General features: G+C 46.7%; 8 protein-coding genes and 2 pseudogenes across 37 annotated transcripts; 5 read left to right on the forward strand and 5 right to left on the reverse strand.

Annotated features, from left to right (window-relative positions):
- The first annotated feature begins 5,931 nt into the window (after window positions 1-5,931).
- Window positions 5,932-9,086, forward strand: LOC308252657 (serine/arginine-rich splicing factor 7-like; annotated as a pseudogene). Its single transcript has 6 exons — window positions 5,932-5,993; window positions 7,278-7,395; window positions 7,593-7,784; window positions 8,245-8,325; window positions 8,578-8,679; window positions 8,911-9,086. The product of its transcript is annotated as a serine/arginine-rich splicing factor 7-like (transcript).
- A 12,284-nt stretch (window positions 9,087-21,370) lies between these two features.
- On the reverse strand, window positions 21,371-46,759 carry EARS2 (glutamyl-tRNA synthetase 2, mitochondrial). 10 transcript variants are annotated; one of them, XR_013961116.1, is made up of 11 exons: window positions 46,573-46,757; window positions 44,037-44,192; window positions 40,330-40,519; window positions 38,101-38,573; window positions 37,233-37,341; window positions 34,747-34,900; window positions 34,509-34,639; window positions 30,242-30,377; window positions 29,656-29,778; window positions 28,281-28,571; window positions 21,372-22,058 (listed from the first exon to the last, which is right to left on the reverse strand). XR_013961116.1 is itself a non-coding variant. In XM_080678549.1 (10 exons), exons 1-9 carry the CDS (start codon window positions 46,709-46,711, stop codon window positions 29,695-29,697), a joined length of 1,572 nt encoding a protein of 523 aa, XP_080534675.1. In that variant the 5' UTR covers window positions 46,712-46,757; the 3' UTR covers window positions 28,071-28,571; window positions 29,656-29,694. The 10 variants fall into 10 exon arrangements, 6 of the variants coding, with proteins under 6 accessions (XP_080534676.1, XP_080534672.1, XP_080534674.1 ...); XR_013961115.1 differs by having other exon boundaries at window positions 21,371-22,058; window positions 28,281-29,778; window positions 46,573-46,759; XM_080678549.1 differs by lacking the exon at window positions 21,372-22,058 and having other exon boundaries at window positions 28,071-28,571.
- A 109-nt stretch (window positions 46,760-46,868) lies between these two features.
- Window positions 46,869-76,574, forward strand: UBFD1 (ubiquitin family domain containing 1). 5 transcript variants are annotated; one of them, XM_080679802.1, is made up of 7 exons: window positions 46,869-47,135; window positions 47,325-47,660; window positions 48,537-48,745; window positions 51,275-51,340; window positions 51,457-51,562; window positions 55,572-55,654; window positions 58,198-61,777. In XM_080679802.1, the coding sequence occupies exons 1-7, from the start codon at window positions 47,111-47,113 to the stop codon at window positions 58,306-58,308; spliced, it is 936 nt and encodes a 311-aa protein (XP_080535928.1). In that variant the 5' UTR covers window positions 46,869-47,110; the 3' UTR covers window positions 58,309-61,777. The 5 variants fall into 5 exon arrangements, with proteins under 5 accessions (XP_080535928.1, XP_080535929.1, XP_080535932.1 ...); XM_080679806.1 differs by lacking the exon at window positions 58,198-61,777 and adding an exon at window positions 75,878-76,574 and having other exon boundaries at window positions 46,978-47,135; XM_080679804.1 differs by lacking the exon at window positions 58,198-61,777 and adding an exon at window positions 57,142-57,449 and having other exon boundaries at window positions 46,978-47,135.
- On the reverse strand, window positions 66,962-77,308 carry NDUFAB1 (NADH:ubiquinone oxidoreductase subunit AB1). Of its 2 annotated transcripts, none has more exons than XM_080679808.1 (5): window positions 77,035-77,308; window positions 70,222-70,344; window positions 69,090-69,177; window positions 67,894-67,993; window positions 66,962-67,111 (listed from the first exon to the last, which is right to left on the reverse strand). In XM_080679808.1, exons 1-4 carry the CDS (start codon window positions 77,194-77,196, stop codon window positions 67,902-67,904), a joined length of 465 nt encoding a protein of 154 aa, XP_080535934.1. In that variant the 5' UTR covers window positions 77,197-77,308; the 3' UTR covers window positions 66,962-67,111; window positions 67,894-67,901. The 2 variants fall into 2 exon arrangements, with proteins under 2 accessions (XP_080535934.1, XP_080535933.1); XM_080679807.1 differs by having other exon boundaries at window positions 66,962-67,213; window positions 77,035-77,273.
- A 6,307-nt stretch (window positions 77,309-83,615) lies between these two features.
- Window positions 83,616-112,423, reverse strand: PALB2 (partner and localizer of BRCA2). 3 transcript variants are annotated; one of them, XM_080678131.1, is made up of 13 exons: window positions 112,214-112,423; window positions 110,019-110,078; window positions 109,784-109,886; window positions 105,127-106,542; window positions 101,565-102,376; window positions 101,197-101,268; window positions 98,269-98,430; window positions 97,151-97,236; window positions 96,494-96,652; window positions 95,350-95,466; window positions 90,020-90,107; window positions 86,871-87,019; window positions 83,616-84,628 (listed from the first exon to the last, which is right to left on the reverse strand). In XM_080678131.1, the coding sequence occupies exons 1-13, from the start codon at window positions 112,259-112,261 to the stop codon at window positions 84,418-84,420; spliced, it is 3,483 nt and encodes a 1,160-aa protein (XP_080534257.1). In that variant the 5' UTR covers window positions 112,262-112,423; the 3' UTR covers window positions 83,616-84,417. The 3 variants fall into 3 exon arrangements, with proteins under 3 accessions (XP_080534257.1, XP_080534256.1, XP_080534258.1); XM_080678130.1 differs by lacking the exon at window positions 112,214-112,423 and having other exon boundaries at window positions 110,019-110,169; XM_080678132.1 differs by lacking the exons at window positions 83,616-84,628; window positions 90,020-90,107; window positions 112,214-112,423 and having other exon boundaries at window positions 86,876-87,019; window positions 110,019-110,169.
- Window positions 112,424-112,540: 117 nt separating this feature from the next.
- PLK1 (polo like kinase 1) lies at window positions 112,541-174,714 on the forward strand. 4 transcript variants are annotated; one of them, XM_080679817.1, is made up of 15 exons: window positions 112,541-112,678; window positions 113,393-113,461; window positions 126,320-126,438; window positions 130,612-130,723; window positions 134,614-134,716; window positions 139,645-139,736; window positions 164,043-164,211; window positions 166,185-166,329; window positions 167,170-167,263; window positions 168,476-168,695; window positions 172,347-172,502; window positions 173,324-173,401; window positions 173,589-173,743; window positions 173,834-174,016; window positions 174,228-174,714. In XM_080679817.1, the coding sequence occupies exons 1-15, from the start codon at window positions 112,631-112,633 to the stop codon at window positions 174,432-174,434; spliced, it is 1,950 nt and encodes a 649-aa protein (XP_080535943.1). In that variant the 5' UTR covers window positions 112,541-112,630; the 3' UTR covers window positions 174,435-174,714. The 4 variants fall into 4 exon arrangements, with proteins under 4 accessions (XP_080535943.1, XP_080535946.1, XP_080535945.1 ...); XM_080679819.1 differs by lacking the exons at window positions 126,320-126,438; window positions 130,612-130,723 and having other exon boundaries at window positions 112,543-112,678; XM_080679818.1 differs by lacking the exons at window positions 112,541-112,678; window positions 113,393-113,461; window positions 126,320-126,438; ... (1 more) ...; window positions 134,614-134,716; window positions 139,645-139,736 and adding an exon at window positions 161,398-163,363.
- LOC308254457 (protein mago nashi homolog) lies at window positions 124,196-125,572 on the reverse strand (the record flags this gene model as incomplete). The annotated part of the gene is made up of 3 exons (XM_080680564.1): window positions 124,196-124,252; window positions 125,021-125,166; window positions 125,398-125,572. 3 exons carry the CDS (start codon window positions 125,570-125,572, stop codon window positions 124,196-124,198), a joined length of 378 nt encoding a protein of 125 aa, XP_080536690.1.
- Window positions 158,546-159,520, forward strand: LOC308254003 (transcription elongation factor A protein-like 2; annotated as a pseudogene). The gene has a single exon. The product of its transcript is annotated as a transcription elongation factor A protein-like 2 (transcript).
- On the reverse strand, window positions 174,711-191,430 carry ERN2 (endoplasmic reticulum to nucleus signaling 2). 8 transcript variants are annotated; one of them, XM_080679815.1, is made up of 22 exons: window positions 191,100-191,430; window positions 189,411-189,516; window positions 189,010-189,043; window positions 188,695-188,767; window positions 186,774-186,846; window positions 186,540-186,647; window positions 186,131-186,232; window positions 184,990-185,254; window positions 183,732-183,810; window positions 183,500-183,647; window positions 183,264-183,385; window positions 181,665-181,820; window positions 181,263-181,425; window positions 178,132-178,216; window positions 177,823-178,012; window positions 177,644-177,743; window positions 177,369-177,568; window positions 176,081-176,228; window positions 175,874-176,001; window positions 175,307-175,430; window positions 175,161-175,228; window positions 174,711-175,075 (listed from the first exon to the last, which is right to left on the reverse strand). In XM_080679815.1, the coding sequence occupies exons 1-22, from the start codon at window positions 191,199-191,201 to the stop codon at window positions 174,830-174,832; spliced, it is 2,820 nt and encodes a 939-aa protein (XP_080535941.1). In that variant the 5' UTR covers window positions 191,202-191,430; the 3' UTR covers window positions 174,711-174,829. The 8 variants fall into 8 exon arrangements, with proteins under 8 accessions (XP_080535941.1, XP_080535935.1, XP_080535936.1 ...); XM_080679809.1 differs by having other exon boundaries at window positions 181,263-181,422; window positions 191,100-191,330; XM_080679810.1 differs by having other exon boundaries at window positions 175,928-176,001; window positions 191,100-191,330.
- A 22,074-nt stretch (window positions 191,431-213,504) lies between these two features.
- CHP2 (calcineurin like EF-hand protein 2) lies at window positions 213,505-226,700 on the forward strand. 2 transcript variants are annotated; one of them, XM_080678038.1, is made up of 7 exons: window positions 213,505-213,720; window positions 213,997-214,069; window positions 214,164-214,244; window positions 214,624-214,754; window positions 214,925-214,986; window positions 215,702-215,824; window positions 216,014-216,865. In XM_080678038.1, exons 1-7 carry the CDS (start codon window positions 213,654-213,656, stop codon window positions 216,065-216,067), a joined length of 591 nt encoding a protein of 196 aa, XP_080534164.1. In that variant the 5' UTR covers window positions 213,505-213,653; the 3' UTR covers window positions 216,068-216,865. The 2 variants fall into 2 exon arrangements, with proteins under 2 accessions (XP_080534164.1, XP_080534163.1); XM_080678037.1 differs by lacking the exon at window positions 216,014-216,865 and adding an exon at window positions 225,969-226,700 and having other exon boundaries at window positions 213,519-213,720.
- The last annotated feature ends 23,995 nt before the right edge of the window (window positions 226,701-250,695 follow it).

A 250,695-nucleotide genomic window follows, 5' to 3' on the forward strand; every position in this document is an offset into this window, starting at 1 on the left:
TCATCGCTGAGACTCATGTGCTAGGATGGTATCTTGCTTGACAAAGATCAGTCTTTTTTTTTTTTAATAAATCTTTATTCAGATTATTACAATTGTTTCTCCTTTTTCCCCCCATAGCTCCCCTCCACCCAGTTCCCACCCCACCTTCTGCCCTTACCTCCCCCCCACTGTACTCATCCATAGGTGTATGATTTTTGTCCAGTCTCTTCATGAACCCCCCATACCCCTTTCCCCCTGAGAGTTATCAGTCCACTCCCTTTCTATGCCCCTGATTCTATTATATTCACCAGATTATTCTGTTCCTCAGGTTTTTAATTCACTTGATTTTTAGGTTCACTTGTTGATAGATATGTATTTGTTGTTCATAATTTTTCTCTTTACTTTTTTCTTCTTCCTCTTCTTTAAGAATACCTTTCAGCATTTCATATAATACTGGTTTGGTGGTGATGAACTCCTTCAGCTTTTTCTTATCTGTGAAACTCTTTATCTGCCCTTCAATTCTGAATGATAGCTTTACTGGGTAGAGTAATCTTGGTTGTAGGTTCTTGCTATTCATCACATTGAAAATTTCTTGCCACTCCCGTCTGGCCTGCATAGTTTCTGTTGAGAAATCAGCTGACAGTCGTATGGGTGCTCCCTTGTAGGTAACTAACTGTTTTTGTCTTGCTGCTTTTAATATTCTCTCTTTGTCTTTTGCTCTTGCCATTTTAATTATGATGTGTCTTGGTGTGGTCCTCTTTGGAGTCCTTTTGTTTGGAGTTCTGTGCGCTTCCTGGACTTGTAAGTCTATTTCTTTCACCAGGTGGGGGAAGTTTTCGGTCATTATTTCTTCAAATAGGTTTTCAGTATCTTGCTCTCTCTCTTCTTCTGGTACCCCCATAATTCTGATGTTGGTACGCTTGAAGTTGTCCCAGAGTCTTCTTACACTATCTTCAACTTTTTGGATTTTTTTTTTTTTGCTTTTTGCTTTTTCGGTTGAGTGTTTTTTGCTTCTTTGTATTTCAATTCTTTGACTTGATTTTTGTGTTCCTCTAGTCTGTTTTTGGGTCTCTGTATAATATTTTTTATTTCCGTCAGTGTATGTTTAATTTCTAGTTGGTCCTTTTTCATATCTTCGAGGGTCTCGTTATATTTATCGGCCTTTTCTAGGATATTCTTGAAAAGCCTTATAACCATGGTTTTGAATTCTATATCCAGTTGTTTGTTTTCCTCAATTTCTTTCGTTTGTGATCTGATTCTTTGACGCCGCATTTTCACTACTTCCCTGAGTTGGTAAGGTAGATTTGTGTGCTAGGTTTCCAATACGGCCCAGTGGGTCTGCCTCCCCAGTTAACCTGAGGTGGACACTCTTGGTGCACCCCTTTGTGGACTGTGTGTACAGCCTTGTTGTAATTAAGTCTTTTTTTTTTTTAATATATTTTATTGCTTTTTTACAGAGAGGAAGAGAGAAGGATAGAGAGTTAGAAACATCGATGAGAGAGAAATATCGATCAGCTGCCTCCTGCACACCCCCCACTGGGGATGTGCCCGCAACCAAGGCACATGCCCTTGACCAGAATCGAACCCAGGACCCTTCAGTCTGCAGGCCGACGCTCTATCCACTGAGCCAAACCGGTTTCGGCTGTAATTAAGTCTTGATTGTTGTTGGTATCACTGGGAAGAATTGACCTCCAGGCCAGTTGGCTGTAAGGATCAGCTGTGTCTATGCTGGGAGAAGTTCGGTGCTGGAGACAGCCTTATAGGATTAGACTTGCCAAATTGCAATAGCCTCTGTGCTCAGCTTGGATGGGGTGGAATCTCAGTCTTGGCTTCCCGTCAGCCTTGCCCTTGCGCGCACATGTGCGCCTTCAGACCTCTGCCTTCCCCGGCTCCCGAGTCTTCGCCCGAGATTCCAGAATACCCCCACAAGAGCGTGGGTCCCCAGGGGCTCGCCTAGAACTGGGGTTCACTGCAGTCAGAACTGGGGCTCAGTGCAGTCAGGAGCCTCTGACTCCCTTCCACTAGGGAAAGCCTGTGGCAACCTTCGCAGCCTTTGTGCGCACTGGCACGCGCGCGCCTTCAGACTTCTGCCTTCCCCAGCTCCCGAGTCTCCGCCCGAGAGTCCAGACTCCCCCCACAAGAGCGTGGGTCCCCAGGGGATCGCCTGGAACTGGGGTTCAGTGCAGTCAGAACTGGGGTTCAGTGCGGTCGGGGGCTTCCTTCCCCCTTCCTCCAGAGAAAGTCAGCCAGGCTCTCAGCCGCCCTTCCTCTCTGCGCGCACAAAGACCCTTTGCCGTACCTCCAATTCTCTGTGAGCTTTTCTCTTTCCTTCTAGTTGTAGAATTTTCACTCAGCCAGCTTTCCTGTGGTTCTGAATGGTGTCCGTTCTGTCTTTTAGTTGTAGTTTTGAAATTGTTGTGCGAGGCAGCTGTTTAGGTACTTACCTATGCCGCCATCTTGGTTTCTCCGACAAAGATCAGTCTTAACCTTAACTGAAACTGTCCTCTTTTTGCATCTTTGGAATGTCAAGGTAACTTCCCTTGTTATCATGTTAATTATTGATTGTTAGCTATCCCATATCCAGGTTGATGGAGACTCAGAGATGGCCCTGCCTATCAGCTCTGTGGCAGGGAGGGCTCAGCAAAGGAACACTGGCCCCTGCCAGCACTTCTGCCTGGGAGAAAGCTGCCCCTCCAGCTCTTGCCCTGGTTCCAGACAAGTTAGTTCCTCCCTGAATGTCCCAGGTTCCTTTCAAGCAGCTGTCCCAGCGCTGGAGCTCAGAGTGAGTGAGTCAAAGTAAGTCTGTGCGCAGGCCCTTTAAGAGAAACTGCCTGGGACTCCCATAGCCTCCTTGTCACTCAGCCACACTCCCTGCTGGACTTTACAGCTAGACATTGTGGTGACTTTTCCTGGCTCTGGAAACCTCTACAGCCAAGATATCCCTCCCAATTGATTTTTTTGTTAATCCTCACCCAAGGATATTTTTTTTTCTTTTTTCTTTTTTTTTCAAATCTTTGTTGTTCAGATTATTAAAGTTGTTCCTCTTTTTTCCCCCCATAGCTCCCCTCCACCCAGTTCCTACCCCACCCCATACCCTTACCCCCCCCCCCACTGTACTCATCCATAGGTGTATGATTTTTGTCCAGTCTCTCCCCACACCCCCCACACCCCTTTCCCCCTGAGAATTATCAGTCCACTCCCTTTCTATACCCCTGATTCTATTATATTCACCAGATTATTCTGTTCCTCAGGTTTTTAATTCACTTGATTTTTAGGTTCACTTGTTGATAGATATGTATTTGTTGTTCATAATTTTTATCTTTACTTTTTTCTTCTTCCTCTTCTTTAAGAATACCTTTCAGCATTTCATATAATACTGGTTTGGTGGTGATGAACTCCTTTAGCTTTTTCTTATCTGTGAAGCTCTTTATCTGCCCTTCAATTCTGAATGATAGCTTTGCTGGGTAGAGGAATCTTGGTTGTAGGTTCTTGCTATTCATCACATTGAAAATTTCTTGCCACTCCCGTCTGGCCTGCATAGTTTCTGTTGAGAAATCAGCTGACAGTCGTATGGGTGCTCCCTTGTAGGTAATTAACTGTTTTTCTCTTGCTGCTTTTAATATTCTCTCCTTGTCTTTTGCTCTTGGCATTTTAATTATGATGTGTCTTGGTGTGGTCCTCTTTGGATTCCTTTTGTTTGGGGATCTCTGCGCTTTCTGGACTTGTAAGTCTATTTCTTTCACCAGGTGGGGAAGGTTTCTGTCATTATTTCTTCAAATAGGTTTTCAGTATCTTGCTCTCTCTCTTCTGGCATTCCCATAATTCGGATGTTGGTACACTTAAAGTTTTCCCAGAGGCTCCTTACACTATCTTCATATTTTTGGATTCTTTTTTCTTTTTTATTTTCCAATTGAGTGTTTTTTACTTCTTTGTATTTCAAATCTTTGACTTGATTCTTGCGATCCTCTAGTCTGCTGTTAGATCTCTGTATAATATTTTTTATTTCAGTCAGTTTATGCTTAATTTCTAGTTGGTCCTTTTTCATATCCTAGAGGGTCTCACTAAATTTATCGGCCTTTTCTAGAAAATGCTTGTAAAACCTTATAACCGTGGTTTTGAACTCTATATCCAGTAGTTTGCTTTCCTCAATTTCTTTCATTTGTGACCTGTTTCTTTTTCTCTGCATTTTAGTTGTTTCCCTGAGTTGATAGAGTGGCTTTGTGTGCTAGGTGTCCTATAGGGCCCAGTGGCTCAGGCTCCCCAGTTATCTGAGGTGGACCCTCTTGGTGCACCCCTTTGTGGGCTGTGTGCACAGTCTTATTGTAGTTAAGCCTTGATTGTTGTTGGTATCACTGGGAAGAATTGACCTGCAGGCCAATTGGTTGTGAGGATCAGCTGTGTCTACGCTGGGAGAACTTCTGTGCTGGAGACACCCTTATGAGATAAGACTTGCTTCAGTGGGGCTTTGGTGCCCACTGAGTCTGCCCCCTGAGTGTGTCCCTTATGGATCTGAGGAGTTGTAATCTGGATAGTCCTACTCAGACCACTGGGTACACTGGCTCTTGGATCTCCAAGGGTGTGCTAATTTAGCCTCTGCCTGAGGCCACCCAGCAGGAGCTACGGAGAGATCTGCAGATTCCTCTTCTTTGTTTGGGTTTTGGAGGTGCCCAGATGAGGCCCAGCTGTGAAGCAATGCAAGCTGCTGTGGGGCCTTGGGCCTTCTTTTGGATGTTCTGAGTCTTTCTGACTCAGCTGCAGTTTGCTAGGTAAGTTTAGATTTCAAAGGACCAGGCCATTCATATGCAAAAGCCTCTGTGCACAGCTTGGATAGGGCAGAGTCTCAGGGCAGAGCAAACATCAATGGCTTCCCGTCAGCCCTGTCCTAAGAGGCCCCCAGGTCTCAGTGTCCTACGGTAGTCGCTGCAAGCACCTCTGAGAGAAAGCCGCCCCCGAGTTCCACCCGCTGCCAGAGAGTCCAGTTTCTCCCCATATGAGTCTGCATCCCCAGAGTCTCCCCCGGAACTGGAGTTCAGAGCAGTAGGGAGCTTGTCTCTCCCTGCAGATTGAAAAAGCCAGCCACGTACTCAGTTGCCAGCCCGCTCCACACGCGCCTCTTACCTCTGCACTTTACTTCTGCAGCTCCTCTGAGTCTCAGTGTGCTTTTCTCTTCCCTCCTAGTTGTAGAATTTCCACTTAGCCAGCCGTCCTGTGGTTCTGGATGATGTCCATTTTGTCTTTCAGTTGTAGTTTTGAAGTGGTTGTGTGGCAGCAAGTTCAGGTGTTTACGTATGCCGCCATCTTGGTTTCTCTCCCGGATATTTTTCTTTTTTTAATTTGTTTTCAGGGAGGAAAGGAGAGGGAGAGAGAGATAGAAACATCAACGATGAGAGAGAATCATTGATTGGCTGCCTCCTGCAATGCCCCGTACTGGGGATAGAGCCCATAATCCTGACATGTGCCCCAACCCCAACCAGGAATCGAGCCTGTGATTTCCTGGTTCGTAGGTCAGCACTCAACCATTGAGCACCACCGGCCAGGTGGAGGTATTTTTCCATTGATTTTTAGAGAGAGTGGGAAGGAGGAGAGACAAGAGAGAGAAATATATTCAATGTGAGAGACATCAATTGGTTGCCTCCTGCACACACCCTGACTGGGGCCAGGGATTGAGCCTACAACCAAGGTATGTGTCCTTGAACAGGATCGAACCCGGAACCCTTCAGTTTGCAGGCGGATGCTCTCTCCACCAAGCCAAACCAATGAGGGCTATCCCTCCTTATTTTAAACTGCCACACATGGGAGTGAGGCCAGCTGGTTCCTCAATTCTTTCTCAAGTCTCTGCCCCTCTACCAATCTCCATGTACTTCTCTAATTCCCTAGTTGTAGGACTTCCATTCAGCTAGATTCCAGGTGGTTCTGAATGACGGTTTTTCTGTATTTTAGTTGTAAGTTGTGATGTGGTTGTGGGAGGCAGTGAGTACTGCATTTATCTACGCCACCATCTTGACCACTGATAGGTGAGATTGCTGGGTCAAATGGCAGTTCCACTTTTAATTTTTTGAGGAAATTCCATACCGTTTTCCACAGTGGCTGCCCCAGTCTGCATTCCCACCAGCAGTGTGCTAGGGTTCCCTTTTCCACACATACTTGCCAGCACTTATTGCTTGCTGATTTGTTAATGGTAGTCATTCTGACAGGTGTGAGGTGATAAGTCATTGCAGTTTTATTTTGCATCTCTCTGATTAGTAAGTTGAGCATTTTTTTCATATCTGTTGGCCATCTGTGTGTCCTCTTTGGAGAAGTGTCTATTCAGGTCCTTTGCCTATTTTTTAAATTGTATTGTTTGTCTTCCTGGTGTTGAATTGTATGAGTCTTTATATATTTTGGAAATTAACCCCTTATCAGGTGTATCATTGACAAATATGTGCTCCAATACAATGGGTTCCCTTTGCATTTTGAGGATGGCTTCTTTTGCTGTGCAAAAGTTTTTTAGTTTGATGCAATCCCATTTGTTTATTTCCTCGTTTCCCTTGCCCTAGGAGATATATCGGTGAAAATCCTGCTACGTAAGATGTCTGAGATTCTACTGCCTGTTTTCTTCTAGGATTTTTATGGTTTCATGACTTACATTTAAGTATTTTATTCATTTTGAGTTTATTCCTGTGCATGGTGTAAGTTGGAGGTTTAATTTCATTTTTTTTCCATGTACCTGTCCAATTTTCCCAACACCATTTATTAAAGAGACTGTCTTTACTCTGTTGTATGCTCTTGCCTCCTTTGTCAAATATTAATTGGCCATATTGGCATGGGCTGATTTCTGGGGTCTCTGTTCTGTTCCATTGGTCTATATGCCTGTTCTTGTGCCAGTACAAGACTGTTTTGATTACAATGGCGTTGTAGTATACTTCGACATTCAGTATTGTGATTCCACCAGGAGGGCTTGTTAAAACTCAGAATGCAGTCCTCCACCCACAGTTTCTGATTCAGCAGGTGTGTCTGGGGTGAGGCCAGGAATCTGTGTTTCTAATTAGTCCCCAGGCAATGCTGATGTTGCTGTGGTCTGGTTGTTACCAAAAAGGGGAGCTGGCCCTGAGTGGGTTGGCTACTAGTGTGTGGGTTCTTGACTGTGTGCAGGAAAGATTTCACAATATTTGAGTCCAGGTGATTTTTAGAGGATGTTTATTAAAGCTGAGGCAGTGAGGTAGTGCCGCTGGGACTGTTGGTGTGTTAGGTCTTTGCAGCTTTTTGTGTTACTCATATCTTGGGCATTGCGAGCTGGTTGAGACTACCTCGTGGGCCAGTCATGATGTCGCACTATGGCGGTACGGAGGAGAAACCAAGGTGTATGTTGGTAACCTGGGAACTGGTGCTGGCAAAAGAGAGTTAGAAAGGGCTTTCAGCCCTGGCTGGTTTGCCTCAGTGGATAGAGCGTCAGCCTATGGACTGAAAGGTTCCAGGTTCAATTCCGGTCAAGGGCATGTACCTTGGTTGCGAGCACATCCCCACTGGGAGGTGTGCAGGAGGCAGCTGATCGATGTTTCTAACTCTCTATCCCTCTGCCTTCCTCTCTCTAAAAAAAAAAAATAAATAAAAATTTAAAAAACAAAAAAGAATAGAAAGGGCTTTCAGTTATTATGGCCCCTTTAAGAAATCTTTCAGGATATGCCTTTGTGGAATTTGAAGAGCCTAGAGATGCAGAAGATGCAGTTCGTGGCCTGGATGGCAAAGTGATTTGTGGTTCCCGAGTGAGGGTTGAACTATCAACAGGGATGCCTCGGGAGATCTTGTTTTAATAGGCCACCTGCCTGACATCTATGGAGGAGCACAGGAGACTTGGTTGGAAAGTTAGTAAGGAGGAAATTCTGACCTAGCAAAGTTGGCTGAAAGGCTACCCCTGTTTATTGGAATTCTGACCTAGGGGAGTTGGCTGAAGGCAACTGTCCCTAATTGTTCCTTGACCTTTCCAAACAAGTCTGTGCACATGCAGACCCTCAGGTGTTTACCGGAATCTTTATGCTTAAACATAGGTGTCCTTGCTTAAAGGACATTGCAGACACATGTGTCCTCCCAAGATTACTTACCCTACTAATTGTATCCAAAAGTTAAATCTTATCTCAAACTGCTGTTACAATAAAAGCCTGAAGAAGCAGGTGAACGGGGCTGTTGGTCCCTCTAGCCAGGCAGTCCCTTAGCCCTCTCTTTCACAGAAACATGTGTCAGAGTAATCATTCATCCGTCACTCAGGGTCTACTGGTCAGCCCTGGGCAGACATCCCTTTGATCCAAATGATAGATGCTATGAGTGTGGCGAAAAGGGATATTATGCTTATGATTGTCATTGCTATACCCAGTGAAGAAGAACCAGGTCATGGTCTAGATCAGGGGTGGGCAAACTTTTTGACTCGAGGGCCACAATGAGTTCTTAAACTGGACCGGAGGGCCGGAACAAAAGCATGGATGGAGTGTTTGTGTAAACTAATATAAATTCAAAGTAAAGGAGCGGAGGGGAGAGCAAGAGAACCCTCCGCTCTTTCGGCTCCGCGGGCCGGGTAGAACAGCCAAACGGGCCGGATCCAGCCCGTGGGCCGTAGTTTGCCCATAGCTGGTCTAGATCACATTTGAGATCCAGAGGTAGACGATATTCTCACTCACAAAGCAGGAGCAGGGGAAGGAGGTCAAGATTAGCATCTCCTCGCCGAAACTGGTTTGGCTCAGTGGATAGAACGTCGGCCTGCGGACTGAAGGGTCCCAGGTTCGATTCCGGTCAAGGGCATGTACCTTGGTTGCGGGCACATCCCCAGTGGGAGGTGTGCAGGAGGCAGCTGATCGATGTTTCTCTCTCATTGATGTTTCTAGCTTTCTCTCCCTCTCCCTTCCTCTCTGTAAAATATCAATTAAAAAAAAATAAAAGATTAGCATCTCCTCGACAATCAAGATCTGTAGTTCTTCATAGATCATGATCAGCTTCATTCAGACAATCTAGATCTGGCTCTATAAAAGGATCGATCATGGTCAAGGTCAAGATCAAGACCCAAGTCTATTTCACAACCAAGAAGCAATCGTTCCCCATCAGGAAGTCTGAGAATTACAAGTCCTAAAAGAGTGGACTGAAGTTCTCAAGTTCACCTTTCAGGGAAAAGTTATTTTGTTAACATTATTATAAGGGATTTGTGATGTTTATAAAATGTAACCTAGGAAGGTTATTTCAACCATCTAATCAAAATGGATCTGGATTATTATTCTATAAATTCATCACAGCAGTAAGATAATATAAATTTCTGTTGAATGTATTAACATCTTATGGTTTGAAAATGTGGGTTTTTATTTGGCACATTTAAATAAAATGTTTCTAACTGGAAAAAAAAAAAAAAGCTGAGGCAGTGAAACAAGGAAGGGCCTAGGATATAAGAAGTAACAGGAGAGGGACTAGGCAGGGAAATGAGCCGAAGCTGTGCTGCTTTTGCTCACTAAGAAGTCAGAGAAAAGGTGCCTTGGAGACAGGTTCAGGCAGTTTGCCCAGGATGAACTGTGCTGCCCTGATTGCAAGCCTCATGGATGGGGTCCCTTAGAGTTTAGGATATGCATGCCTGTGGGGGAAGAAGAGGGGAATGGAAAGAGGAAAGTGTGCTGGTTTTGATGGGCTTTTAAAGGCAAGGGAGTTTAGGGAAGGTCTTAAGGGAGGATCTCAATGGAACAGTCATCACTTTTAAGTTGATGTGCCAAAATGAGATTTATTACTATCAACGTAAAAAGCATTCAAACCCGTAAATAATTTTTATTAGTTTATTTGAACCAAACTGTTGACAATTGCCAGAAAGCAAAATCTCAACTGATTGAAATAATGCTCCTAAGAGTGGCAGTTTTGCATCTTATTTTATACACTAGTGACCCGGTGCATGAAATTCGTGCACATTAAAAGGGGATTAATTAGAAGAAATAATTTAATATTGCTATTTGCCCTTTCTCTATAATAGAAGTGTCAGAGATGAAAGAAAATTAGTAAAATGTATATGAAAACCTTCCTCCTGTCAGAGTCTGGGGCTCACCACTGGACCCAGAGTCAAGTCTCCACCCACCCACATGCACCTCAAAATTACGTGAGACCCAGACCCAGCCTGCACCCCCCCTCATTGGGCTAGATCTAGACCTGGCCCTGCTGGGCAGGGGGCATAGACTCAGGTCCCCCAGCCCAGACCGGGGTGGGGGCATGTCTTGAGGTCCTCCATCAAGCCCCACCAGGTGGGGGACATGGCCTGAAATCCCCGGTCAAGCCCCACTGGGTGGGGGGCATGGCCTGAGGTCCCCCATCAAGCCCCGCCAGGTGGGGGGCGCAGCCTCAGGTCCCCCGGCCCAGCACCGGGAGGGGGGTGCAATCTCAGGTCCCCCGTCAAGCCCCACTGGCAGGGGGGTGCAGCCTCAGGTCCCCCGTCAAGCCCCACTTGGCGGGGGCACGGCCTGAGTTCCCCCAATCCAGCACTGGGGGTGTACCTTGAGGTCCCCCGTCAAGCCCCACCAGGTGGGGGGGTGTGGCCTCAGGTCCCCTGGCCTGGCACCGGGGCAGGGGGTGGGGCCTGAGGTCCCCTGTCAAGCCCCACAGGGTTGGGGGAGGGCATAGCCTCAGGTTCCTGCTGATTGCTCATTAAGGCTCATTATGGGAACTTGGCCTCAGCTGTGGGTGCAGCCATCTTTGTGATGGACTGCTGGTCAATTTGCATATTCCCTCTTTATTACATAGGGTCATTCTTGACTAACAACTTAAAATGAACAATTTTCCCACGGCTGTTATTTCCCCTTATCCTGCCTGCTTAGGGTTAGCCCACAGCCCTGTCTGCACAATGAGCTCACCTGCACCTCCAAGCACAGGAGACAGCACAGGACAGCACAGCTCCCCTAGGATCAGGCAGACTCATTTCAACCGATTATGTGTGTGACCTCCAGCTAATTAATGCAAGGCCACCACAAAACCAGTGGTCCCCAAGATAGAAGACGGGGGTCTAGCAGTTAAAAGTGAGACCTCTTATAGGTACACAGACCTGGATTCAAATTCTGCATTCACCATTTATTAGCTGGCACCCCTTGGGCACTCGACTTAATTTGTATGAGCTTCATTTCCTCATCTATGAGAGGGATTAAAAACAAAAAAGTTGGCCGAAACCGGTTTGGCTCAGTGGATAGAGCATCGGCCTGCGGACTCAAGGGTCCCGGGTTTGATTCCGGTCAAGGGCATGTACATTGGTTGCGGGCACATCCTTCGTGGGAGGTGTGCAGGAGGCAGCTGATCGATGTTCCTCTCTCATCGATGTTTCTAGCTCTCTATCCCTCTCCCTTCCTCTCTGTAAAATATCAATAAAATATATTTTTTAAAAAAGTTTAAAAAAAAAACCAAAAATTTGCATATTCCCTCTTTATTATATAGGATTACAATCAAAGGTGAAGCTGCAGCCCTGGCCAGTGTGTCTCAGTGGTAGAGTGTCTGCCACTGAAGGGTCACGGGGTTTGATTCCCAAAGGCATGCATTTGGGTTGCACGTTCGTTCCCTGGCTTAGGTCATGGTGTTTGTGGGAGGTCTCTATCACATCCCTGTTTCTCTCTCTCCTCTGTTTCTCCCTCCCTCCCCCTCTCTAAAAAAATGAACAGAAAAAATATCCTTGGGTGAGGGAGGATTAACAAAAAGAGAGAGAGAAGGAAAAAGAAAAAAGCGCTGGTGAAGCTGCAAGTGGGATAACTTGAAATTCATTGGTGATGGATTATAGAGGTGGGGGAAAGCAAAGCGGGGAAATATCTGAGATTGGATAAAAAATAAAATGATACATCTTTTACATAGGTGGGTACAGGACAGTTAAAAGGCAACAAATAACAGGATTTGTAGTCTCTGCTCTGATGCATTGGTTGTGCCCTGAGGGGTCCAGAAAAAGGGGAAGTTACCCTGACATTCCAAAGGTGTTTTATCTTAGATGCAAAAGACAATAGACAGGCTCAGTTAAAGATTAGCTTTTGTCAGGGAAGATTCTAGCCTAGGACTTACTAGGCTCCATAAACTGCTTTCAATTAAAAGGTGTTAATTTCAGACCATCCTTTGTGGTTATGAAGTATGGTAATGATCCCTCCTTAGGGAAAACTGCTGTTTGAAACTGCTGTTTTAGAATTCTCTGCTGTTTTGAAATTCTGTTATTTTTAGACTGTAAAATAACTGTGTTTTTTAGCTTGAATAACAGAAGAGATAAACTTAATCGTCTGACCTTGCAAGCTAGCCATCTAACGTAAGGGACTGATACGATGATACTGATGCCAGGTGTCTGTATAGATATGTACTCAAGGTTACAGGTGTCTGTATAGATATGATATGATACTCAAGATTACAAGTTGTCTGTATAGATATGGCAGGTGTTTGCTAGATATGATATGTATTCAAGGTTACAAGCTGTCTACAAAAACAACTTACACAAAGAACTAGAAGGGTATAAAAAGAAAATACTCCTACTTGTGTTTGTTCAGAATTTGACAGAGGTAATCTGCTCTGAACCTGCACGCAATAAAAATGACTCCTAACTAATTGGCTCATTAAGGCGTCTTGTCCAGCTCGCTGATTTGCGATACAACAGTTACTTTAAGTCTGAGTTTGCAAGGCTGCCAGGCTGGCCTCCCTTGAGCTTGTCAGGTTAGCAGGTGGCCCCTTTTCAGTCCACATTCCCTTAAGTTCATCTGTCCTTGGTGTGGCTGGCAAATGGCACTAATTGGATTTCTGCTATCTATCTCCCTAAGTCAGAGATTTGAGCTATTTATCCTCTGGTTGGGGAGAAGTGCAAAGCATTTGCTCTTCAGCTTAAGCGGCCTGGTTTAGGGAAGATAGGATTTTATAGATGGCTACAAACTGCTGTTTGTTTATTCATTCTGGCTTACTGGCCTGTCTCCTGGGGACCACAAATGAAAGGCTAAAGGGTAAGTGGATGTTAAGGAAGTGGTTCAAGAGTTCAGGGTGTTGGTTGGGTGTATATGCTTTGGCTTCAGACAGAACTACATTGTCACCCCCTGAGGCCTTCCTAGCTGCCCTGTTGTGAAAGGGGGCAGCAGTAGAGTTTGGGGAACCGGCTAGTATTGAAAGAAATATTAATCATGCTCTGCTACCATGATTGCTTTGTTCTGATTAAAGAAGGCACGTCTTCCCTGGCTGGAGCTCACCTGGAGATGCAGCCTTCCTCCCCATTTGGAGCTGCCCGTTATCATGGAAAGATGAGCAAGTTTGCTGCAGAAACCAGTCGCCAGCCTTTGAAGGTCCCAGCCCTTTGGCACCCCCGCAGGCCTTTGCAGACCTCCAGCCTGCTCACCTGTGAACTGCCCACCTGGCACTCCCTTTGGCTATTTCCCTTGTAACCCAGCCCTTGCACATCACTCTGCCCTTTGAAGATCCTATTCCTTCTGCATATCTATCTGTACACTGCCCTTTTGCCTACTTTCCTTTGTACTTTTACTACATAAGCAGCCGGCTTACGGTGGGGGCAGGGCAGGTTTCTGTAGCTGACCTGCTGCTCTCCCATGCTGCCGGCAGGACTGGAATCAATGCTCATGTATGATTCAACCCTGTCTCTGCTTCATTGGCTCGAGTAGTGACAGGCAGCACGGACCCATTGTTTGTCCGGTTACACTTGCACAGCCCTTCCTGCCAGGTTCTCTGCTTTCCATTTGTGTGTATGGGCCGTGGGCTGTCTCCTTCCCAGATGGTGAGGATGGTGTGTTTTCCGTGATAGAGTAGGCGTCAGATGGGCATGAACAGAGCAGGAACGGTGGGCCAGATGCAGGTCACCAGGGTGGAAAGCTGGGCTGCCTAGCAAGGGGCAAAACTGGGAAATTGTAGGGTGGGACCTGGCCCTCAGGGTGACCTTTCCTCCCCTGGCACATCGCTAGTCATGTGGCAGACCCCCTTGGAGGAGCAGTAAGGGGGCTGGAGAAGAATAGGCTCATAGATTTCCATACAAGTCTGCACAACCACTCCCTTAAGCATGAAGCCCTCAGGACAAAGAGATTCTGACTATTAGAAAGAACATGAGCCCCAGATTTAGCGGTCCTGGTAGAACACGAAGGATACTCAGGAGCAGAGAGCAAGGCAATACCTTTACTTCTGCAGGAGGGTGTGTAGCCAACACAGGGTCTGGTAAGCAAAGCACATTATGCAGTCTTTAAGGAAGACCTTTTATTTTATTTATTTTTAAAATTGATTTTAGAGAGAGAAAGGGAGAGAGAGAAACATTGATTTGTTGTTCCACTTATTTATGCTCGGGTTTTATCCTTGATGCTTGCTGTCTGTCCCTCACTCTTGATTGGTCAGAGCTTAGGTTCACATTCTTGTGTGATTGGCTAATTCAAAGGACAGGGAGGGATTGACATTTGTCATTTCAGAATGGCAGCTGCTTAAAACTCCCTTCTTTGACAGAAAAGATTAGTAGTTTATTCTCACAATTCTCATATGACCCACATCAAGTAATCTTAGGAACAAAGCCTGGGGCTGTTGACAGAGTTTTGGTTAAACTAGAGATAACATTTAGGCCTCAGTTGTGTTTCAGGTCCAGAAAAGCAGCAAAACCAGGGAGAGCTAAGTGAAGCCATGACTGACATCAGGACCAGCTGCAATGACTAATGACACCCCCACTGCCAGTGCTGACCTATCAGTGGAGACCATGGCCATGAAAGAAGACCTGGAAAGCTGATGAATATTGTTTTTTTAAAAAAACATATGTTTTGATTGATTTTAGAGAGAGAGGAAGGAAGAGGGATAGAGAGATAGTAACATCGATGGAGAGAACCATCAAATGGCTGACTCCTGCATGCCCCCTACTGGGGTTAGAACCCAAATCCCGAGCATATGCCCTGACCAGAATGAAACCAAGGACCTCTTGGTTCATGGGTTGACACTCAACCACTGAGCTACACAAGCCGGGCTGATGAATATTCTTTTGAGTGCCTCTCTTAAAATCCCCACCTTTGGAAAAGAAATAAAACCCCCTAAAATGAAGTACCCCATGTTCACACACAATCTGTCTTTCTGTCTGTCTCTCTCTGTCTGTCTGTCTCCCTCTCAAGTGTCTGTGCCTTTTCCCACCCCCTTCTTTCCCCAGGAGCACTGCCTCTGGATCGTGCGTGCCTTTCCCCTCTCCTTCCCCCTTCTCTTCTCCCAGGCATGCTTTCTTTTTCCTAAGCTCCAAGGGCCCTTCATTTGCCCCTGTAATTTGTTTTCTGAGTCCACACAGCCCAGCTGGCTCCCTTCTTCTATGTCTCACTTCTACCTCTGTGACTTTTTTTTTTTTTAAGGGAGACCTTTTACTTTACTTATTTTTAAAATTTATTTTAGAGATAGAGAAAGGGATAGAGAGAAATATTGATTTGTTGTTCCACTTATTTATGCATTCATTGGTTGACTCTTGTATGGGCCCTGACCGCAGATCAAACTCAGAACCTTGGTGTATCAGACAACACTCAAACCAACTGAGCTACCCAGCCAGGGCTCTGTGACTTTCTAAATAAACTTTCTCTTGTATTTAAGTTCTTTCCTGTGAACTCTTTCTTAGCCAAAGTCAAGGACCACGGTCTAAGTTCACCATAACATCTGGTGCTGTTCACCATAAACAATAGGCCTGTCCTACTGCAGTCAGGATTGGGGAAGGGGTGGGAAAAGGCACAGACACTTGTGCAGAGCTGCAGGACTTCAGCCCGGTAGGAAAGATTGTGACCCCAACATTTTGCCCAGATATGAAGGATAATCTGGAGCTCCCCAAGCCAAACTTATACTGCCTTCCAAATTAAAAAAAAAACAGCCCTGACCGGTTTGGCTCAGTGGATAGAGCGTCGGCCTGCGGACTGAAGGGTCCCAGGTTCGATTCCAGTCAAGGGCATGTACCTTGGTTGTGGGCACATCCCCAGTGGGGGGTGTGCAAGAGGCAGCTGATCGATGTTTCTCTCTCATCGATGTTTCTAACTCTCTATCCCTCTCCCTTCCTCTCTGTAAAAAATCAATAAAATTTATTAAAAAAAAAAAATTTGGCCCAGTGTGGCTCAGTTGGTTGGGTGACATCCTGTGCACCAAAAGGTTGCAGGTTTGATTCCTGGTCAGGGCACATGCCCAGTTTGTGGGCTCAGTTCCTGGTAGGAAGGATCTGTGAAGGAGGTAGCCAACCAATGTTTTACTCTCACATCCATGTTTCTCTCTCCCTCTCTTTTCCTCTCTCTCTAAAAATCAATAAAAAATATTTAAAAATAAATTAACAACATTCGTATCCATATCCTGTTTCACTACAGAAAATAGTAAACATAAATAGTTGTTCCTGAACACTGCAAAACAGTATCCTACCTAGACATGATGACTTTGCTGGAGCCAGCACATGGGCCACACATCCTGACGATCCTATATAATAAAGAGGTAATATGCAAATTAACCCTCACACTCTCGCACAAGATGGCCACCACCATGTGGTCAAAGATGGCCACCCCCATGTGGTCAAAGTTGGATGCCCACAAGATGGCCGGCAGGGGAGGGTAGTTGTGGGCGATCAGGCCAGCAGGGGAAGGCAGTTGGGGGCGACCAGGCCTGCAGGGAAGGGCAGTTGGGGGTGACCAGGCCTGCAGGGGAGGGCAGTTGGGGGCAACCAGGCAAGCAGGGGAGGGCGGCAGTTAGGGATGACCAGGCCTGCAGGGGAGGGCAGTTGGGGGTGACCAGGCCTGCAGGGGAGGGCAGTTAGGGGCGACCAGGTTGGCAGGGGAGGGTAGTTGGGGGTGACCAGGCCTGCAGGGAACGGCAGTTAGGGGCAACAAAGCTGGCAGGGGAGGGCGGTTGGAGGGCACCAGGCCTGCAGGGGAGGGCAGTTGGGGGTGACCAGGCCTGCAGGGGAGGGCATTGGGGGCATTCAGGCTGGCAAGGGAACAGTTAGGTGTCGATCAGGCTGGCAGAGGAGTGGTTAGGGGGTGATCAGGCTGGCAGGCAGGCGAGCGGTTGGGAGCCAGCAGTCCTGGGTTGTGAGTGGGATGTCCAGCTACCGGTTTAGGCCCGATCCCACAAGTGCACTAATTTCATGCACTGGGCCTCTAGTCTATATATATAAGAGCCTAAGCGATTGAATGACTGAATGACCTGTTGACCAGTTGCTATGACATGCACTGACCACCAGGGGCAGATGCTCAATGCAGGAGCTGCCCCCTGACGGTCAGTGCACTCCCACAGCCAACCTCCTGCAGCTTGCCAACCTCCCGCGGTCCCTCCTCCTGGCCGGCCAGCCCCCTTTGTAGGCCCGGATCACCAGTCAGGCTGAGGGACCCCACCCATGCACAAATTCGTGCACCGAGCCTCTAGTCCAGGGGTGGGCAAACTTTTTGACTCAAGGGCCACAATGGGTTCTTTTTTTTTTTTTTTTAATATATTTTATTGATTTTTCACAGAGAGGAAGGGAGAGGGACAGAGAGTTAGAAACATCGATGAGAGAGAAACATCGATCAGCTGCCTCCTGCACACTCCCCACTGGGGATGTGCCTGCAACCAAGGTACATGCCCTTGACCGGAATCGAACCCGGGACCCTTGAGTCCGCAGGCCGACGCTCTATCCACTAAGCCAAACCGGTTAGGGCCACAATGGGTTCTTAAACTGGACTGGAGGGCCTGAACAAAAGCATGGATGGAGTGTTTGTGTGAACTAATATAAATTCAAAGTAAAGGAGCGGAGGGGAGAGCAAGAGAACCCTCCGCTCTTTCGGCTCCTCGGGCCGGATAGAACAGCCGAACGGGCCGGATCCGGCCCGCGGGCCGTAGTTTGCCCACAGCTGCTCTAGTCACATATAACTAGATGTGTGTCTGTTCTTCCACTCAGGACTTACTGAGCACCTAATATGTGAACCACTGCCATTTTCAGCACTGGGGACACAGTGGTGACCAAGACAGAGGAGGTCCCTGCTCTCATGGATTTTACAATCTGATACTAATGAGTAACTGCAGAACTAATTACTAACACAATTATTTACACAATCAATTTCAATTGTGTGCTAGGGGAAAGCATAGGGTGCTGGTGATTAATGACAGTAATAAGACCTTCTGGGAGGTGGCAGTAGAGCTGAGATCTAAAGGCTAAGAAGGAGGTGACCAGGCAAAGGGGAGAAGAGTAGGTGGACTAGAGTATTCCAGGCAGGATATCAGCAGGAAGGCAGGGACCTAAGGAAGGCTTATGTGGCTGGAGACCAGTGAAGAGGGCATGTGCTCGGCAAGAATGGGTGAATGCTGCTGGAAGACAGACCATGTCAGGCTGCGCTGAGGAAACATGGCATCCTCAGGATGACAGCCCTCCTCCCTGCCGCATTTCCAGCCCTTTCCTGCCAGGGCTCCTGCTTCTGGGCTGACCCTGCTGAAATCTTTCTGGCATAGCTGCCAGGATGACCCTGCTTAAAGCATTTCAGTGACTTTTCACCTCATGAAGAGCCAACTCATGTCTTCACTGATGAAACTCCACTTTGTTCAGGTGTCCACAGCTTCCCAAACTGGCTGTGTACCCCAGCCTTGGGTCTGACTGATCTGTGGGGGGCCCTCCCACCTCCCCATCAGTGTTAGATTCAAGAATAGGGAAGTCAAGTGGCAGAGGGTGTTTGGGAAAATGTCTTGCTTTTAGGGGGAAAGCTGTAGGAAAGCACTCAGCTCTGACCAGCCACAAAGGAGGTGCAGAGAGGCGTGGAGCACTTCAGCAGCAGTGAGCAGAGGGGACCCTGCAAAGCCCTTGCTGATGCTGGGCCAGGGGAGCAAAGATGGATAGGCCCTGGCTCCACAATGAATGCTCCAATTAACCAACCACCCTAGGGCCTGCCTTAGCGCTGAACTTCCTGTCATGTGGGCTACTAACTCTTGTTTAAGCTGGCTTGAATCTGGGTTTTGTTGTTTGCATCAGCTGGCACCTTGATACTTTTAAGGACTTCAAAGAAGGACAGTTTGCATTTCTCCTCTGCCAGGTTTCTCAGCCACTTTCTCTACCACTCCTTCAGCTCCTACCCATGACTCTAATCATGTCTGACTTTGTGAAGTTCTCTTTTTAATCTCTTTGCTTGGAATACCCTGCCAACCCCAATAGAATTGGGAAACTCCTACTCATCCCTCAGAACCCATTTCAAGGGTCACTTCATCTGTAAAGCCCTCTGACACCCCTGAACAGATTAAAAGCTTCCCTCTCTGGATGTGGCTATCACCCAGAGGGTCCTCATTTTCTGAGTATTTAGAGTCAAACCTCAGTTCGCAAACATATCCATCTTGAACATTTTGGTTCTTGACCAAGTTGTTCATAGGAAAAAAATGTCTCGATTGTGGAACAAAACTTCAATTCTCAACCCAACAGCTTTTCATGCTGATACCTGTATGATTAGTCACTCATCCCTCAGACAACAAAGGAGAGAATGCATGAGTATGCGTTAGTTTACACTAAACCTCAAGTTGTTAACAACTCAGGAAATTGTGCTGTGAATATTTTCATGTATTTTTTTTTTTTTTGCTTTTGTTGCTGCTTATTGTTATTAAACTAGAGGCTCAGGTGGGGTCCCTCGGCCTGGCCTGTGCCCTCTCGCAATCCGGAACCCCTCGATGGATGTTGGAGAGCTGGTTTCAGCCCGATCCCCGTAGGCCAGGCCGAGGGTCTCCACCGGTGCACAAATCCGTGCACTGGGCCTCTAGTATGCATATAAGATCTTTGGTTAATCTCTTCCCGCCCTCTCCCTGTCCCCTTCCCTCTGAGATTCATCAGTCTGTTCCATGTTTCCATGCCTGTGCATTGAGTGCCTGCCCCCTGGTGGGTACTGTGCGTTATAGCTACCGGCTGGTCAGCTGGTTGGCCAGTTGCTTAGGCTTTTATATATATAGATATGTACAGTAAGTCCCCATGGGTCCTGAGAAGGTTAGTGATAGCAGCAAAGTGGAAAGTTGGGAGAACAATGATTGAGCTTTAAAAAGAAATAATTGTGGCCCTAACCAGTTTGGCTAGGTGGATAGAGCATTGGCCTGCGGACTGAAGGGTTCTGGGTTCAATTCCAGTCAAGGGCACATGCCCGGATTGCGGGCTCCATCCCCAGTGGAGAGTGTGCAGGAGACAGCCAATCAATGATTCCCGTCATGGATGTTTCTATCTCTCTCTCCCTCTCCCTTCCTTTCTGAAATCAATAAAAATATATTTAAACAAAAAGAAATAATTGCAAAGTATGATAGAGGTGTTTGCGTGTCTGATCTGACTACCGAGTATGGCATGACAAAATCAATGATTAGCACAATTTCAAAACAAAAATAGGCCATCAAGAGGGCTGATGTTGCTCGGCCAGCACGGCTCAGTGGTTGAGCATCGACCTATAAACCAGGAGGTCACAGTTCCATTCCTGGTCAGGGCACATGCCCGGTTGCAGGCTCAGTCCCCAGAAGGGGGCGCGCAGAAGGCAGTCAATCCATGAGTCTCTCTCATCATTGATGTTTCTATCTCTTTCTTCCTCTCCCTTCCTCTCTGAAATCAATAAAAATATATTTAAAGGAAGAAGTGCTGATGTTGCTAAGGGTATGAAGTGCTCACAAAACAATGATCATAGGCAAATGAAGAGGTAAGAAAAATTGTTGATTTGGATAAACAAAAAGCAGTTAGCCAGTGATAGCATTTTGGGGGCAATGATAAGTGAAAAAGGGAACATGCTACTTACTGACCTCCTGAAAGACCCTGGCATGAGTGTGAAAGTGATTCATTCAAGCTGAGTAGGGGTGCTTCGATAAATGTAAAGGAAGTGGCCCTCATGGTGTAGGGAGCCATGGGGAGCTGCTAGTATTAGTGAAGTAGCTGTGATGATTTCCTGACCGAACGTCAAGAATACGTCGAGGCTGAGGGGTCTGTTCCTCAGTGTTCAGTTGTGATGAGACAGGCTGCTCCTGGGAGAAAATGCCCAAGAGGACTCCCCACCCAGGAGGGGAAGGCATTGCCGGGACACCAGGCAGGGAAGGACGGGCTGATGATGTTTGTGTGGAATGTGAGTGGAAACTTTAAATGGAAGCCTCTACTCTACCACTCTGAAAACCTGCGAGTTTTCAAGAAAATTAATGTCATGAAAAACAAGTTGAATGTGATGTAGAGGGCTAACAGAAAAGCTTGGGTAACCAGCAATTTTTAATTGAGTGGATTCATGAAGTGTTTGCCCCAAGTGTGAAGAAATACCTCCGGGAAACACAATTTCCACTCAGGGCACTTCATGTCCTGGGCAAGGCTCCTGCCGGCCCTCCAAGCTTGGAGCAGGGCTGGCGGAGGAGCAAGTCACTGCTAGGTCCTCGAGCCTAACAACTCCTCCCATCCTGTGAGGCCACTGCCAGCGTGGCCTGGGGAAAGGGCTGATGCACAAATTAATACACAAGACAAGAAATATAAATTTGGAAATTATGGGGGAAGCCAGTTGTGAGCTTGGTACAAGGGACCAAGTTCCACTGAGTCTTTGTTCCCATTTGCCTTTTATTTACTAGAATACACAATTGCCTTTTAGGAATGCAAACAGACATATCAATGGTAATTTTTGGCGAACAGTAAAGAGACCATCAGGTTTGGGCTATTGAGTCAGCAGCAGGTAATAATGCAGACATTCAGCCTTCTGACCAGACTTCACGCATTCTTGACTTCTGGCACCATCCAGCCAGGGGCCAGCAGGTCATTTCTAACTTTAAGGAGCTCTACGTAAAGGCCTTGTTTCAGAGGTGCTTTGAGGTGACCTCTGACACCGATTTAACCCTCAGGATTAAATATCCTCACAGGGTTTTAATATCCTCACTCGCTTGAGGCTCATAGACAGCATGGGGGAGTGTCTTCCAGGACTACGCAACCAGCCTGGGAGACACTGTGGCCCGAGTCTGTTGCTGATTGTGAGTCTGTGAGGGCTGTGAGGGTGAGCCTGTGTCTCTGGACAAGTCCATGGCTTGGAGGTGGATGGTGATGGGGAGGAATAGGTGAGGACACAGCACTGACCACCCAGGAGCTCCGGGACCTTCAGAGGAGCAGCTGTGGAGTCTCTTCAGAGGAGGAGGGAAGGGAGGATGTTCCTACTCCACTCATCAGGAAAATGCTGCGGGAGGGAGAGAAGTGCAGTTTTATCACCCTGACAAAGTAGCAACCTGGGTGATAGATACACTTGTTCAATGACAATGGAGTGTTTCACTTCAGGCAAGTATTAAAATGAACATCATTGGGTAGGTTTTTAGTGGGACAGAGGCTTTGCAAGTTCTCGAGGAGCAAAGAGAGCAAGAGGAGAAAGAACCCCAGGAAAACAGCTACCTGTTGTCTTCATGGAAGGAGACTGCCCTTCCAAACAATGACATCGCTCCTTTCTATAATGAGTCATCAACATTACAGGTAAGTTCTGTTGTGTAGGTAAAATTTCATTTTTTATGTACGTTTCATTTCCTTTTTGTTAAATATTAATTTATATTTCATGTCCTTTTTAAAGTATTTATAGATTAAACAGTAAATTAGACATGTACTGTATACAAAAAAGGTTAAAACAGGGATTTGGGGGCCTGGAATGGATTAATTCAATTTACATTCTTTCTAATGGAAAAAAAAGATTCGGTTTTTGAACAAATCACTTCTCGAACAGCATTCCGGAACAAAGTAAGTTCGAGAATCGAGGTTCCACTGTACTATCCTGGTCCCTGGGAAGGTAGGAATTTTATCATAGACAAAAATATTAACTATTGAATAGACTTTTAATTTTAGTTCCCACTAAACAGGCCTCTATATTGAACCATTCTGTTTCTCCCCATCCTTCACTTCAAAGTCGTGGCTTTAATGCATATGACAGGCAACGGACCAGACTGCTAACTACAATCGCAAACCTTGCAAAAGACACAAGATTTCCCAGTCAGTGAAAGACACTGGGAAGCTGCTGGAATCTGGCCGAGTTGGACCCCCTGCTGATGGCCACTTCTGAAGAAACTGATCTTTTCATCATGAGATCTTTTTTTTTTTTAATCTTCACCTGAGGATACGTATTTTTTATTGATTTTAGAGAGGAAGGGAGAAGGAGAGTTGCCTACAGAACCCGTGACCCTTTGGCGCATGGGACAATGCTCCAACCAACAGAGCCACACTGGCCAGGCTGTGATGAGATCTTTGACTCTGCTATGTGTGAAGGTCACTTGTTAGGTGCCAGGGTGCTAACCAAGTCTAGGAAAACTTTCCTGCCAGTCTTAACTTTATAGTCTTTAGAGTAAGATAGACAAGTGTACAAACACACTATCTAATTCCATATACTAGTAGTAATGAGTATCAGGAAGAACACAATAAAGTAGTAAAAGGCAATATGAGTGAGATTCCAAATTGGGATATAGAAAAGTGATCATTTTCTGGGAAGGGTACTTTCTGAAACAGAATACAATAAACCCTTGATTTTGTGGACCTTGATTTAACGTGTTTCGAATTTAGTGGACAAAAGTTCAGGTCCATATGCCATATGTGAAAATGAAAACCCTGTTAATTTAAAAATGCTTTTAGCCAAGATGTGCTTATAATTAAATTAACAGGTATTTTTTTGTTATTCAGTTTTTGGGGTTTTTTTGGTTAATCCTCACCCGAGGATTTTTTTTTTTTCCCATTGATTTTTAGAAAGTAGAAGGGAGAGGGAGAAAGAGAAATATCGATGTGGGAGAGACATGATTGATTGGTTGCCTCCCACATGCACAGATGGAGCCTGCAACTGAGGTATGTCCCCTTGAACGGAATCGAACCCAGGACCCTTCAGTCTGCGGGCTGACACTCTAACCACTGAGCAAACTGGCTAGGGCTCATTGTTACTTTTTTTGTTTTGTTTCCCCTTTGGGGCCCGCAGCACATGCCAACCATCACTGTTACTTGTAACAAATTTTAGCGAATAGGCCACATGTTGGAAAAAACACTATTGCAATTTCACTGACATAAATATTACATATCTACAAATATAGTCTACACTAGTGGCCTGGTGCACAAAATTCGTGTACAGGGGGTGTGGGGGGGTGTTCCTCAGCCCAGCCTGCACCCTCTCCAATCTGGGACCCCTCGAAGGATGTCCTACTGCCGGTTTACAGGGGTCGGGCCTAAACCGGCAGTCAGACATCCCTCTCACAATCCAGGACTGCTGGCTCCAGCTGCTCACCTGCCTGCCAGCCCCCAACTGCCCCTCGCCGCCGGCCTGCTCACCCCCAAATGCCCCCCCACCAGCCTGATCACCCCCAACTGCCCCTCATGCTGGCCTGCTTGCCCCCAACTGCCCCCCTGCTGGCCTGCTCGCTCCCACCTTCCCTCCCCACTGGCCTGCTCACCCCCAACTGCCCCCCCCTGCTGTCCTGATCACCTCCAACTGACCCCCACTGATGGCCTGCTCACCCCCAACTGGCCCCCCTGCTGGTTTGCTTACCTTCAATGGCCCCTGCTGTCCCATCCTGGCCTGATCGCCCCCCGGCGACCCAAGGTCCCAGCCCCTCCTTTTTTTTCTTTTTATTTTTTTTCAGCTCCTTCTTGAGTAGAGGCCAGGGCCAGCTGGAAGCAAGTATCTAGGATTTATTTATCTTCTATAATTGAAACTTTGTAGCCTTGAGTGGAGGCCAGGGCCGGCCAGGGCAGGTGGGAAGCTTGGCTTCCTCCATTGCTGGGGCAACCCAAGCCTCCTGCTTGCTCCAGCTCTGTGGCTGGCCGCCATCTTGGTTGGGTTAATTTGCATACTCGCTCTTGATTGGCTGGTGGGCATGGCTTGGCGTAGCGATGGTTAATTTACATGTTTCTTTTATTAGTGTAGATATATTTAAATCTAAGAGTCACCTCTTGTAGCTCTACCAGTTTGGCTCAGTGGATAGAGGGTCAGCCTGTGGACTGAAGGGTCCCAGGTTCGATTCCGGTCAAGGGCATGTACCTTGATTGCGCGCACATCCCCAGTGGGGAATGTGCAGGAGGCAGCTGGTTGATGTTTCTCTCTCATCGATGTTTCTAACTCTCTATCCCTCTCCCTTCCTATCTGTAAAAAATCAACAAAATATATTTAAAAAAAAAAAAAAAAAGGGTCACCTCTTGTAAACAATGTTCAGTGAATGATTAGCATGTGACCACATTGCATCACAAGTGGTAATTGGTTCTGTTGTCCCTTGGCATGACTTTCAGCAGCATTTTTAACACAAGCTGGCCCATGTTCCCACATGCAATGCGCATCTCTTTGTTTACTCATGGTGACTGGTGAAAATACACATTTAGACCTATTCAGAATAAATTTAAAATTACAGTAGTACATATAGCAAACTTTCTGTGGAATTAAACTTTTCGTACATACTTACACAAATGTGTCTACATAAATAAAAACAGGTAAACTATTTTTTGAATTTTTTAGCATACACATATGGAAAACCTACTTTATTATATAACGGCCTTTTGGCTTTAATGAACACCCACCCCCTCACCTGAATTAGTCCCTTATATTGAGGTTTTACTGTACTCTCAGGGGAATGAACCACTGTCCCACTCACTAGAGTAGGTCCCCACAGCCATGAACTTATTACATGCCTGTCCCACTGGCCAGGTGATTGGACCTGGAGTAGACAGCTGGCCCATGCTAGGCCAATCAGAGTCTCTCCCGGGAACTTGGAAATGGAATACTAGTTATGTAACTGGCAGTGTAGAAGAGAAATGATTCTGCTTTAGGGCTGGGGCAGTTGTTGGCCAAGTGCAGAGACAGACAGTCATAGAGAGAGAGACAGAAACAGAGAGAGAGAGAGAGAGAGAGAAAGGAAGAGAGAGAAAGAGACAGAGCTCACAGGATGAGGGGAGCAAACACAGAGATGTTAGAAAGCTGCAGGCTCAGAGGGACAAAAGTGAATGCCTTGGATACAGGTAGATTCCAGCCTCTTGTAAGGTGCAGCTAGAAGTCCTGCCTTTGGATCCAAGAGACTCCTAATTCTTCCAATGAATTATGTTTCTATGCCTTGCAACCAAGATTACCATTTCTAAGAATGAAAATACCAGTGATGACAATGACGGAAATAGGCAGTTGTTAAGTGCCAGGCACTGTTTTCAGAATTTTACATATGTCACATATCTCCATCCTTACAACTCTTTGAGACAGGTACCATTGTTATCCCCATTTTATAGGTGAGGAAACTGAGGTACAGAAGTCACAATAATAAATGGTAGGTCTGGGCTTTTTTTTTTTAAATCTTTTTTTAAAGGATTATTCATTTTTAGAGAGGAAGGGAAACATCAACATGAGAGTGAAACATAGATCAGCTGCCTCCTGCTTGCCCCCCTACAGGGGATCAAACCCCAACCCAGGCATGTCACCTGACTTGGAATCAAACCAGCAACCTTTTGGTGAACAGGATGACCCCGGCCTGGTTAGGACTTTGTCCAGGTGTTTGTCCAGGCAGTGGGCCTCCACTGTTTCACTATACTCTAAAAACACAGGGGTTGGGGTGGGGAGGGGCTTGAGGTTATTTTAAACATGTGACATCCCACTGGTCCTGAGCAAAACCCCTTGTCCAAAGGCATATGCTGCTTTTACACAACTCATGCCAACTGGGAAACTGGCAGCACTCTATCAGCTCAGCGTTTTCATCACTCCGCGTCACACACTCACATTCCAGGACCACGAGCCAGGGTGTGAGGAAGTCTCTCCTAATTGTCCTTCACGTCTGAGAAGCAGAGACGCTGACGACACCCAGTAGTTAAGAGCTGAGCTCAGCCCTGGCTGGTTTGGCTCAGTGGATGGAGCGTCGGCCTGGGGACTGAAGGGTCCCGGGTTCGATTCCGGTCAAGGGCATGTACCTTGGTTGCGGGCACATCCCCAGTAGGGGGCGTGCAGGAGGCAGCTGATCGATGCTTCTCTCTCATCGATGTTTCCATCTCTCTATCCCTCTCCCTTCCTCTCTGTAAAAAATCAATAAAATATATTAAAAAAAAAAAAAAAAAAAAGGAGCTGAGCTCAGACTCGGGGTTGTCGTAAGCTTGAGTTTAAATCCTCACTGTGCCTCAGATGTGAACTCAGAAGAGTTAATTACCTTTTCCTGACTCAGTTTCCCTATCTATTACAGAAATAATGCCTCTCTCATGGGATTGTGAAGACAGGATGAAATAATGGACTAAAACAGTGGTCGGCAAACTCATTAGTCAACAGAGCCAAATATCAACAGTACAATGATTGAAATTTCTTTTGAGAGCCAAATTTTTTAAACTTAAACTATATAGGTAGGTACATTATTAACTTAATTAGGGTACTCCTAAGCTGGCCTTTGCTAAAAACTCAAGGGGCCAAAGAGCCGCATGTGGCTCGCGAGCCGCAGTTTGCCGACCGCTGGACTAAAGCATTTCAGCAAATTCTGAAACCTGACACGGTTGCACCTCAGGCAAGTGCACAACAAATCACTAGTTTTGTTCCTGTGTCCACTTTTGGAAAAACACTTTTCCTTGGGAACAGCTTTTTCCACCCATTGCACAGCATCCCACAGGGACACCTCTCCTAGCTATGGAACAGCAACACTCTCCTCCTAGGATCCGAATCTTTCGCTGCATCACCCAAAACTGACGGGAAATGCAAACGGAAACAAATCACAAAGAACAGTTGCAGTCCCCGTGTCCCCACTGCAGCAAGCCTGGCGTGGCGCCTGCTCCTGCACAGACAGACTGGGTCTCTGGCTTTCCCATAGATACTGTCTCTCCCACAACTGAAATCCCATAAACGTAATCACCAATAAACCTCGTTAAGCAGAGTTGGTGTCCAGTGCTTGCATAGAATTTTGTGATCTACTTTTTAAGAAAAGACTAGGTCTGTGAAGCTCAACAAATTCGTTTTTTTAAAAACTATTTTTGTTGATTTCAGAGAGGGAGAGACAGAAACATCGATGAGAGAAGCATTGATTGGCTACCTCCTGCACGACCCCTACCAAGAATGGGGCTCGCAACCCAGGCATGTGCCCTGAACAGGAATGAACTGTGACCTCCTGGTTCTTAGGTCGATGCTTAGCCACTGAGCCACACCAGCCCAGCTCATCAAATTCTTTATCCCCTTTCCCTTCTCCTGTGGTCAAGGAGAGGGTAAGAGCTAACACTTGCTGGATAACAAATTATCCTTAAACCTAGTAGCTTTATTATTGACTTATTTCAGAGGGAGAGGGAGAGAAACATCAATGTGTTACTCCACCCATGCACCCACTGTTGCTTCCTGCATGTGTCCTGACCAGAGACTGCAACCTTGGTGCATCAGGATGGTGCTCTGATCAATTGAGCCACCCGGCAGGGCAAAACCTAGTGGCTGCAGACAATGAACGCTGATTACCTCATTTCTGTGTGTCTGACATTTGAGAGCAGCCTTGTTTCGTGGTTGCGGCCAAGGCTCTTTCGTGAAGGTGGCAGTCGAGACGTTGGCAGAATGTGGTCACCTGAAGGTGTGGCTGGGGCTGGAAGACCGACTTCTGAGATGGGCATGAACCTGGCTGCAGGCAAGGCCTCGGTTCTTGCCACATGAGCCTCTCCACAGGGCTGCTTGAGTCTTCCATGGAAGTGGTTTCCCGCAGAGTAAGGGATCCAAGAGAACAAGAAGGAAGCCATGATGCATCTCAACTCAGCCCTATTCGGGTGAACACCAAGAGGGAGCAATGACTGGGGCCTCTCAGAGGCTGGCTGCCGCCGGGACACCTAGAAGCCCTGTGGGTTTCTGTACCCAGCCACTGTCTTCCCTTTACTTTAGCTATTTCTCTTCACCCCAAGAACATCTCATTTCAGACAGGAATGGATATGAGGAGGAGGTAGATATGAATAAAAGATGCAGACTAGGCAGGGTGAAGGCCTGAGTTTAAGGACCAGGTCTGAAGAACTGGGGGAGTAGCAGACAGTCTTTAGGGAAGAGAGCAGGCTGCCCCAAGTCCAGGACAAAAAAAAAGTGTAAGACATAAGTGCTCCTCCCCAGCCCACCCTGACAGATGAGTCTTGTCCCCTGATGAGCCCCCGAGAAAGTGACTTTCAGCTCAGCTCTGCCACTCTGAGTCCAAGCTGGGTCGAGAACTGAGTCCAGGCTGCTGCCAAGCTGTCATGCACTGAACTGTGTCCCCTCAAAAGTCGTATCCTGAAGCCTTAACACCGAGACCTCAGAATTTAACTGTATGTGCAGCTGGGCCTTTACAGAAGTGATTAAGGTAAAACTGGGCCATTAGGGTGGGTGCTAATCTCATCTGCCTGGTGTCCTAAGAAGACGACATTTGGACACCCAGAGGCACCAAGGGCACCCTCAGGGCGATGACACTTACGGACAGCAGAAAGCAGCCATCAGCAAGCCAAAGAGAAAAGAAACCTGCCAATACCTTCCTTGTAGACTTCCAGCCTCCTGGACAGTGAGGAAATAATTTTCCGTTGCTTAAGCCCCAATTCTATGGCATTTGTTATGCAGCTCGGGTGGCCTAAACATGAGCCCTCTGGACTGTTCTAGGAACCATCTTGAAACCTTTGCCATGTAATGTGGTATCGGAATCAGACATGAGCCGTCCTCTGTAGACTCAGGGAGGTGAGAAGATGCTGGGCTTCCCAGCCAGCGGGCGAGGACGGGGCTGCGTGGAGCCATGTATACATTGTGTGCACCCAGACTCTGGTTCCTGCTACAAGTTCCTGATGGGTCCCAGGACCCACTCCTCCCCTCCGAAGGCAGTCTCCACACGCACAGGTTCCTAGGCCACCTCCGCTGCCTGGCACATCTCCTGTCAGCTGGAAAGCACCTTCTGTATTCGTTCCCGCACTTCTTTTGGTCCCAAGGACACCATCATCTCAGCTACAGGTGGTCCTTGCTAAGAACAAAGAGAAAATGTCACCTATGATCTTAAGCTGCCTAAGAGACTCATGCCCAGCCTTGGTCTGCAGAAGTCATACCCCAGCCAACCCCAACACTGCTGCCTGTACCCCCAGGGCAGAGATTGCACTGCACTGTCTTTAATTTCTGAGGCTGAGGCTGCATCCCCAGAGCCTCTTCTTTCTGTATTGACATGTCTGTTACCTCCAATCAACGGCCAGTCCATGAAGGATGACGGAAGGGAGCATGCGTGTTTGATTTACTACTGTATACTTTGTACCTAGCGTGGCACTTGCACAGTAGGCACTCAATAGGTGCTGTCTGTTGAGTGAGTGGGTGAGGGGAGTGCTCATGTTTTACTCATCGTTGTATGAAAGATGAGCTCAGTGCTGCTGGTGAATGTTAGCTGAATGGGTAAGTGAGGGCTCCCGGGAACAGTCCAGCCCATCTGCCCGCCTCACCGGCTGTCCACTGAGGGCCACTCGGAGGAGTTTCATCACGTTACTGTACTTGGTGCCGGGCAGACCTTCGGACAGCTTCTTCAGTTCTGCATTCAGCACGTCCTGAGTTAAGCTGGCGCCAGGTCCTTCTAAAAGCCTAGAAGTGGGCCAGTCTATGAGGGGCCCGCAGGGGCCAATGCAAGAGAGCGGGAGGAAGAACTTTGGAAGACTATCTATCAGTGACAATATAAAGGGCACCAGTCAATGTTCAGGCCAGCCTGGGGAGGGAGGGCGGGGAGGATCTACCACATCCGACCCACCCAAGCTGGGGAAGAGAAAACCACCAGGGTACCACATAGCAGAGAATCCCAGCATGGGGGCATAACATAGGGACACGAAGAGGGTACCAAAATCAGAGGATTTACTAACGGCTGCCTCTGTGCAGGTCTTCTCTATGCCCCGTTTTCTCACCTGAGGGTCTGCACCTCACAGAACTATGCTGTGCCTACATTAAAACAAGCAAAGCACTAAGTACATTGCTTGGGCAGACACTCAACACAGGAGCTTCCCCCAGCCCGCAGGCCCCAGGCCAGCCAAGGCGGGTGCCAGTGGGGGCTCCCCAATCACCCCACGATGGGGGACGGGGCTAGCGAGAGGGCGGCACCAGGCTGGCCAAGGTGGGTGCCATCGCTGCCTCCCTCCCCAAGATCGCCCCACCGGTCACCCCACAGATCGGCCCTGATCACTGGCCAGGCCTACGGACCCTACCTGTGCATGAATTTCGTGCATCAGGCCTCTAGTAATATATAAAAGCATAAGTGACTGTTTGACCAGTAGCTATGATGTGCACTGACCACCAGGGGGCAGACACTCAACGCACAGGCATGGAAACACGGAACAGTCTGATGAATCTCAGAGGGAAGGGGACAGGGGAGAGGGCGGGAAGAGATTAACCAAAGATCTTACATGCATACTAGAGGCCTGGTGCAGGGATTCATGAACTGGTGGGGTCCCTTGCCTGGCCTGCAGGGATTGGGCCGACATCCCCCAAGGGGTCCCAGATTGCGAGATTCTGGTGGTCAGTGCACATCATAGCTACTGGTTGAACTGTCACTTAGAGCAAGAGACCAATCCATGCACCAGGCCTCTAGTATTTCAATAAAAAGCTAGTTATTAGCCAATAATTATTACACCCAATAGCTCTGAGGCTTTGCAAAAGTATCTATAAAGAAACTCAGGACTGGGTTAGATGGAGGCTGGAAGTATGGAGCCTTCTAGGAAATTATCTGAAACAGTTTCAAGACTGGGGACAGGGAGACTGTTGGATGTAACATAGAAGAGCAGAAAGGAAGCAATCAGAAGATCGCAGCCCCAGAAAGGGCCCTGCCACAGACTTGCCACAACTATCCTCTGCCCACAGGTGGAAGCATGTAAAGACTTAAGCTCCAGGGGCCAGCAATCACTGCCCTTTCCTGGCAGTCCAGCTGAGATCTGCTCCTAGAAGCGTGTTTGAGTTCAAGAGGAATTCCCTATTGTTAGAGCTGGACTTGCAAAAACTTCACCCCAGCCCTGCTTTGAAGTTAGAGCAAGAGATGGAGGCAGGGTGGGGAGTCTGTCCCACACTGAACAGGGACTGAGGCAGATGGTCCACAATGCCCACTCCAACATCATCTGCTCACAACGGGGTCCGGACAGCTCTACCCCAGAGGCTGCTCAGCGTGCAGTGCTGCTGGCGCAGGGTACAGGTTCATAAGTGATCTGAATAGCCTTTCAGCACACAGACAAATCTCCTACTAACTCCAGAACTTGAGCAACTGAGTTCCAACTGGAGACAGAAGTAATCATTCTTATTGCATCATTAACTGGGTTACGTGATTACTGTTATTTACGAAATGGAGGAGACAAAATATTGAAAATATAAAATGTGGGGGAAAATAGACACTCTCCTCAATGTCACTGCAGGGAGCAACTTGCCAAGGAGCAGGTGAAAGGGACAGGTCCTGGGCAGCCCACAATGGCAGCTCAGGACACATGAGAGCTGGCTTGCAGCTTGGCGTGAGCACAGAAGGACTTTGAGAGATCTGGCAGCTTCTGATCATTTGTGTATCAGCTTTCCTGCCTCAAGTGGGAGCACCAGGGTGCCTCTAAAAACAATGCCTGTGGCAGGATGGGGAGTTATGACATTACTTCCAGTGAATTACAACAAATAGCCCCTAGAGTGGAATGCCCAAAATTAAGAAAGCATTATTACTAATAATAGCTCTTTTGGGAACTTATCTTGGCGCTATCCTTACAAACATGTTAATGGTGTCTAGGTAAGATTACTCATTGCGCATTGTTTTAACAGCAAAATCTGGAAGCAATCAAATGTCCATCGGCAGGAGGGAGTTAAATAAATCATGGCAAAGTGGTATAGGAATGGGGTAGGTGTAGCTGCAGAAGAATGAGGATGCTCTCCAAATACTGGGCAGATCAAAATATATATTAAAAGGAAAAAAAGGCACAGAACTGTGTTCTTGTATTGTACCTTTTGTGTAAAAAAAGGGGAAGATAAGAAGGATTTAGACATAATTAAGAGCAGTCATAACATACAGAGGGTTTTGGAACTGGGCTAATAGGGGGCAAGGATTAAAAACAGGACTCCCTAAATATATACCGTCTTATCATTTCTAGGTTTTAAATCCAGGCTTAAGAGGTTTGAATGTATTAATAACCAAAACATTAAATTTCAAAATTAAAAAGTTACAGGACTAGAGTTGTATATACATATCCTTAAATTTAGACACTTTTCAAAGGAAACTGCTAAGTGTGGCTGCCTTTCTGTCGGGGGCTGGAGCAGGGAGGGAAGACTTAGTTTCTGCTATAATCCCTCTTGTACCATTTGTATTTTTTTTTTAATTAAAAAAAATTTATTGATGTGAGAGAGATTGATTTAGTTGTTCCACTTATTTCTGCATTCATTGGTTGATTTCTATATGTGCACTGACCAGGGATGGAATCCTCAACCTTGGGGCACTGGGACAATGATCAAACCAACTGAGCTTCCTGGCCAGGGATATACCATTTGTATTTCTTGTCACATGCTTGTATTCTTTTTTGTTGTTGTTAATACTCACCTGAGGATATTTTTCCATTGATTTTTTTCAGAGAGAGTGGGAGGGGGAAGAGAAAGAGAGACACAGAGAGAGAAACATCGATGTGAGAGAGACTCATTGATTAGCTGTTTCCTGAACACAAACAATCAGGGCTGGAGAACCTGCAATCCAGGTACGTGCCCCTCACTGGGAATCGAGCCCATGGCCCTTGGTGTGCATGCCGACACTCTAACCACTGAGTACACCGGCTGGGCTAGCTGTATCATTTTAGACAAGTTACTTTTTTCACTTTTGTATGTAGTAACAAAATTTTTAGCTGGGCACATGGCTGCCAAGTAAAAAAAATACATTTTCCAGGCTTCCTTAGGCCTGGCGTGGCCCTAAGACAGAGTTCCAACTAGCAGGATAGCTTTTAAGTCAAGTCCTTAAGGGGGAGAAATGCCCTGTCTGCCTCCTCTTTTCCTTCTTTCTCCTCTGGCTGAATTCTGGATGGTCTGTGAGCCACCATGGACCACAGGGACAAGAACAAAATCTAGGGATGGCAGGACACTGGAGACAAGGAGGAAAGCTGTTCGCCCCTGGACTGTTAGGTAAAGAGAAGTACACTCGGTAGCGGGAGAGAAACCTGTTCTCCCTCTATCAGAGCAGCCAGCATGGAGGAGTGTGGGCAGAATAAAAAGGACAGACAGAGAAACTGGGCCTTGGTTATGTATTTTTGGGCCATGCATTAGCCTCAAGTCAGCCCTTGTTCTGACCACACAATTACATAGACCAGTCCTTCTTCTCCATGGCTGTTTTCCGCTCTCGTCATCGGAAGTGTTCTGGTACTGTTACAGTAAGCAGTAGTTTCACCTGCACCTTTCAGATGAGGAAACGATGCTCAAACAGGTGCAGTAACTTGGCCAAAGTGAAGCCATCTGGGCAGGTGAACTAACTGGGTAACAGGTGGAGCCAGAATGGAACCCAGGTGGGTCCAACCCGGAACCTGAATGCATCATCTCTTTCAGGAGAGCCTGGGCTCCTCTGGGCTCCCCTCCTACCAAGAGCGTTGGTGAGTGATTAGCTCCCCCAAACCTCTCACTGGCCACAGGTTGTGCTGCGAGCCCAAATGCCCAGCCCTGGGGTAAAGGGGACCCAAGGAGGGGAGGGGGAAAGAGGGTACAGAACCTTGAGCTTGGCCTTCGGGAACTCACCTCAGCACGCGCTTGGCAATCACATCCACCTGCTCTGAGATGGCATCCAGCTGCGTTCGACCCACAGCAGGGCGAGTCCACAGGAAGGAGTGTGCTGGGGAGACCAAATCCTGCAAGCGGCAAATGTGACCCTGGAGAAAGAGGCAGTCATTCAATGCACTGGGGACAGGGCTGACACGTTGGAAGGAGAGAAATGGGGGGCTCCACTCCCTTGGTCTCCCGGAGCTCCCAGTCCCACCTGTCTCAGCAGGATGATCCTCTCCACATAGGCTGGGTCCAGGACAGCCCTGTCTGGCAGCTGGCTCCCAAATGCCTCCTCCACAAGCAGCTGCAGCTTCCCCACCAGCTGGCGCCTCTGGGTCTCATTGCTCACCAGCCGACGAAGGTGCAGCCTGGAGGAAAAGCCAAAGGAGTTCTCTATACTTACAGAAGGAAAGGGACCTGGCCAAGGTGTGATACAGGTAGCTTGAGGGCCCCAAACAACCCAGAGACATGCTGCTTCTAAAATAATAGCTAACATGCCCTAGCCAGTTTGGCCTGCGGACTGAAGGGTCCTGGGTTTGATTCTGGCCAAGGGCACATACCTTGGTTGCAGGCATGATCCCCAGCCCTGGTCTCTCTCTCTCTCTCTCCCTCCCTCCCTCCCACTCTCCACTCTAAAAACAACAACAAAAAAAAAAACCCCTCCAAAAAACAAAGGAAAAATATCCTCAGGTGAGGATTAACAACAATCTAAGCTACCGAAGGACCAGTAGCTCACTGACGACCAGGTGGCAGATGCTCAGTGCTGGAGCTGCCCCCTGGTGGTAGTGCGCTCCCATAGCCAATTTCCTGCATACCCTACCTCTGGCTGGCTGGCTGGATCAGCTTGATTGGGACTGGGTGAGATGGGCCCTGATTGGCCCTGATTGCCAGCCAGGCCAAGATACCTCACCCGTGCACAAATTCGTGCACCGGACCTCTAGTAAAAAAATAATAGCTAACATTTTTAAACTAGAAAGAGATCACACAAAAAAGATATTTCTGGCCTTGGCTGGGTAGTTCAGTTGGTTATAGCTTCATCCCAATACGCCAGCCAATGTTTCAGGTTCAATCTCTGGTCAGGGCACATAAAAGAATCAACAAATAAATGCATAAATAAGTGGAAAAACAAGTTTCTCTCTCTCCCCCTCTAAAAAAAAAATCATTCAATAGAAGAAAAGATTTCTGACTTCTCTTGGCTGCAAAGGGCCCTTGTTCCACATGCTTCAGTTGGCTTGAGCAGAGTAGAGGTTGCCCAGTTAACAGAGATTTCGTTTGCAGTCCTGGGCACTCACGCAAGGAGGGCCCAAGGAGAGCCGGTCCCTCAGTGCTCCAGGGAAGGCGGCAAGGAGTCGCTGCAACCTTCCTGCTGTGTGCCACACAGGCCCTTAGACTGGGACATGTCAGCAGTTATGGGAAGGGTAACTGTATCTGAAGGTTTCTGAGTGAAGGACCCTTGACACATGGAGGTGACAGAAGACAGTGCTCCTCAGTGTTGGTGGGTGACATGAGACAGTGCTCCTCAGTGTTGGCGGGTGACATGAGAGAAGTGCTCCTCAGTGTTGGTGGGTGACATGAGAGAAGTGCTCCTCATTGTTGGTGGGTGACATGAGACAGTGCTCCTCAGTGTTGGCGGGTGACATGAGAGAAGTGCTCCTCATTGTTGGTGGGTGACGTGAGACAGTGCTCCTCAGTGTTGGCGGGTGACATGAGAGAAGTGCTCCTCAGTGTTGGTGGGTGACATGAGACAGTGCTCCTCAGTGTTGGTGGGTGACATGAGACAGTGCTCCTCAGTGTTGGCGGGTGACGTGAGACAGTGCTCCTCAGTGTTGGTGGGTGACATGAGAGACAGTGCTCCTCAGTGTTGGTGGGTGACATGACAGACAGTGCTCCTCAGTGTTGGTGGGTGACATGAGAGAAGTGCTCCTCATTGTTGGTGGGTGACGTGAGACAGTGCTCCTCAGTGTTGGCGGGTGACATGAGAGAAGTGCTCCTCAGTGTTGGGGGGTGACATGAGAGAAGTGCTCCTCAGTGTTGGTGGGTGACATGATAGACAGTGCTCCTCAGTGTTGGTGGGTGACATGAGAGAAGTGCTCCTCATTGTTGGCGGGTGACATGAGGAACAGTGCTCCTCAGTATTGGCGGGTGACATGAGAGACAGTGCTCCTCAGTGATGGTGGGTGACATGATAGACAGTGCTCCTCAGTGTTGGCCGGAGGATCGGGGGTTAGGGGAGGGGAGATGTTCTAAAATGAAGGCTTTGGTAATCAACAAAACCCATACGAGGGGTACGCAGGAATAATGGTAACGATAAAAGGATACCTACCATTGGTCAAGCACTTTCTATGTGCTGGGGGCTGCGCAGATACTTTGATGCAATGTTGAATTTAACTCAACTTTTTTTTTTCTTCCTTTTTCCCCTCCCTTTATTGATTAAGGTATTACAGATGTGTCCCCATCCCCCCATAACTCAACTCTTAGAACAACTGCACAAGGTGGGAACTCTTAATAGCTCCGTTACAGAGAAGAGGAAAAAGAGGCCTGAAGAGATGAGGTGACTGCCTATGGTCACACAGCACTAAACACGTGAGCTCATAGTCAAAATCAGGTGTATGCAACTCTGGAGCCCACAGGACTCTCTGTGGGGACCCATCATCAGCAAGGAAGCCCTTTTCCACCAGGGCTCTCTAGTTCCCCACTCACCTGTTGAATTCTGGGAGCTTCTCCAGGTCTAGCAGGGCTGAGTGGCAGGTGATCCGGGTCAGGTCAAACTGTGCTACCAGCTCTGGCAAGGTCCTGCCCATCTGGTTCTCTACAAGTGAGGGAAGCCCAGCGCTCAACTCCCTCCTCAACATTCAACTCCAAGGGAGGCTGAGTGAGCACCGGGCTCCCCATCCCATTTTCACCAAAGGGATTCAATCTCTAGCTATTTTTATATCAAAGGCCCAAATGAGCTTTCACTTGCAGAAAGGCTTGTCATTAAGGAAAAAAAATGGTTTGAAAAAATGGTTTAACCACACTCACTGCCCTCAGAGACATGAGCTGCAGGGATGGCACCCACTGTCTGGCCATCCTGAGACCCTGACCCCACTGGTCCAGGTGGGGTCCAGCACCAGAGCTCTATGGGCTTCCCGGTGAGTCCAAGTGCAGCCAGAGTTGAGAGCAGCTGTGCAGGGCTGCTTCTCCGGAGCAGCAGCTGTCCCACTGGGCATTGTGGGGACTTCAGCCGACAATAACCTCTGTCACGTCCCCTACTAGCTGGGACACTGGCAAATTCCCTGACCTCTCTGAGACTCCCAATCCTCTTACAAACAGTGGAGATCATACCTCCCAAGGATATTTTAAGGATTAAATAAGAGCAAAATAAACAATAAGCAGACTATTATCGCCTCATTTTCAAAAATCTCCCCCACAAAGAAGTCATCCTATCCTATTTGGTGCTTCTTTAAGATTTGGGCTCTAAGTCTTGGGCAAGGATAAAGGCTTAGCTTTGAAAAAACTATGGTCCTGCACCCAAGCCCTGGTGCCTCACTGCTGTGGTCCCACCGGGAACTCTCAGGTGAGTGGATACCTGCAAACCCTGAGCCACAGTTAGTGATGATGTCGAGCAAGGCATCTGGTAGGAAGCCGGCAGCAGCAAAACTCGCCAGGAAAATGTCCCCTTGCCTCTTGGACAGCTTACTGCCGTCCCTGTTAAGGAGCAGGGGCAGGTGGGCAAAGCGAGGTGGAGGCCAGCCCAGGGCCTGGTAGAGCAGCAGGTGCTTGGAAGTGGAGACCAGCCACTCCGAGCCACGCAGCACATGGCTGATGCCCATGTGGTGGTCATCTACCACGCAGGCCAGGTGGTATGTGGGGAAGCCATCGCTCTTCAGGATGACCGGGTCCCCCTCCACACTGGCTACTTCATGCCGATTCCAGCCGTATACCAAGTCCTGGAAGGCTGGTGCCTCCTCCTCCAGGCGAAAGCGGATAGCAGGCCTAGGATCCTTGGCCAACTTCTCAGCTACCTGCTTCTGGCTCAGGTTCCGGCACCGATTGTCATACCTGTTGGGAAGTAGAGCAGCATAGTTGCTAACAACACTGATGATGGGCATGAGCCCTATCTATGTCTCTGAAGACCATATGGATCTTGGGCAAAGAAAAAGCCATCTTCTGTCGGTGGGTAAGTCCAGTGTTTATAATGAAGAAGCAGTGCTGCAGGGGATGTCGTGAACTTATCCAAACATCCGAGCCCTTGTGCAAACGGTTCACTGAAAGTGAAACTTAAGTCATGAGGCCACCGCTGATGGGAGTGCAGCTTGTGCAGGGCCACCAGGCAGCACGTCTTGGAAGGTCTCTAACAACACACTGCATGTGTGCAAAATGATGCCTGTCACATTATTTGTCACAGCTCTCTTTTAAAAACACACACACATATTTTTATTGATTTGAGAGAGGAAGGGAGAGACAGAAAGAGAAACATCAATGATGAGAGAGAATCACTGATCAGCTGCCTCCTGCATGCCCCACACTGGGGATTGAGCCCACAACCCAGGCATGTGCCCTGATTGGGAATCTTGCCGTGACCTCCTGGTTCATAGGTCGATGATCAACCACTGAGCAACACTGGCCAGGCCCAGCTCTCTTTTTTTTAATCCTTACCCAAGGATATGTTCTTATTGATTTTCAGAGAGAGAGAGAGAGAGAGAGAGGGAAAGAGAGGAAGAGAGAGAAAAACATCAATGTAAGAGAGAAACATCGATTGATTGATTGCCTCCCACATGTGTCCAGACTGGGATTGAACCCACAACCTAGGTATGTGCCCTGACCAGGAATTGAACGCACAACCTTTTGGTGTATGCAACTAACTTGGCTAGGGCACAGCTCTTTTTTTTAATAACAAATACTAGAAATGACATAAAGGTTCATTATTAAGGAACTGATTAAGTAAATGATGGTATATCCATACAATGAAATATCATTTAAGCATAAAAAAAACTGTGGACTAAAAAAACAAAACAATAAAAACTGTGGACTGATACAGACTGACCCTTGAGACAAGAAGTTGCACAATCCTCATTGTGTGCTACCATTTGAAGGGGGAAAGAGAAATAAAAGGCATATGTCAGTGTATGTACTGAATGTCTCTGCAGGAGACACCAGCAAATTCTACCACCAGCTGTCTCTAGAGAGGACCTGAGTAGGTAGAGTCAGCGTTGGGAGAGAGCTTTGGGTGTATATTTTCCTGAACATGAGAAAATCCTACTTAGTCAAAATAACAAATAACTAAAACTTCTTGATGTGTTACTCCCTAGGACCGAAGGCGGTTGGCAGCTCAGACCTGGCCCCCGTGATCCCTACCTGCTGGTTTCTGTCCTTGTGCCATCCCCTTCCTATGAGTATAGGCTGGACCTGGTGACTTCCGCCTAATGAACAGTGTACAACCAAAGTGATGAGCTGTCACTTCCTCGAAAGACTCTGGCTTCTGTCTCGCTCTCTTGCTTTCTCCCTGGTCTCTCTGAGGAAAGCCCGCTGCTATGCTGTGAGCTGCCCTATGGAGAGGCCCACGTGGCAAAGAGCAGATGTGTCCAGGCAACAGCCAGGACGCCCTGAGGTCTGCCGACAGTCTCGAAGGAAATGGAAGCAGATCCTCTGCGAGCTGAGCCTTGGGAGCAACCCTGAGCTAAAGGTCCACGTGAGCAGTGCCCAGTCCTGACCCATAGAAGCTGTGAGACTGTAAGTTTGGGTAACTTGTTCTGCAGCAACAGCTAACAAACACATCCAACTTTGGGGAGGCAGCACGACAGGTTGGGGCTCTCACCGGGGTGTCTGGTGGCTCCTCAGGGCCTCCTTCTTCAGCAGCTCCAGCCTCTGTGAAGAGCAGAAGCAGGGGTAAGCAGCCCCGGTTTTCAGCAGAGCTTCCGTGGCCTGGGCGTACAGCTCGAGCCGCTGGGACTGCAGGTAGGGCCCCCTGGGGCCTCCCTGATGTGGGCTCTCATCAGGGGGGATGCCTGGAGCATGGAAAGAGAGTAATCACCAATTAATAAGATGCAAGCGACACTGGCTCTCAAACACTGCTCCAAGGGCTTGGCAAACAGAGTAGAACTTTTAGTCCTCCCAACAACGTGTGAGTTCAGTACTACCACGATTTCCCTTTCGCAGGTGAAAATTCAAGCACAGAGGTTCCATGCTCCAGGCCACACAGCCTGGTGGATGAGGAGTCAGGTGGAGGCATGCTGGCTTCACGTCCACACTCCCAACTGCACTTCCTCTCCATCCCCCTTTTCCCTGGGGAGGGGAAACCCGCCCAGGCCTGGACCAGCCCACTCAGGAAGAAGAGTGTGGTTCAGGGCACAGCCATCAGGCCTGGCTGGACTCCAGGCTTTGTCTGTGACAAGGGATCCAGATGCGGGAGCACCAGAGTGCTAAGCACCTGCCAGCTGCCTTTCTATTCTGTGATCTTCACTAAGTCTCAGAACCACCATACCAGGCAGATGTCATTATTATCCCCATTCATTAACAAGGACACTGAGGCACAGAGGGACTTTGTTAGATAACTTGGCCAAGGATAAGGGGCACAACTGGATTCAAACTCAGGTGAGCTGGCCCAGAATCCATGCTCTTAACACTCCCTGCACTGACTCTTTGCATTCCCTTTTCTGAAAAGTGCAGCTGACAGCTTACTGTGCAGTGACTGAGAACTAGGCCCTGGGCAGTATGGCTGATGGCTGGGCATTCCATGCACTGAAAGGTTGCTGTTTCGATTCCCAGTCAGGGCACTTGGGCTGTGGGCTTGATGCCTGGTGGTGTGTGCAGGAGGCAGCAACGTCAATGTTTCTCTCTTTCCCTCCCTCTAAAAATCAATAAAAATATTTTTAAAAAAGCATCAGTGCTCACAAAGCACATAGCCCTCTAGCAGATGCACTATAAGTCCTCGGAGGAAATGTGATCAATTATCAGCCAAACCCTAGCCCAAGGTCAGGTTCCAGGTCACAGACGACGTGCTGAACTGTGAACGCTTCCAGGAGAGGGCAGAGGGGACACAGAAGAGTTGAATGATAGCCATTCTGCCCTCAAAAAGCTTTCAAATGAATTAGGGGTAATCCTGCACACCCAGCGTTCTCACAAATTCGGGAGGAGACGGCCCGGGTTCAGACGCACTGGCCAGCACTGAGACCTTGGGCGAGTCGCCTTTCAGAGCCTCCATGTTGTTTGTAAAAGCACACAAATGGTGCCTCCTTCTGAGGGTGGTCACGCGGCTTAGTGTGCTGCCTGGTATGTGCACGGCACTCAGTCAGCTTTGGTGGTATTGTTAGTATTACTCAGCCCTCTCTCCCACTGGGCCTCCGTTTCTTCATCTGTCAGAAGAGAAGGTTGGGTTAGGTGCACTGGGGTCCCTTCTTGATCTACCTGAATGTGATCAGCATGTGGAACGCCCAGGGCTTTAGAGTACTCCACTAGAGGACTTGAAAACATATGTTCACATAAAGACTAGGACATAAATGCTCACAGCAGTGACTCATAATAGCCAAAGGGTGGAAAAAAGCCAAATGCCCACCCTCAGGTGAATGGATAAGCAAAATGTGGTATTTCTACACAATGACTATCCTAAAGGGGAATATGAAGTGCTGACATATGCTACCACACAGATGAACTTACACTAAGTAAAAGCCAGTCATCAAAGCCACATACTGTGTAATTCCTCTCGTATGAAATGTCCCGAATTGGCAAACCACAGGGACAGGAGCAGATGAGTGGTGCCAGGGGCTGTGGGGGAGGAACAGGTCCTGGGTTTCGTGTTAGAGCAGGGGTGGGCAAACTTTTTGACTCAAGGGCCACAATGGGTTCTTAAACTGGACCAAAGGGCCGGAACAAAAGCATGGATGGAGTGTTTGTGTGAACTAATATAAATTCAAAGTAAAGGAGCGGAGGGGAGAGCAAGAGAACCGGATAGAACAGCCGGATCCGGCCCGCGGGCCATAGTTTGCCCAAGGCTGTGTTAGAGTGATGGAAATGTTCTGGAATTAGAGAGTGGCGATGGCTGCACGACATGGTGACTACACTAAATCACTGAATTGTACATTTTGAAATGGTGAATTTCGTAGTATGTGAATTACATGTCAAAACCTTCCCCCTCCACCCCCCCAAAAAACACACAACCTGAAAGAGTGACTTCCTGATGCAAGCAGTTCCAGGTCAGCCCCCTGGGGTGCCTGGGCAGCTGCCCTCTGCCTCACTGAAACGCTAGGGTGGGCGTCATTCACACATGCGTGCTGCACCAGGGGCTCCACGAGAGTGGGACCTGTTCGTCAGCACCCCTTGTGCCAGTGCAGAGCCCACATGCGGTCAGCGTTCTCTCCATGGCCCACGTGGCATTCCATCCCCTGCACACCCCATTACTCTGCCTGCTCACTGTGCTTGCGCCACTGTGGCCTTCGGCTGCTCCTCTAATTCACCGGGCACTTAGCTTCTGTGGGGCCTTCACATCTGCTATTTGCTCTACTTTGAACACTCTTCCCTTAGGTAACCTCAGGGCTGGCCCTCACTCTGTGCAAGTCTCTGCTCTAGTGTTACCTCCACAGCGAAGACCACCATGTCTAAACGAGCACCCCTCCCTACGGGTTCCCTAACCTGCTACCCTTTCTCCATAGCACTCATCACCACTTAATATCACAGGAATGAATTAATCTGTTTGCCTGTCTCCCCTACTTACTGAGCACAGGGTCTCTGCTCACTGCTGGAACACTTCCTGGGTCACAGTAAGTGATCTTGTTGAATGAATGCCCTTTTATTCAGCTAATCTCTATCTAGTATCTGCTATAGCCCTCTACGACAAAAGACAGAAAAGAAATTGGCTTCTGCCCTTTAGGAACCCAGAGTCCAGTTAATTTACCTGATATTAAAATACACATCTCAAAACAGTCTTGGTATTTTCGGTATTTTTTCTTGGGGAGCTTAACTAGTCATACCTGTTCCAGCAGGTAGGCAACTGTTGACCCAGGAAACACCAACACATGCCTCCTTGTCCTCCCTGAGCTTGGCTGTGCTCAGGATTAAACTTCCCACAAGAAAATTGACTTCAGAGGCTGGTAACATTTTCTTTCACTCATACTATGTGGTTAAAAAGCCCTCAAAAACCTGAGCTCAAATTTAACAGTGGGAAATATTCACTGAAAAACAACAAAACCCTGGGGTTGTGGCTCCTCTTGGAAGGCAGATTTGACAAGCTGGGCTGGCATCCCCACTGGGGAGCGCAGGACTGGAACTTTCTCCCGCTTACCACAGGTCCAGCTCCCCAGGCCCACCCTACACTCAGCCTATTCCTGCCTGCTCCTAGGAGGACTTGAGATTCCGGGATAAGAACAGGAATCTCAAAACAGCCTGGAGCTTTTCTTCAGGGAGCTTAAGTCTTTTCAGCTGGCACTTGCCACCCCAGGCATCACAAACGCCCCCATCTCTCCAGGAATCCCTTGTTCTCCCTCCTGGGTGCTATGGGAAGGCTGCAGGTCCTTTCCCAGCCAGCCTCACCTGCCCACTCCAGCATGTCCTCAATATTGTCCGCTGCCCCGGGCACCAGGCGGGTCTGGTCCGTGTCCTCCAGCCGCAGAATGAAGCTCCCTCCGTGCTTCTTGGCAAAGAGGTAGTTGTACAAGGCAGTGCGGAGGCCACCCAGGTGCAAGAAGCCTGGCAGAAAAGAACAGCTCAGACAAGACAGGGAATGTGAGCTGGCAAGCCTCAGTCAAGGGGCAAGCAAGCTGTATGTAACAGAATGTCTCAAAGAACATCAAAGCCCAAGAAACCGCTACCTCCGTCCCATCTCTCCAGCTAGCAGTCAGACTGCACAGAGGACGGGGTGATGACTCATTTAGCCCCTCTTTCTGGAACAGGCAGACCACCCAAGTTTAGTATATCTGTCCCAGCAGGTAGGCAGCTGTTGACCCAGGGAACATTTTGTAAAAAGGCTCCAACTCCCTCCAAATATCCATCACTCTACTGTGAGATTTGCCTCAAGGCCAAGTTTCACCCAAAGGAGGAGAGGCAGAGGCTGAGTCACTGAAGCCATTGTCACATGTGTGTTTAATTTATGCCAATTCAATGATGTGCTTGGGGAAAAATTAACTACAAATTTAAAATACCATAAAATGATATTTTACATACACCCTCTACGCACTGTCATGACTATCCTCATTATACATTTTGAATTTTGTCTACTTGAGATTTTTACATTAAGTGCTGGCTTTACACTCGAACCAAAATTAACCTTTGAGTCCATATTTCTCTTTACCTGAATTTAAACTCTTAAGATTTTGCTTTTCCATCATTCTTGACTGAAAACTTAAAATGAACAATTTTCCCAGGGTTGTTATTTCCCCTTATCCTGCCTGCTTAGGTTTAGCCCACGGCCCTGTCTGCACAATGAGCTCACCTGCACCTCCAAGCACAGGACAGCACAGCTCCCTTAGGGTCAGGCAGACATATTTCAACGGATTATGTGTGTGACCTCCAGCTAATTACTGCAAGGCCACCACAAAACCAGTGGTCCCCAAGATAGAAGACAGGGGTCTAGCAGTTAAAAGCGAGACCTCTTATAGGTACACAGACCTGGATTCAAATTCTGCATTCACCATTTATTAGCTGGCACCCCTTGGGCACTCGACTTAATTTGTATGAGCTCCATTTCCTCATTTATGAGAGGGATTAAAAACACAAAATAGAAACCTTCCTTATAATGTTGCTGTGAGGCCTAAATGCTGACCAAAGAACACCCTTCAGTTAATTTTAGCTATTGTAATGATCTATGTTGCTTGATAATCCTTATCTGCCTGTAGTCATATGGGCTTCTCCTGCAAATCAGCAAGAAAACACTAATAACAACAAATCAAAATAGAGGCTGTTTATTAAGTGCTTTCTATAAGTACCAGACCTTGTTAAGTGCCTCAGCTACATTATTTCAAACCCATGAGCAGGGTACTACTACTAGGCCTGTTTGACAGATAAAACTCAGAACCTCTGAGTAATTTCTCCAAGTCACACAGCTAGGAAGAAGTGGCAAAGCCAAAAATTTATACCCAATCTCAGGCTTTGGCACCCAAACCAATGCTGGTCTGCAAACTGTTGCAAGGAAGCACAGATATTGAGAGCAAAATGTTGAGAGCAGCAGTTTGACAGAACAATTTTGTTTAAACATAAAGTAGGCTCATATTTTGTATGCTTTTTAGGTTTTCATTTTTCTAGTAATCCACTTATATTGATTTTATAAAAGTATCGATCCATAATCCCGTCGCTCTGTGCAGTTGGGATCTTGCCACAAAGGTAGCCTTATATACTGACCCTGTGTTTCAGGAGAGGCACGTTCATTGTGGAGAAGGCAGAGGCAGCCTCGTGAGAAAAGAATTTTGGGAACTGGTGGGTTAATCAAGAAACAGGGCTCTAACTCAGCAAGGGCTAACAAAAGCAAGCTCAGTTCTGGGAACTGGTGGGGAGGCCCTGACAAGATCTCCACTAGGGTGTACAATGGGGCCCCTAACTCCCTTTGGCTTGCTTAGCTCCAACACTAACCACAGGGCCTGCGTACCTGTAATTTCCTCTGCTCAGAAGGTTCCTCCTATATGCTATATTCTTGTCATTTGGTTCTCAGCTCAAATGTCACCTCCTCAACAAAATGTTCTTGAGCCTCCTACCTAAACGAACCCGTCACCTCTCCTGCTTCATTTCCCATATGGCACACGAGACTGCCTAAAATTACAGTATTTCTGTACACGTTTGACGCGGCCACCAGAGTAGGGGCCCGATGGTCATTGTATCGCAGCGGAACAGAACCTCGCAGTTTGTACTTGGTACACATTTACTGAAAGAGACCGAAAGAGATGGTGCAATCTAATAAACACAACGAAATCCTGGCAACGCGAACAATTCCCGCTCCTGGATCTGTTTCTGCCCCTGCAAAATGGGGTCGCGCTGCCCTCCCAGTCTAACTCCACCGGAAGGGGTTCGTTGGATACATTCTGGGGGCGGGCACCGGACGATGGGCTTCGGCCTGCAGCGTCACATCCCCTAAGATTACCTGTGGGACTGGGGGCGAACCGCACTCGCACCGCAGCCCCAGAACCAGTGCTCAGGCTGGCCTCACGCCGTCCCAGGGAGCGCCCCAAGACTCCCGGGGGCCTCCCTGGCTGCACCAGCGTCCTCAAGAGCACCGCCATACGAGTTCGACTCGTCCACCTGGGCTTCTCCGAGAACCACTTCCGGGACTCCTCCCCGCCAATCCGCTTCCGCCACACTGGGCCCAAACCCGCCCCTTAAAGGCGCAGGCCACTTAGCCTGCGAGCCCACGCCCCCTGCACGGCTGCGGCCCGGCTCGGCCGCTAGAGGGCAGAGCCTCTCGAGCGGGCGATTTCCCGGGCCCTGCCCCCTCGGCCGCGGAAAGCTAAAGCGTGGCAGGGGCCGAGCCCGGGAAGCGGAGGAGGCGGGTCTCCATAGAAACCTCCACCTGTTTCCGGTTAGCCTGGGCGAGATTAGGGGCTGCTGCGGGGGCCAATCTCCGCCAGCTCGCCTTTTCCCGGCGGTCCCTGCGGGCGCGGTGGGTGTTGTACACAATCATCATGGCGGCGGCCGGGGCCCCGGATGGTGAGTGTGGCGGGGTGGAGGGCGCCGGGCTGGGTGCGGGTGAAGCGATTGCTCTTCGGGGACGCGACCTGGCCCGGGGGCTGGTGGTGGGGAGAGCCCGGACTTGGGAGCCAGGGTGCGGCGGCGCCCGCGTGGATACGGCCCCAGGCCCAGCCCGCGGCGAGCGCCCACCCCCTAACCCCCTTGCAGGCATGGAGGAGCCTGGCATGGACACGGAGGCCGAGACCATGGCGGCCGAGGCGCCCGCGCGGTCCCTCAATTGCGTGGAGGCCGAAGCCGCGGCGGGGGCGGCGGCCGAGGACGCCTGTGCCGCGCGAGGCAGCCTGCAGCCGGCCCCGGCCCAGCCCCCTGGGGACCCCGCGGCGCAGGCCTCCGTCAGCAATGGCGAGGACGCGGGCGGTGGCGGCGGCGCGGCCAGGGAGCTGGTGGACCTGAAGATCATCTGGAACAAGACGAAGCACGACGTGAAGTTCCCCCTGGACAGTACAGGCTCCGAGCTGAAACAGAAGATTCACTCGATTACAGGTAACCCCGTGGCACGCAGCCCCGCCGCCTTCCCCGCCTCGCCCCGCCCGCGGGTCCAGTGCTCACAGCGGTCCTCCGAAGTGGGTTCTAGGATGCCCATTACACAGAAGGGCAAAATGAGGCCTGGCATTGTAGAACTAGTAAGTGGCTGGCTGAGCTGGGATTGAATCCCAGGCCTGACTCCTAGGCCCAAGCTTCCAATTAGTGCTGCCCAAACATCTCTAATAAAAACCACCTGAGGCACTTGTAAAGTTTACAGCTTCCAGGCTCTTCCGCCTGAGATTTTGAGTCAGTGGGGCTGGAATGTAGCCAGGAATTTATTTTTAACAAATACCAGGCAATTCTCAAAAGGGAAGTCTAGGAAACGCTGCTGGTGACCATCATGCTGGCCCCCTCCCAGGTGTTCCTGTTACTTAATTTCATCTCATAGACAGCACTTAGCCACCTGAAATGATTTTTTTCCTAGGCTTTCTCCATGTAGCTTGTAGGCTCCATAAAAACAAGAACTTAGTCCTTATTGGTTTTTGTAGCCCTGAGGCCTGTGGACTCTTGCTTAATATTTGAGTGATTGGAAGATTGAGGGACAAGTTGGAATGAATGACAGCTAATTTTTATCGAACAGTTACTGAATTACCAGGAGCTGCACTAAATACTGTTTGTCCTGACTTGTGGTTCTTAAAACAATTCCATACAAAGGGAACTACTGTCATCACTATTATAAAGTTTTGGAAACTGAGGCTGAAACAGGTTGTGAATTGCCCAGGTGTGCAAGTCGTAGGTGGTAGAGCAGTACTCACTTTGGGATCTGTTGTCAAAGTGCTCTGGTCCAAGTATGTTTTTTGATTTTCCTTTCACTGTCTGCTACCTTTTCCCAAGGTCTCCCGCCAGCCATGCAGAAAGTCATGTATAAGGGACTCGTCCCTGAGGATAAGACGTTGAGGGAAATAAAGGTGACCAGCGGAGCCAAGATCATGGTGGTTGGTTCCACGATAAATGATGTTTTAGCCGTAAACACGCCCAAAGACTCTGCGCAGCAGGATGCCAAGGCCGAAGAGAACAAGAAGGAGCCGCTGTGCAGGCAGAAAGTGAGTCCGTCATGTGACTGTTAGTTCTGGGAAGTTTGAGGCGTTGTCCTCTGGAGCCGTGGTTGGTTATATTCTCCCTAGAATAAGCTCCTTTTTGGACAGGGCCCATGATGGAAATTTATGGCAGCAGTTGGGTGCCGCTGGCTGTTGAGTGGAGGTGACAACTACCTGAGATTTGCAACTTTGTCTCATCTGGCTGGTCAGTGTGTCTCAAGTCTATCTACTTTAGGATAAGGCCTTTGTAAAGGCAGGCTTCAGAATCCGACATGGGTTTCTCCTGTTTAGTGCCAGAGAAAAATGCCATTGCTAGAACTAATTCCCCATTTTGTGCAAGTGCTTACAATTGTTTTTTTGGTGTGGCTTCCCACAAATCAACAAGCTCATTTCTGGAAAGACATGAACATCAATAGCTTTTAGAGGTTCCTCTAAACTGACCACCTCAGGGAACCGAGTGAAGCTCTAGGAAGATAACTATGCTGATTTCCTCCTCCTGTCCCTGAAATAGGGGCCAGGTTTTTCATATTCTGTGGCTCATTTTGGAGGTCAGTGTGTTGCACTGTCAAAGGATGCTAGTTGGAAGAACCATCACTTGTGATCTTGTCACCCATCAGGCCCAGTCATTGTTAGGGAGCCTCCTGGCCACTCTTGGTAGTGTTCCAGGAAAATAGGTGTTCTCATCCTCACCTGTGTCCCGGGGAGAGCATCCAGCTGATGAACACTGGTTTTAGTGACCAGACATCAAGGCACATGACCAACAGTGGGAAGGACACAGTTTTCTGTCACAGTCCATAGTCCCTTGTGTGTGCGTTTCCAAACTCCAAAAACGTACTTTTGTAAATATGGCAGCAAAACCTGACCAGGGTTAATGTGAATAGTCATGTTTTATCATAAAAATGTTAGTGTGGTTGGTGATATGGTGCTGTCCCAAACTCTGGAGTATATATAACGTATTTTAAAAATATTACAGTCTACGGCCATATCACCCTGAACACGCCCAATCTCTTCTGATCTCGGAAGCTAAGCAGGGTCAGGCCTGGTTAGTACTTGGATGGGAGACCACCTGGGATTACTGGGTGCTGTAGGCTTAAGAAAAAAAAATTACATTTACAAAAACCCAAAAAGCCACACACAACACCCTAAAATTTTTGGCCTTCATAAAAGTTCAAAACTTCTGTTTATGGGGTTTAAAATAAGGAGTTATAAACCTGTATTAACATCTAAAAGGTGTTTATTTGGACACTTCCACCCCCAAATGTGGGGTCAAAATGTTTTATACCCAATTGAGTTCATTTCCATATTCCTGTCTTGCTCTACCACATGTGTGAGATGTCAGATATGAGAATGCAGATGTGAGAGCATTCCCACTGGCCACACTCTGGGAACATACATGTCTCTTGAACACAGGTTTTGAGTTACAAATGATCGCTTAACAGGCTTAGAACTGTTTCACAGTGCAGGGGAAATTCTTCAAAAGGTACTTGTGAGGTCTGAGTCAAATTCAGATTGTAATCCATGCTGCAGTGTTTAACGCCAGTTCCGAGGCATAACGTGGCCTAATGACAGGGCTCCATCTTTGTGACTTTTTGTCAGCGGCTCAGAAATCTGGGACTGAGGGGACTCTTTGTTAGCAGTCTGGCAGTCTGGTGGGTCTGTCACATTGGAGGGTTTCTGCCACGCCAGTGAGGCTTATGGCCACCTGGTGCTTAACTTAGGTTAATCTTTCACCCTCTGCCCACTCATTGCCCTGTAGTTCTAGCTTTACTGAACAGTGTCTGTTTCTATACAGCCACAAATGGGGCGGAAGTCAGGTTCACGCATGTGGGCCGGTCAGGAGCTGTTTCAGGGGAGCCTTGTTAGAACCCATAAGGAGCTGCCTCAAACTCCTGGGGTGGGCTGGGTTAGAGACTTCTTAATAGGGTCAGGCTCTCGAGTAATCAGCATTTGTCTTGGGAAATACGGTTCTTCAGGCTTTGTGTCTAGCTGGGGTTGAGGGTGAAGACTTCTGCAGCAGACGAGTCCCCATTTATGGTGGCATTGCCTCTTTAGGCAGTTGAGCTGCGTACCAGTATCGGGCCAGGTGTCTTTGGGAGTGTAAGTTGGCGGAATTGCTGCCATTTTGAACCTGTCAGGAGAGCAGCACCCTTTGTGGCTCTCAGCTTGGTGTTGAATCCCTTCAGTGGGGACTGCGGGAGGAAGTAGGTTTTCTTTGAATTAGCAGTCTGTAAGGTCCTGCTTTTTCTAGACTAGAGCTTTGATGTTAAGTGTGGCAGCCAGGTGTGATTGATTAAAATTCAATAAAATTGAAGGTCCATTTTCTCAGTCCTCCTAGCCCCATTTTGAGCGCTTCGTCGCCACGCTTCCATCCACACAAGTGTTTGCTGCTCGGGCTGCTCTGTTGTGTTGGAGGGGTAGGCAGTACAGGCTTTTGAACAGAACATTAGGCTTTCTTCGTCCTGCTTTTCAGAGGAAGGAACATAATGAAAATGCAGTCTACTTTCATTTAATGAGCTCTTTTGATTTACGTTTCAGCAACACAGGAAAGTGTTGGATAAAGGGAAACCTGAAGACGTGATGCCATCTGTTAAGGGGGCCCAGGTAAGCCATGCCCTGTCGTGAGCACTCTCAAAACCAGGCCATTGAGCTGTCGTCTCGTCCTGTCTGTTGTCCTGTGTTTGTCCTACTTTGACTTTGGTCCCTCCCTCTCACCACAGGAGCGCCTGCCCACAGTCCCCTTGTCTGGCATGTACAATAAATCTGGAGGAAAAGTGAGACTCACCTTTAAGCTAGAACAAGACCAGCTGTGGATCGGCACTAAAGGTATGTGACCGCTCCCGCGCTGGCTGGCTTGCTGCCTCTGGCTCCCAGAAGCACTCCCTCCCAAGTGCCAGTCTGCTCCTCATTCTCAAATCTCTGCACTGTGCTGTGCGTGCTCCTGGCTTTGACTTTGCTTTAGATGCTTCTCTTTGGACCCTTTTCCCCTCATTCTTTTTAGTCTGATCTCAGAACCAATCCATCCAACAGCAGGTCTGTCCCACAGATGAGGGTTTTATTTGTTTACACACCATCTGTAAAAAACTGGAGATTTCACTTAATCTGATTTTTGGCTTCATTTGAAAAACATAAGAAGGTTTAGCCCAGGGGTGGGCAAACTTTTTGACTCGAGGGCCACAATGGGTTCTTAAACTGGACCAAAGGGCCGGAACAAAAGCATGGATGGAGTGTTTGTGTGAACTAATATAAATTCAAAGTAAAGGAGCAGAGGGGAGAGCAAGAGAACCGGATAGAACAGCCGGATCCAGCCTGCGGGCCGTAGTTTGCCCAAGGCTGGTTTAGCCGGTCTGGACTTGCATTCTCATGGATAACCAGCAGCTGGACTGAGTAGTAGGTTCACATGGCCTGCTACAGTTCCCACTGTCCCATCTAATCTGCCTGTGGCCAGCATCCTTCATTTATGTCACCCGCCTGGCCCCTGTAGATCATAGTTTTATTAGTGTTGGGGACAAGACCTCCCGCCCTGGTTGCCCTCTGCCTGCCCATCGACCCCTGTGCATGGTGAGCCAGGCTTGCTGCTTGCTGGGAGGTGACTCTTGACTGCTCTCTTCCTTCCCCCATGGATCAAAGTCTTGCCAGCTGTGCTCCAAAGTCACCTGTCTCTTTGCCACTCCACTGTGCTACTTAAGACTCCTAGCATCTCTAAACTTGGTCCTTGAAAGGGGTTAACCTGTTTCCTGCCCATCTCTGATTTCTCCTGCCCAGTGGCCAGAGAGAAATTTCTTCTGGACTGTTTTTTTTTTCCTCACTGGTTTTTGTGCTCATAAACCTTTGGCTCTTTAAGGCCAAGTTCAAATGCTTAACCATAGTGTTCAGTGTTCTCAATAATGGGACCCCCTTTAAATTTGTGACTTAGCTTCCTGCCCTACTTACCTTGTCATACCGTATGTGTCCAGAACCGCTTGCTGAATGTCCCCCACGCGCTTTGCACAGCTCCGTGCCTTTGTTCATGCTGTGTCCTACCTGCAAGCCTTTTTCCCATCCTTGTGAGGAATAAACTCTTCAAAGGCCCAACCTAAATGTCCTCCTACGAAGCCCCCCTGACACATGCACTCTCCCCCCCCCCCCCCCCCCGCCTTCATAGAGCACTTCATTTATGTCCCCAGAGCACTCATTACTCTCAGACTTGTCTGCCCCCTGTTAGATTCCGGAGGGGACTGAGCATGCCTAAGTTACCTGTTTCTGCCAGCACTGTAGATGGTCAGTGTTCGAGGTAAATGCTAAAGAGAAGTCCAGGGGGTCCTATCCTCTGAGGCTGATTAGTTTCAGGGACAGGCCATTAGATGATTCTGCTTCAGATGGGACCAAAATTTCATGGAAAATAATCAGGGCTGTGGTGATGGGGAGTGAGATTTTTATCATCTAAAATATGAAAATTTCTTGTTTTCACCCCTGTCTTAAAGTGAACAAAGAATGACATGCCAAAAACGCTTGAGTCCTCTAACAGTTGTGTGATAAACTGCTATATTCTTTCTTTCACATTTGATTCTAACTGCATGATCAGAGCAAGTTTTGCAAACTATTTAAGGGCTCCCGCATTCTTCAAGGGCCTTGGGCCCCTTTAATAGGTCACTGTCTTCTGCAGAGCTGGTCCCGTCACCCCTGTCGTTTCTTCAGTTGTGAGCTGCCCGCCTGTCAGCTCCTCACTTCTCCATGCTCGCAGGTGGTTTGGCGTAGCCCTCCATCATTGCGCTGACTCGCTAAAGCCCTGCCTCTTCCACTTTGGCAGCCTAATGGGAGGCAGTGGCTGAGGCTGCCCAGGAAGACACCAGTGGCCCAGCGGGTAGGTGCAGCCAGGCCGGCTCCTTAGGGAGTACTTATGCGACAGGAAGGTGTGCAGGGGCTACTGAGGACCCCGTGCCTGTGTGGGGCTCCTGCTTCAGCTTGTGGGAGTGGCCATCCTCTGGCGCGAAGGAGAGCTCCAGCAGAACCTGTGGGCGGCAGGAGCCTGCTGGTCGCCAGCCTTGCTAAGGGGCATGGCCATGAATTCGTGTCCTGGGGTCAGCCACAGCCCCGGGTTCTCATTCCCTCCCAGAGCCCTGCCTCCTTGCACCGCGCCCGCTTCTCACCTGCCCATGAGTGCCATCCCCTGGGTGTCGCCTCACTCCCTCAGAGGACAGCGTGTTCTGGAAGTGGGCCCCCAGCACTGGCTTCATCTTCCTGCTGGCCTCCTTCTCAAGGGGATGCTCATGGGCTCATAATTGTGGCGTAAACTCTGGCTGTGTGGGAGGCAGGACTGAGCCTCAGGCTAGTGGAGCGAGAACAGGCAGGGAGCAAGAAAGGTGAGCACAGGTGGGGAGCCTGTGCCCTGTTGGTAGGGCAGTTGCACCTGTAATCCAGCTGATGATCACTTGGAAGTGTGGGCCCAGGATTCTTACATCTGCATTTTCAAAAGAAGCCAGAAATCCACATTTTTCTGTGAGAACCACTGACATTTCAAGGTGGTTGGTCTTAAAAGAAGTTTCTATCTTGCCCTAGCTGGTTTGGCTCAGTAGATAAAGCATTAGCCTGTGGACCGAAGGGTCCCGGATTCGATTCTGGTCAAGGGCATGTACCTTGGTTGCAGGCTTCTCCCCAGCCCTGGGCCCTGGTCAGGGCTTGTGTAGGAGGCAACCAATCGATGTGTTTCTCTCACATCGATATTTCTCTGTCTTTCCCTCTCTCCCACTTTCTCTAAAAATCAGTGGAGAAATATCCTTGGGTGAGGATTAAAAAAAAAAAAAAAAAAAGTTTCTGTCTTAAAGACACCTCTGGTCAGGTCCCGCCTGGGGGGCACTGTTTTAGAGCCGCTGAAAGTTAGCCTGCATGACCGCCTCCAGGTCTCTTCTCCCCACCCCCGATTTTCACAGGCCGAGGCCACAGGACAGGAATAAAATGTCCCAATTCATCCGCTCGCCTAGAATCCCGGCCTCGAAGTTCCTGCTGTTTTGTCAAGTTACCTGTTTTCAGGTTTCACCTTTTTCAGATTTTCCTGTCTACCAAGGCTTTAGTGTGGTTTAAACTTGATTTAACTGCTGAGAGCTGCTCCAGTCCCTGAGGGGTCTGCTGCTTCCGGGGTGGTTTCCTGTCGGCAGGTGCCCCCACCTCTCTTGCTACCGCCCCCCTCCTGCTGCACTTGCTCTTTCCCGCAGTATCCCCCCCCCCCCCCCCCCCCGCCAGGCCTCCCTTGCACTGCCTCTTTCACACCTGCCACCCTTAAACTTGCTGCAGAATGTCTTTTGATCCATGTGCCCTTGATTATTAATCAGAGAGGTTACAAATGTTCTAAGAGAACGTTCGTGTGTGTATATGGGAGTGTGGGGGCCAGGGGAGGCGTTTTGGGGGCAAGTGAGCAGGATCTTGGGCCAGAATCGGTTGTTCACAGCCAACACTCTCCCTTCCTTTCTGTGGGAACCCCGAGCACGCTGGTGCCTCTCTGTTCTTGGCTGTCTTGACTATCTCAGGCACCAAAGGCCTGAGCCAGTGCTGAGCTTGGGCAGTAAGGGTGCAATGGAATTTCTTGGGTGTTTATTGATTAAGAGTTTTAAAAAGAACAGGAAAGAAATACTCTGCTGTGCCGTTGCCACATCTTGGTTTCTGTTCGCTCCTAAGAAGTCCCAGCTCCCACGCAGGGCTCTTGGGCCATTGTCAGAAGGGCTGGTCCCTTATCCCTGGAGGGCAGGAGGATGTGAGCTTCCAGTAGGCTCCAGAGCCACTGCCCTGACGAGGGACTGCTGAGTCCCAGGAGTAGAACAGAAGGGCCTGTGAATAACGGCTGTCCTTCCTCTCAACTCAGAGCGGACCGAGAAGCTACCCATGGGCTCCATTAAAAACGTGGTCAGTGAACCCATCGAAGGGCACGAGGACTACCACATGATGGTAAGTAGCCTGGGTGCAGCCTGCGGCCCGCAATGCTCCAGCAGGGTCTGCGTGACCGAGGAGACACTCCAGGAGACGCCTGTCTAAGGCCCCTGCTTTCTTCTAGAACTCGCCCATGACTTATTCTAGTTCTCTTGACCCCTCCATCCCCCACCCCTGATTTTCCAGCAGTTTCAGGGGTTATGTTGGGTGTCTTTGCCTCCCTTTTATCTGTAACGCTTTTCTTTAGACCAGGAAAACAACTGGAATGAGGAGGAGCCGCTCGTGGCTTTTCATCTCACTTCTTTCTTGTACATAGAATTAAACCTCCCACGAGTCTCGGTGTTTGGACCCCAGGCCTCCTCCCTCTGGGGTGGTGTCACCCTTCCCAGGCTGCAGCAGTCCCGTGGTGGTGACCCTGTGGGGAGGTGGGTCTGTGGACACTGTTCTCGGGGAGGTCTGCTCTAACGCAGGCTGTGTTCTCCTGAGACGGGATGTGTGCAGGCACTGCCCGTCTGTGCAGAGCAGAGAGAGCTCAGTGAATGGAGCTGCTCAGGCACGCCCTCCTACTTCCCAGCACTGTCTGGAGGGGCCGCTTGAAAAACGAAGTTAGCTACCCAGACTTAGAGATTGCTGGGACAGTGACCTGCCCTGAGCAGTGACAGGGTGAGTGAGGGCGGCCGCCTGCCTTTGTTGGAAGAGGCAGTTTTCAGCCTCCACCCAGCAGGGAGGTAGCTGCGTTGGCCCGTCCCAGGGAGAAGGAACAGTGGTGTGCTGACCATGGGTGTGGCTCAACGTCCACAGCAGAGGGAGGAGTTGGGAGGACCCAGCAGAAGGGGCACTAGCATCCTGGCAGTGCTCTGTAGACAGATGGCAGACCTGGGCTCTGGGAGGGTCTGCCAGCCCTGCCCCTCTTCTGCCCTGTTGGTGTCTTTCAGCCCCTGGCTCCGAGCTCCTGGGTGCCCTTCTGAGGTGACCACATCATGGGCCTTGTGGCAGCCCTCCAGCCTGGTCTCTCTGTAGTCTTTAAGGCCTGCACATGGATTGTTTGCCTACTCAGTTATTTTTTTGCTTTAAAAGTTGGATTTTATTTTTTATTTATTTTTAAATATTTTTATTGATTTCAGAGAGGAAGGGAGAGGGAGAGAGAGATAGAAACATCAATGATGAGAATCATTGATCAGCTGCCTCCTGTATACCCTGCACTGAGGATCAAGCCCGCAATCTGGGCATATGCCCTGACGGGGAATCAAACCATGACCTCCTGGTTCATAGGTTGAGTCATGCCAGCTGGGCTAAAATTGGATTTTGATATTTTCATCTGGCTCCTGCACTGCCTTTTGAAGCATGTGCCTTCCCAGTTTGGCCCTGTAGTGTGTGCAGCTCTGGTGATCAGCAGCTTGGTAAGAGGATTTTACACAAGTTGAGGGTCCAGCTTGAACCTCCTAAGTGATTGGTGTGGCTGGGCAATGCCTTAGATTTCATTTAAATGCTCATTTTTTTTCCAGTCGTTTCTGGCAGCGGTGGCTCTGATCGCCCCTCTCTTCTCTACGCACCATTAATCAGCACCTTTTCCTTTGTCCTGATGAAATTATTGTTTCCCTCTTTGCAGACGCCATATCACTAGATTAACATGCCAGAGTTCACTTTAGAAGGGGGTGGCTGTGCTTTGTTCTTTTTAGAGAAATCTTAAAAAATACAAGAAAGGACAGACTATTACAGCAAACCCATATACCCATCACCAAGAAGTGACAATTGCAAATATTTTGTAACTTGTTTTGAATCATTTTTTAATAAAAGAAAATTTACCAGCAGTGAGTTCGTCCCCATTGTCTCCCCTCCCCACTGCCCTCTTCACAATCTCCCACTTGGCCTGCCCCGCTCTACTTCCATTTTCATTTTCATGTATGTTCATGAACAGGCTTCAACACTGTTTCGTGTTTTTTTCAGTTTTCATAAGTCGTATCGTGGTATGTGTCGTTCTTCAGCTGCTTTCCTGGTTCGACATTGTGATCTGTCTGTATTTACCATAGATCCAATTCATACCTTTTAAGAGGGATCCAATATTCACATGAATAGGCCACATCACTTATAATTGTGCATCCCCTCACAGTGGGCAGCAGGCTGTTTCCAAGTTGCTACCCTTGCTGGCAGTGCTGCTCTGAGCGCTCACCTGTTCCTGTGCATGTGGGACTATTTCTAGGGCAGTGGTTCCCAAGAGGGCCTGGATCAGCAGTGCCATATCACCTAGGAACTCTTAGGAATTGCAGCTGCTCAGGCCCCACCAGCCCTCCAAGTCACAGACTATGAGAGGGGAGCCACCAATCTGCTGGACAAGCCCGTCCTCCAGATGGCTCTGATATGTACCCAAGTTGGGGAACCACTGCTTTAGGGTTTGCTATGCTTCTGCTGCTGCTCCTTTTTGGGACAAGAGAATGCTCCCCACATGAAGTCTCCCCTTCCCTGTAGATTAAGCCACCTCTCAGCCCACCCCTGTGCGTGCTGTGCTGCCGCTCAGCCTCCCGACCTCTGAAGTGTCGCTTGGTTTTCCTTTTCCCTTCCAGGCGTTTCAGTTGGGCCCCACGGAAGCCTCTTACTACTGGGTGTACTGGGTTCCAACTCAATATGTGGATGCAATCAAAGACACTGTGCTGGGGAAGTGGCAGTATTTTTGAAAGCACTTTCACCTCTGGCCCAGGAGACTGACCCACAGTGAAGGACATTGCTGGGAGAGGCCTGCAGCACCCCCGGATTTCAGAGTTCTGGAACTTTGTTCACACACAATCTATACCCAATCTAAGGTGATGTGGTGACCGAAGCCAGAGGTGATGTTCTTTCACCCATAGCTTAATCCTAACTTAAAATCACCGGTTCCCTTTCTTGCAGTCAGCTTCATACCATTTTAAAGTCAGTACAGTGGAAACCAATAAATCTGAACTCGGAAAGTGTTGTGTGGAATACTCTTAAGTGTATTTGAGAGTAGTTCTGCCAAGGTTTTGTTTAGAAAGGAATGGTCAAAAGCTTTCTGCTTTTTTTAAAAAGTGATTTCAACAAATATTTTCATAAATCTTTGGTTGCAAACATTTGGACTGTGTTTTGATGAGTTGGGGTGTTTTATTTCTTTTTCATATAAAATTTTATGCAAAGTGGGAGGGTTGGTAAGCCATATTTTTCTGTCCATTGACTCAGATTTAATTCTTTCCCTTTGTATTTTCTCACTTCCTGGATAGGAGTTTTTGTTTTGAAAACCCAAAGATGTCAGTTCCTCCTTTTGTACCTCATCACTGCTTCCTTTCCTGGCCTTCCTCCCGCCGTGCTGCTGCTCGCGAATGCACGCAGGAGGGGGCGCAGCAGGTCTTGGTCAGGGAGCTCTCTCGTGCTGGTGTCTGGTGAGCAGCAGAGTATCAGAGACTCTTGTCTAAACATCTTGGCCTTCGGGCACCGATCTCTGGGGCGGTCATTGCCGCATTGATGGTTGCCTGCAGCCCTCACTGCGTTGGTTCTGTTGCCCAGCTGGCGTGAGTGTGCCTAGCTGTGCTGCTTTAGGACCCGCAGTTCCCAGCTGGCACAGCCTCTTCCAGGAGGTGCCGTGGGAGACCGTTATACAGCCATGTAGCCACAGGCCCACTTGGGAAGTTTCAAGGCATCGTAAGCAGCCCAATGGTTATTTCAGTTGTGCTTCTCCATTTGTTCCTTCGCTCATGCGTTGTGTTCAAGTTCTTCCTCCCTTGTTCAAAGATGCTGCCTTTCTCAACAAGAGGACATCTGACCTCGTGGGTTGGCGATGTGTTGCAACAGCAAATATGGGATAAATTGCTTTTGTGATTAGCTCGCCCTCGTGTGGTTTAGCCCTTATGTTCTTTGTATCCGTGAACCCTGTTGTCTCCTTGTGGCTTGGCTGACCGAATGAGGAAAGTCTCCTGCGAGGGCATCCTTGTGCTGTGCTGTTCCTCTGCCGCCCTTGCAGTCCTCCCTCGCTGCTGCAGGCTCTCGGCAGGGCTTGGCCAGAGAGTTTCCAAACCTGCAGTCGATTCCAGGCTGTTCGTCCTTGTTCTGTGAACTGTATTAGCATGTGTGAGCCAGTGAACGGTGATCTTCTGCACCCTTCCCTCCAAACTGTAGTTCAGGAATCCAGCCGGCAAAGACAGGCTCGTGCTTCTCACGCTGTAATCCCTTCCCAGTTCGCATTCGGGCAGAAGTACATCGGTGAAGGGTAGTGTCCAAGAAACTGCCGTTCCATCCCTGGGAACCGGAGCAGTGACTGACTGCAGCCTCTGTCCTGCTGCCTGCGCTCCTGCAGGGCCCAGCCACGTGGCAGGCCGGCCTTGGCTCGGCTTGTTGGCCAGTGCCCCTGTCCTGGAGGCTTGTCCCGGCAGTGCCACACGCCTTCTCTCCTCTGGAAGCAGCGTCCTCATCCTCAGAGTGGCCTCACCCTGCTGCTCTCCTGGCCCTTCCCGCCAGGTCTGCATTGACCCTGTTTGTTTGGCTACGCGCCAGCTGCCCTCCCTTCGTCCCAGGGACAGCCTGTCCCATCTCTCCCTGCTCCCCACAGGCCACACCGCTTCGCACTCAGGCTGGTGTCATTTCCAGACAGGACCACAGCCTGCGTGAGCCTTTTTATTTTCAGTAAAATGGTGCTTTCCCCCTTACTTTGAAATGCTATATATTAACAATAATGTACTGACATCTTTCGTTGGAGTGTTTGATGGGCTCACTGACTGCCGGAACAATCATGGAGATCTTGTGGGAAGCCCTCGGAGTGCAGAAGTGACGGGCCAGAACCCCTGGGGAGGCGTTGGATTTGGATCCGAGTCTGGGTCCCAGCAGTATTGCAGTCTTGTCACTCGGTCCCGGGAGCAGTCTCGGCATTTGTTTTCTTACGGCCCAGAGTGTGCCGAGACAGTGTCCGCAAGCTGCTCTCCCTCCAGAGGCCTCACAGTGTTACTGTTTCGTCAGGATGGTTTCTGTGCAGTTCTTCCTGTCAGATGGATCAGCTCTTTCTCTGGGGTCCTGACTGTCCCTCACAGTGGCACAGGGGTGTGCGGGTGGACCGAGGAAGAGCTGGCTCCGAGCAGGGCTGCAGGTGCAGGAGCAGGCAGGCATGGCCTGTTGTCCAAGTGGCGCTTCCCTCAGCCTCCTGGCTGCTCTCCCTTGTGGACTTCGTGCTGGGCCTCCTGCAGGTCGTGGCTTACTGGTGCCATGCCTTTCTTTCCCTCCCGGAGGCCACTTGGCAACTAATGATAGAGGAATGGCTGCTGAGGGCAGGCCGCTCAGTCAGCCTGAGCAGAGAACTTGGACTTGTGAATCCTGAACTCTTTGATGTTAAGTTTTTGTGCTTTTTTTTTGTGTGTGTAAGTATTTTAATTGCTAATGGGCCTTTTGCAAGTAGTATTAGCTCTTCCTTGATGAGGCTGAACTGAGCTAAGGATGTCCTTTCCTATAACTCGTGGACGCAGGAGGCCAGCGAGGCCTCAGGAGTCTCCTTAGTTGCTGCTTTGCCTTCCAAGGGCCAGAGAGATGAACTGCCATGTTGCCACGGCTCTGGAAACTTTTCGTATTTCAGCCAGAAGGGGCTTGCTCTCCCCTTCTCTCAGTACCCATGTGCCTGGGAGAGCTCCCGGGCTCCCGCTCTGGCTCCCCTTTCTTTGCCGGGGCAGGAAGGGACGGGATGGATCCTGTGCCACAGTCTTCTTGGCTCTGTTCTGCTTGTTGTCTTGGGAAAGGTTGGTCCTTTGTTTTAGGGCTTTGTAACAATGTCATCTCTACTTAGGATTGGCACCTGCTTCCTTCTTAGTAGGGCCCGGTGGCTTCTCTGAAGTTACAGGTGGTCAGGGCCCTCCGGTGCAGAACATCTGGCCCATTTCCCTCCAGGCCGAGTGGCCTGCTGCTTTCCAAATTTCAAGAACTGCTTTCTTTTTTCTTAAAGAGTTCTCCAGAATAAATTGACAATATACGTAAGTACCATGTTTTCTTGTGTATGCTCTGGTCTGGTTTTTGTTTTTAATCAAATGCCTGTTGGGAGGAGATGAACGTATTTAGTCTGTTAGATTTGCGCTGCTGGATTTTTTAAAAAGTGTAACCTTGACTAGCTGTCTTATTGTTTATCCTGTAAGATTAGCCTATCAATTAAAGTTTGATAATTAATTGCGTCTCCTTTTTCCTTCCAATTCTTCATGCGCCTAATCCATACTGGGGATTGACCAATATTTGGAACTGGGCCTGGAGCCATTTTTTTTAACCAGTTGTGGTCAACCATTTTCCTGTCTTCTCTATTTGACTTTGAGTATATCCAAATTTGAGTATATCCTGCAAAAAACAGTTGATAAAGAGATTTGATTTGATTTACTTCCGTATGAGTCAAAGTCACTGCCAGGCCATGCTCCTGGTGGGGCAACCCTCCTCCTGCTCTGGCCTCCGGCTGTTGGAGGCGATGCTACCTCCCTGTCTGTGCCTCTGTGACTTCACCCAGCCAGATAGCCTCGGAGGACATGGCTGGTGACACCTGGGGTGGAGCTCCACTTCCTGCGGCAGCCACAAAGACCCAGGAACAACAAACAGGCCTTGGCATGAACGGGCTTTGACACCGGCACACTTCCATTGGACACTCGCCTTCCCTCTACTTCGTAAATGTTCCCAAAGGTTCTGGTCCCACAGCCCCTCCTGGCTCTTTCCATTATTCCAATACCTCATAACCCCGAAGCAGTGCTCTCCGGCTGTTAGGGGTCTGGCACTGCCACAGGCTGCACGTTGCTGGCGCCCACTCCAGCGGTCTCCTCCGGGTCTTATCCCAGTTCTGAATGGTTGCTTCAGGCTCCTTCAAATGATAGGGAGAAGGAGGTAACCTGCAGCCAGAATAGCACACCATACCCACATTTTCACAGCTAACACCCCTTTGCATCTGGGATCCCACAAGCCAGACGAACTGCCACAGTTACAGGTGGTCAGGGCCCTCCGGTGCAGAACATCTGGCCCATTTCCCTCCAGGCTGAGTGGCCTGCTGCTTTCCAAATTTCAAGAACTGCTTTCTTTTTTCTTAAAAAGTTCTCCAGAATAAATTGACAATATACCTAAGTACCATGTTTTCTTGTGTATGCTCTGGTCTGGTTTTTGTTTTTAATCAAATGCCTGTTGGGAGGAGATGAACGTATTTAGTCTGTTAGATTTAGGGCAAGTAGCAATGACCTCTTTCTCCTATGCCCAAGGGCTGTCAGGTCAGGTTAGCCGGTGCACATAGAAGTGGAGGGGTTTCCCCCCAGGAGCCCTGGCCAGCACCACGTGGCTGCGCTCAGCTGGGCTGACCTGCCATCCTAGTCATCAAGGCTGTTTTCTTCGACGCCTTGTTGGCCTGTCTTGCCCTCTTGATACAACCCTTCCTGCTGTCCACCCATGTTATATAACTCCTGGTACAACCCTTCCTGCTATCCACCCATGTTATATAACTCCTGGTACAACTCTTCCTGTTGTCCACCCCATGCTGTACCTCCTGGCACAACCTTCCCTGCTGTCCATTCATCCTATCTAATAAAGAGGGAATATGCTAATTGACTGCCCCACCCTCAAAGATGGCAGCACCCACAGCCACAAGATGGCGGCGCCCAGTCCCTTCAGCCCAGCTGGGGTGGCAGGCATGTGGCACCCCATGGGGGTGGCTTTGCACGCCTACCTCCAGAGTCCCGTCCCCTCAGCCCCCCAGCTGCCCAGGGCTGGCCTGAGGCTGCCTAGCTGCCCAGGGCCGCCTGAGACTCAGGTAACCAGGGCCAGCCAAGGCTTGCGCTGCCGGCAGTGGCAGTAGCACAGGTGTGATGGGGCGTCGCCTTCCCCTGATTGCCGGGTTGCCTCGCGCCCCTGAGGGCTCCTGGACTGTGAGAAGGGGCAGGCTGGGCTGAGGGACCCCAGTGCATGAATATTCATGCATCAGGCCTCTAGTGTTACATAACTCCTGGTACAACCCTTCCTGCTGTCCATCCCATGTTGTACCTCCTGGCACAACCTTTCCTGCTGTCCACCCATGTTATATAACTCCTGGGTGTTTTTTGTTTTGTTTTTTTAATATAGTTTTATTGGTTTCAGAGAGGAAGTGAGAGGGGGAGAGAGATAGGTACATCAATGATGAGAAAATCATTGATAGGCTGCCTCCTGCATGGAGATCGAGCCCGCAACCCTGACATGTGCCCTGACTGGGAATCGAACCTTGACTTCCTGGTTTATAGGTTGATGCTCAACCACTGTGCCTCGCGGCTGGGCACTTCTGGTTTTCAAGTTCTATATTTTATTGATTTTTAGAGAGAGGAAGGGAGAGGGACATAAACAATGATGAAAGAGAAACATCGATCAGCTGCCTGCTGCATGCCCACTACTGGGGATTAGGCCTACAACCTGGGCATGTGCCCTGACCGGGAATTAACTAGCAACCTTTCAGTAAGCCACACTGCCCAGGGCAAAAATATTACTTTTATGTGTCATTTATTACACAATACATGGTATTTATAATTTAGAAAATACTGCTGAACAAAATAAGCCCTGAGTCTACCATGTCATAATCATTAACATCTCGGTGTGTTTTCTAGAAATGGGGTCATGCTGGTTAAAATCTGCACTTAACAGTCTTTCCACATGATCGCATAACTTCCTATGTAACCAGTTTCATCGCTGGAATATCCATTGTATGGTGTGTGTGCTTTCTGTTGCATGTATCATGTTGAATTTCCTCCCTTGTATGGACAACTTCCAAACAAGTTGAAAGAATAGCATAGTGAACACACACATACACGCCTAACTTAAACATACACGTAGCTGTCTCCGTCACTGGTTACCCTTTTGCTGTTTCTTTTTTCTGACCCATTTGAAAGCTAACTGCAGCCCTGATGCTACACCTCTAAATACTCAGTGTGAACCTCATGAGAATAGGTTAGTCTGACCACAATAGCACTGTATTCCTGACTAATGGGATGTCCCATCCCCGGCACCTAGCCCATCTGTCCTCCAGTGTCCTGTGTTCCTCTCTGTCTTCCCAGCCCCACACTCCCCTGAAGTTGGTCTCTGGTCTCCTTTCCCAATGACATTGATTTTTATTTTATATTTTTAATGACTTCAGAGAGAAAGGGAGAGGGAAGAGAGAGAATCAGTGATGAGGGAGAATCATTTATCAGCTGCCTCCTGCATGCCTATAGGGGATCAAGCCTGCAACCTGCGCGTGTGCCCTTCACTGAAATTGAACCTGGGACCCTTCAGTCCACAGGCCAACACTCTATCCACTGAGCCAAACCTGCTAGGGCTATTTTAGAGCCCTACCTTCTGGATGTTTCCTCATGATCAGATTTAGGTTCAACAATTCTAGCAACGTTTCTTCCTGCTCATCACATGGGCAGCGCAGTGCTTGCACTGTTGGTGATCTGAATGTGACACGTTATACAGATGCTAACTGTCCCCCTACCAGATGGTGAGCTCCCGGGAGTGGAGGCACACACGACTCACCTGTGCGGGACTCAACCCGTTGGCATTGCTACACGTGGACATGTGATGTTTGAGTGAATGCACTTGCACTGGAGGGCGGGCCGGAAACGGGCCTCACAGCCACTCTCACAAAGGGGACTAAGGCAGGCGTACAGGTGCTCGGGCCATTAGAATTGTGCACACCATCCCATCTCTTCACACTTTTTTTTTTTTTTTTTTTTTTGGTAGGGTATATCCATTAGACATTGCTTCATGATAGATCACCCAAAACTGACTTGACACAATGAACAGCCCTCGCTGGTTTGGCTCAGGCCTGCAGACTGAAGGTCCTGGATTTTATTCCAGTCAAGGGCCAAGTACCTTGGTTGCAGGCTCTTGGCCCTGGTGGGATGCATGCAGAAGGCAACCAACTGATGTGTCTCTCTCTCACATAAGTGTTTCTGTCTCTCCCTCTCCCTTTCACTCTCTAAAAAATCAATGGAAAAAGTCCTATCCTTGGGTGAGGATTGAAAAATAAAACAATGAACATATGACTTGGGTATGTATGAGGCACTTGGTAGGCCTCTTGCTCTAGGCCAGGCTTCTATGATCTTTCCTACGATTGTTCATAAATTCATGATCAGCTGGCAGATCCAGTGGGGCTGGCAGGTCTGGGACAGCCTCAGTGCTTCATTCCTATGACTGGTGAAGAGCTTGTACATTTCCACCACGGGCCATTGTCCACAGATCATCCCAGACTCAAAGGACAGGTCACATATTCCACTACTGAGGAGCTGCACATGACAGTCTCATTGTGCTTTCTCCATTTCTCTACTTGTAGGACTTCCATTCAGCCAGCTTTCAAGTGGTTCTGAATGATGGTTCTGTATTTTAGTTGTAATTTTGATGTGGTTGTGGAAAGCAGTGAGTACAAGCTTTTATGCTGCCATCTTGGTTCTCTGCTTGCACACTTACTAAAAATTGATTTTAGAGGAAGGGAAAGAGAAACATTGATTGGTTGCCTTCTGTACAGACCTCAATCTGAGATCGAACCCACAACCTGGGTATGCACCCTGTCTGGGAATCAAACCTGCCACCTTTTGCTGTACGGGACAACGTTCCCACCAACCGAGCCACAGCAGCCAGGGCCACACACACTAGAATGCTGCCTACTGAGGGTGGCACACAACATTCCAGTACTTAGAGCAGAAGGGCCTTTGCTATCGTTTGAACACTCAGACCCTAACTAGCATTGCCAAGGAATTATCTGTGATTCAGTGAATTTTCCTTCCTGTTCTGGCTCCTGTGGGACTTAGAACAGCTACTGAATGATGCGAACTGGCTCCTCTGTGCAGCAGAGCCATGACTGAGGTGGCAATGCCACAGGCCTCATCTCAGGGAGAAGCAACCACAGACGCTTTTTTTTTTTTTTAAATCAAAATGTGCAGCTACCATGGGGGTTTAGAATACTTGGAACAAAATGCCCAGATGTTAAAATTATGACGTCCCATGCAAGCCTGTTTCATTCTAAGTACACTACTTGAAAAGTCATGCATTTTTGAACTGCATGAATACAATGTCAGCAGACAGATCTTTAAAACTATTAAGCACAGCTCTGGCCAGTGGACTTTGAAGGGTCCTGGGTTTGATTCGGGTCAAGGGCACATACCTCGGTTGCAGGCTCGATCCCTGGCCCTGGTTGGGGCACATGTGGGAGGCACCCAATCGATGTCTCTCTCTCACATTGTTTTTCTCTGTCTCTCCTCCCTCCCACTCTCTAAAAATCAATGGAAAATATCCTTGGGTAAGGATTAACAACAAAAACCCTATTAAACATAGTCAATATAAAAATGCACTTTATAGACATCACTGAAAAACTGAAGACTGACAAAAATATTGTTTTATAGATTTATTTTCAAAGGGCACAAAAACTTAGACAATTTAAATACAAGTTTAAACAGAATTGCTCTGTGGATGTCAGCAATGATGCCAAAGCTGGTTCTTGGCCAGACGCTTGCCTCTATCTTCTTGGTGAAGAAAAGGGGTCTGGAAAAGACACAGCAAGTGCCCCAATTAAGTGCAGCATTTCTTTTGGTGTATTGTTACCAACTTGACATGAAGATCTTTGAGGTGTTACAACCATAGTACCTGAAGTTACATGCAAGGTTTTATTTAACAAGTCTCACCACTTGATTATCCTAGAGCCCAAATAACAGCTAAATTTATTTACTGACCGGCTTCTTTACCATCAAGCGTCATATTAAACGATTTGCATACACCACTAAATTTTACCTTCACAAAAATCCCAGGTAGGTCCTACCTTTATCCTCATTGGACATATGGGAAACCTGAGGCTCACAGAGGCTAGATAGCCTGCATGTGACCACCAGACTTCAGAACGTGACAGAGCTGACAATAAATGCATGTGACTCCAGAGTCCATCTTCTTGCTCATGAGGTAATAGCCAACAGCTAGGCAATCCCAACTTCTGGACAGCAGGCTGGGCTGGCCTAGGCTGCCATGGGAGGTAGTGGTCTCTGCTGCTTCGTTAATTTGTGCAGTATATTCTACAAGACTGCTGTTAGGAGGGCTTACCACCCTAGGGAGTCTGTGCAGGAATTAACTGCTTTCAACCCCCCTCGAGGATAAAGATTAGATCACTAAGGCTGGTGCCTTGGAGTGGCAGATAACCAGAGGACCTGCATTTTATAACCAGTAAAATGTGTCAGGCATTTCCATTCTCCTTTTCTTCCTGAGTCTTACTTTATTGAAGAACCCCACAGAGATTAATTCTATTGGAGAACATCATTCTATATAAAATTATTTACCTGATACTTTATTCATATACATCCTTCTTATCTGCAATGTAATCTACAATTTCTTGTGGACACATCAATTTCTCCGCATCTATATCAGGAATTTCAAAACCTAAAAGTGAAATTTACAATATGCATGAGAGTAGAAAAAGCAAGTCCTATATTTATTTATTTAATATGTTTTATTGATTTCAGAGAGGAAGGGAGAGGGGGGAGAGAGAGAGAGGAACACCAATGATCAGAATCATTGATAGGCTGCCTCCTTGCACGCCCCCCACTGGGGATCAAGCCCGCAACCTGGGCATGTGCCCCCATGGGGACTCGAACCGTGACCTCCCGGTTCACAGGTTGACGCTCAACCACTGAGCCACGGCTAGTGGGCCAAAAGCAAATCCTTTACACTTGAAAGCACTAATACCTCTGTAACACCCTCAAGTACATCAAGTTTCCAGCAACCCTGAGTCCATTCAAGTTGTGACCCAGTTATGTCTAGACAGTGCATATATTGTATTGGGTAGAATGGTTGTTTCTTTTTTTAAAAAAACTAGTTCACATAATAGAAAATTCACCCATTGAAAGTGTAAAATTCAACCGTTTTTAGCATCGTCACAAGGTTGTGTAGCCATCACCATTACCCAATTTTAGAATATTTCATTACTCCAAAAGAAAACCCATCCTACCCTACCTCAACAGACTTCATGCCCCTAGTTAGCACAATCTGTGAGGAGTCTTTACTAGGCTCTGCTCTGTGGGATGGCTTCTATTCAGGCAATTCATCCCCCAAATTAGTTGTGGAGCCTTGAATGGTCTCATTTGCACAACTAACTGTCCCAAACCAGAATAACCTGGAGCACGCAGAGGAGACAGCACAGGAAACCATGGCACAGGCGCGCGCGCGTGTGGTTATGTGTGAAGGGGGGCCTACTGTTTCTATTTACATATTGATTCAAATCCCAATTCAGACTCCCCACATTCTTTCACTTTAACACATCCAAATCAAGAATCACTCTATGGGCTCTGGCCGGGTTGCTCAGTGGTTAAGAGTGTTATCCCGATACATCAAGGTTTAGGGTTCCATCCCGTCAGGGCACATACCAGAATCAAACAATAAATGAATAAGTGGAACATCAAATTGATGTTTCTCTCCCTCTCTAAAATCTCATACACACACATCACAATATGGAGACCCAAGTTTCAGCCTGTGTTACCAAATTCGTCCTCCATGGCCATGATAATCTCCACTTGGTCCAAACTGTCTAAGCCCAGGTCTTTCATAAAATGGGAATTTACTGAGAGCTGCAAGAAAGGGACACCAAATACAAAATTCAGTCTGTGAGAGCTTTTGCTTCACAAGATACCCGAGTGGTACAGTGTTACTTAATCATTACACAGATTATTTTTAAATAGGAGGAACCATAATTAACATCATACCTCTAACATGTGCTGACGATGTACACTTGGTGTACTTTACATGTCAACTTTTTCAACCTGTTTTGAATTGCTTAACAATATATAAAAACCTAATGATGACTTTCACATTACATATTAAGATCTTTGTTCATTGCTCTGAATGACATTCAAGATTTGGTTTTTCTTGCTGCCTTATTAACTAAGACACTACACCTTAGAAGTGACTTTCTTCCCCTCAAGAATAGCAGATGGTGTTTATCATGACCTGCCCTTAATTCAGACCTCAGGATCACCAGGAGTTCTTCAAAACCCACGTGCAACCACTGTCCTGGTGTCATGTACAGCATGGTGGCCTGAGTAATACCATCTTGCACATTTGAAAGTTGTTAAGAGAGTAGGTCTTAAAAGTCCTCGTCACAAGAAAAAAACTTCTTTCAACTGCGTGGTGACAAATATTAACTAGACTTGCTGTGGTGATTAATTCATACTATATGCAGCAAATAACTGAAACTAATATAATGTTGTGTCAGTTGTACCTCAGAAAACAAAAAACCTCCAAAACCACACTATCCTCACAACAGATTCAATCAATAAAGAAGGAAATTTTGTGTCACTATGAGAAAAACTCCGAAAGTTCAGAAAGGTGCATAACAGTGTTTCCAGTACACTTACCACTGTGTTTTTTTAAAAGGGTGGGAGACATAGACCACACAGCACATAGAACATACGTGTGTGTGTGTTACTGCCCTGCACATATGCTCAGTATCTTTGGGAAGGCACACAAGCAGCTGCTTTCACTGCTGCCTCCCAGAGGGGAATGGGGCTGAGCAGGGAGACTTTTTACTGAACGTCCGTCTGGACACCTGCATTTTATACCACACGATTAAATACTCATGTAAAGAAAAGGAACATGTAAACCACATCAATTACCTTTTCTGGGTCAATCTTGTCATAGAGTTTCAAGACATAAAGAACACGGTCCTTGATCCCCTCTAGCGTCAGTGGGGGCGCGTCACTATACTGGCGGCACAGCTGTGTAACTCTGCCTGGTACCTAGGGCAAGGGCAGGAAGGAAACATTGAACCTAAAATGCTTCAAGTGCCCCGCTGGGTGGCTCAGTGGTTGAGTGGTGACTTAGGAACCAGGAGGTCATGGTTCGATTTCTGATTATGGCACATGCCTGGGTTGCAGGCTCAGTCCCTAGTGTGGGGTGTGCAGGAGGCAGCCAATTAATGATTTTCTTACAATTGATGTCTCTCTCTCTCTCTCCCCTCCTCGCTTCCTCTCTGAAATAAATAAAAGTAGATTACAAAATAAAATGCCTCCAAGTAAATGCACTGGCCTGTATTAGGTACCTTCCACAAAGCACTTAGGGCTCTAGAGAACCCACCCATCTGATTCTAAGTGTGGCCCCTAGGCGGCACTGGGTCCCTGCTGGGTACTCTGATGCCCTAGGCCCGTGGTTGGCAAACTGCGGCTCGCGAGCCACATGCGGCTCTTTGGCCCCTTGAGTGTGGCTTTTCCACAAAATACCACGCCTGGGCGAGTCTATTTTGAAGAAGTGGCGTTAGAAGAAGTTTAAGTTTAAAAAATTTGGCTCTCCAAAGAAATTTCAATTGTTGTACTGTTGATATTTGGCTCTGTTGACTAATGAGTTTGCCGACCACTGGCCTAGGCGGTCAGCAGCAGAAGCAGGCCTACCTTCCCCTCAGAGCCAGGACTGGCTTTGGACATTGGTCCTGTTCAGTGAGACTGAAATCGTCCAAGGTCTGCAGAAGAGCCTAAGTCTTCTTGTGGCATCTACAGCAGCCACTGCCAGTGAGTCCCTGCCACCTCTAATGGGCCTACCCCACTCACAATAACCCACAGGGAAAAGAGCTGCCATGGGAACTGAGAGCAGCTCACAACGAGGGCCACACTGACCTGCGCACTGGCTCCCAAGCCAAAGGCGAGGAAGAGCCTGACAGTCCTCACAGTCCAGTCTGTTCCCCTTCAGGGCCTGGGCCTGTGGCCGCCAGACCCACCACGAGCCTTTGTGATCTCTGACATGATGGAGGACCATCTCAAATCTCTCTGCTGGTCATCTGTTTATATTCACCTGGGTGCCAGGGTCCTGACGGGACTCCTGCACCCTTCACCACATGTGATAAGAGCTCCAACTCACTGGTCAGAGGGCTTAAAGCTGTGGAAGGTACAGTGCAGAGCAAAACAAAATCGTCGGATAGTTTTGCTGGCTGTGGAAGTCCCTAATCTGAACTGGTTTGTTCACCTTCTAAAACTGATCTTAATACTGCGGTTTGGAGTTCTTAGGGCGTTTCCCATAGTAAATAGGTTTTGCTTGTTGGGGCTTAGGTGCCTGAGACAAAGGCCCATGAGAAATTGTGATAAAAAACACCAAGTGAACCAAACCAGCACACACCTCTGTATGAGCACTTACCTTGAAAAAATAAGACATCAATCAAACGAAAGAACCCTGGCACTGAAGTGAGGTCTAACCAGCGAGCTGTTTATAAGGCTTCTAGAGTATTTCTGGGTACTTCTGGAGGACTTGCCCTTTTTTGTCTGACTTTACGGTCTCCCTTCCTTTCCAATGACAGCGTGGATTAAGGAGGTATCTGACATGGGAATGTCACCAGGACTTATCAACAACTAGAAGAGGTTTCCAAGCCACAGATAAAATGAAGCAGCAGAAAGGACTAAAGAAAGCGGGAGGAGGAATGAGCAAACAGTGTTAATGACAGACAAGACCTTGAGGAAGGATGTAGTGGAGGCTTTGTCAGTGCAGATCAAGGCGTGTTGGGAGGTGGAATTACTGCTGAGGAGAGGGACAGAGAAAGAGGTGTTTGTATACAACTCCCCATGTGGCCCACTAGGGGTGAGCATTGTCCTGACAGGAGGGCAAGTGCCTGCAGAGGCCAGGTGGGCACTATGTGATTAAGTGAAATTAAAGGGGCCTCATGCCAATGTAAAGTGGGCAGCTATAGTGGGCTCAGCAGAGGCAGATGGGTAAGAGCTCAGACCCTGGAATGAGACTGCCTTGGTTGTATCCTGGCACTAGCTCACTCTTTTAAAAAAACATTTTTTTAAATGTTTTTATTGATTTTTTCAGAGAGAGAGAAGGGAGAGGGATAGAGAGATAAAAACATCAATGAGAGCCCTAACTGGTTTGGCTCAATGGATAGAGCGTCGGCCTGCGAACTGAAAGGTCCCAGGTTCGATTCCAGTCAAGGGCATGTACCTTGGTTGCAGGCATATCCCCAGTAGGAGGTGTGCAGGAGGCAGCTGATCAATGTTTCTCTCTCATCGATGTTTCTAACTCTCTCTCTCTCTCCATTCCTCTCTGTAAAAAAAAAAAAAACATCAATGAGAAACACCATCAATCAGCTGCTTCTTGTATGCACCTTACTAGGGACTTAGCCTGCAACCCCAAGCATGTGCCCTGACCGGGAATTGAACCAGTGACCTCTTGGTTCATGGGTTGATGCTCAACCACTGAGCCACACTGGCCAGGCATTATGAATCTTTCTATGCCTCAAGTTTCCTTACCTGTAAGATGGGATAAACAACATGCCAAGCTCACAGGACTGTTGGGAGGCATCGGTGAGATGATGCCTGGCACGCACACAGGGAGTGTGCTGGGCAGGGCTGCCCCGCAGGACTGAGTGATGCTGCTCCTGCTTCCTCGCTTGCCTCCCCCCTTAGATTCCTATTGATTTCTTATCAGGTCAGACTATAGTGTTGCCACAAGCACTTCCCATACATCACTTCTTTTAGTTCTCACATACTATGAGATACATAGTACTATCACCCACCTTTTGGCGGGCTTATTGCTCCTGCTCGCTGGGTCTCCACTGTTTAAAACAAAAGATACACGTGTTGTTCCTGATGTTAACTGTTCTTCCCCAAGATATGCACTTAACAATTCTATTTAACAGGAACTTTCTGCCACAGACATCAGAGAAGGCACTGTTTACAGGAAAGGAGGGACTACCCTCTGTAACAGTAGAAAAAAGATCGAGCCTGATTAGTTTCCATCAAAATCCATTTCTCCACTGGGGCCCAGCTCTGAGGGAAACTCAGAAGGAACCTAAGGAGACAGCTTTGAAGGCCATCTCTACCAACTGCCCCTACAATTCTAGCTGGGTAGCAGACATCTAAACCCCACTGTTTGGAAATGAACTCCTTACCCTCTGTCTGCAAAATGCCTGCTCGCAGACCAGGGCTAATCTCCACTCTTCCCACTGTCAACCGCATTTACTCACTTGGTCACACCACATGGCTGGCTGGGAGGTCTCACTCACCCCTTCAACGAACCTTGTTTGATGTTCATTCCCTGACCTAGACAGAGAACATCCACACTCCTCAGGGGCCATACGGCGCCTTCACAACATGCCTGTTGTCTTCCACCTCAGCTGAGGGCTCTCCCTGCACAGGCATCCTGGGGGCAGCCATAAGTGTGCGCTAGGCTCTTCCTCAGCCCCACAGGCCCCTGCATCCTGCCTTGGAGACCATGCTCACTGGGGCTTAGTCCTTCTTGCTTCTGCATTGTGCACACACCTGTCCGCACATGTGGCAATGCTTTACCTTTATTTACATGACTATCTCAGCCGCGAGCAGGCTTTACCTTGTGTGCTATGCACTGTGCTATGGGCTGGAATGACCAAGATAAAGACATGACCTCGATTTTCAGAGAAGCATCCAAACAGATCATTTCAGCTGTAATAAAAATGAGACAAGAGCTCTGGCCGGTGTGGCTCAGTTGCCTGAGTGTCATCCTGTGCGCCAAAAAGGTTGCTGGTTCGATTCCTGGTCAGAGCACATGCTCAGGTTGTGGGTTCTGACCCAGGTCGAGGTTCATCTGGGAGGTACCGAGTGTTTCTCACATCAATGATTCTCTCTCTCCCTTCCTCTCTAAAAATCAATAAAAAACATTTTATAAAAAGAGAGACAAGAGCCATAGCAAAGGTATTGATAGGCTGCTCCAATAACAAAAGTTATTCACTGAGAGAAAGGGAAGGAGACTTGTGTTAAAAGTACAGGAGGCTATTCAAGGAGGGAAGGGCAGGCCAAGAAAAGGAAAGGAGGCATGAAAGTGCAGTGTGTCTGTGGGGAGAAACTAGTTCATATTGCTGGAGACTTAGGGGAAGGTGGCACACCAATGCAGGCTCTGGTAGGACAAGGCAGGGGCCAGGGCTGCAGAGCCTTGAGTAAGACAAAATAGGTTTGTCTTACTGGGGAATGAATGATGTGGCCAGACCACAGCCCCGAGTCCATCATTGTCATCCATGTCATCTGGTTCTGGTGCCAAGAACAGTCAAGTTGTCCTTGCACCAGTGCTTTGTCTTCATGTGGGTACCGCATCCCACAGAAGTCTCTGGGAATTCTTTGTGCTGTGGCTGCAACAGTGTAGATCCAGAGCCTGCTGGGGTCAAATATCGGACTTGTAGGCTCCATTTTAGACTACTACCCTTGTTTCTCTTACCTTCTATTTCTAAGTCTTAACTTTTTATACCCAGGAAACGGCTTTAGCTCCTTTTTGTTGTTGTTGTTAGGGAAAAAGGATATTGTGAGTAACTGGTTGCTCTGAGATCAGCAGAGTGGATGAATTTTGAGGGGGGAAAACCAGCAGCAGGGGATGGGTGGAATGAGCAACCATCCAGATGAGATGAGCCCAGAATGGAGGTGGGGACTTGGGGTGACTGGCCACTAACAGAAACCAAGAGACAGTCCAAGGAGAGCATGTGTTAAGAAATCTCTGGAGTTTACCAACATGTAAGGTTTAGGCAAGGCAGAGAGAGTATCCACTGGGAGAAGAGGAAAGGGGCCAGGCCAAGGGAAAACCCTGTCAGAACAGCTGAGGGAGATGGGGTGCAGGGAATGCAGGTTTAACATGATGGCTGCAAAGTATCCAATGAAGATCTGAACTAATGTCTTTCTTAGGAGCCATCTCAATATCCCTGACAGGCTAGCGCAGGGGTGGGCAAACTTTTTGACTCGAGGGCCACAATGGGTTCTTAAACTGGACCGGAGGGCCGGAACAAAAGCATGGATGGAGTGTTTGTGTGAACTAATATAAATTCAAAGTAAAGGAGCGGAGGGGAGAGCAAGAGAACTGGATAGAACAGCCGGATCCGGCCCGCGGGCCGTAGTTTGCCCAAGGCTGGGCTAGCGTAAGGCCTGGCAGGCACATAGCTGTCCCTCAGTACCTTTGCATGAACAATTATTTACTCTCCATTTCAATCCACAAAGAATATAAGGTGCCTAAATGGGAGCACTTAGTCAAAACCACTTGTAAATATAAATAAAACAGTTCCTCTGTGTACATGTAAACCAAGCACAAGTAATGGAACATCTTCGGGCACTCTGCTATTAAAGGCCCGGCCCAGCCTGGCCGGTGTGCTCAATTGTTAGAGCGCCAGCCTGTGCATCAGAGGGTCAAGGGTTTGATTCCTGGTCAAGGGCACATACGTGGGTTGCAGGTCTGATCTCTGGCCCTGGTCGGGGTGCATGTGGGAGGGAACCAATCAATGTGTCCCTCTCACACTGATGTTTCTTTCTGTCTCTCCCTCCTTTCTACTCTCTAAAGCAATGGGAAAAATATCCTGGGTGAAGATTAACAACAACAAAATAGTAAAGGCACGGTCCAAGGACCAGCAGCAGCAGGATCTGAAGAGCATTGGAAATGAAGACTCTCAGCCCTTTTCCAGAATTGGTATTTTAACCAAGGTGACCTGTATGCACAATCACGTTGAGTATCAGCGCTCTAAGAACAGGGACAATTGCTCTGCCTCTGGGCAGACATTGAAATCAGCCTCAGGAACAAACACGCAGTAACCCCACATTCTGCTTTTATCCCTTAATTTCAGGGTGATACTTTTAACTTCCAATTCAGTCAATAGGACAATGTCCTATGAATGAATCTGCTAGTCAGTAAATCTCAACATTGGCTGCACAAAATAATTACTTGGCGCCCACACCCAACTCTCTCTTAATTCTGATTGATTTGGCCCTGGGGCATCCTTAGTTTTTATTCTGACATCTTAGTCAAGGTTGAAACCACTATTACAGTGAAGTCCTGGAGTTTGAGGGTTTCTCAGCTTGATCTTGGGAGTCTATCCTACCTTAAGACAAGTTTTTAACCTTGGTGCACTTCAGAGTCACCTGGGGAGCTTGAACTAAAGCCCATGCCAGGGCCTCATCCCAAAGAGAAATCAGAACTGGGGGTGGAGGGTGCAAGGGATTTCATCCTCATAAAGGTTCCATCACATATAAAAGCTAGATGCTACTTGTTTCCTATCCTTATTTCCAGGAGGCCCAGAAACAGGCAGAAGGTCCACACCCTGCGCCTTAGTTTCCCCCTAGCAAGCTATCACCGACTTGACATTACCGCTGGGTGAAGGGGGCCAGCCACTGCGAGCTCGCCAAGCGCCGCCCCAAGTGCTCCGCCGGCCCTCTCTTCTCTAAGCCTCCAGGGAGCTCCACAGATAGCAGCTGAGCCAGGAGGACACTAGTCCCAAGTCTCCCTAAGTGGCAGCGACATTCGAACCCAGGGGTGCCACGAGGTCGTACGGCCTCCCAGCAGGGTCATCCGAGCACCGTCAGCCAGGGGGACAGGGAGCGAGGAGCTAGCCAGAGGCCCGGCACCCCGCTAGGCCAGCGCTGCCCCGCGGCCCGGGTCCCGCCCCCACCCCCAGGGCCCGGTCCCTGACCCCTGCCGAGCCCAGCAAAGTCACAACGAGTCACCTGTGCGAGCGCCGAGCCCGGAGCCCTGGGCCTCGACTGGGTCTCCGCGGGGCGCAGCGTGGTGCTGAGCGGCCGGGCGGCGGCCAGCGTGGGAAGTCGGGGCAGCGACGCCAAGGCCACGGGCAGGCGGCGGACACAGGAGGAAAGGACACGAGCCGCCATAGCTACGCCGACCCAGCCTGCACTGCGCTGCACTACGCCCGCGGGTCTAGTCCCCCTCCCGTTGGCGCGGGCGACGCACAGAGCGGCGCTGCAGAGCCCCACCCGGCGGTGGCGGCACCTTGCGGCCCCTGGCGGCGCTGCACCCTCGGGGCGCCGGCCCAGCCATTCGAGCCCAGAGGCAGGGCCAAGACTACAACCATGCAGTCTTCAGGGTCCCGGAGCAGTAATCATTGACACAACGAAGGAACTCACTTCCACCTACTCTCTGAAGGTTCTGAAACACATTTATTTAAAAATTTTGATGCCGCGATTCTTCCTAGGGATTAAAACTATTTAATATGTCAAAACAGTATAAAATAAGAATGTGAAAATGAGTCGATTTAAATATGTGAGACTAGCCCTAACCGGTTTGGCTCAGTGGATAGGGCGTAGGCCTCCTGACTCAGGGGTCCCAGGTTTGACTCTGGTCAAGGGCATGTACCTTGGTTGCCGGCACATACCCAGAAGTGAGTGTGCAGGAGGCAGCTGATCGATGTTTCTCTCTCACTGATGTTTCTAACTCTCTATCCCTCTCCCTTTCTCTCTGTAAAAAATTAATAAAATATATTAACAAAACCAGTTTTATAAAAATAAATAAATATGTACGACTAATAAGTGTGGGAAATACAATAAAAATCATATACATGTTAAACAATGTATATAGTTCACAAAAATGGGTTCATAGAAGTTTAAGTATGCTAATTTGCTCACATTTCTTAGCAGGGATTTAAAAGATACAGAAATCCAAATGTATAACTCCAAACTGTGGATCCTGCCTGGATGAACAATCTAACAATGCTTTCAATTTTACATGTTTCTTTTATTTTATTAAATTTAAGTAAAATAGCCTTGGCCAGGGTGGCTCAGTTGGTTGGAGTGGGTGGTGGGTTGATTCCTGATCAGAGCACATACCCAGGTTTTGGGTTGGATCCCTAGTCAGGGCACCTGCAGGAGGCAACTGATTGATGTTTCTCTCTCTCTCTCTCTCTTCCTCTCTCTAAGCATGTCCTTGGCTAAGGATTTAAAAAAAAATGGGAGCCCTGGCCAGGTGGCTCAGTTGGTTGGGAGCTGTCCCATGGACCAAATTCCTGTCAGGGCACATGCCCAGGTTGAAGGCTCAATCCCTTAGGGGGTGTGCAGGAGGCAGCTGATAAATTTTTAAAAAATATGTTTATTGATTATATATAGAGAGAGGAAGCAAGAGGGATAGAGAGATAGAAAAATCAATGACAGAGCAACATTGATCGGCTGCCTCCTGCACACCCCCTACTGGGGGTTGAGCCTGAACCTGGGCATGTGCCCTAACCAGCAATCGAATGGGTGAACTTTTGGTTCATAGGTCGACACCCAATTGCTGAGCTACACTGGCCAGGCTGATCCATGTCACACTCCCACATCGATGTTTCTCTCTCTCCCTCTCCCTTCCTCTCTTCCTAAAAATCAGTAAAAAAATAATAATAAAAAAAGAATACATAATATGATCCCACTGTTGTAAAATATTTTTATTTATGTGTTCACTAAAAAATGGAGTAGCTGCGATATGCTAGTTGTGGAGGTTACAGCACTGAGCAAGCCAGACAGGCAGTCTATTCCCATAGAGTTTACATTCCAGTGGGAAGATGGACAATAAACAAATAACAATATTACCCCCCCCCCACAAATAAACAACTCCAGGAAGCTGTGATAAACAGAAGGAAGAACAATAAATGGGGAGGGGAATAGTGAGGGAGTACAGGAGGTGTGTGACTTTAGGTAGGGTGGTCCCTGAAGGCCTTTCTTAGGAGGTATATTAGCCTCAGGAACCATCATACTGTTGATGATGCCAATCAGAGTTCTATGGCAGTGCTAGCAATCGATGCCAGGCTTCTCCCGCACCCTGACTTCACCACCACCATTCCACTGCTTATTATGCAATTGGAAGAACAATTGTAACACCTCTTTGGAATGGTCAGTGAATAAATGGCCAAGCTCCATTTCTGTAGAAAACTGATTGACACCAAAAATCAGAATGGAGACCAAGGACCAGGGCCCATAAGGTTTGTGCAAATCACCAGCGACACCCCAGCCTCTGATCATGCCTTCCAGGCCACACTTTGGGACAGACCGATGGGACAGACCCGTGATGGTGACGTGTAGCATTAACAAGAGGGAAAAGTCAGGGAGAGCCTTATTGCTTACTAAGTTGAGACCCTCTCTTCCCATGACCTATTTATATTTGTGTTCCATCGAATCCTTGTGGTCAAACAATAAATCACCTCTTATTTAAGTGATATATTTTGGGAGAGCTACTTTTCCCTTCAGCAAAGAGAAAATGTCAGCCTACATGATCTGTGGGTAAACGGTTCAATATTAAGATTGAGACCAAGGCCTTAGCAGCTGGGAAGATTTAAAAGAGGACACTGCTGCTTCTCAGTAGCACTCCCATCAAAGGATATATAAGCATAAACTATGTCAACTTCCTGCACACGTCACCCCACCAACCCAGCAGTTATCCCTCCCTCCTTCCAGCCCATCTGCGCTATTGTCTCAGCCCCTTTTAGTCCCCTGGGACCATGTACCTCCAGTTATCTCTTCTTCCTGACATCTTCATTCTTTATTTCGTTCTTCTTTCTTCTTTGAGCCCATAAACACGCCAGTTTCTCTTGGCCTAAAAACAAGGCCACAGGCCCTATCTACTGGCCTTCATATATCTCTAATATTACCATTCCTCCTCCTTTTGTAAGCAAGCTTCTTGAAAAAAAAAATCTACACTTTGTCTTTAATTCCTCACTTCCTATTCACTCTTTAATCCACTCAAATCTATATTCTCCTTGAACCCTCTATTTGCACAACCACTGAAGCTTGTCATAAAGCTCACCACTACATCCTAAATTGTCAAGTCCAATAGATAGACCCTTGCTGGCCATTTCTTTTCTGCCCTTTTCATGGCTCTATCTCCTCTATTCATTGTTTAAATAAAAAAAAATACAAATTTTCAGAACTGTTTCACACCTGTGGTTTTAATTCCCACCGGCATCCAGCCCTGGACTCTTCTGTGACCTTCGTGGCCCTGTGTCAAATTGTCTATTACCAGATGTCTATAAACATCCAAATGAGTTATCTTTCCCCTTGTGTGTTCTCTCTTTCAATTGCTGACACCATGCCCACCAAACTAGAAATGTAAGACACCTTCATTTACCTAATCCTGCACTCACTCAGTCCTGCTCATTTCTTTTTCCTTCCAAATCTCCCCTTGTCTCCTGAATAAAGCCCCATTTTATTAACATACCTCATAAGCTCCCTGGCTTCCTTCTAGCTTTCTGTCTCCATTCCCCACAACATAATTCTCTCGTACCGAGTTGTTTATGGCTCACACCATACTGTCCTTTGGCCTGGAGTATCCTTTGCTTGTGCACTGACTGACCCTGCAAGACTCAGCTCCATCATTGTCACCCTTCACGAAGCTTTTCTCAAACCCCATGTCGTAATAACTGCCCATCCTTTGAGCTTCCATAGCAGCACTGTACACACACTCTTGAAATCTAAAACACAAATGAGGTACCATCTCACACCTGTCAGAATGGCTATCATCAAGAAATCACAAATGAGAAGTGCACTGTTGGTGGGAATGCAGACTGGTGCAACCATTGTAAAAAACAGTATGGAATTTCCTCAAAACATTAAAAATGGAACTCCCATTTGACCCAGTTATCCCACTTCTAGGAATATATGCCAAGAAATCAGAAACACTAATCAGAAAGGATACATGCACCCCTATGTTCATAAAAGCACAATTTACAATAGCTAAGATTTGGAAACAGCCTAACTGACCATCAGCAAAAGAGTGGATTAGAAAACTGTGGTACATCTACACCAGGGGTGGGCAAACTTTTTGACTCGAGGGCCACAATGGGTTCTTAAACTGGACCGGAGGCCCGGAACAAAAGCATGGATGGAGTGTTTGTGTGAACTAATATAAATTCAAAGTAAACATCATTACATAAAAGGGTACGGTCTTTTTTTTTTATTTATTTCAATAGTTTTATTCATTTCAAACATTTTAACAAGAAGAATGTAAACACTAATTATTATAATTTGAAACTTCAAAAAATGGAGGAATCATAGCACAATAACATACCTTATATTGAAGATGGCAAAGGCAAAATAAAATTGCCTAACAAAGGAAAGGTACAAAAGCCTTTCAAATTAAACTTAAATATAATAAAATAATTTAAAACTAAAACAAATAGAAAAGAACAAAATGTGTAAACAGTAAATTAAACATTTTCTTTAGTGCAACTTCCAAATTATGCCCGGGACGTAGATGTAGATGGCAATGTAGACTGGGTTGAAAGGTTTTTGGTCTTTAAAACATCAACTTTAGTGGGAACAGTGTTGTTGGTCTCCTTTTTAGCTAATGCTCTGATACTGTGCTCTCCAGGGGCGTGTCTCCCTACATCACCACGATAACGTGTCTACGCATTCCCAGGGTGATGTCAGGGGACGCATCCGTGGGCATTACAAGGAGCCTCTGGAAGATTGAGAGGTTGTTCCTTCTACTGAATGGGCGGATATAAATCCGCCCACTCAGAAGAAGGAGCTGCGGCCCTGTTTCCCCGACGTTGCCATGTTAACACTGCTGCTGGTGAAGGAGCGGAGGGGAGAGCAAGAGAACCCCCCGCTCTTTCGGCTCCGCGGGCTGGATAGAACAGCCCAACGGGCCGGATCCAGCCCGCGGGCCGTAGTTTGCCCAAGGCTGATCTACACAATGGAATACTACGCTGCTATAAAGAAGAAAGAACTCTTACCATTTGCAACAGCATGGATGGACCTGGAGAGCATTATGCTAAGCGAAATAAGCCAGTCAGTGAAAGACAAATACCACATTATCTCACTCATTTGTGGAATATAATGAACAACATAAACTGATGAACAAAAATAGATCCAGAGACATAGAAGCATCAAACAGACTGTCCAACCTCAGAGGAAAGGCAGGGGAGGGCAGAAGGGTTAAGAGATCAACCAAAGGACTTGTATGCACGCATATAAGCATAACCCATGGGCACAGACAGTAGGGTGGTGAGGGAATGTGCTGGGGGTGGGAACAGTTGGAGAGAAGTCAATGGGGGAAAAAGGAGACATATGTAATACTTTAAACAATAAAGAATTTAAAAAATCTGAAACACAGTATTTAATATTGCTTTGCACACTGTCTCCCTCATTGGACTGTGTATTCTGAATAGCAGTGGCCTCATGGCAATCATCTTCATAGTGACTGTGTCAAGTACATGCTCGGTGTTTGTTCAACTTTAATGAGCTGGAATTATTGCTTAGCTCCTCAGTTTTCTTATGTGTTTCTCAGGGTTTTTGAGTCAATGAAATCTGTGAAAAGTCTTCTATTATCTATTATGTGCTAGCAAATATGAAATTAGGATCTCACTTGTGGGAACAGAATTAGTATAGGAGAGAAAGTTAAATCTTTTACAGAAATATATTAAAAGGTAATAAAGTTAGCAAAAACCAATAAACACCATAAAAAGGTATCATAAAAAAGAAGTAATAGAGCAAATGGTTACATTATATGGATCATGACTACATACTATCAATGAGGATGTTAGGCAAATAAAGACTTGTAGCTTGTGACAAAATCCCCAATGACCACCAGATTAGGGTTTTAAGACACCTCCATCTCTCAGATCACTCAGGGAAAGGCGACCACATCCTCAGTGCAGCTGTGCTGGTCACTCAGTGACTCCAGTCTAACGCAGATGCATGTACCAACGAACAACTTTCTAAATTAACATATTTCAATAGGTCTTGTATTACTTTTAATAGATATCCTATATAATAAAAGCCCAATATGCTAAGTGTCCGGTCGTCTGGTCAACCAATCAAAGCATAATATGCTAATGATATACTAAGGCTGCTCAATCGCTCGCTATGATGTGCACTGACCACCAGGGGGCAGATAGTCGGATGGTTCACCCGTCACTATGATGTGCACTGACCACCAGGGGGCAGATGCTCAACGCAGGAGCTGCCCCGATGGTCAGTGCGGTCCCACAGGGGGAGCGCCACGGTGGTGGTGGGAGTCTCTCCTGCCTCCACGGCAGCGCTAAGGATGTCCGACTGATGGCTTAGGCCTGCTCCCCATGGGAACTGTCAGTCAGACATCCCTCGAGGGCTCCTGAACTGTAAGAGGGCACAGGCTGGGCTGAGGGATCTCCCCGAGTGCTCAAATTTCATGTACCGGGCTTCTAGTGTAGTAATAAAGCTAAATGGCATAAGAATATATTGCATGTTAGTATAACTGGAATTTACTCTTACTATGCAAACATCATTGACTATTCTATTTGTAAAATGATCTTAATAGGATGAGAAAAAAATAACATACCAAGCATAATGTATCAAAATACGTATTTATTTTTTATTTTGAGAGTACATTTATTAGAACTGGGGACAGTGAAACAAGGAAGGGCTTAGACTAGAAGAAGCAACAGGAGAGGGACTAGGCAGGGCTGCTTTGCCTCATTGAAAAGTCAAGATCTAGGAGACAGGTTCAGGTGTTAGCCCAGCACTAGCTACCGCTACCCTGGTTCCCTGGTTATAAGTCTCATGGGGACCCTTAGAACTCAGGGAGAAAAAGCCGCCTGAGAAAGAAAGGGGCAAGAAAGGTGTGGGCATGCTCCCAGGAGGGAGAGCATGCAAAATAAATATTTATTAACATTTGAAGCTTTATGTACACTTTTAAAAGCAAATGTACAAAGGGAGGAATTACAAAAATTAACCTCAAGTCCTTTTCCCCAATGTATAAATGAACATTAAAGATCAGTAGGGCCATCACCATCAGAATAAAAAGTCTGTCTAAAAGAATACAAATAATTACTTTAAATGCCATTCAGATACTTTCCTTATAGTTACAACTCAAAAGAATACTAGGCCCTAGCCAGTTTGGCTCAGTGGCTAGAGCGTCGGCCTGCGGACTCAAGGGCCCCAGGTTCGATTCCAGTCGAGGGCATGTGCCTTGGTTGCAGGCGCATCCCCGGTGGGGAGTGTGCAGGAGGCAGCTGATTGATGTTTCTGGCTCTCTATCCCTCTCCCTTTCTCTCTGTGGAGAATTAATAAAATATATTAAAAAAAAAAAGAAAAGAAAAGAATACTAGGAGATCAAATATATCCAGAACACCGTGTTTCCACCTTACTCTAACTTATTAAATACACAAATATGTTTCCGTCTTTTTGTCCAGCAAGCAAATGAGAATCTGTATCTGACCATTTAACGAAAGACCAGTTCTGGTCAGAGATGGGTGGAAGAAGAGCAGTGCAATGACCGAGAAGTAAGTCCCAAATGGCAATTGTTCCAGAAGTCAATACCGCTGCTGCGAAATTATCCTTCACATCACCTTCCAGGAACCTAACGTCAAGCAGAGAAGAAATGATTCAAACCATATTATACACTACAGGCCTGGTGCATGAAATTCATGCATTGGTAGAGTCCCTAGGCCTGGCTGGTGATCAGGACCCATCTGTGGGATCTGTTCTGGGTGATCGGGGGACCCCTGCTGGCACCCGCCTTGGCCAGCCTGGCGCCGTCCACTTGCCGGCCCTGCCCCCCGCCGCCAGTCGCCTCCCTCTGCGGGGCGACTGGTGGGGTGATCAGGGGGCCCCCGCTGGCAATTGCCTTGGTTGGCTTGGGGCCTGTGGGCAGCTCCTGCATTGAGTGTCTGCCCCCTGGTGGTCAGTGTGCATCATAGTGACTGGTTGTTCTGCTGTTCGGTTGATTGGCTTTTATTATATAGGATATTTATATATATGTATTTTAAAGAGGCGAAAACCATCCTCCCCAAAGCAACATGAACAAAAATACCTGGAAATAGGAATGCTTCTCTTTGCAGTTCGGGACATGAACACCTGTGCAGTCCCTGCCTATCTCTTGATGCATCTTATACCCCGTGCACCCTAGCTCACCGTGGCCAAACTCAGTCTCCTCAGTGTCTTCGCACTTGCTATTCTCTCCCCTTGGCAGGCTCTAAGCCTAGTCCTTAGCGTGACTGGGCTTTTGTTATTACTCAGGCTGTTGCTTCTGCAGAAAGGTCATACCTAATCCCTGTCTATCCACCCACACTATATCACATGACCTGTTTCTATCTTCACAGCACTTGTCACAATGTGAGAGCATCCTATTTCCACATTTGGTGGGTATCTTTGCCACAAGAATGTAATCATAAGGCAGAAATCTGGTTGTCTTTTTAAGATGGGGCTCTACAGTCAGCTACCTGGCTTTGAATTCTAACAAAGCAAGAGCTGTGTGACTCTGGGCAAATTATTTAACTTCAGCAGTAAAATGGGGACATAGTGATTATTGTGAGGTTTCATGAAACAGTTGACAGCACAATCCTAACCCTCAGGAAGTGCTTAATGAAAATGCATGTTGTCTGACTGCCATATCACCAGCACCGTGCAGGGTGCCACCCATAAACAGATCTTCTCATAGTCAATAGTTCAATATTAGCCCTGGTCAGTGTGGCTCAGCTGGTTGGGTGTTGTCCATTGCACTGAAAGGTTGCTGGTTCAATTCCTGGTCAGGGCACATGCCTGGGCTGTGGGCTTGATCCCCAGTGAGGGGTGTACAGGAGGCAGCCAGTTGAGGTTTCTCTCCCTCTCCTTTCCCCTCTCTCAAAAAACCCTCCACAAAAAAACCTTAAAAAAAACCCTAGTTAAATATTTATTAATCCTATATAATAAAAGGCTAACATGCAAATTGACCAAACAGCGGAACGACGGGCCGCTATGACACGCACTGACCACCAGGGGGCAGACGCTCAATGCAGGAGCTGCCCCCTGGTGGTCAGTGTGCTCTTACAGGGGGAGAGCCACTCAGCCAGAAGCCCTGAGCCTGGCTCACGGCTGGTGAGCGCAGCAGAGGTGGCGGGAGCCTCTCTCACCTCTGAGGCAGTTGGACATCCCCAGAGGGCTCCTGGACTGCTAGAGGGCACAGGATGGGCAGAGGGACCCCCAGTTCATGAATTTCATGCACCAGGCCTCTAGTAGATCAATATTAGCTGCCTCCATAGTGGAGGCTCAAATTTCGAAGTAAAGATGTCTTCCTAAAGTACATTTAAAACTTTTCTCAATGGAAAGAACATAAATTATAAATCTCCTGTAGAGAATATTAATTACTCTGTATTTAAAATGTTTTCATTATGGGGTAAAACAGGGCATAAATACACATAAAATACTTATCCAACGCTATGCTGGTGGGATCAGTATACAGGGAACCTGAGGCTTGACTCAGATCTACTAAAATTCTACTTCACTTTTTTAAAAAATTGATTTATAGAGAGAGGAAGGGAGGAGATGGGGGCGGGAGGTGGGGTGGGTGGGAAGAGAGAAACACTGATGTGAGAGAGAAACCTCAATCTGTTGCCTTCTGCATGCACCTTGACGGGGGATTGAATCCAATACTTGAGTATGTACCCTGACTGGGAATTGAACCCGCCAAGGCTGAACACTATACTTCTTAACATTCTTTATCTTGATCTACATATAGTGTTTCATGTTTCCATTCATCTAAATGACACAAAAACATTTGGTTTCTGTATGTGCACAGGTGCCTTTCAAAGATCACACTCACTGCCCAGCAGTCACACACTTGCCTCCCAGCCTGCCCTTGAGGAAGACAGTAGAGCATCACACCCACGCTCAGGGCCGTCTTGGGGTTGATCGCAATGAGCTGGAACACGGGGCTTCCCGACGGCTCTCTCTCTTTGGCACAAGGATGACTCAGAACAACAAAAAGGAGTCCCTGATTTAGAAGAAAAATTAATAACCAAAGAAATCATTAGGACTATGGTGAGAAAAAGCAAGAGTTGGCAGAGAAAAAACGAAAGACTCACAGGAAAGACCAATAGACTTGTCAGGCTCCCAGCCATTCCCTGTCTCTGCAGGCGTGAATCGGGCTAATGCAGCAGCCCTCCACCTTAGACATGGATAACACCCCAGGCAACTCATTTGAGGAAACGCTGGCTCAGAGAAAGAGGGCAAATAAACACATGATGGGAGATCTCAAACTAGAAATACTCATTTGTCAGTTGGTTTTTGAACATTCGGAACACATTTTCCCATAAATACAATGGTAAGTGGCAACTAGAGTTTAGGCCAGCCTATAATAGTTTATTCATTTGTATTTATATAGAGTGCGAGTGACCAAAAAGATACACCATGACCCACGGTCATTTCTGTGGGAAAATGTGTCACAAACCTCTCACAGCTTTAAAATGACATGTTCTTCTTTTTTTTTTAATCCTCACCCAAGGATATGTTTTCACTGATTTGAGAGAGAGAGGAAGGGAGGGTGGGAGGGAGGAAGAGAAACACTGATCGGTTGCCTCAAATACACACCCTGACCGGGAATTGAAATCGCAACATTTTGGTATATGGGATGATGCTCCAATAAACTGAGCCACTGGCCAGGGCAAAAATTACATGTTCTCATAAACATTATTGTGTGTGAAAATACTTGTCACACACATATGTATACATGTCTATATGTATGCTACATGTTGAAAATAATTATCTTTGGGGGTGAAATAGGGAATATTAATTATTGGGCCATCTTAGGATTAATAACACTCATTTCTACCTTATACATCCCCAGAATGACTGCATTAAAACATTTTTTATTAAAGTTGATTTTAAATAGAGGAAGGGAGAGAAACATCAATGTGAGAGAAACATTGATCAGTTGCCTTCTGCACACTCCCCAACTGGAGATCAAACCTGCAACCTGGTTATGTGCCCTGACTGGGAATCAAACCTGCGACCTTTTAGTGTATGGAATGACACTCCAGCCAACTAAGTCACCTGGCCAGGGCCAGAATAACTGAATTTTTATAATGAGAACGCATTACCTTTATAATTAGAAAATAACTGAGAGTTAAAAAATGTTAAATGCCATACACTTAACTAGGGGTAGGCAAACTATGGCCCACAGGTAAAATCTGGCTCAAGGTGTAAGGGGAAGTTTTATTGTCCAAAATGTTTTATTGGAATGTAGCCACACCCATTTCTTACATCATCTCTGGGTGATTTTGTGCGATAGTGGCAGAGCAGGTAGCTACAGCAGAGACCATGTGGTCTGCAAAGTTGAAAACATTTACTGTCTGTCCCTTTACAGAAATGTTTGCCAATTCCTGCACTCAAGTATAATTTATTATTTCTGGAGGTTGGCTTCATGGGGAACTCTTACTATTTTTTTCCATTTCTGTTCTCAATGTTTTAAAATGAAAAAGGTATTGCCAAAACCGGTTTGGCTCAGTGGATAGAGCGTCGGCCTGTGGACTGAAGGGTCCCGGGTTCAATTCCGGTCAAGGGCATGTACCTTGGTTGCGGGCACATCCCCAATGGGAGGTGTGCAGGAGGCAGCTGATCGATGTTTCTCTCTCATCGATGTTTCTAGCTCTCTATCCCTCTCCCTTCCTCTCTGTAAAATATTAATAAAATATATTAAAAAAATAAAATGAAATAGGTATTAATGTTGTAATACCAAAGATAAATGCTTAGTAGATAAATTTAATAATTCCAGAGACGAATTCGACCCTCTTATTTTAGGATGAATAATAAGCCTCAAGACTATGTGACAGATTACCTAAGACCACAAAACTTTTTTTAAAATATATTTTATTGATTTTTAAAAAATATATATTTTATTGATTTTTTACAGAGAGGAAGGGAGAGGGATAGAGAGTTAGAAACATCAATGAGAGAGAAACATTGATCAGCTGCATCCTACACACTCCCCACTGGGGATGTGCCTGAAACCAAGGTACATGCCCTTGACCGGAATCGAACGTGGGACCCTCCAGTCCGCAGGCCGACGCTCTATCCACTGAGCCAAACCGGTTAGGGCTATTTTATTGATTTTTTACAGAGAGGAAGGGAGAGGGATAAAGAGTTAGAAACATCGATGAAATAGAAACATCAATCAGCTGCCTCCTGCACTTCCCCTACTGGGTATGTGCCCACAACCAAGGTACATGCCCTTGACCGGAATCAAACCTGGGACCCTTGAGTCCACAGGCTGACGCTCTTTCCACTGAGCCAAATTGGTTAGGGCAAGACCACAAAACTTTTGCATTCATGTCCACAGGTGCTGCTGAGCTAGGGAGAGATGCACCCTTTGCGTTCAGAGCCTCCCTGTGCTGAGGCCTGCAGGGTTGCCCATGGGGCTGGGCAAGGGAGTCTCCCTTCTGCATCGAGCTGGCTGCTTCTGCCTCTGCTCGTGGCTCAACAGCACAAACATGCATGAGCAGTTACTCCTGACCCTGTGACAACTACCTCCAACCCGTTCAGATGCCAAAACCAGACTGTAAGCCAACTGTATTAACAGAATGGCTAAGAGGCTGTGGTTCGTTTCTATACGAGAACACTAAGGTCTAAGAGAAAAGCATGTCTGTGACCATTTAATCATCCTTCCTCAGGATATTCATTCACATCATAAATCATTTATGGCTATGTGGTTGGGAGCCAATTCTGTTAATAGGATAATATTTCTCAATATAAACTCACAGCCAAAAATTAATGTTTGCCCTTAAGTCATACAGCCAGAAAATTCACCAAGCAATCATACTGTACCAACACTTATTTTCATCCATTTCAAGAAAGAACAAACACTGCTATCCAATTTTGAAAAAAATAGGCAACAAGTAGAGTCAGTTAATTACTACTCACTAAGTTATTGCTGTCACTCAGGAATACCAAGAGTAACAGAACAGACATGGAATGGTCCTGGCTGATTGGCACTTACCATTTCAGAATAGGCTTTGTGACAGACGGAGGCTTGGTAGGAGTCACCAATGTGCATCTTTTTCAGGAGCTGACCAGTTTTTAAATTCCTTAGACACCAAAAATAGATAAGCTGATAACACTCTTCCAGGAAACTGGTATTCACATCATACTCTTATTTATCACAGCATCCTTTTGGAGGGGACCAAGAACAAACTAAGGGACATAGTACCTTTGTTTTGTTTAATCACAGCCTGAGCTAAAAATAGCACTATAGTTTAATTTGGTCAATGGTTTTTTGTTTTTGTTATTGTTAATCCACTGCCAGGGATATTTTTTCCATTGATTTTTTAGAGAGAGTGAAAGGGAGCGAAGGTGGGAGGGGATGAGAGAAAAAGAGAGAGAGAAACATCGACGTGAGAGGGAAAACATCAATTGGTTGTCTCCCACACATGTCCAGACCCAGGCCAGGGATCGAATCTGCAACCCAGGTACATGCTCTTGATGGGGAATTGAACCTGTGACCTTTCGGTGTGCAGGCTGTCGTTATAATCACTTAGCCACACCTGCCAGGGCTGGCTAATAGTTTAATTTGATAGTTTAGCCCTCTGCTATGCCACTAGGGAGAAATCTCTCCAAATTCCAGGAGAAAGGGTTTCAATTATCTCATTTTACTTGGTATTAAAATTACATGGTATAGCTCTAATTATTATGATTTTGTCACAATTTTTGTTATACCTAAATTTTCCATGGAGGACAATGGTCAGGAAACCAAATCTGGTTAGGCAAGAGATGACACCTGAAAGAGACTTATAGTTATGTCTCTATAATATCTGCTTATTCTAGAGCCAGCCCAAGATAATGGAGAAAGAAGGAAAGACTGAGCTGGGGTGAAAAATGGAAAAAAGGGTGAAAGGAGAGAAAAGGCTAAATGTAAAAGAGAAGAAAAAAGAAAGTTTGCTGGAACCACTCCTCAACTTGAGGATTTGTGACATTAACACTGTTCTATCGTGTGATTCTGCCTATGAAACCCTTTCAGTTGGCTCCTATTAGCCACGGATAAAGTCCAAGTAATTTTTCACAGTATTTACAGTCCTCACAAAGCCAGCCCTGTAGCACTCACACTGCTCCTGTGCCCGACAGCTCACTACCTGTTCAACATGTTATGCATGTTCCCAGCTCTCTGCCTTTATTAAAGTTATCCCTCCAAATGCCCTCCCCATTACTGGCCAACCCCATCCCTGTGTTGACCAATACCCATCCATTTCTTATGGCCCAGATCATGTCCCACCTTCTCCCAGCAGCATGAGCTCAGTTTAGACCACTCCTCCCTGTCTGTACCAGTCCACAGAAGTCTCCTCACCTCCAATTCCATATGTACTGTCCACATGCCTTACTTTTTTTTTTTTTTAAATATATTTTATTGAATTTTTACAGAGAGGAAGGAAGAGTGATAGATAGTCAGAAACATCGATGAGAGAGAAACATCGATCAGCTGCCTCCTGCACACCTCCCACTGGGGATGTGCCCGCAACCAAGTTACATGCCCTTGACCGGAATCGAACCTGGGACCCTTCAGTCCGCAGGCTGACGCTCTATCCACTGAGCCAAACCGGTTTTGGCCACATGCCTTACTTTTAATGTAATATACTATATACTGTAATAGGGTAGAATGTAATCATTCAACACATACTTCTGAACTTCTATGGCCCAGGTACTGTATACAAAACTAAAGACAGGAAGCTAAATTCTCATGCAAGTATGCAAGGTTTTTCTCATACAAGGGACACCAGAGCAGGTGTATCCCGTACAGAGGTTAGTGCATGTTCTGTAGATAGTAATTGCTCTCTCCCCAAATCCCAAAGCATTCTGTCCAAATCTCTATTACTGTGACACTAGGAACTGTGAAGCAATCTTATTTACCTACTAGGTTTTAGGGGCCTTGGGGCCAGGATTCATATTTACATCTCTCACAGAGAAGTAGAGACTCAAATATCTATTAAATAAGTGAAAGACGGTACTCAGTTAATGTAGCCTGACCAAGATTTAATATTTAAACCTTCAGCAGTATTTTCAAAACAAGCCACTTGAGGCCCTGGCTGGTGTGGCTCAGTTGGCTGGGAGTCATCCCCTGCACCAAAAGGTTGCTAGTTCGATTCCTGGTCAGGTAACATGCCTACATTGTGGGTCCTCATCCCCAGTAGGGGTGTGTTCTGCATGTTGCTCTCTCACATCTCTCTCTCTCTCTCTCTCTCTCTCTCTCTCTCTCTCTCTCTCCCCCTCCCTCTCTTTTCTTCTCTCTCTAAAGTCAATAAAAACAGAAAAAATTATTAAAAAAACACGCCACTTGAACCTGGAGTGTAATATGAATTGCTTTAGGCATCCAACAAATAAGGAGTCCCACAGGAAAGGTAAACAACTACTATATGTACAAGTATAGGGTATCCCCCAAAAGGTACATACATACTTTGAATAGTTATAAAGGCAGTGTTTATTAAAATACATTTCGTTTTCAAAATTGAGCTATCAGCTGTTAAAGTGTATATACATTTTTTAAAAATATATTTTATTGATATTTCACAGAGAGTAAGGTAGAGGGATAGAGAGCTAGAAACATCGATGAGAGAGAAACATCGATCAGCTGCCTCCTGCACACCTCCCACTGGGGATGTGCCCGCAACCAAGGTACATGCCCTTGACTGGAATCGAACCCGGGACCCTTCAGTCCGCAGGCCGACGCTCTATCCACTGAGCCAAACCGGTTTCGGCTATACATTTTTTAAAAATGTTTTTTTATTGATTTCAGAGAGGAAGGGAGAGGGAGAGAAAAACAGAAACATCAATGATGAGAGAGAATCACCGACCAGCTGCCTCCAGCATGCCCCCCACCGGGGACCCAGCCCACAACCCAGACACGTGCCCCTGACCAGAATTGAACCCGGAACCTTTCAGTCCGCAGGCCAACACTCTATCCACTGAGCCAAACCGGCCATGGCAAAGTGTATATACTTTTTTGAGGGACATCTTATAGTTATAGAGAGCCCAAAGGTAAAAGATAGCTTCTGACAGACACCATGAGCCATACATTTTGAGTAGATACCCTAAGCAAACAGCTAAGGCAGGCACTAAGAACTGATATAAGATGTGGCACTATCTTCAGGGACTTCCATAATACAAAATAGCACACGCTAAATTAAAAATCAGGTCCCATGAATTCAGACAGGGAAATGTCAACAAGGGCTGAGGTGATATGACAGAACTCAAGGCAACTGTGGGGGGAAGGTACCCCTTAACTTAGGACTCAAACTTACTCTTAGTACAGAGGTCCCACCCCAATCCCAAATTCTGTTGTGATCCATTATATATGAGATGCCAAAAGACAACTATTAGCAAAAGGGGGGAAATGAGGGATGGGAAGAAAAAAAAGGGAGCCAAGGTTTATGGAACACTGAAAAGGGAATTTTTGTAGTACAGCCTGGGAAATGGAAGCTGAAGGAAGGCAAATATGGGCTCCACAAAAGGTTTTCTTTCTGGGGCAGAGGGGAGAGGGCTGGGAGTAAGAGTGTTTATAAAATAATAGCATAAGAGATGATCTGGAGGTTGAATATTGATTGATAGCAATTACTAGATTAAATTAATAGTCTCGGGGCTAAATAATGAAGGACTCTAGAAATAGCAGAAAGAATAGAAAAGAGAACTTTGTAAAGAACACTGTCCTCAAGTAAGACCTGAGACCTGAGGAAAGTGCTCAAGTGGGAACCTGCTGCTCTAGATGGCAGGACATGTGAGCACAGGGCTCCTGGCAGGGTAGAACACGGTCCCATTTCAGGGCTCCCTGGTGAGGAGGGCAAGGCTTCTCTGAGGGCCATGCTTTCCTCCTTTACTCCCAGAAGGTTAGCAATGGGCAGTGCAGAAGAGGTAGGTAATAGTGACATCAATATCATAACTTTCTCTTTTTAAGACCCATTCTGGCTCCAAGGAAACAGTTAATGGAAAAGCTTCTGAGAAAAAAATAATCACTATTCTCCTAATACAAATTAACCCTGCAAGTACCGATGGCCAGGCATGGTTCTCCCTGTGATCAGGAAAGAGAGGTGGCTGGGGACTCCTTGACTTCAGTTTCCCTATCACAAAGTTACTAATTTGGATCCTGTAATGAACCATTTTTTATGTATCTAGTAATTCTGGATTATATTCTAGACATCACAAATGGCACTTCGCATAAACTCTGGATTCTCTTAGGTTTCCCTGAATAATACTGATTCTGGCCCTACACCTCCCCACCCAGTAACCTGTTAACTTGGCTAACCTCAAATTCCAGTTGCTGAAAACCTAGTTCAGTTCTTTTTGCTTCCCTAGGCTTCCCTGAGTCTGCCCCACATACATGTCATTTAAAAGGTCAGATATTTAGGCAGAGATTATAGCAAGAGTTAGGGCTCTTCTCTGGCTCTCTACTTTTGGGATTTCTCTGCCTCACTTTCACACTGAATCAGCAGGACAGCAAGTTTTCTTTTTATTAAATGTATTTGGGAGCCCTGGCTGGTTTTCTCAGTGGTTAGAGCATCGGCCCTCAGACCGAAGGGCAGAGGGTTTGATTCCAGGTCAAGGGCATGTACCTGGATTGCAGGTTTTATCTCTGGCCCAGTCGGGGCACATGCAGGAGGCAACCAATTAATGTGTCTCTCAGATTGATGTTTCTCTCTCTCTCTCTCCCACCTCCCTCCCTTCCATGCTCTCTTAAAAAAAAAAAAATGGAAAAAATATTCTTGGGTTAGGATTAACAACAAAAAGAATGTATTGGGGAGACACTGATTTACAAAATTATACATGTTTCAGGTGTACAATTCTACAACACATCAGAAGGTTTTCTATCAAGCTTTTGGCCACTCAGTGTGTGGAGTGGAGCCTGCCCTCTACTAAAAGCCATAAGAACAGGAACCTTGTCCAGTGACATTTCCTGTCTCTAAGGGTCGAACCCCCTCCAGTATCTTTCTTCTTTTTCTCACTCTCCAGTGTCTTCAGTTAATTGATTTTTATATTTATTCCAGAGTTTATAGTTACTTGAAGTAGGAGAGTTGGTCTCTGGTAGAAGCCACTCAAACATTAACCAGAAGCAGAAACAATCACACTTTTTTGCCAATAAAATTTCATTCACTGATAGTCTACTCAGACTGATACTTTCACAATGTCTGAATTAATATGATGTTCTTATTAAGTATCTAGCATCTGACAGTAAACAAACAAAAACTATCATATTTACAGCCTCTTATCTCATCTTAATGACCCTGTGAAATTAGAGGTATATCCTTATATTACAGAAGAGAAAACTGAGGATCTTGAGGGAAAACTTACCAAATAACAATGTTGTTCATTATAGTGGTACCAAGTAGAGCTTCCTGCATCCCTTGAACCTCAGCAAAAGTTAGTACAGTCTCTTCAGGAGGCATCAAAAACTGTTTTTCTTCACTTCTGCATTTAAAATAGTATTAAAACCCAGCACTTTGTAGCAAAGCACTTTCAAAGCAGCCCTTCTACATATTATTGAACTCTGTACAATAAACACTAACCCAATATCAGAAAAAAGATCCAATCAGAAAACATGTATATGCTAAACTTTCTACAACAAACATGCATTACTTCTAATTATCCACCTGGATATACTGTGAGCACTACAAACTCATCATATCCAATTAACTTCACCAGCCCTCTCCTTAAACTTTGTGTTTCTTTCTGCATTCCTATCTCAGCGAATGGCACCATCACCCAGGTGGCCGGCCAGGAAACCTGGACATTTTTCTTGTCTCCCTCCTTTCTAGTTCCTCCATCACCAAGTCCTAATGATTTTATCATCTCACCTACCCCAAATCTGTCTGCTTCTCCCCATCTCCACTAACACTTCCCTAATTTAAGCAAATAATTATTTATCTCATCTAGATTATTGCAGCAGTTTATAAAAAGACATGCTATCTATTATCAGAAAAGACAGATTAATAATCACAATAAAGTATATAAATGAGTATACAACAGACACAGAGGAAACTCAGAGCTTCGTTTTCAACGTGTTGAATCCGAGGGAACCCCAGATGTCTAATAAAGAGACATGCAGGTCTAGAGGTCAAGAAAGAGCTCAGAGCTAGAAATGTATGCTCACAAGTAGTCAGCATCTGGACAGTAACTGAAGCCATGAAAACCAAGTGTGTGGAGCAAGAGAAGGGTCTAGAATCTTGAGGTACCTGGAATATTTAAGGGGCACACAGAGATTTCAAAGAAGACAAAAGGAACAAGCAACATTTGCTGAGCCTCTCCACTGCGCTGGCTTCCTCCCTGCACGTCCGCTTCCACCCTTCTAACTGCTCTACGTTCCAGTGTTGAGCAGAACCTGCGACACCACGCCCACAGCATAGAAAGACAAGATGCTGGGGATCCAACTTTCTCTGAAACCCTGGGATGAAATCATTCTTTATCTGCTGGTTAAATCAGCTGGTGCTTTTCTTACCCTCCTTCTGTAAATGTCATGACCTCTACTTGCTGGTCACAGAGGGTCCTGCTGCTGCTGACTAGCCTCCTCTGTGTCAGGCCAAGCACAGCGTGTATATTTCCAGTCCTCAGGAGCACCTGCTTTTCACATCCCCCATCAGAGGAACACAGTAATGTCCTAAGCCAAACATAAGAAAAAATGCAGAGAAGTCAGGAGTCTTTTTTTTTTTTTTTTTTAAATAAGATTTAAAAATTGATTTTAGAGAGAGAAGGGGAGAGAGAGAGAGAAACATCCCCTGGCTGATTCCCTTCTGTCCTACAGGTTCAGTGTGAAAGTGAGGTAGAGAAACCCCAAAAGTAGAGAGCCAGAGAAGAACCCTAAACTCTTGCTAAAATCCTTGCCTAAATATCTGGTTGACCTTTTAAATGACATGTATGTGGGGCAGACTCAGGGAAGCCCAGGTTTTGGATCAAGGCCGAACAGAGAATTGAACCTACAACCAACAGAGAATTGAACCTACAACCTTTCAGTGCACGGGACGCTCGACCAACTGAGCCACACCGGCCAGGGCAGAAATAAGTCTTTAACAGTAAAGGACAAGGTTCAAATTTTAAAAGGAAACTTCAGTGCGGGATCAAGTGAAAGATAAAGGAAAACTTCTGGAGAACCACGCACCTGATTTCTCTGATTTCCAAATTCCCCAAGGCCACACACACAAGATTCCACACATCAGGCACGGGAACTATCTGTAACACTGGAACCTAAATAAAATAAGAGCCAAAATAATGTTTGGTTGTTTCATTTTTAATCAATCTAAATTTTCCAAAATTTGTTGCATCTGTTTTTATTCTTACTATACCAGGATAGTTTCCAACATTTGGAAATGTGAGAAGGTTCAGCAAACACCCCTTTTTTATGAGTCGTAAATCCAAATATTTACATGCATAACAGTGTTTACTGCAGCGTTTATTAATGCAGCTTATGCTCCTACCAATAGGGGAACAGTTAAGCAAATTCTGGCATTTGAGCCGATACAACCATTAAAATAAATTTATTCACTGAACAAATATTTATTTATTGAGCACAAGCACAGAGCAAGAAGCTGTGGATATACTAGAGAACAAGAATGAAATCTGCTAAGAGAGAAGATTAGATCTTCAAGGTTCTCACAAAAAGAAAAAAAAGGTAATTATGCAAAGTGATGGATGTGTTCCATCACTTAATTGTGGGATTCCTTTCCCAATGTATACACATATCAAATGATCAATGAGTACATGTTAGACATATTACAAGTTTATTTGTCAATTATGCCTGAATAAATCTGGAAATATAAATAAAATTCTACATAGAAGTATGAAGGAGAAATGTTTATATGCTAAGTGAGAAAAAGCAGTTTAAAAATTGTAAGCCACTAGGAGCGCACCAGATAGATATGTATGGAGGTAGACAGGACCTGGAAGAAAACACATGCGGAAAAGCAGCAGGAACGATGGGTGTCAGCATGCTTAGAAGTCAGAACAGACGGAAATGCCAAGCTGCTTCATCAGATCGAGATCAAGATCCACCTCTGGAGGAGCGTGCGTGTGATAAAGCTAATGAAGCACAATGTGAACTGTAGACCAGATAGCAGGGACATGGTGCTCACTGCACAACTTTTCTGTTATGCTTGAATTCTCCTAATAAAGCTTATCTCTGTTCTGTTTTGCAGTCACAGACCCGCGCTCCCTCTTTCGTGAGCTGCCCATCTATTATCATGCAAATAACCGCAAGATCTCTTTTAGACTTTGACTCACCTCTGCAAAGTGCCAGGAATACATTTTTTCCCACTGCCCAGTATCCAGAGGTTTCCAAAGAGAAACTGCATATTCACAAGCAGTTATGATACACGGCTCTTTGACACCAGCTATTTCCCACCACACGGCACTCACATCCACGGAGCAGGAACCTGAATGATTCTAACCAGAGTGGCAATAATGTTATGCTAAAGGGATACTTGGGGTTTGTTTTATGAAAAAAATAAATATGAAAAGTGATGCATGACAAGGATTAATTAAATACCAAGTAAGTGTAATGAAAGTTTTATGCAGGTCAAAATAGAGGCATGGTGGGTCTTACCGGTAACTAAAAAAAACTGCCCATACACCTTCATCTCATGATGTAATTTAAAAGTATAGCTCCACCCTGGCTGGGTGGCTCACTTGGTTGGAGCATAGTCCCATACACCTAAAGTTCGCAGGTTGGATTCCAGGTCAGGGCACAGACCTAGGTTACGGGTTCAATCTCTGGTTGGGGCGCACACAGGAGGCAACCAACTGATGTTTCTCTCTCTCTTCCTCTCTCAAAAAACACACAAACAAAAACCTTAAAAAATAAGAAATTAAAGAATAGACTACTCCAGAATAGAATACATTCAAATTTAACCACAAAGATAGCCCATTAGAACTTACCCACTTAGAAATTAAATTCCTGATGAACCCCTCAGGGCTGAAATAACATACTATTTCTACATGAACAGCACTAGGCATCCAAACATGCAGCGTGAGAAAACCAAAACGAAACAAACAAAAAAAAAACATGCAGCATGTGGCCAAAGCAAGATTTCCCAAAAAATTGTATAATCAATCATAAATGCATTTATTGAAAAGCAGAAAGATAAAGTAAGTAAGAAGGTAAAAGAACAATAAAAGGAGCACAATGAAAAACAGAAGGAAGGAGTTATTAAGGATAAAAACAAAAGTAAATGAAATAGGAAATGAAAACTTCAACTAACAATCAATACAACCAAAAACTAATTTTCTTTTTTAAAAAATATATTTTATTGATTTTTTACAGAGCGGAAAGGAGAGGGATAGAGAGCCAGAAACATCGATGAGAGAGAAACATCGATCAGCTGCCTCCTGCACACCTCCCACTGGGGATGTGCCCGCAACCAAGGCACATGCCCTCGACCGGAATCGAACCTGGGACCCCCCAGTCCGCAGGCCGACGCTCTATCCACTGAGCCAAACCGGCCAGGGCCAAAAACTAATTTTCTACAAGACCAGCAGAATGGACAAATCTCTTAAATCTGATGTAGGAAAAAAATATTTTTTAGAAATGGGGGATTTTACTTACAAACTTGAAGATACAATGAAATGGTTGATTCCTGAAGAAACTAAATTATTAAAATTGATTCAAGAATAGCTTTGAAATGACATAGGTATTACTATGTATCTTTTATTGAAAAGGAATCTAGAGCTCAGAGGCTAAATGATTTGCCCAAGGTCACAAAGCCAATAATTGGCAAACAGTTTATGTGGGTTTTAAGCTCTTTCTTCTGTACCAGTTGTTCTCAACTGGGGGCAATTTTGCAACCCTCCTTGGGGAACACTTGACAATGTCTGCAGACATTTTGGTTGTTACTATCACTGGCTTTCCTATAATGCACAGGTCACCCAACCTCTCACAGCAAAGAATTATCCAACCCCTAATGTCAACAGTGTTGAAATTGAGAAACCATACTCTACACCAGGCGTCCTCAAACTATGGCCTGCGGGCCACATGCGGCCCTCTGAGGACATTTATCCTGCCCGCCGGGTGCCGCTGCCTGTCCTGCTTAGCAGCCGACTCGTCCCGGGCCCGCAGTGCGCATAGGAATTTGTTCATAGTTTTTTTTTTAAACTATAGTCCGGCCCTCCAACAGTCTGAGGGACAGTGAACTGGCCGCGTTTAAAAAGTTTGAGGACCCCTGCCACCATGAATACAAAGTTAATTATGTCAAAGTCGAATCTAATTCTCAGGATTTACTAAAATGTCATTAACAGAATATTGTTTTTTTTTAATGCAATGATCAGTTTAAGAAAAATTTATTGAGTTTAGAGAGAGAGAGAGAAAGGGGGAAAGACAGAGAAAGAGAGAGGGAGGGAAAGAGAGAAATCAACTTGTTGTTCCACTTATTTTATGGATTCACTGGTTGCTTCTTGTATGTGCCCTGACGGGACCGAACCTGCAAACTTGGCATATCTAACCAACTGGCCAGGGTTCATTAACAGAATATTGTAATTTATATTTCTTAGAACCACATACTTCACACAGCATATAAAGATTAACAATTCACTACATCACAATCAAGAACTACTACCCATTTTCTGATATATCACCATAAGTGGTTCTTCTAGAAACATTTGATGATTTGGGTAGGAGAGTCACAAATGACTCCTCTTCCTTTCTCTCCCTCTGTTAATATCTGATTTTTATTTAGATAAGTTGAGTTAATGAGCTTAAGTTTTCTTGGCAATAGTTTGACATACAAACTTCTTCAGATGATCTCAAAATATAAATACAGGTAAATACTGTGAAAAACAAAGAACTTAAATCTGTTTTTCTGAATCGTTTTTTACCAAATTTATTTAATAGTATTAAGTTAAGAATGAAAAACTATAGCCTGGCCGGCATGGCTCAGTGGTTGAGTGTGTCTACCTGTGAACCAGGAGGTCATGGTTCGATTCCCGGTCAGGGCACATGCCTGGGTTGTGGGCTCGGTTCCGGTGGGAGGCAGTGCAGAGGCAGCCGATTAATGATTCTCTCTTATCGTTGATGTTTCTCTCTCTCTTCCTCTCTGAAATCAATAAAAATATATTTTAAAAAAATGAAAATCTATCTAATAAAATTCTCCGTTTTCCTATTCATCACATTTTTTACATGTAAGGCAAAGACACATTAGAAGGTAACAGTGTTCTGACCTTTAACTTTGAAACCAATTGTAGGTTGCCTGGGTTTAAGCTGTCACAAGCAGGAACGTCTGCTAATTCAGTCTGTAGAAACAAAAGTCACACCATTAATCTACAATTTACGTATGACATCTGCTGCACCACTCACTCATCAAAATGCCTACTTCTTACGGCAACCTCCTTCACTGATGACAAAGCCATTATTAAACACATTTTAAAATTAACTTTAATTCCCCCAGAATGAACGTAAAAGTTTACAGTGATGTCCTATCAAGGAAACATATCAAAGCATTCTTAAACACCGAGGAGCCAACGTGTACAGAAGTCACTGAGGTGTTTCATTCCTTCAGAGAAAATGTCACAAAGGAAGCAGATTGTACCTGTTTGATGGAATGTTTCCATGAGTCAAGGCATGTGCTTCCACAGAGCGGATTTTCTTTGGAAGGGCATGACTCAGTGGGGAAAGGTGTTGCTTGGGGGCCAGAATCGTAGGCACAGTCAGGCTGTCCCTTCCTTCCTGTCACACGCAGGCTGCCATCTAATTCTGGTTGGCTGGTGCAACTGTGGCCTTGCTTACTATCACTGGCTTTCCCAGGAGAAAGCTGGGGTGAAGAGCAAGTTAGTTCAACAACCTCTGCAGACACTTTGTCAAAGTGTGTTGGGGAGCCAAGAGCTGGAGTAGTGCCTAAGACGGGGAAAGCGGGGGAGCACACATCTGCTGTCGGTCTGCCATTACCATCAGGTGTAACAGTATTTACAGGAGTGAAGAGTAATGTGGATGAGGAAAGGCCCTTGTGCCCAGGCTGGCTTTTTCGCTTTGGCATTTCAGGGGGTGCTTTTCCTGGTAGAACAATCAGTTCCTCTCCCAAGTCCTCCATTTCCATGTGGATTTGCTTAGGAGTCAGTTCCTCTAAAACAAGATAATTTCCCTCTTTCAGATGCCTCTCTCCATACACATTTGATCTGAAAGGCTCAATCAGCTTTTCTGAGCAGAACTTCAGTTTTTCAAGCTTAAGAGACCCAAAGTCTTCATCGGGTAACTGAAAGTCTGTGATTTTGAGAAAAGATGACAGTTGCTTTAAACTTGGCATTTCATTCTTATGAGATGGAGCACGGGAAGCATTACCGCACAAAGCTAAATAAGCATTATTAATGGAAAAGGAGTCCTCTTTTTGGCAGTGACCTTCCTTCCCTAAAATAGAAAGGAACAACAATAACAAATACCTAAGAGACATTAACCCCCCAAAAACAGTGCACTTCTAAATTCCAACAGGATATAACAGGTTCATCACTTTTCCCCTGCATGACCCTGAAACCTCAGTGAACAGTTCAAAAATCAGCCACAGGTTTGTGGTTAACTAGCAGCTTTCCTTGTACAGTTGCCCAAACAGGTGCTGACAGTGTTAGTTGGGGGACAACAGGGGTCTAGTCTCAGCTCAGCCACTGACTTGCTGTGCTACGCTGGGCAAGTCAATGCACTTTATCTCCTCTGGTCCCTCAAAGAATCACTAAAGTCCTTTCTGCTCTAAAACTATGATTCCAACAAACTATCAGAATACAATCTACAAAATGCTGGCTCTTCTCACTGAAGAAAACTTAGTCCCCTTTTCAAGCAAAAAGTTATTTACTACTAGAGGCCTGGTGCACAACATTAGTGCACTGGGGGATGTGGGGTGTCCCTCAGACCGGCCTGCACCCTTTTGCAGTCCGGGACCCCTCAGGGGATGTCTGCCTGCCACCACCACCTCTGTGCTTGCCAGCCAGAAGCTGGGCTCGCTCCTCCTTAGCGCTGCCTCGGAGGCAGGAGAGGTTCCCGCCATGGCCGCTGCACTTGCCAGCCATGAGCCTGGCTTCTGGCTGAGCAGCGCTCCCCCAGTGGGAGCGTACTGACCAGCAGGGGGCAGCTCCTGCTTTTAGCACCTGTCCCCTGGTGGTCAGTGCGTGTCATAGTGACGGGTTATTCCACCATTTGGTCGATTTGCATATTAGGATTTTATTACATAGGATTCTTAGCGACTGGAATTTTTCTTTTTTTTTCAAATTTTTATTAAGGTATTATATGTGTACATATCTTACCATTGCCCCCCCACACCCCACTCCCATACCTGCCCTCACCCCCCAATGTTTTGCATCCGTTGGTTACTCTTATATGCATGCATACAAGTCCTTCAGTTGATCTCTTATTTCCCCCACCTCTCCCTAACCTTACCGCTGTAATTAGACACTCTGTTTGATGCTTTACTGCCTCTGTAACTATCTTTTGGTTCATCAGTTTATAATGTTTTTCATTATCCCTAAATGAGTGAGATCATGTGGTATTTTTCTTTCATTGACTAGGAATTTTTCTATACCATTCAAAATGCAGCTGCATCCACCACCTAATAAATGAATGAATAAATAAATGCTAATACATATATATACAATGGATTATTCAGCCATAAAAAAAGAATTTAAGTACTGATACATGCTAGAACATGGATGTATCTGGAAAGTAAGGTGAAAGCAGCCGGATATAAAAGATCGCACATTGTATAATACATTGACATGAAATAAGTAAACCCATATAGAATAGATTGGTGGTTGCCAAGGGCTGGGCGAGAAGAAATGACCATCAAATGCTTAGTGGGTACAGAGTTTCCATGTCAGGTGATGAAAATGTTTTGGAACTAGGTAGGGATCATGGTTGCATGTTGTAAATGTACTAAATGTCACTGAATTATTCATATGTGAAGGTCACCTAAAAATTTTTTTAAAAAAATGTAGCTGCAGGTTACTAAAATAGCAGATTATGTCAACATATACAAAAGTTTCTAGTTTATTATATTGCCCTACTTTCTATTCCTTTGTATTCTTATTGACTTAGAAGATGATACATCATAATGACTCTTATTTTTAACTAGAGGCCCAGTGCACAAATTTGTGCACAGGTGGGGTCCCTCAGCCTGGCCAGCAATTGGGGCCGTGGGAGGTTGGCTGTGGGAGTGCACTGACCACCAGGGGGCAGCTCTTGCATTGAGTGTCTGCCCCCTGGTGGTCAGTGCGTGTCATAGCGAACGGTTGTTTGGTCACTTAGGATTATATGTGTGTGTGTGTGTGTGTGTGTGTGTATATATATGTATAGATATATAGATAGATAGATAAATTATAGCACACAGACCAGGGCCTGAGTCCAAGGATATAGAGAAAGCAGGCTTTATTTTTGTAATTAAGTGCTAATGGAATATGGTCACATTTACATGTTGTCTGTGGCTATTTTTGCACTCTACTTGAGTAGCTCTGATAGAGCACAATTTTCTACATGGCCCGGTACAGAAAGTTTGCTGACCTCCAGTATAGAAGCAGAGTGAATTATCCAGTTTTCATGCTCAGTTTATCAGATATAACTCCCAAGTAAATGAATAAATATTCACTTGCTAGCTTCCAAAATCTTGTATCCCACAGAGCTCAGAGAGATTATATTGGCTATTTTACTCAAAAAAGTTGCTCAGACTGATTCTATTTTATTCCACAATCATTCCTGTGAGAGTCTGTCAATGACTTCTTACTCTGATACATATTTCATTTTACTTTAGAAACACTTTCTATATTAGTTATATTTCTACCCTTGGATAAAGACTATGTTGTACCTGAATACTAATTTTAGGTAAGCTTCCAATATATTTTCCCTCTGTGTCAACTTTTCCAACCAGAATAGTGAACTCTAGCATCACATGGCCAGGTCTGAACCCCAGTTCTGTCACTTTAATTAATTAAAGCACTTTAATCTCCTTATGCCTTAGTTTCATCTGTAAGGTGAAGATAAAAACAGATTCTACCTCCTGTGATGATTCAATGAGTTAGTGTCTGTATGACATTTAGAAAGCGCCAGACACATAAGCATTAGAGGCCATCATCATCAGCATCCTCCACCACACTTTGATTTACCTTGAATTTCCCTCTTACCATGAATAACTGCTTTTTCATTCTGATCTTTGTCCTTGGACCTATTAACACCTGATGTGCCAGAAGTGGGCAAAAGTAGTCCATGATGATGTAATGTAGGGGTGCGGATTGACTTCCTTTTCCCTCTATGTCTTCTACCAGAGGATTGGGTAACTGAGGTCCTACAAAAACCATCCGTGGTGTGCCCCGTGGGAGAGTTGACTTCAGTTAGTGAGAGAAGTCTCTGAAAAGGACTTCTGGAACTTGCTTTTTCTGTATACCTATCACACACCCTAAATTCATCTTTGTTTGTTTCTTCATTGGAAAATGTTAAATTTTTAGTAGCTTCCTTTTTATTTTTAATGCCTTTCTTATTGATACCCAAGTGACTTTGAATTACAGCCTTCATGGCTACTTTCCTCTGGCAATTTGACATATGTCGTGTTGTTCTTACATAATACTCTGCAGGAAAAAGGCCTTCGAGCATGGTGTAAGAATGTGCTTGATTTTCTGCAGAAACAGGAGAGATTATTGCTGGGCCAAGACTTTTACACTGGCTCAGAACTTCATTTTCTTTAAAATGTTCATTTCTACCTTCAAGAGCACTATTGGGAGATACTGAAGACTTCTCTGTGTGATTTTGTTCTTTTAAGTTTTGGTTTTCATTTGCTGATAAGTTATAAGCGAATTCATTTACAGAATATGCATTATCAGCCTCTAAGTCAGGACTTCTAGGCAGCTGGCCACTTGGACTTATGGTTTTATTTACCTCAGGGTTACCTGTAAAGACAGTCATTTTTTTGTCCTGTGCTTCTAAGTTTACAGGTGAGGTAGGGCTAATGTTTTTTAAGCCATGACCAGTAAGTTCACAGTTCCTTTTAGAAGGCTTATGTTGAAGGTGCTGACTACTACTGCTGTCTGATACAGTATTCCAAGGAGGTGGGGACACCCTGGGGAAGTGATTCCCTCCTAAAAGAGCATCCACACTGCTTTGTGGTTTGGCATTTGGTGGAATTAATACATTCCCTCCATTAGTTTCTGTAATTGGTGCTTGAGAATCTGGAAGGTCAGACTGACTTGGAAAGTTAGTTCTTATTTTAGCTACAGGTGTCTCAGGATTTTCGCTATTGATTTCTTCTTGTTCCTTTAGTGTTTTTCTAGACAGGATAAGTAGATCAGTGTCAAAGAAAGATTCCCTCTCTTGTGAAATAAATGTTCTCTTCTGTTGCTTCTTTCTTCTCCCTGGCTGCTTACTCTGCCTTTTCTCACCATCAGGGTCACTGACACTGTAGGCAAAATGCTCTTGTATGTCATCTGTTCTCTGTATGTGTAATCCTTCCATTGGGCCATGGCCAGCGTTGGAGGACTCAGGCTCAACGTCTCCAGTTTCTTCGTTGATTTGTAATGCATCACAAGAAGATACTTTAGTTTTAGGTTCTAAGGAAAACAATTTATATAATTAATATTTTCCTTTTAAAGTGAAACCAAAAATTCCACATTTATTTTTAAATATTACATATAAATACTATATTATTTAAAAATATTACATATAAATATTTACTTAAGAGTCGATGTATTTCATTCAAGCAAATCAAAGTTTAAGTTTTTCATAATCTAATCATAATAATTTTAAATAAATGTAAACAAATAGAATTGTGCTAGAAAGAATGACTTTTAAACTAAAAGATTATCTATTTTTATTGAAGTCATTTTTTTCTTAGTTTTTTTGCAGCTTTATTGAGGTACAACTGATGAAAACTATATAAATTTAAGGTGTACATGTGATATTTTGATATATGTACATATTGCAAAGTGTTACCATAATCAAGTTAATTAACATATCCATCAATTCACATAGTTACAATATCTTTGTGTATGTTGAGGACACTTAAGATCAGTTTTCTTAGCAAATTTCAAGTACACAATATACATGCACAATTAACTATTATCACCATGCTGTACATTAGATCTCTAGAATTTATTCATTCTGTGTAACTGAAACTCTGTACCCTTTGACCAATATCTCCCCATTTCCCCATATCTCACTTAATTTTTTATTTCATGTTTGGTTGTTTTTTTGGCTCAAGTAATTTTAAAAAAAATACATTTTTATTAATTTTAGAGACAGAGAGGAAGGGAGAAGGGGAGAGAGACAAATATTGATACGAGAGAGAAACATCGATCCGTTGCATCCTGTATGCGCCCTGCCTGGGAATCAAATCTGCAATCTGTGCGTGTGTCTTGTTTGGGGATGGAACCAGTGACCTTTCGGTTCACGGGACAATGCTCAACCAACTGAGCCACACTGGCCAGGGCTCAAGTAATTTTAATACCTCATTCCTATTTCAATAGTCTCCAATTTTATGATTATAAATGACCTAAGTATTAACATGAGAAATGACCATTGTTTTTTTAGTATATTTTTATTGATTTCAGAGAGGAAGGGAGAGGGACAAAGAGAAACATCAATGACGAGAGAGAATCATTGATCGGCTGCTTCCTGCATGCCCACTACTGGGGATCAAGCCTGCAACCCGGGCATGTACCCTTGACCAGAATGGAACCTGGGACCCTTCAGTCAGCAGACTGACGCTCTAGCCACTGAACCAAACCAGCTAGGGCATGACCATTGTTTTTTATAGTATTTCCAGCCAGACACTTTTCTCTGTACATATGTAGAAATTTAATTTTAAAATCTTTCCAGCCCTACTGTCATGGCTCAGTGGTTGAGTATTGACCTATGAACCAAGAAGTCATGATTCGATTCCCAGTCAGGGCACATGCGCAGGTTGTGGGCTCAATCCCCAGTGTGGGGTGTGGGGTGTGCAGGAGGCAGCCTATCAATGATTCTTTCCCTTCATTGATGTTTCTCTCTCTTTCTCCCTCTCCCTTCCTCTCTGAAATCAATAAAAATATATTTTTAAAAAATCTTGCCCTAACCGGTTTGGCTCAGTGGCTAGAGCGTCGGCCTGGGGACTAAGCGGTCCTGGGTTCGATTCCGGTCAAGGGCATGTACCTTGGTTGCAGGGACATCCCCAGTGGGGGGTGTGCAGGAGGCAGCTGATCAATGTCTCTCTCTCATCGATGTTTCTAACTCTCTATCCCTCTCACTTCCTCTCTGTGAAAAATCAATAAAGTATATATTTAAAAAAAAAATCTTTCCAATAATTAAGCATTAAGTGTAATTACTAAAAGTTGAGAGGGAAAAAGAGCACTAAATAAACAATCCAACTGAAAGCATAGTTTATTATTCATAGAATGAGAGAAAGTATTACAAATCATGCATCTAATAAGGGTCAAATAGCTACAATATGAGGACCCTAACAACCCCTGAATTAAAAAACAAATAACCTAACTAAAATATTGGCAAAGGACTTGAATAGACATTTCACTAAAGAAGATAAACAAATGGTCTCTAAACACATGAAAAGATGCTCAACATCATTAGTCACTGAGAAATGCAGATTAAAACCAAAATTAGATACCACTTCATATCCACCAGGATGGTTATAATTTTAAAATGGCAAATTATAAGTACTGGCGAGGATGTGGAGAAATTGGAATCCTTACGCACATTGTAGCGGGATACAAAATGGTGCAGCTGCTATAGGAAAGTTTGGCAATTCCTCAGAAAGTTAAACATAGCCCTGGCTGGTTAGCTTAGTTGGTTAGAGTATTGTCCTGATAAGCCAAGATTGCAGGCTGAATCCTCCATCAGGGTACATACAATAAATCAATCAATGAATGCATAAATAACTAGAACAACAAATCCACGTTTCTTTCTCTCTTCTCTCTTTCTCTAAAAATCAATTAAAAAAAGTTAAATGTGGAATTACCATATGACCCAGCAATTCCATGCCTAGGCATATATAGAAATTGGAAACAAATATCTACACAAATGTTTGTATATGAATGTTCATGGTAGCTTAATAGCCCAAATTCATACTAGCCAAAAAGCAGAAACAACCCAAATGTCCATCAATTGATGAATGGATATACAAATGATGGCACTTCGCCCTGGCTGGTTTGGCTAAATGGTTAGAGCATTGGCCCGTAGACTAAAGGGTAATGGGTTCCATTCCAGTCAAGGGCACGTACCTCAGTTGCAAGCCTGATCCCTGGCCCTAGTTGGGGCACATGTCTCTCTCACATCAATGTTTCTCTCTCTCTGCCTCTCCCCCTCCCTTCTACTCGCCCTAAAAATCAATGGGGAAAAATACCCTCAGGTGAGGATTAACAAATGGTGGTACACCTATACAATGGAACATTATTCAGCTGCAAAAGGGAATGGGTAATGATGCATGCCTGGATGTACGTATGTTTGGGTGAATGACCACTGAAAACATTATGCTAAGTAAAAGAAGCCAGTCCCAAAAGGCCACATATTATATGATTCCTTTTATATGCATTGTCCAGAAAAGGTTAATCCACAGAAACAGAAAGTAGATTCGTGGTTGCCAGGGGTTAGGAGTGGGATGGGTAAGGGGTTTCTTTTTGGGAATGGTGAAAATGTTCTAGAAATAGTGATGATGTTTGCATGCTCTTGTGAATATATATAAAGAACCATCCAATTGTGCACTTTAAAGAGTCCACTGCATCCTCAAGAGGAAAAGAACCACAGCCAAATACACCAGGAAAATGAATAATAAAGCAAGCATAAGTGAGTGGTTAGCTTTACCTGAGTGGTTTAGCTGTGGTGAAACTTCTGGCTGGAGCAAATAATCTTGTTCTTTCACTGTTTTCTTAATAAAATTCTTAACCTTCTCAGCTCTTTGGGCCCGCTAGAGAAAGCAAAAGCAGCTCAAGGAACAAATTTAAGGGCAAATAATTTTTTTTTAACGCTTCATTATGATGAAGAATTATTCATAGTTTGTACTACAATACCTCAATTTGAGAGAATAAGATTCACTTACCTGAAGACGGGCCAGAGTCTTGCTATATTCTCTTTTTAAGAATGCTAATTTTTCCTTCAACTGAAAGAAGAAAAACACCAGACAATTCTGAGCAGTGGAAAGAGAAGGGGTACAGTGCCTACCAGACATGAGTGTGCTGTGCTCAGCTGGTCCCTCAGCCAGAGGCAGTGGAGGGCACTAGCCCACATTACTCTCACTTCTCACAAAGCACCAAGCCCTCTACTGTCTCAGAACCTCTGTACAGATTGTTCTTCTCACCTGCAGCATTTCTTTCCCAACTCACTTTGCTGATTCCTACCGATTCCACATGCCTCAGCTGAGATTTTTATTTCCTTGGAACAGACTTCTAGGCTTTTTTAATCCAGGTAGACAGTCCACTTCTCCTCTGTGCTTCCTTTATCATGGTATTTATTACTCTGTTCTCTGTTCCCTCAGACCTCATTCTCACTGTGAGATCCTCAGAAGTAGCAAGACCTGTCACCCTTGCCCTGGCCCATTTGGCTCAGTGGATAGAGCTTTGGCCCTCGGATTGAAGGGTCTCGGGCTCAATTCTGATCAAGGGCACGTACCTCTCAGTTGCCGGCCTGATCCCCAGCCCCATCTGGGGTGTGTGCAGGAGGCAACCATTTGATGTGTCTCTCTCACATTGATGTTTCTCTCTGTTTCTCCCCCTCCCTTCCACTTGCTCTAAAAATCAATGGAAAAAATATCCTCAGGTGAGGATTAACAACAAAGAGCTGTCACCCTCAGACATTCACTTGGAAAATGGAATCTCTTATTTGTCAATTATTGGTCCAGGTATCTCTCTACCACCTGGGGACAATAGCTGTATCAGTTCCTAAGGGTATCAGCTATTGTTCCAGGTGCTAGACATACAGTGTGGTCAAGCTTATAGATAGTGAATGATGCAGATAATAAACAGAAAACAAATAAACATGATTTCACATGGTAATCAATATCTAGGTAAACAGGGAGCTCCTGAGTTGCGGGAATGGACTACTTTAGATAGGGTGGCCAGGGATCATTTCTAAGGACTACTACCACTTGACCCTAGACCTGAGGAGGAAGGAGCTGGCAAGGGAAGATCAGAGGGAAAGCAGTTTGTCTTAGATCACAGTTTATAAATGGTATGTAATTCAAACCCATGCAGTCCAGCTCTAGAGTTTGTGCTCTTAAATCTATGCCAGACTGCTTCTTACAACGTCCTATTAGTCACCAGGCTTATCAATTATCTGGAAATTATCTTGACTTGTAAATGCAATTCTCACCCCCACTGGAAAGTAGGCTGGGCCCTGGCTGGTGTGGCTAGGTTGGGTGGGGCGTCACCATACCCCAAAAGGTGATGGGTTCAATTCCCTGTAACGGCAGGGCAGATTCCATCCCCGGGTGCGTGTCGGAGGCAATTGATCATTGTTTCCACCCCTCTCTCTCCCTTCCTCTCTCTGATATTAAAGAGAAAAGAAAAGAAAAGAAAAAGGAAGTAGGCCGCCATAAGAGGACTGCCGAGTTAATGTGAACGAAGAGTGTAGCACAAAGCTTGGAACAGCCAGCAAAAGATACATTCTAGCTAATATCAGCATAAACACAAGTTGGCATAGTAAAGATGGCTAGAGCAACACTGTTAATGTTGTAGAAGCAAAAGCAGGAACCACCTAAGTCTCTCAGCAGAGTAATAGCTAAAGATGGCACTTCCATACTACAGAATACTATACAGAACCTAAAAAAATTGGGTCGATAAACATGTACTAACATGGATGTCAATCATGGAGAAGAAAAACGTAAGTTGCAGAACCATCCTGATTGTACCATGTATGAACATTCTCCTTTCCAAAAAATACACACCACTTTTTGGTGGTTAGAGACTACAAGGGCGCCCCTCCACCAGCCTGAGGCTGGGGTGGGTGGGCGAAGCTACGGCTCAGAGTGTGGGGGCAGAGGGAGGATGTTTGATGGGGACTTTAGCTTTGTCTACAGTTTTACGTTATGTATTTAGGTGTTAGTGCTGCAAGAAAAAAAAAGTGTCTTTAAATGCCAGGCGAGTACAGCGCTCTTCCACACTTTCACTCCCTGGGCAGCGCGAGTCCAAAGAGCGCAAGCCACAGGTCAGTGCGGCGTGGTCGCCGGGGACGCAGACCGGCCTACAATCCTGGCGAAGGGGTCAGAGTTCCGAGTCAGCCCTTCCCGCACCCCCGCACCTTTTCCTTCTCCTCAAAACTGAGGGGCTTCCCAGGAGGTTCTTCCATCGGGCCGGCGAACGAACGGGAAGAGCAGCCGTCGCCGGCCCCGGGGCTGCGGACTCGAGGACTCCTGCGGCCCAGGCCCCGCCAGCACCCCGGGTAGGAATGGGGCGCCCGGGGCACCCGCAGCGCGCGACCAGCGAGATCCCGCGCGCCCTCAACCCGGCCAATGGAGTCCCGCGCTGGGTCGCGCAAGCGCAGCCGGGACTGCTGAGCGCCGGGCGGGGCCGCCTCGCGGGGGCGGAGCTGGGGATGAGACCCGAGGCAGCCTGGGAGCGGAAGTGCAGCGCTCGCCGGAAGTTCCGGCATCCCCGGCGGACTGAGCTGCTGACAGGCTTTGACTGCATCCCGATTTGCTTAGAGGACTAGGGGGCCATGGAGTTGGGCGAGCTGCTCTACAACAAGTCTGAGTACATCGAGACGGTGCGCGGTGTCCACACATCGGCGCTTCCCTTTCCAGGCCTGGATCCCTTTGGGGCCTGTGCCCCCATCTTGTCCCTGCCCCACCCCGGGTCCCTGGGTCCCTGTGGCATGTATGGGCGTGTATAGGTCTGACCTTATTTATTCCTTAAATGGCCAGTTTAGGCTTTTTCATTGAATCCCGATTTCCTCGTAGAGATAAAGTGCTTCCTAGAAAGCAGGAAAAGTCTCGTCCATCCTAATATTAATTACAGCTCCAGACTTCGGGCTTTTAAAAACGAACCTGTCGTAATTGATTACTATGTGCTAAAGACTGTTTTTTTTTTTAATAGTCAGTATATGATGTGTGTAAATTTCTCAATCAAAGTTAGTAGTATAATTTTGTTTTTCATTGAATTCTCACAAGTCTATGATACTGGTGAAGTCATTATCCTGGGGTTAGAGCTTTAAAATTGGGGTATAGAATTGGGACTTGAATCCACATCTCTGATGCCACTAGGCTATAGGCAGACATACCACATCGAAATTCTGGATCTATTCCTTGAATCTCTATAGTTTCCTAATCCATCCTTGCTTTATTAAAATTCTGGACTCATTCATTTGTAGACTACACCCTATTTTCAAGTCTTTCTCTCCAGTATGAACTTTCTTGATGGAAACCTATAGCTCAAAACCCACTCAGCTTGCTCCCTCTCATGTCCTGCTGTTTCCTTTCAGGCATCTGGGAACAAAGTTAGTCGCCAGTCAGTGTTGTGCGGAAGTCAGAACATCGTTCTCAATGGCAAGGTAAGGGACAAAGCCACCTCCTGGATGCATACCTTTGCTTTCTTTTCACAAATTATTCCATCAGCAGGGCAGATAAAATGTTGCCACATCTCCCATTTATTGCTGTATATCTAAACACTAGAGGCCCAGTGCATGAAATTCATGCACGGGTGGGGTCCTTAGGCCTGGCCGGCGATCAGGGCCAACTGGGGCTAGACCAGTCAGGGTCCAGCTGGAGAGGAGGTGACGGCCATCAGGCTGGGCGTGAAAGGAATGGATGCCTGATGCTGATGCCATTATCGTTGGCGGCCCGCCGCCACGTGGTTCTCTGCCTCCACCCACTTTCCCTTGCCTCTGCACCACCACCACGGTGGGTGGGCAGCAGGCCGATCAGGGCCTGCTGGCCAGGGGAAGGGACAAGGCATGGGAGGTTGGCCACCAGCCCCGAGGAGGGAGCTGGCTCTCGGCCCCCCTGGGAAAGGGGCCATGTCTGCTGCCACCTACCACTGGTTCCCTGTCCCAGCCCAGGGGCAGGGGGGAGGGACTGTGGGAGGTTGGCCATCCAGGGGAGGTTGGCTTTGGGAGTGCACTGACCACCAGGGGGCAGCTCCTACTTTGAGCGTCTGCCCCCTGGTGATCAGTGCACATCATAGTGACTGGTCATTCCAGTTGCTTAGGCATTTATATACATAGATTCTCTCTTTTAATTCTCCAGATTGGATTTATTAAATACAAAAGAGGTTCAATAAAAGGAGGCAACAGAAAGCCTTTTTGCCTTTTATTGCAGGAACATAATACAATGTCACCCACAACTGAAATTATTATCCAATATTGAAATACTACACAAAACATAAATATGTAACAAAATGTTTAGTGCAGAAACTAAAGTAATACTAATATATTTATCTGTTTGATGATAATTATTGAATTAGTACTAACTGAAACACTTAGAATTAATGTGAGAATTTGGAAAAAGAGTACAATTTGAGACCAGTTTGTAAAATGGAATATGAAAGGTTCAAAATCTTTAGTCTGAATAAATCAAAATAGCAGAGAGATAAATATAAACTTGAAGATAGCCCTAGCCAGTTTGGCTCAGTGGAAGGGTCCTGGGTTCGATTCTGGTCAAGGGCACGTACCTTGGTTACAGGCTCCTCCCTGACCCGGGCCCTGTCTTTCCCTCTGTCTTCTACTCCCTCTAAAACTCAATGGAAAAATATCTTCGGGGGAGGATTTAAAAAATTTAAAAATAAACTTGAAGATAATATTAGAACATTTTAGAACCATAGAAAATATCAAGATATATTTGAGACTAATAAACATTGGAGTCTGTGTCTCCTGCCATCTGGAATACTAAATTTTCCTTGAAATGTAACACCTCTAACCTCCAGAGGGAAAATAGTCTAACTGTAATCAAGAGATCACAAATATTTTCAGTAAAGATACAATTTCTATCTCCAATAGCCCATCATATCTATTTGAGATTTAATTTAAAGGAAAAATAGTTCAGTAAATAGATATAATTAGTAATTATAGACAAACTGTTTAGCACAGAAATAGGAAATTCCATTAACTTCATCTGACTTATTTGGAAATCCTTCAGCTAATTATAAAACATTTTCTGTGCTCAGCCCCCATAGCTCAAAGATTGAGCATCGACTTATGAACCAGAAAGTCACAGTTCCATTTCCAGTCAGGGCACATGTCTGGATTACGGGCTCAATCCTCAGTAGCTGTTCTCAGTTTTTTTGGGTATATATATCTAGGAATTGGATTGCTGGGTCATGTGGTAATTCTTTTTTTAAAGATAAACTTTTTAGTTTTTATTTATTTATTTGAGAGGAAGGGAGCAGGATAGAGAGAGAGAAACATCGATGAAAGAGGAGCATCATTGATTGGCTGCCTTCTGTACACACCTCTATTGAGGATTGAGCCCACAACCTGGGCATGTGCCCTGACCAGGAATCAAATCAGTGACCTCGCCCTAGCTGGTTTGGCTCAGTGGATAGAGCGTCGGCCTATGGACTGAAGGGTCCTGGGTTTGATTCCAGTCAAGGGCACATGCCTGAGTTGTGGGCTTGATCCCCAGTAGGGGGCATGCAGGAGGCAGCTGATCAATGATTCTCTCATCCTTGATGTTTCTATCTCTCCCTCTCCCTTCCTCTCTGAAATCAATAACAATATATTTAAAACAAAAGCTGGTGACCTCTTGGTTCCTGAGTTGACACCCAACCATTGAGCCACACTGGCTGGGCCATGTGGTAATTCTGTGTTTAGTTTTGTGACTTTGTAACTATTTTCCACAAGGGCTGAACCATTTTATGTTTCCACCACAATGCAATAGAGTACCAGTTTCTTCACATCTTCACTAACACTTGTAATTTTTCATTTTTTGGATGTGGGTATGAATGGTATCTCATTGTAGTTCCTGATTTGTATTTCCCTAATAACTAATGACGATGAACATCTTTTTTTTTTTTTTTTTTTAATATTTTATTGATATTTTACAGAGAGGAAGGGAGAGGGATAGAGAGTTAGAAACATCGATGAGAGAGAAACATCGATCAGCTGCCTCCTGCACACCACCCACTGGGGATGTGCCCACAACCAAGGTACGTGCCCTTGACCGGAATCGAACCTGGGACCTTTCAGTCCACAGGCTGATGCTCTATCCACTGAGCCAAACCGGTTTCGGCACGATGAACATCTTTTATTTTTTTATTTTTTATTTATTTATTTTTTAAATATATTTTATTGATATTTTACAGAGAGGAAAGGAGAGGGATAGAAAGCTAGAAACATCGATGAGAGAGAAACATCGATCAGCTGCCTCCTGCACACCTCCCACTGGGGATGTGCCCGCAACCAAGGTACATGCCCTTGACCGGAATCGAACCCGGGACCCTTCAGTCCGCAGGCCGACGCTCTATCCACTGAGCCAAACCGGTTTTTACGATGAACATCTTTTAATGTGCTTATTGGCCATTTGTATATCTTCTTTGGGAAATATATATTCAGTACTTTGCCCATTTAAAAATTGTGTTGTCTTGTTGTTGGTTTATAGGAGTTCTTTATATATTCTGCATATTAAATCTTTATCAGATAGATGATTGCAAATAAATCTTACCATTCTGAGATTATCTTTTCACTTTCTTTTCTGAAGTTTATTGATTTTTAGAGAGTGAGGAAGGAAAAGGGAGAGAGAAACATCGATGTGAGAGTGCAGTATCGATCAGCTGCCTATTGGAGATCGAACCCACAACCTGGGCAAGTGCCCTTGACCGGGAATTGAACCAGCAACCTCCTGGTGCACAGGATGATGCCCAACCAACTGAGCCACACTGGCCAGGCCTCTTTTAACTTTCTTGATGATGCTCTTTGATGCACAAAAGTTTTTAATTATGATGAAGTCCAATTTATCTATTTTTTTTCTTTTGTTACTCAAGGTTTTGCTATCATTATCTAAGAATCCCATACCCACGATCACAAGATTTACTCTTATATTTTTTTCTAATAGTTTTTTGGTTTTAGCACTTGTGTTTAGGTTGTTGATGCATTTTTTTGTTTATTTTTTTGTTAATTCTCACCCTAGAATATTTCTTCCATTAATTTTTAAAGAGAGTGGAAGGGAGTGGGAGAGGCAGAAACATTGATGTGAGAGAGACACATCTATTGGTTGCCTCCCCCTTGCTCCTACTGGGGCTGGGATGAAGCCTGCTACCTAGGTACGTGCCCTTGACCAGAATTGAACCTGGGACCTTTCAGTCCGAGGGCCAACACTGTAACCACTGAGAAAAATGAGCTAGGGCTCTTTGATGCATTTTGAATTAATTTTTATATGTGGTGTGATATAGGGGGTCCTAATTCATTAATTCTTTTGAAATGTGGAAATCCAGTTGTCTGAGTGCCATTTTGGTTTTGACATCTTGTAGAAAATCAATTGGCCATAGATGCATGGTTTCTTTGTGGACTCTCAGTTTTGCTCCATTGGTTGATATGTCTGTTCTTATGTCAATGCTATACTGTTTTGGTTATTGTGGCTTTGCAGTAATTTTGTAATCAGAAAGTATGGGTCCTCCAACTTTGTCCTTTTTTGAGACTGTTTTCATTGTTTGGCCCATCTGTTTCTTTTTAAAAAGATGTTTTATTTGGCACTATTTGGTGCACACAAAAGAGTAATATGTGATATATTGTTATAAAGCATAAAAATTAAATCAATAGGAACCCACCATCCATACGTAGAACTGTAACGTATAATATGGTGCTACCTTTGTATTCCTCTCCCATTCCTTTCTTCTACCTCCTTCCAAGAGGAAATTACTATCCTGAACTTTGTCTCACATAATTTTTTATTTTTTAGTGATTTTACAGAGAGAGGAAAGGAGAGGGAGGGGGAGTGAGAGATAGAAACATCGATGAGAGAGAAACATCAATCGGCTGCCAGATTGAGCTGTAACTTGGGCATGTACCCTGACAGGGAATTGAACCAACAATCTCTTCGTGCATAATTTGGTGCTCAACCACTGAGCAACATCAGCCGGGCTAAATTCTTTATTTAAAAAAAAATGTTTTACCACAAACATATGTATCCCTAAATAATACAGGGTGTCCCAAAAAATGTATACACACTTTGAATAATTATAAAGGCAGTATTTATTAAAATATATGTAATTTTCAATATGTAATAGAATCAGTTGTTAAAATGTGTATACATTTTTTTGGGACACCTATATAAATTGTTTAGCATTACTTGGTTTTCTGTGACTTTTTTAACATATAATAATGACAATAGAAAACATTTAATATGACACTTGTTTTTAAGATTCATGTAGTTTGTGCATTTTCACTGCTGTGTAAAATTCCATGTATTCCCCTCACCTGTTGGTGGATAACTAGTTATTTTGTTTCTAGTTTTGCTATTATGAACAATCCATGTAAGTTTCTAGCTCTTGTCCCTTTGAGAACTTTGACACTTATGTTTTTCTGAGCATTTATATCAGGTGTCACAGCACTTGCAGAAGCAGACAGGGATAAAATGAATAGAAAGACTGGGTGTAGCAGGCTCAGTGGTTGAGCATTGACCTATGAACCAGGAGGTCATGGTTCAATTCCTGCACAAGCTCAAGTTGCAGGCTCCATCCCCGGTGAGGGGTATGCAGGAAGCAGCCGATCAATGATTCTCTCTCATCATTGATGATTCTATCTCTCCCTCTCCCTTCCTCTCTGAAATCAATCAATCAATATCTATACTAATAAAAGCCTAGGTGGCCCTTGTGTCATCACAAGATGGCCGCCCCCATGTCATCACAAGATGGCTCGCAGGGGAGGGCAGTTGGGGGTGACCAGGCCTGCAGGGGAGGGCAGTTGGGGGTGAACAGGCTGGCAGGGGAGGACAGTTAGGGGTGACCAGGCCTGCAGGGGAGGGCAGTTGGGGGCAATCAGGCCGGCAGGGAAGCAGTTAGGCATCAATTAGGCCGGCAGGGGAGCAGTTAGGCATCAATTAGGCTGGCAGGGGAGCAGTTAGGGAGTGATCAGGCTGACAGGCAGACAAGTGGTTAGGAGCCAGCAGTCCTGGATTGTGAGAGGGTGCAGGCTGGGCTGAGGGACAACCTCCCCCCACTCCAGTGCATGAATTTCGTGCACTGGGCCTCTAGTGTGTGTATCTACCTAATAAAAGAGTAACATGCTAATTGACCGTACTTTCACGACGACCACCAGCCAATCAGGAGTGGGTATGCAAATTAACCCAACAAAGATGGAAGGTTAATTTGCATACGTGGGCGCCGAATGGCCAGTGGCGGGGCAGGAAGCTTGCGTTGTCGCCATGGCAATGACCCAGGTGTTCCACACCACTCCAGCCGCTCCAGGCCTCTAGGCAGCGTGGGAAGGCGGAAAGGCAGCTCTGGACCAGAGCGGAAAGGCGGCTCCGGCCAGAGCGAAGGTGATGCCAGCAGCCAGGGGAAGGAAGGCCCATTTTTGCATGAATCTTCGTGCATTTGGCCTCTGGTATATATATATATATATAAAGACTGGGTGTAAACAATAGTGTAGTGGGGCCTGGTGACTTCGGACAATACATGTCCTAGTTAAACCCAAGCTGATTGTTTCAAGTGAGAAAATATGCTTATATTTCCAGAGTTTCTGATTTTCCCAAAAGAAACTAGAAATCTGGATTTTTTAAAAATGCAAAATGTCCCACTTTTCAAATAATAGCAGTTAATTTAAATGATAAATATGTTGTCTGGGCCACACAAAACAGGTTTCCAGGTGCTATCCGTGGGCCTCCAACTTCCATCTCTGCCTTTTCCCTTGTTGAGTCCTGTGAACTCTGCTTCAGTACCATTTTCTTCCCTATAAGGGTCTTATAGGCACCTCCTGTCATTTTAACACACTGTTGCCTCTATTTTGAATCACTTCTCTTCTTCAGTTGCACTTTTACATACATACATATATTTTTATATATATATATATTTAATATATTTTATTGATTTTATTGATTTATTACAGAGAGTAAGGGAGAGGGTAGAGAGTTAGAAACATTGATGAGAGAGAAATATCGATCAGCTGCCTTCTGCACACCTCCTACTGGGGATGTGCCCGCAACCAAGGTACATGCCCTTGATTGGAATCGAACCTGGGACCTTTCAGTCCGATCTATCCACTGAGCCAAACCGGTTAGGGCCAGTTGCACTCTATAGATAGGAAGCCAGGATTTGAGTTCCTCTTGCTAATTTCATTGACCACTCGAGATATGATTTACTTATGTTTTTTGTGTGTTTGCTGCTTCCGTGGAAGTGTAGTTGAGGTTGACAGGGGGACTTACATGGGTTTTCTTTATTTCCAGATTATGATTCTTATCTTTATTTTTTTCTACAATTGTTATCTTTATTAAAAACACTAGAGGCCCGTTTCACTAAGAGATTTGTGCAATAGTCCTTCCTTCCCTTGGCTTCCAGCACCGGTTTTCCTCCGGCACCCGGGACCCAGGCCTTCGCTCCAGCCAGAGTCTGCCATCTTCGTCTTTGCTGCAGACTCTGGCTGGAGTCTGCCATCTTCATCTTTGCTGCAGACCCCAGAGTCTGCAGTCTTGTCTTTGCTGCAGCACTCCGCTCCTGTAGATCCCTTCGCCCCTCGCCCTCCCTCTCATAGCAGGTGTCCTGCCCTGCCTGGCCACTCCGCGCCTGGAGCAGCTGGGTGGCCGCCATCTTTGGCCTTCTAATTTGCATACTCACTCTGATTGGTACGGTCAATTTACATGTTTGTCTATAATTAGGTAAGATAATAAGATGACATCACCCATTGCCAAATACTCAGAACTCTTGGAATTCTGTTTTCTTCCAAAAGAAAAGGCACTAATTATAGATGGAAACATAAACTGACAACAGTGGTAGAAGTAAATCACAGCTCTCAGATGAAAGAAGTACTTACTAGAAATAGACCTCTCTTTTAGCTTTAAAGAAGAGGGCTTTTAAAAACTAAGAAGAACTGTAATACTTTATAATCAGCAGCAGTGGTGAAAGTTTCTTTTTACTGGTAGATGTTTTATAGACAGAACGTAAGCAGGTGAGATTGGTAAACTTTTTCAGGTATGAGTCCATTCCTTTTTATTTTTTTGAGAGAGAGAGAGAGAGAGAGAGAGAGAGAGAGAGAGAGAGAGGAACATCCATGTGAAAGAGAAATATCAATTAGTTGTCTCCTGTATGAGCCCTGACTGGGGATCGAACCCACAGATAGGTATGTGCCCTGACCGGGAATTGAACCTGCAACCTTTAAGGGTACGGGACGACACTCCAACTAACTGAACCACACTGGCCAGGGCTGGATCCATTTTTTTTTTTTAGTGTCCTTTCAGGGCTTGGTGTTTAGGCCAGCAATTTATCTAAACTCACCTGTATGCGTGAGGAGTTCTCATCTGCCTCTCTAGTGTGACCTTCTGTCCTGGGTACCAGGTCTTTATTTAGAGCTGCATATTGGTCATCCCACAGATACCTCAAAGTCAGCATTACAAATGAATTTCTCATCTCATTCCCCAGGATTGCTCACCCCATTCTAGACTCTCTTTCTCTTACCCCCAACATTAAACAATGACTAAGTCATATAGATTCTCTTCCTTTTTTTCTTTTTTTAACATTTTACAATGTAAATTATTGTTTTTATTAAAGTGTAAATCCTATCTAATAAAAGTAATATGCAAATTGACCGTCACTCCAACACACAAGATGGCTGCCCCCATGTGGACACAAGATGGCCAGCAGGGGAGGGCAGTTGGGCGGGACCAGGCCTGCAAGGGAGGGCAGTTGGGGGCGATCAAGCCTGCAGGGGAGGGCAGTTAGGGGTGACCAGGCCTGCAGAGGAGGGAAATTGGGGGCGACCGGGCCTGCTGGGAAGGGTAGTTGGGGGGGACCCAGGCCTGCAGGGGAGAGCAGTTGGGGGAGACCAGGCCTGCAGGGGAGGGCAGTTAGGGGTGACCAGGCCTGCAGGGGAGGGCAGTTAGGGGCGATTAAGCCTTCAGGGGAGGGCAGTTAGGGGCAAACAGGCTGACAGGGGAGTGGTTAGGGGGTGACCAGGCAGGCAGGCAGAAGCAGTTAGGGGCAATCAGGAAGGCAGGCAGGCGAGCAGTTGGGAGTCAGCAGTCCTGGATTGTGAGAGGGATCCCAGATTGGAGAGGGTGCAGGCTGGGCTGAGGGACACTCCGCCCCCATTCACGAATTTCGTGCACCAGGCCTCTAGTTACATATATAAAAATGCGCCCATTTTAAGTGTACAGTTTGACAAGTTTTGGCTGATGCTATGCAACCACTACCACAATCAAGATGTAAAATATTTCCATCACCCTAGTTTCCTTGTGCCTTCTGCAATCAGTCCACCTTCTATTCTTGGCCCCAGGTAATCAGTGATGTAAAACTAATATAGATTAGTTCTGCATTTTTCAGAGTTTCATATAATTGAAATAATTTAATATTTGATGTCTTCTTTCAGCATAATGTTATTGAGACTTATTCATGTTCTTCCATATATTAGTCAATAACTAGTTCATTCCTTGTTATATGAGCAGTATTATTATGGAACTTTTAAGACGATCAAAAGTAGAGAGACCATATAATAAATTCACCAGCTTCTACAATTAGCAATATTCTGACATTATCATTTCCCAAACGTATTTTGACTGGGGTGGGGAGGGGACCTGAAGTTTTTTAAAGCAAATTGCAAGCATCATATTATTTCACCCATAAATACTTTGAATATGTATCACTAATATTTAAAGACTTAAATAGTAGAGTATCCTTGTTATAATTTTTTTTTTCCAAAAAAAAAAACCCAGTAATTTCCTAATATCTAATCCTCAGTCCATGGTCTTTCTAATATCTCAAGATGTCTTTTTACATTTGGTTTCTTTTTTAAAAAAATATATTTTATTGATTTTAGAGAAGAAGGAAGAAGGAGAGATAGAAACATCAATGATGAGAGAGAATCATTGATCGGCTGCCTCCTGCACGCCCCCTACTGGGGACCGAGCCAGCAACTCAGGCATGTGCCCTTGGCTGGAATCGAACCTGGGACCCTGCAGTCCACAGGCTGATGCTCTATCCATTGAGCCAAACCAACCAGGGCATACATTTGATTTCTTTAAAACAGGATCCAAACAAGGTCAAGTACACATTGTGTTTGGTTACTATGTCTCTTAAGTTTCTAATTTGTCACAGTTATTTTTCTCCACCCCCTTGTTCTCCCCATGCCATTTCTCCCCCCTTACCTGAGGATATTTTTTCCATTGATTTTTAGAGAGAGCAGAAGGGAGGGAGGGAGAGAGGGAGAGCAAGAAAGAGAGAGAGAGAGAGAAGGAGAAAGAGAAAGAGAAATATTGGATGTGAGAGAGACACATCAATTGGTTGCCTTCCCAAATGCACCCCAACTGGGGCTAGGGATGGAACCTGCAACCCAGGTATGTGCCCTTGACCAGGAATTGAACCTCTGATTCTTCAGTGTGGGGGCTGACGCTCTAAACAAGGAGCAACACCGGCCAGGGCTCCCCATGCCATCTTTATATTGAGGAAACTGGATCACTCTTCTGTAGAATTCTCAAATTTCTGAATTTGGCTGATTGTATTAACATTCCCCCCTCCTCCCTGTAAATTGGTAGCTAGAGGCTTGGTCAGATTCCTGTACTTCTAGTTTATTTTTTTTCCTCAGCCCAGCTATTAACTTAGATAAGGCTCATCTCTTTTTACCTTCATCCACTGTAGTCATCTAAAGGGTTATTTTCCCTGCAGTGAAAAGTTCTCCCTCCTCCATTCAGATTCTTGACTTCTTCAAGAGTAATATTTCTAAAATGAACATTCACCTGTTCCAATCCTCGGCTAATATCTTCATTGATTCCTTATATCCTCTAGGAAAAAAGTCCAAGCTTCTATGCTCAGCATATGTAATTCCTCATGATTTGGTGCCTTGTTTACTGTTCCAGCTGCAATCCCAGCCCTATACACTTTTTTTTTTTTTTTTTTACCTCATTCATTCATTTATTCAACAGACATTTCAAGAATACCTACTCTTTAACAAATATGGGGCATTAGTTCCCCCAAATTTCTGGGTTGTGTTATTCAACCTCTCTGGGCAATCTCTGGGGAAGCCAGATATCACACCCTGCAGAGTAGCACTTAATCTGAGTCCAGACATTGGGAGAGGTACCAGAACCACAATGAGTCCCCCTCTGGGAGCATGAAGTTGGAGGTAGTTGTGTTACCAGATAAGGCAAAGTCACGAGCCGCCAAGACTCTTGTTGAGCAAGCAGCCATGGCGTGGGGGCGGGTGGATCTGAGTAAATCCAAGGAGGTGCATAAACTAGGTCTACTCCAGGTGTTCCCAATAAATGTTTGTTCATTCAGGGAGGCCTAGTCAAAGGCTGTTCCGGGTAAAGCTTGTGATATAAGGGGAACATCTTCAGCTACAAGCAGTTGTGTGGTTTTTTTGCACACATTAAAATCTTTATAAACAGTAAAAATTGCCGAAACCAGTTTGGCTCAGTGGATAGAGCGTCGGCCTGCGGACTGAAGGGTCCCAGGTTCAATTCTGGTCAAGGGCATGTACCTTGGTTGCGGGCACATCCCCAGTGGGAGGTGTGCAGGAGGCAGCTGATCAATGTTTCTCTCTCATCGATGTTTCTAACTCTCTATCCCTCTCCCTTCCTCTCTGTAAAATATCAATAAAATATATTTTAAAAAAACCAAAAAACAGTAAAAATTGCATTTTGTTATGTACATATTAAAGACAATTACTTATTGCCCGACTGGAGTGGCTCATTGGTTGAGTGATGACCTATGAACCAGGAAATCATGGTTCGATTCCCAGTCAGAGCACGTGCCCAGGTTGTGGGCTTGATTCCCAGTAGGGGGCGTGCAGGAGCAGCCGATCGATGATTCTCTCTGATCATTGATGTTTCTGTCTCTCCCTATCCCTTCCTCTCTGAAATCAATAAAAATTTTTTTTAAATTAAAAAAAGAATCACTTATAGTTTATAAAAAATATTGGCCTGATCTACACAAAAATTTCCTGATAATGGTAATTAAAAACTGCTACTCTTACCACCCTTGTTTCTACACCAATATTCAATCTAATCTTGAAGTGTAATACAGTAAGACTGAAGACCAAACACTTTAGGTCCCGGACAAGATAATAAAATACTCTTAAGTCTTTTGGATCCTTGGATTGATTGACATAAATAAGGGAACCAATATTTTAAAATGCATTTTTAAATTTATTTCGGAGAGGAAGGGAGAAGGAGAGAGGGATAGAAACACCAATGATGAGAGAGAATCATTGATTGGTTGCCTTCTGCACACCCCCCCATGGAGGATTGAACCTGCAACCTAGGCATGTGCCCTGACCAGGAATCAAACCATGACCTCCTGGTTCATAGGTTGATGCTCAACCACTGAGCTAGGCTGGCTGGGCGACAAAACCAATTTTTGATGTTGTGAAAGAATTGTGTTCATCTCCAATAATGAATTCAAGCTCCTGCCAGCCCACTCGGTTGGGGGAGGCCACAACATCATTCTCTTTGGTAATTTCACTGTCAGCAATTCTCTTCAGTTTTTCCATCACACTTTTATGTACATAAGCCTCTTTTCTGATCATGACATTTTTGTAATTGCTGTTGTTGGCATATCTCAATTTCCCATTGGGCTGAACTTACCCTTGTGACGCATACATGTAATAATGCAGATAAAAGTCACTGTCCATGGCTCAAGAAAGGCTACAGAGACGGAACTTTAATAGTAAACCATGCAGTCAGTGTTATGAGGGCAATTCTCTTACAAGTTTTAAAAAAATTAGTAATTCCCTGATACCATCTAATCCTCAGTCCACGTTTAGTCTTTCCAGTATTTCAAGATATTTTTTTACAGTTGGTTTGTTCAAATCAGGGTCCATACAAGGTCTTAATCTTACAAATATACCTTTAGGAAGAACATTAGACTCAGTAGATTAAGCATGTCAAACTCGTGGCCAAACTTATTTAAATGCGGCGTGTGCTGTGAGTTTGACATACTTGCAGTAAATCATACCACAATTCTCAGTCAGGGTCTTGTTACCTGCTCTTTTTGTTGTTATGTTTTCATCTATTTGATAATTTTTTTAAAAAATATATTTTATTGATTTTTTACAGAGAGGAAGAGAGAGAGATAGAAAGTTAGAAACATCAATGAGAGAGAAACATTGATCAGCTGCCTCCTGCACACCCCCTACTGGGGATGTGCCTGCAACCAAGGTACATGCCCTTCACCGGAATCGAACCCGGGACCCTTCAGTCCGCAGGCCGACGCTCTATCCACTGAGCCAAACCGGTTTCGGCTTGATAATTTTTAAGTGTGCTTTGTTTTGTAGACCATTGTGATGAATGACTGTATTATCCGAGGGGATCTGGCAAATGTAAGAGTTGGACGTCATTGTGTTGTGAAAAGTCGGAGTGTCATAAGGCCACCGTTCAAGAAATTCAGCAAAGGGTATGTAACTTATCTTGTTTCAGTCTTGGGCAAGCTGCTGCTAATGGTGGTGTTCTCCATGTGTTGATTGTGGTGCAAGGAATGGGTCTATGCTGTTGTTGGAGATGCTGAGTAAGAATTTCTGGTGGTGGTCATCCTAGTCTAGTTGATGGTTGGTTGGTTGTCAGAAACACAATCCACTTAAGCTGGCAAAAGCAAAGGGGGTTCTTATTTAACAGACACAGGCATATTTGATGGAACCTCAGGGTAGAAAAAGAGGCCAAGCCTTATGAGGAACTAGAACCCCAAAGTAGTCACCTTGCCAGAATCAAGACAACTATTCTGTATATCTAGTATCTCTGTCTCCAAAATGATACTTTGTATTTATCTGTCCTCTTGCACTTCTGTTTCCCTCTCCTCTTTCTCGGATTGTCTTTCCCCTTTCCTCCTGGAGCTGACCTTGCTACTGCAGCCCCTTATTTATATCATTTCTCCTTTTAGACTTCCAGCAGATACCAAATAGAGATCTTAGGTCTTATTTAAAATTCATGGGAGAGGGAATTGATTTGGCTCAGCATGAGTTAAGTGTTCACCCCTGGTCTAATAGCTGTGACCCGAGGGCAGGTCAAGTCATGCCCACTGATTTCACAGTGGGAATAAAGAGTGTCCAAGAAAGGCCATGGACAGGGCAGGAAAACTGGCCACTCTACCTACATGGTGGTATTCTCTTTGTTTCCCTTCTCCTTAGCTATTTTACTCTTCTGGTTCCTACATGTGACACCATCTACATTTCATCCAGTAATTCAACAAGCATTTATTGAATACTTCCTTATTCCAGTCACTAAGTTAAAAGCAGGGCATATAGAGATGGATAAAATAGCATTCCTGCCTCAAGGTTGTGTGTGTGTGTGTTTTTTAGAGAGAGAGAGGAAGAGAGAGAGAGGAACATTGATTTGTTGTTCCATGTAGTTATGTATTCATTGCTTGATTCTTGTATATGCCTTGACTAGGGATTGAACCCATAACCTTGGCATATCAGGATGATGCTCTAACCAACTGAGCTACCTGGCCAGGGGCTACCTCAAGGTTCTTCAAACCTAGTGGTAAAAATCTATATATATAAAAGGCTAAGTGTCCATCCATCCGACCAGTAGCTATGATGCACACTGACCACCAGGGGGCAGATACTCAACACAGAAGCTGCCATGACGTGCACTGGCCACTTAAAAATACACGGCACCATGAACCTGGCGCTGACAAACCAACACTCTGCTTCCCCAAAGTGGGACACAGGCCCTGGCACCACCTGGGGGTGACACCCCACCAAATCGCAGCCAACGCTGCCAAGACCCCATGGCACAAAATGCAGCTTACAGCCCAGCCCAGCCCAGCCTGGAAACAGTTGCTGTGGGCGCCGGGTAATGACATCATATAGCAAAGCCTGGCTTCCTTTCCCTAGCAGCTAGCCTCCTTGGAGTTTCTTCAGCCCAGGAATACGACTTGCTTTATAGCCAAGGGCAAACATTTTACACTTTAACCAAATGTCTGTGAAGCGATTTCACATGCCTCATCTCATTTGATCCTCACAGAAGTCCTGGAGTAGGTAGATAGAAGACTCAGTAGAATCCTATTTTCTTTTCATTAGCTGGAAAATGGAGATTTAGGAAGTTTAGAAACTTGACCCGACTGAAAAGAAGTAAGAAATGTTAGAACTTGAAAATGACTTCAGGTTTTCTCACTCCACAGAATATAGTCAAACACTGCTACAGTTAAATATTTTACCATTTGTTCTCCCTGTGTGATTTACAATAATAATCTGCTTCGTGTTGATAGAGTAAGGGTGAATCGCAATATTAAAGTATTTCTTCTAATTAATTTCCTCTCAATATGCATGAATCCATGCACGAGGACACCAGTATTTACATATGTAATGTGATAGTCCTGTCACATCGTTCTGAACAAGGTAAGGTGGGATCAGAGAAGAGAGCAGCTAACTTTAATACCTGGGAGTGAATCATGCAGGGATAATCCTGCATCTCCCCTAATGATGTTGGGCTCCAGGCTTTCCATGATATACGGGGATTGGAGTAGGGAGTCACGCTAAAGCATTCACAAGAAATTATTCACTCATTAGCTCAGAAGGCTATTGGGGGAAACCAGAAAACCTTGTGGTAGCTTCCCTTTAGTGATTTTGTGTAGTGACCGATACTCTGCTAGAAGTGTTAACTCTACTTTCTGCTAAAAGCATTATTGGGCTAGGTATGGTCCAAGAAAAGCATCGAGAACGAACATTGCATTGCTTATCCTTGCCATTGTATCCCCAACTCCTTGCATAGAGTCTGGCATATTGTAGGGGTTTGTTGGTGAGTGGAGGGATGTGTAAATAAGAATGGTTCATGTGAGAAATATAGAAAGTATAAATAGCAACAATCCTGAACAGGAGGTGATAGGGATTTTGTCCCATGCATATGCATGTCCCAGAACCTGATAACGGTATAAAGTTTGGAAATTTTAACTTAAGATTAAAGAACTAATGGTACTGCTGTAGACTATGATGAGATCAGGGACTTCATTGCCACACAAGGTGTACAGACTAAAAATGTGAATTCAGGAAAATTTAAAGAGTATTTAAATTTGACATTGCTTTCTAAATATAAATATAGATACAGATATAGATATATAGATACACACACACACACACTGAGTGGCCAGATTATTATGATCTCTGAACGCATAATAATCTGGCCACTCAGTGTACTTACGTATAAGGGAAAGCTTGCAAATCTTGATATGTCAAGGGACCAGGAGATAGTGGCCCCCACCCTTTGGCTAGTAAGTCATCTGCTTCTTTCCAACTACCCACAATGCAGTTCTTATACATGGAAAAACCTTATTTTAAAATCCCAACTCTGTGGTCAGTCTACACTGAGTGACCAGATTATTATGTGTTCAGAGATCATAATAATCTGGCCACTCAGTGTATATATATATGTATATGTATATGTGTATGCATATGTATATGTGTGTGTATACACACACACACACATATATATATATAAAGTTGCCATCTCTGACAAAATACTCCTGACAGAATAGAACCCAGGGCTGGAAAGAGGCAAGGAGCATCCTACCTACTTCATGTTCATTTCAGTCCAAATGTTTTCCATCCTAAAGTACTGAAATTACTTGTAAATATGATCACAGAACTACTGTCCGTGACACTTTAGGAAACCGGGAGAATGAGAGCAATGTTAGAAGCTCTCAGAAAGTCTACTGACACCTGCTCCCGTCCAAGTCCTGGTTTATATATATATCACTTTCAGTTAAGCTTTTACCAAACCTCCATTCCTTGTTATATTCTCAAATGACATGGTAGTTTTCCTCTGTAGCATTTCCTCAGTTCTAACCAACTAACTAACTAACTAACTAACTACTTGCTATATAATCACTTATTTAATTTTGTTCTCTTTATTGTAAGCGCCTTGTGGGCAGGGTTGCATTGTTTTTCTTTGCCATTGTATCCCCAATTCCTAGCATAGAGTCTGACATATAGTAGGCACTCAGCAAAATGAAGGAATATATCCATTTTCAGATTGTTGGGTGCTAGCATTTATATCCCACAAACCTGATGTCAGTCCCTGGCATATCATAGAGCAGACTAGAGGCCCGATGCATGAAATTTGTGCAAGGGGCTCAGCCCTCAAAGCCCCTCACAGCCATGGCTGGCCCTCGCAGGCCCGGCTTCATCTGGATGTCTGGAAGGTCATTCGGCTATTCTGTCTAATTAGCATATTAGCTCTTTATTATATAGGATTATTAAAAAATGTGATCTGTGAGCATTTTCAAAGGAAGCAGGAATGAGAGCACACAGGCACTCATTTTTATTTGGTGCCAGTGCCTTTAGCTTGGAATATCTTGCCCCTTCTGCCTTGCTGTTTCCTTGCTCTAATATTTCTGATATTGAACTAGTAGGAAAATTTATAGAGTATAATGGTATAAAGTTTGAAATGTAAACTTGCCATCTCTGACAAAATACTGGGGAAATTATAGAATTTCTCTAGCCTGAGGATTCCTTCCTTGCTAGGAACAGTTTTAATAAGACAAGATGATGAACTTGAGATTAGGATCTATAGTTTTATAAGCCTTGGCCAGAAATACATCACCTTGACCATTGTTCGTCTTTTTTTTCTATAGGGTTGCATTCTTCCCTTTACATATTGGGGACCATGTTTTTATTGAGGAAGATTGTGTGGTCAACGCAGCTCAGATTGGCTCTTACGTTCATGTTGGCAAGAACTGTGTGATTGTGAGTACGGTGACTTGGTGACTAAGCAGCCTCACTGCCCTCTAGCTCCTGTCCCTCCCATCAGTGGGCCTCTGCTTCTGTGACCAGACAAGGCAGAAGTAGCTTCTGGTCCGCTGGCATTATTATTTCATTTGGAGCTTTTTCCTAGGCATTCATGATCATGGCTGATCTTTATTGAACCTCTTCCCTGTGATGTTAAACACTTTCCTTTAATTTTTTCACTTACTCCTCACAATCATCCAAGAGGGTTTGTAGGTGCTGTTGTTGTCCCTGTTTGCAGATGCGAAGACTGAAGATCTTAGATACTATAGGATTGATGAGGCTATTAAGTAGAGCTGGGATTTGAATCCAGGTGGTATGGAATGGTCATGCTGTTATATGTCCTACCTGTTGCCTTATCTCAGGGATCTTACTGTCTGGTGGGGTGAGGGGTGAGTGAAGGGTGAGGTAAAACTGGCTCATAGACGAGGGGAGGATGGGCATTTCAGTTAAGAGGCTGGCATGTGTAAGGCTCAGAGTCACCACAGGATATGACTTCAGGGGAACTGCAGGTAATTGAGGGTGATGGGCATGCAGGGGGCATGGGAGCACCTTGCTCAGCAGAACCTGTAGGATCTGGTCCCAGGAGACTTGGCGTCAGTTTGTTTGGTCCCACTCATGCTTCACAAGGCTGGGTTTCTTGGCATTTCACAGATGAGGAGCTTGATTTCAGGCAGGATTTATAAGAATGTTAATGAATAGAGCCAAACTGTTTAGGGAAAATGTTTCCTTCACTTTAAATTTGTACTTCAGACCAGATTCTAGGAAAAGCCAATATTTTTTCATGGCTGCTCCTAATAATACAGAGCTGGCTCTCTGCTCTGGATGAGACTCTGATCCTGGAGTATCAGAAAACTCGTAGCAGCTGTGCAGCTAACGTTCCAGGAGCCACAGGCACCGTGCAGGGCAGAACCACATTACTGTGAGGAACATTCCAACCTGACTTGTTACTCAGAATCAAGGGAGGTGGTTGTCTTGCCAGGTATGCTCCTCCAGAGTGCTTAGTGTTAGAGACAGAAAGTCTTTGTCTTGGACTGCTGTGGAAGGAAGGGGGAAGACTGAAATCCAGCCTGTCCCTCATCCCATTGACAAGCTGGCTTTCCAAGCCACAGCTGGGTTTTTCCGGTATGTCCTGTGGCCAAGAAGACCTCAGCGTAGCAGCTTAGTCCTTCAGCCCTGTCCTTTAGCCCTGCAGCAGACATTTGAAAGGTCATAGCCAGATGCTATTCCCAGGCCTGGGGAAGTCTAGTCCCATTGTCAGGTGCTCTGCTTCTTGGGTCACTTTTCAATGTATCAATTGACTGTCATGTCATAGTCATTGTTCAGTAGTGGTAGTACTGTCTTCATTTGCTGAACCTTACAGATTCTCAAGTAATGTGAGAATCTTTTAAAAGAGTCTGGCGTGCCTCATGACACACAGGTCCTTCCTATAGCATCCATGTGGTAGTCTGACTGTTTGAAATATGTGAAGTTTTAGGTATTAATTAGAATTGCCCAGATGCCAGTGGGAAAAGTCCAACAGGCAGTATTAATAGGCACTGTTGTGCTGTGAGTTGTGCATTTACCACTCTGATCCTGACAGCATCCCTGCAGGTTGGTTTTATGTCCTGTTTCACAGATGACACTAAGGCTCAGAGATGCTGAATAACTTGCATCAGGAGATATAGGTAACTTAATGCTAGCAACATACACTTCTTGACCCCTTCGGGAAAATTCTCCAGGAAAGAAAAAGAAGTAGTTTTAGCTGTTAACCTTCTCCACTATTGCCAATTCATTATGCCTAAGAAGTACCTACATTTTTATTTTTTATTTTGCTGATATCTAATTGATCTGTTTACCCAGAAAGCTCTGAAACCAAAATGAACATCATTTCTCTGAGTGGTCAGAATGGTCAACCAGTGGACAAAGCAGGCTGGTGGTACACAGTGAGAAGATTCGTGTCCTTTGTTCCTCTTGTTTTGTTTTGTTACATCTCTCCCTCTCTTTTGAATATATATATATATATATATATATATATATATATATATATATATATTATTGATTTCAGAGAGGAAGAGAGAGGGAGAGATAGAAACATCAATGATGAGAGAGAATCATTGATCGGCTGCCTCCTGAACGCCCCTTTACTGGAGGTCAAGCCCACACCCACACTTGTGCCCTTAATCAGAATCGAACCCAGAACACTTTAGTCCACAGGCCGACGCTCTATCCACTGAGCCAAACCAGCCAGGGCCCTTGTTCCTCTTTGTCAGGGCCCACTGTGCACAGATCTCTGAATGTGAATGTATCGTGCCTTACATAGCACGTTCTCTTTCCTGTCATTCAGGGCTCCATGTGCTTAGTCTGAATTATTAGGAGCTAAGATACCATCTTTGAGTCATTTGAAAATTATGAGGGAGCTGGTCACCAGCTGGATTTTTGAAATTGCCAATATCAGGGAATTCATGGAAGAGAACTTTACAAGGAGGATGAATAGCTGCAGTAATGACTTGCTTCTGAGCTTAAAGATGTTGCCAAGTATTGCCAAAGCTATTGTCCACCCAGCGAGAGATAATTAGTAGACACTTAAGAAATTTGGACCTTAGAAATATAAGTGCTTTAGAGGTAAAAAATTCATTTGACAATATATCTGTTAATTTATCTTTTAATTCCTGGAAATGCATCCAATTTGGGTATATTTGGGTATTTAATAATGGGAAAAATTTGGTCACAACCAAATAAAAGTATCTTTCATATTCTTTGGTAAAATTCTTTGGTAATTCACACAGTGAATTACAGGCCCTGGTGATGTAAACGTAAGTTGGTACAGAACAAAACTTACAGCAAGTAGCCTGAGGCGCACCTCTGAACTGTTTTCAGAGCCTCTCCTTACCCTGAACCCATGGAACAGATGGCTCTCCCAGACGTCCTCTCTTACCCTCAGAATGCAATGGGTGATGGCAGTGGAAAATTGGTGGCAGTGGATAAAGTCAGACATAAGGCTCAGTCTACACCTTCAAACAGATGAATGGACTAATACAAATCATTAGTGTAGAAGTGGATTCTAATTTCCTGCATAAGTGGCTCTAGGGCTTCAAATGAAGAAGAGAAAATCAGCCTCCTTTTCCTTTCTGTTTTTCTGTGCGAGCTTCTCAGGCAGGGTCTTTCCTCATGGAAACAAGACAGCGCTCCTGTTTCTATCCCATCCTTTAGAAACTTCGTTGAGAAGAGCTTTTTTCCCCAGTGGTCCCAGCAGAATCCCTGATGTTGAGATTCATCAGACTGGTTTTTGGCTCACATGCCAATTCTGTAGACCAGCGGTTGCCAACTGGTGGTCCGTGGACCAATGGTGGTCCGTGAGGTCCGAAAGTTTGGCAACCACTGCTCTAGACTAGTCTCTGTGGCCAGCTTGGCGTTTAGAGTGTGGGGTGGAAATGGAAGCACATGGGCTGAGCTGGGCATAGGTGTAGTTCCCAACAGAAATACAGGTTCTGTTACCAGAGGAAAGGGGAACAGATGTTGAGCAAGCAAAACATATGTCCACTAAATTAAAAAAAGAAAAGAAAATTAAACAGAACCCTTAGAAGACTGAATGTCATATAGTCTGTAATGCTTAAGATAACCTGGACTGTCCCCAGCATATAATCTCCATTTGAAATGTGCACCCCACACACACACACTCACCGCACACTCGCACTCATATTCCTACCTCCTCCTGCTTGTCAGGTACCATCTGAAGCAGGGAATTGTGGCCAAGCCTCTTGTCACTATCCCTGGCTATTGTAAGATATCATAGATGAAGAAAATATAAAATAGCCATCCATGTTTATTCTTATTTCCTGATCTATTTCCTGTTAATAATGTCATTTCAGGGGCGCCGGTGTGTGTTGAAAGACTGCTGCAAAATTCTTGACAACACAGTACTACCTCCAGAAACGGTGGTCCCACCATTCACTGTCTTCTCAGGCTGCCCAGGTAACCATCAGTACTGATTATGAAAACTCGTTTATTTTCCTTCACAAAAGCAATGCAGGCAATTTCTGTCTCTGATAGTATGTTAGTCTAGCTGACTTAAAAATTCTTCTGCTACAAAGTACGTGAGAATGCTGCTTACAATATGACAGGTATCCTTTTAAATGCATAGTTGGATAAGACATTCTCACGGGTCAGAAGTAAAGAGGAAATGAAGTGGACACTGGGAGCACACTTCAGTTGACGCTGTCTTCAGAAAGGAGTGGTTGACGGTGTGATACTGTGTGGGGAAGAGAGAGAGCCTTGCATCCATACATGGCAGAGGGCCTCTTAGAGGGTGTCCCTCAACAAAAGCTGATGTAGAACACATCTGCCACCAGCACAGGAAGAGCAGAGAGAGGCATGTCTCTCTTGGCGTGGGCGACTAGATGGGAAAAGGAAGTCTCTCCAGAGAATTACAACTACGGCCTATGCGCACATTGGTTGGTGATTTGAACTTATACTTCCTGCCCTGCCCAGGAATGTCCAAATTGAAAAGTTAACATACAGCATGGTCTAATACCAGTGACAACTCTAGGACAGCTGAGAGAAGTAAATTATCACCTCTCAACCTTGGCTGACAGAATGCTCTTAGGTAAAACCCCTCTTGAGCTAAGAGTTCCTGATTACACAGCATGTGAGGAAACAAGCAATACATGCTTATCCTAGAAAGCTTGGAAAACACTGAAATCAAAGGAACATGGATCCTCATATTTCCCCCACCCTAAGCATCATTTCTTTTTTTTTCAAATATATATAATATATATATATATATATATATATATATATATATGTATATATATATATATACACACACACACATATATATATATATATATACTTATTTATTTATTTATTTCAGAGAGGAAAGAAGAGGGAAAGATAGAAACATCAATGATGAGAGAGAATCATTGATTGGCTGCCTCCAGCACGCCCCCCACTGGGGGTTGAGCCTGAAATCCAGGCATGTACGTGACAGAATTGAACCCGGGACCCTTCAGTCTGCAGGCTGACACTCTATCCACAGAGCCAAACCGGCCAGGAAGACAGTTATTTCTTAGTATGCATGTTTACATGATTGAAATTCTGTGATGTATACATAGGCACATCACGAATTCATAGGTGGATATCTGCTACTGTGTGGCTTAATTGTTTTTCCAGTTTAAATAGTCTCATTACTCAGATAACTGAATATGAGTTTCAAAGATGGATAACATCGTCCACCCAGATTCTTTGGGGTGGAAATTGGCCATTCTGTTATTTCATGCATCTCTGCTCTTGCAGAGGAAGAAGAGACATCTTTAGTAATTCTCCTCATGTGGAGTTCCACTGAGAAAAAGCCTAATTGTTCTCAGCCAGTGCTAGGTCAGATTGTCAGATAAACATCTCATTTGAGGTGAGAAGTGCATTGTGCTCTGGCTGGGTGGCTCAGTTGGTTGGAGTGTTGTCCCCTACACCAAAAGGCTGTGGGTTTAATTCCCAGTCAGGGCACATACCTAGGTTGTGGATTCAATCTCCATTCTGTGCGCATACAGGAGGCACTGATTAGTGTTTCATCTCTCTCATTGATATTTTATCCCTCCCCTCCCCTCCCCTCCCCTCCCCTCCCCTCCCCTCCCCTCCCCTCCCCTCCCCTCCCCTCCCCTCCCTCCCCTCTCCCCTCCCCTCCCCTCCCTCCCCTCTCCCCTCCCCTCTCCTCTCTCCCTCACCCCCTGTCTCCTTCCCTTGCTCTCTCTTAAAAAAGAAAAAAAGGAAGTACATTGCTAGAGAAATCTCCTAATGTCTTTTAACTTATTGAAGGTCCTTAGACCAACTTAGGCAGAAGTCAGGGAGGGCTCCACACCATGAATCTGAGTCATGGAACAAATTAAAAGGCAAATCATACAGAAAGAATCTGGGTCAGGGGCCAAAAACTCAGAGGCCCCAGGCCAGGCAGATTATGCAAATGATTGAAGTAATACCCCATCATTATCGCTGCTTGGCCTTTTGGCTAAGGTCAAGTGTAATAGCCCATCATAGCTGGTTATGAACACAAATGCCAGTTTTCCTGAAACCCTGTGCCTCTTATTAAAGACTAGTGGCCTGGTGCACAAGTTTCGTGCAGGGGGAGGGGGGTGCATCCTCTCTAATCTGGGACCCCTCAGGGGATGTCTGACTCACAATCTGGGACCACTGGCTCCTAGCTGCTCACCTGCCTACCTGCCTGATTGCCCCTAACCACTGTGCCTCCGGCCTGCTCACCCCCAACTGCCTCCCCTGCCAGCCTGCTCACCCCTAACCGCCTCTGCCTCGGCCCCACCACCATGGCTTTGTCTGGAAGGACGTTCGGAAGGTCTCCCGGTCTAATTAGCATATTACCCTTTTATTAGTATAGATGGAGATAGCCAACAGAAGCATTTAGATGGTTAGCATTTGTTGTGAAACTACATAAAATGAACATGGGACTGTACTAAACTCTAAATAAGGGCTCAAAGTGCGCATCAAGGCTTCCTCACTAACAAGCTCTCACACCTTGAACAACCCACCCTCTCTAGGCCTCAGTTTCCTCGTTTATACAATGACCACTAAAGGTCCCAGGCAGCTTGGATCCTTCATCAGAAGCACCAAACACTGTTTCTTTGGATTTGAAATATTTAGCAGTGCTTCCCTGACTTCTGCTGTCAGCCATAAGTTGGTTCTAACGACCTTTAATAAGTTAAAAGAGATTAAGAGATTTGTCTAGCAATGCACTTTTTTAAAAATTTTTTTACAGAGAGGAAGGAAGAGGGATTGAGAGTTAGAAACATTGATGAGAGAGAAACATTGATCAGCTGCCTCCTGCACACCCCCTACTGGGGATATGCCTGCAACCAAGGTACATGCCCTTGACTGGAATCGAACCTGGGACCTTTCAGTCTGAAGACCAATGCTCTATCCACTGAGCCAAACCGGTTAGGGCGTAGTGCACTTTTTTTTTAAAGATTGAGAGATGAAGGGAGGGAGGGGGAGAAAGAGATTATGAGATCTTAAATATCACGAGGAGCTAAAAATCTGAATGTTTATGTAATATCTCTGATTTATTAAATGTTGGCTACTAATTTTTAAAAAATATATTTTTATTAATTTCAGAGAGGAAGGAAGAGGGAGAGAGAGATACAAACATCAATGATGAGAGAGAATCATTGATTGGCTGCCTCTTGCACTCTTCCCACTCGGGATCAAGCCCGAAACCTGGACATGTGCCCTTGAACGGAATCGAACCTGGGATCCTTTAGTCCACAGGTCGATGCCCTATCCGAGCCAAACCGGCTAGGGCTTGGCTACTAATTTTTAAGAAATATTAAATACTGTGCAGACCAAACGTATTTTCAAATCTAACATGGGCTGCTTATTTGTAAAAGGTGCCTGAATTATCAATTGTCACCTCCCCCCCCAAATTGTGTTATTTTTTTTAGACCACTTTTTCTACCTGTTATTTTCTCTCACTGTGTGTGTATATATATATATATATAAAGTGCATATGTATGTGTTTGTATGTATATGAGTGTATAGGTATATGGGTATATAATATGAATATATGAAACTTTATGCGTATATAAACAAAATCATACTCTATTATGTGTGGAAAGTTGCTTTCTTAACAGTACATCTTGGACTTTTTTTTTTTTTTTAATATATTTTATTGATATTTTACGGAGAGGAAGGGAGAGGGATAGAGAGCTAGAAACATCGATGAGAGAGAGAAACATCGATCAGCTGCCTCCTGCACATCTCCCACTGGGGATGTGCCTGTAACCAAGGTACATGCCCTTGACCGGAATCGAACCCGGGACCTTTCAGTCCGCAGGCCGACGCTCTATCCACTGAGCCAAACCGGTTTCTGCAATCTTGGACTTTTTTTTTCTTGTCAGTATGTAGAGATTCACCTCATTCCTTTTTTTTTTTTTAATTTTTTTAAATTGACTTTTAGAGGGAGAGGGAGAAAGGGAACCATGGATAGGCTGCCTCCTGCATGTCCCCCACCGGGGATGGAGCCCACAACCCAGGCATGTGCCCTGACTGGAAATTGAACCACAACCTTTCAGTGCATAGGACAACTCCCAACCAACTGAGCCACACTGTCCAGGGCACACCTCATTCCTTTGAATGCATAAATGTACCACAGCATAATTAGTCTGTGCCCTGTATAAGGTGTTATTAGAAGTTGTATAGTACCTGGGTTTTCATGATTAGAAACTGCTGCATTGATGCTTTTATATATCTTGTGCAATTGGTCAAGATTATCTGTGTAAAAAATACTTGAAGTTGGATTGTCAGATCACAGGATATGAACTTCTACAAGTTTTGCTAGCTATTCCTAAATTACTCCTCAAATGGCCATATGAGTTTACACTTCCACCCATAGAGTAGGAGAGTGCCTCTCTCCTGCATATCCTCCAATCTGAGGCCCATCTTTTCTTTCCCTGTATATAGCACATTTCTGTCCTACTCTGACCCATATTTTGTCTGGTGCATGTTGGATTCATTCCATTGTATGAATAGCAGGGCAGTTTCTTACCTCGAGAATGTGCACCCTGACTTGCCCAGGAGGTATCACACCAGAATCCAAGCGATGGACCAGTCCTTGTCTGGAACAACCCCTGATGTAGTCAGAGTTGCCTTAACTTCAGATCATGCAATAATTTGCTAAGATCTTTTACTTGGAATAGATTTCTCCATTTTGAGAGCAGTATTATTTATTTCCCCACACATAAACATTCTTATTGTCTGGTGGTCAGTGGAAGTATTCTGTTAGTACCAAAGATGGAAAACCTAGTATTTCGACTAAAGAAAAGGCTCTCTAGGGATTTAAATGGGACTCTGCTGCAGGCTTCCCTGGCTCCCCATGCTTGACCAGGTCTTTCTTTCCCCAGGACTCTTCTCGGGGGAGCTTCCCGAATGTACCCAGGAGCTGATGATCGATGTCACCAAGAGCTACTACCAGAAGTTTTTGCCCTTGACTCAGGTCTAATGTCTCTGTCTCATGTGTTGAATTCGCTTGAGCTCTAAGATGAACTTAGGGACAAAGTGCCAGTCAGCATCTACAGTGAGCTCTTAGTCTTTGACACCTTCTACCCATCCTTTTTTGTTGTTGGGTTTTTTGTTTAATTCTTCTGAATTTCTCAATCATCCTCGGCTCTGAGCTCTTAAGACTTTAATAATAGACCATCTGGAGGCCTTGTCTCCAAAAGCTCTGCTTAAACCGTACCTATTAACAGTCACTTCATACCGTTATCTGTGGGACACAGAAGCATCTGTTCGTAGCACTCCCACTCTTGGTCCTGTGGATGGCTGGGTGCTGCTGAGACAGGCTGCAGGTCCAGTATGGCAGTCAATGAAGCCAGTGTGCTGCTTGTGGCCATGAATTCCCCACTGTGAGACCCACTCACATGGGTCGCTCTCAGCTTTCCTGTCAATAACACATGTGGCCAGTTGCTGCAATTGCTCATAATCATGAAGAAAAAGTGTTTGTGGCTTTTCAGGACCTGGATTCCTGTTGGCTACTGAAACATGAAAGGAAGGGTGGTTAATATTTCTCTCTTTCCCAAATTACCTGAACTGTCATTTAAAAAAATTTTTTTAAATTGATTTCAAATAGGAAGGGAGAGGGAGAGAGAGAAACATCAATGATGGGAAATAATCATTGATCAGCTGCCTCCTGCACGCCCCCCACTGGGGATCGAGCCTGCAACCGGGCATGTGCCCTTGACTGGAATCTAACCCGGGACCCTTCAGTCCACAGGCCAATGCTCTATCCACTGAGCCAAAGCGGCTAGGGCCTGAACTGTCATTTTAACCAAGGGTGACTAAGAAAAGACTTTGTAGCATTCTATGGTAGGGCCATTGGCTTTCACTAGAAGGAGGACCCTCAGTACCCAGATTTGATTTTTACGAAGTCCCAGATTTGAGTCTCCCATGTGGATGGACTGGTCAGGCAGCCACTCCTTGCCTCAGGGTATTTGGGGGCAGCAGTATGTCTTATTTCACTGAAGACATGACATTTGTGACAGTTATTCCCTGGCCTAGAACTATTTGACCCACCCTGTATTTGCTGTAAACCTTACAATTCAGACCAAAATATCTGTATATACAGGGGCCTCTTAAGTCACTCTGTGGCAGAGTCCTGAGCAGTCAGGGAAGTCGCCAGTGCCATTCTTACTGTCTTCTGGGTAATAGTGCAACCCTCCCTAGTTCTGCTCTGACCTCTTGGTTTAGAAGGAAGGTTAGAAGAGAAGGCTGGGGGATGTTGGCCTTGCTTAATGCTCTGATTCTTCTGTGAGGAGGGTGGGACAGTTCAGCCTTGGAGTTAAGATCTAGCAGGAGCTGTAGGGATTCAATATCCAGCTGTGGGGTTGGCAGCTGTATGTAATTATCTTTACTCATTCAATGTAAAACTGCTTTCTGCTTTGTCTTTTTTTTTATGTTTGTACATTAAAAGATTGACAAACAAACAACTCATTTGAAGGTGATCACTCTTGCCCTCCAGCGATGGCTACCTCTATTCTTCGAGCACTTTACGACCTTGTAAAGTGGATATTATTCTCACTTTACAGATGAGACTATTAGGTAACTTGGTCCAATACAAGGAGTAGCTGACCCAGGAGCCACAGCACTGTCTGTCTGGCTCTAGAGCCCAGGCTCTTCAGAAGGGACAAGCTTGCCCTTGGAACACACCTGCTGTGCCTCCTGTGTGTACCAGCTGCCTGTGATAATTGCACATGTTTTTATCATACCCTGGTCTCTCCTCCAGCTCCCTTCTCCTTTTGTGCCACAAACAAGGTGCATCTTAGACTTGGCAGAATATAACTTGTTGCTCACTAGAGAAATCTTCCAGGGCATGTCCCAACAGATTTCCATCCCACCTGTGTTTGGATAGCTTACCACTTGATGCAACTAACTGTCCATTTTCTTTTGTAATTTTTTCCAGCTTTATCTATATCATAAAAGGCCTATGGTCGTGACACTGTAATGGCGGAATGACCAAACAACCGTTCACCAGGAGGTGCATGGAGCACTTCTCGCGGGCCGGGACTCGCAGCTTGCGCAGCGAGGCAGGGCTCATGCGGGGTGGGTCTGGGTCTTGCGCGATTTCACGCGCTGGGCCTCTAGTTGAAATATAATTGCCATAATTTTTTGACTGCCCATTTTGTTGGGGAACAATGCAAACTAAGAGAAAGTGGGAAGGGGGTTGAGTTTCTTAAAACAAAAACAATTTAAAAATCTTTAACTTAAGTATATGATTCCAGAAGTCCAACCCAGTTAGGAAAGAAGGGCCATGTAATGAAGTAAGTCTTCTCACTCCAGAATCCCAGAGGCCACCACTCTGGGCAGGTTCTGGTCTCTCCTGGCAGAGGCAGCCTGTATATGCACAAGCAGGTGTGTACTAGAATATGTGCACACACCGGCCCCTCCATGATCATACAAGTGTGATCACACATGAGCTGAGCTGTTCTGCACCTCACTGCTTTGAATCAACAATCTACTTTAGAAATTGCTCCATATTGGCACACACTGGTGATTAAAATAGCAATTGCTAACACAGAGTGTTTACCACATACCAGGTACTCTAATGAGTTCTTTTACATTTGTTAATTCATCTAATCTCCACAGCCACCATGGGGTCGGTGCACTTTTTCTCCCCAAGGAACAGAGGTTAAGTCAAGTGCCCAAATTTATACAGCTCATGCAACAGTGAACCTAGGCATTCTGTCTCTATAGTCCATACTTTTAGTTACTCTGCTGGAATCCTTCCCTTTTCATTGTCCCAGAATGTGCCATCTGGCTGTACAGAAAGCTGAGAAAACGAGTATTTTGGTTTTTCAGGCAGGCAAGAGAAGGGGATTGGGAATGGGTTTGGGGTGAACCATCTAACGATGTCTGCCACAGGCAAGAAGCCTAGTGTCTCTTCTGAGAAGATAATCTCCTTGCATTGTGCCCTGCTGTCTTGTAGCTACACCTGTGGTCTGAGTAGTTAAATGCAAGCAGGTGTCTTAGGAGAATTATCTTGCTTTTAGTCATTAATAGTGTCTGAAAATTCTGTACCATACGGTTGGCACTCCAGGAATGTACAAACTAGTTGAAATAAAAATCCAATTTAAAACCACTTGGTTACAAGTGACAAATCTAGCTTGAACCAGTTAAAGCAAAAAAAGGTATTTTATTGGCTTACACAACAAATCGTGGAAAAAACTTGCTTGGGAGGCAATGAGATATGAACCTTGGGCAAGTTAGTCTCTGTCCTGAGCTGTACAATGGGAATTCCAGTGGCACCCTATAGGGTTGGTACAGATGAAATGAGGCATTGTATGTAAAAATTAAGGAGAGTTCCTGGCACTTAGAAGGAAGTAATAACATCATTATTGAAGGGACAGTGGTATTCTGAGATTTAAGCCCCATCAGGACCGTTTGTTTTTATATCTTTTTCATCTTCACATTAATAAAGGTACAGATGGGGCTGCTGTAACAGATCATCAAAATACAGTGGCTCAAACAAGCTAGAAGGTCATTTCTCTGTCACCTAACAGTGCAGGGATAGGCAGGTGATCCAGGATAGGTCGGTGGCTGGGCTCTTCCATGTCACCAGGCCCCCAAGTTTGTACTGTCTTGTCACATGGCAACATTTAGCAATAAGGGCGATTGTAAATTTAGTCTCCAGCTGGGCAGCAAACAGTGAGATCATTGGGAGACAAAGCAAGCTCTCCCAGCTGTGTCTTGGCTTCCTTTTCTCTGACTGCAAGTGGGCTTTCTTCATGCACTGGGGCAGGTGGCAGCTGACATCTCCAGATTGACATCCTCCCAGCTTGATGACCCTGAAATAAAGGTTTCTTTCCTCCTGTTCTAATTCGGAAAATCTAAGAGAAAGATTCTCAGTGATTTGTTGTGAGTCCCACGCCCTCTTTGATCATTCCCTGTGGCCAAGGGTGTACAGCACTATAATAAATCTGATCTGGGTCATGACCTTTCCTTCATCCCTTCATGGTGGAGAAATAGCATAGCCCACTAACAAAACAAGGTGCTGAGAAGACCAAAACACCAACTACTGCAAAACCAGTCTGCATGGACTGGTACTGTTTGAAAGTGTGTTAATGGTTACAAGTGTGTGTACTGGGAAAGGCCAGCTGGACTCTGTCTCCATGGAGGTGCTTCCCCAGGGACAACCTGTCATCAGACAATTACCTTCACCATCCCAGAGAAGAAAGTATCTTTGTCTTCTGAATATTCCCAGTAGAGCGGGCAGATGGGAGAGCTCTTGGTTGGGACTCTTTCCAGTTGGCTTAGGACAGGGGGAATTAATGGCTCATTTGCTTATAAGGTCAGAATTAGATTGGGTGTCAGACTGGATCCTAGAACTCACAACAGAATCGTCAGGGACCTGTCTCTCTTCAGCTCTCTATGCTGCTTTCCTTTGGATTGACTTCCTCCTCAGGCTTCATGAGTGACCCCCATAGCTCATTTTTGATAGAAAGAGCTCCTCTTCCCTGACAAAACCCCTGGACCTGGCTGTCATTAGTCCAAAACAGGGAGGTATCCAGCCTCAAGGAATCATTGTGGCCAGGAAGATAGAATACACTGATTGGGCAGGCCTGGGGCACATACCCATGTGGACTGAGAGTTGGGGCTGGTGGTGGTATTGCGGGGGGGAGGTGATAGTACCAGAAGAGGGAAGAATGGGTGCCAACAGGAAAAACCATCAGATGTCCAGGTCAGGCCTTTTCCTTTTCTCTGGATGTCTTCACTTTCTCTTTCTCCCTGCCTACCGGTACCCCTGCCCAATCTAGCACTCTTGTTCTTGGGAGGGGAGGGCCTAGATTAGGGGGCACAGAGAGGATGTAGCTTGTGCAAAGTAGAATATTCAATGAAGAGCCTTTTGGAAGATGCTCCTGTGCTTGGAACTGCTTCTTTATGGACCTGTAGTACCTATGGCGGGGTCCTTGTCAAGGTCTAGGTAGAATTCTAGTTATGTACCTGTGTTACTGTCTGAATCCACACTAGCCATGAGCTCCTGAGGTGGCAGTATCCAGCACATACTTAATGGGGTGATTACTTGAATGTGAATCCCCCTTCTCACTAACTTCCCCCCAGGCCAGATAAGTCACATTGCAGGACCCCTGGTGCAGGGAACAAGGTTGACTGGTTGACTTGTGAGCCTCCTGTTGACAGATTCTGTTTCACATGGCTGCACGGGGCCCTTGTGGTTGGTTGGGATCTGTGGTGGCTTCTAAATTAATCATTCTACATGAGCCACTTCACTCAGAGCCTAAGGCCACAGTTCCTTTCTTAGTCATTCCGACCCATTTCGGTCATGGCAGACTTGAAATAAATCAGACAAACATGCTCCTATTTACACATCCTTGGGAGTGTCTTTGCATAAAGGAGAGATCGTGTTGGCTAGGGAGGCCTTTTTTCGCACAGGTATCCAGAACACGGAGCCCCAGCCATGTTCTGACTCGCCCTCAGCTAATCTCCAGGACAGATTGGCATCTCACAGACCTGGATGATTGCCATGGGTGGTCAGATCTAGCTGGCTGATCTGGGATAGCTTCTGTGGAGCTGCAATCCCCTGAAACGGCACTGGCAGTGTTGGAACAATGTGTCCAGATGCCTGGTCATTTCAAAACAGGTGTTAGTGCCAAAACCGGTTTGGCTCAGTGGATAGAGCGTCGGCCTGCGGACTGAAGGGTCCCAGGTTCGATTCCGGTCAAGGGCATGTAACTTGGTTGCGGGCACATCCCCAGTAGGAGGTGTGCAAGAGGCAACTGATCAATGTTTCTCTCTCATCGATGTTTCTGACTATCCCTCTTCCTTCCTCTCTGTAAAAAATCAATAAAATATATTTAAAAAAAAACAAACAAAAAAACAGGTGTTAGCAAAATGTGCTGCCAGCTTGGACCAGCTCCCATAGTCCCTGATCACTGAAGCACTTCTCGAGCCCCCAGGGAGGGGGGATGCCTTTGTAGAACATGCACTTGCTGCCCTTTAGGGCAAGGAAGAGGGGCCCAACATCATGCTACATCACTCATTTGTTACTGAGCCACTGCTGACTTCCAGGCACTGCCCTAGGTCCTGGGGATACAGTGGAAAATAAGATGGAGCCAGGCCCTGCCCATAAGGATCTTACAGCTTAGTGGCGGGGGGTGGGATGGGGGGAACCAAGGAAACAAACTAGAGGTCTGTGTTGGAGGCCTGAGGGTCCTTTCTTGAGGGTCATCACAGTGGTGAAGAACACGGGTGTTGGAGGTAGCAGATCAAATCCTAGTCCTGCACTTTTGGGCAAGTTGTCTCTCTTGAGGAACCTCAGATTTCAGATTTCTCGTTTATAAAATAGGGAAGATGAATAAGGGTTGTGATGAGGATTTAAATGCATTCATATATATAAAGCAGGATTTTGACTCAGGGTAAGCACTCAATAAATGGTAGTTTTTTGTTTTGTTATATCAACTGAAGATATTTTTCCATTGATTTTTATTTTTTTTTAAATTTTTATTTTAATAAATCTTTATTCAGATTATTACAATTGTTTCTCCTTTTTCCCCCCATAGCTCCCCTCCACCCAGTTCCCACCCCACCTTCTGCCCTTACCTCCCCCCCACTGTCCTCATCCATAGGTGTATGATTTTTGTCCAGTCTCTTCATGAACCCCCATAACCCTTTCCCCCTGAGAATTATCAGTCCACTCCCTTTCTATGCCCCTGATTCTATTATATTCACCAGATTATTCTGTTCCTCAGGTTTTTAATTCACTTGATTTTTAGGTTCACTTGTTGATAGATATGTATTTGTTGTTCATAATTTTTCTCTTTACTTTTTTCTTCTTCCTCTTCTTTAAGAATACCTTTCAGCATTTCATATAATACTGGTTTGGGCCGAAACCGGTTTGGCTCAGTGGATAGAGCGTCAGCCTGCGGACTGAAGGGTCCCGGGTTCGATTCCGGTCAAGGGCATGTACCTTGGTTGCGGGCACATCTCCAGTGGGAGGTGTGCAGGAGGCAGCTGATCGATGTTTCTCTCTCATCGATGTTTCTAACTCTCTATCCCTCTCCCTTCCTCTCTGTAAAAAAAATCAATAAAATATATTAAAAAAAAAAATACTGGTTTGGTGGTGATGAACTCCTTCAGCTTTTTCTTATCTGTGAAGCTCTTTATCTGCCCTTCAATTCTTTTTTTTTTTTTAAATATATTTTATTGATATTTTACAGAGAGGAAGGGAGAGGGATAGAGAGCTAGAAACATCGATGAGAGAGAGACATCGATCAGCTGCCTCCTGCACACCTCCCACTGGGGATGTGCCCGCAACCAAGGTACATGCCCTTGACCAGAACCGAACCCAGGACCCTTCAGTCCGCAGGCCGACGCTCCATCCACTGAGCCAAACCGGTTTCGGCTGCCCTTCAATTCTGAATGATAGCTTTGCTGGGTAGAGTAATCTTGGTTGTAGGTTCTTGCTATTCATCACATTGAAAATTTCTTGCCACTCCCGTCTGGCCTGCATAGTTTCTGTTGAGAAATCAGCTGACAGTCGTATGGGTGCTCCCTTGTAGGTAACTAACTGTTTTTCTCTTGCTGCTTTTAATATTCTCTCTTTGTCTTTTGCTCTTGGCATTTTAATTATGATGTGTCTTGGTGTGGTCCTCTTTGGATTCCTTTTGTTTGGGGTTCTGTGTGCTTCCTGGACTTGTAAGTCTATTTCTTTCACCAGGTGGGGAAGTTTTCGGTCATTATTTCTTCAAATAGGTTTTCAGTATCTTGCTCTCTGTCTTCTTCTGGTACCCCCATAATTCTGATGTTGGTACGCTTGAAGTTGTCCCAGAGTCTTCTTACACTACCTTCAACTTTTTGGATTTTTTTTTTTTGCTTTTTGCTTTTTCGGTTGAGTGTTTTTTGCTTCTTTGTATTTCAATTCTTTGACTTGATTCTTGTGTTCCTCTATTCTGTTTCTGGGTCTCTGTATAATATTTTTTATTTCAGTCAGTGTATGTTTAATTTCTAGTTGGTCCTTTTTCATATCTTCGAGGGTCTCGTTATATTTATCAGCCTTTTCTAGGATATTCTTGAAAAGCCTTATAACTGTGGTTTTGAATTCTATATCCAGTTGTTTGTTTTCCTCCATTTCTTTCGTTTCTGATCTGATTCTTTGACGCCGCATTTTCACTGCTTCCCTGAGTTGGTAAGGTAGATTTGTGTGCTGGGTTTCCAATATGGCCCAGTGGGTCTGCTTCCCCAGTTAACCTGAGGTGGACACTCTTGGTGCACCCCTTTGTGGACTGTGTGTACAGCCTTGTTGTAATTAAGTCTTTATTGTTGTTGGTATCACTGGGAAGAATTGACCTCCGGGCCAGTTGGCTGTAAGGATCAGCTGTGTCTATGCTGGGAGAAGTTCGGTGCTGGAGACAGCCTTATAGGATTAGACTTGCCAAATTGCAATAGCCTCTGTGCTCAGCTTGGATGGGGTGGAGTCTCAGTCTTGGCTTCCTGTCAGCCTTGCCCTTGCGCGCATGTGCGCGCCTTCAGACCTCTACCTTCCCCGGCTCCTGAGTCTTCGCCCGAGAGTCCAGACTCCCCCCACAAGAGCGTGGGTCCCCAGGGGCTCGCCTGGAACTGGGGTTCACTGCAGTCAGAACTGGGGCTCAGTGCAGTCAGGAGCCTCTGACTCCCTTCCACTAGGGAAAGCCTGTGGCCACCTCTGCAGTCTTTGTGCGCACTGGCACGCGCGCGCCTTCAGACTTCTGCCTTCCCCAGCTCCCGAGTCTCCGCCCGAGAGTCCAGACTCCCCCCACAAGAGCGTGGGTCCCCAAGGGCTCGCCTGGAACTGGGGTCAAGTGCAGTCAGAACTGGGGCTCAGTGCAGTCAGGAGCCTCTGACTCCCTTCCACTAGGGAAAGCCTGTGGCCACCTCTGCAGTCTTTGTGCGCACTGGCACGCGCGCGCCTTCAGACTTCTGCCTTCCCCAGATCCCGAGTCTCTGCCCGAGAGTCCAGACTCTCCCCACAAGAGCGTGGGTCCCCAGGGGCTCGCCCGGAACTGGGATTCAGTGCACTCAGAACTGGAGTTCAGTGCGGTCGGGGGCTTCCTTCCCCCTTCCGCCATAGAAAGTCAGCCAGGCTCTCAGCCGCCCTTCCTCTCTGCGCGCACAAAGACCCTTTGCCGTACCTCCAATTCTCTGTGAGCTTTTCTCTTTCCTTCTAGTTGTAGAATTTTCACTCAGCCAGCTTTCCTGTGGTTCTGGATGGTGTCCGTTCTGTCTTTTAGTCGTAGTTTTGAAATTGTTGTGTGAGGCAGCAGTTTAGGTGCTTACCTATGCCGCCATCTTGGTTTCCTCCATTGATTTTTAGAGAGTGGAAGGAAGGGGGAGGGAAGGAGAGAGAAACATCGATATGAAAGAGGCATTTATATATATACATATATATATACCAGAGGCCCAGTGCATGAAATTCGTGCACAGGAGGGGGGGATGTCCCTCAGCCCAGCCTTCACCCTCTCCAATCTGGGACCATTTGAGGGATGTCCGACCCCGGTGGGATCAGGCCTAAACGGGCGGTCGGACATCCCTCTCACAATCCAGGATTGCTGGCTCCCAACTGCTCACCTGCCTCTGCCTGATTGCCCCTAACCGCTTCTGCCTACCAGCCTGATAACCCCTTAACTGCTCCCCGGCCGGCCCGATTGCCCCTAACTGCCCTCCACTATCAGCCTGGTCACCCCTAACTGCCCTCCCCTGCCAGTCTGGTCGCCCCTAACTGTCCTCCCCTGCAGGCCTGGTCGCCTCCAACTGCCCTCCCCTGCTGGCTCAGTCACCCCTAACTGCCCTCCCCTGCTGGCCTGGTCACCCCTAACTGTCCTCCCTGCTGGCCTGATCGACCACAACTGCCCTTCCCTGCAGGCCTGGTCCCCCCCAACTGCCCTCCCCTGCAGGCCTGGTCCCTCCCAACTGCCCTCCCCTGCTGACCTGCCCCCCCAACTGCCCTCCTCTGCCTGCCCAGTCACCCCTAACTGCCCTTCCTGCTTGCCTGATCACCCACAACTGCCCTCCCCTGCGGCCTGGTCCCCCCCAACTGCCTTCCCTGCTGGCCTGATCACCCACAACTGCCCTCCCCTGCAGGCCTGGGTTCCCCCCCCAACTGCCCTCCCTTGCTGGCCTGGTCCTCCCCAACTGCCCTACCCTGCAGGCCTAGTCCCCCTCAACTGCCCTCCCTTGCTGGCCTGGTCCCCCCTCAACTGCCCTCCACTGCAGGCCTGATCACCCACAACTGCCCTCCCCTGCAGGCCTGGGTCCCCCCCAACTGTCCTCCACTGCAGGCCTGGTCCCCTCCCAACTGCCCTCCACTGCAGGCCTGGTCCCCCCGCAACTGCCCTCCCCTGCAGTGCTGGTGTCCCCCAGCTGCCCTCCCCTGCTGACCTGGTCTCCCCCAACTACCTTTCTCTGCTGGCCTGGTCACACCTAACTGCCCTCCCTGCTTGCCTGATTGCCTACAACTGCCTTCACCTGCAGGCCTGATCCCCCCCCAACTGCCCTCTTCTGCAGGCCTGGGTCCCCACCCCAACTACCCTCCCTTCCTGGCCTGGTCTCCCCCAACTGCCCTCCTCTGCTGTCCTGGTCACCCCTAACTGCTCACAACTGCCCTCCCCTGCTGGCCATCTTGTGGCGGCCAACTTGTGTCCACATGGGGGCGGCCATCTTTGACCACATGGGGGCAGCCATCTTGTGTCTTGGAGTGATGGTCAATTTGCATATTACTCTTTTATTAGATGGGATATTTATTTCAAAGAGGAAGGGAGAAGGAGATAGAGATAGAAACATTCAGGATGAGAGAGAATCATTGATTGGCTGCCTTTTGCACGCCCCCTACTGGGGATTGAGCCTGCAACCCAGGCATGTGCCCTGACAGGGAATTGTTCAACCTGGTTCATATGTCAATGCTCAACCACTGAGCCACTATGGCCAGGCAGAGAGACATACTAGTATTGATTAGTGGCCTCCTGCACATGCCCCAACTGGGACCAGGGATTGAGCCTACAACCAAGGTATGTGCTCTTGACCGAATCAAACCTGGGACCCTTCAGTCCTCGGGCCGATGCTCTATCCACTGAGCCCAACAGGCTAGGGCAGTGGTCGGCAAACTGTTTGCCGCTCTGTTGACTAATGCGTTTGCCGACCACTGGGATAGGGGCTTAATCACAAGGAACAACAACAGCCTGTAATTATTGGAATTGAGAGTCTAGGTCAGTGGTCGGCAAACTCATTAGTCAACAGAGCGGCAAACCGCGGCTCGCAAGCCGCATGTGGCTCGTGAGCCGTAGTTTGCCGACCACTGGGCTAGGGCAATAAATGGTCATTTTAACTACTATTATTAGGATACACCTTGAGTGAAACGGCTTATTATATAGGTATAGCACTCATTTTTAAAATTTTGAGATTAAGAACAACTTTCCTTTATAATTAGTCTGCCACAATGAAGAGATGGGGATAAGAAATCACCCTTCCTTGCTTTGCATCTGTGGGGTGCTAAGCATGTATTTGAAAACATTGAATCCTCCCAACTGTCAAAAAAGTATGAATTTTTACAACTCATTATACAGAGGAGGAAACTGCTAGAAATGTAAGTTTTCCCAGGGTCACACAGCTAATAAATGGCTGAGCGGGAATTAAAGCCAGGTCTTACCCTACTGCAAAGTCCTTGTTTTATGCAGCTCCTCCTATGCTCTGGGCCTCCAAAGCACTTGGCCCTGAGGACTACACTTGCTGTCCAGTCAGTTAATCCTTTGTTTTCCTTGGTGGGTTGGCCCCAGCTGCTTCATTATGCACTCTGATGTGGACCCTGAAGGGAGAAGGGTTAGCACAGGACATCCTGGTTCCCCAAAGAGATGAAATGGCTTGTTCTGTGTCTTTAAGTCCATTGTACATCAAGCACATGGTTCATGCACATGAAAATCATCCAAGAAAAGAAGCAGGAGTAGGGTCCACATTCTGCTTTTCAGTCCTTGGGTATAGACGTTAGCCTATGGTTCTTCTTGGCCCCACCTACTTGTTCCCTTTCAGCTGCATTTATCTCAGCCTTTGGGGTCTGCTGGCTGCTCTCTGATTTCCCAGGGAGCCGCAAGAGCCCGAGGGAGCAGTAGGGCCAGAGCCAAGGGGGAGAACAAGGAAACGAGAGCCCAGGAACAGAAAAGCCCTGCTGGAGAGTCTGAGCATCCTGGGAGTAGGCATGGGTTCTTTTACTTCAGTAACGACAAGGACACGACGTGTACCTGGTGCTGTTTGAAGTGCTGTATTCACAGAACCTCTTCACGAGGGCCTTGGGAGATAGGCACACCATTCTAGACAGAATCCTAGGAGGTGGGCACCATCATTATCTCCATTGTGTAGATGTGGGCATTGGGGCACAGAAAGGCCACATAGCTAGGGAGGGGCTGGCATTTGAACCTAGGGTTCTTTAGTCCATGAGTTTATTTATTTTATTTTAAAGAAATATATTTTTATTGACTTCAGAGAGAAAGGGAGAAGGAGAGAGAGAGAAACGTCAACAATGAGAGAATCATTGATTGGCTGCCTGCTGCAAACCCCACACTGAGGATTGAGCCTGCAACCCTGGCATGTGCCCTGACTGGGAATCAAATGGTGACTTCCTGGTTCATAGGTTGACACTCAGTGCCGGCTGGGCAGTCCATTAGTTGAACCAATATGTCATTGTTTTTTGAGGGAAGGAATGAGTGAGTGAACAAATGAGTCGGGGTTTGGGGCTTGCCAGACCAGGCCCAAGGAGGCAGTGTGCAGAGAGCCAGTGGACAGCAGGTGTGCTTTGGAGTCAACAGGGTTGGGTTGGAATTCAGGCTCTGTCACTTGGTGTCTACGTGACCCTGGGCGAGTAACTTAATCCAGAAGTGCTCCTTTCCTCATCTTCAAATGGGCACAATAATGCTTCTCTCCTGGGCTCTTTGTGAAGGTTGAACAAGATCACTTCTGTAAAGCTCTTAGCCCCATGTGTGGCATACAGTAGGTGCTCAGTAAGGGCTCACTGTTACAGTATTTTTACTGACACTATGCAGATAGATTGTATTAACAGGGTATCACTGCACCTATATGAAATTGAAACTCCATGTTGACAAGGATTAGAAGGGAAATGAAAACAGCTGTAAAAGAATGAAAAGGAATTAAAGGAAGTTTCTTCATTATTTTTTTAGTGTTTCTAAATGGAACAAATAAAACAGACATGCAGTGGGTGTTCAGTGGCCTTTAAATGTATGAATGAAAAACACTCTAACGTATTTTTATTAGTTGAGTACATTGCTTAAAGCTCTGACCTGCCCGGCCAATGGGGCTCAGTGCTCAGTGGTTGAGCTTCAACCTATGAACCAGGAGGTCAGGACACATGCCCAGGATGCAGGCTTGATCCCCAGTGTGGGGTGTGCAGGAGGCAGCTGATCATTGATGTTTCTATCTCTCTCTCCTTTCCTCTGAAATCAATAAAAAAATATTTAAAAAAAAAACAACAACAAAAACTCTGACCTTAGGAGAGTGGATAGCTACCCTTGGGGTTTGTTACTGGACAGGGTCTGTGCAGAAAAGAGTTAATGTTGCAGGCCTCAAATGGAAGCCCTGTAAATGCTGAATTTTCTGCTAGGGGTTTGAGTAAATTTGCAATGAGAAAAAAGGAAAAAATTTTAAAACATGTCTTTGTATTTTTGTTGCTGTATCTTGATATATGATAAAGTTGATTTAAAATATTATATGCTTATAATTTCATAAATGCTAGAGGAATCATCCCAATCAAAGAAAGATACAATTAAATTAAGAAGGTGTTGGTGGCATACAACTTTCTTGCTTTTTGCCAGCAGTGAGTTAGAATTTAAATTCTTTGGGTATTGAAACCAGAACAAATCTCCATAACTAATGATTGTTGCTATGATTTGGTCTGTTGGTGCCTCTGGAAAGCGGGAGACAACAGGAACAGAGAGGCAATCTCTGGATGGAAAAGCACATCTGGAAACTGAAAATGCAGTTAAATTGATAAGGAGCCTTTGCTGAAATCAAATGTCTGACCCAGATTGGCTGATGACTACCCAGTTTGATGTGCGTATTTTTGAGTGGGTCAGTTTGGACTCTAAGACGGACAAGATAAAAAGGAAGCGCCTAGCCGGTCTTGCTCAGCGGTTGAGCATGGACCCATGAACCAAGAGGTTACCAGTTCAATTCCCAGTCAGGCCACATGCCTGGTTGTAGGCTCAATCCCCAGTAGGGGGCATGCAGGAGGCAACCAATAGATGTATTTCTCTCATATTTTTTATAAAAAGAGTAGAGGCCTGGTGCACGACATTCGTGCACTCGGGGGTGGGTGTGGGGAGGGGAGCTCAGCCTGGCCTGCACCCTCTCGCAGTCCGGGAGCCCTCAAGGTTTGTCTGACGGACAGCTTAGGGGAGCGGGCCTAAGCCGGCAGTTGGACATCCGTAGCACTGCCTTGGAGGCAGGAAAGGCTCCTGCCACCTTGGCTGTGCTCGCCAGCCAGCCGTGAGCCCAGCTCAGAGCTTCTGGCTGAGCGGCTCTCCCCCTGTGGGAGCACACTGACCATCAGGGGGCAGCTCCTGCATTAAATGTCTGCCCCCTGGTGGTCAGTGCGTGTCATAGTGACCGGTTATTCTGCTGTTTGGTTGATTTGCATATTAGCCTTTTATTATATAGGATAAGAAGGAAGCTGTGCTTGTCACTTGGATTTGGACTTTCTGGCACTGTAGCACACCTTTGCTGCTGTTGAAGGAAAGCAGCTGGCTCATTCGGAATCCCAAATTCACCGATCCTGATCGCTGGCATCCGACTAGAAGCTGAAAATGCAGACTGGCTGCTCATACCTTTTCAGCCTCTGCGGGAGCTGTGCTGGACTGAAAGCAGACACAGGCTCTGTGAGCAGGACTTAGGCCTTGGGGCCACTAGAGACTCAGGATCCCCTCTGTGGAGCTCTGAATTATGGAAATGTGTGTTGCAGATGCTGGCTGAGCCATTTGGGTTACATACACATGCCTTAGAAAGGGCTTGCTCTGATGGGATCATCTAAAATCAAGCTGCTGAGGGAGAAACCAAGATGGCGGCATAGGTAAACACCTAAACTGCTGCCTCGCACAACAATTTCAAAACTACAACTAAAAGACAGAACGGACACCATCCAGAACCACAGGAAAGCTGGCTGAGTGAAAATTCTACAACTAGAAGGAAAGAGAAAAGCTCACAGAGAATTGGAGGTATTGCAAAGGGTCTTTGTGCGCGCAGAGAGGAAGGGCGGAAAAGAGCCTGGCTGACTTTCTCTGGCGGAAGGGGGAAGGAAGCCTCCGACCGCACTGAACCCCAGTTCTGACTGCACTGAACCCCAGTTCCGGGCGAACCCCTGGGGACCCACGCTCTTACGGGGGGAGTCTGGACTCTCGGGCGGAGACTCGGGAGCCGGGGAAGGCGGAGGACTGAAAGCGCGCGTGCGCACAAAGGCTGCGGAGGTTGCCACAGGCTTTCCCTAGTGAAAGGGAGTCAGAGGCTCCTGATGGCACTGAGCCCCAGTTCTGACTGCAGTGAACCCCAGTTCCAGGCGAGCCCCTGGGGACCCACGCTCTTGTGGGGGGAGTCTGGACTCTCGGGCAGAGACTCGGGATCTGGGGAAGGCAGAAGTCTGAAGGCGCGCGCGTGGAGCTGGGGAAGGCAGAAGTCTGAAGGCGCGCGAGTGCCACTGCGCACAAAGGCTGCGGAGGTTGCCACAGGCTTTCCCTAGTGGAAGGGAGTCAGAGGCTCCTGACTGCACTGAGCCCCAATTCTGACTGCACTGGACCCCAGTACCAGGCGAGCCCTTGGGGACCCACGCTCTTGTGGGGGGAGTCTGGACTCTCGGGCGGAGACTCGGGAGCTGGGGAAGGCAGAAGTCTGAAGGCGCGCGCGTGCCAGTGCGCACAAAGACTGCAGAGGTGGCCACAGGCTTTCCCTAGTGGAAGGGAGTCAGAGGCTCCTGACTGCACTGAGCCCCAGTTCTGACTGCAGTGAACCCCAGTTCCAGGCGAGCCCCTGGGGACCCACGCTCTTGTGGGGGGAGTCTGGACTCTCGGGCGAAGACTCAGGAGCCAGGGAAGGTAGAGGTCTGAAGGCGCGCACATGCGCGCAAGGGCAAGGCTGACAGGAAGCCAAGACTGAGACTCCACCCCATCCAAGCTGAGCACAGAGGCTATTGCAATTTGGCAAGTCTAATCCTATAAGGCTGTCTCCAGCACCGAACTTCTCCCAGCATAGACACAGCTGATCCTTACAGCCAACTGGCCCGGAGGTCAATTCTTCCCAGTGATACCAACAACAATAAAGACTTAATTACAACAAGGCTGTACACACAGTCCACAAAGGGGTGCACCAAGAGTGTCCACCTCAGGTTAACTGGGGAAGCAGACCCACTGGGCCATATTGGAAACCTAGCACAAATATCTACCTTACCAACTCAGGGAATCAGTGAAAATGCGGGGTCAAAGAATCAGATCAGAAACGAATGAAATGGAGGAAAACAAACGACTGGATATAGAATTCAAAACCACTGTTATAAGACTTTTTAAGAATATCCTAGAAAAGGCTGATAAATATAACGAGACCCTCGAAGATATGAAAAAGGACCAACTAGAAATTAAACATACACTGACTGAAATAAAAAATATTATACAGAGACCCAGAAACAGAATAGAGGAACATAAGAATCAAGTCAAAGAATTGAAATACAAAGAAGCAAAAAACACTCAACCGAAAAAGCAAAAAGCAAAAAAAAAAAATCCAAAAAGTTGAAGATAATGTAAGACTCTGGGACAACTTCAAGCGTACCAACATCAGAATTATGGGGGTGCCAGAAGAAGAGAGAGAGCAAGATACTGAAAACCTATTTGAAGAAATAATGACCGAAAACTTCCCCCACCTGGTGAAAGAAATAGACTTACAAGTCCAGGAAGCCCACAGAACCCCAAACAAAAGGAATCCAAAGAGGACCACACCAAGACACATCATAATTAAAATGCCAAGAGCAAAAGACAAAGAGAGAATATTAAAAGCAGCAAGAGAAAAACAGTTAGTTACCTACAAGGGAGCACCCATACGACTGTCAGCTGATTTCTCAACAGAAACTATGCAGGCCAGACGGGAGTGGCAAGAAATTTTCAATGTGATGAATAGCAAGAACCTACAACCAAGATTACTCTACCCAGCAAAGCTATTATTCAGAATGGAAGGTCAGATAAAGAGCTTCACAGATAAGAAAAAGCTGAAGGAGTTCATCACCACCAAACCAGTATTATATGAAATGCTGAAAGGTATTCTTAAAGAAGAGGAAGAAGAAAAAAGTAAAGAGAAAAATTATGAACAACAAATACAGATCTATCAACAAGCGAACCTAAAAATCAAGTGAATTAAAAACCTGAGGAACAGAATAATCTGGTGAATATAATAGAATCAGGGGCATAGAAAGGGAGTGGACTGATAATTCTCAGGGGGAAAGGGGTACGGGGGGTTCATGAAGAAAATGGACAAAAATCATACACCTATGGATGAGGACAGTGAGGGGGAGGTAAGGGCAGAAGGTGGGGTGGGAAATGGGTGGAGGGGAGCTATGGGGGGGAAAAGGAGAAATAATTGTAATAATCTGAATAAAGATTTATTTAAAAAATAAAATAAAATAAAATCAAGCTGCTGATCAGCTCTTTATCTCTGATCAGTGGCTAATTGCATCCTAACTTGTGATCCTGGCCAAAAGCTGTCAGTTAGAGGACACATTACAGGGACTGTGACCTCTCTGTCTGCTTTTGACAGATCAGCCTCTGGGCCTCCTTTGGGGTTATTGCATTGTTCAGCTTTCTGGATTGCTGCAACTTGCCACAATGGGTTGATAGCCTGACGCTGCCTTTCTGTTTCCCCTGGCACAGACATCTTAGGAAGGCATGGTGGTTATTCATATACTAGTAGCCCTGCGCACGAATCCGTGCACCAGTAGCTTGCTGCCGCCCTCCTGTAGCTCCCTCTGCCTTCCTCCCCCCGCCCTCTGCCCTCATAGCTTGCTGCCCTGCCCCCTCCTGTAGCTCTCCGCCACCCACTTGTAGCTCGCTGCCCCACCCTCCTGCTGATCCGTGATCTGGTTGTTACGTGGTCGGTCATTACGCTTCATGCCGTAATGACCATTTGCATATTACATCTTTATTATATAGGGTAGCTGTCTTTAGAAAGGGATTGATCTTTCCTAGGCTACTCTGTGGGTAAAGGGTAGGAGGTTATGTAGACTCATTTTGAAATTTTTGAAAACTCAGGGTTTCATCCTCTATTAAGCTGCAAGGGCTGCCATTAACTACCACAGAGAGGGTGGCTTAAACAACAAAGATTTAGTTCCTCACAGTTCAGGAGGTCAGAAGCCCAAGATCAAGCTGTTGGCAGAGTTGGTTTCTCCTGAGGCCTCTCTCCTCGGCTTGCAGATGGCCACCTTCTTGCTGTATCTTCTCATGGTCACCCCTCTGTCTGTGTTGCCTATGTCCTAATCTCCTCTCATAAGGACACCTGTCATATTGGATTAGGGCCCACCCAAATGCCTCCATTTTACCTTGATCACCTCTTTGAGATCATGTTCCGAGGTGCTGGGGGATCAGGGCTCAGCATAGGAATCTGGGGAAGACAGCTCAGCCTTCACACAGCCTGACCAGCTCCTGAACATGTTTTTCTGGCTGAATGCTTTTATGCCTCTTTTGTACAATCCTTCCAGGCGAAAGGACTGGTTGAGAATAAGAGGTGATTGAACAAATGTAGCTCCTTGATTGTGGTCAGACCCTGAGCCGTCTGCGAACTCCAAATGGTTGCTCGGGTTCTTTCATGTCAGTGCGAAGGCCTTGTCGCTGCCTGAGGAACACGAGTGAGTGAGAAGGAATGGGCATGGGGGCAAAGGTCTGTGTGTCTTTGTTCTCAGCACATGGCTGGGCTAGGAAAGAAGGAACCTGTCCAGAATTCCTGCAGGACAGGAAAAGGAGGGGACATCTCAACAGGAAAAAGTTCTGCAGTGAAAGTGAAGGGATGCCTGAGAATCAAGGGAATCCAGGCAATGAAGAACACCCTCAATGCTGCAAAGCCAGAAGGAGCTCATACTCTGGAAGACGAGGAAAACTTAGAGAATGAGGGAAAGAGAAGAACAAGGGAGAGACTAGGAAGTACTAGAGGAGAAGGGAGAGCCAGAGAGCCAGTGAGGGCCAGGGGGAGCCAGAGAGCCAGTCAGAGCCAGTCAGGGAAAACCAAAAGAAGAAAAACCAGCCATCAAACCAAGGGCTGCCGGAAAGCACCCAACTGGGGATGATGTACCCAGAAAAGCCAAAAGGAAAAGAACAAGGGGCTGGCTCAGTACCTCAAGGAATACAAAGAAGACATACATGGATATGCATTTGAGCCATGAGGAGCTAAGAGAATTTGAGGATTTGCCTCAGGTAGAGGATGAGGTGAAGAAAACCAGACAGAAATGGGGGTGGGGGAGGGGAAGGAGGCGGTGTTATGTGGATGCAAAAAAGTTTACAGGACCCCTTCTACCCAAGGGGTCCAAGGGAACTCAAGTGGCTGTAGAGCCCCACAAAGGAGCGTTGAAGACATTCCTCTTGTGTAGCCCCCTGTTTGCTGAGCACAGGGCTTTAACATTAGGCGTATACTTTGCTCTAGGTGTCATTCTTGCTGTCCAGCTGCAGCCCTCTATGTTTCAGTAGCAGAGTCTCATCTGTTGCATGGAATAATGTCTATGGTGCATTGTAAAATTAAAAAGAAAGCAGTTTGAAGAACCATCAAAAAAAGAAAAGAGCCTGGCCAGCATGGCTCAAAGTTGAGCATCGACCTATGAATCTGTAGGTCAGAGTTTGATTCCAGATCAGGGCGCATGCCCAGGCTGCTGGCTCGATCCCCAGTGTGGGACATGCAGGAGGCAACCGATCAGTATTCTCTATCATCATTGATATTTCTCTCTCTCCCTCTCCCTTCCTCTCTGAAATCAATAAAAATATATTTTTTAAAGAAAAGGATATATGTACAGTTAGGATTGCTAAGTGGTGTGGCATGCTGACTTTGTAACAGTGGAGAAAAAGCAGAAACCTGGGGAGCCTTGGGAATGGGAGAGCATTCTGATCTTTGTTTATCAGAACTATTCCTGGAAGCTTTCTTCCTGGAAGCTTTCCAGTGCTTCCCCCTGTGCACTGAGTGGACTCTGAGCTCAGACTGCTGAGTCTGTGGTTACACCTGGCAGCTCTGGCTATGACAACAGAGGAAAGTACCTGCACTCTCCATCAGAACACCTTCAAGTGCTATCCACACACCTGAGGTGTATAAACTGGTACCATGGACACGAAACGTGGGAACAGACTCCCTCCAGGCAGCCTTCAGGCAATCCCTGGAAAACCAAGAACTGAACAAAAATTTTAAATATGTTTTTAATTGATTTTAAAGAGAGAAGAAGGGAGAGGAAGAGAGATAGAAACATCGAAGAGAGAGAAATACCAATCAGCTGCCTCATGCACTTCCCCTACTGGGGATCAAGGATGTGACCTCTTGGTTTATGGGTCGATTCTCAAGCACTGAGCCACACCAGCTGGGCTGGATGAATTTTTCATACTGGCCTGGAAACTCTAGGGAGGGAGGTCCCATGGTAGGAGCTACCTACACTGGGGCGCTGTTAACTTCTACTGCCTGACGAATGTCTGTCCTTGGTGTACCCTAACATAATAAACTCATTTCCAGGGGTTTGTGCTTTGTGCCCATCACTGCACTGGCTCGGCCCTGGAGGCTTCAGGGCAGCTGGAACTTACAGGCCACAGCTGTGCTGTACCTGAGTTGATGCCTTGGGCCAGGTAAAAATGTGCCAGACAGGAACTAAGGAGGAGGCCATCTGGCTTTCTAAGATAGACTTTTACAGTTATTGGGAGTTATTTTAATGGCTAAATCCAGGTATAGCGGAGGTCGGTCCTGCAGACGGGTCTCCCCTGTGTGGGGTCCTACAGATAAGAACTTTGCTTCAAAGAAGCCTGGGCCCAGGGCCAAGGGTCAACTGTGTAGAAATGAGTTAATAAAGCAGCCTGAGACTGCTCGCCTTGCAAAGGCCTGTTTGCAAGGTTGGCTCTTGGCTGGCGACTGGGAACTTGGACTTGAGGAGGCTTCTTCTCATTCACTAAATGATGCTTGGCTCCCTGTGCCCAAACTGTGTGCAAACGATGTGCTTTTGCTGAATATCTGCTTTCCCTCTGGGAATCTGGAATTTGGAGTGTGCTAGGCGGAAGGTGCCTATGAAGCCAGCCCCAGTGAAAGCCCTGGCACTGAGTCCGTAATCAGCTCCCATTCTTCTGGGTGGTCACACGCATTGCTGGAGGAATTAAGTGTGTCCTGTGTGACTTCCCTGGGAGAGGACTCGGGGAAGCTTGCATCCGGTTCCCTTCCCACTTTGCCTGTGTGCCCTTGCCCTGGCTGATTCTGCTTCACAGCCTTTCTCTGTAATACATCATATACGGCCATAAGTAGGGCTATATTCTGAGTATGTGTCTCCTAAGTGAATCATCGAACTGGGGAGTTGTCTTGGGGACCCCATACATAAGACACAAGGGAGACACCTGAGGTATCAGTAGTGTTCTCTTTCTCAGTCTGGGTGCTGTTTACATGGGATGTTTAGTTTGAAAAGTCACTGAGCTATACAATTATGATAAGTATACTTTTTCTGTATGTAGAATCAACTTCAATAAAAAGAAAATAGAAGACTATACACCACAGAGATTTTTTTAAAAATGACCTAATTAAAAACAACAACATCACTCCCTTTTATTCAGCAAACATTTGCCACTCCTTTTACCAGGCATTGCACTGGGAGCTTGGGACATGGGGTAGGAAGGACATCATCGTTGCCGCGCAGTTTATTGGGAGGCAAGTAAAGCGTACTTATGATGTGGTTGATTTTTGCTGGGCTCTATCAGAGACACAGTAGGGTGACAGGGGCACAGGGAAAGGGCTTCTAACTTGGCTATTTTGCCACTCCAGGGTTGCCATTCAGGTATCTACAGTAGCCAGGTAGGCACGTGGTCAAAGGTGGCAGGTGGGGAGCTGGGAACTTTGGCAAAATGGGAAAATGTGCAGGCATAGAGTTGCCAGAGGTGCTAGTTTTGTTTTTGTTTTGCAGGAAAAGCCATGGATCTGAATTTTGTGAGAGCTCTTGATTTTTAAGTGCTTTAAATAAATCCAAATGTTAAAATGGGGGCTAAAAAAATAAATAAAAAGTGGGACCAAACAAAACACCCCTGCGGGCCAGATTTGGCATTGGCCTGTCAGTTTGCCAGGCACTGTGCCAACCAGCCATCCCTCCCTCTGACCAAACACTGTGGGTCTACTCTTAGGCACTGGGAAGTACAGCAGTGAGCAAGCCACACCTGCTTGTGCAGTGTGGGGGCTCTGGCATGGAGCTTCTCAAACTTAAGTGTGTGTAGGCATCACCTGGGCAGATTCTACTCAGGAGGTCTGCAGCGGGGCCTGAAAAGTTGCCTTTCTAACAAGCTCCCAGGTGGTGGTAATGGTGGTGGTCCCTGGACCATACTTTGAGCAGCGTTGCTCTGTAAGCCAGGGTCACAGAAACAGCTGTTACTTGAAGGAGAGAAGTTGGGACCTTGACATGAAGATGCAAATGTATGGCAAACATCCTGTTTTCACTTGGATTTTAGTTTATTGGGATTGGCTCGAAAGAGAACTGATGGCATGGGAGGCGGGTTCTAACGCTCTCCCACGCTCTCTCTCGGGTCTCTATTCGGAGTTTATATTCTAGAAGACAGGGTGGGGGTGGAGGAAGGTTTAAGGAGAGCTTCCTGGAGGAGGTACTTCCTGGGCTTCTGGGCTTCCGAGAGGGAGAAACCCAGAACTCCTGCTCGGTTACGGTCCAGGCATCCCACGTGTCTACAGTCCCAGACTCCCTGTCAATCAAGGCACCCCTCCCCCCTCCCCGCCGCTCCGGCTGTGTTGTTTAAAGGCGGCTGCGGGGCCGAGCGCACCCAGAGTGCCGCGCGGCGGGCGGGTTTGGATTTTAAATCCCCGCGGCCAATCAGTGGCGCGTAGACCTTTGTAACGTTCCCGGCGCCGCGTTTGAATTCGAGGAGGAGCCGAGCGGTGTCAGCCTTTGCCCAGACCCTGCTAGATCCGCTCGGGGAGTCCGGGAGCATGAGTGCGGCGGCGGCTGCAGGGAAGCTGGCGCGGGCACCGGCCGACCCAGGGAGAGCCGGGGGCCCCGGCGCTGCAGCTCCAGGGGCTCCAGCGGCCGCCCCGCCGGGGAAAGAGATCCCGGAGGTCCTAGTGGACCCACGCAGCCGGCGGCGCTATCTGCGGGGCCGCTTTCTGGGGAAGGGCGGCTTTGCCAAGTGCTTCGAGATCTCGGACGCGGACACTAAGGAGGTGTTCGCGGGCAAGATCGTGCCTAAGTCGCTGCTGCTCAAGCCGCACCAGAAGGAGAAGATGTCCATGGAGATATCCATTCACCGCAGCCTCGCCCACCAGCATGTCGTAGGCTTCCACGGCTTTTTCGAGGACAACGACTTCGTATTCGTGGTGTTGGAGCTCTGCCGCCGGAGAGTGAGTGTTTCTGTTGGGAGACTGGAGCTGCCCGGGGCCGGGGTGGAGCGCCCGGACCCGGAGCTGCAGGAGAGGCGCTAGAGAGGAGGTGCTGGGAACCTCGAGCTAGCGGTGGAAAAGCTCCTGGGCAGAGCTCGGAGCTACTGGAGGAGGGGGTTTCGGTTAATTGGAGCCCGATTCATGCTGCTGCCAGGGAAGTTGGCTCCTGGACGCGGGGTGTTGGGTGGAGGTGGGGAGCCCTTGTAATGGACGCTAGGGCTTCCGGAGTTACTAAGGGTGGAGTCCGGGGGAATGGGTGCCATGGACCTGGAGCTTCCGGATTGGGCTTGTGTCTGGGAGAGGGTGGTTGGAGCTAGACTTCGGAAGTTCAGGAAAGGGATCTGCTGCTGCGAAAAGACCGGGAAGGGGATTACTGGGGACTCTGAGATTAGGAAGTGGGGCTGGCAGAGGGGTCCCAGGTCAGGGGCTTGGGCAGGAGCTGGTAGGAGAGGGGGTGCTATGAACGGTGTGGCCAGGTTTATGGGAGAACCCAGATCCTAGCTGTTCTGGAAGAGAAATGACGGGGATGGGGGTGGGGTGTCCTGGGCTGCCTTTACCTAATTTTACCGCCTCCACCTGAGGACCTCAGTACCGACCCCCCATTCCTCCTCCTTCCTTTCCTCTTCCCCCCGCCCCCCAGTCTCTCCTGGAACTGCACAAACGGAGGAAAGCACTGACGGAGCCGGAGGCTCGCTACTATCTGCGGCAGGTGGTCCTTGGCTGCCAGTACCTGCACCGAAACCGGGTCATTCACCGGGACCTCAAGCTAGGCAACCTCTTCCTGAATGAGGATCTAGAGGTGAAAATAGGTGAGGTGCTGGGCCTGCAGGGGTTCCGGACACAACAAAGAAGTGGGAATAAAGAGGAGTCTGGGAGAGGGGAAATAGGAAGGAGGCGGGGGAGGGAGGAAGAGGGTGGTAGGAAGTCTGGGCTGTTGATCACTGTAAGTTTCAATGTACATCATCTGTATAGTGCAGTGTGTACTCACCACCCAGAGTCTAGTCTCCTTCATATATTTGACCCTCTTTACTCTTCATCCTCCCCCCATTCCTATTCCCCCTGGTAACTGCCATACTGTTGACTGTGTCTATGAGTTTGTTTTGTTTGTTTGTTGCTTTCTGTTTTGTATCCCACATGTGAGTGAAATCATGGTTCTTGTCCTTTTCTGTCTGACTTATTTTACTTAACAAAATACTCTTCAAGATTCATTCATATTGTCTCAAATGACAGTATTTCATCCTTTTTTATGCCTGAGTAGTATTCCATTGTATATATGTACCACATCTTTTTTCAATTATCCATTGAAGGACATTTAAGTTGTTTCCATGTCTTGGCAACCATGAATAATGCTGCAATGAGCATAAGGGTACAATGTCTTTAAAAATAAGTGTTTTCACCCCGCCTGTGTGGCTCAGTAGTTTGTGTCGGCCTATGAACCAGGAGGTCACGGTTTGATTCCTGGTCAGGACATAAGCCCGAGTTGAGGGCTCCATCCCAGTAATGGTCATGCAGGAGACAGTGGGTCAATGATTCTCTCTCATCGTTGATGTTTATCTCTTCCCCTCCCCCTCCCTTCCTCTCTAAAATCATTAAAAACATTTTTTTTTTCAAAAAGTGCTTTCAAAATTTGGGGGTAGATACCCAGAAGAGGATTTCTGGGCCATAGGGTAGCTCTATTCATTTTTTGAGGACCCTCCAAACTGTTTTCCATAGTGGCTGTACCAATTTATGTTCCCCCCAGCAGTGTATGAGGGTTCCTTTTTCTCCATTTCTCTCTAACACTTATTTCTGACAATATTTTTTTTAAAGAATTTAAATGATTTTTCCATTTTTAAAATTGGGAGGCTGAACATTAAAGTTTTGATTTAGCGCTTTTATTTATTTTTAAAGATTTTAAATTGATATTTAGAGAGAGAGTAAGGGAGAGGGGGAGAGAAAGGGAAGCATCAACATCGATGTGAGAGTGAGACATCGATTGGCTGCTTCCTGCACACCTACTGGGACTGAGCCCGCATCTGGGCATGTGCCCTGGCTGGGAATCAAATGTTTTGGTGTACAGGATGATGCCCAACCAACTGAGCCACACCGGCCAGGACTGCAGCTCTTCTTTTTTTTAAAAAAAAATATATATTTTATTGATTTTTTACAGAGAGGAAGGGAGAGGGATAGAGAGTTAGAAACATCGATGAGAGAGAAACATCAATCAGCTGCCTCCTGCACAACTCCCACTGGAGATGTGCCCACAACCAAGGTACATGCCCTTGACCGGAATCGAACCCGGGACCCTTCAGTCCGCAGGCCGACGCTCTATCCACTGAGCCAAACCGGTTTCGGCTGCAGCTCTTCTTAAACATTCCAGTGGTACAAGGACAGCATTCCCTCGGGGCAGCTCTTTGCTGGGCTGAAAAGCAGCTGTTCCTTTTAGACTCCCTCTGGTTTGCCACAGTCACAATCCCTCCCTACTCCTCACAAACTTGCCTAGTAGCAGTCCTGAAGTTTACCTGCTTGATCCCTTAGTTTCTCTGTCCCTGCCAATTCCCTTTTAGAAGCTTAGCCCTCCTTCCTAAGAGCAGGGGTTAGGGGGGTCATTGAGAGGCCCCCTCCTTGGGCCAGCATGGTGGGGGATTCCTGGGGAGGCCTGGCTGCGTACAAGGAGTAGAGCTTGAGGGCTCAGATGACCCTGGTTCTCGGTGGTCCAACAGGAACCATAAAGGCAGTCGTCTGTGTTGATAGATGACAGAGGCTAGCATCTGAGTACTGCCCCTTCCTCCCTCTGTCCCAGGGGATTTTGGACTGGCAACCAAGGTCGAATATGACGGGGAAAGGAAGAAGACCCTGTGCGGAACTCCTAATTACATAGCTCCTGAGGTGCTGAGCAAGAAAGGGCACAGTTTCGAGGTGGATGTGTGGTCCATTGGGTGCATTATGTAAGTTGGGGGACCCACCTGGCCTCCTCAGGGGCTCTTTTGGAAATCCCACCTGTGAACAGATCTGCCTATGAAAAGGGCAGACTACTCCAAAACAAAACCTAATTCCCCATCTCTTCTTGACACTGGTGTAGGCTGTAGGATTCCTGCAGCCGGGCCCCTTGCTACTCAAAGTGTGGTCCACAGACCAGCAACCCTTTCAAAATGGGGAACCTGAATCAGAATCCAGATTTTAACCAAGTCCTTGGCTGATCTCGTGCGCAAATGTTGTAGAACCACTGATCTAGAAAGCAGCATGGGACGCGAGGGCGTGGGCCAGGAGCTGGAGCTGCAGGAGAGCTGCCTGTGGCCTGTCCAGGCCGAGGCCATCAGAGCTGAGTGGTGGGAGAGCACCTTTTCAGGTGTGGCTTTGATGGCCTGGGACTGGAGTCAGAAGTGAGTTGTGGCAATGGCCTTCGTACTCTTTCCAGTGGAGCTATTTTAAATGAAAACTCCAGGCTTTAAGTACAGAACTCTTAAACACAGAGCTGCCTCTGCAGGAGCGGGTAGCCCCCATCATGACGTGTTCTGTATCGGCTGGCGGCCTCTGGGACCCTAGAACACTGCTGGCTTTTGCTGAAAAATCTTTGGCCCACAAGAATCCTGTTCTCATCACCTCTAATCTACTGAGGCTCTCTGCCAGTGTCCTGGTTTCTGGGCGGCTCCGTGGGCTTGGGAACTGTCCTCAGGGACAGAGGGAGTGTCCAGAGGATGCCTGGCCTTCGCTCTGGCCCTGAGATGATCCCTCCTGCATCTGTGTTTTGCTGAGAACCTGAGCCAAATCCCACCTTGTGCTTACAGGTATACCTTGTTAGTGGGCAAACCACCTTTTGAGACATCTTGCCTAAAAGAGACCTACCTCCGGATCAAGAAGAATGAGTACAGTATTCCCAAGGTGACTAAAAACACTTGGAATTGAACTTGATTATGTTTTGTTACCCCCTCGCCCCCAAAGCTATTTACTGAGCCCAGCTAGAACCTGGGGACACAGAGGTCAATTCCACACCTCAGCCTCAGAGCCTTCAAGGGTCCATGTCTGAAACTGCATACAGAACTGAACATCTGTGCGCAAAAGCATTTTTTCCAGGGTAAGGGAGTTTGTAGATTTCAGAGGAAAAACAAACACCAAAAAGATGGGACGGGAGTAGGAGGCAGGAGAAGTGCTGCATAAGCTTTGGCAGTGGCCTGGACCTTCTGAACTGTGGCCCTGTCTGAGCCAGAGCTGCTGCCTCTGTAGCACCTCGCACGTGCCCTGCATACAGTAGGTGCTCACATTCGTGGATCACTGAGTCCAGTGTGGTGTGAAAATGCACCTGGCACATGGCCGCTTTCCTGTTTAGTGTTCTTGCCTTGTGTGCAGCCAAGAGCCCTGTCCCCATGAAGACAGTCCTAAAGGGTCAGTTAACTGTCAAATGGACACAGCATGGAATGGTTCAGGGTATGGGTCCTCGAGCTGCAAGACTGCCTCCGTGTGGGTGCTGGCTCTAACACTTAGTGTATATTCTTAGGCACATAACCTCTCTGTGCCTCAGTTTCCTCATCTGCAAGGGGCGGTGGTCACAGAGGTCTCCACCCCTTACATGTTTCTGTGAAAGTTAACTGGGTGAATAATAGGGTGTGTTTAGGATAGTTCCCTGGCACACAGTGGGTGTGGAGTTAATGCTAGGCTGTTACTATGCATTTGACCTGTGCTAGGTTATAGCCCACGGAACCGTCTCACCAGGGCTCCGGTCTTGGTACTGTGTCCCCATTTTATAGATGAAGATACTTGTCACAACTGGTGTTGTGGGCAGAACTGGGACTTACACCAGGTCTCTGTGACCCCAAAGCCTGTGTTCTCGAATCTAGTGGGGAGCAGTTGGAATCATGCAAGAGCAAGGTCAGGGACAAACGGCCTCAGCTCCATCTGAGTTTCAAGAGGAAGGAGAATCACCATTCTCATGCTTGTCAACTCAGCAAAGCTGAGAGGAGGAACTGGCATTGTTTGTAGTCGCTGACTGGGGCCTGTGATACCAGGGGTTGCATGGGGAATAGGCTGCAGGTCCTGGTGCATGCTGCACTTGGGGCTTCGACACGTGGCTTATGGCTCTCCCTGTCTCTGCTCCAGCACATCAACCCCGTGGCCGCCTCCCTCATTCAGAAGATGCTTCAGACCGATCCCACTGCCCGCCCCACCGTCCACGAGCTGCTCAGTGATGAGTTTTTTACCTCTGGCTACATCCCTGCCCGACTGCCCATCACCTGCCTCACCATCCCACCCAGGTTTTCCATTGCTCCCAGCAGCTTGGACCCCAGCAACCGGAAGCCTCTCTCAGTCCTCAATAAAGGTAAAACAAGGCCTGGGCAGACCACAGACCCCACCCCACCAAGAGCCTAGGCTTCCCATGTGTTGGTGGCTGGCCCAGAGTGCGGGTGCAGCAGGACAGGCTCTGGCCCCATGGCCTCGTCCTCCATAGGAAGATGCCCTTGGTTCTGTTAGAGCAGTGGTTCTCAACCTTTCTAATGCCGCGACCCTTTAATACAGTTCCTCATGTTGTGGTGACCCCCAACCATAAAATTACTTTCGTTGCTACTTCATAACTGTAATTTTGCTACTGTTAATAAATTGTAATGTAAATATCTGTGTTTTCCGATGATCTTAGGTGACCCTGCTAGCGGTTCGTGACGCACAGATTGAGAACTGCTGCTGTAGAGCCTAAGACCATTGGAAAACACAGATATTTACATTATGATTCATTAACAGTAGCAAAATTACAGTTATGAAGTAGCAACGAAAATAATTTTATGGTTGGGGGTCACCACAACATGAGGAACTGTATTAAAGGGTCGCGGCATTAGGAAGGCTGAGAACCACTGTGTTAGAAAGATAGACCGAGCACGGCTGAATCACACCTGTCAGGCCCAAAGAGCAGAGTGGACTGAACGGCACACTTGAGAAATTCTAATCGTCACTCTTGTGTGGTTCATTAAGAAAAATATGAGAAACTTCACATGTCCACAGAGACCTGAGGGCAGTAGACTCCCGAGCACCCACCAGGTTCGTGTCACGAAGAGTGTGCCACGTGTGCTTCATCTCCTGTTTCGTTCCTCTGAAGTTTTTGAAGTTAATAGCAGACACCATACCATTTTATCCCCTATAACCTCAGTCTGTCTTTAAAAGGATGGACATCTTATCACACCACATGCCACTGATTAGGTTATTATTGTTTCTAGGTCTCCTCAGAGGACAAATTAGGAAATGTGTGTGTGTGTGGGTGGGGGGGTGGCCTGAGTTTATGGTGATATTTCCAATTCACATTTTTTCTTTTTTGTTTTTGTTAATCCTCACCTGAGGATATTTTTCCATTGATTTCTCAAAGAGAGGGAAAGACAGAGAGAAATATTGATGTGAGACAAACACATTGATTGGTTGCCTCCTTCACATGCCCCAACCAGGGCGCAGGCCGGGGAGGAGTCTGTAACCGAGGTACGGAATGGGTCCACAGAGACTCTATCCACTGAGCCAAACCGGCTAGGGCCCAATTCACATTTTTTCAACATTTTATTTAACTTGTTATATTTCAAACTTGGGAAAAGGTGTGAGAATAGACAAAACCTCCTATATCCACTTTAGCCAGATCCACAATTCACATATTTTTTCACATTTGCTTCATCAGTACCCTTTCTTCCTCTCTTCCCTCTCTTTCTTCTGAACTGTTTGTGAGTTATATATCCTAATATTTACAACTTAATATTTCAATGTATTTATCCCCAAACAGAGATTCTTTTACTAAACCACAACACATGGCACAGTTATCAGGTTCAGGAAATTTAATGTTGATACGATCTTGGTTTATAGCAATCTTTCTCTCTGCTGTGAAGTTACTGCTTTTCTTTTGGTAATTTACAAGTGATTCTAATATAATGTTTTAGGGTTTTTACTTCTTTGATTTTATATTTGTATTTCTTTTCTCTTAAACAGAAAATCTTGTCTCCCTACTTTAATACATATACATTTTTCAACATATATAAACTAGTTCCTTTTGTTAAATGAATGTTTTATTTTCTTGCAGTTCTATTTGTCCTGGGAGTATATTTCACTAAAGATAATATAGTATGAAAAAAATCATTTGAAATACTTTTCTGTGTGGATATAGCATCAATTTAATATATACTAATTTAATATATAAGTTCATTTGTTTCATTTATAACCCAATACTGTTATTTTAAGGATTATCTATTTTTCTTTTGGGAATAATTTTTTGACATTTCTTTTACTGGTGATGTCAGCCTTTTTTTTTTTTTTTTAATGTTTTTATTGATTTTTTAGAGAGATAGAAACATTGATCGGCTGCCTCCTGCATGCCCCCTACTGGGGACCAAGCTGGCAACCTGGGCATATGCCCTGACCAGGAACCGAACTGTGGCCGCCTGGTTCATGGGTCGACACTCAACCACTGAGCCACACGGGCCAGGCCAGTGATGTCAATCTTGATCACTTGGTCTTGGTGGTGTCTGATGGGCTTCTCCTCTGCAGCATCACTGTTTTCTCTTGATGATTAAAACGTGCCTTGCCGTGGGCTGCTTTGAGACTGTTTCTCCTCAGACTCTGCCCACCGATGCTAGCACTTCTGGTGGCTCTTGCCGTGGCAGCTGTTACCATGGTGTTCTGACAGTGATGTTTCTCTCCTGCACATTCATTCATGGGAATACTTTCGTAAGGAGGAGCTGGTGCTTCTCTCCCATGTATTTATTTATTCGATTATGTCAGTCTGGACTCATGGGTATTTATTCTTTGGGCTATCATGTAATGGTGTTATTTTAAGGCAGGCGTCCTCAAACTATGGCCCGCGGGCCACATGCGGCCTGCTGAGGACATTTATCCGGCCCGCCGGGTGCTGCTGCCTGTCCTGCTTAGCAGCCAACTCGTCCCGGGCCCGCAGTGCGCATAGGAATTTGTTCATAGTTTTTTTTTTTAAACTATAGTCCGGCCCTCCAAAGGTCTGAGGGACAGTGAACTGGCCCTTTGTTTAAAAAGTTTGAGGACCCCTGTTTTAAGGATTGCTTTTTTTCTTCTTCTTTTGGCTTTAATTTTTGGACATAAAACATTTTGTAAAAACTTCTTATGCTGGAAATTTTCAAACTTACCCAAAAGTAGAGAGAACTGGCCCTAGCCGGTTTGGCTAAGTGGGTAGAGCGTCGGCCTGTGAACTGAAAGGTCCCAGGTTCGATTCCAGTCAAGGGTACATGCCCGGGTTGTGGGCTCGATCCCCAGTGGGGATCTCTCATCATTGATGTTTCTAACTTTCTCTCCCACTTCTTTCCTCTCTGAAATCAATCACTTACGTTTGCCTATATTTATTCCACATGCTCCTCCTTTTTTTGGCTACAGTTTTAAAGGCAAATCCGAAACATTTAACACTTAAGTCTTTACCACAGCATCGTTTTTAAAATTGAAAATCTGATCTGTAAATATTGTAGAGAAGGGTTTCATTTCACGAGGGGAATGAGCACATGGTAGTGGGAAAAGGATTACACTGATAAGCTTAAGACAAAATCATGCTTCTACCCTCAGAAATGACCAATGTCCCATCTCAGTGTGGATCTTTTCAGGCTATTGGTCATATAAGTATATAAAACACATTTTAGGGTGGGAGATCTCTTACATTTTTGTTAAGTGCCTGCTTAATTCATCCTGCTGGTCTGCCATTTACTGAGCCCTCCCATTCTGGATGCTGAAGGTACTTATAATTCTGAGTGTCTGACTCTGTTGGCTGTGGACCTTCCTAAAGGCCTTGCCTGGTGCTGGGGGTACTAGTGAGTACCAGGTACATGTTAGAGCCTGAGCTCTAATAGCCTGACACTGACTGAGTTTACCCAAAGCAATAGCAGCTAAAAGGGGTCTTCTCTGGAGAGAGAGCACCAGCTGTGGCACGGGGTCCCGCACCCTCCCAACCTGCTGCTTTTGTGCCAGCTAATGACCACATCTCATCTCCTAGGCACGGAGAACCCTATGCCTGAGCGGCCCCGAGAGAAAGAGGAGCCTGTGGTCCGGGACACCAGCGAGGCGGTCGACTGCCACCTTGGTGATATGCTGCAGCAGCTGCACAGCGTCAATGCCTCCAAGCCCTCGGAGCGGGGGCTGGTCAGGCAAGGTGGGCACTGCAGCCGTCTGGGGCAAGGCTGCCCCAGGCATCTCACGAGGCCAGGGAGTCTCAGCCCGCAAAGTGTGGGCCTTGTCCAGGCCCCTGTCCTCATAATATGTTTAGTTCCCCCCTTTCCTGTGGATTAAAATCCCAATGAGTTAGCCTGATGCCCAAGGCCCTCCATGGTCTGGCCCTTCCTTTCTGACTCATGGGTTCTGTCCCCCATTTCCCAGCACCTCACTTGCGGCCTGGGTACCTGTCCACACAGTTTCTTCTGTTCAATGAATTCCTGGTTGGCCTTCGAGACGGCTGAAATAACAGACCAGGATGAGCTCCAGCCTCAGAGCTTTGTGCACACTGTCCCTTCCGGAGCATTCTTCCTGCAGATCTCTGCATGGCTCACACACGTGTTTCTCAGATGTCTGTTCTAGTAGCCCCTCCCGAGCATTTCCTGGCACCACTCCTAGCACTGGGCATCCCCCGTGCCTGCTTTATATTATCTATAGCATCTCTCACCCCACAGACTCTGAAGTTTCCATATTGGTTTTCTGTATAAGAGAAGGGGTTATTGCGGTAACTGTGTATAACATTTTGATGTATTTGGAATTGTCTTCTCACAATATTTGAGTCCTCAAAATTAGAAAGCTAGAGAATCTGCCAGCCACTGACTCACCATGATGGAAGCAACTTAAATATTTTGTTCATATTTATTTTGATTCGTCTCTGTTCCTATGGCTAGAATGCAAGCTCCATGAAGGCTGGGTTTTGCTCATTGCTCACTGAGGGTAAGAGCCTGGTTCTGACCAATCATCTGTCTGTTTCCATCCCAGAGGAGGCCGAGGATCCCGCCTGCATCCCCATCTTCTGGGTCAGCAAGTGGGTGGACTATTCGGATAAGTATGGCCTTGGTAGGTTTCTTCCAGAATGCGTGGGTGGCCCCGGTGCAGCCTGTGACCCTTTGACCTGTTCCAGCCTCTTGCCTTTTTTGGCTGCTAGGTCCTCTCCCAACTCTCCTAGCTTCATCCCAGACCTCCAAGTGCCAGCTCCTCATGTCCCCCTGCTCCCCTTTCTGAGGTCTCCCCCCACTACCATTAGGATATCAACTGTGTGACAACAGCGTGGGGGTGCTCTTCAATGACTCAACTCGCCTTATCCTCTACAACGACGGTGACAGCCTGCAGTACATAGAGCGCGACGGCACAGAGTCCTACCTCACCGTGAATTCCCATCCCAACTCCTTGATCAAGAAGGTGGGTGCTGGCCGGCCCGCGTGGCCCGTGCTGCTGGGAGGGAGATGGGCCAGGGTGGGGCTAACTCTGGACTTCTGACTCTCCAACTAGATCACCCTCCTTAAGTATTTCCGGAACTACATGAGCGAGCACTTGCTGAAGGCAGGGGCCAATATCACACCACGGGAAGGTGACGAGCTGGCCCGGCTGCCCTACCTGCGCACCTGGTTTCGCACCCGCAGTGCCATCATCCTGCACCTCAGCAATGGCTGTGTGCAGATCAATTTCTTCCAGGTGAGCCGGGCCGGGGGAGGACATGGGGGTCGGCGCCTGTCGGGGGCCTCGGGTCTGGCGGGGAGTAGGAGGTGTGGGACCTGTCCTTGGCAGCAGGAAGGGAGTGGAGTAAGGGCCCCCAACCAGCGGGGCTGTTTTCCTTCTGTTCCCCCCACATACACAGCTGGACCTTCAATTCACTGGTCACCATCTGTCCCTCCTTCCCCCCTAGGACCACACCAAGCTCATCCTGTGCCCGCTGATGGCCGCCGTGACTTACATCAACGAGAAGCGGGACTTCCGCACGTACCGCCTGAGCCTCCTGGAGGAGTTCGGCTGCTCCAAGGAGCTGGCCAGCCGGCTCCGATACGCTCGCACCATGGTGGACAAGCTGCTTAGCTCACGCTCGGCCACCAACCGCCTCAAGGCCTCTTCGTAGGCCCACCCCCTTGGGACTGGTGCCCCCGTGACCCCCACCAGCACCTTGGCCCGTTCTGGTCAGCTCCCCTGGCGCTGGTTTTTATAGTGTGCCCCAGCCCTGGGCGTGGAGAGAGCCAGTACAGGTGGGGCTGCTGTGTAAGTTATTTTTGTACATGTTTGCGTGTGGGATCTATGGCCCCTTCCTTCCCTCTCACCCGCACTGTATGTACAGATTATTGCTGTTGGATTCAGGACTGTCCTTTCCCTGCCTTTATGCACATTAAACACATGAGAATCTTCTTTTTCTTGTATTCCGAGGGGTGTTTGGCACCTGGGCGTTCAGCACATCTTTGCTCCAACATCTATCCCCAGGCTTCCAACCCTCTGCAGGAATTTTCCCACGTGAGGCCAGCCTCAGCCCAGGCCTGGCTTCTCAGCCGGCCGGCCTCCGCTCCCAGCAGCTCCTGGGCATGGCTCCCTGGTCCCTGGCGCCGGCGGGTAGTAGGGCAAGAAGAGGCTCTCAGAGGCACAGCTCCTCATGGCGTGGTGCGTGTGGAGGAGCAGGCGCGGGAAGCGGTCTGTGAAGTACTGGACAAAGCTGTCGGGTACCTGGCCTAGCGCCTGCCGGACGTCACCCGGGAGCTCCCTGTAGTGGTGCTTCTGCAGAGTTAGAGCAGGGCCTGGCTCAGTGGCAGCGGAGACCAAGCCTTTCCAAGAGCCAGGCCCACCCGAGCCCTAGACGCACCTTGTTCCTCATGGCACGGAGCAGGTCTCGCACCGAGGTCCCCTTGTAGGACCGGAACCTTCGCAGATCTGTGGGTGGGGAAGTCATGGGCTCAGCGGTCCCCATTGGGCTCCACTTCCAGTCGCCCCCCTCGTGCCCGCCTCTACCTGTCTGCAGCGGCACTGTGATGTGCTTGTGCCAGTTGCCCCGGACCACGGCTGAGCCTCCTGCCTCCAGCGCCGTCACCAGTGGCCCCTCTTCAGACTCCTTCTCCAGCCAGTCACTGACGTCCTAGGCCCATAGAGCTCCTGAGCCTGTGACCAGTCTCAGGGCCAGGAGCCCACCCTCCTGTTATCCCACCAGGTCGTCACCAACCCAGGGGTGGGTACTGTTCTTCATCTCACAGGGGCAAACTGGCTCAGGGACAGTGCTTTGCTCAGGGTCGTGTCCGATGGAACGTGCTACCTGGGCACAGGTTCAGCACGAGTGACCACTAGGGCTGAAAGGAGCAGTTGTGCTCTCTCACAAGGGGCGGCTTGGGGGGGCGGGGTGACGAGTGGACTGGAGCACCAAGATGGCAACGGTTAGGAGTTTGCTCCATCTTGGTTTAGGTAAGGAGCTGGGCTGCCTAGCACAGGTAGACAAGTCCCTTTTCTCTTAGCCAATCTGGCCTCCCCTTGTTGCTCAGGACCCACACTTGGGACTTGCTAGCCTGTTCCCAAGGTTCCCCTGACCTGGAAGAACTGGAGCTGCTTGGCTCTGCTCCAAAAGAAGGGGTGGGCCAGCACCTGCTGAGCAGAGGGGCGCGCCTGCGGCTGAGGGCTCAGCATGGCCTCCACCAGGCTCCGGGCAGCCACCTTGTCTGTGGGGGGGAGGGGGTGGCTTTAGGCCCCCAGCCTCATGCCCTGCTTCCTCCCTTTGCTGGGCCAGGTCCCTCTCACCATGGGCCTCTTCCTCCAGGTGAGCCAGACAGGGAGCCCCTGCAAGGATGTTTGCCTGGCGATAAAGACTCTCTCCAAAGGGGTGGCTGCCGCTGGAGAGCACGTAGTAGAACACGCAGCCTGCAGAGAAGATGTCCACCGCGCTGGTCTGGGCCGGAGGAAGGGGCGTAAGGAGGAAGTCCGCCCGGAACTCTGCCTGGCTAACCTCTCCCAGGGGCGTCTGGCTCAGAGAAGAACTCAAGGATGCTTCTGAGAGGCAGCCCCTTAGCCCTAGGTCCCTCCCCTCTGCACCATTGAAGGGTCCCATGATTTTCACCCCAAATCTTTGCCCCTACTGAGCTTCTAGCTCGGGTTTCTAGGCGCCATTCCTGCACATCTAGCAGGGAGCATCGGGAAGTGAAGCCGGCCAGGTGTGTGGGAGGAGGTGGAGGTGAGGATGATGGGGGGGTGGGGGGGGAGGGCTGTCCACAGCCGCCCTGCACTAAGCTCTGCTGGTTGCCTCCAGTGGCAGAGCTTTCACTTCCCAAGAGGCGCCAGAACTCCAGAAGTGAAAATGTTGGCCACTAATTAAAAAGCGAAAGGACCTGACAGGCTCCTAACCGTGCCTCTGTCCTTGGGTGTGCAGGTGGCCCCCTCTATCTTTCTCTAGACATCAGGGGTGGGAGCAGCTTTGCCTAGTGACTCCTTTTGTGCTGCTGTCATCTATGCCCATGACTGTCACTTCCACACACAAACCTGGGGCCTCAAACTTACATGTTTCTAGGGTCAGGCACTGCGCTTCAACTATGTTTGCTCATCTGATGCTCCCGCCCTCCACCCAGTGCTTCTCTACGCTGGCTGCATGTGAAAACCCTGGCCTTGCCCCAGTGGATGGGGCTGGGGTCACTGGATGTGGGGCCAGGCAGCTGACTCGTTTAAGTTCCCCGGTGATTCTGCAGCACAGGGAAGAGATAAAACCATTCTAGCTCAGGGTTCTTAACCTCAGCACTATTGACACTTTGGGCCTGATAATTTTTATGGGGTGTGGTCAAAGGATATTTAGCAGCATCCTTCGTCTTTACCTACTAGATGCCAGTAACACCCCTCTACCCACCACGTGTGGTTACCAAAAATATCTCCAGACATTACCCAGGGACCCTGGATGGTGGCATAGTCCCTGGCTGAGAACCACTGCTCTAGGTAGGAAAGGATGAATGAGCCCACTTTACAGATGAAGAAGCAAGCTCCAGCTCACACTGTGATGTGGAGCCTGGGCAGGAAGCCCTGGGCCAGGTGATGGAGGACTCACCGGGCTGTTGGGGGGCGGGAGCTGCAGGAGCTCAGGTGCCATCCAGCCCTCTGTGCCGGGGACACCTGAGCGCAGGCTGAAGCTACAGCGGCCGGCTGCCAGCTTCTTGCACAGGCCAAAGTCGGAGAGGACCACCCTGCCTCGGCCTTGGCTCTCAGGCCCCGTGATGAGCACATTGGTTGGCTTCAGGTCCCGGTGCACTGTGAGAGCGGGAGGCAGCTGAGCGCAGGTGGGGAGGCAGGGTGGGAGATGGGGAGCGAGGGGTGGGTGGGTACCTATGTGTAGAGAATGCAGGTGGGCCAGACCAGACATGAGGTGCTGCAGTGCTGTCTCCGGCTCCAGGCCCCAGCAGTCCAGCTCTGAGTTTTCCACGTACTGAGGAGCAGCAAGGGCAAAGTCACTGCGGCCAGGACCCTCCGGCCCTCACCCACACCGCCCTGCGCCCCAGCCTCACCTCCTGCAAAGAGGCAGGGCAGAGCTCCAGGGCGATGTAGTAGAACTGGGGTCCCCGCTCTGTACAGAAGTAGCGGAGCACATTGGGGTGCCTGTCTGACTCTTGCAGCAGCTGGACCTCCCGCCGCACCAGGCCAAAGCATTCACGAAGGAGTCGCTTGACAGCCACTGCCCGCCCCTCAAACTGTCCCCTGGTAGGTGGGGGAATGGAGGTTCAGAGAGGGCAAAGGTTAGGACAGCTCTCCAAGGGATCATGTGGGAAGAGCTGTGGAGAGCCACGTCTCCAGCCTGGCTCCTGGCTGCCACTTACCGGAAAACGAAAGTCCCGCCTGCCCCGCGGCCCAGCACATCCTTTGGGTTAAAGGAGATCTTCCCCACCACAGTGAGCTGCTCAGCTAGGGGAGAGGAGGGCGGGGTCTCAGGGAGCCACCACTGCCCAGCCCAGCCCTGCCCTGCCTTCACCTTTCTTCCCCCTTCCATGCCCAGCCTGGTGCTAGACTGCGCAGGCCCCATGCCTGGTGCTGCACGCACTGTGTGTGTGCTTGGGCAAGTCACTTAACCGTGGGACCTTGGTTTTCTCATCTGCAAAGCAGTACAGACCAGGCACCTGCTCCTCAGCGGGCACAGTCCCCAGCGCTCCCTCTTCTTGTCCACGTGGCGGCTCTGCTCCTTGGCCCAGCTGGCCTACATGTGGGCCTGAGTGTGCAGTCCTCCTTCCAGCTTCCAGCGTGTGCACCTGCTTTCCCTCATCTCTGAACCTTTGCCGGTGCTGTGGGTGCCACCAGGACACTCCGCTCCACTCCCCGCAGCTCTCTCGGGGAATTCCATCTTATCCTGGGGGCAGAGCTTAGCCATCTCTTTAGGGCACTCACTATTCCCCCCACACCTGAGACATGCCCCTCTGTGCTCACCCAGCCCCCTATGTGTCACACTGCCTAGCAGCTACTGTCTGCTCTAGGTTCCGCCTAGCAGTCATGAAAATGCCAAAGTAAAGAGTTTGTGAAACATCGTTGTTTTCCGAATGTATGTAATAGAGGAAATCCAGTATTACATAGAGTGTCTCCACTGAGTACAACAGGCTCCCTCTGGGTGTTTTGTGTTCTTAGATGCTTCCACTGAATGACTGCGATCACTTTGATTATTTTTTATAGTGGTTAAAAAATTAGGTGTTTTATATAACAAGGTGTCCTGGCTGAGCCAGGGCTGGGGTTCAGCATCCTCTCCGCCTCCGAGGATGCCTGGTGATGTGACATGTAAGTACTTGAGAGGACGCCTGGGGCAGCAATAGGACAGTACGGAGTGACGACAGGGCCATTGGACGAGAACCACCTGGGGTGTCTAGGGAAAGACTGCTCAGGTCCAAAGGGCCAAGGAGATGAGTGTGTCAGGGTGCAGTGTACCTACCCAGAGCCTGTAAGTTGACAGGAGCTGCAGCTCAGGGCTTGGTGGGGGGACCTCCTAAAAGAGGTGATCCCTGAGGAAGGATAGCTGTTCCCTTTCCACAGAGGAAGGTGAGCACGTAGGTATAAGTTGGGAGCAGCACTGAGCATCAAGCCACGTGTCAGGTGGAATTTAGCCTGAGTATAGGCTCCAAGGAATGAGGCTGTGATTTGAGCGGTGACCAGGAGATGCCAGTAGCAGTTTATGCAAAGGACTAAAGGACAGCCCCGCCCAGAGCCAAAGAAGAAGTAGCCTGAATTAGTAGAAGGAAACCAATGAGAGCATGGGGAAGGCCCAAGGCGCAGTCTGTGTACCAGAGGAGGCTTGAAGGGATTGTTTATAGGAGCAAATTGAGAAAACAAGAGAATGTTTAGAAAATAAAAAGCTCTAAAGAAGGGAAATGGTACCAAATGGTATCTAGGTAATTTACTGTCACTGTTACCAAATATGATATTATTTTAGCACACATATTAATACCATCACCTCTGTATGATTTTAAATAGTTTTGTTTGTTTGTTTGTTTTTTAGCCCTAGCTGATTTGGCTCAGTGGACAGAGCATTGGCCTGTGTACTGAAGGGTCCTGGGTTCGATTCCAGTCAAGGGCACAAGCCCAGGTTGTGGGCTTGATCCCCAGCAGGGGGCATGCAGGAGGCAGCCAATCAATGATTCTTTCTCATCATCGATGTTTCTATCTCTCTCCATCTCCCTTCCTCTCTGAAATAATAAATAAATACATAAATATATTTTTTAATATATTTTATTGATTTTTTACAGAGAGGAAGGGAGAAGGACAGAGAGCCAGAAACATCGACAAGAGAGAAACATCGATCAGCTGCCTACTGCACGCCCCCCACTGGGGATGTGCCCACAACCAAGGTACACGCCCTTGACCGGAATCGAACCTGGAACCCTTCAGTCCACAGGCCGACGCTCCATCCACCGAGCCAAACCGGTTAGGGCTAAAAATATATTTAAAAAAAACAAATTAAAAAATAAAATGTTTTTTTTTGTTGTTGTTGTTTTTTTAAAAATATATTTTATTGATATTTTACAGAGAGGAAGGGAGAGGGATAGAGAGCTAGAAACATCGATGAGAGAGAAACATCGATCAGCTGCCTCCTGCACACCTCCCACTGGGGATGTGCCCGCAACCAAGGTACATGCCCTTGACCGGAATCGAACCTGGGACCCTTCAGTCCGCAGGCCGACGCTCTATCCACTGAGCCAACCGGTTTCGGCTAAAATGTTTTTTTGAAAAGAATAGTTTTTTATTGATTTTTAGAGAGAGAGGAAGGGAAAGGGAGAGAGAGAGAAACATTGATTGGCTGCCTGCTGCATGGCCCCTACTGGAGACTGAACCACAACCCAGGCATGTGCCCTGACTGGGAATCGAATTGACCACCTTTTAGTGCACAGGATGATGCTCCAACCAACTGAACCACTCGGCCAGGGCTGATTTAAAAAAATTTAATCCGCATCTGAGGATATGTTTTTATTGATTTGAAAGAAAAAGAGGTACCGGAGAGAGAGAGAGAGAGAGAGAGAGAGAGAGAGAGAGAGAGAGAGAGAGAGATTTATCAGCTACCTCCTGTACAAGCCCCAACTGAGGATTGAAACCAGAATCTAGGTATGTACCCTGACTGGGAATCGGACCCGCAACATTTTGGTGCAGGGGACAACACTCTAACCAACTGAGCCACCCTGCCGGGCACCTCTGTGTGATTTAATAATGATGGAGTGATCTCTCCCAATGAGGTGATGTCACTAGGTGTTATCATTTCCATGTGACAGATGGTGCTGGGTCCACACCCAGTTCTGTCTGACCCAGAATCTTTGACGATAATAAAAAAGAATGGCAGACCTTTCTAGAGTGCTCAACTACATAGCAGGCACTATTCAAAATATTTCCCTAACTCATTCAGGCTCAGCTACTCCACTAGTGGCTCCTAACAAACCGACTCTCTGTTCTTGACAAGCCCTTTCTTGTCACTTAAGCTCACCTTCAGGGTCTTCCAGTGGCTGGGTTTGCTCAGAGGGGCTTTGCAGCCTCTTCTGGTCCTGTGGGGTGGTCCCTGGGAGCTGGGGCAGAGCACCTTGTGAGGTGGGAGGGGGGCCCGCAGGTGCCAGGAGGGCCTGCTGCTGCTGCTCCGCCAGCTGCTGCTGCTGAAACACAGGGCGTAGGAGGGCTCAGCCCTGCTAGGCCCTGCCCGTGGGGGTCCTAGCAGCTGTGCCCGAGATGCCCTGCATGGGACTATGAACATAGACAGCACAGTAACAGGGGCTCGGGCACCACTGGGAAGAAGGCAGGGGCAGAATCGGAGCTGCTGAGTGTCTTGGAAAGGAGGGGCAGAGTTCTCCCTGGGCTCCCCTACAACAGACCCAAGGTTGGGTGGTAGGCTTACCTGCCTCATGAAGAAGAGAATCCACCATCCCAGGAGGACTGCAGTGAGGCTGGCCACCAGCAGGTCTTGGGGTCCCAGTCCTAGATACAAGTCTGTGGTGTTCTCTTCAGGGTGCAGCTCCAGGTCCCAAAGTTCCTCCTGACTCAGACTCAGGAGCTGGGAACACACGGGCTTTCACTCAGCACCTGCTGTCACTGGGAAATCCCTAACCCTTTGTCACCAGTATAGGGCTGGGTTTAGTTTAAGGGGCAGTGAGTGAGTGGCCCGCGTGGTGGGGGACAGAGCGCTCTCCGTGGTGCTGAAGGGGCAGCGTGGTGTAGAGCGGGCGCTCTCCATGGTCCTGAAGCATCAGGGTGCCCCAAACCTAGCTGGTGACCAGCATCTCCTGGGTGTCACTAAAAAATACAGATAGTTTTGAGGCAACACAAAAAATGTAGATATCCAGCTCCAGAGATTCTTAATCCATGGGGCTGGAGTGGGCATCCAGTGATTCTAATGAGCAACCAGACTTGAGAATTATTGTTACAGGTCATGGCTGTTCCTTCTTAAAAATTTTTTTAAAAAAATTTATTTCATAGCCTGGCTGGCGTGGCTCAGTGGTTGAGCACCCACCTATAAACCAGGAGTTAGCTGGTTTGATCCCAGTCATGGCACATGCCCAGGTAGTGAGCTTGATCCCCAGTGGGGGGAGTGCAGGAGGCAGCGAATCAATGATTCTCTCTCATCATTTATGGTTTTTTCTCTCTCTCTCCCTCTCCCTTCCTCTCTGAAATCAATAAAAAATAAGTAAAATTGATTTCATAGAGGGAGAGGGAGAGAGACAGAAACATCAATGATGAAAGAGAATCATTAATTGGCTGCCTCCTGCAGGCCCCACACTGGAAATCAAGCCCCTAACCCAGGCATGTGCCCTGACTGGGAATCAAACCTTGATCTTGTTCATAGGTCACCACTCAACCACTGAGCCACGCTGGCTGGACATGGCTGTTCCTTCTAACCCTGAACTACTAGTGATTCTTGTCCAATTCTCTCCTAGGAGAGCATGCTTTCATAGGTTTTCTGTTTTAACTTTCTCACTTGATAACCATTTTGTAACTTTTACACTGAAAAAGAATAAAGAAAACTGTGACCCATGTTTCACAGTTTAGATGACCAATATATTTTTGACACTTCTAACAACAAAAATAGTTTTCCTTTTGGGAAACTGTGTGAGGTCAATTGACCCACTCTAAATGTTATTCATAGAAGGCTGAGGAAAATGTCCTATAGCTGCCCACTCACCTGCCAAGTCTCCCTCCAAACCCTCTGCCCTTTTATGTATTTATTTTTTTAGGTTAATCATCACCTGAGGACATTTTTCCATTTAATTTTAGAGAGAGTGGAAGGGAGGAGGACAGACAGAGAGAAAAACATAGATGTGAGAGAGAGACATTGATTCGTTGCCTCCAGCATATGCCCTGACTGGGGCCAGGGATCAAACCTGCAACCAAGTTATGTGCCCTTGACTGGAATCAAACCTGGGACCCTTCAGTCCATGGGTTAACACTCTATCAAACCAGCCAAACCAGCCAGGGTGCCCTCTGCCCTTTTAGCACTGACCTCCAATAATAGGGCTGGGGCCTGCAGGCTCTTGGAGAGTCTAGTTTCAGCAGTTCTACTCCCTGGGGTGGGATGGACTCTCAGCATGGTGGTGTGCAGGACTGGGGGTGGCTCATGGTGTCCTAAAGGGCAGGGGAAAAGTCCATGGGCTGAAGGTGACCTCAGTCTTCCAGATCAGAAGCCAGGATCACATCCTTCATTGTCATCTATTCCAAATTTGAGCTAGAGAATCTCACCAATGAGCAGCCACTGGCTAGGGAGGGCCACACTGCCTGAGGGGTATCTGACAGCTGTGCTAGGTAAGCCCTCTCGCTCTCCTGAGACTTGAAGTGTCACATCATCTGTGGTGGGGCCATCCATGGAGGCCAGGGTCAGTCCACGAGGCTATGGCAGAAGATGGAGAGTCATGAGTGAGGGGGCTCTCCTGCTCCAGCCCCTCTTTCCAGCCCCTCAGAGACCCCTTCTCACCACTAAGGCCACCCCTGTGTGAACCAGTGCTTTGGAAACATAGAAGCCAGCTTCATCCTTCCCTATATACAACGTCATCCTAGTGGGGGAGAGGAGGAGGAGAGGGATGAGTAATGGTTGTGGGCTGTTTCAGTTGCACCATGTTCTTGTATTGTCCCCTCCCACGTCAGTTCTGGTCTTGGCTATATGACTTGCTTGGGACAATGAGACCATTGCAAATGTGATACAAGTAGAGGCTTTAGAAGTGCTTGTGTAAAGGGGCTTGTCCTCTTGTATGTTCTTTGGAACCCCAAGACCACCATGGAGGAAGCTTAGACTAGCCTGATGAAGTCAGAGAGACCTTATCTGACACCCTCTAGGCAATAGCCCATCAAATATGAGACAGGTGAGACCATCCTAGGGCATCCAGACTCAGCCAAGCCACCAGCTGACTGCACACATTAACTAAATCCTCCCAGACCCGAACACCAGCCAGCTGACTCACAGAAGCTTGAAAAATAATAAATGTTGTTTTGAAGCCCACCCCCCCCCCTTTTTCCTATTTATCCTTTAGGTTTCTATTTAGATGCCCTCTCTTCCAGGAAGTGTCCCACCACTCCCTCCTGCCCCCATCTCAGTGTAGGTGCTCTTTCCGTACATCCCCATGGCAAACCTACCCTCTTATCCCACCCTCTAGCATACCGCAATTGCCTCTTCACACACCTGTCTCCTCTACTAGACTCTAAGATTTCTGTAGGTAGGAACACTGACAGCATTACTGTACTCCCAGAGCCTAACAAGTGACTGATACACAGTAAATGCTCAATTAATATTTGCAGAACAAATTGAATGGGAGGATAATCCTTGATTTTCCCAGCCTGTCTCTTGGCTCCCTAAGATGGGGACTCTAAGGCTCTGAGTTCTTTAAGGCAGGGTGACAGTTAGTCTCAAACAACCAATAAGGCACAGCACCTGCCAAGCAGAACAGATGCCCGCTATAGCACTGGAGTGGAGACCGGGAGGCCCCTCCTCGGCCAGATCTGACCTTGTCACTTGCTGAACAGTGGGGCTATCTGGGGGTCCTGGAATACACAAGGGGTGATGAGGGCACTACTTATTTATTAATAGCCAAACTGGCTGGTCAATAGCCAGCTTGAAATATTTTGACCTCTAGTTCAACTGTACTGGTATGTCATGGTCAGACATCATGCCTGCCCATTGGGCCTGGGCTACAACCCTTCCAGAGGGTCCTCCCCAGTCCCCAGGCATGAGCACCTACAGCAGCTGGATGTCCAAGACAGAGAAGTGGGTGGCTATGTTCTGGGGGCGGGAGGCAGGCAGTCGGATGTGGCCCCAGCGGAGGGCTAGGAAGTGCAGGGTGTCCCGCGCCAGTGTGAGATGGGGTAGCTGGTGCAGGCTGTCCTGGTGCCAGGTGTAGATGCCCATCACAGGCACACCCAAGTCTTGTGTCCACAGCACTGCTCCGCTTCCTGGGTCCACAGTTAGCAGCAGGCCCATCCCACAGGATGCCAGGTGGCTCACGTCTGCCAAGAAAGATGGAGATGTGCTCCAGGAGCTCTGACGGGAGGTACCTCAGAGCATCTTGGGGTGGGGAGCTGCTCTGGGGGTGGACCATCAGGGGGGGGTCACTCAGGTGTGGAGCTCAGATGAGATCACCTGGAGGATTGCAGGACATGGGAAGGTCTGTCATTTCACTGGGAGCACTTTGATCCCTTGGGGTCAACTGGGAGCTGTGTAGGATGTAGGGGTCAGTCAAGGTCATCTGAAGGTGACTTGTGTTGCTTGACAGAGATCACTTAGGATGTGGAGCAGTCAAGTGATCTCCTGCTCTGACTGATGACCACTTAGGATGAATAACAGGGTGACTTGGAGGCATGTGGGTCACTGGGTATCACTTAGAATGTGAAGGAGGTCAGTCAGGGCCCTGGGGGTGCCACTTGTGATGTGTCAGTGTTATCATCTCTCATGTGAAGTGATGGAGTCAGGGAACCAGGGGGTGCCAAGGGGCACCTGCGAGGTAAATCAGGAGGTCTGGTTGGACAGTCATAATATCAAGGAGGTTGTCAGGGTTATCTGGGAAAGGTCACTCAGGATCATCTTTCAGGGGTCATTCAACATTGGGGGTCACTTAGGACACTTGGGGACTGCTCAGGATGTGTGGGTTGCTTGGAGTCTCCCAGGATGTAGGGAGACCTGGTTTGGCTCACTTGGAGTATGGAGGAGTGAAGATGTCAGGGCTGCTCAGGGTACAAGAGGGTCATGCTGGGTGTTGAGGGGGTCATTCAGTATGTGGGGTCCCTGAAGTGGTCAAATGGGTAAAAATGTGGTGAGCTTGGTCATGGATGCCACTCAATGATCCCTGAGTTGGGGACACTGCTCCAGAGAAAGGTGGCACTCACATTTCCCAGGGGAGTCGTCCATGGGGGGCGCTGAGTAGCGGCGGTAGGTGGTGTTCCAGCGCTGGCCGGGGGCCTGGGGGTCATGCATGGTGACCGTGTACTCTGAGGATGTCCCGAAGCAAGGTTACCAGGCATGCCCACGTGATGCTCCTCCCATGCCCACCTCAGTGGGTCTCATCTTGTGGGGGTGGGGCTTCTGAGCACCTAGCCTGGGGTTGAGGCTGGGGGCATCCCAGGAACCAGGTCTATCTTGGTTGCTGCTCTATCTCCAGTTCTTTGTTCGGTGAAATATTCATTGACTGACAAATTGACAGACTGGCCCAACTCAACTTGGATAGCAATTGCCAGGCCTGGATAGAGCAAAAGGGGGGGCTGCCCGGGGCTGGGGAGCAGCTGGGGCCTGACTCACGCGTGCGGCCAATGTAGAGGCGGGGTGTAGAGGTGCCTTCTGTGGTCAGTGTCATCTGTGTCTCCCCTGACTCAGGGTCCACCACAAACCAGGCATCCTGCTTTCGGCCTGTGGAGGCAGAGAGTGTGCCGGCTCTCAAGATGGCCGGGAGAGGGTGTGCGGCCCCGTCAGGACCTAGGTCCCCATCCCTGGTGCTGGGCCGGCCCAACAGGCTGGGGCTGGAGAGGTGCTTACCCGTGTAGAAGACACCATCAGAGCTGCGGCACGGGGAGGCGTGGACCAGCTCGGGGATGGTGAACGGCAGTTTCTGAGGAGGGGAAACATTCCAGGGAGGAGTGAGAGCAGAAGAACTCACACAGCCTATCCTAGCAGTGATTGTTTCCATTTCCCAGAGAGGCTAGTAGCTGGGCTCTGCCTTTGAGAAGCGGGGGAACGGCTGTAGATTTACGGACACCGAGAGACACGACAACCACATGGGCCGGTGACTCTGGTGGGGACCCTGGGCCAGGAAACAGTAAGGGCAGGAAACACTGAGACACTTCACAGAACTAATATGCGCTGCGAATAGGTGATGCTATGCACCATTGTTAAACTTCCTGGCGTCAGTCATTTACACGCAGGCTATGTGGGAAAGAGGCCTTGTTCTCAGAAATACACAATAACAGCTCTAACCGGTTTGGCTCAGTGGATACAGCATCGGCCTGTGAACTGAAAGGTCCCAGGTTCAATTCCGGACAAGAGCATGTACCTTGGTTGTGGGCACATCCCCAATAGGAGGTGTGCAGGAGGCAGCTGATCGGTGTTTCTCTCCCATCGATGTTTCTGACTCTCTAATCCCTCTTCCTTCCTCTCTGTAAAAATCCAATAAATATTAAAAAAAAAGAAAAAAAAGAAATACACAACGATGCTTTAGAAGTAAAGGGCATAGTGCCTGCAACTCGCTCTTGAAAGGTTCAGAAAAAGACATTTTACATGAAAAAAATGCAATATTCTTAGCATTCTATCTATTAATCTATTTATCATCTATCAAGAGCGAACAATAAAGCAAATATGATGTTAAAATTAATGAATCTGGGTGAAGGAAATAAAGAATTTCTTTGTACTATTCTTGCATTTTTTCTTCTAGTTGAAATTAAATCAAAATAAAAAGTTACACACACAGAAAAAGCTCAAAACTGCATATACAGAGCTGTTGCCAGACATATCCCAGAGACACAGTCCTAAGGGAAGAGATTTGGGGGTCCTGGGGATAGAGGACCACCAACAAGAGGCCCTCACCACCTGGATGGGGAAGGCCTGTGTTCCTGAAAGGAACTGAGGGCACCTATTGCGGATGCGGGAAGTTCATTCATTCACTCATTCATTCATTCAAGCCACTGGATGCCAGGATGTCAGGCTGCAGTAGTCCCTCCAGCCACTCGAGTCTCCAGGGTGGTACAATGTGCAGATGATACAACCCCCCTAGTAAGCAAGGAAGACAAGAAAGAGGGCGCTGGGAGATGAGACTGGAGAAGTGAGAAGTGAGCGTGTGCAGGATGAGACTGGAGAAGTGAGAAGTGAGCGTGTGCAGGATGATACTGGAGAAATGAGAAGTGAGCGTGTGCTGGGTGAGGCTGGAGAAGTGAGAAGTGAGCGTGTGCAGGATGAGGCTGGAGAAGTGAGAAGTGAGCGTGTGCTGGGTGAGGCTGGAGAAGTGAGAAGTGAGCGTGTGCTGGGTGAGGCTGGAGAAGTGAGAAGTGAGCGTGTGCTGGGTGAGGCTGGAGAAGTGAGAAGTGAGCGTGTGCTGGGTGAGGCTGGAGAAGTGAGAAGTGAGCGTGTGCTGGGTGAGGCTGGAGAAGTGAGAAGTGAGCGTGTGCTGGGTGAGGCTGGAGAAGTGAGAGGTGAGTGTGTGCTGGGTGAGGCTGGAGAAGTGAGAAGTGAGCGTGTGCAGGGTGAGGCTGGAGAAGTGAGAAGTGAGTGTGTGCTGGATGAGGCTGGAGAAGTGAGAAGTGAGTGTGTGCTGGGTGAGGCTGTACAGCCTTCCCATTATGTGCTGAGCCCTGGCATCCTCTGCAGAACACTCAAGATTCTGCCCAGACTGTTGATCTGTCCCCTCAGTGCTCTGCCTAACAAAAGCCCTGGGCTCTCCCACCTCCAAGTACTGAAGGAAACACACCATCAATCCCTGCTGTTTCTGGGTCCCCAAGGTGTACAGGCTGCCATCAGCTGGGTCTGAGAGAAAGGCCGTTCTGTGAGCAGAGAGGAATTGGGGGGAAGGGGAGGTTGGATGCACGTGTCCTGGTTTCACAAAGGTGCCCTTTCCCTCCAACTTCCTAGCGAGTAGGAGCCACCCTTGCAGGACGCACCACAGAGCTCTGGGCCCAGTGCTCCCTTACGTCTATCATGCACCCCCACCCCCATCCACACTCCTTCCAGACACCATGGCCATCTCCCAGATGCCCCCTCTTTAAAAGGCCTAAGGTTCACTTACTCTGTGACGTACATTGGCCCTTGGATGATGGGATCTGCAGGGACAGGGACAAGGAGCATGAGTTGCCCCCTCTGGACTCCCCACCAACAATCATATCTCCTACTCACTGGGTGCTTACAGAGTGCCAGGCTCCAACCCAAACATGTGACATGCGTGTACTGTAATCTCCCTGAGAGCTCTGTGAGGGAGGGCCATTACCCCTGGCTTCATTCTACAGTGAGGACCTTGATGTTCAGAGAGGTAGAGTGACTCTCCCAAGGCCACACAGCTGCTAAGTGGCGAAGCTGCCTGCAGACTACTGGCTTGTGGGATTCTAGACCCCATGTTCTTACCCTCTATGTCATAGTGACACCACTCTAACTCGGGGTCCAGGGAGGAAGGAGTGACTGCCCCTTGCTCACCATCCCTCAGTGTCCACTTCACGTCCCCTGTCTGCTTGCTGAGTGCGTGGAGACTTCCATCCAAGGTGGACACAAGCAGGAGGCTCTCCGGCCTGAGGGTCTGGACCTGCAGTGGGAAACAAAGTCACTCCTCTGAGAGGCCTGGGACGATCCCTTGCTCTTGCCCCAGGCAGGGTGGGCTCCTTGGTCCCCTGGAGACAGAGAGAGAAGGAAGGATGACTGGGGAAGCTGCTGGCTCCACCCACTGATCTCCTTGACCCTAGAGAGGGACTCATTCCAGCGGAGCCCAGACCTCCCAGCTCCCACTGTGTCCAAAGTGCCTCCCTGCCCCCTACCCAGTTCCTTCTGGGTTCCCAAAGAAGATGGAAGGCCTTTACATCAAAGGCACTGCCGCTGGTCCTTAGGCCCTGGGAAGCCAAGCTGTTATTCTCACCTTTGTGCAGGTGAGGGAGAAGCTCAGGAAGGTAAGGCAATGGGCCACGCAGGTAGCTAATGGCAGGACTGGGACTTGAACCACCATCTCTGACATACCAACAGCGGTCTCTTTCTCCTTGGCCACACAGTCTGCCTCTGAGTTCGGCCCCTTCCTTCTGCCTCCCCAGGCCAGCTCAGCGCTTTGAGTGCCAGGCTGCACGCCCCCCCAATCGAGGCTGGGGTGCTGGGGGAGGCTGGAGCGGCCCTTCCACCTGGCCCCTGCTGGGCCAGCTCACCGCTCTCGCCCCTCCTTGAACAAACAGGGTGAGGCTGAGCTCCGGCAGCAACCCTAACATCCGGGTGGCCCGCCACCCCTGCAGAGCCACGTCCGCTCCAGGACCCTGGGTTCGGGTGGAGAATCAGGAAGCTGCCAGCCCTCTGGTCTGCCACCTGCGCGAGGACTGCACCCGCGTGGGAGGAGCCGCGGGAGAAGGGGCTGCAGACCCCTGGCTCACAAAGGACTTTTGTTTGACCGCAATCGCATTTAAAATTAGTTTTTAAATTAACTGCCAATTAAAATATTGGAAAGGTTTTACTTAAAATCTGGATCTCTGATTTTTCACATTTTTCTGGAAACACCAGATCTCAGCGCACTGGGCTCACATTCCCACTTGGCAACCATGGGGTGGACTCAGAGCTGGCGCTGGGCGTGGGGTGCCCACTGACGGATCCGTTACCTGTCCCGGGGGCTCCAGGCCGGAGAGCTCAGCGCTGGCGGCGCCACCCCGCCACGGGGTCCGGGCTGGGCCTCCTGCCTTCCAGGCATTTCTGTGCGCCTCCCTTCCTGCGCCCCCCCCCCTCCCGCGGGCTGCCGGAGGCCACACCGCGCTCCCTGGTTCTCAACCAGGCCGTTCTGGGGGAGGGAGGCACGTGTGACCCCTCGTAATGGCTGTAACACTGGGCATGGGGCGCATTTCTCCGAGGACTCTTAAGTTGCCCCATTTCCCTAGGCACCTGGGATCCCAGGAGTTGGGGGAGGCCCTGCCTCAAAGCCAGCGCCCACGCCCACCCCCGTCCGCAGTGCGGGAAGCGGGGTGTTGGGCCTCCAGCACCTTTCCACGCCGGCAACTCCCCAAAACGGAGACGTTTTCATCGCAGGGACCCACGGGGTCACCGGGCTGAGGAGGGCCAGGCGCCCTGCTGCCCCGCGGCTCCAGCCCCCGCGCCCCCCGCGCCCACGGACCTGACCTGGGAGGCGGCGTCGCCCCTTCTCACCTGCAGCGCCGGCGTCCCCAGCAGAGCCGCCAAAGGGAGCCAGAGTCGGAGCCCGAGCCCGAGCCCCAGCCGCCCGCCAGCCCCGCGGGCCGTGCTCGCCATAGCAGGGCAGCAGCGTCGGCCGGTCCCTGGGCGCCTCCAGGCGACAGCGCGGCAGTTCAGCCCGGAGACTCCGCCAGGGCCGGGCCAGCTGGGTGCGCAGAGGCTGGCGCACCCCTCCCGCCGCCCTGCCCTCACACCCGCCGGCACCCGGCCCCTCGCGAGGCCAGCGCGGGCTCTCCGGGAGTTAGCACCCGCCAGCACTGCCGAGCATTGCACACGCAGCTCCAGTTCATCCCACCGCCGCGGAGCCCGGAGCAAACACCCAAACATCAGGCTCAAACTGCAAGTCAGGGTCGCGGTCCGCCCTCGGGGCTGCGCTCTGCGAGGGCGTGGCCTCTGCGGGAGGATGCCAGGCCGGCGTGGGGACTGACTCAGGCACTCATTCAATCAGTGCTGGTCCTGCCCGCCGGCGACCAGGCGCGACGGAGCTGCCCCGCAGACCGGCAGGTCCCCCGCCGGGGGTGCTGCACGGACGGCCTGGTGGCTGCAGACCCACCGGCTGGTCCAGGGTGGTCTCCAGGGGTCCAATCAGCTTTCAGTTTGCCTGCCGCATTTCTCCTTCATCTTGTATAAAATCCTTGCCGATTTGAGGAACAGAAGCCTGGCTCTGTCACCTTCTTCTCGCCCCCTTGTCCTCCTTGGCCCTCCTCACCTCACCCACAGCCGGGACCCTCTGCCAGCTGGCTCAGAGCCTTCCCCTCCGCCTGGTGACAGTGCCTCTCTAGTGACCGAACCCCCCACCCGGAACCTCCTCACAGCTCGGAATGGCTTTGCCTTTAGTAGCCTTCCCACCCCGCCGCTGCCACCCCTTCATCCTCCCTATACCGGCCCCTGACCTAAACGACAGTACTTCAGCCCCTCAGTCTCTCGCCCAGCCTTCCAGCCCAGCCCTCCCAACTGACCACCCGACCGGCACCCCCGTCCCAAGCTGGGTTTCCTAGAAGCAGAGCCCAGGGGACTTTGAGGGAAGTGGGATGGAGAGGAGAAAGAAGCGAGCGGCATGGGGGCTCGGCTGGAGGGACCTTTAGCCTGCGCCCACAGGCCAGCTTTGGTGCTCCCTGGCCTGCCAGCCTGGGGCTGCTGGCCTCTCCCAGGGTCTGGGTATGGTCTCCCAGGTACGGCAACTCCCATTGGCTGAGCTCTTAGTAACCAGGCCCAGCAATTAGGGGCGGGTGCCGTGGTCTCTAAAGGGGAGGAGGCAGGCAGCACCAGTGTCTGCTATGACTGGTTTCCTCGCTCTGCCTCCAACCCAACTAAATCCTGTTCTGGAAAGATGTTACCAACCTTCTTTTCTGTTCCTATTCCAGAGCCCGTTGGCCGGGGCACCCACTGATCCTCCACCTGTCCTCTGCTCACCAACCCCTCTTCATGTTCCCAGAGACCTTAGGGATTGCTGCTTCCAAACTCAAGACAACACTCACATGCCTACCTACGTTTTTATTTGTTATTCTTTTAAAAATATATATTTTTATTGATTTCAGAGAGAAAGGGAGAAGGAGAGAGATAGAAACATCAATGATGAGAAAGAATCATCTGTCAGTTGCCTCCTGCACCGCCCCCTCCCCCCCAATGGGGACTGAGTCCAAAACCTGGGCATGTACTCTGACGGGGAGTTAATCCCCGACCTCCTGGTTCATAGGTCGACGGTCAACCACTGAGCCACATCCACTGGGCTGTCTTTTTGTTTTGTGGGTAGTTTCTTTTTTTAAAAAAATATGTTTTTTATTTATTTTAGAGAGAGGAAGGGAGAAGAAGAGAGAGAGAAATGTTGATGAGAGAGAAATATCGATCGGCTGCCTCCTGCATACCCACTAATGAAGATTGAGCCCACAACCCAGGCATGTGCCCTGACCGGGAATTGAACCAGCAACCTCTTGGTGCATGGGATGAGGCTCAACCAACTGAGCCACACTGGCCGGGCTTGTGGGTATTTTCTTACGCAACACAAAAGATGTAGAAGCTATAAAAGAAAAAATATATATATTTGTAACATCCTATATAATCCTATATAATAAAAGCCTAATATGCTAAGTGTCCAGTCGGCCATTCAACCAAACAAAGCGTAATGCTAATGATATGCTAAGGCCTCTCAACCGCTCGCTATGATGTGCACTGACCACCAGGGGACAGACACTCTGACTGGTAGGTTAGCTTGCTGCTGGGGTCCGGCAGATTGGGACTGAGCGAGATGGGCTGGACATGCCCTGGAGCCTTCCCACAGTTCCTCCCTGGCTGGCCAACTTCCCACGTCTCTCCCCGCCCCTATCATGCACCAGTGGGGTCCCTTGGCCTGGCCTGCGCCCTCTCGCAATCCAAGCTGAGGGACTCCCCCACCCTCGAGTGCATGAATTTCATGCACTGGGCCTCTAGTAAAAGCATAATATGCTAAGTGTCCGACGGATTGGTTGACCATTCGGTCAATCGGTGGACCAGTTGCTATGACGTGCACTGACCACCAGGTGTCAGACACTCCAACAGGTAGGTTAGCTTGCTGCTGGGGTCAGGCTGATAGGGACTGAGCAAGAGGGCCGGATATGTCCTGGAGCCCTCCTGTGGTCCCTTCCAGGCTGGCCGGCCCCCATCGCCCTGATTGGGAGTGGGCAAGATGCCCCAATTGGCCCTGATCGCAGGCCAGGCCGAGAGACCCCACCATGCACGAATCCGTGCACCGGGCCTCTAGTATAGAAAAGAAAAAACATTAGAAGGGCAAAAGATACCATATATAAACACGTGATTAGAAAAATATGAGCAACACAGAAGATAAAGATTAACACATACACACTGCTTGTATACACTTACAAGAAAAAAACAATCCCAAAATATGCAAAGGCTTTGAGTAGGCATTTACATCAGAACCACTTTAACCATTCAAAAATACATTCAAAATCACTAGCAGTCAAGCCCTAACCGGTTTGGCTCAGTGGACAGAGCGTCGGCCTGCGGACTGAAGGGTCCCAGGTTCGATTCCGGTCAAGGGCATGTACCTGGGTTGCGAGCACATCCCCAGTAGGGGGCGTGCAGGAGGCAGCTGATCAATGTCTCTCTCTCATCGATGTTTCTAACTCTCTATCCCTCTCTCTTCCTCTCTGTAAAAAATCAATAAAATATATTTTTTTAAAAAAATCACTAGCAGTCAGAGAAATGGTTAAACAAAAAAATTTAAAAGTAACAAGTACTTAAAAAGTAACATATCACGTTATGCCCATATATTGGCAAACATTAAAAAGAAGGCTGCATGATGGCAGGGTGCTGATAACTGTGGAAGCTGACTTGTGAGTATTTGGGGGCTCATCATACTATTTTATCTACTTTTAAATGCGTAGGAATGTCCACAATAAACAGGAAAAGCACCTCAAGCACACAGAAGAAGGCCATGCCTACTGCTGCCAGGGCTTGGTGAAGAGGATGCTGTCATATGGGGCTGGCAGAAATGTAAATTTTCACAGACTTTTTAGAATGCAATCTGGAAACAATTGTTTAAAATAAAAAAAGCAAGACCCATTTGACCTGGAAAACTCAATTTTAGGGACCTCTCCCATAAAAATATATTTTTACATAAAATATATCTTAAAATATATATTTTTTAAAATGCTTATAATGGCCCTATCTGGTTTGGCTCAGTGGATAGAGCATTGGCCTGCTGACTGACGGGTCCCGGGTTTGATTCTGGTCAAGGGCACATGCCCAGGTTGCGGGCTTGAACTCCAGTGGGGGTGGGTGCAAGATGATTCTCTCTCATCACTGATGTTTCTGTCTCTCTCTCCCTCTCCCTTCCTCTCTAAAATTAATTAAAATATATATATATTAAAAATGCTTGTAATGGTAACAGTATAAGGGTGCTTATAGCAGCATTGTTCTTTTTTTCCCTCACATTTATTTTTTTTAATTTCTTTATTGATTAAGGTATTACATATGTGTCCTTATTCCCCCATTACCCCCCACCTCCCATTCATGCCCCCAGCCCCCTGTTGTCTGTGTCCATTGATTAGGCTTACATGCATGCATATAAGTCCTGTGGTTGTTCTCTCCCCCTTACCCCCACCCATCCCTACCTTCCCTGAGACCGCAGTCTGACACCCTATCCACTGAGCCAAACCGGTTTTGGTGTCTTTTGGTTTTTTTATGTACAATATCATGTCATCTGCAAATAAGCACAGCTTTATTTCTTCTTTTCCAACTTGGATGCCTTTTATTTCTTCTTCTTGTCTAATTGCAATGGCTAATACTTCCAGTACTATGTCAAACAGGAGTGGTGAGAGTGGGCATCCCTGTCTTGTTCCTGTTCTTAGGGGAAATGGTTTTAGTTTTTGCCCATTGAGTATGATGTTAGCTGTGGGTTTATCATATATAGCTTTTATTATGTTGAGGTATGATCCTTCTATTCCCACCTTGTTGAGAGTTTTTATCAAGAAAGGGTGTTGGATTTTGTCAAATGCTTTTTCTGCATCAATTGATATGACTATGTGATTTTTATCTCAATTTGTTTATGTGATGTATCACGTTTATAGATTTGCGGATATTGTACCATCCTTGCATTCCTGGGATAAATCCTACTTGGTCATGGTGTATGATCTTTCTGATGTTCTGCTGGATCCGATTTGCTAGAATTTTGTTGAGGATTTTGGCATCTATGTTCATGAGAGATATTGGCCTGTAATTCTCTTTCACTGTGTTGTCTTTATCTGGTTTTGGTATTAGGGTGATGCTGGCTTCATAGAAGGAGCTTGGAAGTGTTCCTTCCTCTTGAATTTTTTGGAATAGTCTGAGGAGGATAGGTTTTAGTTCTTCCTTGAATTTTTGGTAAAACTCCCCTGTGAAGCCATCTGGTCCCGGGCTTTTGTTTGCTGGAAGCTTTTTGATGACTGCTTCAATTTCTTCCATAGTTATTGGCCTATTGAGATGTTTAGATTCTTCCTGATTGAGTTTTGGAAGGTTATATTTTTCTAGGAATATGTCTATTTCCTCCAGGTTGTCCAGTTTGTTGGAATAGAGTTGTTCATAGTATTTTTTAACAATCCTTTGTATTTCAGTGGGGTCTGTTGTTATTTCACCTCTTTCATTTCTGATTTTGTTTATTTGGGTCCTCTCTCTTTGCTTCTTGGTGAGCCTGGCTAGAGGTTCATCAATCTTGTTTATCCTTTTAAAGAACCAGCTCTTGGTTTTGTTGATCTTTTGTATTGTTTATTTTGGTCTCAATGTCGTTTATCTCCACTCTGATCTTTATTATTTCCTTCCTTCTGCTTACACTGGGCTTTTCTTGTTGCTCTCTTTCTAATTCTTTGAGTTGTAGGGTTAGGTAATTTATTACCATTATTTCTTGTTTTTGCAGTAGGCTTTTAGAGCAATGAACTTCCCTCTCAAGACTGCTTTCGCTGTGTCCCATAGATTTTGGATTGTTGTGTTTTCATTGTCATTTGTTGCCATGATGTTTTTTATTTTTTCCTTGATCTCTCTGGTAACCCAGTCATTGTTTAATAGCATGCTGTTTAGTTTCCATGTGTTTGATTTTTTTTGGATTGCTTTTATTGTAGTTGATTTCCAGTTTTATGCCACTGTGATCTGAGAAGATGCTTGATATGATTTCTATCTTCTTGAATTTGAAGAGACTTTGCCTATGACCCAACATATGGTCTATCTTTGAAAATGACGCATGTGCACTTGAGAAGAATGTATATTCTGTGGCTTTGGGGTGAAATGTTCTGAAGATGTCAATTAATTACATCTAGTCTAGTGAGTCATTTAGGATTGATGTTTCTTTGCTGATTTTTTGTTTAGAGGATTTGTCCAATGGTGATAGTGGGGTATTAAAGTCTCCTACTATGATTGTATTGCTGTCAATCTCTCCTTTGATATCCTGCAGGAGTTTTTTTTATGTATTTGGGTGCGTATATGTCTACCAGAGTTATTTCTTCTTGTTGGATTGCTCCCTTTAGTATTATGAAGTGGCTTTCCTTATCTCTTGTTATGTCCTTCACTTTGAGATCTAATTTGTCAGATATAAGTATTGCTACCCCAGCTTATTTTTCATTTCCATTCACCTGAAAAACCTTTTTCCATCTCTTCACCCTCAGTCTGTGTGTGTCTTTTTTTTTGAGGTGCGTTTCTTGTAGACAGCAGATATATGGGTTGTGTTTTCTTATCCAATCCATTACCCTGTGTCTTTTGATTGGGGCATTTAATCCATTTACATTTAAAGTTATTATTGATAGGTACTTATTTGTCGCCATTCCTATTCTTTACACCTGTGTTCCTTCTTTGCTTCCTATTTCTTTTTTTTTTTACAGCAGACCCTTTAGCATTTCTTGCATTGCTGGTTTGGTGGTAATAAATTCCCTTAGTCTTTTTTTGTCTGTGAATCTCCTGATTTCACCTTCAATTTTGATTGATAGCCTTGCTGGGTACAGTATTCTTGGATTCAGACCCTTCCTTTGCATGACTTTGTATATTTCATTCCATTCCCTTCTGGCCTGATGAGTTTCTGTTGAGAAATCAGTTGCTAGTCTGATGGGGGTTCCTTTGTAGGTAACTTTCTGTCTCTCTCTGGCTGCTTTTAAGATTCTTACTTTGTCGTTGGTGTTTGCCAATTTAATTATAATGTGCCTTGGTGTCGGTCTTTTGGGATTCATTTTGCTTGGGACTCTTTGAGCTTCTTGGAATTGTGTGGGTTTTTTTCTTCCCTATATCAGGGAAGTTTTCTGTCATTATTTCTTCAAAGAGGTTTTCTATTCCTTGCTCAGTTTCCTCTCCTTCTGGCACCCCTATTATGCGGATGTTGTTTTGTTTCGTGTTGTCCCAAAGTTCCCTTAGGCTCTCCTCCTGCTTTTTAATTTTTTTTTTTCTAGAAGCTGCTCTACTTGGGTATTTTTTCCTACCTTGTCTTCTATCTCACTGATGCGGTCCTCTGCTTCTTCTAGTCTACTCTTGATGCTTTCTATTGAGTTCTTTACAGCAGCGATGTCATTTTTCATTTCTTCTTGGTTCTTCTTCATTTCCTCTTGGTTCTTCTCATATTGTCGAATTTGTCTTCCATTCTTTTCAGCCACCTTATGACCATTTCTCTGAATTCTTTCTCTGACAGGTTGCTTGCCTCCATTTCATTTAATTCCTTTTCTGGTGATGCCTGCTTTTCTTTCATATGCGGGCTGTTTCTTTGTCTCCCCATGGTCTGTCTTCTCTGGGTGTCTGGTTATGTAGTTCTCTCTCTCCTTTCCGTGGTGGAGTGTAGAGCTCCTCTGAATCCGCGTGTTTGTGCCAATTGGGGACCGGTGCTCTGGGGTTCGCAGCTGTTTGGTGGGTGCCGCAGTTGTAGATTTTCAGGCTTCTGATAACATCCACTTTCCCCTTCAAGATGGCACAGTATCCGTGTCCGAGCCGGTGGCTCTGGGAGAAGACCCAGCAGCAGTGACCGGGCAACCCCGTCCAGCAGTCCCCCACCTTCTCCTGGAGTATAGCTGTCCCTTAACTCACCAACAGACACTCCCCGTGCGACTCTCAGCTGTTCTTTCTTTCTGCTCAGGGACAAGGTTCGGGACACGTCTGTCTATTCCACTGCCATTTTTTTTCTCTCAGCAGCATTGTTCTTAGAAACAGAGCAAGCACCCTTCCACTGAGAAACTGCTCACCTCATTACAGACTCTGCAGTTGAGGCAGCTGCTATGAACAGTAGTGTGTTCATTCGCTGGAAAGATGCTTCCAGGACTTATAATTGAGTAAGAATTGCAAGGTGCATACATTATAGGAATCTACTATTTTTGACAATGAACTCACTTTATTCCAAAGGAAAGGGGCCTGAACTTGTCACCATGAAGATTCCAAGTAGCGCCTGTCGGAAAGCTCATCCTTTAGTTATGTGTGGCTGACTGTTATTATAGGAGCCATTTCTGTAAAGCCATAGAGATGCAGATTATTTTATATGAGCATGGATAAAAACACAGAAGCAATATATCGATTTTTTAGCAAAGGTTTTGTGGTAGACTGGAGGGGATATGGTATACTAATGAAGGAGTAAAACCAGCAAAAAAAAAAAAAGTTTTTTAAAAAGCTGTTAAAAAACACACCTCATGGCTCTATCCCATTTATGTAAAAGTTGCTGTGCACACGTGCTGTGAGAGTCCTTAGCCAAGTGCAGTAGCTTGGTATACCATGCACAGCAACTGCAACGCCCATGTCCCACACCCCGCCAGTCTGAGCATTCTGCCCGCCAGAAAGCCTTCACAGCTCCATCCTCTGAGTGTCAAGTAGCATTGCTGAAAAAATATAAGGCCCTCTCCTTGCATCACATACACTGAGTGGCCAGATTATTATGATCTCTGAACTCATAATAATCTGGCCACTCAGTGTATATGTATATTTATTAGAGGCCCAGTGCATGAATTTGTGCATGGGTGGGGGGGTCCGGCTAGCCTGGCCAGGGGGAGGGGATATGGGCAATTTGCCGGCCTGCCTGCTGGTCAAACTCCTGGTCGAGAGGACAATTTGTATATTAGCCTTTTATTATATAGGATATACACTGAGTGGCCAGATTATTATGTGTTCAGAGATCATAATAATCTGGCCACTCAGTGTACATTACCTTCCTTAATCCACGAACTAACTTTCCAGGAGGGTTTCTTTGCTCCTGTTCCACAGAAGACCAAGTAAGTTTCATAGAGGTTAATTCACCCAAGTTAACAAAGTTGACAAGTTCTTACAAACAAAGTCAGTGAAGTGGCAGAGATTCAGACCTATCTCTGCTTGGCCCCCGAGGCTGTGAGCGTAACCTCCGTTCCTGCCGCCATGTGCTTGTGTGTGGAGCACCTCCTCCAGGGAGAGGAGCCCCTGCAGTTGCTGGGCCGGTTAGGGTCTGCACTGCAAGGAGACAGCCAGCTCCGGGCAGAGCACGCCCAGGTCCGAGGCCACAGCCCCAGCTGGGGTCCTCTGCCCAAACGGTCCCTGTACCTCCTGCTCCTCCCACGCTGGGCGCCAGGAACCCACAGGCTCCATTTGAGGAGGGCGAGTCAGCTCCGGACAGCGTTTGGGGGACTGTCCTGTGGGTCTGCCTCCAGTGGTCACACTTGGAAAGCAGGCTGAGGGTGCCTGTGGGTGCCCCACAGAGCAGGCACACTCACCCCTGGTTTTGGATCAGGGATTGGTTATCATGGAGGTGCCGGGAAGAAGGGGCAGGTGACCGGAGGCACCAGGAGGCTCCTGTCTCTCTTGACCTGGGTGCTGGTTGCAGGCACACACTTTGCCTTTATTTCATTGGTGTGCTGGGGTCGCTTTGCAAGCGCCCATCGTTACATTTTACGGAATTTTGTGAGCTGTCAGTTCATTATGGCCGCCATTACAAATTAAATTACATAAACTTACAATTAAATATGTTACATTTAAAACAAAAATAATAAATACTCTTGATTATTTTTCTGTTCTCTCTGCCCTGGAGGTCATGTACATCTGTGGTATCTGTATGTGGAATACTATAGAGTGGTGCTACTGTGCATCACGTCCCAATCCCATGCTCAGTGACATCACATTAGCCGCTGACGTCAGCTATGGTGGGATATTTACACCATGGAAATCAGCAGGCACTGTAGATCAGGGCTGGGTTTATTATTTTGTTGATTGCCTAGATTTAAAGTGATGAAGAAAATATTAATAATGCAGATTCAACTTAAAAGTGTATTTATCTGTGACTGGCAGAACAAATCAAGGAAACAGTCTTCCAGTATTCAAAACCTCTTATCTGATTCAGCCAAGAAGGTGCTCGTATCACTGAAGAATGAGTGAAGTTCTGAAACATGGTTTTGCGTTTCTCTTCCTTGTTGTTAATGTAAACAAAAATACCAACCACCCGAGCATGTCAGATCTGTGTTTAGAGAGCAGGTTGTTAAAAATGTACCCACAGCCCTAGCCGGTTTGGCTCAGTGGATAGAGCGTCGGCCTGGGGACTGAAGGGTCCTGGGTTCGATTCCGGTCAAGGGCATGTACCTTGGTTGCAGGCACATCCCCAGTGGGGAGTGTGCAGGAGGCAGCTGATCGATGCTTCTCTCTCATCGATGTTTCTAGCTCTCTATCCCTCTCCCTTCCTCTCTGTAAAAAATCAATAAAATATATTAAAAAAAAATAAAATAAAAATGTACCCACACGTGCAGCCCGTGTGGCTCAATGGTTGAGCGTTGACCTACATATGAACCAGGAGGTCAAGGTTTGATTCCCGGTCAGGGCACATACCTGGGCTGTGAGCTCAATCCCCAGTGGGGGACCTGCAGGAGGCAGCCTATCAGTGATTCTCTCTCATCATTGATGTTTCTGTCTCTCCCTCTCCCTTCCTCTCTGAAATCAATACAAAAATATATTTTAAAAAATATACCCACACACCACTGGGTATATATACTTCAATAAAAGGTTAAAAACAAATAGAGAAGCAGGCCAATGGACATATGGTCAAAGTAGGATGGCTTCCTACACAACAGTTTTGTTTAATTTTTTTAAATATATTTTTTGTTGTTGATAGAATTACAGATATCTCCCATTCCTCCCCCTCGCAGCCCTTACACCCCCCCAGGTAGTTTTGCTTAATTTTTGTAATAAAATATATTGTAATAAAAACCTCATTCCCCAAACACAATCCTTGCCACGTCAGCTTCAGGCTTACTGAGCAACTATGCTGTTGTGTAGTATCTATTTGTGTACAGGCACTGTGATGTCCCACCACTATTTTCCAGCCGCAGTGAGTGTGTGTTTGTGTATGTGTGTGTATATGTGTGCATGTTTGGGGGTGTGTATTCATGTGTACATGTATACGAGTGCATGTGTATTGTGTATATGTTACGTATGCATGGTTATGTGTGTGTGCATATATGTGTATGTGTGGGCATATGTGTGAGTGTGTATGTGTATGCATGGTTATGTGTGTGTGTTTTATGTAAAATAATTTGGTTCTAGCTGGATCTTTGATAAAAATATTTGCCTCTGAGTTCATATTTCCTCATTAAAATCTTAAGCAAGTCCAGGAGGTCTAGGGGTGGCCACAAAACCTGATGACAGCAGGGGGCAGTAGAGTGCAGCAATTAAGCATGTGGGCTTTGCCACTAGCTGGCTTTGCCACCAGGTAGTTCCATTCATTTGTGATTACACATCTCTTTCAATGAGAAAGTTGCATTGGTAAATTATATACACAATTTCTGTCCTAATATTATAGATGTACATATTATAAAATATAACAAAATTGAAATTAAAAATAGAGAAAAATGGTGAAATTAAAAACTATTGAGGTGTAATTGACAAAATGCACATATTAAAAGTGCACAATTTGATGCTTTTAAAATATATATACATTTTTATTTATTTTAGAGAGGAAGGGAATGGGAGAGAGAAATAGAAACATCACTGATGAGAGAGAATCATTGATCGGCTGCCGCTTGCACTCCCCACACTGGGAATCGAGCCCACAACCCGGGCATGTGACCTGACTGGGAATCGAACCGTGACCTCCTGGTTCATAGTTTGACACTCAACCACTGAGCCATGCTGGCCGGGCACAACTTAATGTTTTGATATATGCATATACCCATGAAACCACCACACAATCAAGATTGTGAACATAACCATCATGTCCAAAAGTTTCCCAGTGTGCCTTTGTAATTTCTCTTTCCCGCCATTCCTACTCCTCTGTCCGCCATCAGCCATGGAGCTGCTTTCTTTCACTACGGATTGATTTATATTTTGTGGAGTTTTATATAAATGGCATCATACAGTTTACACCCTTTTTTGAGGGGGTCTGGCTTTCACTCAGCATCATTGTTTTGAGTTTCAAGATAATTATGGGTTAAAGCATTACAGATGGAACATAGTCATGCACTGCATAATGATGTTTTGGTCAATGATGATCATATATGATGGTGGTCTCATAAGATTATAATGGGGCTGAAAATTTTCTATTGCCTAGTGTCATCATAGCTGTCCTAGGGCCAATACATTACTGTTTTGGGTGGGTCTCAGTCTATTGGAAGTAATGCCCTCTGCTGGGAATGCCTGTTTCACACAGACATCTTCCCTTTCCAAACCATCGTTGCAACTGGATTGACCCTTGTGCTTCTTATCACAATTGCAAAATACCCTTCAGCAATAACTCTTAGGAAACTTCAACAGCCAAAGAGTTTATTACTTACAGGCCCTAGAGCATACAAGACGCCCACGAGGTCCCAGGTAGAGAGAGCATGCTCAGGCCTGGGGTTCTGTTTTTATTGGGGTCGAGGGTGGAAGCCTAGGGTTTCACCAGCTCACTCCTTACTGGTGCATGTAAAACCTAAGAGAGCATTTAAAACAGGCAAGAGAAAAAACAAGTGGTCAGTTATCAAAATCAACCAAAATGTAAAACTAAGGAGCCTCAGTGTGGGGAGGCAGCCTGGTTCTTTGTCTGGTCCTGTGGCAGCCACTGTGTTTATTTGAGACAGCCTTCAACTATCTGAAAGTCCCCTCCAGTGCTATTGTCCATCGTGGGCCGTGTCCTCCCTCCCACCTTCCAGGTAACCTCTTTGACCAGTTTCTTAGGTATCTTCCAGATTTTCTTATGCAAATTATATATATACTAGTGGCCCGGTGCAAGAATTCGTGCAAGGGTGGGGGGTATGCCTCAGCCCGGCCTGCACCCTCTCCAATCTGGGACGCTTCAAAGGATGTCCTACTGCTGGTTTATAAGGATCGGGCCTAAATCGGCAGTCAGATATCCCTCTCGCAATCCGGGACTGCTGGCTCCTAACTGCTCACCTGCCTGCCTGCCGGCCTGCTCGCCCCCAACTGACCCCTGCCACTGGCCTGCTTGCCCCCAAATGCCCCCCCCCCCGCCAGCCTGATCACCTCCAACTGCCCCCTGTGCCAGTGTGTTCACCCCCAACTGCTCCCCTGCTGGCCTGCTCACTCCAAACTGCCCCACCCCCGCTGTCCTGATCACATCCAACTGACCCCCACTGACGGCCTGGTTGCCCCCAACTGGCCCCCCTGCTGGTCTGCTTACCCCAACGGCCCCGCCCCCCACCAGCCTGATAACCCACAACTGCCCTCCCCTCTTGGCCTCTAACCACCTCTACCTCGGCCCTGCCATCATGGCTTTGTCCAGAAGAACGTCCGGAAGGTCTCCCAGTCTAATTAGCATATTACCCTTTTATTAGTATAGATAGAGGTCTGGTGCACGGGTGGGGGCCAGCTGGTTTGCCCTGAAGGGTGTCCTGGATCAGGGTGGGGGTCCCGCTGGGGTGCCTGGCCAGCCTGGGTGAGGGGCTGATGGCTGTTTGCAGGCTGGTCACGGCCCCCAGCGACCCAAGCTCCCAGCCCCCCCTCTTTTCCTTTCCTTTTCTTTTTTTTTTTAGTGCCTTCTTGAGCGGAGGCCAGGGCCGGCTGGAAGCAGGTATCTGGGATTTATTTATCTTCTATAATTGAATCTTTGTAGCCTTGAGCAGAGGCCAGGGCCCACCAGGGCCCGCCAGGGCGGGCAGGAAGCTTGGCTTCCTCCATCGCAGGGGGCAACCCAAGCCTCCTGCTTGCTCCAGCTCCATGGCCGCCACCATCTTGGTTGGGTTAATTTGCATACTTGCTCCGATTGGCTGGTGGGCGTAGCGGAGGTATGGTCAATTTGCATGTTTCTCTTTTATTAGATAGGATAACTAGAGGCCTGGTACATGAATTTGTGTATGGGTGGGGTCCCTCAGGGTGGCCTGTGGGGATCAGGCCCCAGCTTGCGCCTCCAGTCTCACAGCTGAGCAGCCCCGCCTTGGCCTGGTGCCACCCGCTCACCTGCTCCACCATCCCGCCACGGTCCACTCTTGTTGAGGTCCATCAGGGTCAGCAGTGCCTCCACTGCCGCTGCTGCCAGCACTGTGTTGTCGATGCCAGTTATGTTCTGTGCCGCCCCCTGGTGGTCAGCACACATCATAGCGAGCAGTCGAACGACCGCCCAAGGGGACAATTTGCATATTAGGCTTTTATTATATAGGATGAATTTCCCAACCTTTTACAGAAAAGATAGCATATTTATTCACACTGTTCTGCAATTTACTTTTTTCATTTAAATCATCTTGGAGATTTCTCTTTATCAGTTTGTAGGAAGTGTTCTTTTCTCTTTTTTTACAGCTTCTTTTTAGTTATCTACCTTCTATACACCTAGGAATTGCAAGGTCAGCTAGGTCATTCTTGCACTGTTCCAGGGATGACTCCTGCTGTCATGTCCTCCAGAACTGTCCTACTTCATGCCCTTTCCCAAAACCGATTCTCTAGCCTTTTCTCCCCTTTGGCTTTAGTTCTGAGATTCCTTCCCCAGATGGGAGAAATTGTCCTAAGGGTCTATCAAAATGATGGCTTGGTACTGTTGGGTTAAAGCCAGGTGTCTCCATGGCCATCCATTAGCCTCTGAGGCACTCAAGATAGTAAATCCACTGGGTTTCAGTTTAAGCCAGTCTTCACGCAAATTCTCGTTTCCCTGGGGAACTTGAAAGGGAAAATGTATTGGTTTTCTGAGCCCAGAACTATAGAGGACAGAAGTTATAATCTAGAGCAGATTTGCAAACAATGGCCTGTGGGCCAGACTAACCACCTGCCTGTTTTTATCTGGCCCACAAGCTAAGAATAGTGTTTACATTTTTAGATAGTTGAAAAACCCCACAATATTTTGTGACACCTGGAAATGGTGTAAATTTCAAAATTTAGTGTCTCTAAGTAAAGTTTTACTGGAGCACAGCAACGTCCATTTGTTTAAGAATTGCCTGTGGCTGCTTTTTGCACAACAGCAGAATTGTGTAGCTGTGACAGAGACTGTGGGATTTACCTAGCCTCAAATAGTCAGACCTTCGCAGAAATGTGCCAACCCTTGATAGAGCTAATCCGCACCACGGCCCTGTAACTCCAGCTTGGCATTTGAGTTGTGAACTTCCATGCATAAATATATTGATTCTTTTTTTAAAATTATATTTTTATTGATTTCAGAGAGAGGAGAAGGAGAGAGAGATAGAAACATCAATGATGAGAGAGAATCATTTGATCGGCTGCCCCCTGCACACCTCACACTGGGGATTGAGCCTGCAACCCAGGCATGTGCCCTGACTGGGAATTGAACCATGACCTCCTGGTTCATAAGTCGACACTTAACCATGGAGCTGTGCCGGCCAGGCTGAATATATTGATTCTTACTACCAGACTTACTTTCTTCACTTAGCTGGACAGCCACCCTCTGGATTGTCCTTCTCCTTCACTGGCCACTCCTTCTAACCTCCTTTGTCAATTCCTTCTCCTCTTCACAAATTCTAAATATTGGAGGGTTCCCAGTGCTTAGTCCTGGGCCTTCTCTTCTCCCTTCATTCACATCATAGATGATCTTATCAAATTTCATAGTTTTAATACCATCTACACAATGATAGCTCCCAAAATGTATAGTCCTGTTAATTCCCCAAGGAGATATAACAATTATACATATACTAGAGGCCCGATGCACGAAGATTCGTGCAACAATGGGCCTTCCTTCCCCTGGCTGCCGGCACCGCCTTCGCTCCAGCTGGAGCTGCCTTTCTGCCTTCGTTCCGCCCAGAGCCACCTTTCCACCTTCCTAGGCTGCTCAGAGGCCCAGAGCTGCTGGGATGGTGCAGAACACCTGCATCAGCGCCATGGCGATGACGCAAGCATCCAACCCCGCCCCCGGCCACTCAGTGCCTGTGTATGCAAATTAGCCCACCATCTTTGTTGGGTTAATTTGCATACACACTCCTGATTGGCTGGTGGGCATCACGAAGGATGGTCAATTTACATCTTTCTCTTTTATTAGTGTAGATATGCAACAAACAATAGAGCCTCCAAACTATATAAAGCAAACATCAACAGAATTGAAGGGAAAAATAGGCAGTTCTACAATAATAGTTTGATAATTCAATACTCTTACTATTTGATAGAACATCTGGACGGAAGATCAATAAGGAATAGAAGACTTGAAACAACATTATAAACAACTAGACTAAATAGACATATAGTAGACTCTACACAACAAATGGCAGAAAATACATTCTTCTCAATGCCCATGGAACAGTCTCCAATGCTATTCCACAGAACAAGTGTTAATGCGTTTGAAAGTACTGAAATCTTACAAAGCATTCTTTCTGGTTATAATGGAATGAAACTAGAAATCAATAAGAGAAGGAAAACTGAAAAATTAACAAACATGAGGAAATGAAACACACTCTCAAACAAGCGGTGGGTCAAAGAAATCACAGAGAAAATTAGAAAATACTTTGAGATAAATGGAAGTAAAAACACAACATAGAAAACATATAACCCTTGTCCCAATTTCTCTCTTGAAATCCGCACTCCCACATCTGAATGTGATATTTGTATTAGGATGTATAATGAGCAGTACAAGGACTTTACATTTTTCTTCCTTTGAAAGGTACTCCTTTCTTGTTTCACTATCTCAGCTATGGCACCTTCCAGTTGCTTAGTACTAAAACCTTGGAGTTATCTTTGATGCCTCTCTTTCTCTCACTTCTTCCATCCAGTACATCAGCAAATCTTGTGGACTCTCCTTTCAAAATGGGACCCAAATTTGACCCCTTTTCACAACCTTCACTGCCACACCCTGATCACCCTCACCTCTCACTTGAACTGTTGTGGCCCCTCGGCCGCCAATCTACACACAGCAGCCAGAATGATTATTGTGATGCTGTCAAAACAAAAATTGCTTTATCTCATTTTCCAGCTTAAAACCCTACAACTGTGTCTTAAAATAAAATAGATAAAATAAAACCTGCAGCCCAAAAGACTCTGCAAGAGCCGAAACCGGTTTGGCTCGGTGGATAGAGCATCGGCCTGCGGACTGAAGGGTCCCGGGTTCGGTTCCGGTCAGGGGCATGTGTCTTGGTTGCGGGTGCATCCCCAGTGGGGGGTGTGCAGGAGGCAGCTGGTTGGTGTTTCTCTCTCATCGATGTTTCTGACTCTCTATCCCTCTCCCTTCCTCTCTGTAAAAAATCAATAAAATATATTAAAAAAAAAAAAAAAAAAAAAAAAGACTCTGCAAGACCCTGCGAGGCCTTCTCCAGTTCAAGATGGGAACAAAATCTAAGAGTTATTCTGCTATTGGATGGTTTTGTTTAGCATTTAAACCTCTATTCTATCTGAAATTAATTTTAATATAAGAAGCTTTATTTCCCCCCAAAAAAGGCAGATGTCCCAAGTGTTTTTTATTGAGTAATCCACATTTCCCTACTGATTTGAAACATGACTTTTATCACACGCTAAATTCCCATATGTATTGGGTCTATTTCTGACTTTCTTGTGATTCTTATCTGTCTATATACAGTATATTCCTGCACTATTTCCACATTTCTTATTGGACCTTTAAATGTATTTAAAAATCCGTTAGAGCTAGTTCAACCTCCAGAGCTTTCCTGGCTATTCTTGTCTTCTTTTTTAAATAGCTTATTGGGACATAATTCACATAGCATACAATTCACTCTTTAAAGTGCACAATTCAATGGATTTAGTGAATAGACAGAAATGTACAACCATCACCGCAGTCAATTTTAGAACATTTCACCACCTCGGAAACAAACGCCATACCCTTTAGCTATAACCCCCTTTCCCTCTGGGTCCCCAATTCCCAAGCAACCACGAATACACTGTCTCTATAGATTGCTTATTCTTGACATTTTATAATAAATGTAATGATAAGATATGTGGTATTTTGGGACTGGGTTATTTCCTTAATGTAGTGGTTTCCTGGTTCATCCATGTATGGCATGTGTCAGTACTTCATCCCTTTTTAAGGCTGAAAAATGTTCTATTATATAAACCTGTTACATTCATTTATAAGTAATGCTGCTATGAATATTCATGTCCAGGTTTCTGTTTGAGCACCTGTTTTAATTCTTTTGGGTATACACTTAGGAGTGGAATTGCTCATAGGGAAGTTCTGTCTACTCACTGAGAAATTTTCAAACTGCTCTCCACAGCAACCACGCCGTTCTATATTTTTACCGGCAATGCATGAGGATTCCACGTCCTGGCCAGGACTTGTTATTTTCAATTGTTTTTGTTTTGTTTTAATTTCCAGCCAGTCTAGTGGGTGTGAAGTGATATCTCAGTATGGTTTTATTTGGGTCTCCCTGATGACTAATGATGTTGAGCACACTTTGTGTGTGTGTGCTTATTGGCCATTTGTATATCTTCTTTGGAGAAATATGTATGCAAGTTTTTGTGCTCATTTAAAAATTGGGTTCCTTCCACCTGGACTTGGGGCTTTTGCTGCCATGGCATCCATGGGGACGATGGCATTTTTCTCCTCTCTGCTGTCCCCTCATTTCTGGAGCTCCCGCGTGGGACCTGGATCTAAGAATTAAAGATAAATGTGCTGTCTGACTGGATTTTCTTACTACTTGCTCTTCTTACTTTAATTATTTCTGTGACTACTTCATGGCTAACTCATTTAAATCTTTCCGAGTTTATCTGAAAGAAGAAAAGAAGAATGAGAAGAGGTGAAAGCTTGTGAGAAATAAAACAAGAGGCACAGGGTGAAAAGGCCAGCAAATACCCCGAGAATGTTCTGAAACCTCACTAGGGAAGGAGAGAGCAAAACTGGAAAAACTCTGTCAGATGACCTGAGCCCCGAAGTCAGGCAATGGTCACAAACCCGAGGGGAACGAGGCTAGTGCTCACACACTGATGAAGAAGCAGCAGAAATGGAACGCCTCTGCCTTTTACCCACGTTTCCCCACGTGCTGGACAGACCCAGCAGGAGGGGCCTGATTCACCCAAGAACCTCCTGAAAAGCTGACGAAGTGGTCACTTGCTCTCCAATGTCCAGGGGGAATGTCCTGAGGGAAGGTGCTAAGCATTGCCGTGCACAGGTCTTATCTGACTGGGTGATGGAAACTGGGCAACACAGCCCTGGGCAGCCTTTCTGCTTCCTTTCCCAGGAGGCGTGTGTAAGTGGAGGGAGGCTGGTCCCGGCAGGACAAGGAGCGACCGTGGATACTGTACCATTGTGGGCGAGCAAGAGCAGAGCAACTAGTTAAGAAATGAGAACTACCCATCTACACTAATAAAAGAGAAAGATGCAAATTGATAGTACCTTCGCCATGCCCACCAGCCAATCAGGAGTGAGTATGCAAATTAATCCAACAAAGATGGTGGGTTAATTTGCATATGCAGTGGTGAGGGGTGTGGGACGTTTGCATCATCACCATGGCGACGACACAGGCGTTCTGCACCACCCCAGCTGCTCAGGGCCTCTGGGCAGCATGGGAAGGTGGGGCTGGAGCAGAAAGAGGCAGCTCCAGGGCCGGAGCGGAAAGGCGGTGCCAGCAGCCAGGGAAAGGAAGGCCCATTCCTGCATGAATCTTCGTGCATCGGGCTTCTAGTTCTACATAAAATCAGTTATGCCATGACCTTACAGGATAATAAAGGATTCACTGTAAAGCCACACCACACCTTGATTGAGCTCAAGGCAGTAAACACTTTAATATTCATATTCATGGTAATATATGGACATAAATGGTTAGGAAGGGCGTGCTCTCTGCATATAATAATATTTGGAATGTGCCATTTTATAACATACCAGAGAACTGGGTAAAAGTATCTACCAGAAAAATAATTTACATTTTTCCTAACTGACATAATTTATGTTGGAAGATAAGGTCATATGACTTTGGTTTCTGCCTCTTCAATCCATTTTACCACACTATCATAATTTCAAAATTAAGCCAACCTCTTCAAATTTTTGTAAAGAAGGTTTATTCTGCAGTATTTCTTGAAGTTGAACTTTTATCGCTTCTTGGCCTTTTGGCTAAGATCAAGTGTAGAAGTTAAACTTTAAAGAACTTTCAAAGCTCTGTAAGCTTTAAAGTTCTTTTAGATAGGTTTGCATGGTTTGCTTAACTAATGTTTGAGATTTATATAAGTTCCAGGTGGACCAATATTTAAAAAACAAAGCAATGAAAACATTTTTTATAGTTGGGATACTTGTCTTTTTTTTTGTTGAGTTGTAAGAGTTCTATATTTTCCTGACTATTCTTGTATCTGCATTTCCCTCCACTTAAATCTTAGCATTCCTTCATTGAGAACTGCTAGCACATTTTATACAGCTTAAAAGCAAAAAAACAAACCTCAGCCTGAATCCAGTCCACTTGGTTCTGCAGATGAAATCCTCCCCAAACATCTCCCCTTTCAATGCCCCGAAAAGATGTGGCTACGAATATCGTGAAGCTGATGTAAACCCTACTTGTGTGCGTGAAGAGGAGTGGGTTCCAGCAAGTCTTCCTGTAGGCTTGGGGATGGGAGTAGTTAATTACTCTCTGGCCTGATTTACTTCAAGTGGTGCTGACTCAGAGGTTATAGCTGTAGAGGCTCTTTCCAAGATCAGCATCCCACGCTGGCCTGAGGTGATTATTGCAACGTCCCAGGGACCCATACCCCCTTCTAGTTCAGAACCTAACCCCAACTGCACTCTCAGCCTAATCCCAGCGTTCTGGTGTGTGTGTGTGTGTGTGTGTGTGTGTGTGTGTGTGTGTGTGAGAGAGAGAGAGAGAGAGAGAGAGAGAGAGAGAGAGGACCAAGCATTCCTTCTGCCAGTTGCTTAATCCTTGGGGAACCAGAAAGAGAAGCAAGTACTTCTTAGATCAATATTTTCAAGGCTTCTCTGATGCAAGTCTCTGCCTGGGGCTGGAGCTTCAACTGTTTCTCCAGCTTTTCTCTCTCCAGGACGGATATGAACTTGAACCCTTGTAATGCGTGGCCCCTGGGGAATGTGTATATGTGTGACTGTGATGGGGGAGGGGCAGGGAAGGATAAAGTCACACTGGACACCTGGGGTGCTTGTTCTTTTACAGCCAAGTTTCTCAACCTTTCTTTTTTCATTATTGTCCCCACTTAAGGAACAGTTTCCCCTCTTAATTACCCCTCTCCTTAGAAATTTTAACATGGCTGACATACTATACATCTAGTCATAAACTGTATGTATACCTGTGCTTGATACATAAAAAGAATAAAAAAATTTTGCCCCCTTGGGGGCCATGTGGTTCCCCACTCCTGCTTTACAATAACTCACATCTGACTCTCTGGGCAGCCTCCGCCACGTGAAAGCAGGAAAACAGCCCTAGATGGTTTGGCTCAGTGGATAGAACATCGGCCTGTGGACTGAAGGGTCCCGGTTCAATTCTGGCCAAGTCACATGCCCAGGTTGTGGGCTCCATCCCCAGTAAGGGGCGTGCAGGAAGCAGCCCATCAATGATTCTCCATCATCATTGATGTTTCTATCTCTCTCTCTTCCTCTCTGAAATCAATAAAGATATATATTAAAAAATAAAATATATATATATATTTTTTATTTTGTTTAAAAGCAGGTAAACTGTTTAGCAGGTGCTGTGGAGTGTGTGTGCTAATGCAAGCGAGCGCTTAGCAAAGTGCCTGGCACAAGCGGTGTGCTTGAAACCTGAGAGCCCATGTTGTTGCTGTCACACGGTTCTTTCTTTCACACATCACAGTCTGTGGATTCCCATCATCTCTGAGGGCTGGCCAGAGGTCTGAGTCAGTCCCAGTCTGGGGCATCTACCAGAGCCCTTGGGGCTCAGAGGGAGTGGCCTGGGCTGGGTGGGGACTGCAGCACCAGGACAGCGCTCTGTGCTCCATTTGAACTTGGCAGCTGCTCCCAGCTGCAACCAAGGGGCGCCAGGCAGCAGCGAGGGCCTAGAGGTGTCAGACTTCTGGTCTCTCGGGAGAAGCAGGGAATCTGGTTTGGTTCAGTCTCCTGATTGGAAAGCATTGACTCATTAAATAACAACAGCGTATGTGGACCACACAAAAGAGACGAACCAGTGGCCTAGCTGGGTTGCAATGCAAATGCCCAAATGCAGTGCTCCTTCCACTTAACCCAGCGCCCACTCTGCGCCTCGGGACCCTCCCCCTGCCCCCCTTTTTGGGAGTCCATGATACCTCTCCCTCTGGCCCTCCTGCCCAGGAGGGGCCCAGGCTGGGGCCATTCGGGACTGGACCTACACGGCTGACTCCGCTCCCTCTTCCAGAAGGACCTGTATTCTGTGCGCAGAGGAAGAAGGTCGGGACCCCCAGCCCTACTCGCGGGCACCGGGAGCCCGGGGCTGGGAGGGTTGGGCCCGCGGGAGGCGGCCAGACGGCGGGGCTGAGCGTGGGAACGCGGGCCGGGGAGGGGCGGCGGGCAGGACCCGGAGGGGCGGGCGGGACCGGCCTCGCCCAGCCTCGCCCAGCCTCTCCCGCGCCGACCTCGCACCTGGGCCTGAAGCAGCCGCGGTTCGCGCCGCCCTCTGACCCCTCCACTCAGGGCGTTGCCTTCCTTTCGCCGGGTCGGAGGGAGGCGGGCCGCCGGGGTTCAGGAGCTTGGATCCCCGCCAGGCCTGTGGCCTTCGGTCCGGGGCACCCGGCGGCCGCGCTGGGCGGGAGGACAGAGCGTCCCGGTCCTGGCGGCGCGCCATGGGCTCCGGCGGCTCGCGCGCGGCGCAGGTCCCCGACGCGGACAGCATTCGGCGGGAGACCGGCTGTGAGCGGGGCGCCGGGCTGCGGGCCGGGCCGGGCGGGGGGCTGATCGCGGGGCGGGGTTCCCGAGCTCGGGCACCAGGGGTCCGCCGGCCCGGATGCAAGGGGTGGCGTGGCCCGGGTGGTCCCATAGGGGAGCGCGGGGCGAGAGAGCCTCCCGGGTGCGCGCACGCCGCTTCCAACCTCCGGCCGCGCCAGGTCCGAGCAGCACGCACCCTCCGGCCGGCGGGCCCTTGAGCTCCCGGTCCCGGGCCTCACCCTGTCGCCTTCCCGCCCACAGTCTCGCAGGCCACCCTGCTCCGCCTCTACCACCGGTTCCGGGCCCTGGACAGTAACAAGAAGGGCTACCTGAGGTGAGGGGGTGACCTGTGACCTCCCCGTGCCCCTTTGACCCTCCATCTTCCGTCTCCATCCTCCCTCCCTCCTCACTTTGAACCTCCTTTCCAGCCGAGTGGACCTGCAGCAGATCGGGGCCCTGGCCGTGAACCCCCTGGGGGATCGCATTATAGACAGCTTCTTCCCTGATGGGTGAGGGGAGATGGAGGGAAAAGCTTGGCACTGTGAGGGGAGAATGGGTGGCACTGTGAGGGGAGAATGGGTGGGGGAGAATGGGTGGGGAAGAATGGGTGGGGGAGATTGGGGGGGAGAATAGGTGGGAGAGATTGGGTGGGGGAGAATGGGTGAGGGGAAATTGGGGGGGAGATCAGGTGGGGGGGATTGGGTGGGGGGAGAATGGGTGGGGGGGAGAATAGGTGAGGGGAGATTGGGTGGGGAGAGAATAAGTGGGCGGTGAGTAGGTGGGGGAGATTTGGTGGGGGAGAGAACGGGTGGGGGAGATTAGGGATGGGGGCAGAAGGAGGGCCAAGGCAACCACTGCCTCCGCTTCACCCCTCCCCCACCCTCCCAGGAGCCTGCGAGTGGATTTCCCCGACTTTGCCAGAGTCCTGGCTCATTTCCGACCTGTAGATGATGAGGACACAGGAACCCGGGACCCCAAGGAACCCGAACCCCTCAACAGCAGAATGAACAAACTTCGCTGTGAGTTGGTAGGGTCCCCCCAAGTGAGACTCCAGATTTTCCACACCAGTGAGGGCCCCAGGCACTTCCCACTCTCTTTGTGAGCCCTTATGACCTCCCTGCCCCTCCGTGATCTTCTGGACCAGAACCAAGGGAAACCCACCTTCCTTTCCCCTCCACTTTCTTCCCAGTTGCATTTCAGCTCTACGACCTGGATCGAGATGGAAAGATCTCCAGGCACGAGATGCTACAGGTTGGGAGGACACAAGAGCAGAGATGTGACGTGTGCAGGGGCGGGTGGTTGAATGGAATGGTTGTTGGGGATGGTTTGGGGATGCGGATGATTGGAGTGTGGCCTGGGCAATGGGAATGGGTGGGGTTGGAGTGTGGGTTAGTTGAGAGATGGGGAAGCAGTTGGGTATGAGGTTGGGAATAGATCAGTGGTTCAGCTGGGGGTGATTTTGCCCCCTGAATGACATCGCCAATATCTAGAGACATTTTGGTTATCACAACTGGGGAGCGGGGTGGTGGGACTGGCACCTAGTGGGTGGAAGTTAGGAATGCTGCTAAACATTACACTACAAAGGATAGCCCCTCCTCCCCCAGCAAGGAGTTATCTGGCCCCAAACGGCAATGGTGCTGAGATTGAAAAACTGGGATACATGTAATGAAGTGGGGATTTGGGAATGGTTAGAGGATGGGGTGGAGGCTGGGTTCTGAGACTGCAGTTGAGTAATGGGCCTGGGCATACTGTTGAGGTGAATGAGGGATAGTGAGGGTTTACATTGAGAAGCAGTAGGGGAAACTATTGGTGGATATGGTGGGAAGGGGGTGAACAAAGGATGAGGAATGGGTTATGAAATTGTTAATAACTTTGTAACTTTTGGGGTGATATGGACAAGGTTGGGGGAGGGTGCTAGTAGTCCCTGTGCCTCCTCTTTATGGCCGTCTCTTCCTCCACCTCCCAGGTACTCCGGCTAATGGTTGGGGTACAGGTGACAGAAGAGCAGTTGGAAAGCATTACTGACCGCACTGTGCAGGAGGCCGATGAAGATGGGGATGGGGCTGTGTCCTTCCTGGAGTTCACCAAGGTCAGAATGCCCTTGGGGCCTGAGGAGTTGGAAGTATGAGTTCCTAGGACAGATGGACATGGGAAATGAAGCCTGAAGGAGGAGGGCAGAAAGAGAGGGGTTCCCTGGGGGCCTTGGGGATGGGAGAGGAAGTTGGAAGAATAGAGGGCTGGAGTTCAAGTTCTCTTAACTACCACCCATCTCCACCAGTCCCTGGAGAAGATGAACATTGAGCAGAAGATGAGCATCCGAATCCTGAAGTGACCTTCTTTGTGCGTCTGGCCAGCTTGAAAAGACCAGTTCTGCCTGGTGTTTATTCTCAGCCCCCATGGAGGATGGGCTCCAATAAACTATTCTTCTACACTGAACTCTATTTAGGCTCCAGGCGACAAAGCTGGATGGGTGTGTACTAAAGTCCAACTCATTTGATCTCAGATCTATAAATCAGCCAACAATATTTTGGATGCAAGTGACTGAAATCCCAAATCAAAGGGACTTCAGTTAAAAAGGGGTGTGGTGGGCTCATGTAAAAGTCTGGAAGTGTCCTCAGGCAGAGCTGGAGCTGAGAGCTCAGATGATGCTCTCTGACTCAGTTATTCTCCATTTCTCTCTCATTTGTGTGTGTGTCGGCTTCATTCTAGAAGGGTCTTTCCTCCTGGTGGAGACGGCCACCAGTGGCTCCTGACCTCCTCAGTAGTCCAGTGGGAACAGGTTTTCTTTTTCAACAATTTCTAGCAAAGAGTGTCATTAGTTCCCTGGGGCCTGGTCCCTTCTCCAGGAGAATGGAATGTTCTGATTGGCCAGACCTGTGTCATGTGCTAACTGCTAGAGCCAGGAAATTTTAGGTGCTGAGGACTCAGGATGGGGTAAGGGATGATTGCTTAAAGGACAATGAAGTGCTGTTAGCTCTTGTCTGTGCTGGTCAGACAGAACAAGAGCTATCCATCACTGTTAAGTTGACCATGAGGTCTTCTTAAATGGGTTTTCACTTGGTCCCATGGGTGCATGCTGGTGTGATTTGGGTGAGGGGAGGAGAGAGATAATAAATTATAAATAAGACATACCTTTCTATAGTATGAAATCAAAGTTTTTGAGAGTAAATCCTTTGTTTTTAATGGTAAGATGTTTAGATTGACACATCACAAAAGGAGTGTGAAAGTGACATAAAATTGTAAGATCCCAGGTCTGTAGCAAAGCACCTTGGCCGTAGCTATGGGAGATGCTGGTTGTCCTGGCCATTCCCTCACCCAAGACTGTGCTAGAGTTGTCTTGTATCAACACGTGAGAGCCAACTGTGCTCATCTCTCCCTAACTCTGCCTTGAGTAATGTCGCACCGCATCTTGGAATTGGCTGTGGTGGGAACGCACACACTGCAGACATTGGCAAAGGCAACAGGCAGGGCTTTGCGGCCTAGGAGAGCCTGTGGTTAGCACACCAGCCAGGCTTCACCTACCGCGTGTGCCAGTGCTCCCGACCCCAGCTTTCATGAGCTATAATTGGTATGCAACACCACATAACGCACACAATTCGATGAGTTTGGACATAATCAAGGTTATACACAGTCATCTCCAAAAATTTATCCCTTTGTTTTTTTAGTGTTTTTTTCTGTTTTGTTTTTTGTATTTATGTGGTAAGAACACTTACCATGAGGCCTACCTGCTTAACAAATTTTTAAGTGCACAGAACCTTATTATACAGGCACTACGTGGTACAGCAGAGCTCTGGAACTTACCGTGTGTAACTGTAACTTTATATCCATTGAACAGCGGTTTCCTATGCCCCCTGCCCCATCCCCTGGTAACCACCATTCTGTTTACTTCTATACCTTTTACTATTTTAGAGGCCTTATGTAACAGAAGCCATCCAAAAGAATGCTGTGGCTGCCTTATTTCACTTAGCATAATGCTTCCAAGTCCCCCCATATTGTCACAAAGGGTAGGATTTCCTCTTTTTTGTTTTTGTAATCCTCACCGGACGATACTTTTCCATTGATTTTTGGAGAAAGTGGAAGGGAAAGAGAGAGACTGAAACATCAATGTGAGAGACACGTCGATTGGTTGCCTCCCACACGTGCCCTGACCAGGGTGGGGATCAAGCCTGCTACTGAGGTACATGCCCTTGATTGGAATCCAATCTGGGATCCTTCAATCGTCGGGCTGATGCTCTATCCACTGAGCCAAACATACACTGGAACAGTATGCGCCACATGCATCTGTTGATGGACATTTGGGTTGTTCCCATGTCCTGGCTGTTGTGAATAAGGCTGCAGTGAACATGGGGTGCAGTGTCTTTGAGACCCTGATTTCATTTCCTTTGGGTAGTTATACAGGAGCAGGACTGCTGGATCATATGGTAGTTTTGTTTTGTTTTATTTTATTTTATTTTATTTTATTTTATTTTATTTTATTTTATTTTATTTTATTTTATTTTATTTTATTTTATTTTATTTTATGTTAATCCTCACCTGAGGACATTTTTCCATTTATTTTTTAGAGAGAGTGAAAGGGAGGAGGACAAACAGGGAGAGAGAGAGAAACGGCGATGTGAGAGAGACATCCATTGCTTGCCTCCGGCATGGGCCCCCAACCAGAGCCAGGATCGAGCCTGCAACCAAGTTACATGCCCTTGACTGGAATTGATCCGGGACCCTTCAGTCCGCAGTCTGCAGTCCGCAATCCGCAGTCTGACACTCTATCATCCACTGAGCCAAACCAGCCAGGGCTATTTTAATTTTTTTGAGGATCCTCAATGGCTTCTTTCCACAAGCATGGGTGACACTGCCCAAGGGCTTTGCTGGCTATGCATGCACGCAGCCTGTGCAAAGGGCCGGTTGAAGCGCCAGGGAGCTACTGACCCTTGGAGCAGGCCTCAGCCAATGGCAGATAGAAATTGTGGTTAATACTGTTTCTTACCCTCAGAAGGGACAACTTACAGGCACGCTCTCTTCAGTCTCAGAAACCTCCAGCAGGCAGGGCCTCGTTTGCCCCAGTGCTACCCTGCTTGTGAGAGCCCTGGGCTGGCCCCGCTGGTCCTGTCTCCCTACCGCCAGTGCTTCCTGGGTCACTTCACCAGTACTCGGCTCTCAGTGCCTTGTCTCCAGCGCTTCTGGACAAAGCCCACCTCAGACGTAGCGCACCTTCTAGAATGCAGGCACACACTGCCTGTGCCTGTGGAATGCTGTGAGAGGGCTGTGTTGGGGAGTGTCTGACTCCTGGCATTTTCTGACGTTGGGAGTCTGAGGTCACAGGGTAGGACTGTGCACAGGGTAGGGCCTCTGGTACCGTCTGGGGTAGGTACTAACCTGTTTCAACGTTAGTGTTTCAGTTGCAGGGTGATTCTGACAGATGAGTCTCCTAGTTGAGGGGAGGAAGCAAAGAGGGTATTTGATTTCTGAGGGAATTTTGTGGTTTTGGTTAGGACTGTCACCTGAATACAGACTTTGTGATTGAGGGTGTTTCTGGGTCTATTAAAGGGCGGGGGGGGGGGGGGGGAGAGAATGGGGGGTATAAAACTTAGAGTGGCTCTTGTTTCCAGGCAATGTGGGGAAGATTTGAATATAAAGAGAAATAGAGGAGAGAGATGATAGATGGTGGCTGACTTTCTTTATAACTGGTCTATTTTTCCCATTATAGTGTTTCTCAAATTTTGTTGATGATAAATATCATGAATTAAAATGTTCAGATCCTTGGCCCCTTTTGAGAGCTCCTTGAGTCTCCAGAAAAATCTATCTATCTATCTATCTATCTATCTATCTATCTATCTATCTATCATCTATCTATCTATCTATCTATCATCTATCCATTTATTTATTTATGTTTGTAAGAGAACAGTTAATTTGGTAACTCACAGAGGTAGAAGTAATTCCTAGATGAAATGGGCTTAGGAAGCAATTTATAGAGGTAAAGGACAGGCTGTTGAGCTCGGGAGTGAGGAAGGTGATGTAAGGTGCCTGGGGGGAGGGGGAGAGGGGGGGAGGGAAAGGGGAAGGAAATGGGAAAGGCACAGGTGTTCTCCCAGGAGGGAGAGCACACCAGGTCTTCCATCCTATGGGTTTTAGAGGTGGAGATTTTAGGGGAGATCCCAGGGGAAGATCTTACTAAAATAGTCAGCAGTTTTCCAGGTGTGTCCTTTCAGGGTTGTGGTCTCCACTGATTGGCCGGCACCAGGGCAGGGGGTCATTATTCAACGCAGCTGGTCCTGGAGCTGAAATAACAACTGAGGCCTAGATGTTATCTCTAGGGAAGGGGTCCAAACCACATGACCATTGATATGCTAGGGGAGGAAGAGTCACCCTGGGCCCGAGGCCCAAACCCTACAATTGATTGTCCTGTTGCTTGGCACCTGGGGCTTTCCACCCTGGTGACCTCCAGTACCTGGTCCATGTCCTTACTGTGCTCATGTCTGTCTAACTGCCTGCAATATCCCCCTCAAGGACCTTACCTCTGAATTATTTCTGAGAAAAGGGGCACAGGGTCTCTTCTGTAGCTGCTTCCTGCTGAAAAGGGGTGACGTTTTTCTTCAGAGCCAAGAGATCCTCGCTCTCTGTCAGCGGGGCGATGAGGCCTGGGCAGGGAAGGAGGTGGTGATGGTGTCTAGAGGTGGTATTTCCTGAGTATGACTAGGGCTTGTAACCTGGTGGAGACAAACTCTGTTATAAATCGTATTGGGGCAGCCCTAGCTGGTTTGGTTCAGTGGATAGAGCATGGGCCTGTGGACAGAAGACTCCTGGGTTCGGTTCTGGTCCAGGGCACATGTCTTAGTTGTGGCCTCCTCCCCAGCCTGGGTGATATTTCTCTCTTTCCCTCTCTCTAAAAAAATAAAAAATATATATTATTAAAAATATTTATTGGGGCAAAAGCTAGAATGACAAGAATTTTGAAAAATGGTCCAGTGGAAAGAAAAAAACATTTAATTCTCACTAATCCAAGTCAAAGGATTTGAGAAAAATGAAACATTAGTTTGGAGGGTTGTGGTCAAATATTTAAGAACACTAGAAAAATTCAGGATCCAGTTCAACTCATAGGTGAAAAATAAAACTTTGAAGACAATTAATTGAAGTAGAGGCTAATATTGATAACTATAGAGTCTATTGAAACACATTTTCCCCCTAAAATCACTGTCATTTTTATTAAAGAGTCAAATTAAAAGCAATGTATTTACTGTATTAAGTTTAGTTTCAATTTGGCCTGTCATTTATATAACTTCTTTTTAACATTTCTTTTTACAAACCTTCTATAACATTCACAAACCTTTCTACAACTTTCCCAGATCTTTTTACTCATTCAGAAACAACCAGCTTTAAAACAATTCACTTTATTTTCCCTTCAAAATATATTTCCATACCTTATACATACTATTACCAAAACCATACAATTTCTTTCCAACTTAATTTGTACTTTGAACTCTTAGAAACCTCAATTTCCAATAATAAACAAAAAAGCAAACAACCAGCATTTCTTAGATGGACTTTTATGAAGACATTTTAGACACACTTTTAGCTTTAAGAAACATAACTTGAACAAAGCACAAGACATAATTGCTAGTGTCATTGAAAGAGGAATGCAGGAGGCCAAAAGTAGTAAGGAATTGCAAACCAGGTCATCTGGAAAACCAGATGGGCTGAGCCCCAAAATGGTGCTAGCACCCAGCGGTGGGGAGTCAGAGATTTTAAAAGACTCTAGGCAGGCTTTTTCTGGATGGAGAACTCTCTGGGTGGGTCCGGATCCTAGAAAGGTCCCGAGGGGAAGGATAATGGCCTTAGCAAGTGGAATGTGGTCTTAGCAAATGGAATGTGGTCTAAGCCAGCGGTTGCCAACCGGTGGTCCGTTGGTCCGTGGACCACTGGTGGTCCGTGAGGTCCGAAAGGTTGGCGACTGCTGGTCTAAGTGAAAGGGAATGTTGGCTGTAAAGTGATCTAAATGTCAGTTCCCAGGCATGGGGGTGCTGATTCAATTATTTGATCGGACCTAACAATTATATCGACAGTTCCAAATTCATTTTACAGACTTTCTACAACAAGCATGTCAAACTCAAAGGCTAACACGGGCCAAATAAACAAGGTTTAAGTTTATGTGGGCCATAAAAAAACAAAAGCTTCAATTTTCATAGAAATGTAGGTTTATTTTGATAGAGACATGCTGAATACAAAGGGCTGAAATAAATGGGTAATCATTAACATAAAATAATAAAACATTTTAATAAAAATTCATATTTTTTCTTGAATATTAACTTACCAGACACTGAATAACTGCACAAGTTAATAAGCGTAACACAAATAAACCTATTTTTCTTGTTCTCCCAAAGTGAAATATCTCCTGTTGCACTCACCAAAGAAGTCAGTCCAAAACTAATGACGTGGCAATCTGCTGCTAAAATATTTGCTGCTGGTATTAGTGGTGAGAAATGGTGCGCCTGCGTGTAAGGCGCATAAGGGAAATGAATGCAACATGATTATAATAATCAGTCATTAGCAAACATCGTAGTTTGTTATTAATAATTATGTACAACAGGATATTGTAAAAATTAAGTTATGAAATTTTTATTAAAACGTTTCTTACATACTGTTATATTGGCTGGGCCGCAAAAATATTCATTGTGGGCTGCATGTGGCCCACAGGCCGCGAGTTTGACATGCTTGCTGTAGGCTGATACATATTACCACATGGATGAACCTGGGAAACAAGCGGCGGGTACGGCACCTGGTGCTGACTGGTGGGGTCAGACCCGACCTGGGATCAGCAGCCTCGGTGCTTGGGTTCAGGCTACAAAAGAATTCAGAGCCAAGACCCAAGCTGTAAGAGAGCATTTATTTGGTAAATCACAGAGGTAGAAGAAGTAATTCCTAGAAGAAATGGGCTTAGGAAACAAGGTATGGAGGTAAAGGAAGGGCCCTTGGAGCTTGGGAGTGAGGAAGCTAATGGTTTAGAAACACTGACCTAAAGCTTCCAGCCAGCCTGACTCCTAGTGACAAGCGTCCATAAGAGGTTCCCCAGTGTCCACAAACGCTGAACAGACCCTGTGCCACAGGCTCTCAGGAAAGGCCTCCCATCTACTCCTACTCCGTGCCAACGACCAGTGTGGGTCACTGGGGGATCCCCAAGACTGCACTGCTGTCCTGGTGGAAGGGGGAGCAGCGGGCATGAAAGCGCCCTGACCCCTCCCTCACTCAGGAGGGGGAGACTTGGTTCTGCAGAAGGAGCAGCAGTCTGGCGGCCAGGGCACAGGCTGTTTGGACCTTACTCTCTGGACATCAAGCCCAGAAATGCCTGTGGATTTGTTTCTGGGGGTCCTCAGGACACCAGTGGGGAGCCCTGTGCTGTGAGCACAGATGCCAAATCTCTGGTTTGTTTACCACCCTCATTATCACCATACAGTTCCTGTGATCCGTGCCATTATCTACTTATTATTTGTCGATGAAAGGGCTCATTTAAAATGTATACACTGTATACACAGTATATATGAGTTTATAAAGGAAATTGCATATCATCCCCGCACATTAGAAATCAGCCCCAACTGCCAAAAATAAAGACACACACACACCCCCAATATAAAAAAGGGAGATTAGCCCAGCCACGCCTATGAACCAGGAGGTCACAGTTCAATTCCCAGTCAGGGCACATGCCTGGGTTGCGGGCTCAATCCCCAGTAGGGAGCGTGCAGGAGGCAGCCAATCAATGATTCTCTCTCATCATTGATGATCTCTCTCTCCCTTTCCCTTCCTCTCTGACATATATACATATATATGTGTGTGTGTGTGTGTGTGTGTGTGTGTGTGTGTGTGTGTGTGTATATTTTAAAGCGAGATTTGCAAGTGCCTGCCCCAAACAGAGCTTCTCTTTGTGACCCAAAGGGTGGCAAAAGAACTGCAAAGGGAACACCTTTCACTGTGTGAGTCAGTGTGCTTTATTTATTTATTCATTTTTGTTCTTTTAATAAATATTTTTTTAATTGTTGATAGTATTTCAGATGTCTCCCATTTCCCTCCCCACCCCCAACCCCAGGCTTTTACCACCCTATTGCCCTGTCCATGGGCTATGCATATCTCTATACATAAAAGCCTAAGCGACCGAACGACCTGTCGATTGGTTGTTATGACATGCACTGGCCACCTGGGGCCAGACACTCAATGCAGGAGCTGCCCCTTGGTGGTCAGTGCGCTCCCACAGTGGGAGCACTACTCAGCTGACTAATGGGCGCCAGACTCAGGGCTCATGGCTGGCAAGTGCCGCTGCGGCATGCAAGCCTCTCCCAATCAGGATTGACTGGGCGCAAGCCCGAGGCAGGCATAGCAGGGCCAGGATGAGCCGGAGCAGTAGGCAGGAGTGGCAGGTGGCATTGGACTGCCGGTTTTGGCCCTATGGCTGCAGGCCAGGCCGAGGGACCCCACGGGTGCACGAATTCATGCACTGGGCCTCTAGTAGCAATATAAGTGCTTTGGTTTATATCTTATTGTCCCCCCATTTCCACACTGAGGTATGTCAGTCTGTTCCATGCCTCGATGCTTCAGGTCTTATTTTGTTGGTCAATTCATTTTGTTCATCAGATTCCACAAATAAGTGAGATCATGTGATATTTGTCTTTCTCAGTTTGGCTTGTTTCACTTAGCATAATAGTCTCCAGGTCCATCCAGGCTGCCCCAAAGGGTAAGAGACACCTCCTTTTTACAGCTGCATAGTATCCCATTGTGTAAATGTCCCACAGCTTTTTTATCCGTTCATCTACCGATGGGCTGTTTCTAGATCTTGGCTATTGGAAAATACATTGCTCTGAACATAGGGGTGCATATATTTTTTTCTGATTGGTATTTCAGGGGTTTCAGGATATATTCGCAGAAGTGAGATCACTGGGTCAAAGGGAAGTTCCATTTTTAATTTTTTGAGGCAACTCCATACTGTTTTCCATGGTGGCTGCACCAGTCTGCATTCTTCACTAGCAGTGCACGAGGGTTCCCTTTTCTCCACATTCTCACTAGCACTTGTTTGTTTATTTATTGATTGTAGCCATTCTAAAAGGTGTGAGGTGATACCTCAGTGTGGTTTTAGTTTGCAATTCTCTGATGTTTAGTAACTTTGAGCATTTAAATATATATATATATATATATATATATATATATATATATAATATTTATTGATTTCAGAGAGGAAGGCAGAGAGATAGAAACATCAATGATGAGAGAAAATCATTGATAGGCTGCCTCCTACACCCCTCACACTGGGGATTGAGCCACAACCCAGGCATGTACCCTGACTGGGAATCGAACTGTGACCTCCTGGTTCAACCACTGAGCCATGCCAGCTGGGCAACGTTGAGTATTTTTTTCATATGTCTATTGGCCATTTGTATGTCCTCTTTGGAGAAATGTCTATTTAGGTCTTCTTCCCATTTTTTAATTGGGTTGTTTGTTTTCCTTTTGCTAAGTTGTATGAGTACTTTATATATTTTGGATATTAATCCCTTATCAGATGTATCATTGGCAAATATGTTCTCCCATGCAGTGGGTTCCCTTTTCATTTTGATGGTGGTTTCTTTTGCTGTGCAGAAGCTTTTTATTTTGATGTAGCCCCATTTGTTTATTTTCTCCTTAGTTTCTTTTGCCATAGGAGGGCAAGAGTCAGTGTGATTTAAAGCTGGAGTGTTACCCCCAGGAAGTCACCTTGTGTGCATGAGGGGTCTGCTTCCCACACATGGGGAGCTGCTGGCTGCGGGCAGCTGTGAGGAAGTGGTTCTGGGAGTCTGCGTCCTGTGGGACCATTGTGGAGGCAGCCTCGGTGGCTGGACATCCTGTGTCTCAGGCTGCCTGCTGGTCAGACAGGGATCGGTAGAGCTTGGCCAGGGAAATGGAAGCACTTCCCCAGGTAAGGTCCCGGGACGAGTGGCAGGGCTATTGGACAGATGCTGTACTACGGAGCTGGAAATGCTGAAAGCAACTGTCTTCTGCTGACATTTGTGTGCAGACCTGGTAAGACTGTGAGCTTGGAGAGCTGGGGCAGGGGTGGGGCCGGCTTGAACTTGCCCACATGCTGGGCTGAGATGACAGAGTCCTCAGGGGAGGGTACTGTGCTGTGCCGAGGTGCAGCAACGCTGGGTCTGGGCCCTGGATCCTCACTGGAGAGGGGCCCAGAGTGCTGCGGCGGGTACTGGAGCTGTCCCCTCTTGCTCCACCAGAGCTGCTGGGAAGGGCTGGGGCTGAGCTGGCATTTTCTGAAAGAAGCCATCTACATATCCTGGAGAGAAGATGGGAGCTCCAGGAGAAGCCCCTTTCGTTGCCAAGGTGACTGACTGAGACAGTGTGTGCAGGGAGCCCGAGGAAGAGGAGCAAGCAAAGGACCCAAGTGGTAACACTGGGGGGACCTATGGTGGCGACCATTGCCTCTTCCTAGCTGACCAGGAAGACAGTCAGAATTCTGAACCGACTCTCAAATAGAAGGAAACTAAGTTGCCCTCAGCCCCACCCAGCCAACGCCAATAAAACTCTCGATATTTACCAGGCAATGTGCAGACCTGGCTCCTGCGATAGCCCTACCTGAGAATGGGTGTGGTTCAGTAGAAATAACTTGAGTGTCAGAGCTCTGAGACTGTGTCTGGGCCCTTTTAATTATTCTCCGTACAACCTTGGGGAGGGCACTTTGCCCTTCAGACCATTCTGTATTGTTACTTCTGGTCACTGAGTCGGCAGGTCCTGCACGCAGGCTCCCTGTGTGAAAGAGGCAGGTACCAATAGCAGCGACCTGGCAGAGCTGCTGTGTCTTGTCCTTCCCCTACCCTCTCCATCCCCACCCCTGTTTTACTTCCGCGGAGGCCCCTGCGCCTTATCTGTCAACTAGAACTCTGGTCTATGATACGCTTTTTTCCGCTGTTAACCAGTTTATGGAAGAATAAAATTTTATTGGTTCATATAACTGGAAGAAAAGTCCAAAGGTAGACCAGGAAAATTTGAGTCCTCAAGGCTCAATGGTGTCATCAGAAATGAGTCTTTTTCTGTCTCAGCTCTGCTTTTCTTTGTGTTGGTTTCATTCTTAAGCAGCAACCCCAATGAAAAGAGCTCTCCACACAGTCCTGCCCAAGTTCCCAGAAGTGAACCTCAGCCCCTCACTGCAGCCAGGTGGATGTACCATTCTGATGGCCAGCCTGGTCACATGTTCACCCCAGAAACTGGAGAGTGCAATCTCACTTGAATCAAATGTATTGTGTGTGTGTGTGTGTGTGTGTGTGTGTGTGTGTGTGTGTGTGTGTGTTGTGCTGATTTCCTAAAGAAAAACTGTGTGTGTCCCCACCACGTCCCATGTGGTTCAGGGTTCAGGTTCAGGGTTTGGGTTCTGGAGGAGGCTGCACACAAATGAAAGAGATTAGACAAGAAAGTATAAATTTGGGAATATTGGGGGCCAGGCGGGAGCCCAACTCAAGGGGAAGGACTCTGCTTTGCTCTGGCCTAGCGATCCCTTTTATTCAGGTTTTGGGATACACCCATAGCCCTTAGGCAGGCAATTCCAATGATGGCCCATGAATAAGAATTTACATAAGACTAAAAGGTGCAAGTTGCTTCAGCTACCATTGTCTCAATTAAATAGTGGGTGGTTGGCTCTGACCTTTCAGAGCTTCAAGGTTGACCAGCCTTCCGGGTTCCTTGTCCACACCTCTCTGCTAGTGAAGGCAATGGGTGGCTTCCAACATCTCCCCTGTTTTTCTTAAAAAATCTTGCATCTGCAGACTAGAAATAATCATATGAGAACAAAAATGAGACAAGCAATAGTGGTTATGCTGAGAGGCAAATGAATCAGTCTGTAGTAAGTTTCCTTCTGGGCCAACAGTTCCTTGAGTCCCAATTTCAATGTCCAACAGTTCCTTATGTGTACATGTCAGCAATGATATGCTAGTTCTTGATGGTGGGCGAATGATGGTAATGAGGTCCAACCTTCTATGGCTTGGTGCTGGGCAACCTGAAGTGACGCACAGCTGCTGACTGCTAGTATGGCAAGGTGTCTTCACCATCTTCATTTCTGGACTGTTTCTCCTCTTGTCTCCATGGCTGGAGCATTCCGGTCAGTTTCTCTCTGGGATCCGCTGTTGCAGGAATCCACATGGTCTTGGAGTTGTTTTCTGGAAATATACAAACATATTCTCAACCAAAGGTTAATAAAGGAATTTTTTCTATAAATTAGGCTTGGGATCCTTTTTATTTTTGCCCAAAAAAATTTCCTTTGGCTTATTTTGACACCATGTGTGTTCATGGGTGTCTTGCTATCAATATTACAAATGAAAATTAATTTTCCAAAGTAAAAATTTTTTTGATATAATTTACTTACAGGATATTATTCTACTATCCCCCTTTTTTGATTTAAATATTAGGAGGCTTTTGGAAATTTTTACAATGCAGTCTTGATAACTTTTAATTTTTTTGCATAGAAATATGACTGCTTTGGATTCATTGCATATTAGGCAATTTTACTATGAGATGAACTATCAATAAAAAATTTTTATTTAATACTTCAGGAACAGGTTTTTGTCCAGTACAATTAAGTTTTCTTGAATATTCACTTATTTCAATTAGCCAATTTAAATTAACCTGAAATAAGGTTTATTTTTTAACTTCACTTGTCCTAGGTTATGGACAATAAGTGATATTAATTGCAATTAGTCTTTGAGTAACTTTACATTAGCTATATTCAAGTAGGCAAAATCACAAATTATTTACTTCAGTTTATGAGGCCAAATAGACTTTCAATTATATAGTTCTTCAGATGTTTGAAGAAAACCTCTATTTCCTTCCAAAATAATTTTCAGGCTTCAGAGAGTTTCATTTAAAACTCTGTCTTTCTTTATACAATAAGCAACCTCCAGGGCTGCTGCTTAATCCTGGCAGCTATTGCCAGGCCATGTCACATGAAACAACTTCTCTTAAGGTTATGGTGACTACTAGTACGGATCAGATTTAATATTTTAAAAATCTATGGTTTACCCTGTAAATAGTAGTGAAAGAGATATCAAAATTTTAAAATTTCTCCTTTTTATTAAGCTAGAACTTTATTTTTAAAGAGTATCCCCTTTGGCTAATTAGCATATACAGAGAGATCATGGGAGGTCTCAGTAACTTTATTCAAAGAGAGGGATTGGCCTTTGCTGTTTCAAGATGGCGGCCCCCATGGGAGCAGCAAGACATGTGGCCATCATGGCGGCTGCCAAGGCAGGCAGTCCTCATGGTGACTGTACAAACTGTTAAAGCCAAAACTACACTGCAGACAAACAGAAATCTCACTAGCTGTTTCTGGTCTTTTGATATAACTTAATTTATATGAGACTTGATTATATTTTAAAAAGCTAATTTATAAAGTAATTAAAGTAGGTATCTTTAATTAAAAAGCAAAGCAAGTAAATTTAGTAAATGTTTACGTCTGATTCACAAGGCACAAAGGTTGCCCCACCTCCATCCTATTTAAAAATGCAGGTGGCTATGGGCTTTTTGTCTTTTTAAATTGTTTTAAAATTCTGCTGTTAAAAATTTGGTTTTATTTAGAAATTTTGTTTTGTCCTCCTCAGAGGCCAAAACTTTCATAACATTTATAAGTAAAATATAATTATTAATTTTTATTTGATAAAGCTTTCCATGCAATTTCAAGTATATTAGATAAGTTAAATTTAAAAATATTTCCTTTAAGAAGAGAGAATAACTTCTTTTTTTTCTTTTTTTTTTTAAATATATTTTTATTGATATTTTACAGAGAGGAAGGGAGAGGGATAGAGAGCCAGAAACATCGATCAGCCGCCTCCTGCACACCTCCCACTGGGGATGTGCCCGCAACCAAGGTACATGCCCCTGACCGGAATCGAACCCGGGACCCCTCAGTCCGCAGGCCGACGCTCCATCCACTGAGCCAAACTGGTTTTGGCGAGAATAACTTCTTGAAAACATTTCAGGGCCCGTGAAAATGTCTTAAAGTTATTATTCCTCGGCTAGAGCCTTGAAATTTTTACTTGGAAAAAAACATCATATATATATATATATCTATATATCTATATATGATTTAAAGATTATAATACTTTTTATAACTATCTTAAGATATCAATTAAATTTAAGCTGGTTTTTGCATTAAAAATTTTGGTTGGGATCACAGAATTAACCCTTCTTATTTTAATTAGACCAACAAACATATTTTGAATTCCTAATTATTAGAGAAAACACAACATTTTTTCAAAGATAAATTTTTATACTTTAGGCATTTAATTACCACAACTATTTCTCCCAGTTTAATTTGAACCTTGAACTTTTAGAGCTGGCAAGTCAAATATTTAGCATTTCTTTAGATTAATAACACATATTTTTAAGAATAAATTTCAAAAATACAATAATTAACTTTAAACCGACCATGTTTTTTCTCTGCCAGGGGAAGTTGAGTAGCAAGCTTGTAGGTATTCAAATGCAAAATTGTCCTTAAAGAATGGCTACTGGCAGGAAGCTGATTTACCTGTCTGTTGGGGGAAGGGTGACCACCCCTTCCTCCATTAACAAAGGGCGTAGCCAGTCTTTATCTGGGCTACTTGATCTTTATAATATATTTTTAAACAATTTTTGAGTTTCAAATCCAATTCCAATTATTTTAAGGCATTTACTTTGGATAAATTCTTTTGTAACACAATTCACTGATTTTCTTGAAGGCCTTAAAATTAACTTTTGAACACGCTTCATTAGCATTTTAAAAACCACTCTTTATTATGGAAATGCCAATCTGCTGCTGGAACCAGCCTGTGTTCTTTCCTTTTGGTCAAATCAGCCGTTTATCTCAGGAAAAAACCAGTCTTGGGTTTTTCATTTCTGTAGCCCCTGTAAAGAGTCAAGTCCAGTTTAAGACCTATCTAATATCTGAAATTGGACCGTGCACACATTTTTTCTTAAATTAGCTTTTCCCTTTACAAGTGCACAGATATCCCCAACGCATTTCTAAATTTTTAAGGCGAGAAGACTTTTTCATGGCCAGAAAGGAGACTTTAAATTAGCATACTGGGAGAGTGGCCTTCCATATTGGATTGCCACGTGTCTCCCTTCCCCCACATCCTGCTTGCTCTGGGGGAAGTTTTCAGTAACAGATCTGGCTGCATATCTTTTCATGCTTAATAGATAAAGACAGATTTTAAATTTTTTCTTTCTTTTTTGCTTTCCAAAGTAATTACTAGCACCCAATTTGGCCAAATTTTGCATTTCCCTGCAAGTTCTTCTATAATTTTTAAACAAAACTTTAAGTAATCTCATTGCAGGAGAGCGGATAGCCCTGCCCTCTCCTGCCACCTTTGAATTTCTCCGCACCAGAGGCGGTTTCAGCAGCGGAGTTTCATTTCTTATTACAGATTTTAGATTCCAAATACAAATTAAGATTTTAATTTGAACAAGAAACCACATTCCTTAAGCATGCAAACCAAAAGTCTATAATAAAGTTTACTTTATAACCTAATTCTTCCCCATTAGCCTGGCTGAAAAATACGTTCCCATCCTACTTACAGATCACGACTTCTGCAGCTGATCCTGGGCTTTGCGTGCGGTGAATTTCCCTCACCTATATGGTGATCTTTTCCCCACCTTTTCGGTGAATCTTCCTTTCTTCGCTCTAGGCGAAAATATCATCCCCTCCAGAGGTCCCACGCCAAAGGCGCCAGTTGTGAGTACCCTATGTTGGGCTGCCAGTTGTGAGTGTCCCCTCCACATCCTGCGTGGTTCAGGGTTCAGGTTCAGGGTTCGGGTTCTGGAGGAGGCCGCACACAAATAAAAGAGATTAGACAAGAAAGTATAAATTTGGGAATACTGGGGGCCAGGCGGGAGCCCAACTCAAGGGGAAGGACTCTGCTTTGCTCTGGCCTAGCGATCCCTTTTATTCAGGTTTTGGGATACACCCATAGCCCTTAGGCAGGCAATTCCAATGATAGCCCATCAATAAGGATTTACATAAGACTAAAAGGTGCAAGTTGCTTCAGCTACCATTGTCTCAACTAGACAGTGGGTGGTTGGCTCTGACCTTTCAGAGCTTCAAGGTTGACCAGCCTTCCGGGTTCCTTGTCCACACCTCTCTGCTAGTGAAGGCAATGGGCGGCTTCCAACAAAAAACCAGAATGCTGTTACCAGAAGAAGAGGGCTATATATCGGGCAGGCAAAATCAACAGATAACTATATGCTAATTAGTTTGGTTTGCTACAAATAACAGAATTATCAACTAACAGTGGCTTTAACAATTAAGATAATTATCTCACATTATAAGTATTTTTGGTGGTAGGCAGTCTTAGAATTGTTTAATGGGCTAACAATTTTAAGGATCCAAGATCTTTCTGTTGTTGTTGTTAATCCTCACACAAGGATACTTCTTCCATTGATTTTTAGAGAGAGTGGATGGGATGGGGAGAGACTGAGAGAGAGAAATATCGATTGGTTGCAGGGCCGGGGATGGAGCCTGCAACTGAGGTACGTGCCCTTGACCAGAATCGAACCCAGGATCTTCAGTCCACAGGCAGATGCTCTATCCACTGAGCAAAACCAGCTAGGGCAAGGATCCAAGATCTTATTTACCTTCCACTCCTTGGTATTTTTGGCTTTTAATTCTCAGGATTTTTTACTCATGGTTTCAAGGTGGCTGCTGTAGCTCTAGCCATTGCATCCTCATAGGATAGAGTCTAGAAAGGGTGTCTGAGTGGCTAGAGATACACAATTCCTTTTATGTCCCTCTATTTTGATCACTGAGGAAAATCTTCACCAGAAGTATACCCCACTCAAAGACTACCCTTTACTTGTCATGGGTCAGAACAAGAATACCTGTAGCTGTCGGGGATGCCAGAAACATATGTGACATTTTCAGACTCTACTGTGAATGGAAAAGGGGCCTTTTACTACACCTGACAAGCTCAGGGGGGCCTGCATGGCAGGACTCACAAACTCAGTGGCCAAAAGTAACAATGCAGAATGGTCTGAACATAAACATTCCCAACTGCTCAGCTCATGGCAGGTGGTCATGTCCCAGGCCTATAGCTTCCTTAGCAAAGATCAGTCTTTACCTCAAGTGAGCCCTGCCACTGTTCTAGGAAAACATGCCTTCGAGATGTCAGAGTAACTTTCTGCCCCAGACCCCTTGCGGGCAAACCATCAGCACCGCAGCACAGACCCCAGAACCCCGCATCGTCATCTCACTCCCGAATACCATCTCTATGTGCTGTGAACGTTAACTAACTATGCTGTGCCTGCCAATGTGAGCAAAGCATGTGTTCCTCCACTTAGCTTTGTATTCATTTAGTCTTAGATTTCCCGGTTTGGCTACCCACCCCCCGCCCCCCACGCCTCCTTAGCGGCCACCAGTGGATTTCCTGTAACTCTCTTTTGGTATCCCCTTTGATTCTAATGTATAAAAGAAACGGCAAACCTGCCATTTTCCGGAGCATTTTCTCAATCCCTTGAGATCTTGCTTTCAGGCATGCCCTAAAAAATTTGGCTCAAATAAGCTCTTACAAAACTTTCCTATGGGTTTGGATGTTCTTTCATGGGCATTATTGTGGAAAATGAGCTTTCCGAGTAACGATGAAAGGGGAGAGAGTAATGGCGTGCAGTGCCTCACGCTAGGAGTGGCTGTGGCCGCAGAGAACCTGTACCTCATCTCCATGGCTTGTAACAGCAGGAGGGGACTTCTTGCTTACTCGGTACCGATGCTGCTGGCTGTGGGTCAGTTGCAACTCTGCTCCACGTGACTTCATGCTGCAGGACCCAGGCTGCAGGAGCAGTCCTGTCAGAACATGCCATTCCCATGGGAGGGAAAGCCAAGTAGCTGCAGGGAACAATGGCTAGGCATCTGTGCTGACCCGCATGCGCCCTGTCTGCTTGGACACCCTGGCCAAAGCAGGTCACATTCTCACTTGAGGTCAACAGGCAGGAGAATCTACCCTCCCAGGAGTCACTGCCTGTCATGTGATGCGTCACGGTGCAGCAGATCACCCTAATTCATGGTGGCTCAAGACAACTGCCACTCTATGGAACTGACCTGGTGACTGTGGGCCAGGGCTGCGGCGGGGCTCAGCGGCAATCCTGCATGTGTGTAGTAGACTGAGGCCACCTGTGGTGTTCCGCAGGCAGACAGGGCTGCAGGTCCAACTTGACTTGGCTCACAGGGGTGGCACGTGGATAGGGAGACCTGGAAGGCCGGGCTCCCCAGCACAGCTATGTGAAGGCTGGGTGTCTTCCCTGGCAGCCAGGGCTCCCAGAGACAGGAAGTGGAAAAGCCTGGGCTTCAAAACTGGACCACTTCACTTCGGCCGTAATATGTGAAACAAAACAGTCACCGATCTTACAGGTGAGGCAAGGCCGACTCCTCTGGAAAGGAGGACGATTAAAGAACAGGTGCCGTCTTTTACTTACCACGCATGGCCACAGGGAAGGAGGTAGGCTTTAGAGAGGAAGGGAGAGGGAGGGAGAGATAGAAACATCAATGATGAGAAAGAATCATTGATTGGCTGCCTCCTGCATCCCTTATTGGGCATTGAGCCCCCAAATGGGGCATGTGCCCTGACTGGGAATCGAACGGTGACCTCCTGGTTCATGGGTCGACTCTCAAACACTGAGCCATGGTGGCCGAGTGGGAAGTAGGCATTTAAAAAGATCAATAGGAAGATGGGCCTTACCTTATCAGTTAACCTTCATCATGAAAGCAAAATAAAGAAAACATACTTATGTTAAATAATCAACATATGTCATATGTTTAAATATGTGTTTAACCTATAGGTTAAATAGTTACATTTATTATGAAAACAAAATAATTAAACTAATTGGGCCGAAACCGGTTTGGCTCAGTGGATGGAGCGTCGGCCTGCAGACTGAAAGGTCCCAGGTTCGATTCCGGTCAAGGGCAAGTACCTTGGTTGCGGGCACATCCCCAGTGGGAGGTGTGCAGGAGGCAGCTGATCGATGTTTCTCTCTCATCGATGTTTCGAACTCTCTATCTCTCTTCCTTCCTCTCTGTAAAAAATCAATAAAATATATTTTAAAAAATAATAATTAAACTAATTGGGATGTTGCTACAGAAAGATCAATGGGACAAAAAAGAAAGTACAGATATACTTATCTATAACATATATAGATATATATACACATACATATATATACACACTTTATATAGTATGACATAATATGCTTACTTTAAACCCTCAAATCACACCATAAAATGAAATACAATCATCCCTTTTTTGTCTCCAGTTTTTTTTTAAAATAATTCTTTATTATTGAAAGTATTACATATGTCCCCCTTTCCCCTCCATTGACCCCCCTCCAGCCTGCCTCCGCCCCAGGCCTTCACCACCCTATTGTCTGTGTCCCTTGGTGATGCATATATGCATACAAGGTCTTTGGTTGATTACCTCCCACCCACCCATCCTCCCCCTCTTTCCCTCTGAGATTTCACACTCTGTTCCATGCTTCCATGTCTCTGGACCCACTCTGTTCATCAGTTTATTTTGTTACTTAGATTCCACATATGAGTGTGATCATCTGATACTTATCTTTCTCTGACTGACTTATTTTACTTAGCATGATACTCTCCAGGTCCTTCCATGCTGTCTCAAAGGATAAGAGATTCTTCTTTTTTACTGCTGCACAGTAAGATACCTAGGAATAAACTTAACTAAGGAGGTAAAAGACCTATATGCGGAAAACTACACGACACTGAAAAAAAGAGATGGAGGAACACATAAACAGATGGAAGAACATAGCATGTTCATGGGTTGGTAGAATCAACATCATTAAAATGTCCATACTACCCAAAGCAATCTATAGATTCAATGCACTCCCCATTAAAATACCAATGGCATATTTCACAGACCTAGAAAGAACTCTCCAAAAATTTGTCTGGAATAAAAAAAGACCCCGAATAGCCACAGCAATCCTGAGAAAGAACAAAGTAGGTGGGATCAATACCAGATTTCAAGCTGTATTACAAAGCCACTGTTCTCAAAACAGCCTGGTACTGGCACAAGAACAGACATATAGACCAATGGAATAGAATAGAGAACCCAGATATCGACCCAAACCACTATGCTCAATTAATATTTGACAAAGGAGGCATGAACATACAATGGAGTCAAGACAGTCTCTTCAATAAATGGTGTTGGGAAAATTGGACAGATACATGCAAAAAAATGAAAGTAGACCACCAACTTACACCATACACAAAAATAAACTCAAAATGGATAAAGGACTTAAACATAAGACAGGAAACCATAAAAATACTAGAGGAATCCACAGGCAGCGGAATCTCAGACATATGCTGAAGCAATTTCTTCGCTGATACTGCTCCTAGGGCAATGGAAACTAAAGAGAAAATAAACAAATGAGACTACATCAAAATAAAAAGCTTTTGCACAGCAAAAGAAACCATCAATAAAACAACAAGAAAGCCCACTGTATGGGAGAACATATTTGCAAATGTTATCACCGATAAAGGTTTAATCTCCAACATGTACAGGGAACTCACACAACTTAATAAAAAGAAGATAAATGAGCCAATAAAAAAATGGGCAAGGGACCTAAATAGATACTCTTCGAAAGAAGACAGAAGGAAGGCCAAAAGACATATGAAAACATGCTCAAAGTCACTAATTATTCAAGAGATGCAAATCAAAACGACAATGCAGTACCATCTCACACCTATCAGAATGGCTATCATCAACAAATCAACAAACGACAAGTGCTGACGAGGATGTGGAGAAAAAGGAACCCTCGTGCACTGCTGGTGGGAATGCAGACTGGTGTAGCCACCGTGGAGAACAGTATGGAGTTTCCTCAAAAAACTAAAAATGGAACTCGCATTTGACCCAGTAATCTCACTTCTAGGAATATATCCCAAGAAACTAGAAACACCAATCAGAAAGGATATATGCACTCCTATGTTCATAGCAGCACAATTCACCATAGCTTAGATTTGGAAACAGCCTAAATGCCCATCAGCAGATGAGTGGATTAGAAAACTATGGTACATCTACACAATGGAATACTACGCTGCTATAAAAAAGAAGGAATTCTTACCATTTGCAGCAGCATGGATGGACCTGGAGAGCAGTATGTTAAGTGAAATAAGCCAGGCAATGAAAGAAAAATACCAAATGATCTCACTCATTTATGGAAAATAAAGAACATTATAAATAAAGAACCTGATGAATAAAAAGATAGATACAGAGGCAGTAAAGCATCGAACAGACTGTCAAATTACAGCAGGAAGGCTGGGGAGTGTTGGGGAGGGGGGAAAAGAGATCAACCGAAGGACTTGTATGCATGCATATAAGCACAACCAATGGACACAAGACACTGGTGGGGGTGGGATGAGGGCATGCGACAGGGGGTAGAGGAGGCTGGGGGAAGGTCAATGGGGAAAAAAAAGGAGATATATGTACTACTATGTGTAATACTTCAAACAATAAAAAAATGTGAAAAAAAAAACAAAAACAAAACAAAATAGTAACATGCTAATTGACCATACCTTTGCAACGCCCACCAGCCAATCATGCGTGAGTATGCAAATTAACCCAACAAAGATGGTGGATTAATTTGCATACGCAGGTGCCATGGCGACGATGCAGGCGTCCGGCACCACTCCAGCCACTCTGGGCCTCTGGGCAGCGTGGGAAGGCAGAAAGGCGGCTCCGGGTTAGAGCGGAAAGGCGGCTCCGGCCAGAGCGAAGGCGGTGCTGGCAGCCAGGGGAAGGAAGGCCCATTCTTGCACAAATCTTCATGCATCGGGCCTCTAGTTCCACAGCTTTTTTATCCACTCATCTACTGATGGGCACTTGGGCTGTTTCCAGATCTTAGCTATTGTAAATTGTGCCACTATGAACATTCTTTCTGATTGGTGCTTTGGGTTTCTTAGGATATATTCCTAGAAGTGGGATCACTGGGTCAAATGGCAGTTCCATATTTAATTTTTTGAGGAAACGCCATACTGTTTTCCATAATGTCTGCACCAGTCTGCATTCCCACCAACAATATACTAGGGTTCCCTTTTCTCCACATCCTCACCAGCACTTGACATTTGTTGATTTGTTGATGGTAACCATTCTGACAGGTGTGAGATGATACCTCATTGTCGTTTTGACTTGCATCTCTTGGATGATAAGTGTCTTTGAACATTTTTTCATATGTCTCTTGGTCATTTGTATGTCCACTGTGGAGAAGTGTCTATTTAGGTTCTTTGCCCATTTTTTAATTGGATTGTTTGTCTTCCTTTTTTTAAGTTGTATGACTTCCTTATATATTTTGGATATTAACCCTTTATCAGGTATATCATTACCAAATATGTTCTCCCATACAGTGGGTTCTCTTTTCATTTTGTTGATGGTTTCTTTTGCTGTGCAGAAGCTTTTTATTTCGACATAGTCCCATTTGTTTATTTGCTCCTTAGTTTCCTTTGCCTTAGGAGATATACCTGTAAACATATTGCTATGAAAGATGTCTGAAATTTTGTTGCCTATGTTTTCTTTTAGGATTTTTATGGTTTCACAACTTACATTTAAGCCTTTTAACCATTTTGAGTTTATTCTTGTGTATGGTGTAAACTGGTGATCTAGTTTCATTTTTTTGCACATATCTGTCCAATTTTCCCAACACCATTTATTGAAGAGACTGTCTTGACTCCATTGTATGCTCTTGCCTCTTTTGTCAAATATTAATTGAGCATAAAGGCTTGGGTTGATTTCTGGGTTCTCTGTTGTGTTCCATTGAACTATAAGTCTGTTCTTGTGCCAGTACAGGCTGTTTTGGTTACGGTGGCTTTGTAGTATAACTTGAGATCTGGTATTGTGACTCCTCCAACTTTGTTTTTGTTTCTCAAGATTGCTGCAGCTATTCAGGGTCTTTTTTGATTCCATATAAATTTTTGGAGTATTTGTTCTAGCTCTGTGAAATATGCCATTGCTATTTTAATAGGGATTACATTGAATCTGTAGATTGCCTTGGGTAGTATGGCCATTTTAATGATGTTGATTCTACCAATCCATGAACACAGTATATTTTTGCACTTCTTTTTATATCTTCTTCTATCTCTCTTTTTTTTAAATATATTTTATTGATATTTCACAGAGAGGAAAGGAGAGGGATAGAGAGTTAGAAACATCGATGAGAGAGAAACATCGATCAGCTGCCTCCTGCACACCTCCCACTGGGGATGTGCCCGCAACCAAGGTACATGCCCTTGACCGGAATCGAACCCGGGACCCTTCAGTCCACAGGCCGACGCTCTATCCACTGAGCCAAACCAGTTTCGGCTTCTATCTCTTTTTTCAACGTCCTGTAGTTTTCTGAGCACAGGTCTTTTGCCTCCTTGGTTAAGTTTATTCTTAATTATCGTTTTTTTTATTGCAATGGTAAATGGGATTGCTTGTTTAGTTTCTCTGAGAATTCATTATCGGCATGTAAAAAAGCCATCAATTTTTGGGTGTTGATTTTGTATTCTGCAACATTGCCAAATTCACTTATTAAACCTAAAATTTTTTTGGTGGAGTCTTTAGGGTTTTTTATGTACAATAATATCATGTCACCTGTGAATAATGAGAGTTTTACTTCCTCCTTTCTAGTTTGGATGCCTTTTATTTCTTTTTCTTGTCTGATTGCTGTGGCTAGGACTACCAGTACTATGTTGAATAGGAGTGGGGAAAGTGGACATCCCTGTTTTGTTCCTGTTCTTAGAGGAAGTGTTTGTAGTTTTTGCCCATTGAGTATGATATTTGCTGTAGGTTTATTATATATGGCCTTTATAATGTTGATATATGCTTCCTCTATTCCAACTTAGCTGAGAGTTTTTATCAAAAATGGGTGTTGGATTTTGTTGAATACATTTTCTATTGATATGATCATGTGATTTTTGTTTTTCAATTTGTTTATATGATGTACCACGTTTATTGATTTGCAAATATTGTACCAGCCTTGCATCCTTGGAATAAATCCCACTTGGTCATGGTGTATGATCTTTTTAACATATTACTGGATGCGATTTGCTAATAATTTGTTGAGGATTTTAGCATCTATGTTCATCAGGGATGTTGGCCTAAAATTCTCTTCCTTTGTAGTGTCTTTATCTGGTTTTGGAATTAGGATGATGCTGACCTCATAAAAAGAGTCTGGAAGTGTTTCTTCCTCTTGGATTTTTTGGAATAGATTGAGGGGTATAGGTGTTAGTTCTTCTTTTAATGTTTGGTAAAACTCCCCTGTGAAGCCAACTGAACCCAGGCTTTTGTTTGCTGGGAGTTTTTTTAATCACTGCTTCTATTTCATCAGTTATTGGCCTATTCAGGATTTCTGATTCATCCTGATTCAGTTTTGGGAGATTGTATTTTTCTAGGAATTTGTCCATTTCACCACATTGTCCAGCTTGTTAGCTTTGTCTCCAGTTTTATTTTCTTTCTTTGTGTGTGTTGTTAATCCTCACCTGAGAATATTTTTCCATTAATTTTTTGAAAGAGTGGAAGGGAAGGGAAGAGAAACATTGGTGTGCGAGAGATACATTGACTGGTTGCCTCCAGTATGCTCCCTGACTATGGCTGGGGATCGAGCCTGCAACCCAGGTATGTGCCCTTGACTAGAATCAGATCTGGGACTCGCCAGTCCATGAGCTGATGTTCTATCCACTGAGCCAAACCGGCTAGGTCTGCAGCTTTATTTTCCATGGTTTTAGTTAGTCACAGTCAACCACAGTCTGATAACATTAAATAGAAAACTCCAGTAAACCCTGGCTGAGCAACTCAATTGGTTAGAACTTCATCCCCATATGCCATGGTTTTGGGTTTGATCCCAGGTCAGAGCACATACAAAAAGCAACCAATAGTGAGAATGTGGAGAAAAAGGAACCCTCGTGCACTGCTGGTGGGAATGCAGACCGGTGCAGTCATTATGGAAAACAGTATGGAGTTTCCTCAAAAAATTAAATATGGAACTGCCATTTGACCCAGTGATCCCACTTTTAGGAATATATCCTAATAAACCTGAAACACCAATCAGAAAGAATATATGCACCCCTGTGTTCATAGCAGCATTATGTATCTATATAAAGAGGAAATATGCAAATTAGGCTGGGACTCTGTAATGAGTCACGACCAGACAGGAGGAGGTTGCGAGTGCAGGTGAGGCCTAGAGCAGAGACGGAGTCAGAGCCAGGGGGGCTGGCAAGCCGCTGCACTCAGCTCGGGCTGGCCCCCTGGAGCTGGAGCGGACATTAACAGAAACAGGGGGGCTGAGCATTTCCATAATGGCTGCACCGGTCTGCATTCCCACAGCTGAGCTCAGGCCTGGAGAGGAGATGGTGGGCCCACCTTCCGCGGAAGTGGCGCGGCTCCCTCCCAGCTCCCGTGGGCACCAGCGGCTGGCTTCTGCCTCCCTTGGAAGCTGCATGGCTCCTGTGGAAGCAGCGTAGCTCCCGGCGGTGCACTGCAGTTCCTGCCGGCTCCCGTGGAAGCAGCGGGCGGCCTACTGCTCGTGATATCCCGCGATGGGCTACTAGTTTACAATAGTTAAGATCTGGGAACAGCCCAAGTGCCCATCAGTAGGTGAGTGGATAAAAAGCTGTGGTATATTTATACCATGGAATACTATGTGGCTGTAAAAAAGGAGGATCTCTTACCCTTTGATACAGCATGGAGTGACCTGGAGAGTATTATGCTAAGTAAAATAAGCCAGTCAGAGAAAGACAAATATCACATGATCTTGCTTATCTGTGGAATCTAATGAACAAAGTAAACTGATGAACAAAATAGGTCCAGAGGCATGGATGCCTGGAACAGACTGACAGAACTCAGAGGGGTGGGTGGGGGAGGGGGTAGGAAGAGATTAACCTAAGAACTTATATGCATGTATGCACAGCCCATGGTCACAGACAATAGTGTGGGAAAGGCCTGGGTGGAGAAGGGCAAGTGGCGGGGGGGGGGGGGGGGGGGAGCATCTGTAATACTGTCAACAATATAAAAACAACAAAACTAAAGTAAAAATGGGGTTTGCTAGGGAGTGGGGCAGTGTCAGGCGGCTGTTGTGGGCTTCCCACGGCCCTCCCTGTTTGTTTGCCACCTTATTTTCTCCCAAGGGTAGGAAAACCTGTGAGGCGGAGGGCAATCAGAGGGCAACAGCCAGTGACTGTGTCGATGAGTGGAACAACAAATTGATGCTTCTCTGCCTGTCTGTCTCTTCCCCTCTGTAAAATCAATAAATAAAAACTGAAAAAAAAAAATCCCAGAAATAAACAATTTGTATGTTTTAAATTGTAAGCCATTCTAAGTAGCGTGATGAAATCTTGCGCTGTCTCTGGTCAGAATGAATCTTCTACCCGTGACATGGTGAAGAAGGAAAAGGAAATGTGTGCCTGTTTTGCTGCCAGAGTGGCGGCCCCAGTGCGTGATGAGTGCTTAGTTAGGATGGAGAGGCATTCATTCGGTTTGCGGGAAGAGGACACAGACAGGAAACATGCTCCGATTGCCCGCGGTGTGTGGCGCCTGGAGACATTGAGTCTGGAAGACTTCAGCAAGGGGCCCCCTGAAATGAGTGACAGCAAGCCACACCCTGCAGGTGAGGCCGCTCCAGACCCGGGAGCGGCCCTGGCATCATGCCCTCTCACAGTCGCGTGTCCACAATTTGCTTCAGGATGCTGCATACTATTCTGTTTTATTACTAGTTATTTTCGTTCACCTCTTACTGCACCTAATTTACAAATTACACTTGATCATAGGTGTGTATGTACCGGGGAAACATGCTACATGCAGGGCTCGGTACTATCTGTGTTCTCAGGCTTCCATGGAGTCTCAGGCTGTGGCGCTGGCAACAAGCGGGAGCCACTAAAACAAGTGGCTTAGTGAGGGTGCACGTGGGTATTAACGTAACCCGGAAGGGTGCAAGGCTTTTCTAAGAAAATCATCAAGAAAAGTAGTCATCATGCTAACTGTGTAGAAATAAAGAAGTTTCTGTACATGTAAAGCAACCTTTCAAGGCAAAGGAAAACAGAGACTTGTTTACATTATACACATCAGGTAAGAGCTTAAAATCTTTTACATACAGATAACTTTCTCAAATCCATTAGAAAAAGTTGAACATCATATAGGCAAGGGTATGAGCAATAAAAATTTAAAAAGAAACATAAATGTCCAAAAGCATATAAAATTATTGAATTCTAAGTAAAACCATGGTTCTCTTTAGGATCAGTCTGGTTTATATATCACAAGCCTTAAACATGTCCATACCTCTTTGACTCAGAACTCTCATGTCTAGGAATTTATCCTAAGGTAAGAAATACGGATGTATGAAACGATTGACCTACCAGATTGTCCACTTAAGTGTTATTTATAACAAAGTGGAAAACCAGAGTCAGTCACTTGTGTGGAGGTGGGCAGGGCTCCCCCGAGAAGGAACCTGCGCTCCGGTGGCAGGGCCGCTGGCTGCTGGGCCGCTGGGCTGCTGAGCCTGGCTTGCAGTCTGCAGCCATCTCTTCGCAGCAGCCCCAGTGGAGGGCTGAGCAAGATGCAAGGGTCTGGCAAGTTCGGCTCATTTGGGGGTCTTCTGTAGTAGGAGATTGCGTTCCAGAACTCCCGTTGGGTGGTCTGAGGTTCTCTCTGGCCAGTCCTGCCTCCTCCCCTGTGGAGAGCTGCTACAGCGTTTGGACAAGTTCAAGCCTCCGACTAATGAGAGGGCATGGTCCTCTCGTGGCACAGCCACATGCAAGTCCCAGCTTGGAGTGCAAAGGCCTCCAGCACAATTATAGCCAAAGGCTATGGCTGTAAGCTTGACCTTATGGCCCGAACCTGTGGTCCCAGGTGGCTAAGTGAGGTAGGCTAAGGGAGGTGCAGCAAGTGCTGCCAAAACAAAGCTTGATAGAGTTCAGGTGCATGTAATTGAGTAAATTCAAAACCCGGGAGAACATTGTATACATCTTGATGACGCCCTTACTTTGCCTCGTGGAATCTGGCTATAAAATAAAGACTCTCTCCATCCGAGAGCTGTGTCCCACCCAGCACCAGCTTTATTCTCTTGTCTGTCTTCTTTAATCCTTCACTGCCCCCCGCCCCAGGTTCACCCCTGGCTGTGCTGAGTGTGGCACACTCCCCATTTCGCTCCCAGTGTGATTCCGTCAACTATACTCCTTACTCCATGCAGTGTCTGCCTCTACCTTGTAATGATAGAGGCACAATAGTAATGGCAACTTCTTATTGAGCCAAGCCCCCACAGCATTACCTCATTTAATTCTTACAATAAACCCCTGAGTTAGGCATTTTTATGAACCCCACAGTGTGGATGGATGGGAAGTAATATTCTTGTGGTCACGTCGCTCCTAAGTGGTCAAGTCCATGGTGCTCTAAGTCAGTGCACCATTCTGTCTGCTAGGAAATGTGGTTTCTAATCCCATTAGTGTTTCTTTTAGTGAAGCATTCTCCCTGACTTTCTTCCAGTTTTACATATGAATTCTCATAAGTATATTTGTGTATACTTACTTGACAGTTAAAAGGTCTGCTTGTCACTCCCTGGCACAAAAGTAATTCACAAAAGTTATTTAATTTAATACTCAGATCATCAACTTCTCTTTGAAATCCCTACCGACCCCTTCCTTTCCCGACTCTGAGCAATATTTTCAGATTCAAGTGAATGATTGCTTAACGAGTTATGAATATTCATGAATTCTCTGACACATCAGGTACTGAGCTAAAAGCAAGTGTTACAGGGATTAGCAAGACAATCCCATTGTGCCCTAGCTGGTTTGGCTCGGTGGATAGAGCGTCAGCCTGTGAACTGAAGGGTCCCGGGTTCGATTCCAGCTCAGGACACATGCCCCGGCTGTGGGCTTGATCCCCAGTAGGGGGCATGCAGGAGGCAGCCAATCAATGATTCTCTCTCATCATTGATGTTTCTATCTCTCTCCCTTTCCCTTCCTCTCTGAAATCAATAAAAATATATTTTAAAAAAAGACAATCCCATTGTTATAGGGCTCATATTCTAGACAGGGAGGTAGATAATACAACAAATTAATATATAAAAAAGGTAAGTTCAGCCCTAATCAGTTTGGCTCAGTGGATAGAGCACTGGCCTGCAGACTGAAGGGCCCCAGGTTTGATCCAGTCAAGGGTACGTACCTTGGTTGCAGGCTTGATCCTCCCTCCCCAAACCCTCCCCACAAGCGGGAGGCAACCAATTGATGTGTCTCTCTCTGTCTCTCCCCCTCCCTTCCACTCTCTCTAAGAATCAATGGAAAAATATCCCTGAGTGAGAATTAACAAAAAATAAGAAAGAAATAAAAAACATAATAAAAAATAAGTTCAAAGAAAGATAAGTGTTATAAAGTAATAAAGCAGGATGATTTTATAGGCAGTGGTTGAGGGTGGGTGGGACTCATTTAGGTAAGGTGGTTGGTGAAGGCCTCTTTAAGGATGTGATACTTGAGGTGGGGCCTGCAGGCTGAGAGCAAGTCAAACATGGAAAGGTCAGGAGGAAGAGCCTCCAGCCAGAGGGAAAGCAAGTGCAAAAACAGAAAGAGTTCAGTAAGCCAGGAGAGAGTGGTAAGTTATATATTGGAGAAAGAGCGGGAGCCATATTATATATATAGGCCATTATAGTGAGTTTGAATTTTATTCTAAGAGAAATGGGAAGCCACTGGAAAGTTTTAAGTGGGGTTGTAACAATCTGTTGTAATTTTTAAAGAAGTCATTTTGGTTGTTGTATGAAGAATAAATAAGGGGACAGAATAGAAGCAGTTTTGACAGTTCTTCAATAACTTAAACATAGAATCAGCATATGACCCAGCAATTCCACTCCTAGGTATACACTCAAAACCACTGAGAACAGGTGTGCAAACCTTGTATTTGGATGTTCACAGCACCGTTATTCACAGTAGCCCAAAGGTGTAAGCAGCCCAAATCTCTGCCAAAATTAGCAAAATGTGCTATAGCCACACGATGGAATATCATCTGGCTGTAAAAAGGAGTGGAGTGCTGACACATGTTGCAACCTGGACAGACCTTGCAAACATTATGCCAGTGGCAGGAGGCCTACAGAAAAGGCTACACAATGTCCCATTCTACTGACATAAGCTGTCCAGGATAGGCAAATCCGGATAAACAGCAATCAGATTTGTGGTGGGGCAGGAGGGTTTTTAGAAAATATATTTTTATTGATTTCAGAGAGGAAGGGAGAGGGAGAGAGAGAGATAGAAACATCAATGATGAGAGAGAATCATTGATCGGCTGCCCCACACTGGGGATCGAGCCTGCAATCTGGGCATGTGCCCTGGCCGGGAATTGAACCATGACCTCCTGGTTCATAGGTTGACGCTCAACCACTGAGCAACACTGGCTGGTCAGGAGAATGGGTTTTGAATGCTTAATGGGTGTAGGTATTTCGTTTGGGATGATAAACAAGTTCAACAACTAAGATGGTAGCGGTGGTTGCACAGCATTGTGAATGCATATAATGTCACCGAATTGTAGAGTTTAAAGTGCTTAAAACGCTAAATTTTGTTAAATGCACTTAATAATAAGGACAGATTTACCCAAGGGCTGTTAAAAATGCAGCTTCCTGGGTCTCTTCTCTAGAGATGGTGATTTAGCAGGTCTGGAAGGCCCCAAGGACCTGCTATGAAAATGTTTTTAATATTTTTTCTTTTTAAAAAAATATATGTGTTTTTTTTTTGTTTGTTTGTTTTTTTATTGATTTCAGAGAGAAAGGGAGGGAGATAGAAAAATCATTGAGAGAGAATCATTGACTGGCTGCCTGCAACCCAGGAATATGCCTTTGGCCAGAATCGAACCTAGGACCCTTTAGTTCGCAGTCTGACGCTCTATCCACTGAGCCAAACTGGCTAGGGCTGAAACTGTTGTTAAAAGAGTGGAAGCAGGAAGGTCAGGTAGGAAGAGGGATGTCTTGGACTGGGATGGTGAATGTGGAGGTTAGATTTGTTTAGAAAGACGTGGGACATATTTGGGAGGAAGAGTCAACAAAACATGCATGGCTTGAATGTGGGGGAAAGGAAAAGAAGAATCAAAGATGTTTCATAGGGCGTCACCTGGAGCACCTGGTTAGAGAATGGTGCCACCTATAGGGCTGGGAGGTCCAAGGGGAGTCATAAGTTTGGGAGGAAATGAAGAGTTTTGTGCCCACTTAAGCACAATGATACCTCTTCTTGGAGACTGCAAGATACCTACTGTAGCCCATCTATTTCCCCTTTCTTTAATGATAGAAAACTGGTTTTATTTGGAGTGGCAAAGTGCCCAGCTAAGCATCAACATTTCTTAGTTTCCTTGGATAGTCAGTGAGATGTGAGTAGGCCTGCAAGCTTGCGGAAGAGGAGTAATTCAGCTGCAAAAGACAGCCCTCTCATCTTTTGTTCTTTCTCTTCTGCCTGCGTAGGGCATGAACTCCACAGTCTCAATGTGCATGCAAATAACCTTGACCTTGAGGTCTGAAAATATGTGCTGAGAATATGAGGAGCCTGGATCCCAGAGAGCTCTGTGGAGCTGCCACACCAGCTCTCGTCTTTCACATCACAGAACAAATCCTAAGTTGTTCAGTCCAGAGTAACTGGGTCTCTGCTGCTAGTAGCTGAATACAGTTCCCATCTGGCACTGTGCCAATGCTAGAAAAAAATTATTCCCCAAGTTTGTGCCTTAATTCCCATTCTCCTCCAAGCCAAGTATTGGAGAGGTTGCCTAGAAATGGTTTATCCATAATATGTAAATCCAGTACGTTAAAAATATGTTCTGAACCTGCTTTTGGCCCATTCTGCCTAACCAACATATGCCAGCGATATACAACGAGCACTGGCATTTTTAACGTGTCATTTTTGTGTAATCTCTGAATTTTGATGTTTTTTTTTTTTTTAATATATTTTATTGATATTTCACAGAGAGGAAGGGAGAGGGATAGAGAGCTAAAAACATCGATGAGAGAGAAACATCAATCAGCTGCCTCCTGCACACCTCCCACTGAGGATGTGCCCGCAACTCAGGTACATGCCCTTGACCGGAATCGAACCCGGGACCTTTCAGTCCGTAGGCCGACGCTCTATCCACTGAGCCAAACCGGTTTTGGCTGAATTTTGATGTTTTAAGCGCCACGCCCTGGATGTGAGCTAGAAGTAATAACGTCGAAGAGATGGGCTGGGTTCTCTGTGTGCCAAGAGTTACACTGAGCTCTGTCCACAGCTGAGGACAGCTCCTTGGTGCAGATGGACACATTGTTGGGCTTTCTAGATATTTCCTTACGTCCACAATAGGGCGTTTGCTGGGGACTGAACACTGAGTATTGTTTTTTAAGCTCTAAAAATGGCCATTTGAAGAATTACACACAATACATGTAGCCACTTTTACAGAGAACACCCAAGAAACTGCCAATATTGGCTACTTCTGAGCAGTGGGAATGGCAGTCAGGGGAGGGGAGACTCTTATTTTCCAGATTACACATTACAGAATTATTTTTAACACGATAGGTTAAGAGAGACCGTTCTGGAGCCCAGAGTGTGAAGTTTAGAATCTCATTTCATTGCCTCCTGGCTCAGTGTCCCTGGAAAAGTTTACTTACTTTGGAAATCAGACACTAATGTGTGCCAGGCACTGTTCTGAGCTGTAAAACTGTAACTCATAAGTCTCCAGCAGCCCCTCGGACAGGAACTATTTCACAGGCGGGGGAACCAGGAGGCATGACAGCGTGATGACCTTGCCCAAGGCATGCAGCGCAGGGAATGGCTGGGGCAGGATTCCATCCCTAACGCCCCGGCACCTTGGTTGTAAGGATGAGCCCAGCTGCCCTGCCTAAGTGTTGAGTCTGCCTGCCCTCACTTCTCTCTAATACAGCTACAACCTCAGTCACAGCACCTACCTCAGAGTGGGGTTAGAGATGAAATGTCCTCCCCACGTTGCGTTAGGGTTGGTCCCTGGTGACCAATAGAATCCTGCAGAAGTGAGTTCCAAGATGGGAATGGGAGGCATGGCACCTCTGTCCTGGTCTCTGTGCCCTCTCCTGTTACAACTCGGGGAAGCTGTGCTTGTGGTGAGCGAGCCTGTGGCGGGAGGCGGGAGGCGGGGGGCGGGGGGCGGGGGGCGCGGGGCTCCTCTGCCCCTGTGGAGCCTTCAGGGGACTGCGGCCTCGCGTGGTGACAGCCTCAGGCAAGATGTGACCCAGACGCATGTTTTTGACCCTTCGGAACTGTGTGAGATAACAAATACTTGTTGCTTTAAACTGCTCATTTTGGGGTGACTCATTACACAGCAATGGCTAAGCTATTCCAGCTCTCACCTGGGAGGCTCCCCGTTTCTTGCTTCAGTCTGAAGAGGCTCTGCCTCCTGCACACTGTGGACCCGCCCCCTCACTGCAGGGCCTCCTTCCTGGCCCCTGGGCCGCTGCTTTCCTGCCACAGCTTCACTCCGCTGCGGTGGAGCGCACTCTGCAGGGCACCCCGAGAGGACACATTGCTAGGAAATGTTTCCAGGGCCCACAGGATTGACAATGTCCTTAGTCAATGTCCTTAGTCTGCCCTTACACTTGATTGTAAGACAGCAGGGTCTGGAATTTTAGATTAAAAATATGTTTTCACTCAAGAATTTATTTTAATAAATAGGTGTCATTTTCCTCCCAGCTTCCTATGTTGCTATTGAAGAGTATGTGTCTTCGTATGTAGCTGTTTTTGTTTTTGTTTTCCCTTTATGGAAACTTTTAGGAAGCATTGTAGTGGGGGTTAAAAATGCAGATTCTAGCCCAGCTGGCGTGGCTCAGTGGTTGAGGGTCAACCTATGAACCAGGAGGTCACGGTTCGATTCCTGCTCAGGGCACATGCCTGGGTTTCGGGCTCAATCCCCAGTAGGGGATGTGCAGGAGGGTGATGAGTCTCTCTCATCATTGATAGTTCCATCTCCTTCTCCCTCTCCTTCCTCTCTCTGAAAATCAATAAAAACATATTGTTAAAAATGCAGACTCTAGCCCTGGCTGGTGTTGCTCAGTGGTTAAGAGCATTGGTCCGTGCACTGAAGGATCAAGGGTTCAATTCCCAGTCAAAGGGCACGTACCTGGGTTGCAGGTTTGATCCCCAGCCCCAGTTGATGTGTCTCTCTCACATAGATGTTTCTCTCTTTCTCCCTCCCTTCCACTCTGTCTTAAAAAAAAAAAAAAAAAAGATGGAAAATAAATAAATAATAAAATAAATAAAAATGCAGATTCTAGAACCAGACCATCTGGGTTTAAATATTAATCCCAACAATTACTGTCTGTGAGACTCTGGGAATTTTTTTAACCCCACTGCTGCTCAGTTTCCCACTCTGTAAAGTGGGGGTACCTGCTTTATATTGAGTTGTTATGATGCTGCCCTACAGCCACTGACACAGCTGCTTCCCAGATGGGTCAGCGCCAGGGACCATTTCTGGAGGAGGGTCAGTTGGCAAGTTTTTTTTTGTTTTGTTTTTAAATATATTTTATTGATTTTTTACAGAGAGGAAGGGAGAGGGATAGAGAGTTAGAAACATCGATGAGAAACATCGATCAACTGCCTCCTGCACACCTCCTACTGGGGATGTGCCCGCAACCAAGGTACTTGCCCTTGACCTGAATCGAACCTGGGACCTTTCAGTCTGCAGGCCGACGCTCTATCCACTGAGCCAAACCGGTTTCGGCAGTCGGCAAGTTTTATTTGTGTGGAACAGATAGTAAATACTTGTGGCCTTCTGGGTACGAGCTCTCTGTCACCACTACGCAGCTCTGCGGTTGCAGAGCATAAGCTGACGGACAAACCGTAAACGATGGGCGTGGCTGTTTCCAGTCGTGCTTTATTTGCATGGGGGCAGGCTGACGTGGCCCTGACCAAGGCGCTGTTCCCTCCCTTTTATGCGCTTCCCGTTGACTCCCCTCAGAGGTCTAGGGACGCCCCCTGGTGGACACATCTCAGAGTAG

The sequence above is a fragment of the Plecotus auritus genome, assembly GCF_963455305.1.
Source record: "Plecotus auritus genome assembly, chromosome: 7".
Taxonomy (NCBI): domain Eukaryota; kingdom Metazoa; phylum Chordata; class Mammalia; order Chiroptera; family Vespertilionidae; genus Plecotus; species Plecotus auritus.

Bases quoted from the DNA above. Each gene is read 5' to 3' on its own strand.
- EARS2 (XM_080678546.1), bottom strand. From the start codon at position 46,711: ATGGCGGTGCTCTTGAGGACGCTGGTGCAGCCAGGGAGGCCCCCGGGA. The intron at 40,520-44,036 runs GTGAGGCTGGCT...TCCATGCTCCAG, and splicing joins GGACATGCTGGAGTGGGCAG to GCATCCCCCCTGATGAGAGC. The intron at 38,574-40,329 runs GTGAGAGCCCCA...ACTTCCCAACAG, and splicing joins AGGAGCCACCAGACACCCCG to GTATGACAATCGGTGCCGGA.
- UBFD1 (XM_080679802.1), top strand. From the start codon at position 47,111: ATGGCGGCGGCCGGGGCCCCGGATG. The intron at 47,136-47,324 runs GTGAGTGTGGCG...ACCCCCTTGCAG, and splicing joins GGCGGCCGGGGCCCCGGATG to GCATGGAGGAGCCTGGCATG. The intron at 51,341-51,456 runs GTAAGCCATGCC...CTCTCACCACAG, and splicing joins CATCTGTTAAGGGGGCCCAG to GAGCGCCTGCCCACAGTCCC.
- NDUFAB1 (XM_080679808.1), bottom strand. From the start codon at position 77,196: ATGGCGGCTCGTGTCCTTTCCTCCTGTGTCCGCCGCCTGCCCGTGGCC. The intron at 70,345-77,034 runs GTGACTCGTTGT...CCCTTGCCCTAG, and splicing joins CGGGCTCGGCGCTCGCACAG to GTACCAGGCAGAGTTACACA. The intron at 69,178-70,221 runs GTAATTGATGTG...CCTTTCTTGCAG, and splicing joins ACAAGATTGACCCAGAAAAG to CTCTCAGTAAATTCCCATTT.
- PALB2 (XM_080678130.1), bottom strand. From the start codon at position 110,147: ATGTCTGGTAGGCACTGTACCCCTTCTCTTTCCACTGCTCAGAATTGT. The intron at 97,237-98,268 runs GTGAGTCAAAGT...TATTTTATTTAG, and splicing joins ATTCCTGGCACTTTGCAGAG to GTTCCAGTGTTACAGATAGT. The intron at 87,020-90,019 runs GTAAGTGCCAAT...CTTCTAAATCAG, and splicing joins ACAAAGCCTATTCTGAAATG to GGACTCCTTTTTGTTGTTCT.
- PLK1 (XM_080679817.1), top strand. From the start codon at position 112,631: ATGGAGTTGGGCGAGCTGCTCTACAACAAGTCTGAGTACATCGAGACG. The intron at 168,696-172,346 runs GTAAAACAAGGC...CTCATCTCCTAG, and splicing joins TCTCTCAGTCCTCAATAAAG to GCACGGAGAACCCTATGCCT. The intron at 172,503-173,323 runs GTGGGCACTGCA...TTTCCATCCCAG, and splicing joins GCGGGGGCTGGTCAGGCAAG to AGGAGGCCGAGGATCCCGCC.
- ERN2 (XM_080679815.1), bottom strand. From the start codon at position 191,201: ATGGCGAGCACGGCCCGCGGGGCTGGCGGGCGGCTGGGGCTCGGGCTC. The intron at 185,255-186,130 runs GTGAGTGCCACC...CTTTCTTGGCAG, and splicing joins GGACGACTCCCCTGGGAAAT to ACGTGAGCCACCTGGCATCC. The intron at 175,229-175,306 runs GTAGAGGCGGGC...CCCCACCCACAG, and splicing joins CACAGTGCCGCTGCAGACAG to ATCTGCGAAGGTTCCGGTCC.
- CHP2 (XM_080678037.1), top strand. From the start codon at position 213,654: ATGGGCTCCGGCGGCTCGCGCGCGGCGCAGGTCCCCGACGCGGACAGC. The intron at 213,721-213,996 runs GTGAGCGGGGCG...TCCCGCCCACAG, and splicing joins CATTCGGCGGGAGACCGGCT to TCTCGCAGGCCACCCTGCTC. The intron at 215,825-225,968 runs GTCAGAATGCCC...TTGCTCCACCAG, and splicing joins CCTTCCTGGAGTTCACCAAG to AGCTGCTGGGAAGGGCTGGG.